Source organism: Symphalangus syndactylus, chromosome 14 (genome assembly GCF_028878055.3).
Source record: "Symphalangus syndactylus isolate Jambi chromosome 14, NHGRI_mSymSyn1-v2.1_pri, whole genome shotgun sequence".
Taxonomy (NCBI): Eukaryota; Metazoa; Chordata; class Mammalia; order Primates; family Hylobatidae; genus Symphalangus; species Symphalangus syndactylus.
The window spans coordinates 10,577,140-10,847,439 of record NC_072436.2 but is presented as its reverse complement, the minus strand read 5'-3'; the positions used below and the strand labels follow the sequence as shown (position 1 = coordinate 10,847,439).

The window sequence follows — 270,300 nt, the reverse complement described above, 5'->3', positions numbered from 1 at the left end:
GCTCTGCAAAGGGCTTATTTAAAGGGAAAAAAGGGGGGGCGCGCCGTCTATCTTTTTAGAATAATTCTGTAGGAAAACGAATCGGAGGTAAAGCCGTGCCCTCTGGTCAGGGTTTCTGGACTAGAAACTGCCTGAGCTTTACGCGCAGGAAAGGACAGTGGCTCTTCACTCTCCCGGCCGCATCACTCGGCACCTAATTCCGCCAGGCTCCCAGAGGAGCGGTTGCAGCTACAGCCTAGCACTCTGCGTAGCCAATAAGAAGCCAGAATTCCCCCCCATTCTCAAATCCTGACCAATCGGTGGCCCGAACTGTAGCTCTCTGGCCGGCGCCTCTGTTGTCCGGAAGGGAGGCAAGCCCTCTTAGAGTTGCCAGTAACGGACATGGCTGCGGCCCCCGGAGGAGGGGACGTGAAGTGAGGAGGGGGTTGGGAGGGGAGAGGACGCGGGCGAGGAAGACCGGCCCCGGGGCCCCGGTAAGTACGAGAAGGCCCGTGGCCCGAAAGTGGGGAGCAAGGGGGCGTGGGGCTCGGCCTTGCGCGTCCTTTGGATTCTTGGCCAAGGAAAGGGGAGTCTGGGGTCTGCACCCAGAGAACAGCCTGAGGGGATGCCTCCTGAGGGGGAGTCCAGGGACTGGCTCTAGTCTCCAGCTCTTGACCATTGCCCTCCCCTGAGTCTTCAGACTCTTGCTCTCAGTCCTGGATTGGTCCATTGTGGGGTCTCTCGCCAGAAATAAAGAATCTCGCCAACAAAGAATCCCTGCCCCATGTCTGTCGTGCCTGGGCCCTGGCCCAGAGGGCTCTCAACGCCGACGCCCTGAGTATTTATTTCCAGGCCCCTGGGAGTCCTCATCCCCCCGACCTAAATAAAGACCGTTGTCCCGCTTGCGCGCGCTCTCCGCAGTCGCCCGGGGTCCTCGCGCGGCGGTCCCCAGCTGGATGGAGCCGGCCGAGGGGCTCCTGGCAGCTTTTTCCCTGATCTTGCAGTTTGGAGCGTGCTTTTTTTTCCTTCCGCCTTTCCAGAAGCGTTTTCAGGCTCCTCAGAAGCAGCCATAGGCTCACCATCCATGCTATCGGATAAAGTGACTCCTGTGCAATGCCCTCGTTCCTGTGCCGCACACCCCTGGAGCCCAGGTCTCCCGGTTCCTAGCATGCCACGATGCGGCCCCTGCCCGCTGCCCAGTGCCAGATGCAAGCAAAGCCCCGCTCTTTCATTGGTGTGTCACCGCGGGCTGCACTTTGGCGTTGCCTTGGTCACGTGCTGCTACATCCCACCCTCTCTCCTGAGTTTTTCGGTGGCTCTTGAGGGTAAAAAGGAGGGAGCTCGTTATGGAATCTGTTTTCCTTCTGGTATGTGGGTGTATGCATTGGAGAGAAGGATCTATTTCTCCTGATTTATCCAAGATGCTCAGCTTTAGTGACATAGTTGTTATTCCGCAGGTAATCTTGGAAGATGGAAGCAGGGAGGGGGCAATTTTTTTTTTTTTTTTGAGACGGAGTCTCACTCTTTCGCCCAGGCCGGAGTGCAGTGGCGCTATCTCAGTTCACTGCAAGCTCCGCCTCCCTGGTTCACGCCATTCTCCTGCTTCAGCCTCCCGAGTAGCTGGGACTACAGGCGCCCGCCAATACGCCCGGCTAATTTTTTGTATTTTTAGTAGAGACAGGGTTTCACCGTGTTAGCCAGGATGGTCTCGATCTCCTGACCTCGTGATCCGCCCGCCTCGGCCTCCCAAAGTGCTGGGATTACAGGCGTGAGCCACCGCGCCCGGCCGGGAGGGGGCAGTTTTAACATTTTCATTTTGCAAATGTGGAGATTGTTCGGAGAGGCAAGGCCAGGGTCACCTAGAGCCAAACTAGAACCCGAAAGTCCAGGGGCTTGAGTTCTTTATCCACTAGACCTAGTTGTTTCCTAGGTGTGACCTGAGGAGATCAAGTTCCCTGACTCCCCTGAGCTCTTGCAGGGTGGCTCTGGGCATTAAAAGAGATGGGCATTAAAAGTGGGATCCTCCTATGCTTCCTGGCAATTACTAGGGTCTTCATGCCTGGTTTGCATTCATTAATTTTAAGAAGCCAGCAGGTAGTTCTCTGGCAGACTTCTGGTATTAATATTTATTGTAGTCTCTGTCTGTATTGGGGGCATAAATTATTTTAGTGATTCTCAGGGCAGCGAGAGGCAGAGTAGGAGGAAGGTATGCCTCTTCCTTGGTTTTTGGGAACCATTACAGTGTCATTAGAGATGTTATCAACAGGAACGCGTTGCATACAGAAACAGCGTGGAGGCAGAAAAAGATTGAGAGCCACTGAGGAGAGAAGAAATGGCACTGTGGTATCTCTTTATAGTACTTTTGGCAAAAGAAGAGGTGATCTTGGTATTCTAGAGAGGTAGTTTAAAAAAAATGTTAGCTCCTGAGGCAGAACTAAAAGAATACAAATAAATAAAAAAAATTTAAAGCAATGGCACTAGTAAGGTTCAAAAGAGTCAAAACAATGCCTGTAATCCCAGCACTTTGGGAAGCTGATGTGGGAGGACTGCTTGAGCCCAGGAGTTTGAGATCAACCTGGGCAACACACTGACAAGAAAACCAAAAAATTAGCTGGGCATAGTGGCATGTGCCTGTGTTCCCAACTACTTGGGAGGTGGATGCCAGAGGATCGCTTGAGCCCAGAAGGTCGAGGCTGCAGTGAGCCGTGATCATGCCACTGCACTCACTCTAGCCTGGGCAACAAAGCAAGACTGTCTCCAAAAAAAAAAAAAAAAAAAAGAGTCATGAAATCAAAAAGTTTGAAAATGACTGTAAAGATCAGAGCACATTAAAATGTAGACTATGGTTAACCCTAGAACAGGAGACAGCACGTTCAGATAAAATCCTCAAACATTGCAAGTCTTAGCTGCTATGTTAGCTCTAACTTCCTTGCTCACTAGTTCTCTTTGTCAAAACTGCAAACAGGGAAACTGGTGGATACTGTGGAGCAGTGCATTGACCAGGGAGGTGAAGTACAAACCATCTTGTTCATCATCAGCCCCTAAATAATTGAGAGTTAACTGCCCTTGAACCACCAGACCACCATGCCCCTTGTTTGTGGTGACTTGACATCAGATGAGACTGGGAGAGCCAGGCCTGGACAGTGAAATGGAAGAGAAACCCCATGGCATTTCTGTTTTGAGAAGTTGCTAGGTAGTGCCAGCTCCTAGTGCTGAGAACCAGCCTTTTGGAAACCTTAACTCCTGTAGAAACTAATGAGAAATGAAGGTTGTGATCGTCCTGTTCCTCCCTGCTGCTCTCTCCCTAAGTTGGGCTTGAGAAACAGTTTCTACAGGAGAGGGAGGAGTCCTAATGTAAATACTACCTACACCCAAGGCTTTATGTATTTAGCTTAATCTGATGAATCAAGTTGAACTCGTACCATAGCAGTCCAGGCCTGAACGCCACAAAGCCTTCAAGTCCATTCCTGGTGTTCAAGTGAGAAGGTTCCGGGTCAGGCGTGGCAGTGGTTGGTAAATATGTGTCAATATTTCTTATCTTACTGTTGTGTCAGTGTTGTTTTTATGATGGTGTCTTTCTTTACCAAAATGACAGGATTTAAAAATATTGTTTAAAGCCCGTTTCCAAGCAAGCCTGGGTTTGTTTATAGCAGCACAGGTGAACTAGAGGGTAGGCCACGGCTGAAACAGGAATGCTTTTCTTCTGAGCAGACCCGCCAGCCAGAGTGTGTGGTTTGGTGATCAGGGGTTTGTGTAATAATAAGCTTTGCCTGTGGCCGCTGAGACGGTAATAAACAGTGTGGGTCACATGGCATGACAAGTAGGTTAAGGGCCAGATTTAGACACTGATGGCCTGCGTAAGGAGGAGCAAACAACACACTGCTTGCTTTGGGTTTCTCTAGCTGCCAAGGCCAGAAGTGATGGGAAAGGAGTGAGGGGTGTCAGAGAGAAGAACCTTGAAAGGCTTAGAGTGGTATTTGAGGAACCAGAAATTTGAGTGTACTATAATTAAATGAACCCAATTTTCATAACTTCCAGGGCTTCTTGAAAAAGAGGTTCATGGTACCAGTCTTGCTTGGTAGGGAGGTGAACAGAAAAATACTGGGAAACACTTAAAAAAGACGTATGCTGGACAAAGACTCAAAGGTGTACTCAAAGAGCGTAAACCTTCGTTACGTTGACATGAAAGCCAAGTGGTGAATGTTGCTTAGCTATAAGGCAGAGCCTATTGCAAATCAGAATCAGGAGTTGCCGATTTTTTTTTTTTTTTTTGAGACAGAACTTGCTCTGTAGCCCATGTTGGAGTGCAGTGGTGTGATTATGGCTTACTGCAGCCTTGATCTCCTGGGCTCAGGTTATCCTTCCACCTTAGCCCCCTGAGTAGCTGGGACCACAGGCACATGCCACCACACCTGGCTAAGTTTTGTATTTTTTTACAGAGACAGGTTCTTGCCCTGTTGCCCAGGCTGGTCTCAAACTCCTGTGCTCAAGGGATCTGCCTGCCTTGGCCTCCCAAAGTGCTGGAATTACAGGCATGAGCCACCGTGTCCGGCCAGAAGTTGCTGATTTTTAAAATTACGGAAAAAAATGCCTAGTATAACATTTTCCATTGTAACCAGTTCTCTGGCATTAAGTACATTTGCATTGTTGTACAACCCTCATCACCATCCATCTCCAGAACTTTCTTATTTTCCCAAACTGAAACTCTGTCCCCATTAAACATTTAACTCCCCATTTCCCCCTGCTCCCACCCCCGGCAACCATTTTTCTACTTTCTGTCTCTGTGATTTGGACTATTCTAGCAACCCCATATAAAAGGAATCATACAACATTTGTCCTTTTGTAATGGGCTTTTTTTTTTTTTTTTTTTTTTTTTTTTTTTTTTTTTGAGACAGAGTTTTGCTCTGTTGCCCAAGGCTGGAGTGCAGTGGTGTGGTCTCAACTTACTGCAATCTCCGCCTCCCGAGTTCAAGCAATTCTCCTGCCTCAGCCTCCCGAGTAGCTGGGAATACAGGTGCACACTACCGTGCCTGGCTAATTTTTGTATTTTTAGTAGAGCCAGGGTTTCGCCATGTTAGCCAGGCTGATGTCGAACTCCTGACCCCAGATGATCCGCCTGCCTCGGCCTCCCAAAGTGCTGGGATTACAGGTGTGAGCCACCGTGTCCGGCCTGAAGTTGCTGATCTTTTAAAGACAGGCTGGACACATTCACATGGTTTGAAAATCAAAAGGCACAAAAGTATATGTATTCAAGGGCAGAAAAAAGTATAAAAAAGAATTTTTTTAAAAAAGTATATATAGTAAAAATTCTCCTTCCTGCTCCCAACCATTCCCTAGCCACTCAGTTCCAATTTATTAATTTTTCCTTTTGTGGATTATGCGTTTGGTACTGAATCTAAGAAATGTAACCCACAGTAGGCCGGGCACAGTGACTCACGCCTCTAATCTCAGCACTTTGGGAGGCCGAGGTGGGCGGATCACGAGGTCAGGAGATCGAGACCATCCTGGCTAACATGGTGAAACCCCGTCTCTACTAAAAATTAGCTGGGCGTGGTTGCAGGCGCCTGCAGTCCCAGCTACTCTGGAGGCTGAGGCAGGAGAATGGAGTGAACCTGGTAGGCGGAGCTTGCAGTGAGTCAAGATCGTGCTACTGTACTCCAGCGTGGACGACAGAGCAAGACTCCGTCTCAAAAAAAAAAAAGAAAAAGAAAAGAAACGTAACCCACAGTCACAAAGATTTTTTCCTATCTCCTATATAAGTTTTACAGTTTTTTTTGTTTTGTTTTTGTTTTTGGTTTTTTTTTTTGAGACAGAGTCTTGCTCTGTCGCCCAGGCTGGAGTGCAGTGGCACGATCTCGGCTCACTGCAACCTCCGCCTCCCGGGTTCACGCCATTCTCCTGCCTCAGCCTCCCGAGTAGCTGGGACTACAAGCGCCCGCCACCACGCCCGGCTAATTTTTGGTATTTTTAGTAGAGATGGGGTTTCACCGTGTTAGCCAGGATGGTCTCGATTTCCTGACCTCATGGTCCACCCGCCTCTGCCTCCCAAAGTGCTGGGATTACAGGTGTGAGCCACCGCGCCTGGCCTATAAGTTTTACAGTTTTACATTTAGGTCTATGATCCGTTTTGAGTTAATTTTTCTTTTTGCATCTGAATATTGAATTGTTCCAGCACCATTTGTTGAAAAGACTGTCCTTTCTCCACTGAATTGCCTTTCATCTTTCTCAAAAGTCAGTTAAACATATATGCCTGGATCTGTTTCTGGCACTCTCTAATACCAGGTTATAATACGACATTGCTTTATTGTTATTGTTGTTTTGAGACAGAGTCTCGCTCTGTTGCCTAGGCTGGAGTGCAGTGGTGCGATCCTGGCTCACTGCAACCTACACCTTCTAGGATCAAGGGATCCTCCTGCCTTAGCCTCCAAGTAGCTGGATTTACAGGTGCACACTACCATGCCCAGCTAATTTTTTGTGTTTGTAGTAGACACAGGGTTTCACCAGGTTGGCCAGGCTGGTCTCGAACTCTTGACCTCAAGTGATCTGCCTGCCTCAGCCTCCCAAAGTGCTGGGATTACAGGCGTGAGCCACCATGCCCAGCTCCACATTGCTTTAATTACTGTAGCTTTATAAGGCTTGAAGTTAGGTGGTGAAAGTCTTCCAATTTTGTTATCTTGGCATAGTCTGATTTGAATGTCTTTTTTTTTTTTTTTTTTTTTGAGATGGAGTCTTGCTCCGTTGCCAGGCCGGAGTGTAGTGGCACGATCTCAGCTCACTGCAACCTCTGCCTCCTGGGTTCAAGTGATTCTCCTGCCTCAGTCTCCCAAGTAGCTGGGACTACAGGTGTGCACCACCATGCCCGGCTGATTTTTGTATTTTTAGTAGAGATGGGGTTTCATCATGTTGGCCAGGATGGTCTTGATCTCTTGACCTCGTGATCTGCCAGCCTCGGCCTCCCAAAGTGCTGGGATTACAGGCATGAGCCACCACACCTGGCCTGAATGTCTCTTATAAGCAGAGTTGAGCATCTTTGCATGTGGAGAAGCTATTGGATTTTTTGGTTTCACATTCTCTCAGGGTTAGAATTGTCTTCCTACCCTCCACCTCATGTATTAATTATCTCCATAATTTCTCAGCCTCTACTTGGTTCCCTCTAGTGATGGGAGCTCATTGCTTCACAGGGCAGCCTATTCCACTTTTAAAAATATACAGTTCTAAGGCTGGGCGTGGTGGCGGACACCTGTAATCCCAGCACTTTGGGAGGCCAAGATGGGAAAATCGCTTGAGGCCAGGAGTTCGAGACCAGCCTGGTCAACATAGTGAGATCCCATCTCTATTAAAAAAAATTAAAAATATACAGTTCTAGGCTTGACTCAGTGGCTCATATCTGTAATTCCAGCACTTTGGGAGGCTGAGGTGGGAGGATTTGCTTGAGCCCCAGAGTTCTAGACCAGTCTGGGCAACAGCAAGACCTTGTGTCTACAAAAAAAAAAAAAGCTGGTCATGGTGGCATGTGTCTGTGGTCCCAGCTACTTGGGAGGCTGAAGTGGAAAGATTGTTTGAGCCCAGCAGTTTGAGACTGCAGTTGCAGGGAGCCATGATCATGCCACTGCACTCCAGCCTGGGCGACAGAATGAGAACATGTCTCTAAAAGTAAAAAAAGGAAAAAAAAATATATATATATACATACAGTTTAAATTATGTAGAAAGCTACTGTACATTTTACATCTCAGTCTACCTCTTATAGCATCCTAGTTCCTGTTTTGGGACCTCCCAGAGTAAGCCTGGCCCTTCTCACTACTTGTAGCCATTATACCTTTCCAGGCCTACTTGCATGCAAAGTATGTTTTTGGGGTACCGGCTAAGCATCTTCAGTTCTTTCTGCCATTTCTTACTTCTTAGTTTCTCCAACCTGGTTGCTGCTCTCTGAAAGGTTCTAGTTTTGTTAGTGTCCTTCTTAAAGTGTGTGATGCACAACTGAACAAGATATTCCAGGTATGCTCTGACGTGTACAGAAATCAGACTTCCTCGTCTCTTGTTAGGGACACGGGATATCTGTTAATGCAGTCTAAAGGTGAATGAACTTTGAGTGAGCACACACTCATATTGAAATTGCATCTAACTAAGCCATTTGTGGTAGTTTTTTTTTTTTTTTTTTTTTTTTTTTTGAGACGGAGTCTCGCTCTGTCACCCAGGCACCCAGGCTGGAGTGCAGTGGCGCGATCTCGGCTCACTGCAAGCTCCGCCTCCCGGGTTCACGCCATTCTCCTGCCTCAGCCTCTCCAAGTAGCTGGGACTACAGGCGCCCGCCACCACGCCCGGCTAATTTTTTTGTATTTTTAGTAGAGACGGGGTTTCACCGTGGTCTCGATCTCCTGACCTCGTGATCCACCTGCCTCGGCCTCCCAAAGTGCTGCGATTACAAGCGTGAGCCACTGCGCCCAACGCATTTGTGGTAGTTTTATACAGTAGTTTTTGAACCTAAGTGCAGGACTTAATATTTTTTCCAGTAAAACTGAACCCCTTTGATTTGGCCCATCACTTCAGCCTGTTGAGAGCTTCTTGGATTTTGATTTTGATCTCCTTTCCAGGTTTATGCTATCCAAGAATTTGATTAGCATACCATCTGTTTTCTCACCCAAGTCATTGATAAAAATAATTGACTATAATGCCACCAAGGATGGAATCCCACAGGTTGCTATTGAAAATTTCCCTCCAGCTTAACACAGATCTATCAATTAGTACCCTGTGGGCACAACTATTAAACTGAATACAGAGCCACCTAACCGCATTTTTGGTGTGTTGGGCATGGCTAGCTTACAAGCACAGCTAATGAAGATTGTGCTAAAAGGGATTAGAAGGACAGCCGACTCCTCATCTTGCCCTCGACCTGAGCCTCGGGCTTCCACTTAGTTCTTTTTGACCTTGTTTCTGAGCTTGGCAGCAGGAGGCATCCACCCCTTTGTCTTCATGGCTACTGTTGCCACCTTTGTCTAGACACTTGGCATGGCAAACCAAGATTATCGTCATTTTCTTCTAACTCTTCTGCCTATAATTTCTTTCCTTTTCCCTCTGATCCATTTTCTACCCTCTTAAAATACTGAGAACAGCCTGGGCAACATAGACCCTGTCTCCAAAAAAAAAAATTGTCAGGCATAGTGACACACACCTGTGATCCTAGCTACTCGGGAGGCTGAGGTGGGAGGATCACTTGAGCCTGGGAAGTTGAGGTACAGTGAGCTGTGATCGCACCACTGTACTCCAGCCTGGGCAATAGGGTGAGGCCTTGTCTCAAAAAACCAAACAAACCTGGGGCCTACTCAGAAACCCAGACTCTTCAGTGACTCCTCAGAGCCTCTCCATTTTGGCCCCTTATCCCTGTGTATTTTTTCATTTTCTTACTTTTTTTTTTTTTTTTTTGAGATGGAGTTTCACTCTTGTTGCCCAGGATGGAGTGCGATGGCATGATCTCAGCTCACTGCAACCTCTGCCTCCTGAGTTCATGCGATTCTCCTGCCTCAGCCTCCCAAGTAGCTGGGACTACAGGCGCGGTCGGCTGATTTTTGAATTTTTAGTGGAGTTGGGATTTCTCCATGTTGGTCAGGCTGGTCTTGAACTCCCAACCTCAGGTGATCTGCCCACCTCGGCTTCCCAAAGTGCTAGGATTACAGGCATGAGCCACTGCACCTGGCTGCTTTTTTTGTTGTTGTTAGAGACAGGGTCTCACTCCGTTTCCCAGGCTGGAGTGCAGTGGCGTGATCATAGCTCCCTGCAGCCTTGAACTCCTGGTCTCAAGATCCTCCTGCCTCAGCCATATTCTCAGTCTTTTTCATTTTAGTCATTCTAACGGGTGTGTATTGGTCTCTCGCTGTGGTTTTAAATTTTTTTGTAAGACAGGGTCTTGCTATGTTGCCCAGGCTAGTCTCCAACTCTTGGCCTCAAGTCATCCTCCTCTGTCAGCCTCCCAAAGTGCTGAAATTACAGGCGTGAGCCACCATGACTGGCCTTCTCATTGTGGTTTTAATTTTTGTTTCCCTAATAATTAATGTTGACCATCTTTTCATATTCATATTGGCTGTTCATATATCTTGTGAAATGTCTGTTCAAATCTCTGCCTGTTTATTATTTATTTATTTATTTATTTATTTTTATTTATTTTTTTTAAGACAAGGTCTCACTTTGTTGCCCAGGCTGGAGTGCAGTGGCGAGATTATGGCTCACTGCAACCTCCAACTCTTGAGCTCAAGTGATCCTCCTGCCTCAGCCTCCCAAGTAGCTAGGACTGCAGGTGTGTGCCACCATGCCTGGCTGAAATCTTTGCTCATTTTAAAATTGGGTTGTTGGTCTTGTTGCTGAGCTGTAAGAACTATTTATATATATATACGTGTGTGTATATATATATATCATATATATACACACTATATATATCATATATATACACACGTATATATATCATATATATACACATATATGTATGTATGTATGTGTATCTATATATATATTTTTTTTTAATCCCAAAGACTTCAAAACTACTTTTGCTTTTTGAGACATGATTTTGGTATGTTGCTGAGGCTAGACTCAAACTCTTGGCCTCAAGTGATCTGTCTGCCTCAGCCTCTCGAAGTGCTAGGATTATAGGCATGAGCCACTGTGTCCAACCTCAATTTTTTTATGGCATATTTTGAAGAGTGGAAATTTTATTTTTATGGAACAATTTATCAGTTATTTTTTATTTATTTGTTTGTTTTTTAGAGGCAGGGTCTCACTCTGTTGCCTAGACTGGAGTGAAGTGGCACAATCATAGTTCACTGTAACCTTCAACTCCTGGGCTCTAGTGATTCCCCTACCTCAGCCTCCCAAGTAGTTAGGACTGTAGGCGTGCTCCACCAGACCTGACTAAAGTTGCTTTCTTTTATGGTTTATGTTTTTTATGTTTAAGAAATCTTTGCTTATCCCAAGTTACAAAGATTCCTGCCCCCAGCCCTCCTGCATATTTTCTTCTGGAAGTATTATAGTTTTAACCTTTATGTTTAGATGTGTGATCTGTTTTAAGTTAATTTTTGTATATGGTATGAAGTAAGGGTCAATATATGTGAATCTAGTGCTAGACTCTCTGTTCTGTCCCATTGATTTGTATGCCTCTCTTTGTATCAGTACCACATGTTTTGGTTACTGTAGCTGTATGTTAAATCTTCAAATCAGGTAGTGTAAGTCCTCAGAATTTGTTTCTATTTTCAAAATTGTTTTGCCTATTGTAGGTCCTTTATATTTCCATCCAAATTTTAGAATCAGCTTGCCAATTTCTATGGAAGTCCCAGCTGGGACTTTGATTAAGATTGTATTGAGAGGCTGGCCGCGGTGGCTCACGCCTGTAATCCCAGCACTTTGGGAGGCCGAGGCAGGTGGATCACCTGGGATCAGGAGTTCAAGACCAACCTGGCCAACATGGTGAAACCCCATCTCTACTAAAAATACAAAAAATTAGCTGGCTGTGGTGGTGGACACCTGTAATCCTAGCTGCTCGGGAGGCTGAGGCAGGAGAATCGCTTGAACCCAGGAGGCAGAGGTTGCAGTGAGCTGAGATTGTGCCATTGCACTCCAGCCTGGGCAACAAGAGTGGGAAAAAAAAAAAGATTGTATTAAATCTATAAATTAGGGGATAATTGCCATCTTAATACTGAGCCTTCCAATCCATGAACATTGTATATTTCCCCATTTATTTAAGTCTTCTTTAATTTTTCTCAGCAGTGTACAGGTCTTACACATATTTTTATTAGAATAATTTCTAGGGTTTTTTTTTTTTTTTTTTTGAGACTGAGTTTTGTTCTTGTCACCCAGGCTGGAGTGCAATGGCATGATCTCGGCTCACTGCAACCTCTGCCTCCCAGGTTCAAGTGATTCTCCTGCCTCAGCCTCCCAAGTAGCTGGGATTACAGGCGCACACAACCACGCCTGGCTAATTTTTGTATTTTTAGTAGAGATGGGGTTTCACCATGTTGTCCAGGCTGGTCTGGAACTCCTGTCCTCAGGTGATCCACCCACTTCAGCCTCCCAAAGTGCTGGGATTACAGGTGTGAGCCACCGCGCCCGGCCATGCTGTTTTTATACTGTTATAAATGATATTAAAATTTTTATTTTCTGATATTTGATTATAGTATATAGAAACATATTTATATTTTGTATTTTGATCTTCTATCCTGCAACTTAGCACCTTTATTTGTTTAGTATCTTATTTGTAGATTCCTTGGCATTTTCTCCATATACAATTGATCTTGTCCTCTGCAAATAAAGACAGTTTCACTTATTTCTTTCCCATCATTATGCCATCCATTTATTTTTCTTCCACCTTGCTTTTGAGTCCTTATTCTTCACCTAAGTGGCACTCAGTTCATATTTTTTGCTTGCTGCTGATAGTAATGGCAGTTGTTTATTGAGTACCTACTATATGTCAAATATTATACTAGACCCCCTGCATATACTATTTTTCATAATTCTATAGCTTCTCTGTGAAATAGATATTGTCATTTCCATTCTATGAACAAAGACACTGAGGCTCAGAGGGACAAATAATTTGCCAAGGTCATTGGCGTTTGAGACATACTGGAGCTGGGATTTGAACCCAGGGATATTTGGCTTTGAATCCTGTGCTTTTTTTCACAATGGGCTAGGAGCAGAACTGGCCCTTTAGGGACCCTGCTACGGGTTTCAGATCAGACAGTTAAGAATGGCTGTCTCCCAGAATCCCATGTATGGAATGATGGGAAAATAGAGACTCTTAGAAAAATGTCCTGTTCCTGGCCGCCCTCTCTGTACTGCTGTGGTTCCAGCTGGCCACAGAGTGATTTTGCTTTTGCAGCGTTGGCAGAAGGAGTTAACAGGCGCAGTCCCCATCTGGCTCCTGGTGTTTTTCCCTGTGTGGCAACGATCTCATCTAGCCCCTGCTGGGATGGGGTGTCATGGGGACCTCGAGCTGCAGTCGTAAACAGGACTGGGGCAGCCTGAGTCAGACAGTGGCCTTGGGGAGGAGTGGATTTGGTCCCTCAGGATCCCATTTCAGTTGGCTGCCAAAGACTGAATGTCACTGCATTGCAAGGCCACTTCCAGCGTCACTGTCTGTATCTGAGCCTTTGAGGCTGGCTGAGCTTTGAAAGGCAGGGGTGGGAGAGACGTGGTTGCTCAGCCTAGGGCACCAGCATGGGTGCCACCCTGAGAGAAATTGGGCGGGGTTTTGGAGTGGAGTTGGTGGCAGAACCTGGGACTTCTGGTTGGGTCCTCTGGACACAGCTTTTATTGTTTCTTGACAGCTTTTTTCTGGGTCAGTTCTCCTGGGTTTCTGCCTGGCACCCCTTGACAAGGCTTGCTCCTGGCCCCCAAAAGAGCTGTCCTAGTCAGTAGGTTAGTGCTTTCTCCAAGAGGAGTCGCTTGGCATCAAACCAGATTACTCAGTGTCACTCTTTACTCAAACACACCCTGGTCTGAGATCATTAGAGTGATGGTTGCCAGGACGGGAGGGTGAGGGCTGGTGAGGGTAGGTGGGGAGGTAGGGCTAACCTCATTTTCCAGGTAACCAGCCCGCTTTTGTCGGACCTGTTGTCAGATTGGGCTGCCCATCGTGTGTTCATATGCCCAGGTGCCTGTTGAGCACTGCACTCAGCCATGTGAGGGGCTGTGGGCTTGCACATGCTGGTGAGTGTGGCGTCTGACTGCCAGCACGTGGAAAGAAGTCAGTGCCTCGTTCTGGGGATGCAGTGGACATCCACCCTGCTGCTGTCCCAGCTGCCCCCTGATTATCCAACTTATGTATCTAGATTTCACTTGATGTTAAGGCTAACCTCAACCCTAAATTTTTTTTTTTTTTGAGACCGAGTCTCACTCTGTCGCCTGATTGGAGTGCAGTGGCGCAATCTCAGCTCACTGCAGCCTCTGCCTCCCAGGTTCAAGTGATTCTCCTGCCTTAGCCTCCTGAGTAGCTGGGATTACAGGCGCCCACCAACACCCCTGGCTAATTTTTGTATTTTTAGTAGAGATGGGGTTTCATCATATTGGCCAGGCTGGTCTGGAACTCCTGACCTCAAGTGATCTGCCTGCCTCGGCCTCCCAAAGTACTGGGATTACAGGCGTGAGCCACTGTGCTCGGCCTTAACCCTAAATTTTTAAAATGCTGACTGGGTGCAGTGGCTCATGCCTGAAATCTCAGCACTTTAGGAGGCCAAGGCGGGCAGATCACTTGAGGTCAGGAGTTCATGACCAGCCTGGGCAACATAGCAAGATCCCATCTCTACCAAAAAAGTAGTGATAATAAATAAAAATGCCAATAAATCCTTTGGGAGGCCGAGGTGGGCAAATCACCTGAGGTCGGGAGTTTTTAGACCAGCCTGACCAACATAGTGAAACCCCGTCTCTACTAAAAATACAAAAATTAGCTGGGCATGGTGGCACATGCCTGTAATCCCGGCTACTCAGGAGGCTGAGGCAGGAGAATCGCTTGAACCCAGGAGGCAGAGGTTGCAGTGAGCCGAGATCATGCCATTGCACTCCATCCTGGGCAATAAGAGTGAAACTCCATCTCAAACAAAAAAAAAGCCAATAAACCAAGCCTTTTCCTGCATGCTGTAATTCGGTGATAAACAGAGTACCTATGGAAAAAAACACAGTGTGCCCCTGAAAATGAAGGTTGAGGCTGGGCACAGTGATTCACGCCTGTGGCCTGTAGTCCCAGAACTTTTAAGAGGCTGAGGTGGGGAGGATTGCTTGAGGCCAGGAGGTCAAGACCAACCTGGGCAACATAGCAAGACCTCCTCTCCACACAAAATTAAAAAAAATAATAATAGGCTGGGCGTGGTGTCTCACGCCTGTAATCCCAGTACTTTGGGAGGCCGAGACAGGCGGATCATGAGGTCAGGAGATTGAGACCATCCTGGCTAACACGGTGAAACCCCATCTCTACTAAAAATACAAAAAATTAGCTGGGCGTGGTGGTGGGCGCCTGTATTCCCAGCTATACAGGAGGCTGAGGCAGGAGAATGCCGTGAACCCGGGAGGTGGAGCTTGCCGTGAGCCAAGATCGCGCCATTGTACTCCAGCCTGGGCTACAGACCGAGACTCTGTCTCAAAAAAAAAAAAAAAAAAAAAAGACTAGCCTGACCAACATGGTGAAACCCTGTCTCAACTAAAAATACAAAAATTAGCGGGGGATGCTGGTGCATGCCTGTAATCCCAGCTACTTGAGGGGCTGAGACAGGAGAATCACTTGAGCCCAGGAGGTGGAGGTTGCAGTAAGCAAAGGTCATGCCACTGCACTCCAGCCTGGGCAACAGAGCAAGACTCCGTCTCAAAATAATAATAATAAAGAAAATGGCCGGGCGCGGTGGCTCACGCTTGTAATCCCAGCACTTTGGGAGGCCGAGGCGGGCGGATCACGAGGTCAGGAGATCGAGACCACGGTGAAACCCCGTCTCTACTAAAAAAATACAAAAAATTAGCCGGGCGCGGTGGCGGGCGCCTGTAGTCCCAGCTACTCGGAGGCTGAGGCAGGAGAATGGCGTGAACCCGGGAGGCGGAGCTTGCAGTGAGCCGAGATTGCGCCACTGCACTCCAGCCCGGGCGACAGAGCGAGACTCTGTCTCAAAAAAAAAAAAAAAAATAATAATAATAATAAAGAAAATGAAGGTCAGGCACGGTGGCTCACGCCTGTAATCCCAGCACTTTGGGAGGCCGAGGCGGGTGGATCACAAGGTCAGGAGTTCAAGACCAGCCTCGCCAAGATGGTGAAACCCCGTCTTTACTAAAAATACAAAAATTAGCCGGGTGTGGTGGCAAGTGCCTGTAATCCCAGCTACTCGGGAGGCTGAGGCAGGGAATTGCTGGAACCCAGGAGGCGGAGGTTGCAACAATGAGCCAAGATCGGGCCACAGCACTCCAGCCTGGGCGACAGAGCGAGACTCCGTCTCAAAAAAAAAAACAAAAAACAAACAAAAAAAAACAAAGAAAGAAAGAAAATGAAGGGTGAAAGAGAGAAAGTTTGTACCCCTCCAGAATCCTCTCTGTAGCCCTCTCCCTCCTGGTCTCAGAGAGTGGAATTCATCTAGAGCTGACTGCCTGGGGGAAAGCTCTGCTGCTTGATGAGGCTGACTCCGTCTGATGGTCAGTGAGTTTAGTACTTTTCCACGTACGATACTGTGGTTTAGATGATACTATTAGGAGGCTGAGGCGGGCAGATCACTTGAGGTCAGGAGTTTGAGACCAGCCTGGCTAACATGGCAAAACCCTGTCTCTACTGAAAAATACAAAATTAGGTGGGCGTGGTGATGCACGCCTATAATCCCAGCTACTCGGAAGCAAGAGAATCGCTTGAACCCAGGAGACAGAGTTTGCAGTGAGCTGAGATGGCGCCACTGCACTCCAGCCTGGGCGACAGAGTGAGACTCCATCTCAAAAAAAAAAAAAAAGATGCTGTTGTGTTTCACAGTAGCTGCCTGTTCCAGCAACCTGAGTGATCTCTTTCTTCTTTTTCCCCAGATGTTATGACTGTGACAGACTCACTAGGGTTTGTGCATGCTGGGGAGGAGCCTTCCTTTCAGGGGTGACTGCATTCATCTGGGCATGCCTGCAGTACTCTTGGCCCATGGACCTGAAGGAGAAGCACCTGGTAGGCCATATCCTATTACCTTATAGGTGTTGTCTCTGTGTCTCTGTTGAACTCTTTCCTACTTGTTTTTGCCTGGGAGGTCCTTAACTGGGGGCTTTAAACAAAAGTTGAGAGAGGAGGCAAGGCTCTGAGTCTTGGGGGATGCGACTGTGACCTCTTGGCTGGAAAGCACAGACTCACAGACCTATGAATAAAGGATGAAGGTGGACCTATTCACACAACCGCATGGGAGCAGGGTTTCTGGTTTAGGTTGGCTCCAAGCCAGTCTTCCACTTCTTGCCCAGGGGTGTGTTATTTAGTTTGTTTGCCCTTTGCTAGGGTGATGTCCTAACCTGCTGAGCCATGCTGAGGGCTGTCAAGCACCCTCTCTGTGGTTAGGGAAGAGCTCCCCAGACTCCAAACACAGCTGCCTAATCAGCCGGTGGTGAGCAGCCAGGTGGCCTGGGCCATCCGTAAGATCGGTCTTCTCCTCCCAGCCTGGCTTGGCCCAGCCTCCATGTACACCATCTCTGGATGGAGGTAGAGTTGTCAATCAGAAAACTGCACTCCCTTGACAAAGACTGCCCCAGAGGAAGTCCTTTTGTCTCTTGCCTAGCTTCTGCCACACCTTCCTAATAGATCTTTCCGTCTCTGCTCATCTCCACATGGCTGCCACAAAACTGGTCAGTGGTTCCACACCACCTACTTAACCTTTAGTGTGTACAAAGCCCTCCAGAATCCTGCTCCTGCCCATGGATTTGGTGTTCCTAGCCTTCCTGCTTTGACTTTAGCACTAGTAATTACCTCTAAAATGCTTCCCACCCCTTTTTCTGGAAACTTCTTCTGTTCTTTCTTCAAGACCCAGTTTTGGCATCATTTTCTCCAGTTAAATCCTCTTTCCTTCCAGAGGTCCTTCCTTTCAGCATTCATAGTACCTCTACCATTGTACTCGCTATTCCATTGAAATTAACTCATCTCTTCCACTTCATCTCAATATCCCTAGCTCACAGCACCGAACCTGGCATGTAGCAAGGGCTTGGTACATATTTATTGACCTGAACATCTGAATAGTGATATTCCTTCCAGGAGGTCTCGGGAAGGTCTGGAGAGGGGGCTGTGGGTTCACTCCCTGGGCCTCAGCTGGCACCAGGGTGGCTGACTGCTTTCTGTTCAGCTCCAAGCTTCCTGTGTCTCTGGACCAGCTGTGCAATAGGCTTCTGGAATTGAAATTGAAGCAGGTGTGCGTGGCCTCCTCTTCATAGCCACCTCTGAGTGCTCAGCAGATATCCACCTAGCAGTGATTGGCACAGAGGGAAAGCTACCCTTGCCTCTCTCCTAGCTGGGAGTAAGGCTGCTGCAAACAGCTGCAAGGGCTCTGCGCTGCTCAGTTCCAAGGAGCACGTCCCCAGATCTGCTGTTATGCAATGGGGTGGCCTGCCTCGGTGAGGCTGAATCCCCTAAAACAGAGATGGTATTGTCTTCTGATTCCAGCCAGAACCACTGAACGCTAGTTCCTAGTGTATGGGGGAAACAAAGTTCTGTATCGAGGGGCTGGCTTCTCTCTCCAGCCTGAGGGAGAAGACTTGAGAACCCAGCTGAATAGCTCTCAGGGACCATTTTTCCTGGAGGGTTTCTCGTCCTCCTCCTCTTTCCGGATAGGTGAGCCCTGACCTGGAAAGCATCATCAGTCATCATTGGCAGTCACCATATTGTGGAATGGCAGCTTTGGGTTGGCAGAGCTTTAGGCACCAGGGAGGTGGCCCCTGGCTTAGAGAGGCTATTGTCTAGCAGAAGAATTGATAGTACAAGCAGTCTGGGCACAATGGCTCACATCTGTAATCTCAGCACTTTGGGAGGCCGAGATAGGCAGATCACTTGAGGCTAGGAGTTCGAGACCAGCCTGGCTGACATGGTGAAACCCCGTCTCTACTAAAAATACAAAAATTAGCTGGGCATGGTGGCACGTGCCTGTAATCCCAGCTACTTGGGAGGCTAAGGCAGGAGAATCGCTTGAACCCAGGAGGCAGAGGTTGCAGTGAGCAGAGATTGCACTACTGCACTCCAGCCTGGGCGACAGAGCAAGACTGTCTCAAAACAACAACAAACAAAATGGATAGTACAAGCAGGCCCTAGTAGGGCCTCTAGCTGAGGTAACTCGTGAGTTGTATAAATGGGCTTATAAAGATGATCTCAGCCGGGTGCAGTGGCTCACACCTGTAATCCCAGCACTTTGGGAGGCCGAGGCAGGTGGATCATCTGAGGTCAGGAGTTTGAGACCAGCCTGGCCAACATAGTGAAACCCTGTCTCTACTAAAAATACAAAAATTAGCTGGGTGTGGTGGCACACACCTGTAATCCCAGCACTTTGGGAGGCCAAGGTAGGCAGATCACCTAAGGTCAGGAGTTCAAGACCAGCCTGGCCAACATGGTGAAACCCTGTCTCTACTAAAAATACAAAAATTAGCCGGGCATGGTAGTACTTGCCTGTAATCCCAGTTATTTGGGAGGCTGGGGCAGGAGAATCTCTTGAACCCAGGAGGCAGAGGTTGCAGTGAGCCGAGATTGAGATCACACCACTGCACTCCAGCCTGGGGACAGAGCAGAATCTCTAAAACAAACAAACAACAAACAAACAAAAAAACCAGAAGGTGTCTTGGAGGAGTAGGCTTTGGAGGAGCTGGCACAGTGGTCATTGATGGTAAGAGGGTTGTTGTCCCCTGGCTTAGCTCAGGAGCGGTTTGGCTCTTGATGATTCTCTGCTTCTGATCCATCAGTTCTGTCTCTCCTTCAAAGCCCTCACCCCTGTCCCCGGTCCTCCAGCCCACAGTGGCCCTGCTGTGGCAGTGACAGCCTGGGTTCCTGCTGCTTGGGTGCAGGGCTCTCTTCTCCATTTGCTGAGGTGGGCAGTGTAGGAAGGGAGGAAGGGCCCAGAGAGGGCTGCACTGGGGCCTGCACAGCACACAGGCTAGCCCCTGTGTGCTGTTCTTTCTGGGGCCTGTCACATAGAAGGGACAGTGTTTGCAGACTCGTAGCTCCCACCAGAGCAGTGCCTCAGAAACAGGAGAGAGGGGACAGGAGTCTTTCTCTTTGGCTACAGCCAGATTGCAGAGCAGCAGCATCCTCACAGTGGCTGGTGTGGAAGCTGACCCCCACTGCCAAACTTTCCTTCTCTCCATGGAGTCTTCCTGTTCTTAACCTCTGGATTGCCCGGGGCCCTCCCTTCTGTTCTCACTCAGCACTCTGTTTGGGGGCCCCACAGGGAGCTGCGCTCATGAAAGGGAATGGGGAGGCTGGCTTGGGCTGCTGAGGCTCCTTCTTCCCTGCAGCTTGAGATGGTGTCGTCTAGGAAACGGAGGGCCCTGGAGAAACATGCTCAGGCTCCAGCTCACACTCTCCAGCTCTGGGACCTGTTAGGCTGTTTCCTCTCCCCTGGGGCGTGTAACCCCATTATAAGGATGGTTTTAGGCAGAGAAGTGTCCCATCCACTCCCCATGCCTTGGCCCCTCCTTCACCTAGGGTGCCTGTGCTGAGAGCATCCTGTATGTCAAACTCGTGGTCCCTGAATGATGCCTCTGGAGCCACGACTCACTCAGGCTCTGCTTGATGCTCTGGCATGTACTGAGGCAAGAACCCCAGGTATTTGGCCTCCTCTCTGCCTGGGGGATGCAGGGCCTGGGCGTTCCCGGGCAGCCTCATGGGCCTGCAGCACTTGGGCCGGTGCGTCTGAATGTATTGGGGCATCACCGGCTGCTGGCCTGGCTCTTCTCTGCATGGCTGTTAGGGTCTCCATGCTACCTGGCAGGAAGGTGTTAGAGTCTTCAGAGGCCCTTTGGGCTGGCTCTTCCCTTCCTACCAGATCCTTCCTTCCGCCAGCTGCCTGGCCTTGGGCATTGCCTTCCTAGAAGTCACCGCTCGAGTCTTCTCAGCGGCCAGTCCATCCGTCCCCCTCTACACAGGATGTGCTACTATTAGTAACCCACAAGTCCCCTCTCCCCTCCTTCCTGCAGCTGTAACTATGGAAAGGGCTGTTGGCTTGGCTCCATGCTGGGGAGTTGCCATGTGATTTAGGGGCTTCTCATGGATGATGGGCTCACCCAGTGACTTGGGGACAAAGGACAGGTAGTTTGGGAAGAGAGCTGGGATTTGTGTCCCAGGGTTCCCCTTGATACTGGCAGTTGTCTTCAGGTTTCTGGGACAGGGGCAGTTTCTCCTCCATCTGTCCCTCTGTCTGTCCATATCCTGGCTGCATGGTGCCCCTCAGCTAACCCACAGTGGCCTCCTCTGAAGAACAGGCCAAGCTCCTGGACATCTGGCAGTGCATCGGACAAACTTTCTCTTCTCAATGCTCCTGTTTCCTCCCTCCTTCTCTTTCCTCTTCTCCCCTCCCTCCTGCCCTTCCAGGGCTGCTGCCTCCTCCTCCCTCCCTGAGTCTGCAGCGTGACTAGAAATAGGCTGAATTAATCAGCAGATTGAAGCTCTGCTCTGCTGCGCCTGATTCTCCGCAGCACCCGGCTCCTTGCTCACACACTCTCAGCTGTCTCCGTCTCTTCTCTCCTCTTCTCTCCCTCTCTTCACCCTCCCCGCTTTGAGGGAGGTGTTGGAAGTTCTTGCAGCTGGCTGCTTGTGGCTCAGGCTCTGGCCCATGCTCTTTAAGCAGGCAGAGCTATGGATGCCCCATCAGGGCAAAGGCAACAAAGTGAGTATGCTGGTGGGGCTTTTATGCTTCTCTTTAAAATGCTGTGTTCCCTGCTTTGTGTGGGAGTCTTCGGGTTAGCGGTTGCTGTGAGAGTCCTGAAGACAATGCAAAATGGGAGGCTGCTTGAATGAGCATGGGTAGCTGGGACCTGGGAAGGGGATTGGGAATGAGAGCCAGAAGGCCAGTGTGCCTGGGGAGCTGCCACCCAGGCGCCCAAGTCACCCAGAGCAGGACTGGACCCAAGCCTCCCAGGGGATACCCTGCCAAGGCATGTGAGGACCTGGGTTTCCATGCACAGGTGACAGAAGCTCAGGGCCAGGATGCCATCCCTCCTCAGGGCCAACGAAGGCACTGTGAAGGCACAACGAAGGACCACGTGGGGAACTAAGACAAGAGCCACCAGGATGGGGAGGATTTTTTCCTAGGTCCTGATGGCTACAGGAGGTGGGGAAGAATGTGGGTGAAAATGCTAAGGTCAGCATGAGCCAGGAAAAGGAGGAAGCAGCTCTGCTCAAGGCTCTGATTTGCCTGGCTGCAGACAGAGTCCATCTGTGTGTGGCCCAACTCAGAAGAGTGTATAGTGGCTGAATCTCTGCTTCCATGATTCGGGCATTGTGTGGAGTCCAGCTTTGTGTACCTTCCATATCTGCACTGACGATGACAGTGGGGATCCAGAGAGGGGGCCAGGCCTGAGATGGAGTCTCACTATCTTGCCCAGGCTGGTCTCGAACTCCTGGGCTCAAGCGATCCACCCACCTTGGCCTCCCAAAGTGCTGGGGTTACAGGCATGAGCCACCATGCCCAGCCAGCCAGTTCTAATTAGTAGTTATCTGCTGTTGTCAAGGCTGAAGGTCAAGGTCTAAATTCATAACCTGTCTACCTGAGCTTAGGGGACCTTGATTCTATTGCTCCTGAAACAGCTGGAGTAGGAAGGAGAGCAGCTGCTGTGCCCAGAATGCTGTGCAGGAGCTCTGAAAGGGGACTGGGCGGCCGGGCAGGGTGGCTCACGCCTGAATTCCCAGCACTTTGGGAGGCCAAGGCGAGCAGATCACGAGGTCAGGAGTTCGAGACCAGCCTGGCCAACATAGTAAAACCCTCTCTGTACTAAGAATACAAAAATTAGCCAGGCATGGTGGCGCATGCCTGTAGTCCCAGCTACTCTGGAGGCTGAAGCTGGAGAATCGCTTGAACCCGGGAGACAGGGGTTGTGGTGAGCCATCGCGCCACTGCACTCCAGCCTGGGCAACAAAGCGAGACTCCATCTTAAAAAAAAAAAATAAATAAATAAAAGAAAAAGAAAAAAAGGAAAGAGCACAGGGCCTGGGGCTTGGGGGTTTCTGACTCTGGGTCACCTGAGAAACCTGACGAAGTAGCACAGGAGAGCTCAGGTGTGTTGGCTCTCGAAGGCGCCTCAGCCTATCCAGGTGCTCAGCTTCAGACCTCCAGAGCTGGGCCTGTTCAGTGGCAGACTCCTTGTGGTTCTGATTTGATGGATAGAGTTCTTTTACCACCCTGCTGTTCCTCCAAATCCCCACGCCCTGCCAGCGTCCCTCTTTGATGACAGAACAGACAGAGCAAGCCCTGTGATGGGCGTTTGCTGCCTGCCTCTCCCGAGTCAGGACTTCCTTAGAGCCGTGTTATTTTCTCCTCTTGCTCCAGTTAAGCCTGAGCAGTGAAAACAGCGGAATGGGGTTAGTTCTGCCTGAAAAGCATCCGTGTAATTTGAGAAGCAGGGCCTCCCTTCCCTTTGGCGTGGTGGGAGTTTCTAGCATGTGGGAAGCTCTGAGAATCTCATGTCACCCTTGGGTACTTAAGGCCAGGTTAGATTTTTTCTCAGTCATCTTGGCCCCAGGAGGCAAGAAAAGGCAACTTCAGCTTGTGTGTGTTAACCCAGATTTCTGTTTCTCAGATAAGAACGGCGCCTGTTCCCTCGCTGTGCCCTGCCATTGGTGCCCAGGTACATCGGGTACCCAGCCTAACTCCATGCTTTGGGAAAGGCTGGCAGAGCCCACTCACCCACCAACCCATTCTGAACTTCCTTCAGAAAGTATGAAGGTCTTCTGCTCTTATGTCACATGTCAAAGCTGAGGCACAATGAGCAAGAAAGCAGGCCAGGCACGGTGGTTCACACCTGTAATCCCAGCCCTATGGGAGGCGGGAGGATTGCTTGAACCCAGGAGTTTGAGACTAGCCTGGGCAACATAGCAAAACCTCATATCTACAAAAAAAATTTTATTTTTCATTTATTATTATTATTTTTTGAGATGGAGTCTTGCTGTGTCACCTAGGCTGGAGTACAGTGGTGCAATCTCGGCTCACTGCAACCTCCGCCTCCTGGGTTCAAGCGATTCCCCTGCCTCAACCTTCCGAGTAGGTGAGACTACAGGTGCCCGCCACCATGCCCAGCTAATTTTTGTATTTTTAGTAGAGACAGGGTTTCACTATGTTGGCCAGGCTGGTCTCGACTTCTGACCTTGTGATCCACCCACCTTGGCCTCCCAAAGTGCTGGGATTACAGGCATGAGCCACTGAACCCGGCCTACAAAAAAATTTTAAAAGGCCAGGTGCAGTGGCTCACACCTGTAATCCCAACACTTTAGGGGGCTGAGGTGGGCAGATCACATGAGCCCAGTAACTCAAGACCAGCCAGGGCAACATGGCAAAACCCTGTCTCTACTAAAAATACAAAAAATTAGCTGGGTGTCATGGCGTCACCTGTAGTCCCAGCTACTTGGAAGGCTGAGGTGGGAGAATTACTTGAGCCTGGGAAGTCAAGGCTGCAGTGAGCTCTGATGGCACCACTACATTCCAACCTGGGTGACAGGAGTGAGACCGTCTCAAAAAAACACTAAAAAAAGCCCTAGCTGGGCATGGTGGTACACATCTGTGGTCTCAGCTGCTTGGAGGCTGAGGTGGGAGAATTGCTTGAACCCCGGAGGTGGGGGCTGCAGGGAGCCGAGATTGTGCCATTGTACTCCATCTAGCCTGGGCAACAGAGCAAGACCCTGTCTCAAAGGAAAAAAAAAAAAAGAGCGAGAGAGAGCAGTGACTTGACCCTTAATTCGGACCCCCTGCTGGAGAGGGAAGAGGTGAACGCCTGGGCAGTTAGATAAGCTCAGTTGAAGGCCGCAAACAGCAGACTGGCCCAGAACGCTGGGTCCTCACTGCAGTGCTGGCCTGTGCGGGCAAGCACTTCCTTTGGGCAGCATGTAATTACAGAATGGCTTATTTTTCCTCTACTATGCTGTCTTTAATCACCAGTCTGGAACTGATGTCCCCGGCCAGACATAACAAGCGGGGGCAGATGCACACAGACAGCTCTGCAGGCGCCCTGCCTGGGAGCATCTGCCACCCTCTGGCCCATACCTCCCACACCTGGAGGGGAGCAGAGCACAGCTTCAAGGTTCCTGGGGTAGAGACAGCAAGAGAGCAGATGATGGCCAGGCAGGGTGAGGAGGTCTTGGCTGCTTGGAATGAGGCAGCAGGTGTCAGGACAGCCGCCATGTGGCCCACGAGAATCGATGAATGTCCAAGATCTTCAGGCCTGACCAGAGAAGGGACACCTCCCTGGCTCTCTGACTACTCCTCTTAGCCTTTTCTTTGCCTTGCTGGAAACTGTCACCTTCCTGAGTGTGGTCCTCATTCTAGGCCGAGCATCTTCCCAGCCACGTACAGTTGCCTGGTCCTTCCTCTCTTTCTCCCTCCCAGTCTCCATCTCTTGGGTGGACAGCTGTCCCCCTCTGTAGGCTAGCTCTTCCTGCCTTCAGTGTGTTTCTCACTCGATCATGTCTGGAGGCCTGGCCCAGGTATGGGCCATTCTGTCCTGGGAACACTCACATCCCTCTCTGTGGCGAGGAAGCTCAGAAGGCTGAGCCTGAGGGGAAGGCACTGGAGGCCTGGGGTCTCTGTGTGCAGCCACCTGTCTCCTAGATCCTCTTCTTCCCTGGGGTGGGAGGAACAGACATCCATGCCCACAGACAGGAGAAGGCCTATGGTCTCCTCTTCCTGTTTCTCTTCCTCCCTTACAACCCTCCCTGAAGCTTTCCTTCCCTCCATGTCAGGAGTTCCGGGAGGCAGTAGGACAGGTACAGGCATTCATTTGCCCTGGACCATGGCCTCTCCGGGAGGCCTCAGGATCCTTGCCAAAGGGAGGTGGGTGCGTTGAAGCACAGTATTTACCTATGTGGGGGTGTGAGGCCCCCGCCGGGAGGGCCATTTCTTTCTGAGCTGAAATAACCAGTTTATCCCCTCTGGGAAGAGGCAGCTCTTATCTTTATAATCCCCCAAATCCACTGTGGAGAGCAAGATTAGGTGAGGTTTAGGCAAGGGAGCTGGGGAATCCTGGGGCCAGGCCCACTTTGGAAACCAGGCCCCGTCCCTCAGGCCAGCACTGGGGGCTCCACTTGAGTGCATCCTGTGATGCCAGGCTGTGGCAGGGGGCAGCACCCCCCGGCCCAGGAGCCACTCTTAGTTATGGGATGTGTGCCCTGCCAGAGCTGAGGCTCAGTTACCAAGGAGGGGGTATGTGTGGAGACGGGCAGGAAGGAGTAAGTCCAGAAGGCCAGAGGGCACAGCCAGGGCAGGACTCTGGGAGACTGAACTGTGGGCCGCATAGGGGGTGGGGAGGGCAGTGAGACGAGGCAGCCAGAGGTCACGAGCTCCACAGCCTGTGGCCGTGCCTCCTCCATGGCTGCCCCAAATCCCTTTCCTGGTGCCTGAGGTCTAGGGATTCACTCCTCTCGCTCAGGAGGTTTTCTGGACGGAAGCTCACATGGATGCTTCGCAGGTGGCCCTGGAAAGACTCACTTCTCCTTCAGGCGCTGCCTTTCATGGGGCTCTTCTTTGTCCCAGGGCCTCAGAGCTGGGGTGTGGTGGCTCACGCCTATAATCACAGCACTTTAGCAGGCTGAGGAGGGAGGATTGCTTGAGGTCAGGAGTTTAAAACCAGCCTGGGCAAAATATGGAGGCCCCATCTCTACAAAAAAATGCAAAGGGCCAGGCACAGTGGCTCAGGCCTGTAATCCTAACACTTTGGGAGGCCGAGGTGGGCAGATTGCCTGAGCTCAGGAGTTTGAGACCAGCCTGGGCAACGTGGTGAAACCCCATCTCTACTAAAATACAAAAAAAAATTAGCCGAGCGTGGCAGCATGCGCCTGTAGTCCCAGCTACTCGGGAGCCTGAGGCAGGAAAATTTCTTGGACCCAGGAGGCAGAGGTTGCAGTGAGCCGAGATTGCGCCACTGCACTCCAGCCTGGGCAACAGAGCAAGACTCCGTCTCAAAAAAGAAAAAAAAAAAAGCAAAGAAAATTAGCTGAGTGTAGTCCCAGCCACTCCATAGGCTGCGGCAGGAAGATCGCTGGAGCCTGAGAGGTGTAAGCTGCAGCAAACGATGCCCACACCACTGCATCCAGCCTGGGCAGCAGAGCAAGACCCTGTCTCAATTAAAAAAAAAAAAAAAAATATATATATATATATATACACACACACACACACACATATATATATGTATAACCTGGGATTCCCTTCATCCCCAGAAATTTTGGTTCAGTAGGTCCGCAGTGGAGCCTAGACATCCACATTTTTAAAAGCTGTGGTGTCTACAGATTTTGGGCTGACAGTCCCGATTAAGGTGAAGCCTTGACTAAGCTGTGGAATGCCTCAGGTTGTTCCTGTTGCTGTTTCACTGGGATCATTCATTCATTCATTTATTCATTCATTCATTCAGCAAGTATTCATTGAGCTTGTGTGTGCCATGCACTGTCTCAACAGTTGGATGGTGAGGGTGTGTGGAAGTGGAAGAATTCAGAGCCTGTTTTTAAGGAATTTGCAGTCTGGCGGGAGAGCCAGGTGTGTCAATCTGTGATTACAGTTCTGTAAGGTGCAGGCTGCAGGCCAGGTTGCCCAGGGCACCATTGACATGTAAACCTCCCCTGAAGTGCAGCCCCGGGTTTTGGGAAAATGTCCCAGGGAAGGTGATGTTTGAGCTGAGTCTTGAAGGGGAAGCAAGAGTTGTCTGGGGTGGGGCACGTGTTTCTGGCTGGGAAACACATCAAGTATGTGAACATGAGCTGAAGGGGCTCAGCTCGTGCCAGGGGAAGCAGGAAAGGAGGCCAGGGAGGCTGGCACATCTGAAGGGCCTCCAGGAGCACACACAAGAATCGGACTTGACTTTAAGGGTAAATAGGTCATTTGACCAACCAGGCAGGCCCTGCTCTGGCCAAGGTGTTCCAGTGGGTTTGGAAAAGTTAGAGACAGTGTGGGGTGGAGTTTGGGCAAGCAAAAGGCCAGGGTCTGGAATGTTCTAGAGGTGATTGGGTGAGACAGTCACTGTGGGAGGAAAGGTGACTCTGGCACTAGAGTCAGGTGGCAAGTTTAAGTTTTTTTCTTTTTTCTTTTTTTTTGAGACAGAGTCTGGCTCTGTCACCCAGGCTAGAGTACAGTGGCGTGATCTTGGCTTACTGCAACCTCTGCCTCCCGGGTTCAAATGATTCTCATGCCTCAGCCACCCAAGCAGCTGGGATTACACGCATGCGCCACCATGCCTAGCTAATTTTTGTATTTTTAGTAGGGATGGGGTTTCATCATGTTGGCCTGGCCAGGCTGGTCTCAAACGCCTGACCTCAAGTGATGCACCCGTCTCAGCTTCCCAAAGTGCTGGGATTACAGGCGTGAGTTCGGCCCGAGTTTGGGTTTTTGGACACATTGACTCCTAGGTCCCTGTGAAGCAACTGTAGGCCCGTTCAGCAGATGGGTCCACATTCAGGGTAGCGGTCAGACTTGAAGTAAAATAGGAGTTGTAGGCTTGTTGGTGGCAGGTGGCTCCATGACTGTGGATGAGGTTGCTCTGGAAACCTGCAGAGGTTGGTAACGTGTCCTAGGTGGCCTACGGGGTAGACAGATGGGGAAGGAGAGTCAGAGTCAAAGGAGAAAACAGGAGAGAAGCCAGGAATGGGGGAGTCCTGACAGGGAGAGGCTAGGCCACAGGGTCGCCTAAGATGATGTGGTTGGTCCCTGTGTTGTCGGGGCCGACGTCGTCCACACCGTGTCCCATTCATCCCTGGTGAGATGGGAGTGTGCCTCCGCATAGTCCTGCCCTGGGAATAGCTGTCTTTTTTTCTGTTATGTCCTTCCTAATATTTCAGTGTTACAATATCCTCTCTTTCATGAAATGGTAGTTATAGAAGATGGTGGGTTTTTTCCCTCCCTGCCCCTTTCTTCCGTCCCTCCCTCCCTCCCTGACAGAACTTGAAGGTTTTTTTCCTTCATGTCTTTCCTAGGAACAATGAAATACTAGCATCTCTTCTTTGTTGTTGTTTTTTGAGACAGGGTCTCATTTTGTCATTTAGGCTGGAGTGCAGTGGCACAATCACAGCTCACTACGACCTTGACCTCCTGAGCCCAAGTGATCCTCCTGCCTCAGCCTCCTGAGTAGCTGGGTGCATGCCACTATGCCCAGCTAATTTTTTCTTTCTGATTTTTTGTACAGATGGGGTTCCACTATGTTGCCCAGGCTGGTCTTTAACTCTTAGGTTCAAGTGATCCACCTGCCTCCACCTCCCAAAATGCTGGGATTACAGGCGTGAGCCACCACGCCTGGCCAAAAGATAGCATCTCTATGTTAGTTTCTCTCTCTCCATTTAAAAAAAGATATATTTTAGGCCAGGCACAGTGGCTCACGCCAGTCATCCCAGCACTTTGGGAGGCCAAGACGGGCAGATCACTTGAGGTCAGGAGTTCAAGACCAGCCTGGCCAACATGATGAAACCTCATCTCCACTAAAAGTACAAAAAATTAGCCCGACATGGTGGTGTGTGCCTGTAATTCCAGCTACTCGGGAGGCTGAGGCGGGAGAATCACTGGAACCCGGGAGGCAGAGGTTGCAGTGAGCCGAGATCGCGCCACTGCACTCCAGCCTAGGAGACTAAGCAAGACTCTATCTAAAAAAAAAAAAAAAAATTGTCCATGCAATCAAAGACTGGCCCCCTTGCAATAAATTGGGAGATCAGTGGTGAGCACAGCCTGGGTGGGCAGGGAGCTCGCCAGTGGCCGTGGGGAAAGTGAGTTGGGGAACATGGAATAAAAGAAAAAGTTGTTTTGTGTTTTAATTTGGCTGTAAAGAGTAGGGTAGGAGGCTTGAACAGTTTGTAATTTGGTGGAGATGGACATGGTCACACCTTGAGAGGCCAGAGCTGGTAGGGGAAGAGATGTGAGGATCCCAGAGGAGGGGAAGGATGAAGGGCCAGGGAAAGGGAGGGTTGGGGCCCGCGTGCCTTGCATAGCCTTGGCCTGGCAGTGACGCCCAGCGCCTCCTGCTTGCCTGCAGGGCGAGCCTCCCTCAGCCCTGGGCCTGTCCACACGGAAGGCCCTCAGTATCCTGAAGGAGCAGCTGGAGGCAGTGCTGGAAGGACATCTCAGCAAGCGGAAGAAGTGTCTGACCTGGAAGGTGAAGCTTCTTCTCGGGGCCCCCAGGGCCTGGCTGGGATAGCAGGGAAGTGTGGGAGGCCCCTTCTCCGAACTCTGATGCACCCTGTCACCCTGGACAGTGTGACCCAACTGAGGCCTCATGAAATATCAGAAAGAAGCCAGGGTTCCCCTCAGAGTGGCTCCTGAGCCTGCTTGCTGCAGGAGCCCAACAGGCTGGAGCCCAGCCGAGGTCAAAGAGAGGGGACCAAGGCGGCCATGGGGGCTGGGAAGGGTGTGGGGGGAGGCAGCCAGATTGCAGTGGGACAGGCCTCTCATTGTCCCCTCCCTGTCCGAACTTCCCAGGAGGTGTGGAGAAGCAGCTTCCTCCACCACAGTAACCGCTGCTCCTGCTTCCACTGGCCGGGGGCCTCACTCATGCTACTGGCCGTGCTGCTGCTGCTGGGCTGCTGCGGGGGACAGCCGGCCGGGAGGTGTGCGCCCAGGGGCTGCTCCCCAACCTCTCCAGCTGTCCTGTCCATCCTGCCGCAGCACCTGGGACAGCCCAGGGCTCTTGGGGGCTGTCACCCCCAAGCTGCTCCTGGGATGTAAGGGAACCTCCTCAGTCCCGTGACTGGGGTCAGAGGCCTAGCTGGTGTCAGGGCACCAGAACAGGACAGTCTTTCCACAAGGGACTGGGGTGGGAAGGGGAGCTGTGGCCTGGGGGCTGCTGGGTGGGCGAGCCCTCACTCCCTGTGGGTGCGCCCTCTCTTTCCTCCCACCAGCCGTGGGGTGGGGCTGGTGAATGGCTTGGCCTTGTTCCTGTTACTGCTTCTCAACCTTGTGCTCATCGGACGGCAAGACCGGTTGAAGCGTCGGGAGGTAGAGCGGAGGCTACGAGGGATCATTGACCAAATCCAAGGTGAGGTCAAGGGCAGGCATGTTGGTGGGAAAAGATGACCGGACATATCAGAGCCCTGAGGGCTCCCCTCCTGCACCCCAGCACAGACGGGTTGCCTATGGCCAGCATTGCAGGGGCTCTTGTCATCTGGGGAGTTAGAAGGATGCCCACTCTCTTTTGAGCAGGGCAATGAGAGCTGTGGGATGGTGGTGGGTGCCCAGGCAGAGGGCTGGGCAGGCAGGAAGGCCAACAGTGGCAGGTGGGCTTGCGGGCTGGCTCATGTTGGGAAACCAACAAGGAAGTTCTCTCACATGGCAGGAGGATGATTGAAGTTTTCTCGTTCAAGTCCATCTTGTCTGGTGTACTGTGCTGGGAGACATGGGGAGGTGGGCAGAGATACCTGCAGGAGTCGGGGTGGGGTAGGGGCTGGGAGCCTGAGATGGAGCAGCCCAGTTCCAAAAGGGAGGGGAGTTGCTTGGATTTCTGCTTGGCCTTTCATTCAGGCGGTGTTTATGAAGCTTGGCTGTGGATTGAGGGTTGTTGAGGCTCTTTTGAGGGACGGTGGCTCCTGCTGTCCAGGGGCATGTGGTGCTGTGGGAGAAGCAGCACCCGCTCATGAGAACTTTCACCAACAGACCTGGGCAGTGGACGTTTAGATGCTAAGTGAGAGTTTGTCCTTTCATTCTGAGATGGTTAATTTCCACCATGTGCCAGGCACTGGGAGTGCAATGGTGATGGCAAAAGATGGGCCCTGCTTTCCGGAGCTTAGTCTCCTGCCCAGGAGCATCGGTGGCTCCCTTTTGCTTGTGGAAGCCATCCCAGAGGCACGTGTGGCCTCCCAGAGCCTCCAACACAGGCTCACCTTCCTCTCCAGCCTCTTCTCTTCCTCTTCATTCTGACGTTGAAACTACTCACCAGTCCTAGGCCCACTGTGTATCAGCCTCTGCCTCTGTGCCTCTCTCCACTGTTCTCTGCTGGTGAGCTGCTCCCTCACTCATCTCCAGCTGACAAAACCATTCTTCCAGGCCCATCCCCAGTGCTTCCTCTTTCAGGAAGCCACCTCTGATCACTCCGGCAAATCGGTTTGCTCCCTCTTCTGGACTCCTGCAGCACAGGGATCTTTGTTAATGCTTAGCCGTGTTTGCCTTGTTTGGAGTTATCTGTCCACATTTCTCATCTGCCCCACTGGGTTGTGGCTCCTCGAGGAGCCATGTTGTCTCCACCTTGCACCCCTCACACGTCCTCCACAATGTTTGTGAAGTGTATTTGAATGGGATGGGGGTACAAAGAACGAGAGCTCCAGGTGTTGAGAGGAGGTAGAGGCTCTGGGGCTGGAGTGGCCGGGTAGGGCTTTATAAGGGAGGCGTCCTTGAAAGCAGGGAAGTGTTGGAACGAGTGGAGGGGTTTGACGCGGACCTCCTGGGAGAGGAAGTGGGCAGACGGTGCTTCCAGAAGTGCTGCTGTATCTGACTGGGGTGCAGGGCCGTTGCTGAGAGGGTTGTTTCCCTCTTTCCATTCCCCTCAGATGCCCTCAGGGATGGCAGGGAGATCCAGTGGCCCAATGCCATGTATCCAGACCTCCACATGCCTTTTGCGCCATCCTGGTCCCTGCACTGGGCCTACAGAGATGGACACCTGGTCAACCTCCCAGTCAGCCTGCTGGTTGAAGGAGACATCATAGCTTTGAGGCCTGGCCAGGAATCATTTGCTTCTCTGAGGGGGATCAAGGTAGCTTGAGGCTTTCCTTCTCCCCTGGAAATGTGGTGGGAACGTCCACAGGCAATGATGGGAGGGTCCCCAGACTTCATCCGGAAGCTTCCCGGCCAGCTTACTGGCTTTTTCGCAGAGGCCCTGGAACATCTTCCTCCACCCTGCTATTCTTTTTTTTTTGAGACAGGGTCTCACCCTGTCGCCCAGGCTGGAGTGCAGTGGCACGATCTCAACTCACTGAAGCCTCTGCCTCCTGGGTTCAAGCGATTCTCCCACCTCAGCCTCCCCAGTAGCTGGGATTACAGGCACATGCCACCACACCTCAGCTGGCTTATTTTTTATTTTTTAGTAGAGACAGGGTTTTGTCATGTTGGCCAGGCTGATCTCGAACTCCTGACCTCAGGTGATCCACCTGCCTTGGCCTCCCAAAGTGCTGGGATTACAGGTGTGAGCCACCACACCTGGCCCCCTGTGCTGTTCTTTATTCTCGCTAAGATTCTAGTCCCACAGGCCGTGTCCCAGTGGACTCTGGGCTAACTGATGGCGCCTAACCCCAGGGGATGTCTGTACTTAGCTGAATTGTCCAGGAAGAGTGGCCTCTGATAGGACCCTCTCGTTGTCCCCACTCTCCCACTTGCTGCTGGCAGGATGACGAGCACATCGTCCTGGAGCCGGGAGACCTCTTCCCCCCCTTCTCCCCTCCACCCTCACCCCGGGGAGAAGTGGAGAGAGGGCCACAGAGCCCCCAGCAGCACCGACTTTTCCGTGTCCTTGAGACCCCTGTGATTGACAACGTCAGGTAGGGGTGCCTCCCCGCCTCCTCCTGTCCCTGGTGCCTTCCGTGAAGAGGGGGATGGGACTGACAAGGAAGGGGCCCCATTCATCTCGAGGTTCTCTTGAGGGCAGGCATCTCCTTAGGCTCATGTCCTCAGCATCTCGTGAGAATTCTTAGACTGAGTGGTGCCCTCTCCCAATCTCTACTCTGAGGGGACAGCTCTGGAGGTGAACACGGGCTAGGGCCAGGGCAGAGCGTGGGACTGCAGGACTCACAGTGCTTGAAGAAGCGGTATCTGGCAGAGAGGCCCAGAATCCTCCCAAGGTGTAGGTTTCTGGCCTCTCTGCCAAGTGAGACTGACAGTCACTTCTTTCTGCAGATGGTGCCTGGACATGGCCCTGTCCCGACCAGTCACTGCCCTAGACAATGAGCGGTTCACAGTGCAGTCGGTGATGCTACACTATGCTGTGCCCGTGGTCCTGGTGCGTGTGGCGGGGCTGCGCGGGGCTGCACGGCGCAGAGGAGAGGGCTGGACACGGCGGGTCTCAGGGCCACTCACGTGAGGGGGAGTGAATGCAGAGGGTCCTAGAGCGAGCCAGACTGTGGAGCAGCAAAGGAAGGGGAACGGCACTGCCTGGGTCCCTCTAGAGGGGCGGGGTCAAGGCTGTGCCTCTGCTGTTCCCAACAGGCCGGCTTCCTCATCACCAATGCCCTGCGCTTCATCTTCAGTGCCCCGGGGGTCACTTCCTGGCAGTACACCCTCCTCCAGCTCCAGGCAAGGACCGCCCTGTCCTCTCGGTCATGCTTCCCTCCAACCCGCAGGGCCGTCTCTTCTCTTAGTACCCTGGCTATCCCTCCCTCTCTGCAGCCCAGAGGGCCCCTCACACTTCAGCTTAAAAACACCTCTTTCCAGCCGGGCGTGGGGGCTCAGGCCTGTAATTTCAGCACTTTGGGAGGCCAAGGCGGGCAGATCGTGAGGTCAAGAGACCGAGACCATCCTGGCCAATATGATGAAACCCTGTCTCTACTAAAAATATAAAAATTAGCTGGGCATGGTGGCACGTGCCTGTAGTCCCAGCCATTCGGGTGGCTGAGGTGGGAGAATCCCTTGAACCTGGGAGGTGGAGGTTGCAGTGAGCCGAGATCACGCCACTGCCCTCCAGCCTGGCGACAGAGCAAGACTCCGTCTCAAAAAAAAAAAAGAACATCTCTTTCCCTTCCTGCCCCTGAGAGAGCTGGCCCTTCCTGCCCAGGGAATGGCCGTGGGGCCAGGGCAGCCCTTCCCTTCCCTCCTCCCCAGGCCCGGAGCTCAGGAGCCGTCTGTGTGGTCCGCTCCTTCCCAGGTGAATGGCGTCCTGCCCATCCTCCCCCTGCTCTTTCCAGTCCTCTGGGTTCTGGCAACCGCCTGTGGAGAGGCCCGTGTCCTGGCCCAGATGAGCAAGGCCTCACCCAGCTCCCTGGTAGGCTTTTCCAAGGTGTCTGGGGGAAGTCACAGGAACAAAAAGAGGGAGCTGGCTGTGCCAGAGGACAGGGGCAGAAGTCCAGCCCCACCTTGGGCTCGGCACGTTGGTCAGCCTGGGCAGCTCTCCAGGCCTCGGGCCCTCTCCATTCCAGAAGGGCCTCTAGGCCAGGCCCTGGGTGTGGGTGAGCGTCTACCCTGGCTTCCACCAGGTGGGGAGTTAGAACGGCCCGGGCCCTTTACCAAAGGGGTTGGGAGCCCCGCCGGTGTGGGCCCCCACTCTGCCAGCTTGGAGAGGCCTGTGTGAAGGCGGCGTTTTCCTCACTGAGGACCTCACCCTCTCTCCGTGCAGCTGGCTAAGTTCTCAGAGGACACTCTCAGCAGCTATACGGAGGCTGTCTCCTCTCAGGTACAACACTGACCCGGGATGGCTTCTCTCGCAGGTCCCTACAGCCATAATCCTGGGACTCCCCTATTTATGGCCTTAAAGCCTCCAAACAGGCTCTTAGAGCCCCATGTCCACCCGTTACATGTGGACACAACCTGGACCTGTTCCCATAACGCGTCCGCACCCTGCCCCAGAGAAGTGCCTCTCCACCCCAACTTCGTGGTGCTCCCCTGGATTTCCCCCTAGAGGCCATCTCCAGGGAAATGAGGCCGAGCGCTAAATGGCCTTGCAAACTTCCTCTCTCCCACCAGGAAATGCTACGCTGCATTTGGGGCCACTTCCTGAGGGTGCTCGGGGGAACGTCGCCAACACTGAGCCACAGTTCCAGCCTGCTGCACAGCCTGGGCTCTGTCACGGTGAGGGTGGGCCTTGCGGGAAAGAGGCAGCTGTTGTGCCCGCCCTGCTCTCTGGCTGGGCCTGGGCTGCCCACCTGCCGCTTGAGTGGCCCCTGGGCAGGGTAGGCTAATGGCAGGCCCCTTTCCTATCTCAAATGCTTTCCATGCAGGTCCTGTGCTGTGTGGACAAACAGGGGATCCTGTCATGGCCAAATCCCAGCCCAGAGACTGTACTGTTCTTCAGCGGGAAGGTGGAGCCCCCTCACAGCAGCCATGAGGACCTCACCGATGGCCTATCCACGCGCTCCTTCTGCCATCCCGAGGTAGAGGAGGAGGTATGGCCGGCTCCCATGGGCCCGACTCTGGGCCAGGCTGTTTAGCCTTGGAGCCTGGCCAGGGAGGGTGAGGTTTAGGAGGGCGAAGGAGGGTTTGAGCACCATTAGGATCTGCTTCTGGGCAGGTGAGGTGAAGACAAGGCAGCCAGGGGACCTAGAAGCATCCTGCCTCCCCAGGCCGTGGGAGCCACTGGTCCTAGCCTGTGCTCCTCATTCTCTTCAGCCCCACGAACGAGACGCCCTCCTGGCTGGCTCCCTGAACAACACCCTGCACCTTTCCAACGAGCAGGAGCGTGGCGACTGGCCTGGCGAGGCTCCCAAGCCCCCTGAGCCCTATTCACACCACAAAGCGCACGGCCGCAGCAAACACCCATCTGGCTCCAACGTGAGCTTCAGCAGGGACACCGAGGGTGGTGAAGAAGAGCCCAGCAAGGTGACGGGAGGAGGTGGCGTGGGGCAGCCACACCCTTGGCCACAGGCTGTCCTGGCCTCCCTGGCCAGCCTGGCCCCACAGGGTCTGAAAGAGCAGGCGTCTCCACCCTCTGTCCCAGCGCCTCCAGGCTAGGGGCCTCCAGGCTAGGCCAGTGGCCCCCGAGGCCCTCCCCCAGTCTCTGCTGTGAAGTGGGCGGAGCCTCCCCCTACCCTTCCATTCTCGTCATCGCAATCACTGGTGTCCCTACTGGAACCTTCCAAACATACACAGCCCAGGGCTCCCTCTCAGAGATGTTCCCTGGCCACAAAAGATCTCTCAACTGTGTCCTCTTTGGTCTAGCCACCCCTGTTTTTGGCTCCTGCCAGTGTCATGAGATATATTAATAGTTTCTAGAAGCAGACAGGAGCCCAAGAAGGACAGGAAGCGGCTTTCAGGAGGGAGGGGGTGGAAGATAGTGAGCGGGAGCTCTCTCCTGGGAAGGGCACCTTTCAGGGGCAGGAGCCCTCCCCAGCCTTGGGAGGTAGGCGGAGCCGGCGCTGGCTTCCCCACACCGGATCCCCGGGCTGAGGCTCTCCTCCACATTTCCCCCAGACCCAGCCTGGGATGGAGAGCGACCCCTACGAAGCAGAGGACTTTGTGTGTGACTACCACCTGGAGATGCTGAGCCTGTCCCAGGACCAGCAGAACCCCTCCTGCATCCAGTTTGATGACTCCAACTGGCAGCTGCACCTCACCTCCCTCAAACCCCTGGGCCTCAATGTGCTGCTGAACCTGTGTAATGCCAGCGTCACCGAGCGCCTGTGCCGATTCTCCGACCACCTGTGCAACATCGCCCTGCAAGAGAGCCACAGCGCCGTGCTGCCCGTGCATGTGCCCTGGGGCCTCTGTGAGCTTGCCCGCCTCATTGGTACGGGCCCCCATGGCAGGGGATGGCTGGCTGGACCTGTCTCCTAGAAGAGGCCCAGTACCAACTGCTCACGGGACTTAATGGACCTGGCGGGGTATTGCCAGGGCATGGCCCTAAGTTCCTGTTCCCCGCCCCACAGGCTTCACTCCTGGGGCCAAGGAGCTCTTCAAGCAGGAGAACCACCTGGCGCTGTACCGCCTCCCCAGTGCCGAGACAATGAAGGAGACGTCACTGGGGCGGCTCTCCTGTGTCACCAAGCGGCGGCCTCCCCTCAGCCACATGATCAGCCTCTTCATTAAAGACACCACCACCAGTGAGCCCTGGCTACCTTGGCCAGCACCAGGCGAGACCTTCCAGAGCTTGGCAGGGGGGCTCTGCCCAGCCCCACCTATTGCTAGGGAGGCCTGGGCAGATGAAAAGTAGACTACTTCCAAGTGCTCCACTCTGGCAGGGGCTGGAATTGGGGACCAGGGCTGGGATGGTGTTGATTGCAGAGGTCAGGATTGTCCAAAGGATGGGAATATGGTGTCTGCATTCCAAGCCCAGTGGCACTGCAGAGCCTTGCTGATCGTCAGTCCCAGGGAGGCTCCTCTTCTGGCAGGGGCTCCTCAGTGCCCTTCTCCGGGAGGACAGTGCTTTGCCTGTCAGGGCAGAGTGAGGGCGGGGGGCTGGTTAGCGACACTCAGGGTTTGAACTCTCTTCCCCCCAGGCACAGAGCAGATGCTATCCCATGGCACCGCTGATGTGGTCTTAGAGGCCTGCACGGACTTCTGGGACGGAGCTGACATCTACCCTCTCTCGGGATCTGACAGGTGGGTGAGGAAGCGCATGCCAGCAGCAAGGGCAGTCGCACTGCTGGGGCACCTGCTCTTCAGAGGCAGGAACACTCACCTCACCTCCGCCTGCTTCCCTGGCAGAAAGAAAGTGCTGGACTTCTACCAGCGAGCCTGCCTGTCTGGGTATTGCTCTGCCTTCGCCTACAAGCCCATGAACTGCGCCCTGTCCTCTCAGCTCAACGGCAAGTGCATCGAGCTGGTACAGGTGCCCGGCCAAAGCAGCATCTTCACCATGTGCGAGCTGCCCAGCGCCATCCCCATCAAGCAGAACGCCCGCCGCAGCAGCTGGAGCTCTGATGGTACCTCGTGCGTCTGTCCAGCAGGGCCGGTGCTAGGGCTCCCCTGAGCTGCTGAAGCCCAGGAGCAGGGAGGGCGTCTGGAGGGCCCTGGCACCCCCCACAGCAAAGGGGGCAGTGGCCACAGCCCCAGGCTGGGACGCCAGTGTGGCACTCTATCCGGTGACATGGGGAGTCCCTTAGTTTCCTCCCTTATCAGTGGGTGCTCACTTGGCCTGCCTCACTGGTTGGTTGTGATGCTCAAGTGGGTAACGTGTGTCAGAGTGCTTTCCTGGGAAGTTACCAAGCAGTGTTCATAGACCATTAGGCTTGGTAGGATCAGACAGGAGACCAGGTCTGTCACCCTGCTGGTGCAGAGGGGCCCAGAAGCTTTACCACACCACCCCATTCCCACCAGACACGCACACTTCCTGGGTTTTTTGAACCCAAGAGACTGTGAATTGAAGCAGTTGCTGAGGGTAGGGCCAGTCCCCCCTGGGCAGGAGCTGAAGCCATGCCCTGTCGTGGCTCCCAGCTCAGATTCAGCCACCTGACTGATGCATACCTTTCATTGTCTTTTCTCCTGTGTCTGTCGGCTCCTTCGTGTGTCTTGGCTGTGTGTGTACGTGGCTGTGTGTGGTCCCCTGGGGCCCGTATGCTCATTGATTTGGGTGTGGCATCTGTGTGTGTGGCCCTGGGCTGGTTCCTGGGTGTCCTGATCGGGCTGTGTCCTGTGTGTCCTGCCTGAAGAAGGGATCGGGGAGGTGCTGGAGAAGGAAGACTGCATGCAGGCCCTGAGCGGCCAGATCTTCATGGGCATGGTGTCCTCCCAGTACCAGGCCCGGCTGGACATCGTGCGCCTCATCGATGGGCTTGTCAACGCCTGCATCCGCTTTGTCTACTTCTCTTTGGAGGATGAGCTCAAAAGCAAGGTGGGGAGAGCCATCCCCTCTGCCACCACTAACTCTGTTTCCCACGGGCTTTTGGGCCCGTATGTTCACGGCCATCTGCCTTTCACAGGTGTTTGCAGAAAAAATGGGCCTGGAGACAGGCTGGAACTGCCACATCTCCCTCACACCCAACGGTGACATGCCTGGCTCCGAGATCCCCCCCTCCAGCCCCAGCCACGCAGGCTCCCTGCATGATGACCTGAATCAGGGTAAGGGCAAAGGCGTGGGGTGGGGACGGGGTGGCGGTGGGAGGATTCCCCTCCTCAGAGCCACAGCCAGGAAGAGCCTCCGGAGAGCCCTCCAGTTAAGTACTTTCCCTTGGGAAATGGCTCTGATGTCCCTGCGGGAAACAGTAGTCAGCAGGAAGGAGGGACACAGGCAGGAAATTCTCTGCAGGGCAGGGACAGGCCCCCAGAAGGCCGGCCCCAAGGTGAGGGAGAGGCTTTTGTCCCCACAGTGTCCCGAGATGATGCAGAAGGGCTGCTCCTCATGGAGGAGGAGGGTCACTCAGACCTCATCAGCTTCCAGCCTACGGACAGTGACATCCCCAGCTTCCTGGAGGACTCCAACCGGGTACGATGGCAGGATCTGTCTCACGTGTTCCTGTAGTGGTCCCATAGCTGGTCCAGGGGAGAGGTAGAGAGGTAGTGGGCAGGCACGTGGAGGCGAGGGATGCTGATCCCCATCCCGAAGCCACTGGCATCTCTGCTTTCTCCAGGCCAAGCTGCCCCGGGGTATCCACCAAGTGCGGCCCCACCTGCAGAACATCGACAATGTGCCCCTGCTAGTGCCCCTTTTCACCGACTGCACCCCAGAGAGTGAGTGCTGTGGCCATGGGTACTTGGGCAACCTGGTCCCTTCGACTGAGCTCTGCCTGGGCCTGGGTACCCCGTGGGCTCTGGAGGGATGTAGGTTTCCCACGCGGGGAGTGAAGGAACCTGGGCTGGGATCAGCTGGGGAATCTTGTGGGTTGGAGTCAGAAGTGCCAATGTTCACATGATCCCGCTGCTGGGGGTGGGATTGTTTCGAAGAGGGGCCCACCTGCTATTGCCTCCCGCTCTCCTGTCCCACGGGTCTCTGCCCAGCGCCCACATGGCGCTCTGCCTGCCTGACTCTTGTGCCCTCATACTCTGTCCTCAGCCATGTGTGAGATGATAAAGATCATGCAAGAGTACGGGGAGGTGACCTGCTGCCTGGGCAGCTCTGCCAACCTGCGGAACAGCTGCCTCTTCCTCCAGAGCGACATCAGGTCAGGGCGGGACCCTGGAGCCTGCGGGCCAGCCTCTACCTCCCAGACCGGAGGATCAGATGGGCCTGCGTGGGGCTGGGGGTGTGTACCATAGCCGACCTCGCCCTGGCTGGGACCAATGCACCTGGGCACGGTGGGAGAAGAGGGTGGGGTGCCCAGTCCTGTGGGAGATACAGCTGAAGTGTGTCCCCCACCCTGAGCAGCATTGCCCTGGATCCCCTGTACCCATCCCGTTGCTCCTGGGAGACCTTTGGCTACGCCACCAGCACCAGCATGGCCCAGGCCTTGGATGGCCTTTCTCCCCTGCAGCTGTCAGGGCAGCTCAACAGCCTGCCCTGCTCCCTGACCTTTCGCCAGGAGGAGACCATTAGCATCATCCGGCTTATCGAACAGGTGGGTGCTTCGGCAGGCAAAGGAGGAGAGACGCAGGACAGGACCCGCCCGGGGTGGGAGTAGCAGCACAGGACCTGTTTGGACCCGGGGACCTCATTCCCCAGCCCTCCCAGCGGGCTCTCCCAGGCAGTTACATTCGCCTCTGCTCCCCTTGTAGAAGCATCCTGGGCATCTGGCTCTTGGCTAAAGTGCATCAGCTGTTGGGCCTAGGAGAGGCCAGGCAGACCCAGGCCATAGTCTGTCCCTCTTGGTCCCTAGGCTCGGCACGCCACCTACGGCATCCGTAAGTGCTTCCTCTTCCTGCTGCAGTGCCAGCTGACCCTCGTGGTTATCCAGGTGAGGTGGGGCCTGCACGGGCATTGCCCCCCCGTGCTACTCACCTCTTCACTCAGGGGCCAGCTGAAAATCTGAGGAGGGAGGCTGGGATTAGCAGTACAGTCAAGGGGTCCCCCCAGAGCCTCTGTGAAGCCCCTGGGCTTTTTGAGATGACCCTCATTGGCAGAAGAGTATTCCCTCCGGCCCCTGTTCCCTCTGGCAGGATGTGAGCATCTATCTGGGCTCAGGGCAAGGGAGCTCGGGGGCTCCTATGCCCTTATTATTTGCCTGAATCGAACTGTGGCTCTTGGCTTCTTTCCTGGTCTAGTTCCTTTCTTGCCTGGTCCAGCTGCCGGCACTCCTGAGTACCACCGACATCCTGTGGCTGTCCTGCTTTTGCTACCCTCTGCTCAGGTGAGACGCCATGTAGCTTCCCTGCCCCCCATGCCTAAGCAGGAGGTGTCTGGATGTCACTGTGCAGCCCCAGGAGCCTAAGGTTCTGGAACTGCTCAGGGGTCACCTCCTCTGGTACAGGAGGCATGGAGGGAACCCCCTTTGTCTTTTTTTTTTTTTTTTTTGAGATGGAGTCTCGCTCAGTCATCCAGGCTGGAGTGCAATGGTACAGTCTCTGCTCATCGCAACCTCCGCCTCCCGGGCTCAAGTGATTCTCCTGCCTCAGCCTCCTGAGTAGCTGAGGTTACAGGCACCCACTACCACACCTGGCTAATTTTTGTATTTTTAGTAGAGATGGGTTTTTGCCATGTTGGCCAGGCTGGTTTTGAACTCCTGACCTCAAATGATCTGCCCATCTCAGCCTCCCAAAGTGCTGGGATTACAGGTGTGAGCCACTGCCGTCCAGCCTTTGTTTTATTCCATCCCCTCACCAGACTCGACCTCACGCGCAAGACTCCCTAGAGGCTCCCTCTGTGAGAATTGAGGGACAGAGGGTCATTGTCACCATCCCTCTACCTGATCTCTGCTTTTCAGCATCTCTCTGCTGGGGAAGCCCCCCCATAGCTCCATCATGTCTATGGCAACAGGGAAAAACCTCCAGTCCATTCCCAAGAAGGTAAGCGAAACAGACCCTGTGAGCCTTGCAAGTGAGCATGGAAGGGACTGAGGGTTGGGGGAGGAGAGAGGGGCTAATCTGGAAGGCTCTGGATGGGGGATTCCAGCAGAACTCCGGTACTTGGTTCCTAGTCTTCCCCCAGATCAAAGAGGAGGTAGTGGCGCAGAGCTGGGAAAGACCCTTGCTGGGCCTTGAGCTCCCCATCCCCCCAGGCCTGACCATTTACTAAGAGCCCGTTGAATACGTGGAAGAGCTAGGAGCAGCCGGCAGAGGGGCTGTGCGCCCCAGGAGTGACTGGCCTTGTTCCCCGGCAGACCCAGCACTACTTCCTGCTCTGCTTCCTGCTCAAGTTCAGCCTCACCATCAGCTCCTGCCTCATCTGCTTTGGCTTCACACTGCAGAGCTTCTGTGACAGCTCCCGGGACCGCAACCTCACCAACTGCTCCTCCGTCATGCTGCCCAGGTGGGTCCCAGCCCCAGAGATCCACCCATCGCCTGCCTCGCCTCGAGGCTTCCTCCCTCCCCACCCCAGCCTACCTCCCTGCGGCCCCAGAGGGGCTGAGCCCATGCCCCACTTTGGCAGCAACGACGACAGGGCTCCAGCCTGGTTTGAGGACTTTGCCAACGGACTGCTGTCGGCTCAGAAGCTCACGGCCGCCCTGATTGTCCTGCACACTGGTGAGAGGGCTCCCTGGGAGGGCGTGGATGATGGTGGGAGAGGAGCCCCACTGTGGAAGTCTGACCCCCACATCGCCCCACTTTCCCCAGTCTTCATTTCCATCACCCATGTGCATCGCACCAAGCCCCTGTGGAGAAAGAGCCCCTTGACCAACCTCTGGTGGGCCGTGACAGTGCCTGTGGTGTGAGTATTGCTAGGATGGAGGGCGGAGTGCGGGCTGGGGAGGAGAGGGTCTCCTGCAGGGCTAGGATTGGAAGGCGGGACCGGGGCCAGAGGTTTAACTGTGCCCTGCCCGAGCTAACTGTTGTACTGGGAAGAGCAGGGAAGGAAGCAAGCAGTGTCAGGGTTCACACGGTGCCGCCACCTCCTGCAGGCTGCTGGGTCAGGTGGTCCAGACGGCCGTGGACCTGCAGCTGTGGACGCACAGGGACAGCCACGTCCACTTTGGCCTGGAGGACGTGCCCCTGCTGACATGGCTCCTGGGCTGCCTGTCCCTGGTCCTTGTGGTGGTGACCAATGAGATCGTGAAGCTGCATGAGATTCGGTGAGCTGTCAGCAGGGCGTCTCCCTCTGGGTTCAGGGATGTCCCCTAAACCTGTTACTCCCTTGGCGACACCGACGCTCCCCCACCTTTCCGCTGCCTATCCCTCCCTCCTCCTCTGGTGTCCTGCCCCGGCCCCTGGTCTAAGGATCTTTGCCATCCTGTGCTTTAATCTCCTGCCCCACCAGGGTCCGAGTCCGCTACCAGAAGCGACAGAAGCTGCAGTTTGAAACTAAGCTGGGCATGAACTCTCCCTTCTGAGCCACTGGCTGTGGTGGCTGTAGTTGCCCCTGTCCCTGGGGCTAAAGCCAGACCCATTTCTGAACAGGGGAGTTGGTATCATGAATGTTTCCGGGTTTGCTCCTGCACCCGTGGCACTGGAAACCCAGCTCCCCTTGTGAGACCCGCTGTCTTCCTGAGCCCTGGGGCTCACTGTGGAGGAGCTGACGGCCTGGGCCCTTGGCCAGTCCTGGCTCTTCCCTGGGCCTCACCAGGGACACTCTTGAATGTATGGCCTCAGGCGCTCCCTAGAGGGGCCCTCAACCCCCTCACCTGTGAGCTACCCCCTTTAGGGATCCCTTGCCCCCTTGGGGATCCCTTGCCCCCCAGTGCCTCTGCTCTTGGGTCCCTGGACATGGCCTTGAAGCAAACCTTCTTTGGAGGAGCAACAGCAGCAGCCTTGGCCGACGCATCCGACTCCCAAGGCTGCCGTGGAGGGCAGGGTGGTGGTGCTTGCCTGGATGTGGCCCCGAGTGCCTCCCCTCCCTCCCTCTGTGGGGGAGTCTCCCGCCTGAACCTGAAGATGGAGCAGGGCCCCCGCTTCGCCCTGGAGCCTCTTCCTGTGCCTGGCTCAAGCTGGCTGCCTGTCAGTCTTAGGGAATCTGGCCCAGGTCTCCTTAGCCTCTGCCCCAGTTCTGGGAGAAGTTTCTACTGGTGTATATTTTTTACTGGAAATGAGCCTTTTAGGAATGAACGTAGACTGGTTTGTATTAAAATGTGTCAATTGCAAAGAAATACCTGTGGCTGGTCTGTAAGGCCACTCCAGGGTCTGCCAACCCATGGTGGTGGCTGGCAAAGGGAGGCCTAAGCCTTCCTCCATCTACGCTGGTGGGTCCCTCAGGTCTGGCTCAGGCAAGACCCCTAGGGTCAGGGGTCTCCATGTCACAGAGGCAAACACACAGCCCAGTCAAGTGGAATGGTGTTTTCATTGGTGTTAGTTGGGGGAAGAGGTTAATGGTTACAGAGCCAGGGCCTGGGCCAATGGGGTCAGGCTCTCCCTGCCCTCAGGTGGGCAGTCGGGGCTCCTGCTGTGGTCCGAAGCCCCTCCCCCATTGTGTCCTCTCAGGCAGTTAATAGATAGAATAAATTCCATTTAAAATATATGCATTTCTCTCTGCTTAAAAAATAACATTTACAATTGAAAAGTTAGGACTTGTGGGATCTGTTAACCCCACTGCCTCCCACCCCTGCTAGCCCTGCCTCAGTGAGAGAAGGCGGGGGCAAGAGCTGCCTGGGCACCACCGCTGTGTATTTACATGTCCTCTGTACACCTACGGAGAGGGGGCCCAGCCAGACACACGCCTCCTCCAGCCTCTCGGGGCCTGGGCAGGATGGTGGGTGGCAAGAGGCATTCCCTTGGCACAACTTGGGACACAGGCTGGGGGGTACAGAGAAAGCACCCCCAAAGCCCCACCCCCGCTTCCTCCCTGAGGAGAGAGCTCTTTACCAGGGTCCCTGTCCAGGAGCAGGGCTGTCCTGCTCAATTGATCAAACCCTGGGAGGGCGTTGCTGAGATGCAACGGAGGTCCCTCGCTAGTCAGGTTCTGATAAGGTGGGCTGCCCCACAAGAGCTGCGGTGCCCACAGCCACAGGCTTAGAGTGGGAAGGGGCCCTGCGAGGAGGGGCACTTCAGCCTGACCAGCCCTTGGCCCGTCCCTAGGGTGGCAGGGGCCTCTTCTGTGCTGGGGCAAAGGCAGTGGACTTCGGCAGATCACAGTGGGCACTGCTGGAGGGCTCAGTCCAGCATGGCGTCCAGCTGGTCAGCCAGGGCATCGAACATGGTGCTGATGTCATCCAGAATGTGCTTGGTGGAGGCGCTGGGGGCGCTGCAGCAAGGGGAAGGACGCCGTCAGATCAGCCAGTGGCCTGCACCCCACTGGCCCTGGGGCAGGGAGCTGTCATAGCTCCCAGAGGCTCAGGGAGGCAAGGGACCGGCCAGGCTCATGTGCCTCTTAAATGGTAGCCACCAGGATTCCCTGATCTAGGTGACTCCAATACCTGGCCTCTTATCCCATTAGTGCCTGCAATGTCCCCCTCCAACATCCCCATGATCCCTGGGCAGAGGATGCAGGGAGCACGTTTCTCTGCAGCCTTCTCTCCCTCCCCATCCGGCCCCCCTCACCCCTCTTGCTCCTTGGTGCCAATGCTCTTCTCTGCGGCTCTCAGTGCAGCTGCCAGGGACGAGCTGGTCTGCTCCAGTCTCTGCTGGGCCTGGCCTGGGCCCACAGTCCCAGTGCTCTCAGGCCGTGGAGGAGGCACCGGGCGGGGGCCAAGCCGGGGCGCTAGCTTAGGGCCAGAAAATGCCAGCTGGGTGCAGGCCACCGACACAGGTTTGGAGGCTGTTCCTGCAGAGACAAAAAGGTTGGCCTGGGACTTGGCTGGGTCAGACACAATCCTGCAGCAGTGCCTCCCCCACAGGCCTCGCCTCTTACCTGCTCCGGGCACCTTGAGGAGGGCAGCAGGGGCGGCCGGGGGTTCTGTCTCTGCATTCCACCGACTAGCTGCTGAGCTTTCCAGACCTGGCCCTGGGCAGGACGGCACTGGAGGCTGCATGGCAGGGCTGGGAGCAAGGGGGGTTGGAACTCCTTGGGCTGGAAGGCTGCTGGGCTCGGGCTGGGGAAGGCTAGAAGCTGAAGGAGACACGCCAAGAGTTGGGGAAGGCAGGGGGGCAGCGGGGTCAGGCGTGGCACCGGCCACTCCGAAGGCCAGCAGTGCGGTCTGCAGTGGCTCTCTCTCCCGGCACTTGGGCCTCCGCTTAACAGTGTCTGATTCCGTGAGGTTGAAATCGAGGCCAGGGGGCACGGGTGTCTCTCGGGCCGGGGGGCCAGCAGGCTTCGGGCGCTGTTTGATGGTCAGGTTCCCTTCCTCTGCAAACGGCAGCCCTTCCCCAGAGCTGCCCCGAGATGGGGGCGTCCCCTCGGGGCCTGGCTCCTCCTCCTCCGTGTCTGACGCGGGCCCAGCCGGGGCAGGTGGGCCAGGGGGCTCTGAGGGGCCAGCAGGTTCACTCAGTGTTCGCCTTCGGGGCCCTGTGGCCCCTTCCTTGGGACCTGGGCTCCCATCTAGTGGAGGTGGCTCCGGGCTGGGGCCAGAGACGGAGCTGAGGCGCTTGGGAGGCGGGGGCGGGGGGCCTTTGCGCCGGGCCCGCAGGGCAAAGGACTGGCTGCGAGGAGTCCCCCGAGCTGGGGTTGGGGTCACGCTAGGACTGGTCCGGACAAGGGCACTGCGTCCTGGCCGCCGGGTAAGGGTAGCATAACTGCCCAGGGTGCTGCCCACCGGCCCTTCGGCCTCCCCCTCAGCATCCCCCTCTGTGGGGCCAGGGCGGCTTAGGCTGTGGGACCGGCGCTTAGGTCGAGGCGGGTCTGAGGGAGTGGCAGGGGGCCCGGCCAAGTAGGAGAAGGCCCAGGGTGCACCAGGAGGTGGCCCTGGGGCCAGGCTAGAGGGTGAGCCCTGGGAGTACATAAAAACATAGGGTGGGGGTCCTTGGCCTGGAAGTGAGGAACAAAGCTTAGGGGGCCGCTCTGTGCCCTCTGGAAGGTTCCTCTCCTGGGGTGTGCTGGGATCTCCACCGCTGGGCTGTGGGGCAGGCTGTTCCTGTGAGTGGCCAGACCCCCGGGAGCGTGCCCCGATGCTCTCCTGGCTGGGAGAGCGGGCAGGTGGGAGGGGGAGTGGTTCAGGGCCACCCCCTGCCATGGCCGCCTGTAGCTCTGGGCTTAGTTCGCTGCCCTGGAAGGTGAGGAGCCGTGGGCCAGCCGTAGCTGGGCCTTCTCCGTTCTCCAGTCCCTCGATGGCCATCAGCTCCGGACCCTTGGCCAGCCGGCGCCCGCCTTCGCTGAGGGCCTCCCCCTGCAGCAGGCCCCGCCGAAGCTCTGCCAGCCGCTTCACCCCCAGCATGAGCTTCTTCTGATGCCCTGAGATGGGGGACGGAAGTGGCAAGGTTAGCTGGGACTGGGGTTGTCCTGGTCACCACTGGGCCCCATACTGTCTTCTCTTGGAGACCCCGGAGGCAGGTGGGGGCCCAGCCAGGCCTCAGGACAGTCCTTACCGAGCTTGTTGACCCCAATCTCCTGCAGCTCCTCCCAGGTGAGGTCGGCCACCAGCCCCATGGAGTCGTAGCCGCTGCTCACCAGCTGCTTGTGGTACTGAGGCAGCCCCAGTGCACACAGCCACTCCAGCAGGTCCGTCTGGAAGAGCACCGTCCTCAGAACAACTCCCAGCCAGCCTTCACCCCCAGCCAGAGGGGAAAAGGCACCACAAAGCCACAGCTGAGGGTGACAGCACGTGCCCCACTCCCCAGCCACCCTTGATGGCTCACTGGGATGTAGCTGGGCAGCCACTCGGCGATGCTGAGCTGAGCGATCTCTGAGGCGATCTTCTTCCTGTGCCCAGGCTTGGTCACCCCGATGGCCGTCAGGTCCTGCCACACAAAGTCTGGCCATCAGGCCCCTCCCCTGCCCGCTGGGCCCTCCCCTGCCCGCTGGGCACTGCCTCCCAGCTGCAGCACCCACCTCAGGTGTCATGCGGCTGATGGTAGGCACATCATAGCCGGCCTGCAGAAAGTGGGCAGTGTAGCCCTCCAGCTGGAACTCACTTAGCCAGTTATGAATGGCCTGCGCGTCCTGCGGGGTGGGGGAAGGGGGCAGAATTAGCAGGAGCTGGACCAAGGCCCTAGCCCCCACCGGGGGCTCAGGGCCTGCCTGAGCGGGGCTTCAGTCCATGCAGAGGCTCTTGCATCTGCCCTGCCCTACCCACCCCAAGGCCCACAGTGCACCGCAATGGAGATCACACCTTCCCCTCCAGCAGCTGTTCTGGCCGCACGTCCTGGGTGAAGATCTGCTCCCCAGAGCGGCAGTTGGCCAGAGGGCGGTGGCTCAGGTTGTCTTCAAGGAGAGAGAAAAATGGAATGGAAAGGTGGGAGGAGGAAGGGGTGCCCACCCTCGGCCTCCTTACTTGCACCTCTCCTAGCCAACCCAGGTCCCCTGACCCTTCCTACCTGCCAGGGACGGTGGGTAGAGTCCTGGCAGCACCTGGTCCTCTCCGGCAGAGGGCAGTGGCTGGAGACAGGGCAGGAGCCAACTCAGCATTTGGGGAACTGGCAGTGGGGAATGAGCCCTGCCCTGGTCCGTGACCCCATCATCCTACCTGGGCGTTCTCAATCAGGAGGCCAGGGCCATGGCCGTTAGTGCCCTCAGAGCTCTGCCCGCTGCCGGCACTGCGGATGCTGCCCACACTGCCCTCACTGCCCACGCTATTCCTGTCACCTGCTATGGGGGGCAGAAGCCAAGGGGTCAGAGTCCGAAGGGACGCTCTGACAGCTGTCTGGCAGCTTGCCTAGGCCACACGCCCACACAGTGCCCAGCACTGCCCCCTGGGAGGATGTACCTGGGCTGTCTGGGCTGAGGCCCACCCGAGGAAGCTGGCTGTAGGTAAGAGGGTGTGGGGGTTCTTCAGCAGGAGGCTGCAGTGTCCGGGAGAAGCCTGGGCGCAGGGGGGTGGGTGCGGAGGGGAGGCGGGCTGCAGGGACGCCCACCCGCTTGCTGACCACCTCGACGATGCCCGGGGGGAAGTAGCCTATGCGGTCTGTGCCCCTCTGGCTCTCGTGGATTTGGCCCTTCCAGCGGCCGTCGGGATGCTGTTCTAGCACCTGCGGCCAGGGGTGGGGGGCGGGGACGGTCACTCCCAGCACCAGGCAAGTGGCAAACAGTTGTCCCTGCAGCTGCGGTCCGGCAACCCTGATCCAGCTCTTCCCCTACCCCTGAGGAGCTGGCCTCTGATGCCCACACTGGCCCAAGTTCCACCCCTGCTGCCAGCAGCCAGCTCAATCTCCCCTGTGCCTCCAGGGCGAGCCCCAGTGGCAGCCTGTGGTCAAATCACAGCTCCACTACTTGCTAGCTGTGTGACCTTGGGCAAGTCACTTTAATTTCTCTTGATTTTATTTTAATTCTCAACTTTGTCATCTGTAAAGAAGAAATGCTAACGGCACTGCCTTCCCTGGCTTCAGGAAGAATTAAATGAGGGTGCATATGGAGACCTCAGAGCAGAACCTGGTAACATAGCAGGTGCCCAAATAAGTAACAGCAATCATCTGTATTTGCAAAGGAAGGCCTGCTTGGGGTCCCTCACCGTGATGACATCCCCTGCCCGGACATTGAGAGCAGTGGGATCGTGGAGGTTCCAGAAATCCTTGAGCGCTCGGACCTTCAGGATCCCTGAGGCCTCTAAGAGAATGGGGTGGGGGACAGGTGTCATCTAAGGGTCTTTAGGGCATCTTCCCACCCCTCATCCCCTTGACAACCCTCTCCCAGGGACGTCCACTCCTCCTCCACATCCTGGTACCACTTGAGCGGCTCCAGGCCCCCATGGGCAGGGTATCCTCCCCCGCACTCACCCCGCAGTAGCTGCTTGATTTCCCGGCTGGCCTGGGAGGTGGTGAACTGATTCACTATGTCCAGCGCCGTCTGGTTATACGTATTCCGGATGTTCACGTCCACACCTCCCTGGGTGCACAGTGTCACATGAGTACACGCTAGGCACTTTGACACCCCTCACCCGATTCTCTCAGCTACCCGGGACATAGGTACTATTACCATTTTCAGATTTTACAGATGAGGAAATAGAAGCTCAGGGACTCAAGTCAAGGACAAGCTCAAGTTCACTCAGCTAGTAAGAGTCAGATCTGGGGTCCCAATCAGGTTGGTCTGCCCCCAACCCATCCGCACCGCCTCGGCACCATTCAGAAGGAAGTCAGGCCTCTTCCCTGACGCCCATGCAAAAACCACACTGGAGTCCTCCATCCCATACCTCCCCAACCAGTCAGGGCACAGGGCAGAGGCTCCATGGACACCTGCGAGGGAGCAGGCGCCCATACCCACCTCCAGAAGCAGCCGTACCACCTCGGTCTTGCCATACAGTGCAGCCTCGTGGAGCGCCGTACCCGTCTTGGTCTGGCGGTTGATCTCGATCCCAGCTCTCAGGAGCTGCCTGCAGTGGACGGGGGGAGTCATGGGGGAGGTGGGGCAGGAGGGGGTGCTGACTGCTGGGGGCCTGGGAGATGGAGAGCCCGGGTGAAGAGGGCAGTGGGGGAGGGCACTGAGGGGCACCGATGGTCCCGCAGGCAGGTGATGAGGAAGCGGGGGGACCCCAAGGGTACCTGATGACTTCTCTGTGGCCATTCTTGGCAGCCAAGTGCAAGGGCGTGGTGTAGTTGGGGTCACATGGGTCTTTGGCCTCGCCCTCCAGCAGTGCCACACATAAGTGGCTGTTCAGAAGCAGCTGGGCCACCTGCAGCACCCAGCGCCCAGTTAGAGCCCCCTCCTGAGACCCTGTAGACGTCCAGGACCCAGCACCCCAAGGCTGCAGGCCTCACCTTGAGTCGGCCGAATTCACAGGCCAGGTCCAGGGGCGTCTTCTTGGCCTTGTTGACCAGGCATGGGTTGGACTGATGCTGGAGAAGCATTTCTGACTGGGGTTGGGGGAGCCGAGTGAGGGGGCCTGGCCTGTCCGGCACCCCACCCTGCCCTGCGCCACGCCCCTGTGGGCAGCCTCACGTACCACCTCATAATGTCCATACTGCGCAGCCAGGTGCAGGGGGATCTGTCCGTCCAGTGAGGCGGCATTGACGGCTGCAGAGGCGCGCAGCAGCAGCCTCACAGGCTCCAGCCGGCCCTGCCAGGCTGCGTAGTGCAGCGGGCGCATGCCTGGCAGGAGGAAAGGGTTTCTGAGGGAGGTCCTGGGACAGTGTTGGGGGTGGAGAGGAACTGAGCAGAGTATGGAGCCAGCCCAGCTGGGAGGGCAGACAGCCCACGGGGATGCAGTGCTGGCTCTATCCAGGTGTGGTTAGGAAGAGGTTTGGCTCGACAGGGCTGAAGCCAGAGTCCCGCTGTGCCCACTACGGATCATGATGACCCCAGGACAGCAACAAAACCTCGCTGAGCCTCAAACCTACTCATCTAAATAATGGGATGTTAGTACCACTTCCCTATGCTGTGGAAGGCTGTGAAGATTAAACGGGGAAAAGCCACTCGCAAGCCCGGAGACGCTGTGCTAGCATCTATTAGCATTGCTACGTTGTCACGGGAGCAAGCTCTGGTCCCAGGGTCTAGGTAGGGCCCCTACCTGCCCGGGGTGGGGGTCGGGGACACATGGGGGTCTCACCATTGCTGTCCTTGATGTCAACAGTGGCCTGAGCCTCTAGCAGCAAGGCTATGAGCTCCAGGCTGCCCCCCAAAGCAGCATGGTGGAGGGCAGAGAATCTGATGTGGGAGGACACAAAGTTAGGGGTGTTGGTGGGCAGTCCCCACCCCCAAATCCTGGTCTTCCATACCCGAACCTATCTTGGGGGCTGGCAGGGATGGGTTACTGGCCCCCCCAACCCCACCAGCCGTGCCGTGGGAGCGCAGTGGCTGAGCCACAGCATGAAAGGGCTCAGTGTCTGCGCTGAGAGGCCCGTTTGTCTCGCCCCCCCGCCCCGCCCCCAGCTGGCCCAGGGGAGGGGGCCGTGGGAGCGGGAGCCTGAGGGCTCCTACCCTCCAGGGAGAAAAGGGGGCCCCAAAGGAATCTGACCCCAGGAGGCCCCGCAGAGAGGCACCAGGGCCCCTCCCCTCACTCAGGGCTAACTCCATGGGCGGACGGGCGTCCCCTCCCTCCAGCCCAGGGACAGGACCCACAGCTCGCAGCAAATACACTTCCAGGGCCAAGTCTGAGAGGGAAAGGGACCCTGGGCCTCAGGATCTTTCCCTCCAGCCCCACCCCGAGGGCTCTACTGCCCCCACCCAGCAGCTCTGCAGAGGGACAGGGGCTCCCACTCACCCATCAGCATCCTGGTAGTTCACGTTGAGCCTCTTTGTGGAGCCCAGGAGCTCTAGGGGTCAGGGCAGGAGGTGTCAGGGCCATCAGATGACTGCCCCCACCCAGCATCCCTCCCCCCGCCTGTCACAGCCCGGCTGACCTCTTGGCGTGCAGGAAAGCACCTGCCCCATGGCCTTCTGCCTGTCCCGTCCCTGTGGCTCCCCACCCTGGCCCACCGGCCCAGCAGCGTGACGGCAGTGAGGGCAGGCTGCTGCTGTGGCAGTGGGCTGGCTTCCCCTCGCCCCGGCCCCGCTTGTTTATAGAGCCAAAGAGGGCGGGGGGTGGGACTGGCACGATGTGCCCTCAGTGGACAGGCCCACGGTGTGCATGGTTAGCATTCCTGCCTGAATGGCCCAGGCAGCGAGTCATGTTGTCCTACTGGGCCGAGGGGTGGGGAGAGAGAAGGAAAGAGGCACTAGGTATTCAAGGGCAGGCCACGATGCCCAGTCCTGGGGCATCCCAGAGGAAAGTGACATTAGACAGACCTCTACCCAACACTGGCTCTGCCAGGCGCCAGCTGTGTGACTGTGACAAGTCATTTAACCTCCCATGCTCAGTGTCCTCAACTGTAAAATGAGCTGATCAGAACCTGCTCATGGGGGCTGTGAGTACAGTGCCTGACCTTGTCATATGCAAAGATAGGAGCTCTCAACATCTAGCCCTCCTGACGTGTTGGCCAATACCATCCCGACGTTAGGGCGATGGTCCTCCAACAAGAGCTGGCACAGGGCCCGCACTGTCCCCACTGGGATCTCCATGGGTGCTCAGACTGCCCAGGGAGTCATTGCCACTGCTGACTCCACACCTACAGGGTCTTAGCTGAGATGTCCATGCCCTGGACAAGGACTCTGCAGGTTGGTGGCAAGAGGAGCTGGGGCCACTCCCTCTCGGGGCAGGGTTCAGGCAGGTGTGCTCCCTGCGAGAGCCAGGGAACTGGTGGGAGTGGTTGTTGGAAGTGCTGGGGAGGGAAGGAAGGCCTGTCATGGGTGGCCCCTGCCTCCTGCTAGAACCCACTCTGCAGGGAAGGAGTGGGCCTGGCTCGGCCAGGCTGGGCGGAGTGCCAAGTGTGCTGGCCCAGGCCTGCCCCCCAGGCTCTGGTGGGCCCCTGAATACCCCAGTAGCCTGGGCAAGACAGGGTTTCATTCCAACAGGGAGGGGAGGGACCAACCTGGCAGTAGGGAGCATGGCACGGGGAGGGAGGGGACAGCTACATTGAGGGCCAAACTGAAGGACACTGTGCCACAAAGGTAAGGACAGAGCCAGGGAGGGACAAAGCGCTAAAGGGGTTGTGGCCACTGGGAAGAAACACAGACCTCCTTTTTCCTCCAGTTCCCTTGGAAAGTCCTTGTCATACAGAACCATTTGAGGAGGAGAAAGAAGAGGGGCTCTAGAAGCGGAAGTGCCAGTTAAAATGCTCACTCTGGCTGTGTGACCCTGGCCTGCCACGGTACCTCTCTGAGCCCCAGTGGAGACAATGTGGTCAGCAGGGAAGACACAGAGCGCCCTTCAAGCTGCCCACTCTTCCATTAGCCCTCCTCTTCCAAAAGCCTGGATGGTTTGGAATGAGGCAGCTGGGCGGCGGGATGCAGTCCCTCCCAAGAGGAGCAGGACAATGTGACAGGCAGGACAGGAACAGGGCAAGGGCCAGGCTGGGTGGCTCCGTTCTTTTCAGAACAATGGCCGGAAAGGCGGTGGGGGAGAGGCTCAGAGTGACCGGGCTGGGGACCCTGGCAGGAGGGCAGAGGGTCCCGGTTCCTGGCAGTGACTCCAGGCACTTCCCCTGCGGTACAACCTTCTTCCTGGGCCTGGCGCTGGGGGTGGAAGGGTGGCTCCTGATTTAGGCTCCCGGGCAGAGGATGTGAGCTCAGCTGGCCGCCCCCCAGCACACCCCATTTCCTCTGGCCAAAGAAGGAGATTGTTCAGAAAAGGGAGTGGTGCGGCGAGGGGTGGGGAGCAGGGCCAGGGCAACTGTACCCCTCTTCTCTCAGCCACCTGCTCCCTGAAGAGGACCTGGGCGGGGGCGGGGAATTGTCCTGATATCAAATGGAGGAGGCTGAGGGAGCACCTCCCACCTCCCTGTTCTCTCTCGATAGCTATAAAGCGCCAGCTAACCCCCAGAAGGAAAAAGGGGAGTCCTGACGCCTCCCTTTTAGCAGTTTCCCTTGCCTTCTTATGATACGGAGCAAGAGTCCCTAGCCTCACTTCTGAGAACTGCATTAAAATCATGGGGAGAACTTTCTGATATACAGAGTCCCAGGCCCTCTGTGATGAGTCTGATTTTGAGGGGAGTCCAAGGAGTCTACACTTTTATTTTTACTTATTTATTACTTTTTGAGACAGGGTCTTGCTCTGTTGCCCAGGTTGGAGTGTAGTGGCACGATCTCGGCTCACTGTAGCCTTGACCTCCCCGACTCAAGCGATCCTCCCACCTCAGCCTCCTGAATAGGTGGGACTACAGGCATGTGCCACCATGCCCAGATCATTTCTTAATTTTTTTGTAGAGATGGCATCTTACCATGTTGCCCAGGCCAGTCTCAAACTCCCAGGCTAACTAGGAGTCCTGGGGGACTCCTTCCTGTGCACAGGACCAACAGGACTATAGGTGTGGGCCATCATGGCTGGCCCAGTCTGCACTTTTGAAACAATCCCTAGGCCAGCATGGTGGCATTGCCTGTAGTACTAGCCACTCAGGAAGCTGAGGTGGGAGGATGAGGCAGGAGGATCACTAGAGCCCAGGAGTTCAAGGCTGGGCAACATAGCGAGACCCCATCTCTTTCCCTGTCTTTTTTTTTTTTTTTTCTTTTTTTTGAAACAGACTCTTGCTCTGTTGCCCAGGCTGGAGTGCAGTGGTACGATCTCAGCTCACTGCAACCTCCGCCTACCAGGTTCAAGAGATCCTCCTGCCTCATCCTCCCGAGTAGCTGAGACTACAGGCACTCGCCACCACACTGAGCTAATTTTTGTATTTTTAGTAGAGACGGGGCTTCACCACATTGCCCAGGCTGGTCTCGAACTCCTGACGTCAAGTGATCTGCCCACCTTGGCCTCCCAAAGTGAGACCCTATCTCTTTAAAAAGAACAGAACAATCCCTAGGTAATTCTGATGGGCAGCTGAGTGCAGAGCACAGGGGACAGGGTGCGGCTTTGCCTCTGCTCTGCCAGGCTATGGCTGTGTGACTTTAGGCAAGTCACTAACCCTCTCTGAGCATCACTTTCCTTATCTACAGAACGGATATTGAAATACCTATCTCACAGGCAAGTGAAGAAATTATAATATTTCATAGACCATAAGGTTTGCAAATGTCATCTTGTGATCTCACTTTTGTCACCAGCCTCTCCAGCTTCTCAGAGGACTGGGAGGGGAGGCACAGTGCCAGGGCCTCACAAGGAATCCCAGGCCCCAGTCATGCTGTGCCTGCGCCTACAGCCTGCGCAGGGTGAATTCTCCCCTTTGGGACTGAGGGAAGGGACCTCCTTCCCCACAGACGTTTCCCACTGGGCACAAGGGACCTTCTCGGAGCCTAAGAGCCGGCTCTGCAGTTCCCGCCACCGGCCTCCAAACCCCTCCCACCTGCCCTCCTGAGGGCCTCACTTTGAGGCCCCAGAGCTGTGAGGCCAGAAGCAGCTTGACCAAGGCCCCACTGGGCAGGTTGCCAAAAACAACACAGAGGTGACAGAGGAGGGGAGTGGCTGCACTGCTGGACCTTAGGGCCCTCCCCTGGGACCTCCTTGGCACCTCCCCAGTGGCACCCACCCTGTGTCCACTTCCCTAGGCACAGAGACCACCCCACAGCTCCACCTCTCCAGGCCCTGCATCTCCTGCCCCAGTGTGCTAGTGGATGCATGAGGTTAAGGGCCTTCCTCTGGCACCCATACCCCAGGTGTTCAGGTAGCCTGGGGGACTCCTTCCTGTGCACAGGGCCAAGGTGTATCTTGGGGCTAGAGCCCCTGAACTCCAGAGGAGACCCTCCCATCCAGGGAACTCCTCCTGCCTCAGTGTGGTGGCAGGAACCACCTCCTGCCTATGCTGATCTGGGATCTCAAGGTGACAAGTCCAGTGGCCTCCTGGGACAGCCCAGAGAGCCCTCCCTGAAGCCCAGAGGTCTATTCTCCCTGTGGGGGGTCACACCACAGAGGCACCCAAGACATGGGGCTCAGGTGTGGCCACTTGTGCATGGAGCCCCCACAGCCCAGTCAGGTCTCGAGGCTAGGTGAAAATCTCCAGTAAATGAGCTCTGGCCACACACCCCCAGGGCACACATGTCAAGAGAAGAGAAACTTTAGCAACTTGTTAGAGAGTGTTGAACTTTTTTTAAGCAGTAGAACTCCCTTTTCAAAAGCTATCTCGTGGCCTGGTGAGGTGGCTCACGCCTGTAATCCTAGCACTTTGGGAGGCTGAAGCGGGTGGATCACCTGAGGTCAGGATGGTGAAACCCCGTCTCTAGTAAAAATTAGCCAGGCGTTGTGTCAGGCGCCTGTAATCCCAGCTACTCGGGAGGCTGAGGCAGAAGAATCGCTTGAACCCAGGAGGCAGAGGCTGCAGTGCGCTGAGATCATGCCACTGCACTCCAGCCTGGGTGAGAAAGCAAGACTCTGTCTCAAAAAAAAAATAAAAAGCTATCTTGTAGATATCCTCTTAAGACACGAACACAGAGATGCTCTGGTTGAAATGTGTGCGTTTGAGGTTGGGGGTAGGGATGAAGTTCTATCTATTCAGTCTTCTCTAACCCACTGTCAGAAACCTCATGGCTCCAAAGAACACATCAGAAAGACCATCTGCTAGAAGGCAACTCCACGAAGACAGGAATTTGGATCTGTTTTGTTCACTACTATGGTGCAGTGCTTAGAACAGAGCCTGAGCCAGGCACGGTGACTCACTCCTGTAAACCTAGTACTAGGAGGCCTAGGTGGGTGGATCACTTGAGGTCTCGAGTTCGAGAACAGTCTGGTCAACATGGAGAAACCCCATCTCTACCAAAAATATAAAAAAAATTTAGTCGGGCATGGTGGCACACATGGTAATCCCAGCTACTAGGGAGGCTGAGGCAGGAGAATGGCCTGAACCCAGAAGGCGGAGGTTCCAGTGAGCCGAGATCCTGCCACTGTACTCCAGCCTGGGTGACAAGCAATAGGCACTCAATAACAATGTGAATGAAGGTACTTCAGCCCTCTAGTTTTGCAGGTAAGGAAACTGCAGCCCAGGGAGGTTAAGTGACTTGCCTAAGGACACACAGCAAGGGGGACCCAACTTTCTCTCTGGCTGTCTCACACAGAGGCACTTCTTATTGAGAACAAGACAGTCCACCCTCCTCAAATATGCAGATCACAGTGACCCACCCCCACCCACCAAGCCTCTGTGAACTGAGCACTCAGAGGGCCTCAGCGGGATGCTCGTCCCACCCAGTACTCACTTGTCTTTGTGGTCTTGACCTTCGCCACCAGTTTCTGCACACCGGTCACATCTCCATTCTTGACAGCGAGGATCAGGTCCTGTTCACGACCCATACTGGCTCCTGGGCTGAGCTCTGCGCTCAGGAGTCCAGGGCAAAGGCAGGCAACGGGTCCAAGCTGGGGCGTCAGGGCGCCATGCTGCAGCCCCTTGGAGGGCTCCCGGTTCCCGGGGAGCAAGTCTGGTGTCCCAGGCAGCGGGCTCCTCGTCAGGTGCTGAGGGATACTCCCAAAGGTGCTCCGTGAACTGCCACCACACGAAGGAAAGCTAATCTTTGAGGGGGTGGAGAGGCTACGTGGAAATCTGGATGGATGTCAGCTTGTGGCTTCCGACAGCTCTGGGATGGGCCGGCACTGGGCACACCAATCTTCCCGGCTTGGCTGCGGAACACCAGTGCCCACCCAGAGAGCAGCCAGCATTCCCTTGGGCCTCAGGCAGCAGCGGTGCACTGGTCTCAGGGCTCTGGAAAAGGCACAGGGCCTGTGTCAAATGCTGGGCCACAGACTGCAAGGGTCTCAGAAGTGGAGTGCAGAGGATGAGCAGGACAAGACCTTCAGGGAGCCCCCAAGCCACTCTGGCTACCCTCAGAGTCGATGGTGATGCTGAGCCACTGAAAGTGGGGAGGAAGCTGCTATGCATGACAGGAGTATTGGTGAGGGGGAGATGGCATTCTGGGAGGGGGAGGCTGAGTCACTGGGGCCCCAGGGCACCTGGCAGTACCTCAACCTTGGGCAGGAGGGGCCCTGGCAGCATGACATACTGGGGCAGGCCGGGCCAGCAGCCTGTTCTCCACAGCCCGAGGCTCCGACACCCACAGACAACTGGCGGGCCAGGAGGTGGGGCCGGGAGGGTCAGGCACAGGCAGGCGGGCAGGGGTCACTCCCTGTCAAAGGCACCAGCCCCCAGATTCCTCCCTACGGAGGCTTCAAGCCTTCGCTTTAATGGCTGGATGCCCTAGTCCTAGGACTCTTTGTGAACGGCGGGCATGAAGTGCTTCTGGCCCCCCATTTCTGGGGGCTCTGCCTGCTAGAGAGGGAAGCTGCACAGCACCTGTTGCTGACCCGTCCTCGCCCCTTGTGTTGGGTGGAGGAGCAGCTGAGCAGAGAACAGAGACAGAGCTGGGGCACTGCTGACAAACGGGGCTCCCAAGCCCCCCAAGCCTGAACCTGAAGCCCAGACCCTGGACTCCACTGCATAGAAGCTTACGTCAGTTTCTCGGTGGCAGCGAATTTACTGCCAGAGTCTTGTGGCATGAGATCCGCGCAGGCCTGGGGCCCTGGCCGGGAACCCCTCACTCCCCAAACGTCCCAAGCCAAACCCAGGGGCACTCCCACGCGGAGCCCGCGGCCGACACGGACGGAGGGCGCCCTTGGCAGTGCCTGGGGTCGGGCTGGCTCCCCCGCCCCCCGGAATGTCCCTCCAGCGCCTCGCAACCCCCCAGCCCAGCCCAGCCCAGCCCAGGCCCACCGGGGAACAAAGCGGCGGGAGAAGCCGGGCGGGCCAAGCGCCCGAGGTATAAACGCGGAGGATGGAAAAAGGGGCGCGAGGAGGACGGAAGGAACGGGGAGATGGAGGTGCCCGCCGATCCCGCAAGAAAAGTTAGTTTGCGCCCGCCCCCAAGGGCGCTGACCCCCAGCGCGGGCCCCGCAGCCTCACCTCTCCCGGCCGCCCGCCGGGGTCCGGCTGGCCCTGCTCGGTCCCTGGCACTCAGGACGGTGGCTCCCACTCCCCCCCTGCCCCCCTTTCTCCTTCTCCTTTTCCAAGGCCGGCTCGGCGCCTCCCGCAGGAAATCCCGCCCCTCCCCCCTCCCTCCCGCCGGATCGGGAACGGAGGGACTGTCCCGGCCGCGCAGTCAGGCTGTCAGTCAGCACCGGCGGCTCCGCCCCCATCCGCGCCAGATCCCGCCCCAACTCGCGCCCGCCCGGACCGGGGGCGCTGACCGGATCAGCGCATGCGCCCAGGTGAAACGGAGGGGCGGGGGGCGCGGGGGGCAGAGGTGACCTGGGGCCCTGGACTTAGACCCAAGGGCTAGACACCCCGGGTCTGACTGGTGGGAGAGAAGACGTAAGGTGAAGGGGGTTGGCAACCAAGACGCGGGACCCCACTTGCAGTACCCCCCCGGCCCGCGGCCGGCGTCGCCCACCCGCAGCCGCTGGCCGGGCAATGGCACCACCTAGCGGAGGGGACCAGAGCGGCCCGCGGGGGCGGTGCGGGGACCCCAGCCTCGAGGAGGCGCTCGTGCAGGGCGGAGGTGGCGCTTCAGCACTGTCGTGGGCCGGACAGCGCCTCCCGCCCCCGGCCCTCGAAACCTGGCTTCGGAGCCCAGCCGTAGGGACCGGACGGAAGACACCGAAGGAACGGCGAACCTCCCCGGACCGCTCCTGACAGTTCCCGGGTGGCCTTGGGCCTGCAAAGTCGGAATTTGCACACCCTCCGCTAGTCCTTCCCTGAGCCCTTCTGCCCTCCTTGCCCAGCCGGGGCGGTGGGGACTAAGCAGCGCGGGGCTGCGGAGGGGCGGTCACACGCGTGACCATTCGCACTGCACTCCAGCCGCCGGCTCCTCAGGCTTTACTGGAGAGAAGCCCCGAGGAGGGCTGGGGGCAAAAGAGGGGCCTTCTGCATCTCCAGCAACCTGCGGGCTGAGCTCCCAGACCCGGCGTCGGGGCGCTCGTCTCCGGGCGGGCGCTAGGACCGGGGACAGTCAGGAGGGCGCAGAGCGGGCTGGGGCGGTGCAGGGGGCGGGGCTGCCGCGGCAGGGCGGGTCGGCGGGCGCTAGGGCAGCGCGGAGCTCCGGCGGTGGGCGGGGCATGGCGGCGCGCGCAGCGGCAGGCGGCGGCTGGATGGAGCCCGAGCCCGAGCCCGCGGCGGTGGAGGTTCCCGCGGGGCGCGTGCTCAGGTGCGCCGCGGCCCGGCCGGAGTGGGTGTAGGGGGCGCGGGGCCAGCGCGGGTAGGGAAACCGGGACCCGGCCGGGCGGCCCCCGATGCGCGGCGCTGACCCCGCGTCCCCTTCTCCCGCAGCGCCCAGGAGCTCTTCGCCTCCCGCTCGCGGTCGCAGAAGCTGCCCCAGCGCTCGCATGGCCCCAAGGACTTTCTGCCCGACGGCTCGGCGGCTCAGGCCGAGCGGCTGCGCCGGTGCCGGGAAGAGCTCTGGCAGCTGCTGGCAGAGCAGCGCGTGGAGCGCCTGTGAGAGGGGCAGGCCCGGGGATGAGGGAAGCGGGGGCGAGGCGGGCCGCGGGGCCTCCCGAATGGACTGACGCAGACCCCTCTCCACTCCTCGCCAGGGGCAGCTTGGTGGCTGCCGAGTGGAGGCCGGAAGAGGGCTTCGTGGAGTTGAAGTCTCCCGCGGTGAGCGGCGGGCTTGGTGACCGGGGACCGCCCTCCCTGCCCGCCTCCCTCCCTTGTGACACTTGCTCTGGGCCCCACACAGGGCAAATTCTGGCAGACCATGGGCTTCTCAGAGCAGGGCCGGCAGCGGCTTCACCCGGAAGAGGCCTTGTATCTTCTGGAGTGTGTGAGTGGGGCCCGGGAGGTGGGGAAGGAGTTGGGACCAAAGAACGGGAAGGACACGTTTTATCGGAGAAAAAGCACACACAACCCGATCTTTAGAGAACTGATAACCGAACTTCTAAAGCAGGAGGTAGTACGTTGCAGGGAGCAGGGATTCCAATCCACATTAGTGATGCTGCCCCACTTTCCTGGTTGGCCACATTCTTGATGCGCTGCTGAGAGGGGGAGGGGGAGGTATCAGAGCTGGGAAGTTGCCCCATTCCTCTGTGGCACTGCAGTGAGGGCTCATAAGCTGAGCTTTTGGCCCCACTTCCAGGGCTCCATCCACCTCTTCCACCAAGACCTGCCACTGTCTATCCAGGAAGCTTACCAGCTGCTGCTGACCGACCACACTGTGACCTTCCTGCAGTACCAGGTATCTGCCACCATCCCGCCTCCGGGAGCCACCCATCCACTGAATCAATGAGTATTGACAAGTACCCATAAGGTGCCAGGCACAGTGTCACATGCTGGGGCTGCAGGGCAGACAAGGGCTATGTTGTCACGAGGCGTACACTGTGGTGGTGGCCTGTTGGCTTCACATAGACTCCAGTGCTGGCAGAAGATAAGGTGGGGGAAGAGAATCTAGAGAGACTGGGCTGTTCATTCAGGTGAGAGAAGCTAGGGGCTTGTCCCAGGTTGGGGGTGGGTAGGGTTGCAGTGAGTGAAAAATAGATGAATCTCAGAAATATTTTGGAGAAAGAATGGATAGGACTTTGCCAATGGATTGGATGTCAGGATGAAGGAGAGAGAAGAACCCAGGATTACCGCCCATGATTTGGGCATGCGCCAGTGGATGAAGGGTGCTGTCATTTTCTGAGTGGGAAGAATGAAGAGGAGCAGATTTGGGAGGACAAGACCAGTCGAAAGAACTCTGTTTCAGATAACTTAATTTTGAGGAGCTTCTTGGACATCCAAGTGAGTGTCAAGCAGACAGACAATTGGAATCCAAGTCTGGAGCGTGAGGAGAGGTCAAGGCTAGATGTAAACATGGGTGCCATGAGCACATGGATGGTATTTAAACTACTGGGCTGTATGGGAGTGTCTTCAGAGTAGAGGGCTGGGTCTAGCCCTGGGGCTCTCTGTGTAGGTTAGGGGACAGATAAGCAGAAACAGACAGAGGAGTGTCTGGTGATGCAGGAGAAAAACCAAAGTGGCATCACAGAAGCCAAAAGAAGGTCTTTGAAGGAGGAAGTGGTTAGCTGTGCTGAAGCCTGCTGAGATCAAGCAGGATGGGGGACATTCTTGTCTATGTTCCTCTGGTATGAACACAGGGACGCAAGGTTGAACATGTGGCTCCTTACCAGAAACTTTCCACCTGCATCTGTGGAGGTATGGGGCTGGAGAGATGCCCACCACCTGCCATCGCTTTGTTCACATGGTGATCGGCAGCTTCACTCTTGTGAGCTTTGTATCAAAATACTCAAGTATTTCAGGGCGTAGTGGTTTTCTGGTTTCATGGCTATCAGTTTTTTTGGATTTGGCTAAATGTCATTTGTGCCGAGTAAGGTAAGTGGGAGGACAGGAATTCAGAGCCTGAGATCTTTAGGGATGGTGTTCGTAATGAAGCATGGTCCAACCTTAGTCACAGGGTTTAGAATCTGGGGGTGTACAGGAGGGGCAGAGAGGGCTGTGGGGATGGCCTGTGTCTGGAGAAACCATTTGGTGTTTTCAAGAGTGGCCATCTGAGCTTTCGTTTTTTTCTTTTGAGGTCTTCAGCCACCTGAAGAGGTTGGGTTATGTGGTTCGACGATTCCAACCAAGGTAAATCCTCTTCCTGTTTCCCTTCCACATATTCTAGTCCTGGGACCTGGCTGACTAGTCTCCAGTGGAAAATGGCCTCTCCTTACCTGGAACCCTTGGCTGGAGTGCAGTTCCTTGGGCATAGACTGGGGGCCTCTGCTGGAAGCGTTCTGAGAGAGGCAGGTTGGGAGGAATCCAGGTCATTTCATTTTATTCTGGTTTATGAACTCGAGCCCCATCTTCAGATGACCTGCACTTGCAGCTGAGTTATGTGTGAGCACTGAGAGGCAGGACTGGAACAGTGCCTGGCGCTTAGTAGGTGCGCAGGCAGATACGTAGAGTGTATGCTTAAATGAAGGACTGGGTGAGAAATTTACCATTAGTAGGGTTTCACATTTTTTATGCCAGGTTAAATGTTTTTTCCTTCATCACCTTAGTAATCCAGCATTGGTAAAAGGCAGAGACCTTCAGACTTGGAGTGGAAACGGGTACAGCTTTTGCAGTTACAGTATGTCACAAAAGCTCTAAAGCAGGCACATATTTTCTTTTCTTTCCTTTTTTTTTTTTGAGACGGAGTCTCGCTCTGTCGCCCAGGCTGTAGTGCAGTGGCATGATCTCAGCTTACTGCAGCCTCTGCCTCCTGGGTTCAAGCAATTCTCCTGTCTCAGCCTCCCGAGTAGCAGGGATTACAGGTGTGTGCCACCATGCCTGGCTAATTTTTTTTTTTTTAATTTTTAGTACAGATGGGGTTTCACTGTGTTGCCCAGGCTGGTCTCAAACTCCTGACCTCAGATGATCCTCCCACCTCAGCCTCCCAAAGTGCTGGGATTACAGGCATGAGTCACCACACCCAGCTCTACATCTTTTCTTTTCTGCAAGTGGAACCTATCCTAAGGAAATAATCGTGGATGTGTACAGTGCTTCACCTGTGAGAATGATCGATATTTATTATTTGCTGGGGCTCAGGCCCTGTACACATCGCTGAGAACAGAAGAGCAAAATCACTGCCCTCACAGAGCTTGCATTTAGTGAGGAGTCACACAGAACACACTCACTGTGCAAAATCAGTATACTTGCAAACAAGAGTTGAACAAGAGGCAGACTCACACAAATGAGAGGTTATCCCTTAGAACAGCTCTGTCCAACAGAACTTTCTGTAGTGATGAAAATGTTCCATGTCTGTGATGTCTAATACATGGGGCTAGAGCAACTGTGGGACTGAATGTTTAATTTCATTTAATTTAAATATATTTAAATCTAACTTAAATAGGCCAGGTGTGGTGGCTCACGCCTGTAATCCCAGCACTTTGGGAGGCTCAAGCGGGCGGATCGCCTGAGCTCAGGAGTACGAGACCAGCCTGGACAGCATAGTGAAACCCCGTCTCTACTAAAATACAAAAAAAAAATCAGCCGGGTGTGGTGGCAGGCGCCCATAGTCCCAGCTATTCAGGAGGCTGAGGCACGAGAATTGCTTGAACCCAGGCAGCCGAGGTTGCAGTGAGCCAAGATCTTGCCGATGCACTCCAGCCTGGGCGAAAAAGCGAAACTCTATCTCAAAAAAAAAAAAAAAAAGCAAACTTAAATAGCCACCTGTCGCGAGGGGCTCCTTTTTGAACAGCATAGCCTTAAAGCCTTAATTCACAGCAGGGAGGCCAGGCACAGTGGCTCACACCTGTAATCCCAGCACTTTAGGAAGCTAAGGCGGGCGGATCATGAGGTCAAGCGATCGAGACCATCCCGGCCAACATGGTGAAACCCTGTCTCTACTAAAAATACAAAAATTAGCTGGGCATGGTGGCACGCGCCTGTAGTCCCAGTACTACTCGGGAGGCTGAGGCAGGAGAAATCGCTCGAACCCGGGAGGTGGAGGTTGCAGTGAGCCAAGATCGCGCCACTGCACTCCAGCCTGGCGACGGAACGAGACTCTGTCTCAAAAAAAAAAAGAAAAAGGAAAAAATTCACAGCAGGGAAGAATGCTGCAGTGACTGGGGGCTGTGTCCACAATATATTATTGAGTGAAAAAAAGATCACAAAGCAGTATGCTAATACAATGCCATTTTTGTTAGAAAAAAATATACGGAGAGAGATTAGTCAGTGTGTACATAAAAGAAAAATGTTAACAATAGTTATCCAAGGTTTTTATTTTCCTATATTTTCCAAGTTTGCTAGCTCCTCTGGGCCATTGCCTAGGCAGAGGCACATGGCTGGGCCCCCTGGCTGGGCCTGTACCCCTCATGGGGGTCTGCTTAGGGCCTTAGCCCTTAGGTGTGGCTCTGATCCTGGCCCACTGACTGTCCCCTTGGCCCGTTTCCTTACACATCCCACCAGATCCCCAGGCTGAGGAGGTGGATCAGCGGCCCACCCACTGTTCTCACCCCACAGCTCTGTCCTGTCCCCGTATGAGAGGCAGCTTAACCTGGATGCCAGTGTGCAGCACTTGGAGGATGGAGACGGCAAGAGAAAGAGGAGCAGCTCTAGCCCTTGGTAATGCCCACATCAGGGTTGCCCCCAGGGAGTGCTGGTGTCTGGGGCCTTGGAAAATGCACAGGCTTTCTAAGAACTAGGCTTGGGCAGTTCCCATGCAGGCTCAGGGAGACAATAGGGGACCTGTCTTCAGCTCCCATGGGATGTGTGCACCTTAGCAACCAGGGGCAGATGTGCTGCTTTTCCCCCATGTCCCTCAGGTCCGTTAATAAGAAGGCCAAGGCCCTGGACAACTCCTTGCAACCCAAGAGTCTGGCAGCCTCCAGCCCACCTCCCTGCAGCCAGCCCAGCCAATGCCCAGAGGAGAAACCCCAGGAGTCAAGCCCCATAAAGGGCCCAGGGGGCCCCTTTCAGCTTCTGGGGTCCCTGGGCCCCAGCCCTGGCCCGGCCAGGGAGGGGGTGGGGTGCAGCTGGGAGAGTGGCAGAGCCGAGAACGGAGTCACGGGGGCCAGTAAGCGGCGCTGGAACTTCGAGCAGATCTCCTTCCCCAACATGGCTTCAGACAGCCGCCACACCCTCCTGCGCGCCCCAGCCCCAGAGCTGCTCCCGGCCAACGTGGCTGGGCGGGAGACAGACGCTGAGTCCTGGTGCCAGAAGCTGAACCAGCGCAAGGAGAAGCTCTCGAGGCGAGAACGGGAGCACCACGCGGAGGCCGCGCGGTTCCGGGAAGACGTCAACTCCGATCCTGAGGTGCAGCGCTGCTCCAGCTGGCGGGAGTACAAAGAGCTGCTGCAGCGGCGGCACCTGCAGAGGAGTCAGAGCCGGGCCCCTCACCTGTGGGGCCAGCCCGTCACCCCCCTGCTGAGTCCCAGCCAGGCCGTTTCCCCAGGTACCCCCTCAGCCTGCCACATCCTTGAGGGCCACTGGCAGCTGAGGAATCACAGGACTTTGGAAAGGGCATGGATGAACCGGGATGGATTGAGGCTTAAGAAAGACGTGGGAGGAGGGAGCGGACCCACAAGGACGGTCAGTTCTCCCGCGGCTGCAGCAGGGCCTGTGTGGGAAGGCTTAGAGATGGTGAGTCAGGAGAGGTAAGGAGGGGTGGAAACTATGACCATATCCTTAAAAAGATAAGCAACATGCATGTGGATGGCTTTGCCACCAACTAGCTGTGATCCCAACCTGTTAGATGGGAAAAGGAGGTGCCTTCTTGGCCAAGTGAAAGGAAGGCTTGCTGTCTGCTCTAAGCCCAGGGAACCAATGGGGAAAGAATAAGCTAAATGTGTTAACGATTCCAAATTACTTAAAGCCTTCATGGGAACACGGTAGATTGTAGGTAACTAGATAGGGTTGCCAGATCAGTTCGATTTGACTTTCAGTATAAATATAATTTTTCAGTGTAAGTATGTTCCAAAAATTGCATGGGATATGCTTATACTAAAAAAAAAAATGTTGCTAGGCTGGACACGGTGGCTCATGCCTGTAATCCCAGCACTTTGGGAGGCCGAGGCGGGCAGATCACCTGAGGTCAGGAGTTTGAGACCAACCTGGGCAACATGGTGAAACCGTCTCTACTGAAAATACAAAAGTTAGCCGGGTGTGGTGGTGCACACCTCTAATCCCAGCTACTCAGGAGGCTGAGGCAGGAGAATTGCTTGAACCCAGGAGGCAGAGGTCACAGTGAGCCAAGATCACACCACTATACTCCAGCCTGGGTAACAGAGTGAGACTCCGTTTTAAAAAAAAAAAAAAAAAAAAGTTGCTAAATCTGGCCGTCCTAAACTAGATGGCAGACTGAGAAATGTGACTCCCCTCCCCAGTACCTTGTTTTCTGTGTCCTTGTAGCCATGGTCCTTCAGCATATCTCTGTGCTGCAGACAACACACCTTGCTGATGGAGGTGCCCGGTAAGTTTCCAAGCAGTGCCATCTCTGCAGTATCTTGACCGCCAGGAGTTGGTGGTTAGGAATTGGCTCCTGAAGTAAGGTGTAAGCTAGAGGATTGTTCCAGGGACCCCTACCCCTACGCCTAGCTCTGAGCAATAACTAATGTTCGTGTGTGTCTAGGGAAGAGGGAGAACAACCAGTGGGTTAGCCCAAGCGTTCAGAGCCCCCAACCCTCAAGTGGCACCTCTGTGAGGCTGCTTCCTGGAACTGGTGGAGGGAAAGGGTGGGATGGAAAAGAAAGGTTGGGGAGAAGAGTTCATGTCATAACGTTTCTCATTGTATTGTCAGGCTGTTGGAGAAGTCTGGGGGCTTGGAAATCAGCTTTGATGTTTACCAGGCCGACGCTGTGGCCACATTCCGAAAGAATAACCCTGGCAAACCCTATGCCCGGATGTGCATTAGTGGGTATGCAGTGAGCCAGCATTGCCCCTCCCCCAGCTGCTGCCAGTTCTCCTGTGAACCAAGTGGGACTCCTCTGTACTCCCCTGGCCAGTGTGCCAATCTCAGAGGAACCTGAGGTCCAGAGAGGCTAAGTGACCTACACAAGGCCACACAGCCAGTTTGTGCTGCCCTACTCTGAGCTCCTCATTGCTGGCATTTTAGGGTAGTCTCTCTCCAATGCCATTTTAGTTTAGGACTCACCCAGCAGAAGGGATATGGATTGTGGGGATTTACAGGCTGACAGTGGTGAGCACCTTGCTCTTCCTAGCACCTCCCCAACCAGGGCTTTGGGACCCTCTTCATCAGAGCCCTGTGTTTTGCAGACAGAAGAGCTCATGGGCCAGAATTCTTGCACCCCAACTCCTTCTGTAGAATCTCTTCTCTGGGAGCCATAGAGCTTAGGAGTGGGCTATGGCTGGGTCTCACTCTAACCCTTTGTCCCTGCAGATTTGATGAGCCTGTCCCAGACCTCTGCAGCCTCAAGCGGTTATCTTACCAGAGTGGGGATGTCCCTCTGATCTTTGCCCTGGTGGATCATGGTGACATCTCCTTCTACAGCTTCAGGGACTTCACGTTGCCCCAGGATGTGGAGCACTGACCTCACAGCTCTGCAGGGGATGGAGCTTGCTCCAGGGGACTGGGACTGTCTGTTCTCAGGGACCATCTCGGCTGCCTCCTGTATCCAGACTCTACCCTGTAGCTTCAGAGGCCAGTCTGGGCCTTGGGCCTGGGTGTCTGATACTCACAGAGTGAAACTGTGACCCTCTCGCCTGCTGCCTTGCAGTGACCCCTCTGGAACTCAGGACTTGATTTTAAGGACCCAGGAGGTGAGGCAGAAGAGAGGACTCTGTGCCTTTAATGAGAGGGTGCCTGCTTCGTGCCATAAAGCCAAAGCCATTAAAAAGATGTCTTTTCTGCTGTTCTGTATGTACTGGGTAAACCCCTCTCGCCCCCGTGCCGTTGTCAGTGGAACTGCCCCCAGCCCCTCACCCCTGCTTTGCCCACTCAAGGAGAGCCGCTTCCTCTGATGCGGGATCTAAGAGTGAGAGAAGCCCGCAAGAGAGCAGGAACGCGACCTCGAACCTTTTGAGCCTTTCCCCGGCGTGCGTCGGAGGGGATGGGACGTCGCAGGGTTCCTGAAGGGAGGAGGGAGGACGGCGCGCCATCGGCCCTTCCCTGGGCGCAGCGGGGTGCGGGTGGCGAGAGGCGCCACCTGCAGCTGGGCGGTGGAGCGCGCTGCAGCCCCGGCTTCCGCGCCCTTTCCGCTCCCGCCTCTCGTCGCTCCAACCTCCTCCCTCGCTTGTGCTAAAAATTCCACCCGCTGTTGCAGACCCTCCGGCCGACACGGAGGAGGTGGGCGCCCCCCCCCGAGGAAAGGCGTCTCGCCGCGATGACCCGGTCCCCACACCATCCCTCTCGTGGGGCTGGAAACCCGGCCCTGCGTCCCCCGGTCACCCTCTCTGGGCTGGGCTCTGGCAGAGGAGTTGGCCCGGATCCGCCCCTCCCTCGGCAGCTCCAGGGAGTTGGAGGGACGGCTCCCCTGGAGTCTGAGAGGCGGCCCCGGACCGCGGGCGTTCCGGGAACTATTTCCGCTTGCGGGAGGCGGTGGGACACTGGGCGCGGCGTGCCGTTCTGCGTCTAGGTGCGCGCAGGTGAGGCCGGGGCGGGCCCGCGGAGCCCCGAGCCAGTTCGCGAGGCCCCGCCCCGCGCTCCCCGGGGCCGCGGATTGGCGGGAGCGCAGCCCCCACCCCCGAGGGTGCCCCCGCCCCAGCGGCGCCGAGCTGGGGGGCGGGCCGGGGGCGGGGCGCTGGGCCCCGGCAGGCTCGCCCTTTATGTAAATAGCGCGGCTCCGCCCCAGGCTCGCCGCGCCGGAGGTGAGCAGGAAGGAGACGGCCGCCCAGCAGCCGGTGGGCAGGCGCGGCGGAGCGAGCGGGGCCGGCGGTGGGCGCCGAGGGACGCCGAGGCCTCGGGCGGGGGCCGGCCCGGGGTTCCAGGTTAGGTGCGCGCGGGACTCGCCCAGCCGGGCCCGCCCCCTCGGGGCTCCCACCCGGGGCGGGGAGGCCGGGGAGGCCCAGGACCCCTGGGCTGTCGGGCCAGGGCGGGAGGGCTGCGCCCGGGTCCGCGCGCCTCGCCCCTGTCCGCGTCGCTGTGCTGGCGTGGGAGAGAGACACCTGTAGAAAGTTCCGCGGGGAACTTCTCTGCCTGATCCGCGCGATGACTGAAACTTGGGCTTGGGTTTGCACAATAATGTTGGCTCAGGAGAGCAGGAGAACAGGTGCCCGGGTCGGCTGGGGGTGCGGGGGGCACCGCGGGCAGAGACGGAGTCCCCGGGCCCACGTGCAGGCGTCAGGCCAGCGGGGTTGGCGACGCGCGTCTGCGGTGACCCCCTCCCCACGGGCGGCGGCCGGAGCGCGGTGCCCCGGCGGCTTAGCCCCTGCCCCTGCCATCTGGGCTGTGTCCCTGCCGGCCCTTTGTGCCTCCTAATCCCCGGACGCAGGAAGCCCGCGGGAGGGACTTCGGTCTCCGGCCTTTCTCCAGCCGGGGCGGCTTTGGACACCTTAACATGACTGTGCGGAGACCCAGTCTGCCCTCCATGCCGACGGGTGGGGTTTGCGCTGTGGGATTTGGAGAGAAGTGGAAAATAATATCTTGCCAAAGAAAGTGTGTCTTAGTTTGTTCCGGCTGGACGATTGGTGGACACACTGGTCCTTGGCTGTGGGGAGAACTGACCGTAACTAGGGGAGCTGTAGAGTGGAGCTTTGAGGCTCTCACCTGAACAGGTGAGCTTTGAGTGAGGAGGGCGCCCCTTCCCCTGGGGATCCGTATGCGACTGCCGGCAGCCTTAACCTGGGCCCCAGGGACCCCCTGCAGGAGTTTGTAGTTCAAGAGAAACTTGAGTTCTCTTGAAGGGGCTACAGAGAGGATTCTGAGCAGGGAGCGGGCAGGGAGGGAATGGGTGTGTCAAGGTGACAAGGAAACGCTGGTAGGAAGAGCAGAGCTGCCACAGAAGAGCTGTGGCTCAGCCCGGGGGAAGCCAAGGTCAGAAGTGGCAGTTGAGGCTGGGTGCATTGGCTCACGGCTGTAATTCCAGTACTTTGGGAAGCCAAGGCAGGAGGATCGCCTGAGCCCAAGAGTTTGAGACCAGCCTGGGCAACATAGTGAGACCTCGTCGCTACAAATAATAAAAAAAATCAGCTAGGCATGGTGGCGTGCACCTGTAGTCCCAGCTACTCAGGAGCCTGAGGTGGGAGGATTGCCTGAGCCCAGGAGGTGGAGATTGCAGTGAGTCATGATGGCGCCACCACACTCCAGCCTGGGGACAGAGTGAGACCCTGTCTCAAAAAAAAAAAAAAAAAAAAAAAAAAAAAAAGGCATTTGAGGAAAACTGAGTCTGTGTGAGCAGAGGCACGAGGAGAATTGTGGGAGAGATGTCTCAACTTTATTTTATGAACTGAGCTTTGGGGTTTAGTTTTCTTGGGCGATCTTCCCACAGTGCTAGCTGTGGCAGACAGAACTGAAAACTGAGCTCTTAAGCTTCTAATCAGAGTTCACGCCTTTCCTCTGAAGTTAGACTGGGCCCATCTTTGTGGGGGCCCCTGGACAGGGTTTCCAGGGTCCAGGGTCATTTGGCATCCCCATTCTTCCTTGAGGCAATGGAGTTTCCCCTTTGGTGTCAGATTAATATGCTTTTAATTATATGAAAATGACACTACATTCATAAATAATAAAGCAGAAAAAAGTAACTGTTTTCTCTTTTTTTCTTTTTCTTTTTTTTTAAACTAAGTTGACCAAATTCTTTTTTTCTTTAATAATATATTTTTTAATTTGTAGAGATGGGATCTCACCATATGTTACCCAGGCTGGTCTCAAATTCCTGGACTCAAGTGACCCTCACACTTCAGCCTCCCAAAGCGTTGGGATTACAGGTGTAAGCCACTGTGCCCAGCTGTTAGTAACTTTTTTTTTTCTTTTTTTGAGGCAGGGTCTTGCTGTGTCACCCAGGCTGGAGTGCAGTGGTGGAATCACTGGGAGATGGAGGCTCACTGCAGCCTCGACCTCCCAGGCCCAAGTGATCCTCCCACCTCAGCCTTCTGAGTAGCTGGGACTACAAGCGTGCAGCACCATGCACAGCTAATTTTGTATTTTTTTTTTTGAAAGGGGGTTTTGCCATGTTGCCCAGGCTAGTCTTGAACTCCTGGGCTCAAGTGATCGTCCTGCCTCCCAAAGTGTTAGGATTACAGGTGTGAACTGCCACGCCAGACCCGTTAGTATAAATCACTTTTTAATATACCACAACATTAAAAGAAAAAAAGGCCAGGCATGGTGGCTCACACCTGTAATCCCAGCACTTTGGGAGGCCGAGTTGGGCTGATCGCCTGAGGTCAGGAGTTTGAGAGTAGCCTGACCAACATGGAGATACCCTGTCTCTATTAAACATACAAAATTAGCTGGCCATGGTGGCACATGCTTGTAATCCCAGCTACTCGGGAGGCTGAAGCAGGAGAAGCGCTTGAACCCGGGAGGTGGAGGTTGCGGTGAGCCAAGATCACGCCATTGCACTCCAGCCTGCGCAACAAGAGCGAAACTCCATCTCAAAACAAACAAACAAACAAACAAAAAATGGCCCATAATCCCAGGTGATCGCTGTTCATTTAAAAAATAGAAAAGGCAATAGGAGCCCATAGTGGGAAAAAGGAAACATTGTAGAAAGTGTAAAATTAGAGAGCAAAAAATTAGGCCGGGCAAGGTGGCTTATGCCTGTAATCCCAACACTTTGGGAGGCCAAAGTGGGTGGATCACAAGGTCAGGAGTTCGAGACTAGCCTTGCCCACACGGTGAAACCGGTCTCTACTTAAAAATGCAAAATTAGCTGGGCGTGGTGGTGAGCGCCTGTCATCCCAGCTACTCAGGAGGCTGAGGCAGGAGAATCGCTTGAACCCAGGAGGCAGAGGTTGTGGTGAGCCGAGATCGTGAGATTGCACTCTAGCCTGGGCAATAGAGTGAGACTTCGTCTCAAAAAAAAAAAAAAAAGAGAGCAAAAAATATCCCTCCTGCCTGACAGTCCTTTTCTTTTTTTTTTTCTTTGCGACGAAGTCTCCTGTGTCGCCCAGGATGGGGCACAGTGGCGTGATCTCAGCTCACTGCAACCTCTGCCCCCCGGGTTCAAGCAGTTCTCCTGCCTCAGCATCCCAAGTAGCTGGGATTGCAGGCAGGTGCCACCAGGCCCGGCTAATTTTTGTATTTTTGTATTTTTTGTAGAGACAGGGTTTCACCATGTTGGCCGGGCTGGTCTTGAACTCCTGACTTCAGGTGATCTGCCTGCTTCGGCCTCCCAAAGTGCTGAGATTACAGGCATGAGCTGCTGCACCTGGCCCCTGACAGTCCTTTATTTTCATCCTTCTATCCTTCATCTCTTTAAAAACAAAAAATAAAAAAATAATTAGGCCGGGCGCCGTGGCTCACACCTGTAATCCCAGCACTTTGGGAGGCCAAGGCGGACAGATCATGAGGTCAGGAGATCGAGACCATCCTGGCCAACATGGTGAAACCCCGTCTCTACTAAAAATACAAAAATTAGCTGGGCGTGGTGGTGTGTTCCTGTAATCCCAGCTACTCGGGAGGCTGAGGCAGGAGAATCGCTGGAACCCAGGAGGCGGAGGTTGCAGTTAGCCAAGATCGCGCCACTGCACTCCAGCCTGGTGACAGAGCAAGACTCCGTCTCAAAATAATAATAATTAAAAAAAAAAAAGACTTTTAGTGTCTTTCTAGGCTTCAGGTGTAGTTTTGACTCGTTCTTTGCCAAGTTCTTGCTGTGTGACCTTAGTGTGGTCACTGACCCGTGCTGAGCTTTGTTTTCACAGATAGAAGATAAGAAAGGTCACCAGCACGCGTGGCCTGCCACACAGCAGGCACCCAGTGAGGGCGCACTCAGCTTCCATGAAGCATAAGAGGCATCGGTCTCTCCCAGGCCTTTGGGTAGGCACTTGGGCCTTTTGGAAGTGCCTGATGGGTTTAGGGAATTTGTCTTCTCTGGAAATCAGCTGACGGCTCATGAATTTGTAATATTTTAAAAGTCTCTGGCTGGGCATTTTGGCTCATGCCTGTAATCCCAGTGCTTTGGGAGGTGGAGGAGGGAGGATTGCTTGAGCCCAGGAGTTCAAGACCAGCCTGGGCAACAGTGAGATTGGGTCTCTACAAAATTTTTTTTAAAAATTAGCTGGGCATCAGCCGGGCGCGGTGTCTCACGCCTGTAATCCCAGCACTTTGGGAGGCCGAGACAGGCGGATCACGAGGTCAGGAGATCGAGACCATCCTGGCTAGCAGAGTGAAAACATGTCTCTACTAAAAATACAAAAAATTAGCCGGGCATGGTGGTGGGCGCCTGTAGTCCCAGCTGCTCGGGAGGCTGAGGCAGGAGAATGGCGTGAACCCGGGAGGCGGAGCTTGCAGTGAGCTGAGAACTCCAGCCTGGGCGACAGAGCGAGACTCTGTCTCAAAAAAAAAAAAATTATCTGGGCATCGTGGTGTGCAACTGTTGTCCCAATTACATGGGATCGCAGGAGGATCGCTTAAGCCCAAGAGTTTGAGGCTGCAGTGAACTATGATGGCGCCACTGCACTCCAGCCTGGGTAACAGAGTGAGACCCTAACTCAAAAAAAGAAAAAAAGTCTCTAGGGGTCAGAAGTTTTTCAGTGAGGACCTTTTTCAGGAATTGAGGGCAGCAGTGGAGGACGCGGACTCTCCTAAACGGACCTTGCATTCCAGTGGCCCTTGATGCCTCCCTTGCTCCTTGGGAGGGCCAAGAGTGACAGCCGGTTGCCTGGGAGTCTTTCCTGTGGTGGGGATGTCGGAGAGTGCAGGATTAAACCTGCTCTGAGTTCTGCCTCAGCTGAGGAGGGCTTGCTGGGTACACCCTCCTCACCCTGCTGGGTGGCAGGGCAGAGAGCACAGGCCTATGCTGCTCTGTTGGCATTAGGAGACTTTCTAGGAATGCCACTGTGTCCCCTTTCAACCTTGCTTGGGGAGAGGATGTCCTCACCTGCCAGGACTTCCCGGCCCCGGGACCCTCCCTTCGGAAGATGAAGTGCTGCCTGGGGCCAGGTGGCCCACGAGCCCCTGCCCGCACTGTGGGAGATCTGCGCATCTCTGGCAAGAGCGTCCAGGAGCCATCTAAGGGGTTTAGTTTCCCCGGGGAGCTATTCGCTCTTCCTGGTCTTTCCAGATGAGTCAAAAGCAGCTGTTGAGACACCTGAGTTGGGGGCCAGAATGGAGGCCCAAGAGACCAATGTACTTTCTCCTGGGCCGGCTGCTTTGAGCAGCACTGGCTGCCTGGACTTATCTGACCTCAGTCCTCAGATCTGAGAGACCCTCCTATCTCTCTTAGGTCATGTCGTTCTCAGGGTTCCTCCTGGGGCGAGGCATGCCAGGTCTGCTTGGCAATGCTGTTTTCCTCTGTCAGGAGCAGTTTGCAGGGAGAAAACTGGGGACAGGGCAGGAGACAGGCGTACCCCAGCGGGGCCACCAGCACTGCTTGCCCTCCCCAGCCCTGGCTCCTTAAGAATTCCAAGGAGACCCTCGCTCGCTGTGCCTGTGGCCATGGCTTTGCTCGGGTCCTTTTGGGGTGGCCTTCCCCACAGCCCTGCCTCTTAGAGGAAAGTGGCTTTGAATACTCACCCCACTCTTCTTCCCAGGAACCACAGCGAATTCTTGAGCTAGGAGAGGCTGCTCTGGGCGTGGGGACGAGGAGGCTGAAAGGCACCTGACTCTACCCTTCAGGAATTCAGCAGAGACTGGAGCCTTCTCTCGAGACACCTGACTCAGTGTTCCCAGAGTTTGACGAGAGGGACATCTGGGCACATGACCATATGACTGTAATAAATTTTATACACACACACACACACACATTTTTTTTTTTTTTTTTTTGAGATGGAGTCTTGCGCTGTGGCCCAGGCTGGAGTGCAATGGTATGATCTCGGCTCACTGCAGCCTCCCTGGGTTCAAGTGATTCTCCCACCTCAGCCTCCCCAGTAGCTGGGATTACAGGCGCCCGCTACCATGCCCAGCTAATTTTTTGTTTGTTTGTTTGTTTTGAGATGGAGACACGCTCTGTTGCCCAGGCTGTAGTGCAGTGGCGCGATCTCGGCTCACTGCAACCTCTGCCTCCTGGGTTCAAGCAATTCTCCTGCCTCGGCCTCCTGAGTAGCTGGGATTACAGGCATGCACCACCACACCTGCCTAATTTTTGTATTTTTAGTAGGGGGGATTTCACCATGTTGGTCAGGCTGGTCTCTAACTCCTGACCTCATGTGATCCACCTGCCTCAGCCTCCCAAAGTGCTGGGATTACAGACGTGAGCCACTGCGCCCAGCCCTCTAGTAAATAATATTAACATTTAATATAATTCTGGAATTCTCTGGGGGTCCTGGAGCTTTGGTTAAAGGCAGGGTCCACAAGGGTATTCCGAACAGGATGCCAGGCGTGACGTCTACAGGGCCCTGGCCTTGGCTGGAGACGAGGACAGAGTAGGGAAGTTCCCTGAGAACCCTGTGGGGTCCTACCTCAGTGTTTCGTGGGGTCAGTGATTGGCAGATAGCTTTTCTAGTTAATCCCTAGTCAGTCTTAACTGTTCGTTCATTCATTCAAGTATTTTCTTTTTGTTTTTTGAGACGGAGTCTCACCCTGTCACCCAGGCTGGAGTACAGTGGCACGATCTCGGCTCACTGCAAGCTCCGCCTCCCGGGTTCACACCATTCTCCTGCCTCAGCCTCTGGAGTAGCTGGGACTACAGGCGCCCACCACGATGCCCAGCTAATTTTTTGTATTTTTAGTAGAGACAAGGTTTCACCATGTTGGCCAGGATGGTCTTGATCTCCTGACCTCATGATCTGCCCGCCTCGGCCTCCCAAAGTGCTGGGATTACAGGCGTGAGCCACCGCGCCCGGCCCATTCAAGTATTTTCTGATGCCTCTTGTGTGGTTCTAGATGTTGGATGTGATCCTTAAACAAAGCAAAGATGTCTGCCATTGTGGAAAGTTCTTTCTAAAAGGTGAGAAGCCTGCGTGACAGAAAGTAAAAGTAACTAATAAATTGTGTTAAAAGGTGATACGGGCTATAGGGTAAAAAGAACTAGAGCAACAATTGGGAACCTGCATGCTAGGGGACAGGTTACAACTTTAACAGGTGGCTAGAGTGGGCCTCTGCCAGAAGGTGACATTTGAGCAAAGCTTTGAAGGAGGTGAGGGAGCTGTTTGAATAAAATTCCAGTCCCTCCCATGAGGCACCTGGATGAGGCCAGCACAATCCCCACCTCCTGGAGCTGACATCTGGAAGCTTCTGGGGACAGCTGTTCCAGTTTTAGGGCAGGTAGGAGGCCCTAGAAAGGGGCCTGATTGGATGGGCTGGGTGGCCTTTCCACACCAGCCCCAGGCAGGTGGTCCATCTTCTCCCCAGAATGGTTTTGCTTTTCCCTGGACTTGACTTTCTGCCAGTCACTTCCCTGGAGAGAGAGTCTGGTGTTGGATTGTGAAAGGGGGCTAAGGTCTCCAGAATGGGGATACATTCCCACCTTCCACCCCATCCTCACAGGCCCAGGAGGGGCAACAGAAAAGAAACTTCAGGAGGAGTCTAGGCACGGCGGGAGGATCCTCTTGGGGTTGAGGGATGGTTGTGATTCCATAGGATAGACGGTGGGGGGGAATGGAGGCTGACCCCAGATGGGGCCCATCCAGCCTGCGAGCAGGCAGCGCCTTTGTCCTGGGAGAGAGTCCTGACCTGAGCAGAGGATTCTGCAGTCAGATTGGAATGCAAATTGGGACTTGGATTTTTTTTTTTCTTTTTTTGAGAAAAGGTCTTGCTCTATCACCCAGGCTGGAGTGCAGTGGTGCCATCATAGCTCACTGCAGCCTCAACCTCCTGCGCTCAAGTGATCTCCCCACCTCAGCCTCCTGAGTAGCTGGGACTACAAGTGTGTGCCACCATGGCTAGCTAATTTTTAAGTTTTGTTGCTGAGACAAGGTCTCCCTAAGTTGCTCAGGCTGGTCTTGAACTCCTAGGTTCTGCGGATCCTCCTGCCTCGACCTCCCAAAATGCAGGGATTACAGGCATAAGCCACTGAGCTTGGCAAAGGACTTGGACTCTTAAGTGTTTGAGCTTGGGGCCACTCTGAATCGATCACTTCATAAGTAATTGTAAGAATTAAATGAGATGGATGTAAAGTGTTATCCAAAGTCACATCCAGCCATAGCTAGCTCACAATCCCTTTTACTACTTAGCAACAGCAGGGACAACAGTCCTCCGTTCATGCCCCCATTCCCTCTGGTTTGTGTTCCCCTAGATCCTACTCCATGGAACTGCCCTTCAGCCAAGGTTTGGTTGCTAAGCTGCTGGCCAGGGACCTGCCTGGGAAGGAGATTGGGCTTCCCAGGGCGACATGGGCACTTGCAAAGCGGCTACAGGCATCTGAGTTGGCACAGATGCCGTAGGGGTCAGCAGCTGCCTCTGTGGTTTAGATCCCTGCCCACCACTGCCATCAGAGTAGGAGGTGCAGGGGCGGATTCACATCCGTCAAACAGGAGGCCACAGCCACACTCAGGCCTCACACAGGATGTCACAGAGGGGAAGGCAGCTTCTTAATCAGCAGCGGGCTGTGGGGAGCACGAGCGAAGAAGAGAGGAGAGCATGGGACATCAGGTGGCACGCCCTGAGAGCAGGCAGCTGGTGCTGGGTGCGGCCCTGGGGGCCCTCTCTGGTTTGGGCTGGGTCTGGAGTCCTGCTGCTGGGTGTGGACTCTCCCAGCAGATCAATGAGATCAATGGAACTTCCCGAGCTATGGAGGGAGTTTCTTGAGGGCTGGCCCCTCCCACATCTCCAGGCCAGAGGGCTGGCTTGGCTTGGCCAAGCCTTGGTCTCACAGGGACAAATTAGCCCAGGTGCCCCAAACGGTGGCAGGGCGGGAGAAGCAGTCTGGCCTGGGAATCCCCTCTCCTCTGGGGCACAATCACATCTGCCACTTAGAGCAAGGGGGGGCCCAAGGCGAGTCCACCCCTATGCAGTTATTCTCTCTCTGCCCCCACTGGTCTCTTTCTTGAGCTCTTGAGATGGAAGGCAGGCCAGAGTGTGGATTTTCTGGCCTGTCACCAAGTGGAGAGCTCTCCTGTTCTTTCCAGGTGGGTGTCCAGGCGTGTGGACACCTGTCCTAGGCCTAGAAAAGTTTTGCCGGCCAGCTGCAGAGGTGGGTGAGTGGAACAGGGAGGAGGGAAGGAAGCAGTCGATCAGCTGCCCACAGGGAGCTCTCAGGCTGGTTCCACATGCAAGGCACGGACTTGGGTAGAAAGTGGATGGGAACCAGCCACAAGACAGCAAGCCTCGTGCGGCCCGGCTCTAAACCCTGGTGCCCGCCGCAAGGGAACAGAGCAGGGCAGAACAGGGAGGGTGGCTCAGAGGCTGGTCTGGTGACAGGCAGGAGTGGAGACAGGTTGGATGGCCTTTAGAAGTTAGGGGGGTGGAGAAGGTTTTCCCGAGAAGCCTCGTCTCAGAGGTGGCGCTCTGGCCAGGTGGCAACTCCAGTGACCGTTTCTGGTGTTAGACTTGAGGACTTGGGGGGCTCCTCAGCCTGTGGGCTCCTGAAATTGTCTCTTCTCCACGTTCCTCCCAGGTGTGTCACTGAAGTGCACAGCACCTGAGAGTTTGCCAAGCCCACTCCCTGGCCCCGCTTTAAAGCCTTAGGACGATGGAATAGAAAAGTCCTTTCTACTCAGGACCCTGAAGCCCAAGGTCGCACAGCTAGTCCCACCTGCCTGTCTCCCCCGCTTTCCGGACCTAACTATTGGGTATCTCTAGGGGATACCTCTCCCCACTCAGGTTGCGGTGGCTGGAGAGGAGCCCACGCCTGGTGAGCACAGGACATTCCACCAGCAGGACGGGGCTGGACCCACCCTCCCGCCTGACCATGCCTGGGGCCTCATCCCTTCTCTTATCCACCCTGCCTAGGAGGCAGATAAACAAAAAGGAGAAAAAAGAATCACCACTAATCTCATAACCCTTCCGAGTACATTGTCAAACACAGGTATTTTTAATAGATTCTGCCTGACTCTTGGATTCTTTGTACATATAGTCCCATGCCATGAAATGGCCTTTTGTCCATTTATTTATTTATTTTTTGAGACGGAGTCTTGCCCTGTCGCCCAGGCTGGAGTGCAGTGGCGCGATCTGGGCTCACTGCAACCTCCGCCTCCCAAGTTCAAGCAATTCTCCTGCCTCAGCCTCCCAAGTAGCTGGGGTTACAGGCACCCACCACCATGCCCGGCTAATTTTTTTAGTAGAGACGGGGTTTTGTCATGTTGGCCAGGCTGCTCTCAAACTCCTGACCTCAAGTGATCCGCCTGCCTTGGCCTCCCAAAGTGCTGGGATTACAGACGTGGGCCACAGTGCCTGGCCCTTTTGTTCCTTTTAATGACTGGAAGGCTTTTGTCATAGGCCTGAGCATACTTCACCTGTCCCCTGTTGTGGACCATTTAGGTCGCTTCTAATTTTTTCTGACAGCTTAATAAATAGCACATCAAGGCCAGGAGACATGCATGAGGCTGGGAGGCTGTCCCTGTCCACCATGGTTTTAATGGATCATTTTATCCTAAGGTGTGTTTCTTCCCCATCTGAACCCATCTTGACCATTCTCAGGACTCTGAGATAAAATGGTCCCTTTACCCCTTAGGATAAAATGATCCCAGGTTGGGTGTGGTGGCTCACGCCTATAATCCCAGCACTTTGTGGGGCCGAGGTGGGCGAATCACTTGAGGTCAGGAGTTCGAGACCAGCCTGGTCAACATGGTGAAAACCCCAGCTCTACTAAAAATACAAAAAAATTAGCCAGGCATGGTGGTGGATACCTGTAATCCCAGCTACTCAGGAAGCTGAGGCAGGAGAATTGCTTGAACCTGGGAGACACAGTTATAGTGAGCCAAGATCACATCACTGCACTCCAGCCTGGGGGACAGAGTGAGACTCCATCTCCAAAAAAAAAAAAAATCCCTTAAAACCATAGTGGAAGGGACAGCCTCCTAGCCTCCCAGGACTCTGAGAATGGTCAGGATGGTTTCAGATGGGAAGGCTTTTTGGAAGGTGACTCTTTTTTTTTTTTTTTTTTTGAGACAGTCTTGCTCTGTTGCCCCGGCTATAGTACAGTGGCACAATCTCGGTTCACTACAGCCTCCACTTCCTGGGTTCAAGCAATTCTCCTGCCTCAGCCTCCTGAGTAGCTGGGACCACATGGCGCCCATCACCACACCTGGCTAATTTTTTGTCTTTTTAGTAGAGACAAGGTTTTGCTGTATTGGCCAAGCTGGTCTCAAACTCCAGGCCTCAAGTGATCCGCCCGCCTTGGCCTCCCAAATTGCTGGCGTGAGCCACCGTGCCCAGCCTGGAAGGGGGCCGGGCTGATTGAGGGGGCAAGAAGGTATTTCACACAGAGAATGGCAGGGACCATAGTGAATGGGGCCAGGGTAGGGCTGAGTAGATGGAGCAGCCAACGCAGGGCCAAGGAGAGAGGGCCAGTGACATGGAGGAGGGAACGGCGGGGGGAGGGCAGGCCCCATCAGGTCCCTGCCTAGGACAGCTCAGGAGGCCCACTTTGTCATCTCTCTCATGTCATCTGCACAGACCTCTGCATTGGGCCCCCCACTTATCTTCATCCTGAAACATAGAAGCCTCTCTCATCTTGAGGCTTTGCAGCTGTTGTTCCTTCTGCCTAACACACTGTGCCCCAAGTTGTCTGTGGCTGGCCCCTTCCCACCAGTCAGTCTCAGTGGAGACCTCGCCTCCTCTGTTCATTCATTCATTCAACAGTTAATGAGTGAGCACTTGCTGTGTGCACTCGGATACAGCAGTGAATAAAAGGACAAAAGGCCTTGAATAGGAAAAAGAAAGCTACTGCTTGTGGAGGATTACATAGGTAATCAACAAGATTAATAAGTAAGCTATTCAGTGTGTCCAAACTTGGCCAGGTCCAAGGAGGAAAGCGGTGCAGGGAAGGAGAGAGAACGCCCCAGGAGATTGCAGCTTCAGGTAGGGGAGGGCATGAAGGTATCTGGAGGAAAGTGTGACCCAGGCAGTAGGAACAGGGAACACACAGGCTCTGACAAAGGAATGGTCACTGAGACCTTTCGGCCGTCAAAGCCTAATTGCTGGATCTTTTTTTTTTTTTTTTTTTTTGAGACAGAGTCTCGCTGTGTTGCCCAGGCTGAAGTGCAGTGGCTCGGTCTTGGCTCCCTGCAAGCTCTGCCTCCCGGGTTCACGCCATTCTCCTGCCTCAGCCTCCAGAGTAGCTGGGACTACAGGCGCCCGCCACCACGCCCGGCATATTTTTTTGTGTTTTTAGTAGAGACGGGGTTTCACCGTGTTAGCCAGGATGGTCTTGATCTCCTGACCTCGTGATCCGCCCGCCTCGGCTTCCCAAAGTGCTGGGATTACAGGCGTGAGCCACCGAGCCCGGCCAATTGCTGGATCTTTGCATCCTCCTTTTCTTTCTTTTCTTTTTTTTTTTTTTTTTTTTAGAAACGAGAGTCTCAGTCTGTGGCCCAGGCTGGAGTGCAGTGGTACAGTCATAGCTCACTGCAACCTCAGACTCCTGGGCTCCACTGATCTTCCCGCCTCAGCCTCCCAAGTAGCTGGGACCACAGGTGCTTGCCACCGTGCCTGGCTAATCCTTTTTGTTTTTTTGCTTTGAGACAGAGTTTCGCTCTGTCACCTAGGCTGGAGTACAGTGGTCGGCTCATAGCTCACTGCAGCCTCAACTTCCCAAGCTCAGGCAATCCTTCCACCTTAGCCTCTTGAGTGGCTGGGACCACAGGTGCATGCCACCATGCCCAGCTAATTTTGTTTTTATTATTTTTAGAGATAGGGTCTCCCTATGTTGCCCTGGCTGGTCTTGAACTCCTGACCTCAAGTGATCCTCCTACTGCAGTCTCCCAAAGTGTTTGGATTACAGGCATGAGCCACTGTGCCCGGCCCTCCTTTCTTTTCAAAATTTTTATTGTTCCATGTAAATTTGAAAAAATCTCCTTTCCTTTTTTTTTAGAGACAGGGTCTCATTATGTTGCCTAGGCTGGTCTCGAACTCCTAGGCTCAAGTGATCCTCCCACCTTGGCCTCCCAAAGTGCTGGGATTATAGGACTGAGCCACTGTGCCCGGTCCATCTCTTTTTTTTGATCAGAGATAGGCCTGACCTCTGTCAGAAATCATCCCATTTTCTGGTTACTTTTTTTTTTTTTTTCATGCAGAGTCTCACTCCGTCACCCAGACTGGAGTGCAGTGGTGCGATCTCAGCTCACTGTAACCTCCACCTGCCAGGTTCAAGCGATTCTCCTGCCTCAGCCTCCTGAGTAGCTGGAACTACAGGTGCGCGCCACCAGGCTCAGCTAATTTTTGTATTTTTAGTAGAGACGGGGTTTCACCATATTGACCCAGGCTGGTCTCGAACTCCTGACCTCAAGTGATCCACCCACCTCGGCCTCCCAGAGTGCTGGGAGTACAGGTGTGAGTTACCGCGGCTTGTTGGAAATCATCCCATTTTCTGATTTGTGTCCTGTGACGTGTCTGTTGCTCCCCTGTCACTGCTGTATCCCTTTCCTAGGACAGTGTCTGCTCCATGCCAAGCTCTTGCTGCTTCTACAGGATCTGTGTGGGAGGGAGTGCCATCCCCCTTACAGAGGAGCTGTCTCTGGAGGCCACGCGGCTTGGGGGAGCTGTGCGGTGCTGCGATGGCGAGCCCTGGCCTGTTGGCCCCTGGCCTGGGGCTCTTTACCTTACAATCCCTGGCTCCCTCCAGGAATGGGCTGAGTAGGTAGGATCTGTTCATACCAGGCAGCTCTAGGCCTGGCTTCCTGAAGTTTCTCTGCAGAGAACCTGCGTGTCTGGGGTGGGGAGCTGAGGAGCCACCTGGAGGTGAGCCCCGCCAGGCCTAGACCAGCCCCCTCTTCGAGGAAGCGTGGTGCTTTCCCATGCCTTGACCTGGGCAGTGGGTTGATTGGAGTGAGGGGATGCCATGCCCACCCTGCCTTGGTCCTCCTGGCTTCATCACCCCACGCCCATGAGGTCCCAGCCCCATGTGGGTAGAGCAGCAGGTCCACACAAGGCCACCAGGCCTGCCCAGCCAGACCTCGCCAGCACCCCGTCAGCAGTGGCCAGTCCCCAGGCCCCAGACTGCCAGGTCGGCTCTGAGCAGCCAGCATCTGGGAGCGTGTCTGCGCGTGTCCCTGCCTTTTTTCTTTTTTTTTTTTTTTTTAGACCGAGTCTTGCTCTGTCGCCCAGGCTGGAGTGCAGTGGCGCGATCTTGTCTCACTGCAAGCTCCGCCTCCCGGGTTCACGCCGTTCTCCTGCCTCAGCCTCCCGAGTAGCTGGGACTACAGGCACCCGCCACCACACCCAACTAATTTTTTTTTTTTTTTGTATTTTTAGTAGAGACAGCGTTTCACCATGTTAGCCAGGATGGTCTTGATCTCCTGACCTCGTGATCCGCCCGCCTCGGCCTCCCAAAGTGCTGGGATTACAGGCATGAGCCACCGTGCCCAGCTCTCCCTGCCTTTTAACTGCAGGGGTGTCGTTGGGCATCCTTTGTTCTGTATTATCCATCCTTCACTGCTACCCAGAGCAGGATCCAGTCTTGAGTTCTGCTGCTTCCTACCTGGTGACCTTGACAGGGTGTTTTGCTGCTGTGGTCTGTGTCCTTGCCTGTCTAGTGGGCACGTTCCGCTTACCTTTCAGACGGCGTCCCAGATCAGGGTGGTGTGAGGGGCTCCACGCTCACAAACTCACTCAGTGCCAAGGAAAGGAGGTGGCCAGGACATTCAGCGACCTATGACTGTGGCTCTCTGGGTGCCGGGGTTTAGGGAGGATTTTCTCCTCTGTATTTGGTTTTTCTACAATGGGCACAGATTACTTGAGCAAAATGTTTTAAATGGAATAGGATGCAGAGGGTCTGGTACACTCACTCCCTGCTGCACGGCAGGTGCTCCTGGGAGCATTTGGGTGGGTGGGTGGTGCTCAGTGTCTGTGCCTTCCTGATGCCATTGCTACACTCTCTCTTCCTCCTTCCTATCGGCACCTCCTCCCAGCCCCCAGTTCTGCCTTGTCACCTTTAAGCCTGTGTGGAGTCTTTGGCACGGATGGCCCTGTGCCCTCTTGTCCCCTCCCTGGAGTCTGCAGGCAGTGGTCATTCTCCAGGGAGCCCCCACCAAGCTTCCTCTGACTTCTGACCCAGTGACCTTGGCCTGTGCCCCGGGTGGGGGTGTGAGCCCTCCAGGAGTCCAACTGGTTTATGAGTGTGAGCTGCCCTCCCCCAGGCTGGAACGCTGGGCCAGCAGATCTGGGTGTCCCCTCACTTCCATTCCAGAAGCCCTCGGGGCTTTCCCAGCCGGTGCCTGTTCTCTGAACCCCCTTGGGACCTTGGATCAAGTGGGCCCTGGGAGTTTCCCGGCCACCTGCTCTTCCCCAGCAAAGTGGGAGCCCCACCTCTGGTCTGACTCCTCCAAAACGTGAAGGCAGGAACATCCCGGAATGACCCTCTTTTTCAGTTTTCCCAGAAGGTGACAACACTCTGGGGGCTGGTTCCTGGTATTCGGTTTTGAGATAACTGACCCTGCAGATCCTTTCACTCAAGGGGGATGTGGCTCTGCTTTTTTTTTTCTCTCTCTTTTTTTTTTTTTTGAGATGTTGTTTTTGCTCTGTTGCCCAGGCTGGAGTGCAATGGCCTGATCTTGGCTCACTGCAACCTCCGCCTCTTGGGTTCTAGCAATTCTCCTGCCTTAGCCTCCCAAGTAGCTGGGATTACAGGCATCCGCCACCACACCTGGCTAACTTTTGTATTTTTGGTAGAGACGAGGTTTCACCATGTAGGCCAGGCTGGTCTCAAACTCTTGACCTCAGGCAATCCACCTGCCTTGGCCTCCCGAAGTGCTGGGATGACAAGACTGCCTCTTTTTTACAGTGTGATTTTGCAAAATTGGGTCACCCTCCCAGCATGGCAAGCCCTCGGTTCCTCTGCCCGAAGACACCCCCAACTCTGCCATGCACGTTACCTACCTTCTCCCACCCTGCCCAAATCACATGGGATCCTATCATATGCAAAGTCCTGACCTGATGGTTAATTTTCGCCACCTCCCAAGAACCCCAAATCCTTCAAACCTCAGCTTAGATACCTTCTTCTCGAATATGACCTGCCCTACCCACTTCGGGCCAGGTGTTCCCTCTCCCTCCTGCAGTCAGAGCACTCAACACTGGGCTGCCCTGTCTCTACCTGTCTCTGCCTGGAGCACGCGCCTCCAGGGTGGGGCCTGGATCCGCTTCCTTCCCCCATCCTGCTGGGAGTGGACGGAGCTGTGTCCAGGGTGGGCCTTGTCTGTGTTTCCCAAGGACGGGCCTTGCTGTCCTGTGGTCAGCAGGAGGCTGAGCTACTGGAAGCGAGAAGCTGGAGCACAGAGGCTCCTTCCCCTTCCCCCAAGGATAATCCAGAAATAGTTTCCCCTTGAGCTGGGAATGGATTCTATGGTGGGCGGAGAGTTTGGGGGCCTTCAGCTGGTTTCTTTATTGGGAGCAGATTTCTCCTGATTATTCTCCACTAGGGCCCGTGGGAAAGAGAACCTTTCTGAGTACACCCCATGAGAGCACAGGGAAGCTGGGCTGGGGCTAGCCAGAGGGAGGGGAGGGGACTGGCAGAGACCCTGGGCGCAGTGGCATGGGCCAGCACCCCCTGACTGAGTGCCCTGTGCCACCCATGCCCACTCGAGTTTCTCGTGGCTGTGGCTGGTTGGAGAGGCTGAGGCCGAGAGTCCCTGGACAGCCCTCCCCGAGGTCAGAAGGAGGAAGCATGTGCCCGGTGCCCTGGCCTGGAGTCACTGCAGGCCTTTCCCTTGTCGCGACCTGGGCTCTGATCTGGGAAGGATAGCCTTGGTGTTTCCACCTTCCACAAGACTTCGGAGGAAGAGGCTTGTGAAGTTTCCCTTTCTGCTTAGCTAGAGTTTCATGGTTTCTCAGAAAACAGGTTAACAATTAAGCTAATTAACCTCAAGGCCCGCTGGCCCTCCTTGTGCTTATAAAGCCAGGCTAAATGGCTTCCTCCCCCAGCTTTTCCTGCCTCCATTATGAGGCCACAGGTGGTGAGAGGCTTCAGCCCTGAGGTGGGCCGGCCTCTAGATCTGAGCGTGGGGAAGCCAGGGTGCATGGGCGGTCACTGTGAAGCTGGCCTCGCCCTGGGGTGGCTGCCTACTGGACTCGGAGGGAGAGAGGCCCCGCTCCACCTGTTTGGGCCGGGCCTAATCGATAACCTGAGTGCCAGGACAGACCCCTGCAGCTCCTTCTGTTTCTCCAGGTCTCCAGTGGGGGCTGCAGACTAAGCAAAATGAGGCGGTTCCTGAGGCCAGGGCACGACCCTGTGCGGGAGAGGCTCAAGCGAGACCTGTTCCAGTTTAACAAGGTAAGTTAGGGAGAGCAGGGAAGATGACCCCCAGGGTTTGGGCCGAGCGGCTCGGGCTGGGGCTGAGGCATCCCTTACCTGGATTAAGGTAGAGCTTTTATGTGGCTGCCTGCAGTGCCTCCTGGGACTCAGGCTTTGGAAATGGGGCCTGGTTAAAGGGCTTTTATAGGAAAGGGGAATAGGTTGCCCTCACGAGTTGGGACTTCTCATCTCAAGGCTTTCACTGGCTGTGTCACCTCTACAAGTCACCCCACCTCATGGAGCCTCAGTTTCCCTACCTGTATCATGGGAATAAAACGATCTGCCCTGCCTACCTCGGCACAGGGTTGTCAAGGAGGTTTAGGGACGTGGGAGATGAAAGGATGAACTCTGCGGTGGGGGTGATAATGTTCCAGGTCCCTTGGGGCCCTGGAGTCCCAGGCCATGGCTGTTTCTCCCTTCTCAAATTGCCCCTGAAGGAAAATGCAGCTCCCCTGCAGGCTGAACATGTGACTCCTTCTGGCTCCAGCCGGGGTGAGTGGGGAGAGGTGCCCAGGAGAATGAGCCAGAGTTGGCCTCGGACTACCCCAATCCCAAACCTGTATCTGGGGTACCAGAAGCCCCACGGGGCTTCCCTTCAGGAGTCTGGGGCCTGAGAAGGTCAGGACGGGCCTGTACACAGGAGGTGTGAAGTGTGGCTCTTCAGCTCCTGGGCCACGGAGCAGTGTGGGGCCTTGGGGGGTAATGACCTTCTCACATGTGCTTTGCGCCTCTGCTGGGAAGGTGGGCTGCAGGAACTGGGACACCGTGATGCTCTTCCCCTGGGGATCCAGGACCCTCCCAGCATGCTGAGGGCTGGACATGTGGCTTTCGTTGGGGGCTTCCGTTTGGGCTCCCCTGCCCCCAAAAGGAAGCAGTGGATGTGAGACCAGACAGTCTGGAAAAGGGATGTCTCCCTGTGGAGAATGAGGAATTCTCTTCGGTTGTATTTTTTGTTGATTTGAGAAGTGTAGAAGTCAGCTTGCCCAGGTGCAAACCCAACTTTGCCACGTAGAAGCTGGATGGCCACGTGCCTGTCGCCCACACCATAGGATTGTTAAGGGCGTACGTGGGATGAGGTAACAAGTGCTAGGCACAGTGGCCCAGGAATGCCGGCTGCTGCTGTGGGCTGGAGGGGACCTCCCCGTTGGGAGAGGTGGGTCAGTGTTCCCAATGTGCCTTGCCATTTCCCTCTGGGTTTCTTAGCCTGTGGAGGAGTTGATATCCCTGATGGAGCTTTGCCACAAGGACATTCGCCTCTGGAATTAGGGCTTTCCTACGCCAACTTGCCTCCCGCCAGCTCGCTTTTGGGCCTTGGGATATCGAGGTGCAGGTGTTGGGAATGGGAGATCTCAGGACACCTACAGCCTGCTACCCTTGCTCTGGAGGGAGTAGCCTATGGGTGCTGGGTCTCAAAGCGTCAGTGTCCACGGGATGGAAGGGAACTGGGTGACCCCCATCTGCCTCCAGTCTCTCACTCTGAAAAGGTGGCAGAAACCTGACAGGCTCAGCAAACAGGGCTGAACACCCCCCACCCCACCCCTGCCCCCTTGCCCCAAGTTCTGTCTGTGCAGCTGAGTGAGGCTGGGGTGGAGCTGGGCAAGGAGTTGTCCCTCCCTCTTTCCCCTATCCCCCAGGGGTGGTCCCCAAACTTGATTGTCCCACTCCCAGGCCTGGAGGTGGCAGAGGGAGGCTCCTGGGTCTCCTCCTCTGCCTTCTTCTTTCCATTCATATGCAAGAAGCATGCATTGAGCACTTACTGGATCCACAGCCCAAGGCTCAGGGCTATGGGAATCTGATTAGGCCTCTGCCCTCTGCTTTTACAGTCTGCAGGAGGGAGGAAGCTGATGGCCTGAAATTCGGGACTTGGAAGTGGAGAGGAGGAAGGGGAGAGCCCGGGGGATTCAGGAGCGGGGTAGACTCATCCAGGCTCCAGGAGTTTGGTGGGGCCAGCAGGGTAGGATTGGAGGATGAGGCCAGATCCCGGAGGATTTGGGATCCCCTCTGCCCTGCCTCTCCCCAGCCCAGGCTGTGAGGCAGGGAGGCTGCTGGTATCTGGGCCTGATCTGACCCTGTGGCTCCAGGGGGTTGTGAGCAAGGGAGTGAATAGTGGTCCCGTTTACAATGTAGAAAAGATAAACCTGGAGATGTTTTTACCCTTTGGGCAAAGCAGGTAAGCTCAGAGCAGTTAGGAGACTAGATAGGTGACAGCCCAGAAGGAAGGGGCTGGAAGCCCAGCCAGTGGGGATGGGAGCAAGCCATGAATTGAGCAGGGTTTCTCAACTTCAGCACTCACAGATGATATTTGAGGCTGGCTGTGCTGTGGAGGCTGTCCTGTGCGTTGCAGATTATTTAGCAGTGTCCTTAGTCCTACCCACTAGATGCCAGTAGCACATACATACACACACAGCCTCTCAAGATGTGACAACCAAGAATGTTTCCTTAGGGGTAAAATCACTCCTGGTTTGAGACCCATGGAATAGAGAACTATTGAGGGCTGAGATCTGCTGATGGGGCAGTAAAGAGAGAGGGGATGGGGAGGGGAGGCAGGTGTCCAGGATGACCGTGGAATCTCTGACCTGGGTGCGTGGTGGTGCCAGGACTTGGGAGGGGGAGCCCAAGCCAGGAGTGGCGAAGAGCAGATTTGAGGAAAAGTAATATATTTTGATCGTTTTGATTTGGACACAGTCCCAACAACAGTGCTCTCCATTTACGGAGAAGCAGCTTGCCCAGAGGTGAGTGGTGCCGACTGCCCAGCTCGCCAGCTGTGTGACCTTGAGCAGGTCACGTGCCTCTGAGATAATGATAATCAGAGCCACTCCATCCATAGAGTTGGTGTGAGGACTACATTAGTTACTGCATGAATCGAAGGCCACGTCTGGCTGGCGGCTGCAGTGTCCAGCAGCATCGTTCTGTGGTGGGTGTCACGTGGCTTGAGGTTGAGTTGGGGGAGCCTTGGGGCAGGTCCAGCAGACGGTGGGACACCCAGGGCTGGAGCCTGGAGCAGCACGTGGGCTGTTGGTGTAGGCGAGGGTCAGGCCCCAGACAGTGTTCACGCCCGGCAACTCAGGTCATCTCTTCCAGTGGTCCTGGGAGGCCAGTCTGCTGGGTACTGTGACAGCTGGGACAGTGGTGCCATCACAGCTCGACCCCAGGTGGCTTATAGACACTGGCTTCTGAACCAGTTCTGGCCTTTTCCTCCAACATCTTCTGGCTCAACTCCTTTATACCCACACCAAGCCCGATGCCTCAAAGAGAGCAAGGACATTGCCCTGGGGGCCCTGAGAGGGAGACGTCCTGTTTCTTTGGCTTCAGTACCTCCAGAGGGTCTGTGATTGCAAACAGTCTCTGAACTCTGCCAGGGGCTGGCTGTCAGAGTGGTAACTCCAGTTCACCAAGGGCTATGTGCCAGGCATCAGAGGGGCCAGGTAGTGGTTAGGGGCAGGGACTTTGCAGCCACATGGCCTGGGTCTAGATGCGGGCTCTGTTGCTTCCTCACTGTGTAAGACACAGTGGACGCATTACTTAGCCTCTCTGTTCTTTAGTTTCCTCATCTGTAAAATGGGCATTGTAGAGGAGCAAAAATTGGCTTCCCTCCAGCCTTCTAGGTTCTTTGGCTGGGCTATGAATTAAATTGACAGGAGGCAGGGCGCAGTGGCTCATGCCTGTAATCCCAGCACTTTGGGAGGCTGAGGTGGGCGGATCACTTGAGGTCAGGAGATTGAGACCAGCCTGGCCAACATGGTGAAACCCCGTCTCTACTAAAAATACAAAAATCAGCAGGGTGTGGTGGCGCACACCTGTAGTCCCAGCTACTAGGGAGGCTGGGGCAGGAGAATCAGTTGAACCCGGAGACAGAGGTTGCAGTGAGCCGAGATCGTGCCACTGCACTCTAGCCTGGGTGACAGAGTGAGACCCTGTCTCAAAAAAAAAAAAAAAAAAAAAAGAATGAGGACCAGGTTACAGGAAGGTGAGGGGAAGTGTATGGTGAATGAAGGTTGTCTTGTTATGCAGAGAAGGTCTCTTGGGTAATAAAAGTTGCCTTGGAGCAGCCGTCTTCCTGATACAGATATGGGTTGAGCATACATGATCAGAAAATCTGATATCTGAAATGCTCCAAAATCTGAGTTTTTGAAGTGCCAACATGACACTGAAAGGGAATGCTCACTGGAGCGTTTCAGATTTTGAAGTTTTGGATTTGGGATGCCCGGCCGGTAAGTATAATGCAAATATTCCAAAATCCGAAAGATTCTGAACTCTAAAACACTCTATTCCCAATCATTTTAGATGAGGGATATTCAGCCTGTACTTGACTAATGTAGCTTTCCTTTGTGGATGTAAATTTCTTTTACAAAAGGACAGCTTTTCTTTTCTTTTCCTTTTTTTTTTTTTTTTTTTTGAGACGGAGTTTCACTCTTGTTGCCCAGGCTGGAGTGCGATGGTACGATCTCAGCTCACTGCAACCTTTGCCTCCTGGGTTCAAGGGATTCTTCAGCCTCAGCCTCCCGCATAGCTGGGATTACATGCATGCGCCACCACGCCCGGCTAAAGGACAGCTTTTCATAGCTACTCCTATGTCTGCACTTCACTCAAAGTATGCCAAAGAAGTGGCTGGGCGCCGTGTCTCATGCCTGTAATGCCAGCACTTTGGGAGGCTGAGGCAGGTAGATCACCTGAGGTCAGGAGTTCAAGATCAGCCTAGCCGGGCATGGTGGTGCACACCTGTAATCCCAGCTGCTTGAGAGGCTGAGGCAGGAGAATCACTTGAACCCGGGAGGTGGAGGTTGCAGTGAGCCAAGATCGCGCCATTGCACTCCAGCCTGGGTGACAGAGCGAGATTCCGTCTCAAAAAAAAAGCCACAGAAGTATATTTTGGGGTGGCACATTCTGGTCTCCTACAGTGGTGTTTTGGGGTGGTATGTCCTGAGCTCCAACAGCATCATAATGGTCCCTAAGGGAGTGTAATTGCTTCAAACGGTGCCTGACACAGATCGACGCCTCACCAGGACTCGCCTTGTCGTGGTGTCACCCTTACAACAACTTAGGATGGGTGTTGCTTCCATTCTGCAGGGGAGGAGACTAAGGCCCCCAGGGCTTGCACAGCTGGAGCTTATGGGGGGGGCACAGGCTGGAGTGAGGACATCCTGGTTCCACCTGCGGTCTGGCTGTGTGGCCTTAGAGTGGTGGCTTCACCTCTCTTCACACCTCAGTTACTTCACCAGTGAAGTAACTGTTTGCTATATATGGTGGGCCGTCAAGCCTATTGGAGGGATGGACAGACAGACAAGTCAGCTGCAGCACCAGGACAGGGCCACTGAGGACCAAGGGAAGGAACCATGGGACCTCTGGAGGGAGGAAGTGCTGCTGGAGAAGTCGAGATAAAACCTGTTCCTAGACAACTGCTTAGAGCCAGCTCGCTCCCCTCAGCCGAACCCAGGCACAGCCCAGGCAGCCACACCCATCAGGGCAAACAGGCTGCTGTGCTTGCCCGGCTGCCGCAGAAGCACCTGTCTGGGCCTTCCCTGCCCGTGCTCACCCTCCCCTGTCCCCTTAGGCCCTGAACAAACAGTATGTTCCTGACCCAGCAGCGCCTGCGGAGGGCCAGGTTGTTCTGTATTGGCTTTTGAATGGCTGGGCCCCTGGTGTCAGGTGACAGCAGCCACACAGGGAGGGCCAGGCTGCTGCCACTGCCAGGAATCTGAGCTGGCCACACCCAGCCAGTATCGGGCAGAGTGGCCCAGCCAGGCGGGCCTGCTCCCCCACGGTGCTGGGCAGCCTCCGAGGGCCTGGTCCCCACCACTGCCTCCTTCCCATCCCCGGAGGAGTGCCAGGGACTCCTCCTCTGGTCCTAGCCCTTGGGCGGGGTCCTCCCTGGCTGCAGGCAGGATGAAGGCCCCACTGTCTCTGACAACTAGCCTTTGCCCACTCCCTCCCCTTCCGGGACCTGGAAAGGAGTCCCAGAGCCCAGGAGAGACAGACGGGGCCTTCTCTCCCACTGCAGGCTAATGTTGCAGTCTGGTAGCTTCTGCAAATCTTTGCTCTCCTTTCCCAACCCCCCTGTCAAAAGAGTTCATTGTTTTCTCCTCCCTCGGCAGAGGTCACCTGAGCCAGGTATCAGATGTGGGCGGGGCCAGGTAGGCTGGATGCTGCGCTTAGGAGGCCCCAGTGGCTGCCAGGTGGCTTTGGTCAGCCTCCTAGTTTGAATCCGAGGAGAGATAGCTAGGGTCCTAGAATAGCTGGGGAGGGCTGGTCTTGGAATTCCCTGACCACCCAGGGGCTGTGCCCCGTCCCGCCCTCTGTCCTGAGTGCAGCCATGATTCAAGGTTGCTGTGTGTACCTTTGCAGGAAGGCAGCCCTGGGACTGAGCCCAACCTCCTGTGCTCAGGTGGGTACCTCCTTTCAGGGAGGCCATATGCACTCCCTCCAACAGGGACCTGGAACTGTCCCTGAACCCTAAACAAAGGGGGAGTCACCACCTAAGTGATACAGACCTTGTTCAGCAGCAGGGAAGCTGAGCCTTACAAGGCTGGTAGGAGTTGGAGGTGGGATCCAAGGGGGTGGGAAGGGCACCAAAGTAAGGGGCAGGCCAGGCACGGTGGCTTACACCTGTAATCCCAGCACTTTGGAAGGCTGAGGCAGGTGGATCACTTGAGTCCAGGAGTTGGAGACCAGCCTGGGCAACATAGTGACACCTCATCTCTACAAAAAATACAAAAATTAGCCAGCTGTGGTGGCGCATGCCTGTAGTCCTAGCTACTGGGGAGACTCAGGTGGATCACTTGAGCCCGGGAGGCGGAGGTTACAGTGAGCTGAGATCGCACCGCTGCACTCCAGCCTGGGCAACAGAGGGAGACCCTGTCTCAAAAAAAAAAAAAAAAAAAAAAAAAAACCACGAACTGGGGGGCAACTGGGGCACAGCCAGAGGTGCCCACGGAACCTTCGTTCTTTCCTTGACTGGTTTCCTCAGGACACTAGGCCCTGGGTTTCTAGCTTCTCCCTGTCCCTTCTATTAGCTGCTCTTAGTCCTATTCCCAAATCCCAATCCCTTCCCTGTTCCCAACAAAATCCCTTGGGCTTCTCGTAACTAACGTAGGGCTCCCCTGCCTCTGCCCAGCCCGAGCCCCTGTCCTCATAGGACTGCCTGGGGAATCCCCTGGGAGACATGTCATTTACATGTGAACCTACTCTCTTGGCCCTGTCCAGGTAGAGTCGCTGTGAAGGTCACTGCCCTTATTTTGGTTTTGGGGGAGCCCTGGTCTCTCCAGAGTTGCTAACTTGGAGAAGTGCCCAAGGTGATACTATGGAACAATACAAGCCTTGGAAGGAAGCAGAGGCCTGTGTGTGCTGCAGAGTGGCCTCAGGTCCATCATCTCCAATCCGAGGACAGCTCTGCCCAGTGCAGTCACCAGTACCATTCCGTTTATTAGATGAGAAATGAAGCTCAGGGAGGCCCAGCAGCTCATCCATGACCAGATGCCTTGTATGTGGCAGGAAGGGATACAAAGCTTAGTGGGTCTGACTCAGTCCCTGTTCTAAATCAGCCTTTGGAAAAGAAGGTGGGGCTGGGAGGGAGGGGTGGCCACGGTATCTCCAAGGCTTGAAGGGAATGAGGAATGAATGTGGGTAATTGAAGGATGGGCCCAACCCTTTGTCTTCCTCCGAGTTAGAGGAAAGATGCTAAGCTGAACAGGAGTAGTGACTCTGGTGAAATGTTAGAAGAACTGCCCGCCCTTGACATGTGGCCTGAGAGTCCAGCAAAAAGTTACAGGCTGTTTTCTCTGTGGCCTGACCTTCCTGCTGATGCGCAGAATTGTCGAGGCCAATGAGAATATAGTATGAGCCACGTATGTGATTTAAAATTTCCTAGAAGCTGCATTGTATAATTATTTAAACACGTGAAATTAATTTTAATTATATATTCTGGCTGGGTGCGGTGGCTCACGCCTGTAATCCCAGAACTTTGGGAGGTCAAGGCGAGCAGATCACTTGAAGTCAGGAGTTCGAGACCAGCCTGGCCAACATGGTGAAACCCCATCTCTACTAAAAATGCAAAAATTAGCGAGCATGGTGGTGCATGCCTGTAGTCCCAGCTACTTGGGAGGCTGAGGCAGGAGAATCGCTTGAACCTGGGAGGTGGAGGTTGCAGCGAGCTGAGATCTCACCACTGCACTCCAATTGGGTGACAGAGGGAGACTCTGTCTTTAAAAAAAACAATCTAGAAGCTGCATTATAAAATTATTTAAACAAGTGAAATTAATTTTAATCCTGTATTCCAACTGGTCACGGTGGCTCATACCTGTAATCCCAGCACTCTGGCACTCTGAGGCCAGCGGATCACTGGAGGCCAGGAGTTTGAGACCAGCCTGGCTAACGTGATGAAACCCCGTCCCTACTAAAAATACAAAAACTAGCTGGGCATGGTGGCGCGTGCCTATAGTCCCAGGTCCTCAGGAGGCTGAGGCAGGAGGATCACTTGAACCAGGGAGGCGGAGGTTGCAGTGAGCTGTGATTGTGCCACTGCACTCCAGTCTGGGTGACAGGCGCGACCCTGTCTCAAAAAAAAAAAAAAAAAATTATATATTCCTTTTAATCTAACATATGCAAAATACTTTGATGTGGGATTAAGTTACTAATGAGATTTTTTCAGCTTGTTTTTGTGAATGCCAAATCTGTGAAATCTAGGTGTATTTTACACTTACGGCACATCTCAATTCAGACATTAAATCTTTTGGAAGTATTAGATCTGTATTTAGAATTTGGACGATTTACAGTGGAAAAAGGGAATTTGAAGTGTGGCCTGCCTGAGTCCAGCCCCTGTTCTTCTAGAACCCGAGTTGGTCCAGAAATACTTGAAGGGTTTCCAAGAACTGACTTAATCCTCGGTGACATGAGCCATACTGCAAGTGCTTGGTGGCCCCATGGGGCCCATGGCTACCGTTCTGGGCAGCTTGGAGCATGGGGCCTCCTCCTGGCCAGGCCAGCGGGCTCCTGTGGGGTGTTTCCGCCAGACTCCTCCAAATTCCAGAGGCTGTTCCCTGAGCTGTCTCTGCTGCTGGGAAAGTGCTGCTGTCCTGAGGAGACGGCTGCTGACTTCCTGAGGCCCCAGCAACCTGGGGCTGGCTGAGGTCTGGCGGGGCCCCCTGGGGGAGCTTGTCCTGCACATCCTATCCCACTGTCTACTCCCCTTTTCCTGGGAAATGTTTACATTCCAGACACTCCGCTATCTCTATCCAGGTCTTCTCCAGGCTCTGCATTTTTCGCATAGCTGAACAGGGACCTGGGCTGGCCTGGGGGCCGCTGCTGGGCCCTGTCTGTCCCCCTGGTTATCCCATTCAGGTATGACCTTTTGCAGGGCAGGCCCTGTTCCTAGCAAAGAGCCAGGCCTGAGGTACCCCCCTCTCCCCCGACCTTTTTGTCTCCAGGCATCCCACAAAATAGGCACTTGCTGGAGCTCTCCTCCCTGCCTGACCCCAGCATGGGATACCTTGTGAGAGCCGTTGGACTAGACTGACTGATGGGGGAGGCAGGTAGCAATTGGGTTCGCTAAGCTATCATTGCTAGATCTCACCAGGGACTTCTCCTTTTCTGCTGCTTTGAGGCCTGGCAGGGCTGCAAAGTAGGAAAGCCCAGGGCCTAAGGAGGCTGCCTCATTGTTGGGACCTTTTTCTGCAGGGCGGAGTCTCTGTGGTTGTTTTCTGTTTTAAGTCTTTAAAGCAATCAGTTGACATAGCATCGCTTTGTGCTGTTCTCACCTAGCTCTGCAGGGTCACTATCCCCCGGGGTGGGAGGTGGGGATCAGATTGGGGTAACTGATTAAGAAACTGAACTAAAAACCTTCCTCAAGATGGCTTATCACTCTAAATTTGTAGCGGGTTTATGTTCATACCTTTCTTAACCCACAATTCTATCCCTGGGACATCTGCCCCAGGAAATACTCAAGTGGTGCAAAGAAAGATGGGAGTCCGGCCGGGCGCGGTGGCTCACGCTTGTAATCCCAGCACTTTGGGAGGCCGAGGCGGGCGGATCACGAGGTCAGGAGATCGAGACCACGGTGAAACCCCGTCTCTACTAAAACTACAAAAAAAATTAGCCGGGCGTGGTGGCGGGCGCCTGTAGTCCCAGCTACTCCGAGAGGCTGAGGCAGGAGAATGGCGTGAACCCAGGAGGCGGAGCTTGCAGTGAGCCGAGATCGCGCCACTGCACTCCAGCCTGGGCGACAGAGCGAGACTCCGTCTCAAAAAAAAAAAAAAAAAGAAAGATGGGAGTCCAAGAATGCCATCAACATGGTTGTGACTGCAAACCCTCTAGCAACAAAGTAAATACTCAACAATAAACCCCTGGTGAGTTAGGATATCTCCAGGTAAAGAATATTCTTTAGATGTTTTAAAAGTCATTTTAGGCCGGGTATGATGGCTCACACCTGTAATCCCAACACTTTGGGAGGCCAAGGCAGGAGGATCGCTTGAGTCTAGGAGGTCAAGACCAGGCTGGCCAACATGGTGAAACCCCCATCTCTACTAAAAATACAAAAATTAGCCAGGCATGGTGGCAGATGCCTGTAATCCTAGCTCCTGGGGAGACTGAGGCAGGAGAATCGCTTGAACCTGGGAGGCAGAGTTTGCAGCAAGCCGAGATCACACCATTGCACTCCAGGCTGGATGACAAGAGCAAAACTCTGTCTAAAAAAAAAAAAAAAAAAAAAGCCATTTTAGGCAGGTTGCAGTGTACTCACGCCTATAATCCCAGCACTTTGGGAGGCCAAGGCAGGAGGATCGCTTGAGTCTAGGAGGTCAAGACCAGGCTGGACAACATGATGAGTACCTGTCTCTACCAAAAATTAAAAAGTAGCAGGGTGCGGCAGGCGTGGTGGTGCGTGCCTGTAGTCCCAGCTACTTGGGAGACTGAGGTGGGAGGATCACTTGAGTCTGGGAGGCCGAGGCTACAGTGAACCGAAATCACACCATAGCACCCAGCCTGGGCAGCAGAGTGAGACCCTCAAAAAAGAAAAATTAAAAATTTTTGGCCGGGTGCGGTGGCTCACGCTTGTAATCCCAGCACTTTGGGAGGCCGAGGCAGGCAGATCACGAGTCAGGAGATAGAAACACGGTGAAACCCAGTCTCTACTAAAAATACAAAAAATTAGCCGGTCGTGGTGGTGGGCATCTGTAGTCCCAGCTACTCGGGAGGCTGAGGCAGGAGAATGGTGTGAACCTGGGAGGCGGAGCTTGCAGTGAGCCGAGATCGCGCCACTGCACTCCAGCCTGGGCGACAGAGCGAGATTCCTTCTCAGGAAAAAAAAAATAGACGTGCAAACATTCACAAGTGCAGAAGACTCAAAGGATGTACACTTAGGTGTTAGCAAGGTTACTTCTGGTTGTGGGAGTCCGGGTAATTTTTTTTTTTTTTTTTTTTTTTTTTGAGACGGAGTCTCGCTCTGTCGCCCAGGCTGGAGTGCAGTGGCGCAATCTCGGCTCACTGCAAGCTCCGCCTCCCGGGTTCACGCCATTCTCCTGCCTCAGCCTCTCCGAGTAGCTGGGACTACAGGCGCCCGCCACCACGCCTGGCTAATTTTTTTTTGTATTTTTAGTAGAGACGGGGTTTCACCGTGGTCTCGATCTCCTGACCTCGTGATCCGCCCGCCTCGGCCTCCCAAAGTGCTGGGATTACAAGCGTGAGCCACGGCGCCCGGCCGAGTCCGGGTAATTTTTGTTCTTAAACGTCTTTATACCTCCCAGGTTTTTTCACAGTGTGTGTGTATTACTTCTGTAATAAACGAAAAAACACGTATGTGCAACAACACTCCAGGAATCCCTCTCTGGGAATATGGTTAGAATTTGGTGACAGTAAGAGCCTGTGAGACCTAGCTGACTGGGGCCTGGAGGGACCTGGAGGAGCCCAGAGCAGGGCAGGGCCTCCACGGTACTCTAGGCCCCTGGGTGAGCCCAGAGCTGCGGTGCAACCAAGATTTTCTCCTGAGAGACCGGTGTCTCCATTGTTCCAAACTTGCCCTACTTTCCCCACCCCACACCCATAAGGCCCCCATGCCACTGAGGAGGGCTGGGTCCGTCACCCAGGGTGCACGTGGTGGAGGCACCGGGTCAGTTCCTGGAAAGCATTGAGAGGCTGGTGTGGCGTCGGGGATGATGAACTCGCAGGGGTGGCCATGAGGCCAAGGGCAGAGTCACAAAGGGATTGGGGGTGGGGCCTGGTAAATATGGGTTAGGCTTTAACACTCAGGTGTCTGGGAGGAACCGGAAAGGTACGGAATCCCTGCTTCCTGCTGGGTCGTCCGGTGCTGCAGCTCTAGCAGCCATGGTGGCGCAAAGGGGAGAGGTCTGCAGGCCCACCCCGCGTGCTTCTCATTGCAGACGGTGGAGCATGGCTTCCCGCACCAGCCCAGCGCTCTGGGCTACAGCCCGTCCCTGCGCATCCTGGCCATCGGCACCCGTTCTGGAGCCATCAAGCTGTATCCTCCATCCCCTCACTCCCACTTGGGCAGGTCCTTGGGGTGGGTGAGATTTGGGGAGGGACATCTTTTCCTTCCTTGTCCATGGGCTGTTGGGATAAAATGAGGGACTTTCCTGATTTCCAGTTTTGGACATGATTTTATTCCAAAATGGGGCAGGTATGGTTGATGGTGGAGCAGGGACCTGGGCATGGGCGTATCCCTGGTGGGATGCAACGCTGTCCTTTGCAGGAGGATAGTGAGGCTTGAAACGGACTGAGGAGATTCAGGCTTATTTTGTCCCCTGTGTCCTTTCATGACCGTTCATGTGGTCTGCTCCCTTTACTCAGCTTCCCCCTCTCACCTATTCCTGGAGGTTTCAGGATTCCCCCAGTCCTGGGCACGGGGTGAGGCTGCTGGGGGGCTCAGAGACCTGTTCTGCAGGGGTTGTGTTGGTGGATCCAGGCGGAAGGACCTGACGCCTGTGTCTCAGCCAGTGCTCATTCAGTGAGTGGCTGGCTGGTGCGCCAGTAGCAAGGCCTAGGCCCTTCTGTGCCCCTGCCTCCCTCAGCTCCCCACCTCACCACCAGAAAAGCAAGTTACAGGGACCCCTCTTATTGCTAGGGATGTTTTTAATTTAAAAAAATTTTTTTTGGCCGGGCGCGGTGGCTCACGCTTGTAATCCCAGCACTTTGGGAGGCCGAGGCGGGCGGATCACAAGGTCAGGAGATCGAGACCACGGTGAAACTCCGTCTCTACTAAAAATACAAAAAATTAGCCGGGCGTGGTGGCGGGCGCCTGTAGTCCCAGCTACTCAGAGAGGCTGAGGCAGGAGAATGGCGCGAACCCGGGAGGCGGAGCTTGCAGTGAGCCGAGATTGCACCACTGCACTCCAGCCTGGGCGACAGAGCAAGACTCTGTCTCAAAAAAAAAAAAAAAAAAAAAAAAAAAAATTTTTCAGCACTTTGGGAGGCTGAGGCAGGCAGATCACTTGAGGTCAGGAGTTCAAGACCAGCCTGGTTAACGTGGTAAAACCCTGTCTCTACTAAAAATATTTAAAAAGTTAGCAGGGCGTGGTGGCACATGCCTGTAATCCCAGCTACTTGGGAGGCTGAGATGGGAGAATCGTTTGAACCTGGTAGGCAGAGGTTGCAGTGAGCCAAGATTGCGCCACTGCACTCCAGCCTGGGCAACAGAGTGAGACTCCGTCTCAAAAACTTGTGTGTGTGTGTGTGTGTGTGTGTGTGTGTGTGTGTGTGGGTGTGTGTGTGGACAGGGTCCTGTGATCTTGCCCAGCCTGGTCTTGAACTCCTGGGCTCAAGCAACTCTCTCGCCTTGGCCTCTCAAAATGCTAGGGTTACAGGCATGAGTCATTACACTCCCAGCCTGCGGTTTTGTTTTTTAACCTATCTCGATAAGAATCAGAGGCGGATTGGCCCCAGGGCCCTATCCACAAGCAGAGATGGGGTGGCCTTGGGCCAGGAGAGCAGGGCTCAGGCAGCCATCTTCCAAATTCCACCCCCACCCCAACGGATGGCAGAGAGTGGAGAGGGCTCTGCCTGGCAGGGACAGTCGTTCCCCGGCCTGAGGCTGGATGTTGTCCAGTTGGGTCATCTTTTATCCAGAGCCCTGGTTCTGGCCGACTGGGGGCTCCCAATGTTTTCAGAGATGAAAAACCAGATCAGGTTGGGCACCCCGCCAGTCTGATCTATGCTCCCCTCAGGGCAGGGCCCAAGGGAGTTGAGAGATGAGGGACCACCTCCGATAGCTTGGCTGCCACCTCCAGCAGAGCCTGACCTCCCTCTTCCCCTCTGCCCGGTATGGGGGAGGAGTATGGAGCGCTTGAGTTCCAGGCTGGGCTGGTGTACACAGGGGGCCAGGGCCTTGCTGCGGGCTCAGCCTTCCCTCGGCGGGTTAATCATTGCCAGGCCACAGCCAGACTCTGGTTACCAATCCCTGGTGCCAAGACTCATGGGCCAAGGCTGTTGGGGATAGGCCCCCGGGGTGCCATGTGTTTTTTCACAGGTGGTACCAAGCGACAGCCAACATGTCTGTTGCAGCTCAGGATCAGGGTGGCAGCCCGACAGTTGCCAGGGTAGGGCTTCACCTTTCTTTTTTTTTTTTTTTTTTTTTGTTTTTGAGACGGAGTCTCGCTCTGTCGCCAGGCTAGAGTGTAGTGGCGCAATCTCGGCTCACCGAAACCTCCGACTCCCGGGTTTAAATGATTCTCCTGCCTCAGGCTCCCGAGTAGCTGGGACTGCAGACGTGCGCCACCACGCCCAGCTAATTTTTGTATTTTTAGTAGAGACAGGGTTTCACCATGTTGGCCAGGATGGTCTCTATCTCTTGACCTTGTGATCCACCCACCTCAGCCTCCCAAAGCGCTGGAATTACAGGTGTGAGCCACCACACCCGGCCGGGGCTTCACCTTTCTATGGAGTTGCTCCCACCAGCCTGACTGGGAAAAATCTCCCAGGGGTCAGGTCACTGGCCTAGTGCCCCAGGGCCAGGGCTGCTGTGTCTCCTCCCCACCCTAGGCTCCACGCATGGGTCCTACTGCCTCGGGGGAGGGCAGCCCCTCTCTGTGTTTGCACTCATTGCATGTGGGCCCCGAGGGCCTGGCACTCGAGGCAGGCGAGGATGGTGTCGGGGATGGTGTCCGACCTTCCAGAGCTTTCCTGAGCCTACTCCTAGCTACGGAGCCCCGGGCGTGGAGTTCATGGGGCTGCACCGGGAGAACAACGCGGTGATGCAGATCCACCTCCTGCCCGGCCAGGTGAGGGACCTGGGGTGGGACAGGAAGCCACTTCCATGCCCTCCTTGCCCTCGCTGCTTCCAGCAGGGCTGGTGTGGAGAGGCTGGCATTTGGTGGCACTGGGTTTGCTGCTGATGGAAAGACCTGGGACCCCCTCCCTTTCCACAGCTGGGGCTCATGGGCCACCCTGGGAGTGGCCAGGGGGTCTTTGCAACAACTGGGACTGGGTAGCCCCAGCGTGTAAAGGCCTTGCCTGGGTAGCAAGACCACATGCTCCCGTCCCTGTGCCCTCGCCAGTGCCAGCTGGTCACCCTGCTGGATGACAACAGCCTACACCTTTGGAGCCTGAAGGTGAAGGGTGGGGCATCGGAGCTGCAGGAGGATGAGAACTTCACACTGCGTGGGCCCCCAGGGTAAGGGCTCAATCCCCAACCCCTTCCACTCCCAGTCCAGCCTGACCCTTGCCCTTAGCTCTGGAGTGGACTCACCCTTTGTGGGGCCTGTTGTGCCCCTGGCAGTGCCTGGCATGCATTTGGCCCGATGCATCGCCACACTCAGGTGCTCCAAGTGGAGTGGGCGGGGCTGCAGCCTGCCTCCTCCATCCGTACCCCGCCTCTTCCATCCGTACCCCGCCTCCTCCATCCGTACCCTGCCTCCTCCATCCGTACCCTGCCTCCTCCATCCGTACCCTGTGTTATGCTGGAGGGTCCCTGGCATCTTTCCTGTCTCCTAGCCGAGGCTCTCTGCCATCTCTCCTGTCTTGGCAGAAAGTGACCAATGTTTGTCCTGGCCTGAAATGTTATGAACCCCATTAAAGGGCCTTATGGGCTTGTTTTCCGAGGAGTCGGGACCCCGTCCATGGTGTCTCCCCTGCTGGGCAGTGGTCGGCTCACGGGCAGCTGTTCTTCTCACAGGGCTGCCCCCAGTGCCACACAGATCACCGTGGTCCTGCCACATTCCTCCTGCGAACTGCTCTACCTGGGCACCGAGAGTGGCAACGTGTTTGTGGTGCAGCTGCCAGCTTTTCGCGTGCTGGAGGACCGGACCATCAGCTCGGACGCGGTGCTGCAGCGGTGAGCCCAGAGCCTGGCTGCTGTTAACCCCATCCCCTCAAGTTAGGCATGACTTCTCCCCTTGGTCCCAGGACTCTCTCAGGAGCTGTCATTTCTCTGCTGGGAATTCCATGGGGCTAGCAGGGGAGGCTCTTGGCTTCCTACCTGTCACCTACCGAGAACCTATTGGCCTATCATAGGTTAGCATCATAGCACTAAAAAGGGGGCTTTGAGGGTCCCTCGTCTAAAGGCCCCAAATGACTGTGTAATGTCACCAACTGTCAGTCCAGTGTCCTTTGCATTGGCCACGGGTTTCAAAACCCCAGGGGCTCCGCAGCGGGGAAGTCGGGCCCAGACCTCCCTGCATCACTGGGGCAGCTCCTGGTGCCACCCTGTGCTGTGGGCACTTTGCTGAGGTTCCATTTGCTCGCAGGCTCCGTGGCTAAAAAGCCTTGACCGCCACAGGCGTGTGGGTCTGTTGAGATCGTCTCAGAAGCTTTGCTCCTTGTTGATGATACAACAATAGAGAGGGAGTAGGATCAGGTCTGGGTGTGGAGAAGGGGACGGGGCCCAAAAAAAGAGAGGAGGTAGCATCTGACAGGATCATGTTGGGGCCAGGTCGGTCACAGTGGAATGATCTGTGGTTCTAAGGGGCAGGAGGAGGCCAGGGTGCTGGGCCCCTGGTCCTGCAAGGCTTTGGACTGGGCCTGGGACACACTCCTGCAGGTGGCCAGCCCAGCTCTCCAGCCCTGGGTGGTGATGAAGCAGGGCCCGTCTGCCCAGGGCAGGGCATTACTGGGCTGGGAGGATTCCCACTTGGGGCTGTGTCCCTCTGAGTGCAGACCTCTGCCTTTCCCGTTCAGCAGGGTAGGGCTGGGGCAGTGTGCCCAAGGTCAGAGCAGAACACTTTGCAGGATGACAGGACCACAGTGGGACACAGCCTGTGGGCAGGACGGCATGGGACCTGCGCCCCAGCAGGTGGCCACGCCAGTGCCCAGCCTTACCCTGTAGTTAGCTGGCGGGAGTCTAGTTGGCGGGGATGCCCAAGTGCCCTGAGAGCCCCTCCTGCCAGTTTATTTATTTTATATGATATTTTATCTTATTTTTGAGATGGAGTTTCACTCTTGTTGCCCAGGCTGGAGTGCAATGGCACGATCTTGGCTCACTGCAACCTCTGCTTCCCGGGTTCACGTGATTCTCCTGCCTCAGCCTTCCGAGTAGCTGGGATTACAGGTGCATGCCATCACGCCTGGCTTCTTTTTGTATTTTTAGTAGAGACGGGGTTTCACCCTGTTGGCCAGGCTGTTCTCGAACTCCTGACCTCAGGTGATCCACCCACCTCGGCCTCCCAAAGTGCTGGGATTACAGGTGTGAGCCACTGCACCCGGCCTCTTTTGGCAGTTTAAATTCTCCTCCACTTGATGACACTTATCTAAGTTTTCAAAACATCCAACCCTTTAGTCTCACAGCTCTGTCTCTGAGAAGTCTCTGTCCTAAAGATATAGGATAAGAGGCCGGGCGCGGTGGCTCACGCTTATAATCCCAGCACTTTGGGAGGCCAAGGCGGGCGGATCACGAGGTCAGGAGATCGAGACCACGGTGAAACCCTGTCTCTACTAAAAATACAAAACATTAGCCGGGCGTGGTGGCGGGCGCCTGTAGTCCCAGCTACTCGGGAGTCTGAGGCAGGAGAATGGCGTGAACCTGGGAGGCGGAGCTTGCAGTGAGCCGAGATCGCGCCACTGCACTCCAGCCTGGGCGACAGAGCGAGACTCTGCCTCAAAAAAAAAAAAAAAAAAAAAAAGATATAGGATAAGAATGATCATTGTAGCCGGGCGCGGTGGCTAACGCTTGTAATCCCAGCACTTTGGGAGGCTGAGGCGGGCGGATCACGAGGTCAGGAGATCGCGACCACGGTGAAACCCCATCTCTACTAAAAATACAAAAAAATTAGCCAGGCGTGGTGGCAGGCGCCTGTAGTCCCAGCTACTTGGAGAGGCTGAGGCAGGAGAATGGCGTGAACCCGGGAGGCGGAGCTTGCAGTGAGCTGAGATTGCGCCACTGCACTCCAGCCTGGGTGACAGAGCGAGACTCCGTCTCAAAAAAAAAAAAAAAAAAAAAAAGTGATCATTGTAGGGCTGTTTTAATGGCAAAAAGTTGGAAGCCCTCTAATTGTCTAACAATTTGCATCTGTGTAAGGACATTTTTTTTTTTTTTTTTTTTTTTTTTTTTTGAGACGGAGTCTTGCTCTTTCACCCAGGCTGGAGTGCAGTGGCGCGATCTCGGCTCACTGTAGGCTCCGCCCCCCGGGGTTCACGCCATTCTCCTGCCTCAGCCTCCCGCGTAGCTGGGACTACAGGCGCCTGCCACCTCGCCCGGCTAATTTTTTGTATTTTTAGTAGAGACGGGGTTTCACTGTGTTAGCCAGGATGGTCTCGATCTCCTGACCTTGTGATCTGCCCGCCTCGGCCTCCCAAAGTGCTGGGATTACAGGCGTGAGCCACCGCGCCCGGCCTGCATCTGTGTAAGGACATTATTTGCATTTATTAAGAGTATCTAGATGGGCACAGTTGCTCACACTTTGGGAGGCTGAGGTGGGAGGATTGCTTGAGGCCAGGAATTTAAGACCAGCCTGGGCAACATAGCAAGACCCTGTCTCTCCCCACAAAAAATAAAAATTAGTTGGGCAAGGCGGCACACGCCTGTGGTCTCAGCTACTTGGGAGGTGGGAGGATCACTTGAGTCCAGGAGTTGGAGGCTGCAGTGAGCCATGATCAGGTCACCACCCTCCAGCCTGGGTAACAGAATGGGATCCCGTCTCTAAAAAAATTAAAAATTAGGCCAGGTGTGGTGGCTCACGCCTGTGATCCCAGCACTTCGGGAGGCGGAGGCGGGTGGATCACCTGAGGTCAGGAGTTCGAGACCAGCCTGGCGAAACCCCGTCTCTACTAAAAATACAAAAAATTAGCCTGGCGTGGTCGTAGGTACCTGGAATCCCAGATACTCGGGAGGCTGAGCCGAGAGAATCGCTTGAACTCGGGACGCGGAGGTTGCAGTGAGCTGAGGTCACACCACTGCACTCCAGCCTGGGCAACAAAGCAAGACTCCATCTCAAAAAAAAATTAAAAATTAAAGTCCCCTCAACTCTCACTCTCGATTCAAATTCTAATGTCAGTGAGGTCAGTGCTAGCAGTAGATGTGCCAGATACAGATAATGTGGAGAGCTTGGGTTTAGTGTGGCTTGGGTCCAGGCTGGGTCCACTTCCCACATCCTTGCTGTTGGCTGTTGGTCCTGTGCCTGCTGCCTTGTGGTTTTTTTTTTTGTTGGCTGCAACACCTCCAGCCCTCACGGCAGCATTCCAGGCCTGGAGACGGGGCAGGGGTCCAGGCTCCAGGGCCAGGCCAACTCATACAGAGTTTTGTTTTATGGGGCTAAAAAACTTCTTTATTATTAAACACTCCCTTTTGCAAAAATGCGCTGACTATGAATGTACAGTTTAACAGACTTTTGTGGAGCATCCTTGCAGCCACCCCCCCAGGCATAGAAATAGAACTTTGATGCCCTTCGGAGGCCCTACGCACCCTTCCTAGTCAAGGCTCCCTCTTGCCCCCGCGTTGACTTTTCCAGAAGTCAACTGCCTTGCCATGCTTTATAATTGTACTGCCTGTGTTTACATCACTGGAGGTTGTGTCCATGTCTCTGTCTTGTTCTACATGCTGCCCCTCTCCCCTTGGTGACATGTCCTAGCCATCTTTCTTTTTTTTGGAAATGGAGTCTTGCTCTGTCACCCAGGCTGGAGTGCAGTGGCGCAATCTCGGCTTACTGCGACCTCCGCCTCCTGGGTTCGAGCAATTCTCCTGCCTCCGCCTCCCGAGTAGCTGGGATTACAGGCATGCACCACCACGCCCGGCTAGTGTTTTGTATTTTTAGTAGAGACAGGGTTTTGCCATGTTAGCCAGGCTGGTCTCGAACTCCTGACCTCAAGTGACCTGCCCACCTTGGGCTCCCAAAGTGCTGGGATTACAGGCATGAGCCACTACACTCGGCCATCCACCGCGCCCAGCCCCTAGCCATATTTCTATGCTGGCACGTGGAGCAGCCACCTCTGCATAGGGAGCCCCATGGCTGTGCCATGCTGGGGGCCATTCCCCCTGGCGGATGGCATCGGAGGCTCACGGCACTCCCCTCGCCCAGGTTGCCAGAGGAGGCCCGTCACCGGCGTGTGTTCGAGATGGTGGAGGCACTGCAGGAGCACCCTCGAGACCCCAACCAGATCCTGATCGGCTACAGCCGAGGCCTTGTTGTCATCTGGGACCTACAGGGCAGCCGTGTGCTCTACCACTTCCTCAGCAGCCAGGTAGGCAGTGCCCAGGACATGGCGGGTGCCATGTTGCTCTCCCAGGGCCCCACGTGGCACATACATGCTCTGTGCAGAGGCATGGGGTGCAGGCGATGGGAACGCCACCTCGGTCCAGCGTGCTGCCCTCTGTCCCTCTCCTCCTCCTCCATAGCAACTGGAGAACATCTGGTGGCAGCGAGATGGCCGCCTGCTTGTCAGCTGTCACTCTGATGGCACCTACTGCCAGTGGCCCGTGTCCAGCGACACCCAGCAACCAGAGCCCCTCCGCAGCCTCGTGCCTTACGGTCAGTGTTTCACCCGCCGGGCAGGGCCCACCCCCCAGTGCCTCCTGGATTCAGGTGCAGGATGCTCAATTCTGAAGCAAACTCTGGGGCCAGAGAGGGTAAAGGCTTTGTCCAAAGCCACACAGCAGAGTTCCCCTCACCCAGTTTCTTGGGGAACTTCTCAGAGCAAGAGTCCCAAGCACAGGTACCATGTGGATGTGGGCATGAGCTTGAGGGATCTGTGCCTGTGGGGACTGACACTTGTCTGAGAGCTGGAGGATCTGTTCAAGCCAATTCCTTTCCTTTCAGGTCCCTTTCCTTGCAAAGCGATTACCAAAATCCTCTGGCTGACCACTAGGCAAGGGTAGGTATCCGTGCTGGTCCTCTTTCCTCTCCAGAGCCTTTCTGGAGGGCTGGAAAGGTCACTTAGGCCACTGCCTGGGAAGATGGTGCCAGTGAACACTCTCAGGTCCCGTGTTGGGGTCTTGGACACCAGGGAGGGGAGACAGGGTAGATGCTATTCACGTCTCTCAGCGGCCCAATTCCTGCCAAGTTCATTCTTGCTCCTTTCTTCCACCTTCCCAGAGAGACGGTGCTGAGCAGCAGGTCTCAAACTCCTTTAGTGGCAGCCCTGTTTCTTCAGACAAAATCACTCTGGGTGATGTTCAAACAGAATTGGCGGGGGGGCACCCAGCTTGAGGCAGGAGTGACTGCTGAGACTCAGAACCCCCAGCCCAGATGCCCTCACCTTACCCCCAAGTTCTCCTGGGCTGTAGCAGTTGGAAGGAATTGGGGTCCAGTCCCCCCTGCTCCTGGGGACCTTGACTGAATGGTCACTTTGATTGCCGGCCTGTGGCTGTCGAGGCCATGCCAGGAGCCCCCTGCTCACTGCTGCTCCTCTGTGCCTGCCAGGTTGCCCTTCACCATCTTCCAGGGCGGCATGCCACGGGCCAGCTACGGGGACCGCCACTGCATCTCAGTGATCCACGATGGCCAGCAGACGGCCTTCGACTTCACCTCCCGTGTCATCGACTTCACTGTCCTCACAGAGGCAGACCCTGCAGCTGGTAGGAGAGCTTTGGGAGTGGGTGCCCAGGGTTAGGTGTGGGAGGCGTGGGGCAGGGCCATCAGTAAAGACAGGGCCAGGTGCAGTGGCTCCTGCCTGTAACCCCAATGCTGTGGGAGGCCAAGGTGGGAGGATCACTTGAGCCAGGAGTTCAAGTCCAGCCTGGACAATGTAGGGAGACCCTTGTCTCTACAAAAAATAAAAAAATTAGCCAGGTGTCATGGCACATACCTGTAGTCCCAGCTACTCAGGAGGCTGAGGTGGGAGGATCACTTGAGCCCGGGGGGTGGAGGTTGCAGCGAGCCAGGATCATGCCACTGCACTCAGCCTGGGTGACATAGCCAGACCGTGTCTAAAAAAAAAAAAAAAAAAGAAAGGGCTCTGCACAGGTGTTCCTAAGCCTACCACTGTCCTGAGTCCCTTAGCCTCACTGCACCCCAAGGTGAAGTGTCACTAAGGCCTACAGCTCCTTTCTCTGCCTCCCTGCCACCCTCCCCAGCTAGAGACCCAGCCCAGCCACACCTCCTGCCTGCCCCGGGCTCTCTGCCCTTTCCAGACTGTCATGGGGCTTAGCCCACAGGGGGCTGATCTGTACTGTTGGATTTAACACCCACCCCGCTGAGGCAAGAGGGTCCTGGCTTAGAGATGGCAAAGCCCGCTTTCTGGGCAGGGCAGAAGGTGGCTGTGCAGCCTCCTGGAGCTCCAGCAGGACCAGCAGAGCCCTGAGTCAGCCTCGTAAATAGTGTGACAGGCAAGACCAGAAAGGGCTGATGTTGAAACCTGGAGAGGAGGCCTTCCAGGAGGGAGGGCCCTCTCCTAATGACGCTGGCCTGAAAGGGCCTGAGGCCGAAAGGTGAGGGGGCGGGACTGTTCAGGACACCTGGTCTGTGTACTCATGGCCTCTACCCTGTTCAGGGGAACCCCAAACCTGCTTTTCTTTCTTTCTCAGCCTCTCTTCCCTCCTCACACCCTGGATGCTGAGAGCAGGGCCCAGCTCTGCTGTTTCCACAACATTTGGGCCATGTTGGCACAGAGCGGGGCCTCTTGGGCTATGGTGGCCACACTCCCCGGGCTGAGTTACCTGATTCCCAGCGGAAAAGTCAGGAAAGGAGGGAAGAAACTTGCTGAGCTATAAATTCTAGACTGCTGGGGCTTTCTAGGACAGGCCACCTTCCTGCAATTGTCCCCCTGTGTCCCCAACTCCCCACAGTCCCGCAGGCCAGGAGATGGGTGCCTGATGAGCGGTGCTTCCCTCAGATGGTATGTGGGCACCCTGAGGCTCTCACGTAATGGTTCTGCCGTGCCGGGTTGTGACCCAGCTGTCCCTGGTAGGCTTTCCTGTTTAATGAGCAACTGCTATATGCCAGGCCCTGTTCTAGAAACAGATGAGGCCCCTGTTCCCATGGAACTTAGATCTGAGTATGTGGACAGAGTGAGCAGGTTGCCAGATAACGTCAGAGGTAAGAAAAAAGCCAGGCAGAAGACAGCAGTGCTGGTTTAGACAAGGGTTGGCAAGGCCTCCCTGATAAGGGGACATATTTGTGCAGACACAGGAACAGTCTGAGGGAGAGCTTGCCCTGTAGGGACCTGGGGTGCAGACTGAGCTGGGGGGGCTCTTGGCTTGCTTCAGTGAGGTAGGAGCGAAGAGAGGGCAGAATGGCCCCCGTGCTGGTCCAGATGTGGCCAGTGCCAGATCGTATAGAGCCGTGGAGGCACGGTAAGCACTTGGGATTTGAGGGAGATGAGGGCCCTGGGCAGGGGTGCCATGATCTAGCCTCTGCTCCAAAAGGATCTGTCTGGCTGCCATGTGGGGAACACGGAGTGGAGCAAAGACGGGAGGCCAGTGAGAGTCGAGGGAGAGGGGACCTTGGCTTGGGCTGCGGTGTAGGCCATAGGGCTGGCAGGAGGTGGCTGGGGTTACACTGTCTTTTCTAACATTTAGCATTGACTGAGGGGCCAGGTCAGGGCTCACAGACTGTTGCTATAAAGGGCTGAGTGGCTTTCTTCACCACAGCTACTCAGCCTAATGCCATTGCAGAGCACATGTAGCCATAGACAACACAAGGGGCGTATCTGTGTTCCAGGACAGCTATATTGACAGGAATAGGCAGGAGGCCAGGTTTGGCCCTTGGGCTGTAATTTCTTGGCCCCTTGTCTAGGGAGAGGTAAGTGAGGGGAGGAGAGATCAGTCAAGGATGACGTGAGGGTTTGCTGGGAGCACCAGGAATCCTGGAGAAGGTAGTGGCAAGAGGGTGCAGCAAGCTCAGCTGGGTGGGAATCAAGTCTGAGGATAATCTCTCCTCTGATCTCCAGACCCATAAGGGAGATGCTGAGTAGACAACTGGGGCTTATGGGTCTGGAGTTCAGAGGAGAGATCAGGAAGGTGTCCATTTGGAGTCACCCACGCAGAGATGTGTGAAGGCTGCTCAATGATTTTGAGGTTTAAAGAAAAAAAGAGATGTGAAACCAGGGGCCCTGATGAGGCTGCCCAGGTGGTAAGGAAGACAGAAGAGAAGCCATGGGAAAGCTGAGCCCGGGCACCCTCAAGCCTTGGAGGCATGGAGTTTGCTGGGGATCTGGCAAAGAACACCTGGGAGCAGCCAGCGGGCAGCACACCCCAGAGGAGCAGGGAAGACAAGCACTTCAGAGGCAGCGTCAGCCAGGGGCAGTGGCTCAGCTGTAATCCCAGCACTTTGGGAGGCCAAGGATGGCAGATCACCTGAGGTTAGGGGTTTGAGACCAGCCTGGCCAACATGGTGAAACCCTGTCTCTACTAAAAATAAAAAATTAGCCAGGCATTGGTGGCATGTGCCTGTAATCCCAGCTACCCGAGTGGCTGAGGCAGTAGAATCTCTTGAACCCGGGAGGCAGAGGTTGCGGTGAGCCGAGATCATGCCATTGCACTCCAGCCTGGGCAACAAGAGCGAAACTCCGTCTCAAAAAAAAAAAGAAAGAAAAAAGAAAAACAAAAATTAGCCAGGCATGGTGGTGGGCGCCTGTAATCCCAGCTACTCGGGAAGCTAAGGCAGGAGAATCGCTTGAACCCGGGAGGCGGAGGTTGCAGTGAGCTGAGATCGCACCACTACACTCCAGCCTGGGTGACAGAGCAAGACTCCATCTCAAAAAGAAAAAAAAGACTGGGCACGGTGGCTTATGCCTGTAATCCCAGCATTTTGGGAGGCTGAGGTGGGCAGATCACTTGAGCCCAGGAGTTCAACACCAGCCTGAGCAACGTGGCGAAACCCCGTCTCTACCAAAAATACAAAAGTTAGCTGGGTATTGTGGCTCACACCTGTAATCCCAGCTACTTGGGAGCCTGAGGCAGGAGGATCGCTTGAACCGGGAGGTGGAGGTTGCAATGAGCCGAGATCACACCCCTGTACTCCAGCCTGGGTGACAGAGTGTGAGACCCTGTCTCAAGAAAAGAAAAAAAAAAAAAAAGACAAATGGTTTAATCGTCCAGCGCACGTTTATCGAGCACTAGCTGGGGCCAGGCCTGAGTGAGGTGAGGTGATTGTGTGCAGTAAGGAAAATGCCACCCCTAGCACTGGTGTGCTGAAGACCACGCTTGCCACTGCCTGTGGGGAGAGGCTTGACAGGCGCGTCTGAGCAGGGAGAGCAGGCCCCATGGAGGAGGAACCAGGGAAGAGGGTTGGCAGGCTCAGCTCCATGCCTCTGGGGTGCCTATCCTGGTTGGGACCCTGCCTTCCAGCCAGGTGTATCCCCCCAGGAGCCCTGTGCCAGGGAGCTCTCAGCAGCTTTGCACACACAGCCAGGGCTGCTGCCCACAGCTGCTGCCCTCCTGGAGGTGGAAAGGCTTTGCTCAAGCAGCCGAGAACAGGGCTTTCTGGATCTGCAGATGCCCTGGATCCAACCCTGGAGCTTCTGATTCCACAGGGCTGGGCTGCGTCCTCCTGGCCCCAGCCCCTGATCCTTGCCCTGTACCCCAGCCTTTGATGACCCCTATGCCCTGGTGGTGCTGGCTGAGGAGGAGCTGGTGGTGATTGACCTGCAGACAGCAGGCTGGCCACCGGTCCAGCTGCCCTACCTGGCTTCCCTGCACTGTTCCGCCATCACCTGCTCTCACCACGTCTCCAACATCCCCCTGAAGCTGTGGGAGCGGATCATCGCCGCCGGCAGCCGGCAGAACGCACACTTCTCCACCATGGTAGGTCCGGCCCTGGCCCCAGCCCCAGCCCCACCCCCACCCCCACGCCAAGCCAAACTCTCCCACGGACTTCTTGGTCTCTTTTTCTAGGAGTGGCCAATTGATGGTGGCACCAGCCTGACCCCAGCCCCACCCCAGAGGGACCTGCTGCTCACAGGGTAGGGGACTTTGATGCTACCCTTTCTCTTCCCAGTAGGATATGTGGGGTGGGAGCAGAGCCCCGAGGTGGACAAGCCAGCCCCTGGGTGCCCCGGCCGGCATCCCTCTCACACCCGGCAGGCGGGCTCTGCCCACAGGCACGAGGACGGCACGGTGCGGTTCTGGGATGCCTCGGGTGTCTGCTTGCGGCTGCTCTACAAACTCAGCACGGTGCGCGTGTTCCTCACTGACACGGACCCCAGCGAGAACCTCAGTGCCCAGGGCGAGGACGAGTGGCCCCCACTCCGCAAGGTGAGGCCAGGAGCCTGGGACCCAGGAAGGGCAGAGGCCAGCTGGGTCCAGCCCCCATGGCCGCTCACAGGGCCCCTCCCCTTCTCCAGGTGGGCTCCTTTGACCCCTACAGTGATGACCCCCGGCTGGGCATCCAGAAGATCTTCCTCTGCAAGTACAGCGGCTACCTGGCTGTGGCAGGCACGGCAGGGCAGGTAGCAGGCTGGGCCGGGGAGGGGGAGCTGGGGAGGAGTGGTCGATGGCTGGGGACAGCAGGGACAGGAGCCAACCACCTGCCTAACGCACATTCTGTGTCCTGTGGTCTTCCAGTGGATGGAGGTGGCTTGATCCCCTTGGCAGGAGGTCCCTGGATGGTTGTTTCTTCTCTAGAAATCAGAATTAAGGGCTGGGCCGGGCACCGTGGCTCACGCCTGTAATCCCAGCACTTTGGGAGACCAAGGCAGGCAGATCACCTGAGGTCAGGAGTTCAAGACCAGCCTGGCCAACATGGTGAAACCCCATCTCTACTAAAAATACAAAAATTAGCCAGGCATGGTGGCTCGTGCCTGTAATCCCAGCTACTGGAAGGCCGAGACAGGAGAATCACTTGAACCTGGGAGGCAGAGGTTGCGGTGAGCCGAGATTGTGCCACCGCGCTCCAGCCTGGGCAATAGAGCAAGACTCGTCTCAAAAAAAAAAAAAAAAAAGGGAGAGCTGGGGTTGGACAGAGGCCTTTGTCCTGCCTTGGGCCTTGGCCTGGGTCCAGCTCCTTTGCTGTCCCCACTAGTAGTGTCCTGCAGCCCTGCCATCCCTTTGCTGAGGGCTTGCTGAGCCACCTGCCACCCCGCCCAGGTGCTGGTACTGGAACTGAATGACGAGGCAGCGGAGCAGGCTGTGGAGCAGGTGGAGGCCGACCTGCTGCAGGACCAAGAGGGCTACCGCTGGAAGGGGCACGAGCGCCTGGCAGCCCGCTCAGGGCCTGTGCGCTTTGAGCCTGGCTTTCAGCCCTTCGTGTTGGTGCAGTGCCAGCCCCCGGCTGTGGTCACCTCCTTGGCCCTGCACTCTGAGTGGCGGCTCGTGGCCTTCGGCACCAGCCATGGCTTCGGCCTCTTTGACCACCAGCAGCGGCGGCAGGTCTTTGTTAAGTGAGCAGGGCGGCTGGGTCCCAGGGCTGGGAGTGGGGCCCGCGAGGACCCCCAAGACCTAGCAGCACTGACAGCCTGCCATCCCCCCAAGGTGTACGCTGCACCCCAGTGACCAGCTGGCCTTGGAGGGCCCACTGTCCCGCGTCAAGTCCCTCAAGAAGTCCTTGCGTCAGTCATTTCGCCGGATGCGTCGGAGCCGGGTGTCCAGCCGGAAGTGGCGCCCTGCTGGCCCCCCAGGAGAGGTGAGGCCTGAGGTGAGGCTGCAGCCAGCCACATGCCCAGGTTTGGCTCAGAGCAGCCAGCAGGGGGGCCACACGGCCCCCGCACCCCAGGCTTGCTGGGCTACAAACAAGACTCAGGGTCCAGGTTGCATTGTGTGACCTCAGACAGGTCACGCTGCTTCTCTCTGCCTCAGCTTCTTGAGCAGAAAGGCAGTAACTGTAATGTTTACCCTAGAAGTAATCCCCAGTAAACGTTAGTGATTTCCTTTTTCTGTCTACAACATACTGGGGGCCCAGGCAGGCTTCCCCAAGGGCACCTCCCTCTTGGACAAGGGTCCCCCTAGATGCAGGCCTGGCAGGTGGCTGGCATGGCTGTGGCCAGCCTTCCGATGCAAGGATCAGCATTGAGCAAAGCACTGTCCCTGGGGAGGGGAGGCCAGAGCTGACCCTCAGGCCGGCCCACCCCTTGCAGGTGCAGGAGGGGAGTGCCAAGGCTGAGCGGCCGGGCCTCCAGAACATGGAGCTGGCGCCTGTGCAGCGCAAGATCGAGGCTCGCTCGGCAGAGGACTCCTTCACAGGCTTCGTCCGGACCCTGTACTTTGCTGACACCTACCTGAGGGACAGTGAGTGGCCAGCCCGGGGTTGGGGGGCAGGGGGCAGCAGGCAGCAGATACCTCCTGACCTGGGGGCATGCCGGGGGCTGCTGCCTGCCTGGCTGGTAGGACCTAAGAGGGTTTCCCCTTGTGAGCAGGGGCAGACTGCAACTCCTGCCTGCTCACCCCTCTCCCCTGCCTGGGCCTCCGAGTCAGTTTGCCTCGGCTTTATATCCAGGCTGTAGCACCCTTTAGAAGCATGGCCTCAGACCCGTCACTTAGCCTTTCAGGGCCTCAGCTTGCTCCCCTGTAAAATGAGGGAGTGATAGCTTCCTCCTAGAGCAGCTGCGATGATCGGGGACGGCAGAGCCTGCTGGTCTCCAGAGGACGCGTCTCTCCCTGGCTGGTTCTCCCCTGCTGTGTCGCAGCAAGGGCTGAGCTGACCTGGGATTGGGGTCTTCTATGTTGGGGCCTGTGTAGTTGTCAGAGAGCCTTCAAGCCTCTTCCAGGAGGGAAAACCTGGGCGTAAACCCTGGTTGCCCGGCTCCACCTGACTCCCACGCTAAGGGTCAGACACCCACACATGGCTTCTCGGCAGGCTCCCGGCACTGCCCCTCGCTGTGGGCTGGCACCAATGGGGGCACCATCTATGCCTTCTCCCTGCGTGTACCCCCCGCCGAGCGGAGAATGGATGAGACTGTGCGGGCAGAGCAGGGTGAGTGCTGGGCAGGGAGAGCAGAGGGTGCTCGGGCTGCCTGGGCTGGGGCCAGGGAGTGGCTCCGGCCCTGCCACCCCTCCACAGCCCCAACACCCACCTCCTCCCCCTAGCCAAGGAGATCCAGCTGATGCACCGGGCGCCAGTGGTGGGCATCCTGGTGCTCGACGGACACAGCGTACCCCTTCCCGAGCCCCTCGAAGTGGCCCATGATCTGTCGAAGAGCCCTGACATGCAGGGAAGCCACCAGCTGCTCGTCGTATCAGAGGAGCAGTTCAAGGTGCCACACGGGCAGCAGCGGGTCTCCCTGGGACTCCCCGGGACATCCAGGAGGCTCGGCCCTTGGGCACAAATGATGGCTGGGACTCAGTCTTGTTTGCATTTGGTATCTGAGGGGCTGCAGAAGCACAGGAAATAAGTGAGGGGGGAGTCTCGTGTGAGGACACTGACGCAAGACCTATGTCTGTGAAAGGGATAAAATCCAGACAGGGGGCCGGGCGCGGTGGCTCATGCCTGTAATCCCAGCACTTTGGGAGGCCAGATCACAAGGGCAGGAGTTCGAGACCAGCCTGGCCAGCATGGTGAAACCCCGATTCTACTAAAAATACAAAAAAAATTAGCCTGGCATGGGCAGGGCGTGGTGGCTCACGCCTGTAATCGCAGCACTTTGGAAGGCCGAGGCGGGCAGATCATGAGGTCAGGAGATAGAGACAATCCTGGCTAACACGGTGAAACCCGTCTCTCCAAAAAAATACAAAAAAATTAGCTGGGCGTGGTGGTGGGCACCTGTAGTCCCAGCTACTTGGGAGGTTGAGGCAGGAGAATGGCGTGAACCCAGGAGGCAGAGCTTGCGATGAGTCGAGATTGCACCACTGCACTGCAGCCTGAGCAACAGAGCGAGACTCCGTCTCAAAAAAAAAAAAAAGCTCGGCATGGTAGTGGGCACCTCCAATCCCAGCTCTACTCAGGAGGCTGAGGCAGAAGAATTGCCTGAGGCGGAGGTTGCAGTGAGCCGAGATCACACCACTGTACTCCAGCCTGGGCAACAGAGCAAGACTCCATCTCGGAGAACAACAAAAAAAATCCAGACAGGGAAGTCAGTGACCTCGGCATCCTCCCAGGCCATGTCTGTGCATCTGAGAGCCAAGGGTTTGCCAGGACACCGGGAGGCATGTGGGGAGGGGAGGGCCCAGCAGCAGCACGGGGCAGAACTGGCTTGGTCATGGGCATGAACAACCACCCCGCGCCCCCAGGTGTTCACGCTGCCCAAGGTGAGTGCCAAGCTGAAGCTGAAGCTGACAGCCCTGGAGGGCTCAAGGGTGCGGCGGGTCAGCGTGGCCCACTTCGGCAGTCGTCGAGCTGAGGACTACGGGGAGCACCACCTGGCAGTCCTTACCAACCTGGGCGACATCCAGGTGGTCTCGCTGCCCCTGCTCAAGCCCCAGGTGCGCTACAGCTGCATCCGCCGGGAGGACGTCAGTGGCATCGCCTCCTGCGTCTTCACCAAATACGGCCAAGGTGTTCGAGCCGGGCTGGGCGGGTGTGGGGGCCCTGGGCACTGCAGGGACGGGAAGGGTGGCCAGGGGTGTTGTGACCATGGCCAGACTGGATGGGCCTTAAGCGGAGAACTGCCAGGGAGCGCTAGCCCCTACTCCCCCAGGCGGGGAAGCAGCCTTGGCAGCCGCCAGGCCAGGCTGCTAGCATTGCCCCCACTCCCCAGGCTTCTACCTGATCTCACCCTCGGAGTTCGAGCGCTTCTCTCTCTCCACCAAGTGGCTGGTGGAGCCCCGGTGTCTGGTGGATTCAGCAGAAACCAAGAACCACCGCCCTGGTAACGGGGCAGGCCCCAAGAAGGCCCCAAGCCGAGCCCGGTGGGTGAAAGGGCTGGAGGCCTCTCCCGCCCCTCCCTGCCCTCTCTGAGATACCCTGAGGCTCCCACTGCTGCCTGGCTGGAGGCACCTCCCCACGAGCTCAACCCACCCTCCCTGGCTCCAGCTATCCTTACCTCTTCACGTGCCCCTTGCCCCTGTGCAAGCTGGCAGTCCAGGGCAGGACTCAGTTTACCTCCCAGGCTCTCCTGCTCAAGACAGGCTGCGCCATTGACTTGTTCTTCATGGGACCAGGGCTTTCAGAGCCGGGTAGGGAGCCCGGGAGCCCTGGTCCTCACTGTCTCTCCCCCCACAGGAACTCAGGGACTCAGAGTGATGGCGAGGGTAAGACAGGCCTCCTGGGCCCATGCACACCTGGGCCACACCCAGCCCAGGCCTGGGGCTGGATGGGAGGGAAGGGGCCCGAGACAGCAGGTAGTGTTTGGGCTGGGAGTAGAGACGGCATCCCTTCCAGCCCTGGGCCGTGGGCTTCCACACCCTGACCTCAGTAAGGAGGGAGAGAGCCAGGCCGAGGAGGGTCCAGGCAGGGCACCCTGACCCGGCCTCTACCTTCCAGAGAAGCAGCCCGGCCTGGTGATGGAGCGCGCTCTGCTCAGTGATGAGAGTGAGTTGGGTGGGAGAGGGTGGGGCTGGCAGGAGGGGTGGGAAGGGGGGTCAGGGTCAAGGGAGGCTGGGCAGGCCATTGCCCTGAGGCGGTGTACAGATCCGTGGAGAAAGGGGGTGGAAGGGCTGTGGCTAGCTGCCCCAAGGGCCTCAGTGGGCCTCTGTTCCCACCTGGCCTGCAGGAGTCCTGAAGGAAATCCAGAGCACACTGGAGGGAGACCGCGGGTGAGGCACCACCCAGGCCAGCTGGGGTGGGCCCGAGGCTGGCTCTGCCAGGGGGCTTAGGGGAGCGCCGAGAGTGGAGGTCCCTGAGGTCATGACTGCCCTGTCTTTGCCTGTGCAGGAGCTGCAACTGGCGTTCACATCGAGCGGCCATGGGGTGCAGCCTCAGCAATGGCGGAGGTGGGGGCTCTGGGCTTGAGTGCAGCTGCCGACTGTGCTGGGAAGGGATGGGAGGAAGAGCCCTGGCCCCACTCCCCTGGGTCCCACAGGGCCGACACGTGCCCCGATGACCTGGAAAGCACCACGTCTGGGCTCATCGTGGGCGGCTGGGGCACCCCGTCCTGCCCAGGGTGATCCTGAGCTGTCCCTCTGTGTCCTTCAGCAGAGTGAGTGGCTGAGCGTCCAGGCTGCGCGATGAGCCCACACTACTACTGATGGCCTTTCGAGGGTCCCCGCCCCAACCAGAGAGGCCGGTGCACAGGGCCCCGCCAGGGGCTGGGGGCACCCCGGCTTCCACAATGCAGCTGCTCTGGGCCTCGGGAGAGGAGAGACCCCAGTCCCCTGGGCTGCCCTTCCCGGGCCTCGTCTGTCTGGGTCCTTTGGTCAATGTTGCACAGTTTTTATTGCTCCCGTCCCTTTTTGTAGTGGGCTGGGTTTTAAGTTATAAATGTTAACTGCCTCTGGGTGAAAAAGTTTTTAATAAACACCTATTACCTCTTGACTGGTCCACCTACTTTAGTATTTTAATTGTGTAGAAATTTTCCGTGTGAATGGAAAGTAGGAGCCAGTACCCTGCCTGTCCCCCGAGGCTCCAGCCCTGGCCTGGGCTGGTGTCAGGAGAATCCACTTGGGGAGCCGTGCAAATCAAACTGCTTAGTTTCGTCTGAGCCTGGCGGTGCCTTCTCTCTCGGGGAACACATGGCAAGCACGAACCATCTTGAGTCTGCCTGACTTTTTCCCTGGGTCCTGGCCACCCCTGGCTGGCCTTTCCCTACTGTCAGAAGAAGGACAACCACAATATCTCAGACCTGGTGGCTTCCTCCAGACACCTGGGAGGACTGTGGGGTGCTGCTGAAGGGGGGGGTGGTACCCGAGGAGAAAGGCCTTCCCCAGGGGAGGGGCTGGGTTATTTAGATTGGACATGGGCTGGGTCTTTATTCACTCGTCTTCGTTGAGCCTACTGTATGGCCAGTGCGTGGGGTTCTCCGGTGTCTGAGACAACTGTGGTTCCGGCCACAGCTGGGGCTCATGGTCCTCAGTGGACACTGGTGAGAAATGCACCTGGGGGGTGACCTGAGAGAGAACCAGGAATTGCCAGAGAGTGTGGTAAGCAGGCAGATTGTTCCAGACAGAGGACAAGAGGGCTCAGCGCCACTCCAGGAACTCGCTTGCCGTGGGAGGCAGTGGGGAGCTGAAGGTGGCTGGCGGGCAGGGCCGAAAGTGAGGCCAGACTAGGGAGGCCCAGTGAGGGCCAGGTGTGACAGGTGCCTGCTCTGCCTGAGCAAGGAAAGGCCCGTCCAGAGGAGCTGGGTACCAGGCGTACCATCTGGCCATGTCCACCTCGAGATGGCCACTTGACCATCCCTTGTTTCCCCAGGGGAGGGTGCAGACAGACTTCTGAGATGAGCAACTCAAGAACTATGAGGAATGTAGGGGAGCAGTTCCCCAAAGAGAGAGGAACACCGTGCTGGAAGAAGCAGGGAAGGGACAATGCCTGGCAGAGACCAGCCACAGGGGTGGAGGACACCTGGTGAGACACCTGTATTAGTCCCTTCCCATACTGCCATAAAGAACAAGAGGTGGCTGGGCGCAGTGGCTCACGCCTGTAATCCCAGCACTTTGAGAGGCTGAGGTGGGGCAGATCACTTGAAGTCAGGAGTTCAATACCAGCCTGGTCAACATGGTGAAACCCTGACTCTACTAAAAATGCAAAAATTAGCCAGGCGTGGTGGCACATGCCTGTAGTCCCAGCACTTTGGGAGGCCAAGGCAGACGGATCACTGGAGGTCAGGAGTTGGAGACCAGCCTGGCCAACATGGTCAAACCCTGTTTCTTCTAAAAATACAAAAATTAGCCGGGTGTGGTGGCGGGCACCTGTAACCCCAGCTACTCAGGAGGCTGAGGTGGGAGAATCACAAACCTGGGAGGCAGAGGTTGCAGTGAGCCAAGATCACACCACTGCACTCCAGGCTGGGCAACAGAATGAGACTCCATCTCAAAAAAAAAAGATAGGCTGGGCGCGGTGGCTCATGCTTGTAATCCCAGCACTTTGGGAGGCCGAGGCGGGCGGATCACGAGGTCAGGAGATCGAGACCACGGTGAAACCCCGTCTCTACTACTAAAAAATACAAAAAATTAGCCAGGCGTGGTGGCGGGCGCCTGTAGTCCCAGCTACTCGGAGAGGCTGAGGCAGGAGAATGGCGTGAACCCGGGAGGCGAAGCTTGCAGTGAGCCGAGATTGCGCCACTGCACTCCAGCCTGGGCGACAGAGCAAGACTCCGTCTCAAAAAAAGATAATGGTGATAATGCAAGTACCAGTGAATCTGAAAAAAACGGCAGAACCTGCACTTCTGTGGCACAGAGGAGCCTGGTGGCCACAGCACGGGTCTTGCTGATGAAACTGAACAAGAAGTCGAAAATACACAGCCCTGAAAATATCAGGAAGACTCCGAACATGGACTCATTTCGACGCTCATTAGTGCTGAGCTTTGAGCCTCGCTGTAAGTACGCTGTGCTTTGAAGTATTAGCTAATGTCGGTTTGCATATTTCAGTTTAAAAAAATATTCTCGGCTGGGCACGGTGGCTCACGCCTGTAATCCTAGCACTTTGGGAGGCCGAGGCGGGTGGATCACAAGGTCAGGGGATCGAGACCATCCTGGCTAACACGGTGAAACCCCGTCTCTACTAAAAATACAAAAAATTAGCCAGGCATAGTGGCGGGCACCTGTAGTCCCAGCTACTTGGGAGGCTGAAGCAGGACAGTGGCGTGAACCCGGGAGCCAGAGCTTGCAGTGAGCCAAGATCGTGCCACTGCACTCCAGCCTGGGCGACAGAGTGAGACTCCGTCTCAAAAAAAAAAAAAAAGAAAGAAAGAAAAGAAAAATATTCTCACTGAGAATGTGAGATGAACAATTTGTATTGATGGGTGTGTGGGTGTGCAAGAGGGAAGGACGTGGCATCCTCCTCTCTAGAAAGTGAACTGGAGGGGCTGGGAGCGTTGGCTCATGCCTGTAATCCCAGCACTTTGGGAGGCTGAGACAGACGGATCACAAGGTCAGGAGATCAAGACCGGCCTGGACAACATGGTGAAACCCCGTCTCTACTAAAAATACAAAAATTAGCTAGGTGTGGTGGCGTGCGCCTGTAATTCCAGCCACTCAGGAGGCTGAGGAGAATCCCTTTTTTTTTTTTTTTTTTTTTTGAGACGGAGTCTTGCTCTGTCACACAGGCTGGAGTGCGGTGGCGTGATCTCGGCTCACTGCAAGCTCCGCCTCCCGGGTTCACGCCATTCTCCTGCCTCAGCCTCCCGAGTAGCTGGGACTACAGGCGCCCGCCACCATGCCCGGCTAATTTTTTTTTTGTATTTTTAGTAGAGACGGGGTTTCACCATGGTCTTGATCTCCTGACCTTGTGATCCGCCCGCCTCAGCCTCCCAAAGTGCTGGGATTACAAGCGTGAGCCACTGCGCCCGGCCAGGAGAATCTCTTGAACCCAGGAGGCAGAGGTTGCAGTGAGCTGAGATCATGCCACTCCACTCCAGCCTGGGGACAGAGCAAGACTCCGTCTCAAAAAAAAAAAAAAAAAGAAAATGAACTGGAGGAAGCTGGGATCCCCACAGCCATCCAGGGGCAAGGCGACGGTGGTAGGGAAATAGAGGCATCGAGGGGTTGGGTTGACAAGGATGGCTGCCAGATGGGAGGAGGTGAGTGAGCGTGAGGGCTATCTGTTGCCTCCAAGGGCCAGGGAGGTATACAGCAGGCAACTGGATTCGTGGTCAGGAGATTTATTCATTTATTTTATTTTTATTTATTTGTTTTTTAGAGACAGGGTGTCACTCTGTCACCTAGACTGGAGTACAGTGGCATGAGATCATGGCTCACTGCAACCTTGACCTCCAAGGCTCAAGCAATCCTCCAGCCTCACTCATCCAAAGTGCTAGGATTACAGTCATAAGCCACCAAGCCTGGCCATGGAGATTGATTTATTTTAGAGACAGAGTCTTGCTCTGTTGCCCAGGCTGGAGTGCAGTGGTGTGATCATAGCTCACTGTAGCCTGGAACTCTTGGGTTGGAGCAAACTTGTAGCTGGGACCACAGGTGGGCGCCACCATGCCCAGCTAATTATTATTATTATTTTTCAAGATAGCCTCATTCTGTCGCCCAGGCCAGAGTGCAGTGGCATGATCTTGGCACACTGCAATCTCCGCCTCCTAGGTTAAAGCAATTCTCCTGCCTCAGCCTCCCGAGTAGCTGGGATTACAGGTGTTCACCACCACACCCAGCTCATTTTTGTATTTTTAGTAGAGACAGGGTTTCATCATGTTGGCCAAACTGGTCTCAAACTCCTGACCTTGTGATCCGCCTGCCTCGGCCTCCCAAAGTGCTGGGATTACAGGCGTGAGCCACCGGGCCTGTCCTAATTTTTTATTTTTAATTTTTTTGTAGAGACAGGGACTCCCTATATTGCCCGGGCTGGTCTCAAACTCCTGGTCTCAAAGGATACTCCTGCCTCAGCCCCCCAAAGTGCTGGGATCATAGGCGTGAGCTGCCGCACCCTGCCAGTCTGCAGATTTAGATGTGAGGGTCTTGGGCATTCAAAGTGGTGGAGACCTGGTGTTCATTTAGCCTTTGAGGCCAGGCAGATCCAACCCTTGTACACTGGCTTTCCCGTGACTGGCTGCGTGACGTTGGGTACATGACCTGACTCCCATACCTTGGTTTACTTATCTGTAAAGTGAGGGATAATAATAGGACTTACCTCAGAGGCTTGTAAAGGATTAAATGAGAGCCTGTAAAATCACACAGCACCTGACTCCTAGTAAACACCCAACCCTAGGAGGTGAAAGTTACTGTGGCTGGTGGGTGAGGCCAGGAGAGAAGGAGATGGCTCCAGAGGGAGGGAGTGTGGAAGGAAGTCAGAGAGGGCTCGGCACACAGCCCCAGGGAGAAACTCACTGTACACTGGTGAGCGAAGCAGGCAAAGGAAGTCAATGGGAAAGTGGGAAGCAGAGGGGAGAGCCAGGCTCGGGGGTGCGGCCTGTCTCCCCACGTGTCAAGATTAGCCAAGCTGTTCCCTAAAGGTTGTTCAAGGTCCTAGAGCCAGGAGGGTGGAGCACTGCAGCTGGGGTGGGGGACCAAGGCTGTCTGGTTCCAAAGCTGATTCCAGCAGAAGCGCTGTGGAGCTCCACAGTGTGGGTTCAGCAGAAAAGCGGGTATTAAAGGCCAGAGGGCCTGGGCTTGGTCCTCAAGTCCATATTTACTGGTTATGTGTCGTTAAGCTACTGGGTTTTTTTTTAGACACAGTCTTGCTCTGTCGCCCAGGCTAGAGTGCAGTGGCAGTGATCTTAGCTCCCTGCAACCTACGTCTCCCGGGTTCAAGCGATTCTCCTGCCTCGGCCTTCTCAGTAGCTGGGACTACAGGCGCATGCCACCATGCCCAGCTAATTTTTGTATTTTTAGTAGAGATGGGGTTTTACCATGTTGCCCAGGGTGGTCTCGAACTCCTGACCTTGTGATCCGCCCACCTCAGCCTCCCAAAGTGCTGGGATTACAGGCGTGAGCCACCGCGCCCGGCACTTAAACTACTTTTTTTTTTTTTTTTTGAGACAGAGTCTTGCTCTGTCACCCAGACTGGAGTGCAGTGGCGCAATCTCAGCTTACTGCAAGCTCCATCTCCCAGATTCACGCCATTCTCTTGCCTCAGCCTCCCAAGTAGCTGGGACTACAGGTGCCCACCACCACACCTGGCTAATTTTTTGTTTTGTATTTTTTAGTAGAGATGGGGTTTCACCGTGTTAGCCAGGATGGTCTCCATCTCCTGACCTCGTGATCCGCCCACCTCAGCCTCCCAAAGTGCTGGGATTACAGGCGTGAGCCACCGCACCTAGCCTTAAACTACTTCTTTTTTTTTTTTTTTTTTTTTTTTTTTTTGAGACGGAGTCTCGCTCTGTCGCCCAGGCTGGAGTGCAGTGGCGCAATCTCGGCTCACTGCAAGCTCCGCCTCCCGGGTTCACGCCATTCTCCTGCCTCAGCCTCTCCAAGTAGCTGGGACTACAGGCGCCCGCCACCACGCCCGGCTAATTTTTTTGTATTTTTAGTAGAGACGGGGTTTCACCGTGGTCTCGATCTCCTGACCTCGTGATCCGCCTGCCTCGGCCTCCCAACGTGCTGGGATTACAAGCGTGAGCCACCGCGCCTGGCCGCCTTAAACTACTTCTTAATTTTGTTTTTATTTTAAGAAACAGGGTCTCGCTGTGTTACCCAGGCTGGAGTACAGTGGCGCAATCATGGGTCACTGCAGCCTTAAACTTCTGGCCTCTCACGATCCTCCCACCTTGGCCTCCTAAAGCGCTAGGATTACAAGCACACACTTGGCTCCTTAAACTACTTAGCCTCTCTGAGCCATTTTATCATCTGTAAAATGGGATCCTATTTCATTCCTAGGATTAGAGGAGGTTTAAATAAAATGGTACTTGGTTAGGAAACTGAAGCTCAGAGGGTAAGAAGCCTGCCACGCCCACTGAGCTGAGTGAGATACAAGCCCCAGCCTGGGTCAGCAGAAAGAAGAAGCACCCAGGCCAGGCACAGTGGCTCACACCTGTAATCCCAGCACTTTGGGAGGCCGAAGCAGGTGGATCACTTGAGGTCAGGAGTTCAAGACCAACCTGGTCATCATGGCAAAACCTTGACTCTACTACAAATACAAAAATTAGCCAGACGCAGTGGTGCCCACCTATAATCCCAGCTACTTGGGAGGCTGAGGCAGGAGAATTGCTTGAACCGGGAGGTGGAAGTTGCAGTGACCCAAGATCACGCCATTGCACTCCAGCCTGGGTGACACAGTGAGACCCCATCTCAAAAACAAAACAAAACAATAATTAGCCAGACATGGTGGTGCGCACCTGTAGTCCCAGCTACTTGGGAGGCTGAGGCAGGAGAAGATTGTGCCACTGCACTCCAGCTTGGGCAACAACAGACCGAGACTCAAAAAAAAAAAAAGAAGAAGAAGAGGGCACCCAAAGGGACAGGAGATTGGACAGGGGCACAGAGCTGAAGAGCTGGTCCCAAGAGCTTGCAGAATGCATGATAGTGGGGACACCGAAGAACTCGAGCTCTGTTTGGAGTGATGTTAGCTCCTTTTTTTTTTTTTTTTTTTTTAAGACAGTCTCGCTCTGTCTTCTAGGCTGGGGTGTGGTGGCACAATCTCGGCTCACTGCAACCTCCACCTCCTGGGTTCAAGCAATTCTCCTGCCTCAGCCTCCAGAGTAGCTAGGACTACAGGCGCCCACCACCACGCCTAGCTGATTTTTGTATTTGTAGTAGAGACGTGGTTTCACCATGTTGGCCAGGCTGGTCTTGAACTCATGACTTAAGGTGATCTGACTGCCTTGGCCTACCAAAGTGCCGGGATTACAGGCGTGAGCCACCGCGCCTGGCCCAGCTCCTTTTAAATAAGACTTTTAGCCATTGGTTTGGACTGAGTTCCTGCGCTAGACCCAGTAAACAAAACCAAAATGGAGTCACTCTTGCTCAAGTTCCACACCACCAAGCTGAAACTAAGTTGTTTATCTGACCTGCCACGAAATCAAGAGAGAGAGATAACAGCCAAATCCCCAAACCGGCCAGTTTTAGCCAGCGTGATAAGGAAGTGAGAGGTGACAGCGTGCTGGCAGTCCTCGCAGCCCTCGCTCGCTCTCGGGGCCTCCTCTGCCTGGGCTCCCACTTTGGTGGCACTTGAGGAGCCCTTCAACCCACCGCTGCACTGTGGGAGCCCCTTCCTGGGATGGCCCAGGCTGGAGCCGGCTCCCTGAGCTTGCGGGGAGGTGTGGAGGGAGAGGGGCGGGCAGGAACCGGGGCTGCGCGTGGCGCTTGTGGGCCAGCGGGAGTTCCGGGTGGGCGTGGGCTCGGCGGGCCCCACACTTGGAGCAGCCAGCCGGCCCCGCTGGCCCTGCCCGCCCTGGGCAGTGAGGGGCTTAGCACTTGGGCCAGCAGCTGCTGTGCTTTACTTCTCGCCAGGCCTTAGCTGCCTCCCTGCGGGGCAGGGATCGGGACATGCAGCCCGCCATGCCTGGGACTCCCCCGCGCTGTAGGCTCCTGCGCAGCCCCAGCATCCCGAAGAGCACCGCCCCGTGCTCCAGGGCACCCAGTCCCATCGACCACCCAAGGGCTGAGGCGTGTGGGCACACGGTGCGGGACTGGCAGGCAGCTCCACCTGCGGCCCCCTTACAGGATCCACTGGGTGAAGCCAACTGGGCTCCTGAGTCTGGCGGGGACTTGGAGAACTTTTATGTCTAGCTAAGGGATTGTAAATACACCAATGGGCACTCCGTATCTAGCTCAAGGTTTGTAAACACACCAATCAGCACCCTGTGTCTAGCTCAGGGTTTGTGAATGCACCAATCCACACTCTGCATCTAGCTACTCTGGTGGGGACTTGGAGAATGTGTGGGCACTCTGTATCTAGCTAATCTAGTGGGGAACGTAGAGAACTTTTGTGTCTAGCTCAGGGATTGTAAATGCACCAATCAGCACCCTGTCAAAACGGACCAATCAGCTCTCTGTAAAATGGACCAATCAGCAGGATGTGGGTGGGGCCAGATAAGAGAATAAAAGCAGGCTGCCCGAGCCCACAGCGGCAATCCGTTAGGCTTCTCCTCCGCAGCGTGGAAGCTGTGTTGTTTTGCTCTTTGCAATACATCTTATTGCTGTGCACTATTTGGGTCTGCACTGCTTTTGTGAGCTGTAACACCCACTGCAAAAGTTTCTAGCTTCACTCCTAAAGCCAGCAAGACCACGAAGCTACCGGGAGAAACGAGCAACTCCAGATGCACCACCTGAAGAGCTGTAACACTCACCGCGAAGGTCTGCAGCTTCGCTTTTGAGCCAGCGAGACCACGAACCCACCAGAAGAAAGAAGCTCCAGACACGCTGTCTTTAAGAACTGTAACACTCACCCTGAGGGTCTGCGGTGTCATTCCTGAAGTCAGTGAGACCCAAGAACCCACCAATCCCGGACACGGAAGTTCCCTCTGTGTTAACCTTTACAAGGAAAACCACTTTGAAACCACCCATCGGGGCTGGGTGCAGTGGCTCACACTTGTAATCCCAGCACTTTGGGAGGCCAAGGATTGCGGATTATGAAGTCAGGAGTGTGAGACCAGCCTGGCCCACATGGTGAAACGCTGTCTACTAAAATACAGAAATTACCTGGCTGCAGTGGCGTGTGCCTGTAATCCCAGCTACTTGGGCGCGGCAATAGAAGGGCTGGAACCGGGGAGGCAGAGATTGCAGCCAGCCAAGACTTGGCCACTGCACGGCAGTTTGACGACTCAGCGTAGCTCCAAATCAACAAAACAAAAAATTTTAAAACACCCATGTGCCTTCTGTTCTGTGTTTCCCTCACCCCTTTTCTGTCTAAAGCCAGGCTGCTCTGCTCGGCTCGTAAGAACGTTCATTCTATTTTATATAATTATATTTTGTAGAATGAGGTGTTGCCTGATTTTAGAATCGCAAGTAAAGCCAGTTAAGATTTTTTTTTTTGGACGGAGTCTCACTCTGTCGCCCAGGCTGCAGTGCACTGGTGTGATCTCAGTTCACTGCAACCTCCTCCCGCGTTCAAGTGATTCTTCTGCCTCAATCTCCTGAGTAGCTGGGATTACAGGCGCACACCACCACAACTGGCTCATTTTTATACTTTTAGTAGAGACGGGGTTTCACCATGTTGATCAGGCTGACCTCGGGTGATCCTCCTGCCTCAGCCTCCCAAAGTGCTGAGGTGACAGGCGTGAGCCACTGCGCCTAGCCTGCCATTGAAGATCTTTTAACTAAACGTCTTGTGATTTTTTTTGACGCTTCTCTCACACCCGTTCTCCATCTGGGCCTTTGGAGCCAGATTGCCTGAGCTGGCATCCCAGCACTGACACTCCCTATGACACTCCCTAGCTGTGTGCCTCCATGGTATCATCCCTAGAATGAACATGCTGGTAACAACCTTCTTCTTACAGTGCGCTCAGGATTAAATAAATTCACAGAAAAGTGCTTAGATCCTGGCTAACACGGTGAAACCCCATCTCTACTAAAAATACAAGAAATTAGCCGGGTGTAGTGGCGGGCGCCTGTAGTCCCAGCTACTAGGTAGGCTGAGGCAGGAGAATGGCGTGAACCCGAGAGGCGCAGCTTGCAGTGAGCCAAGATCGCGCCACTGCACTCCAGCCTCTGCGACAGAGCGAGACTCTATCTCAGGAAAAAAAAAAAGAGAAAAGTGCTTACAACATGCCTGGAGCATAAGAAGTCCTGAGGTGCTAGCTGTCTGCTGCTATTATCGTCATTGTTTGTCCAGGGCAAAACAGTGAGCTCTTTGGCCGGGTGTGGGGGCTCATACCTGTAATCCCAGCACTTTGGGAGGCTGAGACGGGCGGATCGTGAGGTCAGGAGAGCGAGACCATCCTGGCTAACATGGTGAAACCCCGTCTCTACTAAAAATATAAAAAATTAGCTGGGCATGGTGGCATGCACTTGTAGTCCCAGCTACTTGGGAGTAGCTGAGTGACAGAATGAGACTCCGTCTAAAAAAAAAAAAAAAAAAACAGTGAGCTCTTTCTCTATCTTAATTTTTTTTGTTTTTTTGTGGTTTTGGTTTTTGTTTTTGAGACAGGGTCTTGCTCTGTTGCCCAGGCTGGAGTGCAGTAGCACAATCACTGCTCTCTGCAGCCTCCATCTCCCAGACTCAAGCAATACTCCCACCTCAGCCTCCCAAGTAGTTGGTACTACAGGCGTGTGCCACCATGCTCAGCTAATACTTTTTTTTTTTTGAGATGGAGTCTCATTCTGTCACTCAGGCTGGAGTGCAGTGGCACAATCTCTGTTCACTGCAACCTCTGCCTCCCAGGTTTAAGCGATTCTTCTGCCTCAGCCTCCTGACTAGCTGAGATTACAGGCATGTGCCACCACGCCCGGCTAATTTTTGTATTTTTAGTAGAGACGGGGTTTCACCATGTTGGCCAGGCAAGCCTCAAACTCCTGACCTCAAGTGATCTGCCCACCTCGGTCTCCCAAGTGCTGGGATTACAGACATGAGCCACTGCGCCTGGCCTCTGGCTAATTTTTGAAAATTTTTTGTAGAGACGGGGTCTTGCTGTGTTGCTCTGGATGGTCTGGAACTCTGGGATGAAGCAATCCTCAGCCTCTCAAAGTGCTGAGATTACATTTATGAGCCACCATGCCCAGCCCACTGTGCTATAAGATACAAACCAGGCTGGGCGCGGTAGCTCATGCCTGTAGTCCCAGCACTTTGGGAGGTCGAGGTGGGTGGATCACGAGGTCAGGAGTTTGAGACCGGCCTGACCTATATGGTGAAACCCTGTTTCTACTAAAAATGCAAAAATTAGCCGGGCGTGGTGGTGTGCACCTGTAGTCCCAGCTGCTTGGGAGGCTGAGGCAGGAGAATCACTTGAACCCAGGAGGTGGAGGTTGCAGTGAGCCGAGATCGCACCACTGCACTCCAGCCTGGGCGACAGCAAGACTCCGTCTCAAAAAAAAAAAAAAAAAAAAAAGATACAAACCAACAGTGCACAAGTCATAGGAGAACGACTCAGCAAATCCCCACAAACTGAACAAACAGCATCACCCGTATCTCAGAGCTTCCCTTGTGTCCCCTTTGAGTCACTACTGACCCTGGAGGGACTACTCTGCAGATCAATTTGCCTGTTTTTGTACTTTATATAAATAGAATGCAGTGGATGCTCTTTCATGCCTGGCTTCCTTCACTCACCATTATGCTTGCAAGATTATCCATGTTGTTGCTGACAGCTGTAGACAGTTCTCAATGTTATGTACTAATCCACCGGGTGAATACCTCACCCACGTTCTGCTTCTTGCAGGAGAAACGAGTGCTCAGAATATGATCATCCTTTGCCCCAGCACAGCTGGCGATGGGGGAGTACAGGCTGAGGTTACCTGTGAGCTCGTAGTCCTTCAAACAGCTGCCTCCCTCTCCAGAAGGCTGCCTCCTTGAGGATGCAGACTGCAAACGCCGAATCACTGTCAACTTGTTGCTCAAACCGGGCCTCTGGGCTGTGAACAGCCCTCTCGGGCAACGTGGGCGCTGACAACAGCTGCAACCATGTCTGAGGCTGGTTCTAGGAGGTGTGCAGAGAGATAGGCATAAGGCAGGCGTGGGCTGACGAGGGCATTCCAGAGGAAAGTGCTGCAGTCTGGAATGTCACCTCCCCTGCTCTGTACTGGGTGCTGCTCCTGGTGAGGAAAGGCCACAGTGAGCTGATCAGTGGGGGCGTGGGAGTCCCTGTGGGGCAGGTCACAGGCCCCACCTGGATGACCCATCTGACTCCATCGTGGGTCCTCTGAGCCTGCCCCTGCACAGCTGCCTTGCCCCAGGGCCCTCAAGTAGCCTCACAAATCCTGCCCCGGTTTAACAGTCTAATCATCAAGAAACAGTCCTGACCGGGTGAGGTGGCTCACACCTGTAATCCCACCAGTTTGGGAGGCCAAGGCCGGCGGATCACTTGAGGCCAGGCGTTCAAGACCAGCCTGGGCAACGTGGTGAAACCCCATCTGTACTAAACCTAAAAAACTAGCAGGGCATGGTGGTGCACGCCTGTAATCCCAGCTGCAGGCTGAGGTGGGAGGATCGCTTGAACCCAAGAGGCAGAGGTTGCAGTGAGCCGAGATCGCACCACTGCACTCCAGCCTGGGCAACAGAGCGAGACTCTATCTCAAAAAAGAAACAGACCTTCTCACACCCAATAGAGAGATGGGAAAGGATAAGACAGTGATCTCAGAAAAGGAAGTTAAGCGGCTCTAAGAGTGGGAGAGCTGCTTATTTTCACAGATAAATGAACTTAAAGAGGCACCGAGTTAATTTTTATTTTTAAAAGCTATTTTTGATACATATTAGATGTACTTATTTTGGGGGTACATGTGATAATTTGACATATTCATATAATCAAATCAGGGCAATTGGGGTATCTGTCACCTTATTTTTCTAATACTAGGAACATTTGAATCATTCTCTGTTGGGGTAATCAGACCCAACACCATGTCATGGAGGTGATGAAGTCCGGCAGAGTCAAAGGAATGAGAAAAAGACAGTTTGAGAGAGAAAGTGGGACCAGGGGACCATCGCGAGTGTGGAGGCTGCGAAGGCCCCTGAGTGATGGGAGCTCAGGCTATTTATTGGTGCTCAAAGAAACAGGTGGTGAGGGTGTGGGGGTTGAAAGGAAATAGTGTATCAAGTGAAGAAGAAACATATGGCTGCTTAGAGAATGGGAGTGCTAGAAGCAAGGAGCCAGCAAGTCTAGGGGACGTGCAAGCCCCGCCTCTGCTTCTCTCCCAACAATTCTCTTCTAGCTATTTGGAAATGTACAATCAATTAATGTTATCTATAGTCATCCTACTGATCTATTGAACACTAGATCTTATTTCTTCAAAGTGGCACTGAAATTTTGTCATGTTTCAGAGTGTTGGAAAAGAATGGTGGTCTCCCCTGTTATTGGTGGGAATATAAATCGGCACGACCTTTGTGGAGAAAAATTTGGAATCTCAAAATTACAAATGCACATGCCCTATGGTGCAGCGATTCTACTTATAGTTGATTCTATGCAGATGCTGGTGAAATTCTATTCCAATATTGGCTGTAACTTAAGCAAAAGATGAGACGAAGGAAGGATCCACCTTTTTTTTTTTTTTTTAGAGAGTGAATCTTGCTCTGTCACCTAGGCTGGAGTAGGGTGGAACAATCTCAGCTCACTGCAATCTCCACCTCCTGGGTTCAAGCGATTCTCTTGCCTCAGCCTCCCGAGTAGCTGGGGTTACAGGCGTACGCCACCACACCTAGGTAATTTTTGTATTTTTAGTAGAGATGGGGTTTCACCATGTTGGCCAGGCTGGTCTAGAACTCCTGAACTCAGATGGTCCGCTCACCTCGGCCTCCCAAAATGCTGGGATTACAGGCATGAGCCACCTCACTTGGCCAGGATCCACTTTGGATATAAAAACCTATCAATAAGGAATTGGTTCAACCACGGTGTATTTATTTGCACAGAAGAGAGGGAGGAGAGAAGGGAGGAAGGCAGGCTGGCTTTTTATGGTATTATTATGAAATCACCAGGTTACACTGTTAAGTGAAAAAGGCAAAGTGGAGACCCCTGAGCTACATAAGCTGCCACTTGTACTAAACAGGAAAAATATAATATTTGCTTTTCTCTGCACGGAAAGTTTTTGTTGTTGTTTTTGAGACAAACAAAACGCTCTGTCGCCCAGGCTGGAGTGCAGTGGTGTGATCTCAGCTCACTGCAAGCTCTGCCTCCTGGGTTCATGCCATTCTCCTGCCTCAGCCTCCCGAGTAGCTGGGACTACAGGCGCCCCTCACCACGCCTGGCTAATTTTTTGTATTTTTTTAGTAGAGGCGGGGGTTTCACCGTGTTAGCCAGGATGGTCTCGATCTCCTGACCTCGTGATCCACCCTCCTCGGCCTCCCAGAGTGCTGGGATTACAGGCGTGAGCCACCGCGCCCGGCCAGCCTGGAAAGTTTTGCGAGGAAATACAGAAATGGGTAACCTCAGGGGAACACTGAGCACGTACGCTGAGGGTCAGGAATGGGAGACTTTTATCTTGTAATGTTTGGATGTTTGAATGATGTGAATGTATTACCTGTTCTAAAAATAGATATTTTAAAAACACACACATTGGGGCAATCAGGAATGTATGGGCTGTGGTTCTGTTCCACAACTCCAAGGAGGTAGACAGGCATGTTTTACACCAGCTCAAAATGTACATTTATGTTTTATGCACTTTTCGGTAAATTCTATTTATTCCACAATTGAAAAGAACAAAAACTCTAGCGACTCATGGAGTGCTGCCGTGTGCCAGGGTAGCCCTGATCCCAGTCCCTCGGAACCCTCAGAAGGAAGAAGTCCAGACAGATTCTCTGGGCCCTTCCTTGCTGGGAAGCACTGAGGTGGGAGTGGAGCATGGGCCTCCTCAGTCTGGCGCGGTGCCAGGCTGGCCTGGCTGGCATCGCCTCCCGGCGGCACGGTTGCCCTGTCCGCAGCTGCAGCGTCTCCTGTTTCCTGGGCGCCTCTACTCCATTGTTGGCCGAGGGGGTCAGGACCCGCCGCCTTCTGCATTATTGATGGTCCTGTAAGGCGGGCACCTCGGGGAGTAGAAGGAGCCTATAGCCCCTGCGAGAGCAGAGCTGGGAGGTGCACTGCACAGAGGGTCACCGAGGGCGGCCAGATCCCGGGGGAGAGGAGAGGACCTGGGCGTCGGGAAGCCTGTCTCCTCTGGGCCAGCCATGGGCAAGAACCAGCGCAAAGCGCCCCAGCGCCTGGAGAGGCCCGGGAGGCCGGCCTCAGGGGAGCAGGAGTCGGGGTCGGCCAGCGCGGACCGCGCGCCCAGCCGGGAACGCCGATCCGACCGCGGTCAGGCGGACAAGGCGAGACCGGCGACCGAGCCTGCCACCGCCGGGGGCCAGGGGACCGCTGGTGGCCGCAGGAAGCCCACTGCAGAGGAGAACGGCGGCTGCAGACGCCCAGGGGCTGGGCTGTCCCCGGAGGCCCAGGAGAGGCAAAGCAGCGCGCAGCGTCAGGAACGCGGGCCCAGGGGCGGCCGCGCGGGGCGCCTGGAGGAGGGAAGCCTCTCCCGCAGAGAAGGGCTGGGTGGCCGCCGTAGGAGGAAGCGGAAAGATCAGGGGTCCTCGGCTCCGCGGGGCCGCCGGACGCCCAGGAGCCTCAATGGGGACACGTCGGGTGGGGACGGAGGCAGCTCCTGTCCGGACAGCGACACCCGCGAGGCCCAGGAGAGCGGCAGCCAGCGCGGCAGAGCCCGGGAGCTGCGGCCCACGCCGGAGCCTACGGACATGGGCTCGGAAGGGACAAAAACCGGGCCGGAGTCAGCGCTGGAGCCAGGCAGCGACGGCCCGGACAGCGACTGGCTCCGCGCAGATCCCTGGGGCCGGGAAGGGTCGTCGGGGACGGGACCCCTGGGAGCCAGCGAGCATTCCGGGGGGGACTCCGACTCGAGTCCGCTGGGGACCGGACCTGAACGGGGCTCCCGGGCAGCTATGGCCTCCAGGACCTTCCAGGGCAGCTCGCGGGCTCCTCGGGACACTGGGCCGGCCCAGGACGCGAGCGACAATCGGGCGCAGCGGGGCGCCGAGCCAGAAACAACGCAGGCCTCGACGGCCCGGGCTCCGCGCCACCAGGTCGTAAAGGCGGCGGGGCGGGTGCCAGCGGCGGCGGGCGAGGGCGAAGCGGGAGCCGCAGCAGGAGCTGGGCCGGAGGACCCAGCCCCGCTGGCGGCCCTCCTGGTGGTCGGCAGGCTCCTCGCGAGGCCCCCGCCAGGCGCCGCTTCCCAGGCCGTGGGCCCCCGCTGTGCTGGCCTCAAGGAGCGGCTCCTGAGTGTAGCGCGAGCCCTGGGCCTCCTGCGCTGGCTGCGGCGGCGGCTGCGGCAGCGGCGGCGGCCGCCAGAGGGCGAGGGACAGGGGACTGGGCCACGGGCGAGCGAGGGGTGGGGCCGCGGGAAAGGGGACGAGGGGTGGGGTCATGGGAGAGGAAGCGAGGGGCGGGGCCACGGGAAAGCGGACGAAGGGCGGGGCCACGAGCGAGGGGACGAGGGGCGGGGCCGCAGGAAAGCAGACGAAGGGCAGGACCGCGGGAGAGCGGACGAGGGGCGGGGTCACGAGAGAGGTGACGAGGGCCAGGACCACGAGAGAGCGGACGAGGGGCGGGGCCGCGAGCCCGGGCTGCGGCACCGTCTAGCGTTGCACCTGGCTGGCTTAGCAGGGCTGGGGGGTATGCCGAGGGCTCCCCCTGGCGGCTGCTCCCCGCAGGTCCCGACAAGCCCAGTCCCCGACGACCCTTTCGATCTGGAGGACGAGACTCCAGATCCCAAGTTCGCGGTCGTGTTCCCCAGGATCCACAGGGCAGGGCCGGCGTCGAGCAGCCGCAGCTCTGAAGAAGCGTCCGCAGATGCCCCCACGGGGGAAGGCCGAGGTTGGCCTCGTGCAGGGTCGGGGGGTCACAGTGAGGGGTGCAGGGCCAGTGGGGAAGGGGTGTCCGGTCTTCGTCCCGGCTCCCTCCTTGCCCCGACTGCACCCGACGGGCCCTCGCTCGACGAGAGCGGCTGCAGCAGTGAGGCGGAGTTGGAGACCCTGAACGACGAGCCCCGGGTGCACTGGGCGCAGGGCTCCGGCCCCCGCGAGGGTCCTAGGCTTGGCGCCGCCGTGCTGCTACCCCGACTCACCCTGGAGACCCGCCTGCAGCAGGAGGGAGACCCGGGCCTCCGCGGGTCCCTGAGGGAGCTGTGGGAACCCGAGGATGAGGACGAGGCGGTGCTGGAGAGGGACCTAGAGCTGAGCCTTGGGCCAGGCCTGGAGGTGCCACCCTTCCCCGGTGCCAAGGGCAGGAGCCTCGGAGACGGCCTGGAAGACATGGAGGACCTGGCCCGGTTGCGGTGAGCGGGCGCGGTGCCAAAGCTGCCATCCCCGGCTCACAGCTCCTCATACCCACCCTGCCCTCATCGTTATGAATTGCGTGTAGGCCCTTACTGAATCCTTAGAAGGATGGGCTTGAACCCTCCTGGCAGGAAGGGGCAGATAAGGGGCGACAGGTGCTACGTCCCCAGGACTGCCTTTCTAATTAGTACAAAGCTTCCTTCTGGGTCAACGCCAGCCCTACTTGTAGCCTCCCCGTTATTTGACAGCTCAGCCCCCATTTTATGGATCAGGCTCTGGGAGGTTGAATGACTTGCCAGTGTCCCTGCAGTGGGTGGCAGAACTAACCCACAACCTCCTGCAGCCACAACTTGTCATGCCTCTACCCTGTTGTCCCCACAGGCTGGTGTGTGACAGCTCTGTGCTGCTGTGCCTCAAGAAGAGATTTCACCTGGGCCGCATCTATGTATGGGGAGCCACGGGGAGGGACAGTGGGCCGGGATCCCCTTTCCTCTGGGACAGAGGGCTCCCTGGCACCCCTGGAGGTTCTCCTTCCTCTTCTTCCCCAGGCTGGGTGGTGAATCCTCTCTGGAGCCACGCAGAGCGGGACTGGGGGGCTGGGCTCTGTTTGCATTCCCCCTGCTCCCTCCACACTCTGATGAGAGCTTGTTTTCCTCCCCAGACCTTTGGGGGGCCCCTCTTGCTCGTTTTGAACCCCCACCGGCCCTTGCCTCTTTTTTCACCTGAGGTCCAGGCAAGCTACCACCCCAGGAAGGCCCTCAGCACCACTCCGTATGTGACTCTGCCCCACTGACCCTCTGCTCACCTCCCAGGCAGCCCAGTCCCTGCATGTCCCCTTGACTGAGGTCCCGGGGCCTGTGAGCACCTCTGCTACACCTCGGAGGGTCCCAGGTCCCCATGTCTGGCAACCTTCTCATCTCCCTCAGACACATCTTTACCATCGTGGCATCAGCCTATGACCTGGCTCAGAATACTGGGCAGGACCCATGCATCCTCCTGCGGTGAGTGGTGGCCTTCCTGCGTGGCTGAACCCATGGGCCACACTGAGGGTTGATGGGGCGGGGCCTGAGGTCTTCACTGGAAGCCACTGGTATGCTCCACTGCTGGGCTACAGTTCTGGACTCCTCAGGGCCGAGCTCCTGGCTGAAATCATCGCATGAGCCCCTGGAATGTGGCATCTTGGGGGCTTTTTCTTTTCTGTCAGGTCTCTCCATGCCCTGGGACTATCTTTCCACATTTATGGGGGTCTCTCCAGGCTAGCTGTCACTTCTGGGTGGCACATCCCACTTCCTGGGTTCACTGGGGTGGTCCTATGTGCCCCTCCCTGGAGACCCTACCAACCAACACATCCTTAGCTTCTCCCACTGCAGTGGGCACAGCGGCTCAGGGAAGACGGAAGCCGCCAAAAAGATCCTGCAGTTCCTAAGCATCCTGGAGCAGGATCAGACGGGGAACCGAAAGTGTCAGGTGAGGGCCAGGCTGGAGGCACCTCATGGGCTGAGCTGGCCGTCTGTCTCCCTCCAGGGGACAGCTGACCATGTCCAAGGGACCATCTTTCTCCTTTCAGCCAGGAGAGGGGTAGTCTCCAGGCCTCTGGCGTCTCCTGGGGTCAGCTGCAGGCCCTGCCCTTTCTGATGGGACTGACGCCTCCCTGGACCTGCCCCTAGCTGGGATGCCTGCTGGTGGGGACTACTGCTGCCCTGGGATGCTTGAACACCCCTCCCTGTACAGGTGGAGGATGTGCTGCCCATACTCAGCAGCTTTGGCCATGCCAAGACCATCCTCAATGCCAATGCCAGCCGCTTCGGCCAGATCTTCTGCCTCTACCTACAGCAGTGAGTGGCAGGGTTACAGGGGGCACCTATAATCACTTACCCTTGCTAGGTCCTTGGGCTGCTTCCCTGGGGTCCAGACCCTGGTAGGGCTTCTTCTGCACGGGGCCCCTGGGTGGTCTGCATCCTGGGCACTCACACCCATCTTCTGTGCCCACAGAGGGGTCATCGTGGGAGCCTCCGTGTCTCATTATCTACTTGAGACCTCCAGGGTGGTGTTTCAGGTAAGGGCAGCCCTTCTATCCACCCCTCCCCGGTTCCCAGAGTAGGAAGGGCAGAGGGTGCCACTGTCGGGGTGTGGCCTCCAAGCCCCTAGGGCACTGAGCCCCTAAGCCAGTCCTGCCCCCAAGGCCCAGGCTGAGCGGAGCTTCCATGTTTTTTACGAGCTGCTGGCAGGGCTGGACTCCATAGAGCGGGAGCGGCTCTCCCTGCAGGGACCGGAGACTTACTACTACCTCAACCAGGTAGGGGGAGCCCTTGTGGTGCCGCAGGGAGAAGGCCTGCCCAGGGGAAGATCCTCGGCCCAGAGGTCTGAGAAGTAGCTGGAGTAGAGGGAGGCTATGGGGTGGCAGGCCCCGCCCCCTCACCCCTGCTGTGCTCTGCAGGGCCAGGCCTGCAGGCTCCAAGGCAAGGAGGATGCCCAGGACTTTGAGGGGCTGGTGAAGGCACTGCAGGGGCTCGGCATGTACCCGGAGGAGTTGAATGCCATCTGGGCTGTGCTGGCCGCCGTCCTGCAGCTGGGCAACATCTGCTTCTCCTCCTCAGAGGTGGGCTTCCCTGTGGGCAGGGGCCATCTGGGGTGCTGGGTCTGCAGAATCAGGGCAGTGGTAATGATGCCAAATGCTGGTGTGTAGGAGACTACAGAGCGCTGGGCTGCCCTGAAAAGCGGGTAGATCCCCACTGTGTAGATGAGAAAGCTGAGACATAGAGCTGCTCCACTCTCCCAACGTCTATGCCTCTAAGCTGCCACCCCTAAGAACATCTGGCATTAGATGAGCAGCTATGGTCAGGCATGGTGGGTCACACCTGTGATCCCAGCACTTTGGGAGGCCGAGGTAGGAGGATCGTGTGAAGCCAGAAGTTTGAGACCAGCCTAGGCAACATACAGAAACCCCATCTCTATCAAAAAAAAAAAAAAAAAAAGCTAGCCATGGTGGCTCATGCCTGTAATCCTAGCACTTTGGGAGGCCTAGATGGGCGGATCACCTGAGGTCAGGAGTTCGAGACCAGCCTGACCAATACGGTGAAACCCCACTCTATTAAAAATACAAAAGTAGTCGGGCGTGGTGGCACATGCTTATAATCCTAGCTACTTAGGAGGCTGAGGCAGGAGAATTGCTTGAACCTGGGAGGTGGAGGTTGCAGTGAGCCAAGATTATGCCATTGCACTCCAGCCTGAGCAACAAGAGCGAGACTCAGTCTCAGAAGAAAAAAAAAAAAGATTAGCTGGGCATGGTGGCATGCGCCTGTAATCCCAGCTACTGGGGAGGCCGAGGTGGAAGAATTACCTGATCCTGGGAGGTGGAGGCTGCAGTGAGCCTTGATCGTGCCACTGCACTCAAGCCTGGGTAACAGAGTGAGACCCTGTCTCAAAAAAAAAAAAGAAAAAAAAATCAAACAAGCAGCTGTTAATGTACCCAGCACTGTGTAAATCACTTTGCATTTGTTTTCTAATTTAGTTTGCAAGACAACCCCTAGCAAGGGTTACTGCTTCCCCTTTAGCAGTGAGGCCATGGGGTGCAGGAAGGAGGGAGCCTGGCCAGAACTGTCCGCCAGCGAAGAGGGAAAGTAGGACTCGAACCCAAGGCCCTGAGAACCATAGCCTCATTCCTAACGGCCCAGATCTCCTCATGTGACATATCTCCCCTTTGGGTGACAGGGCCACTTGCCAGGCAAAGCCTGGCCTGCCCTGCCTGGGGAGTATGTCCATTCCTGAAGCAGAGATCTCCCTGTCCTTCCCTCTCTGTGTAGCGGGAGTCCCAGGAGGTGGCTGCTGTGTCTAGCTGGGCCGAGATCCACACAGCAGCCCAGCTGCTGCGGGTACCACCAGAGTGCCTGGAGGGGGCTGTAACCAGGAGGGTCACGGTGAGCCCCAGGGTCCTGGGGAGAGGGGCCTGGCCTGGCTGACCCACAGAGTGTAACCCTGCCACTCACTGCTGTAGCACCTTACTCTGCGGTGCTGAGTAAGCACCGTGGGGGCTGCGGGCCTGACACACCAGCTGTGCCTCCTCTGCCCTCCAGGAGACGCCCTATGGCCAGGTCTCGCGATGCCTGCCCGTGGAAAGCGCCATTGATGCCAGGTGGCCCTAGAGACGGGTGAGAGTCAGAGCAGGGCCCGAGGCATGGCTGTACGTGGCTCACCCACCCACCATGCCTACAGGGACACCCTGGCCAAGGCCCTGTATTCTCACCTCTTCCACCGGCTTCTGAGGAGGACCAATGCACGGCTGGCACCACCAGGGGAGGGAGGCAGCATTGGCACCGTCACTGTCGTGGATGCCTACGGCTTTGAGGTCACCCCTTGGGGTGGGGCCCAGGAAAGGGGGCGCCCATATAATTCTGATGGATTTCTGGGATCCCCATAGCTCCAGCTCTCCTTGGGGCGCTCACGAGGTGCTTGCCTGCCTGGCAGGGCGCCTTCTGCATCTGCTGGGCTGAGCCTGCTGGGGTGGGGTGCAGGGATGGAGAGGAAAAGGAGTGGGGCTGCCTCTGGGGATTTAGAATCTCTTGAGGACTAGGTCTGGCTTCGCGCCTTGGGGTTCTGGCTTCCACTCACCTCCAGAGGACGATGCCCTCCACCCCACACCCACGTTCATCCAGGCATGGTCTCTGTTCCCTTCTCTGGTCCTGGGCTGGGCAGCCTGGGCCAGGAGCGCTCCTGGCTTCTTTGGGATGGCTGGAGCCCACCACAAGCCCCAGCCCTGGCCGGTGCTGTCCTCCTGCTGGGAGGAGTTGCTTAGTGCAGCAGAGCAGAGGCTCTGAGTGGTCCTGCCACTCACTAGCTGTGTGGCCTTGGGCAAGTGGATGAACCTTTCTGAGGTCCAGCATTCCCGTCTGTAAAGTAGAAATCCCAGCAGGACCTACCTTGTGAGTTTCAGAGGCTTAATGGAGATAGTCCATGAGACAGCTGTGTGCTCCGAGGCAGCCGTTCTGTCCCACTGTGGCCAGTCCTGCCTTTGGCATGGCCTGTCCTCCGTGGCCTTGTAGAGACACAGGAGTCTCAAAGGCAGTGGAAGACAGAGGCCCCAGGGTGGGCCCGCCTGCAGCCCCACTTCCCCCACGCCAGGAGGAAAGGGAAGAGGGAGAGTCCCCCAGTCTCTCTGAGCTGGCAGAGGCTCTGCACCCCTTTACAGAGGATCCCGCCGCCTCAGGACAGCCAGGAGGGGGCTGGCAGGAGAGGAAGTGGCCACTGCCCTCAGTCCCTGGACGGGCACTATTCATGGCCCCCTGTTCTGTCCCACACTCCAGTGTGTCCTTGTGACCATGCCCTCCCTGAGGCTGGTGGTGATGGTGGCCTGTGTGTGCAGCCGAGCTCCTGTGTGTGTGTTTCAAGGGTGCACAAAGCTGCATGAAGCTTCCTAGGAGAGTGCTGAGGGAGCACAGAGGAAGGCACCTGTAATCCCTATAGGAGGAAGGCTGGAAGGCTTCCTGGAGGCAGCAGCCTGGAGCCCTGTGCATGAGGATGCGGGACTCTGATAGCCAGCCTGCTATCAGAGTTAGTAGGGAAAGGCGCTTTCCAAGCCACAGGATGGCCGTGACAAGAGGCCCAAAGGCTGGCAGGAGTGCTGCAGCAGAGGGCAGGGGTGTGGGCAGCTAGAGGGACCTGTGGCTGGGCAGGGCTGAGGTACCCTGTGCTGTGCCGGAGCCTTTAGACTTGACCCTGTTGGCTACACAGCATCAGCCCTGGGTATTACTCATCCCTGCGCCTGGCCAGAATGAAGGAAGCCTCTGGGGTGGGGGGAGGGCACGGGCCTGTGTGCTGGCCCCTGCCAGCCCCATGCGCCCACCTCACTGCCGCATGCCCCCAGGCCCTGCGGGTGAATGGCCTGGAGCAACTGTGCAACAACCTCGCCAGCGAGCGCCTGCAGCTCTTCTCCAGCCAGATGCTGCTGGCCCAGGAGGAGGTAAGAGGATTGGGTGTGGATGTGGCAGGGGCCGCTCAGGCATTGCCCGGGCAGAGGCCATCCTCGGTGAAGGAAAGTTGGGAACTGAGAGCTCTGCCTGGAAGGCCCCTTTTCATGAGGTGTCTCAGTCTTCTGAGCCTCAATGTACTATTCTATAAGATGGGAGGGTTATCCCTGCTCTCGCAAAATGGCCAAATGCCGGCTGTTCCCAGGAGGAGTGTCGGCGGGAGTTGCTGTCCTGGGTGCCTGTCCCGCAGCCTCTGAGGGAGTCCTGCCTGGACCTCCTGGTAGACCAGCCCCACAGCCTCCTGAGTATCCTGGACGCCCAGACATGGCTGTCCCAGGTGAGGGCCAGGGTGGTGACACCCCACCCAGTGTCGGAAAGCAGTGGAGGCCCTGGGTGTCCAGGCTGTAGCTGGCAGAGCCTCCCAGAGGGGACAAGGTTATGGGATCCAGAGACCCCGCCCACAGTTCCTCAGCACAGCCTGGGACAGCAGCAGCGAAGGGGAGGAACCCTGGGCTCCCGCAGAGCTGGGTTCACATCTTGTCTTGGGGTGATCTTGAGCATGACATCTGGCCTCTGAGGTTCCTCACGTACCTGCCACAGAAGGGGGACAGTAGTGCCCGATGGGCAAGGTGGCGGGGACTGCACGGGGCTCATGAAGGGCTTCTGCAGGTCCCTCACAATTGTGGCCAGGTGGCCACAGGCCTCTGACCGGTCGGGGACAAACCCCAGGGCACCATGTCCCCCATTCCACAAATGCTTCCTGACTGCCTCCTGCCTGCTGGGACTTAAATAGCAGCCTCGTCCTTGTTTCCCGTTTCAGCGCGCATCCACATGCAGTCACAGCGTCCATTCATTCACTGACTCCTTCCCACACCAGACTGGGCTCCACAAGGGCAGGTGCCCGTGTGAAGGGTTTGAGCTCTATCTGCAGCACGTGTTAAGGAAGTAATGAATGAATAACTGTGCCAGGAACTGTGCTAAGGATAAAAGGTGAACAAAACTAGACCCAGTCTCTCCCCTCTTACAGCCCGCAGTGCAGCAGGAGAGAAATGTTCATTAAAAAAAACAGACCTTGGCCAAGCTCGGTGGCTCACGCCTGTGATCCCAGAACTTCGGGAGGCCAATGTGCACGGATCCCTTGAGCCCAGGAGCTCGAGACCAACATGACAAAACCCCGTGTCTACAGAAAATACAAAAATTAGCCTGGTGTGGTGGTGCAAGCTTATAGTTAGAGCTACTTGGGAGGCTGAGGTGGATGGATTGCTTGAGCCCAGGAAGTCAAGGATGCAGTGAGCCGTGATCATGCCACTGCACTCCAGCCTGGGTGACAGAGTGAGAACTTGTTTCAAAAAAATTAATTAATCGGCCGGGCGCGGTGGCTCACGCTTGTAATCCCAGCACTTTGGGAGGCCGAGGCGGGCGGATCACGAGGTCAGGAGATCGAGACCACGGTGAAACCCCGTCTCTACTAAAAATACAAAAAAATTAGCCGGGCGTGGTGGCGGGCGCCTGTAGTCCCAGCTACTCGGAGAGGCTGAGGCAGGAGAATGGCGTGAACCCGGGAGGCGGAGCTTGCAGTGAGCCGAGATCGCGCCACTGTACTCCAGCCTGGGCGACAGAGCGAGACTCCGTCTCAATAAAAAAAAAAAAAAAAAAAAAAAAAAAAATTAATTATAAAAAAACAAACCAAAAACGCAGAGCCAAATACAAAATCACCCCTGTGTGGCTCCGTGGGTGGGTATGTGGGGCAGGGAGAGTTGTGGGGGGTCATGAGCCTCTAGGAGCTGAGGCTGGAACGTGGAGCAGGAGTTTCTGTGGAAGCTCAATATAACGTGATTGTGAATATGGGGCGACCCTCCCCCATTTTCCCAATTAGTGGTTGAAAATGAAAGGTGAGCCAGGCGCGGGAGGCTGAGGCAGGAGAATCGCTTGAACCCGGGAGGCGGAGGTTGCAGTGAGCCGAGATCGCGCCACTACCCTCCAGCCTGGGGACAGAGCAAGACTCCGTCTCAAAAAAAAAAAAAAAAGAAAAAAGAAAAAAAAAATGGGCCGGGCGTGGTGGCTCACGCCTGTAATCCCAGCACTTTGGGAGGCCGAGGTGGGCAGATCACGAGGTCAGGAGATCGAGAGCACGGTGAAACGTGGTCTCTACTAAAAATACAAAAAAATTAGCCAGGCATGGTAGTGGGCGCCTGTAGTCCCAGCTACTGGGGAGGCTGAGGCAGGAGAATGGCATGAGCCTGGGCGACAGAGCGAGACTCCGTCTCAAAAAGAAAATAAGAAAATGAAAGGTGAAAAATAAGGGTAAAATCGTCAAATGTTATTGTAATAGTTCATTGGTCACTGTCATATTAATGTAATACACGTCTTCATGTACAATATATATTGATATATAACAAGTCACATGAATATATAATTTTCATGCGCGTCCGTGTGAAGAGACCACCAAACAGGCTTTGTGTGAGCGACATGGCTGTTTATTTCACCTGCGTGCAGGTGGGCTGAGTCCGAAAAGAGAGTCAGCAAAGGGTGGTGGATTCTCATTAGTGCTTAGAGGTTTTGGGATAGGCGGTGGAGTTAAGAGCAATGTTTTGCGGGCAGGGGTGGATCTCACAAAGTACATTCTCAAGGGTGGGGAGAATCACAAAGAACCTTCTTAAGGGTGGGGGAGATTACAAAGTACACTGATCAGTTAGGGTCAGGGAGAAACAAATCACAGTGGTGGAATGTCATCAGTTAAGGCTATTTTTACTTCTTTTGTGGATCTTCAGTTACTTCAGGCCATCTGGATGTATATGTGCAAGTCACAGGGGATGCAATGGCTTGGCTGGGGCTCAGAGGCCTGACATTCCTGCCTTCTTATATTAATAAGAAAAATAAAACAAAATAGTGTTGAAGTCTTGGGGTGGCGAAAATTTTTGGGGGATGGTATGGAGAGAGAACGGGCGATGTTTCTCAGGGCTGCTTCAAGCGGGATTAGGGGTGGTGTGGGAACCTAGAGTGGGAGTGATTAAGCTGAAGGGAGGTCTTGTGGTAAGGGGTGATATTGTGGGGATGTTAGAAGAAACATTTGTCGTATAGAATGATTGGTGATGGCCTGGATACGGTTTTGGATGAATTGAGAAACTAAATGGAATAAGAGAAGGAGAAAAACAGGTATAAAAGGTCTAAGAATTGGGAGGACCTAGGACATCTGATTAGAGAGTGCCTAAGGAGGTTCAGCATAGTCCTGCCAGCAAAGATTATTTATTTACTTCAAGAGTTACGAGTGGCAGTTTGGGGATGCCCGAGGAGATTATCAGCTGTGATAGCTTGGAGAAACAGTGTAAACCCGCAGTGGAAACAAGAGCAGGGCATGTATGAGTAGTTGAGAACGGTGAATAGGAGTATGACTAGACAGAAGATAGTAGGGATGACAAGTTTTTTGGGGACACAGTCTAAGTTGGTCCGGTGTCTGGAATGAGACTGGGACCTAATAAAAAGGAGCTCAAATGGGCTGTACCTTGTAGCATTCCGAGGACAGGCCTGACTTCTGAGAAGGGAAAGTGGTAAAAGTACTGTCCAGTCCTTTTTAAGTTGGTGGCTGAGCTTGGTGAGGTGTGTTTTTAAAAGACCTTTAGTCCGTTCTACTTTTCTTGAAGATGGAGGACTGTAAGGGATATAAAGGTTTCACTGAATACTAAGAGCCTGAAAAACTGCTTGGCTGATTTGACAAATAAAGGCTGGTCTGTTATCAGATTGTATAGAGGTGGGAAGGCCAAACTGAGGAATTATGTCTGAGAGAAGGGAAGAAATGACTGCGGTGGCCTTCTCAGACCCTGTAGACTCGGCATGTTGAGTAAAGCTAATTTGCCAGTCCTGGGTGGGGGCAAATCCTCGAGCTTGATGTGTAGGGAAGGGAGGGGGCCTGAATAATCCCTGAGGAGTAGTAGAATAGCAGATGGAACACTGAGAAGTTATTTCCTTGAGGATAGATTTCCACGATGGAAAGGAAATGAGAGGTTCTAAGAGGCGGGCTAGTGGCTCATACTATAGCATAGCCTGCCTTTGCTGGTGTGTGGCGATTAGGCCTGGTGGAACTGCCATCAATAAATCAAGCGTAATCAGAGTGAGGAACAAGAAAGAAGGAAATATGGGGAAATGGGGTGAATGTCAGGTGGATCAGAGAGATACAGTGATGGGGGTCAGGTGTGGTATCAGGAATAATGTGAGAGGCAAGATTGAGGTCCAGGCCAGGAACAATGGTAATTGTGGGACTTAACAAAGAGTGAGTACAGCTGAAGGAGCCGGGGAGCAGGAAGTATATGCGTCAGGTATGAGGAAGAAAATAGATTTTGGAAGTTATGAGAAATGTAGGGAGTGAGTTGAGCGTAGTTTGTGATTTTTAGGGCCTCTAAAAGTATTAAAGCAGCGGCAGCCGCTGCATGCAGGCATGAGGGCTAGGCTAAAACAGTAAGGTCAAGTTGTTTGGACAGAAAGGCTACAGGGTGCGGTCCTGGCTCTTGTGTAAGAATTCTGACCACACTAACCATGCCTAGGAAGGAAAGGAGTTGTTGTTTTGTAAGGAATTGAGATTTGGGAGATTATCGGACACGATTAGCAGGGAGAGCACGTGTGTTTTTATGAGAATTATGCCGAGATAGGTAACAGATGTGGATGAAATTTGGGCTTGACTGAAGTAATGGGGGCTGTCTGTGAAGCCTTGCGGCAGTACAGCCCAGGTAATTTGCTGAGCCTAATGGGTGTCAGGGTCCGTCTAAGTGAAAGCAAAGAGAGGCTGGGATGAAGGGTGCAAAGGAATAGTAAAGAAAGCATGTCTGAGATCCAGAATAGAATAATGGGTAGTAGAGGGAGGTACTGAGGATAGGAGAGTCTATGGGTTTGGCACCACGGGGTGGATAGGCAAAACAATTTGGTTGATAAGATGCAGATTCTAAACTAACCTGTAAGTCTTGTCTGGTTTTAGGACAGGTAAAATGGGGGAATGGTAAGAAGAATTTATAGGCTTTAAAAGGCCATGCTGTAACAGGCTTTAATCCTTTTTTTTTTTTTTTTTTTTTTTTTTTTGAGACGGAGTCTCGCTTTGTCACCCAGGCTGGAGTGCAGTGGCGCAATCTCGGCTCACTGCAAGCTCCGCCTCCCGGGTTCACGCCATTCTCCTGCTTCAGCCTCTCCGAGTAGTTGGGACTACAGACGCCCGCCACCACGCCCGGCTAATTTTTTGTATTTTTAGTAGAGACGGGGTTTCACCGTGGTCTCGATCTCCTGACCTCGTGATCCGCCCGCCTCGGCCTCCCAAAGTGCTGGGATTACAAGCGTGAGCCACCGCGCCCGGCGGCTTTAATCCTTTTAAATCGTGCTGTGGGATGGGATATTGGCATTGAGCGGGGTAAGGGTGATTAGGTTTTAGTGAGATGGTAAGGGGTGCATGATCGGTTGCCAAGGAGGGAGTAGAGGTATCTTATAGTTGTGGGTTAAGGTGGGGGAATACAAGAGGAGGATGCAAAGGAGGCTTTGGACTGGGAAGAAGGGCAGCAATGAGATGCAGCTGTAATCCAGGAATAGTCAGGGAAGCAGATAATTTAGTTAAAGTATCTCGGCCTGATAAGGGAACTGGGCAGGTGGGGATAACTAAAAGGAGTGCTTAAAAGAGTATTGTCTAAGTTGGCAGCAGAGTTGGGGAGTTTTAAGAGGTTTAGAAGCCTGGCCGTCAATACCCACAGCAGTTACGGAGGCAAGGGAAGCAGGCCCTTGAAAAGAAGGTAATGTGGAGTGGGTAGCCTCCATATTGATTAAGAAGGGGACGGACTTACCTTCCACTGTGAGAGTTACTTAAAGCTCAGCATCCGTGATGGTCTACGGGACTTCCGAGGTGATCAGGCAGCATCAGTCTTCAGCCGCTAAGCTGAGAAAATCTGGGAAGGAGTCAGAGAGCCTTGGGCCAGAGTTCCAGGGGCTCTGGGAGTGGCTGCCAGGTGAGTTGAACAGTCAGATTTTCAGTGGGGTCCCACACAGATGGGACGCAGCTTAGGAGGAATCCCAGGCTGCGGGTACTCCTTGGCCGGGTGGTCAGATTTCCGGCATGTGTAGCAAGTTCCTGGGGGAGGAGGTTCTGGAGGAAAACGCCTGGCTGCCGCGGTTCAGGCGTTTGGAAGTTCTTGTGTGCTGGAGATGTGGCTGGGGTTTGTCTCACAGTGGAGGCAAGGAATTACAATTTTCTATTATTGTACACCTTGAAGGTGAGGTTAATTAAGTCCTGTTATGGGGTTTGAGGGCCACATTCTAATTTTTGGAGTTTTATTTAATGTCGGGAGCAGATTGGGTAATAAAATGTATATTGAGAATAAGACGGCCTTTTGACCTTTTAGGGTCTACGGCTGTAAAGTGTCTCAGGGTTGCTGCCAAACGATCCATGAACTGGGCTGGGTTTTTATATTTGATGAAAAAGAGCCTAAACACTATCTGATTTGGGATAAAGAAAAAGGAACATTTACCTTGACTATGCCTTTAGCTCCAGCCACCTTTTTAAGAATAAATTGCTGGGCAGGTGGGGGAGGGCTAGTCACGGAACGAAACTGTAAGCCGGACCAGGTGTGAGGAGGGGAGGTGATAAAAGGATTATAGGGTGGAGGAGCGGAGGCTGAGGAAGAATTGGGACCTAGCTTGGCCTGGCGAGGAGGGGAGAGGTCAGATGGGTCTGTAGAAAAGGAAGATTGGAAAGACTTAGTGACGCTTGGGGTTGGGACTGAGGGGACAGGCGGGAGGGAAAGAAGGAAAATTTGGGACGAGTTGCACTGGGCACAGAGACCAGGAAGGGACTGATGTGTAAAAGAATGCCTGGACGTCAGGCACCTCAGACCATTTGCCCATTTTATGACAAGAATTATTTAGCTCTTGTAGGATGGAAAAATTGAAAGTGCCGTTTTCTGGCTATTTGGAACTACTGTCGAGTTTATATTGCGGTCAAGTGGCATTGCAGAAGAAAATAAGACACTTAGATTTTAGGTCAGGTGAAAGTTGAAGAGGTTTTAAGTTCTTAAGAACACAGGCTAAGGGAGGAGAAGGAGGAATGGAAGGTGGAAGCTTGCCCATAGTGAAGGAGGCAAGCCCAGAGAAAAGAGTAGAGACACAGAGAAGGGGTGGGGGGTTCTTGCCCTCCAGAAAAGCAGAGAAGGGGTTGGGGCACGGAAATAAGGGATTGGGGCACAGATAAGAGGTTGGGGTGTGGAATTAAGGGATTGGGGGTTCTTGCCCCCTAGAAAAGTGGGACTTGCCTCTAAGGGTGAAGGAGAAGGGGTTGAGGGCTACTTGCCCCTCCCCCAGAAAAGCAGAGAAGGGGTAGAGACAAGGAGAGAAGGGGTTGGGGTACTTGCCCCTTCCCCAGGAAAGCGGGACTTGCCGCTAAGGGTGAACGACCAAGGCAGGCGTCCCTGCGTGGTCTGACACCTTTGAAACGTGGGTGAATAATCAGAGAGGCGTCCCTGCAATGATTAAACACCAAGGGAAGGCTGCCTTCCCAGTCCATGACCGGCATTGGAGTTTTGGGTCCACGGATAAAATGTGTCTCCTTTGTCTCTACCAGAAAAGGAAAGGAATTGAAATTAAGAGAAGGGAGAGATTGAAGTGTGGCGCCAAGATTGAAAGGAGAAAGAGGTTGAGGGATAGTGAGGGAGGTTGGAGCAGAGAGTAAAAAGAGGCTGCTTACCGGATTTGAAATTGGTGAGATGTTTCTTAGGCTGGTTGGTCTGAGGACCTGAGGTCGTAGGTGGATCTTTCTCACGGAGCAAAGAGCAGGAGGACGGGGGATTGATCTCCCAAGGGAGGTCCCCCCATCCGAGTCACGGCACCAAATTTCACGCGCATCCGTGTGAAGAGACCACCAAACAGGCTTTGTGTGAGCAACGTGGCTGTTTATTTCACCTGCGTGCAGGTGGGCTGAGTCCAAAAAGAGAGTCAGCAAAGGGTGGTGGATTATCATTAGTGCTTATAGGTTTTGGGATAGGCAGTGGAGTTAGGAGCAATGTTTTGCAGGCAGGGGTGGACAATAATATATAATGTTCATTTATTAATACTTATACATATGTAAAATCTTGTACTAGATAATTAAGAGCATGTTAATTTATAAACGATTGTTTCTCCCAGTTTACATTTCATAATGTTTTGTTAAAACTTGTCAGGAGTGTCTTTGAGGTCCCAAGATCACTTTTGGAATCCCCCAGCATGGTTTTCCAGGGCTCAGCAATATCACTTAGGTCTATGTTATGTGACATGTACCATTTTCTGAGTCTGAGGTGGGTGCTGAGCCTGGAATTGTTACCCCAAACCCAAGTTCTCACTTACGTAATGTCAGGCAAGCTCCCCCATGCACTTGCTATTTTATGTTCATTAGCTCCGTAAAATAACGTCCAACCAAATCACTTTTTAGTTTTATTTTTATATTTTAAAAAATAGAGACGGGGTCTGCCTATGTTGCCCAGGCTGGTCTCAACCTCCTGGGCTCAAGCAGTCCTCCCACCTTTGCCTCTCAAAATGCTGGGATTACAGGCGTGAGCTACTGCACCTGTCCTTGAGTTACTGTGTGTGTTTGTGTATGTGTGTTTTAACTGACTCACTATCATTCCCAACTGAGTTACCTTTTTTTTTTTTGTGATGGAGTCTCGCTCTGTCGCCCAGGCTGGAGTGCAGTGACGCGATCTCGGCTCACTGCAAGCTCCGCCTCCCGGGTTCACGCCATTCTCCTGCCTCAGCCTCCCGAGTCGCTGGGACTACAGGCGCCTGCCACCACGCCCGGCTAATTTTTTGTGTTTTTAGTAGAGGTGAGGTTTCACCGTGTTAGCCAGGATGGTCTCAATCTCCTTGTGATCCGCCTGCCTCAGCCTCCCAAAGTGCTGGGATTACAGGCGTGAGCCACCGCGCCCGGCCTGAAAGTGATCTTTTGAAAGACTTGTTTAAACGCACATGTGATTGTGGGACTGTTCTCCCAGGAATGATTGCTAAATCTGTACTAAGGCGCTCCCATCCCCATTCCTTTTTTTTTTTTAAGTACTTATTTATTTTAGAAATGGGGTCTCACTCTGTCACCCAGGCTGGAGTACAGTGACACCATCATAGCTCACTGCAGCCTCAAGCTCCCGGTCTCAATCAGTCCTTCCACCCAGCTAATCTTACTTTTTTCTCTCTTTTTTTGAGACGGAATTTGGTTCTTGTTGCCCAGGCTGGAGTGCAATGGTGCAGCCTCGGCTCACTGCAACCTCCACCTCCCAGGTTCAAACGATTCTCCTGCCTCAGCCTCCCGAGTAGCTGGGATTACAGGCATGAGTCAGCATGCCCAGCTAATTTTTTTTGTATTTTTAGGAGAGACAGGGTTTCACTGTGTTGGCCAGGCTGGTCTTGAACTCCTGACCTCAGGTGATCCACCTGCCTTGGCCTCCCAAAGCGCTGGGGTTACAGGCATGAGCCACCGCACCCAGCCCCACCCAGCTAATTTTTAATTTTTTTTTTTTTTTTTTTGAGATGGAGTCTCGCACTGTCGCCCAGGCTGGAGTGCAATGGTGCCATCTTGGCTCACTGCAACCTCCGCCTCCTGGGTTCAAGTGATTCTCCTGCCTCAGCCTCCTGAGTAGCTGAGATTACAGGCGCCTGCCACCACGCCCGGCTAATTATTTGTATTTTTAGTAGAGATGGGATTTCACTATGTTGGCCAGGCTGGTCTCGAACTCATGACCTTGTGATCCGCCTGCCTCAGCCTCCCAAAGTGCTGAGATTACATGGGTGAGCCACCGCACCCGGCCCAATTTTTAAATTTTTTGTAGAGACAGGATCTCACCATGTTGCCCAGGCTGATCTCGAACTCCTAGCCTCAAACGATCCGACCACCTCGGCCTCCTAAAGCGCTTGTTTTGGGGAACAAAACCAAACCTACCCTTATAGTCAGTGTAGGCAGTACTCGTGCTCACCGGGAGAGGGCGCCATCAGAAGGACAGCCTCTGCAGAGGCGTGAAGGGAGCGCATGACTCCTCTCCTAGGCCACGGACCACACCTTCCTCCAGAAGAGCCACTATCACCATGGTAACCACCCCAGCTATGCCAAGCCCCGGCTGCCCCTGCCTGTGTTCACCGTGCGACATTATGCGGGGACTGTCACCTACCAGGTATCTGGCCTCAGGGACAGACCAGGGTGAATCAGCAAGGGCAGTGTCCCCTCCCAAGCTGAGTCACCCGACAGTGAAGAGGAGTGGGTGTGGGGAGGCCCCTTGCAAGGCTTGGACACCTGTCCCTACCTGAGCCATGGGCCCTGCTCAGTTCTGAGCACGGTTTACTGAGTTCTAGGTGACAATTATGGGGTCAGGGAGTGGAAGCCTGGGGACCCTCCAGACAAGTGGGCAGAGCACAAGCATGGGACCTGATGACCTTAGCAGTTTACTTCGCCTTCTGAGCCTCCGTTTCCTCGCCTGTAAAATGGGCGTGGAAACCTAAGCTCTGGAGTTGCTGTGAGGGTGAGATGTAGTAACGTGGAGATGGCCTGGCAGGTGCCTGGCACGTAGTAGGTGCTCACTGAATGGACTTCCCTTCTCCCTTCTGAGTTCTGTGCCTACCAAGAAGCTGCACGCATGCCTACCCCAGGAGGAGAGGAACTGGGGGTGGGGGTGGGGGGGCTGGAATAAAGGGAAGGGCAGTAGGGAGAATCAGTTCTCCCTGGAGGAGAGAAGAAAAACTACAAACTACCCAGGAGTTGCCCCCCAAAAAAGAAATACAAGGAGTTCAGGAAAGCTAGGAAAATGTAAATCCAAATAGATTGAACATGGAGAGACGGCAACATTCTTGTCTAGTCATCCTGTTGACCAGCATAGGTTAAAGCCCCGGTGGGGAGAGAGTGGTGTTGCTGGGGACTGGACCTTTCCATGGGGTGGAATGGAACATCCAGTGGCAGACCCAAGGCTAGATAAAGGACTGGAGACACCAAACACCAAGGCAGCCTTTCAGGTCACTTGGTGAGAGGGTAGATTCACCTCCTCCATATCCAGCCTCCCCTCCTTGGTTCCTGCTCTCCTCCCTTTCTCCGCTTCCCTCTCCACCTGCATGGTCTCTTGCAGGTTCACAAGTTTTTAAACAGAAACCGGGATCAGCTGGACCCTGCTGTGGTGGAGATGCTTGGCCAGAGCCAGCTCCAGGTGCCCATCTGCCCTTCCAGGCCCCCACCCGCTCCATACTCTGTCCCCCGGTTCTGTCCTTTTCCCCATGGGCGCTCTTGCCCAAGGGTTGGCCCTCAAGCCCCTGGCACCTTGGGCTATGGGCTGAGCTTGCCAGGGTCTGGATGCTGAGGGCTGGCCCATTCTGGCTCTCCCGGGCTGCAGGGTGGATGGGCACGCCCCAGCGGCCAGCTGGCTCAGCCCTTCACCCCCACAGCTGGTGAGCAGCCTGTTCCAGGAGGCAGAGCCCCAGTCCAGGGGAGGGCAAGGCAGACCCACGCTGGCCTCTCGCTTCCAGCAGGCCCTGGGGGACCTCATAGCCCAGCTGGGCAGGTGAGAACAGCGCCCGCCACACCAGTCCCCAGGGAGTTGTATGGGGCGCTGGTCTGTGCCCAAGTGACCCCTCTTTCCCTCATCAGGAGCCATGTCTATTTCATCCAATGCCTCACCCCTAACCCTGGAAAGGTGAGCTCCCGAGCAACTGGCCTCAGGGCCCTCCCCCGCCCTGCACCTCCCTCCCCACAGCCCCAGGCCCCTTGACTCTAGCTGTCTTTGGCTCTGTCTTGTGGCCATAGCTTCCAGGCCTCTTTGACGTGGGACATGTGACAGAGCAACTGCACCAGGCAGCCATACTGGAGGCCGTGAGCACCCGCAGTGCCAACTTCCCCGTGCGTGTGCCCTTTGAGGCCTTCCTGACCAGGTGGGGCCCAGCACCTCGGGGCAGGACTGACAAGGCGGCCACTGGGAGTGACCGGCAGCCCCGGGGGTCCTTCCAATTGGAGATGGACTCACTCTGTGCAGGACTGGGCCTGGCACCCAACCCTCCCTCTCCTCGTCCTCTCTCTCTCTCTCTCTCTCTCACTCTCTCGCTCTCTCTCGCTGTCTTCTACCATTCACCATCCCTCCACGCATTCGTCATTTCTTTTCCTCTCTGCAAATCTCTCCTGTGCTGATGCCTGGGCACCAGAGATGAGGTGGGCGCAGTACCTGCCCTGGGCAGGGCTCACGGTCTAGTGCCCACAGCAGCTGTCTGGGGAGTGCAGGCTGAAGCAGTGAGATGGGAGGGGGGACGGAGTGAGAAAAGAGCCTCTCAGAAGGGCAGGAGGGGCGGGGTGGCACATGGACCTGCCAGGAACCCCGGAGGCAGCTCTGTTCCCAGAGTTCAGAAACCTCAAAGAAAAGCTGGTGGCATTGTCCGTTTTGTTGTTTGCCCATCTGGCCTTTGGCTATTGACTGGATGGCCTCTTGGGAATCCTCTGAAGGCCTGGAGTTTCCCCTAAGGACAGGGACAGAGAGGGAGCAGGTGGAGTCACTTCTCGTTGATGTCCAGCTGAGCTGGGCTGGTGGCTGCCTCAGAAGGGAGGGGGCAGCTGCTAGGAGCAATAGCCTCACCCCGGGGCTCTGCAGACCTCCTTAGCCTGTGATGGCCTTGGCAATGGGGATGGCCTGGTTGGGGGACTGAGCAAAAGGCAGGCAGTAGGGATGGGTGTGCCCAGCCTTGAGTCAGATCCTGAGAAGCTCCAGGGCGGGGCACGTTCTGTCTCTGCCATCTGGAAACCTACCAGCTACAGCAATTGTACCTCCAACAAGAAGCTCTGAGCCCGGAAGCTGGGTGAGAGGAACCTCCAGGTACAGCTCTCCACCCAGCACAGACCAGGTCTGCTGATCTGTGCCATTCCCTGATGCACTGTGGCATGCCATGACCACAGACTGTCACCCATATCCCCAGAACCGGCACAGTGTTTGCTTGGTACAGACTAACTACTGAGTGTCCATTGAGCCAAACTGGTACCATGCTCTGGACCTGTGAAATATCCTTCAACACTCCCCCACCCACCCCTTCCTGCCACGCCCCTCCCTCCCTCGCACGCCCCTCCCTCGCAGGCTCCTCCCTCCCACAAACTTGTCTTGAGACCCACTGTATTGGGTGGCGAGGAGACTAAGGCCTTGGGAACCACATTCCTGTTGCTCCCGTGGCCCAAAACCAGCCCCCATGCCTCCTGCACACACCATGTTCACCTGTTTTCCCCCTGAGCTCCAGTGCAGAGACCCTCCCTGCCCAAGTTCACTGCAGTGTCTCAGCCCCCAACTGAGCGCCTGGCATAGAGCAGGCACCTTCCAAATTTTTTAATGGTCTAGAAATGGAATAAATACCGAGGGGCTGAGGGTGTCGCATAGCAAGTGTGAAAGGGCTGGGCGCGGTGGCTCACGCCTGTAATCCCAGCACTTTGGGAGGCCGAGGCAGGCAGATCACCTGAGGTCAGGAGATCCGGACCAGCCTGACCAATATGGAGAAACCCTGTCTCTACTAAAAATACAAAATTAGGCGTGGTGGCGCATGCCGATAATCCCAGCTACTCGGGAAGCTGAGGCAGGAGAATCACTTGAACCTGGGAGGTGGAGGTTGTGGTGAGCTGAGATCGCACCATTGCACTCCAGTCTGGGCAACGAGAGTGAAACTCTGTCTCAAAAAAAAAAAAAGGGCCGGGCGCGGTGGCTCACGCCTGTAATCCCAGCACTTTGGGAGGCTGAGGCGGGCAGATCACAAGGTCAGGAGATCGAGACCATCCTGGCTAACACGGTGAAACCCCGTCTCTACTAAAAATACCAAAAATTAGCCAGGTGCAGTGGCAGGCGCCTGTAGTCCCAGCTACTAGGGAGGCTGAGGCAGGAGAATGGCATGAACCCGGGAGGCGGAGCTTGCAGTGAGCTGAGATCACGTCACTGCACTCCAGCCTGGATGAAAGAGCGAGACTCTGTCTTAAAAAACAAAAAAAAAGGTGTAAAAGGAGGTTCTGGCTATTCTGATCTCAGCTCCATCCTTGGAGCAGCTTCCGGGCCCTGGGGTCAGAAGGGCAGGAAGACCTCTCCGACCGGGAGAAGTGTGGTGCCATCCTGAGCCAGGTGCTGGGGGCCGAATCACCTCTCTATCACCTTGGAGCCACCAAGGTAGGTGTGTGTATCCCTGTGTGCAGAGGGCAGCCTGAATGGGAAAGGAGACATGCATTCTGGGCCCAAAGGGACAAATCCAGGATTTGGGGATCCGTCCAAGTGGTCAGAGACAGAAGGGCTGGGCGGCAGGGCCAGAAGAACAAATGGTTTGGCTGGAAGGGAGGAGGCTGAGACCAGAGGAGGCGAGCAGGTGGGGCTGGTTCCTGGCTCCTGCCTACAGCCCGCGCCTCTGCCCACAGGTCCTGCTGCAGGAGCAGGGCTGGCAGTGGCTGGAGGAGCTCCGGGACCAGCAGCGCTCCCAGGCCCTGGTCAACCTGCACCGCAGCTTCCACACCTGCATCTCCCGCCAGCGCGTCCTGCCCCAGATGCAGGCTCGCATGCGTGGGTTCCAGGCCAGGTCTGCAGGCGTTGGAGCCAGGGCTGAAGTGGGTGGGGTGAGGCTGTGGGCTCGTCCTCCAGGTGGTGGGGAAACATATGGCCTCAAGGCAAGTCATCCTGCCCCAGTGCCATCTCATCGGCATATGACTCTCCTTGACGGCATTCCCCCCCATACCCGTGCAGCCTCTGCATGAATACCCCAGCCACGAGAAACTCATTACCTACTGAGGCCGCCTGAACCTATGGTCCTGACTCCTTTATCATTCTCTTTTCTAGTCTGTTTTCCACACTGTGGGAATAATCTTTTTTTTTTTTTTTTTTTTTTGAGACGGAGTTTTGCTCTTGTTGCCCAGGCTGGAGTGCAATGGCGTGATCTCAGCTCACTGCAACCTCTGCCTCCCGGGTTCAAGCGATCCTCCTGCCTCGGCCTCCTGAGTAGCTGGGATTAGAGGCATGTGCCACCATGCCCGGCTAATTTTGCATTTTTAGTAAAGATGGGGTTTCTCCATGTTGGTCAGGCTGGTCTCAAACTCCTGATCTCAGGTGATCTGCCTACCTCAGCCTCCCAAAGTGCTGGGATTACAGGCGTGAGCCACCGTGCCCAGCTGCAGTCATCTTTTCAAAGCATGAATCATGTTGTTAAGGACCTGACTACCTCCCCAGCCCAATTTAAGCCAGACTTTCACCCTGCGGTGACTTTAGACTTCTCTGTCCTATAACATGACCCTCCCACTTCTCACCTAATCATCTGTTATTCACCCTCACAGCCTGTCTTCACATATTCCTCCAACAGCTGTTGGCTGACCGTCTGCCTCGTCTACCCTGGGCCAGATGCTGGTGACAGAGCTGGGGGTGCCAGAGATGGGGCCTCCCAGGCTAGTTGGGGAGTCAGATTCAGATGGTAGAGCAGCCAGCGATCTTCCCAGAGAGTAACTCAAGGGCTGAGAATAAAGTGAAGACAGTGGAGAACATCAGGAGAGCCAGGCATCTCCACTATCTATTTCCAAAACGTTTTCATCCCACAAACAGAAACTCTGGACCCATTAAGCAGTAACTATTCCCCGCAAGATCCCCAACCCCTGGTAACTTTCAGTCTACTTGAGTCTCTATGAGGTTGCCCATTCTAGATATTTCCTGTAAGTTGACTCATACAATATTTCCTTTTACGACTGGCTTCTTTCACTTAACATAATGTTTCAAAGTTCATCCATGTTGTAGCATGTGTCAGAAATTCATTCAGTTCCAGGCTTGAGGGTTAATAAATTACTATTATTATTATTATTTTGAGATGGAGTCTCGCTCTGACGCTCAGGCTGGAGTGCAGTGGCTAGATCTCGGCTCACTGCAACCTCTGCCTCCCAGGTTCAAGCAATTCTCCTGCCTCAGACTCCTGAGTAGCTGGGATTACAGGCATGCACCACCACATCCAGCTAATTTTTTGGATTTTTTAGTAGAGACGGGGTTTCACCATGTTGGCCAGGCTGGTCTTGAACTCCTGTCTCCTGAGTCGATCCACCCGCCTCAGCCTCTCAAAGTGCTGGGATTACAGGCGTGAGCCACTGCGCCTGGCCTGTTCTAGTCTGTTTACAAATCTTTGGGGTATAGGCCTAGAAGTGAAAGTGCTGGTAATTCTATCATATGGTAATTCTATGTTTAACTTTCTGAGGAGCTGCCAAATTGCTTTCCATAGTGGCTGCATCATTTTATGTTTCTACCAGCAATGTGCAAGGGTTCCAGTTTCTCTACATCCTTGCCAGTACTTATTATTTTCCATTTTTAAAATCATAGCCCTGCTAGTGGGTGTGAAGTGGCATCTCATTTTGGCTTTGATGTGCATTTCTCTTGGACTAATGACATTGAGCATCTCAGATATTAGTGTCACTTCTTTGGAGAAATGTCTGTTTCTCCTCTGCCTGTTTTTATTTTTTAATTAATTAATTAATTTTTGAGACGGAATCTCGCTCTGTCACCCAGGCTGGAGTGCAGGGGTGCCATCTCAGCTCACTGCAACCTCTGCCCCCCCCCCCCCCGGGTTCAAGCCATTCTCCTGCCTCAGCCTCCTGAGTAGCTGGGATTACAGGCACCTGCCACCATGCCCAGCTAATTTTTGTGTTTTTAGTGGAGATGGGGTTTTCCTATGTTGGCCAGGCTGGTCTCGAACTCCTGACCTCAGGTGATCCACCCACCTCAGCCTCCCAAAGTGCTGGGATTACAGGCATGAGCCACTGCACCCGGCCTTTATTTTTTATTATTATTATTTTTTATTAAAAAAATTTTTTTGAGACAGAGTCTTGCTCTAGCAGCAACGTGATCTCGGCTCACTGAAACCTCCAGCCACTGGTTTCAAGTGATTTTCGTGCTTCAGCCTCTGGAGTAGCTGGATTATGGGCATAGGCCACCAAGCCCGGCTAATTTGTTGTTGTTGTTGTTTTTCTTTTGAGATGGAGTCTCGCTCTGTTGCCCAGGCTGGAGTGCAATGGCTTGGTCTCAGCTCACTACAACCTCCGCCTCCTGGGTTCAAGCGATTCTTCCTGCCTCAGCCTATGAAGTAGCTGGGACTACAGGCACCTGCCACCATGCCCGGCTAATTTTTTATTTTTAGTAGAGACAGAGTTTCACTATGTTGGCCAGGCTGGTCTCGAACTCCTGACCTCGTGATCTGCCCGCCTCGGTCTCCCAAAGTGCTGGGATTATAGGTGTGAGCCACCACGCCTGGCCTTTTTTGTATTTTTAGTAGAGACGGGGTTTCACCGTGTTGGCCAGGCTGGTCTCAAGCTCCTGGTCTCAAGTGATCCTCCCACTTCAGCCTCCCAAGTTACAGGGATTACAGGTGTGATACGGGTATGAGTCATTGCACCCGGCCAATGATGTTACTTTTTAATAAGTTCTGCTGCTCCTTTTTTTTTTTTTTTTTTCCACAAGACAGGGTCTGACTCTGTCACCCAGGCTAAAGAGCAGTGACCCAATCATAGCTCCTACCTCAGCCTCCCAAGTAGCTGGGACTACAAGGACACGCCATCATGCCTGGCTAATTTAAAAAATCTTTTTTGTAGAGATGAGGTCTTGCTATGTTGCCCAGGCTGGTCTTGAACTGCTGGTCTCAAGCAGTTGTCCTTCCTCAGCCTCCTAGAGTGCTGGGATTACAGGCATGAGCTACCGTACCAAGCTAAGGGAAATGTTTTTTTTTTTTTTTGGGGGTCAGTGTGCATATCGGGAACTGATCTGAACCCAGGTATTCTAGGCCCAGAGTCAGAGAGTCAGATCTTAATCCCTCAGGCTGAACCGTCTCTCAGTTTACTTGTTCTCCTTCCTCCCTTCTTCCCTCCCTCCCTCCCTCCTCCCTCCTCCTCTCTCTCTTTCCTTCCTTTCCTTTTCCTTCCTTCCTTCCTTCCTCCCTCCCTCCCTCTTTCTCCCTTCCTTCCTTCCTCCCTCCCTCTCTTTCTCCCTTCCTTCCTCCCTCCCTCCCTTTGTTTCTCCCTTCCTTCCTCCCTCCCTCCCTCTTTCTCCCTTCCTTCCTTCCTCCCTCCCTCTCTTTCTTTCTCCCTTCCTTCCTCCCTCCCTCCCTTTGTTTCTCCCTTCCTTCCTCCCTCCCTCTCTCTTTCTTTCTCCCTTCCTTCCTCCCTCCCTCCCTCCCTCTCTCTTTCTCCCTTCCTTCCTTCCTCCCTCCCTCCCTTTCTCTCTCTTTCTTTCTCCCTTCCTTCCTTCCTCCCTCCCTCCCTCCCTTTCTTTCTCCCTTCCTTCCTTCCTCCCTCCCTCTCTCTCTCTCTTTCTTTCTGCCTTCCTTCCTTCCTCCCTCCCTCCCTCCCTCTCTTTCTCCCTTCCTCCCTCCCTTCCTCCCTTCCTCCCTCTCTCTCTCTCTCTTTCTCCCTTCCTTCCTCCCTCCCTTCCTCCCTCTCTCTCTCTCTTTCTCCCTTCCTTCCTCCCTCCCTTCCTCTCTCTCTCTTTCTTTCTCCCTTCCTTCCTTCCTTCCTCCCTCCCTCCCTCCCTTCCTCCCTTCCCGACAGAGTCTTGTTCTGTCATCCAGGCTGGAGTGCAATGGCATGATCTCGGCTCACTTGACTCTCCACCTCCCAGGTTCAAGCGATTCTCCTGCCTCAGCCTCCTGAGGAGCTGGGATTACAGGTGTACTGTAATTTTTGTATTTTTAGTAGAGACAGGGTTTCACCATATTGGCCAGGCTGGTCTTGAACTCCCGACCTCAAGTGATCCACCCGCCTCGGCCTCCCAAAGTGCTGGGATTACAGGCATGAGCCACCGCACCCGACCCTTGCTTTTCTTTTGAGGTATCCTATTCTTTTCCTGTCGTTTCTGTGAAGCATCCAGGGCTTCTCTGGTCCAAAGTCAGTTTTTACATGAATGTCCAGGCTTAGGAGATTCCAATGCCAGGCAGGAAGCATAAGTTTGGACTCTTCATTTCGCCCCTGCCTTTTCCCGGCCTCCAGGAAGCGGCACCTCCGGCGGCGGGCAGCTCTGGGACAGCTGAACACCATCCTGCTGGCGGCCCAGCCCCTGCTCTCGAGGCGGCAGAGACTGCAGGTGCAGGGGCTTGGGTGGGGCAGCTCAGGGTAGAAGCCAGGCTGCCTGAGCTGGCCAAGCTGCCCAAATCCCAGCAGCATCGACCCTCTCAGCCCAGCCTCGCAAGGGCTGCGGCTTCCGACACAGTCCTCGAACTCATCCCTTTTCCCTCCAGCCAGGGTAGGCCGGGGCCCTTGGGAGGTGCTGTCTTCCTCTATCCCTGCCCACCCTCCCCAGGGCCTGGCTCTTCCCTCTTGTCTGGGGTTCCCATCCCCTCCAGGCCTCCCCTGGGCCCCTTCCGCTCCCCTCTTTTGCATGATGACTCCGATCTAAGGTCTATAAAGCAGCTCAAAGGTCAATGCCCACGTGCTACCCTCTCTCTGGCCCCTCCCCGGCCCCTCCCCGGCTGGACTTTGTCCGCTGGGACCATTTCTTCCTTTCTTCCTGCCCTCTTCCCGGTGCCCTGGCAGATGGGCACGGACGCCCACAACGCTAAGGCTGGTGAGGGCCCTGGAGGGCCAGGGGTGATTGGCCCCTCCTGATCTGTTCTCGGTCCTTTGCTGAGAACCTCCCAGGGGCAGGAGGGGACAGCTGAACTTCAGAGCTGGGGAGGTGCCCCCAGGTGACTCACATGGGAGGCATCAGTTCTTCCCACATCTCTTCCAACAGCTTGGGCATTGGCAGGGCTGGCACAGCAGCGAAAGGGCCCTGGAGAGAGTGCCAAGCATGGTAGGTGGCCTGGAAAGTGGGGGGGTTTTACATGGGGCTGTGAACCTGCTGAGACTGGGACAGCTTAGAGGGCTGCCAGAGTGCTACTATGGGTCCTGTCCCTCAGGACCCTGAGGAGGGTCCAGGGTGCCCTTGGCTCTTGGTTTCCCTCAGAGGGTCCTCGGGGCTCTGTTTGTTTGAGTGTCCAGGGTCAGAATCCTTGGCCTTTTGCTGGGCATGGTGGCTCACGCCCATAATCCCAGCACTTTGAGGCCGAGGTGTGAGGATTGCTTGAGCCCAGGAATTTGAGACCAGCCTGGGCAACATGGCAAGACCCCATCTCTACAAAAACAATAACAATTAGCCGGACGCAGTAGCACATGCCTGTAGCCTCAGTTACTCAGGAGGTTTGAGGTAGGAGGATCACTTGAGCTTGAACCTCGGAAGTCAAGGCTGCGGTGAGCCATGATGGCACCACCGCAAAAAGCCTGGGTGACAGAGTGAGACCCTGTCTCAAAAAACAAACACCTTGGTCTTTGGAGGGGATGTTTATAATCTTGGGGGTGAGGGTGTGGGGAGGGACACTGGTCCCTAGGCCTCTCCTATAGATCCTGGGTAAATGGGTCCCCTCTGCCAGGAGCTGGGGCGCTTGGAGATCCCGGCTGAGCTGGCCGTCATGCTGAAGATGGCGGAAGGTGAGTCTTGTTGGTGTCCTCGTTACGACCCCCTCTCCAGTCCCTTTACTGTGGGGTGTGTCTGTCCCTTGTGGTTCCTCCCTCTGATGCTCCAGGCTCCCCTGAGCTTACCGCTGGGATCCCTGTGCACAGGGGCTGATGGCTCGTGGTGAGGGGTGGAGGTGGTCCCAGGGCCAGGTACCACACCTGGGTGTTCTTGGGCTGCCTCCTGGTGCTTGTTCCCAGGCCATCAGGACGCCCTGGCTGGGAGCATCACCGAGTGCCTGCCCCCTGAGGTTCCTGCCCGGCCCAGCCTGACTCTCCCAACAGACATTGACCGGTTCCCTTTCTCCAGCTTCGTCTCCACCGGCTTTCAGGTGGGTGCCCGGGCCTAAGCTCTTCCCACTGGCCTCACCATTCTGAGTTAGCACCTGCCTGGCAGACGCTGCATTTTTTTCCCCCTGCTGTCAGCTCTTTCCCTCCTCCCTCCCCAGCCTTTGGGGCTGTGAATAGCGCTGAATTGCTCTGAAAATAACAGTTGAATGTAAATGTCTCACCATAGAGTGTTACTGGTGATAACAGTTGGTGTTATTGTTGGGAGAAGTTATTTAGATCCACGATGCCACACCTTTGTTGTACCTGCGCTAGTGCCCTGCTTTTGAAGTCATGACCTTAAAGAATGTTTATTGACAAGGGAAACTGTCCAGACTTCAGCAGTAAATACAAATGCAGGATTCCAGACTGCACATATAGGCTGGGCATGGTGGCTCATGCTTGTAATCCCAGCACTTTGGGAGGCCGAGGTGGGTGGATCACCTGAGGTCAGAAGTTTGAGACCAGCCTGGCCAACATGGTGAAACCCCGTCTCTACTAAAAATACAAAAATTAGCCGGGCGCGGTGGCAGGTGCCTGTAGTCCCAGCTACTCAAGAGGCTGAGACAGGAGAATCACTTGAACCTGGGAGGTGGAGGCTACAGTGAGCTGAGATTGTGCCACTGCACTCCAGCCTGGGCGACAGAGCAAGACTCTGCCTCAAAATAAAAAATAAAATAAAAAAAGCATTAAGATGCATAGTTCTGTCCAGCCCTCTGCCTCTCCAAAGATGTCTGCTCCGGTGGTGGGGACCCCCGGGCTGTCTTAGCAGCTGGCGAGCATGGACTAAGCCCTCTCCTTCCTTGCAGGAGCCATCCCTGCCCAGGCCGGGGCAGCCACTGGCGAAGCCCCTAACCCAGCTGGACGGAGAGAACCCTCAGCATGCCCTGGACATCAACAAAGTGGTGAGTGACACATTGGAGAAGGGACAGGATGGGCGCCTGGGAGCCCTGCACATCCTGCCCTTACCCGGCTGTGTCGGCAGATGCTGTGGCTCCTGAGGGACGGATCCCTGCAGTCCTGGCAGAGGCAGACCATGGGCACATACCTGGTGCGGCAGGGGCAGTCCCGGCCAGGGCTGCGGAATGAGCTCTTTAGCCAGCTGGTGGCCCAGCTATGGCAGAACCCAGACGAACAGCAGAGCCAGCGTGGCTGGGCCCTCATGGCTGTTCTGCTCAGTGCGTTTCCCCCACTGCCTGTCCTACAGAAGCCGCTGCTCAAGTAAGGGGCATGGGAGGTGGGGACCTGGCAGGTGGGGTCACTGGATCACCCTGCCTCCGCTGCAGCCTGTGCCCGCCCTGCAGGTTCGTGTCTGACCAGGCCCCCAGGGGCATGGCAGCGCTGTGCCAGCACAAGCTGCTGGGGGCCTTGGAGCAGTCGCAGCTGGCCTCGGGGGCCACTCGGGCCCACCCCCCGACCCAGCTGGAGTGGCTGGCCGGATGGCGGCGGGGCCGCATGGCGCTGGACGTGTTCACCTTCAGCGGTGAGGGTTGCCTCTGGCTGAGGCCTCCCAGGCCTGAAGTGGGGCCAGCCCTGCCCCTTTGCCCTCCCTGGAACCCCTTCCTGCTCCAGCCTTCCTGCTGCCCTGTCCTCAGTGACCCTGGTCTCCCTCCCCTCTGTCCTGCTTTTGAAACCCTCATGGGGACAGCAGCCCCTTCCTGTCAGGGTGGACCTTGCTGTCCCTCACTTTTGCCCCCACCCCCCGCGCCCCTGCAGAGGAGTGCTACTCGGCCGAGGTGGAGTCTTGGACCACCGGGGAGCAGCTAGCTGGGTGGATCCTGCAGAGCAGGTATGGGAACTGGGGATGGGGGACAGTGTGGCCAAAGTGACCATTGTCCTATACCCTCCTCCTTCTCCAAGCCCAGTCTTGGGGGGAGGGAGGGGAGGGAGGGAAGGTGTCCCGGGGTGGGCAGAGGCCAGACTGCAGATGGCGATGGGGAGCCGGGGGCAGATTAGGAATGAGGGGCTTGGGAGCTCCCACGGCCCAGATTCTAACTCAGTAGGTCAGAAAATAAATGTCCCCGCTGGAGCCCTTGTGGAAATGGAGGGCCGTGAGGTGAGGAGGCGAGCAGTCCCCGCTGCTGAGCGAACCTGGGTCCCGGACCAGGCGGTTCCAGGGCCATCCTCCCTTCCTCAGCCCCCTGCCCCCTTGGCCCGCCCTGTGGTCCTTGCCCTTTCTGGATGGCCGCCTGCCTCACTGACTGCTCCCTTCCCACCCAGAGGCCTGGAGGCGCCTCCCCGGGGCTGGTCAGTGTCACTGTACTCCAGAGATGCATGGCAGGACTTGGCTGGCTGCGACTTTGTGCTGGACCTGATCAGCCAGACTGAGGACCTGGGGGACCCAGCTCGTCCCCGCAGCTACCCCATCACTCCTCTTGGCTCGTAGGTGCCACCCAGCACCCCTCTCCCCGGCCTGCTCCTGCCGGGGGACCCCACAGCCACCCTGCCACACTCACGGGTTTATAGGAGCTGCCGCAGGCCCAGCCCTCCCACCCAGCCTCCTCCCAACCATGGGGCGACCCCTGCAGCAGCTTCTACCTCTTGCCCCAGCCTGGGTGACCCTCAGCCTTGGCCACCCCCTTAGCTGGATCCTGTTTCCTGCAGAGCTGAGGTCATTCCCCTTGCCCCTGGCATCCAGGCCCCCTCACTGCCCCCAGGACCCCCTCCAGGTCCAGCCCCAACGCTGCCCAGCAGGGACCACACAGGTAAGGCTGGAGTGGGCACATGGAGGTTGGCAGAGCATGGGAAGCGCCACGCCCCGGGCCATGACTCCAACCCTCTCCCTGCCCCACAGGGGAGGTCCAGAGGTCAGGGAGCCTGGACGGCTTCCTGGACCAGATCTTCCAGCCAGTGATATCCTCCAGCCTCAGCGTGAGTCTGGCACAGCCCCCGAATGCCCCTGCCCCAACCCCCCGGGGCCTCTGCTGCCCCTTCCATTTTTCTCAGGGCTCTCTGGCCTGTGACCATTGTCCCTTCAGGATCTGGAACAAAGCTGGGCTCTGAGCAGCCGCATGAAGGGTGGGGGCGCCATTGGACCCACGCAACAGGGCTACCCCATGGGTGAGTGAGGGGCTGATTCCTCACCCAGGGCCTCCGGGCCCGGCAGCATGGCAGGCATGGCCTGGGACCCCTCTGGCAGTGGCGATTGGTGCCCTGGCCAGCAACCCAGTGCCCGATGCTCTTCTCTGTGCCTGGGGCTGGAGGGAGGTGGCATGTGGACCCAGGCAGGGACTGACAGGGAGGGCGTGTTCCCTCAGTGTACCCAGGAATGATTCAGATGCCTGGATACCAGCCAGGCATGGTCCCTGCACCCATGACCATGATGCCAGCCATGGGCACAGTCCCTGCCATGCCAGGTAAGTCTGGGCTGGGGGCACCAGAGTCCCTTCTCAGGAGAGCAGCCACCAGCTCTGGGACTGGAGGAGGGAGGGTCCTGCTAGGAGTCCCGAGTGCACAGTGGGCAGCAAGCTTCAAGGCTGGCCGTGGTGCCCACCGCTCTGGCCGCCTGCCGCCCTCACAGCCATGGTGGTGCCACCGCAGCCACCGCAGCCGCTGCTTCCCAGCCTGGATGCAGGGCAGCTGGCCGTCCAGCAGCAGAACTTTATCAACCAGCAGGCGCTAATCCTGGTGAGCACTGGCAGGGCTCTGGGGCTGCCTGGTGGAGGAGAGGTCTGTGGCTCGGGGATGAGGGTCTGAACTGGCTGCTCCTCCTGCTTCAGGCCCAGCAGATGACAGCTCAGGCCATGACCCTGTCCCTGGAGCAGCAGACGCAGCAGCGGCAGCGGCAGGCTCGGGCCTCCGAGGCTGCGTCCCAGGCCTCACCCTCAGCCGTCACCTCCAAGCCCAGGAAGCCCCCCACACCCCCAGAGAAGCCACAGCATGACCTGGAATCAGAGGGTGGCTGCCTGAGGGTGAGGAGGTGACCGTGTTCTCAGGAAGGGGTGTGAGGGTGGGGACTGCAGGGGCAGGGGACATGGGCAGGGTGAGTAGGCAGACGCAGGGAAGAGGCTGCTGGCTCGGGACTGGGGACCCGAGGGGTGTGGCGAGTGTGGCACCCAGGCTGGCTGAGCTGCCACTCACTTCTGCTTCTGCTAGGAGACCTCCGAGGAGGCTGAAGACAGGCTCTATCGGCCCAAGAGCTTCCAGCAGAAACGGAACTATTTCCAGAAGATGGGTGAGGGCACTTGGGGTGGCAGGCCCGTGCAGAAACATGGCCAGTGCCCCTAGCCTGGGCCAGGGAAGGTGGGGTGTGCTCTGCTCCCCGGAGTTGGTGCAGCCCATCCAGGAGCCCAGCTGGGCCAGTGCGGGTAACTTTGAAGATCTGGACACTTGCAGGGCAGCCGCAGATCACAGTGAGGACGACGAAGCCCCCGGCCAAGGTCCACATCCCCCAGGGAGAGACGCAGGAGCAGGAGGAGCAGGAGGAGCAAGAAGTGGAAACAAGAGCAGGTTGTGGGGAGCTGGGCAGGGCCTGGGGCTCCTGTGGCTCTGCACAGCGTTTAACGGTCTTTCCTGTTTTCCTGGTCAGTGCTGTCCCCTCCTCCTCCCCCCATCGTGAAGAAGCCATTGAAGCAAGGTGGGGCCAAAGCTGTAAAAGAGGCTGAGGCTGAGCCAGCCAAGGAGACATCGGCCAAGGGCCGTGGCCAAGGGCCAGCCCAAGGCAGGGGGACCATGGTGCACAGCTCAGACTCCAAGCCCAAGCGGCCACAACCCAGCAGGGAAATTGGCAACATCATCCGCATGTACCAGAGCCGCCCGGGCCCCGTGCCTGTGCCCGTGCAGCCATCCAGGTGGGCCCCCAGGAGGAGGTGGCCAGGGCTGTCCCGCTCCTCGGGGAATCACCATATTAACTTAGTGACCTCTTGCTTCTCCCATGAGGACGCCCAAAGGTTTCCCGAAGAAAATCGACCCCAAGGACGAGGCTCTGGCCAAGCTGGGCATCAACAGTGCCCACTCGCCCCCGCCGGTGAGCACCCCGGCCTGTCTCCCCCAGAGTGTGCTGCCGCACTGGGGAGCCCAAGGCTCTCTGGGGCGAACTTGGCCTTGTGCTGTGACTCAGCCTGTGTACTTTCTCTGTATCCCCCCAGATGCTGTCCCCCGGCCCAGGAAAGGGCCCCCCGCCAGCTGTGGCTCCTCGACCCAAGGCCCCGCTACAGCTTGGGCCCTCTAGCTCCATCAAGGCAAAGCAGGGGTCCCTTCTGGACCTGTTTGGCCAGAAGCTGCCCACTGCCCAGACACCCCCACCTCCACCAGCACCACCACTGCCTCTGCCCGAGGACCCAGGGACCCTTTCAGCAGAGCATCGTTGTAAGGAACCACACTTCCCCTGCGCCGTGGGCTTCACTGGGGCAGAGGCAGGGTTCGCACAGACTCTCTGTGCCAGGGCTGAAGGCATCTCTGCATGGCTGAGGCCAGCTGTTCAGGCTTCTGGACTTTGGAGCCATACGTAGCTGGGGAGTCCCAGCTTCCGTGTTCCCACCCAGGGCAGGGCCTGGGCATCTTTGGGGCTGTCATTGAGAGGCTGTCACACACAGGGTGTTGTCCTTGATACAAACCTGACAGCTCTGTGGGGAAGTCAGTGGCATCACACACAGGGTGTTGTCCCTGACACATACCCGACAGCTCTGTGAGGAAGTTAGTGGCCCTGGCTGACCGACATGGTCATAGAAGGCCCACGAGAGGCTGGGCGCGGTGGCTCACGCCTGTAATCCCAGCACTTTGCGAGGCCGAGGTGGGCGGATCACGAGGTCAGGAGATCGAGACCATCCTGGCTAACGTGGTGAAACCCCGTCTCTACTAAAAATACAAAAAAATTAGCCGGGCGTGGTGGCGGGCGCCTGTAGTCCCAGCTACTCGGAGAGGCTGAGGCAGGAGAATGGCGTGAACCTGGGAGGCGGAGCTTGCAGTGAGCCGAGATCGTGCCACTGCACTCCAGCCTGGGCGACAAAGCAAGACGCCATCTCAAAAAAAAATGAAGGCCCACGAGCCTCAGGGACACCAGGGAAAGTTTAGGGCCCGAAATGGAGGCAGGAGATGGTGCCATGGAAGGAGTAAGGCAACTGGAGGTTGGGAGAGCCAGGCCCTTGGAAGGCTCTTGGGGATGAAGATCTTCCCTCCCGTGCCCCCATCTCTCTAGCTCTGCAGCCCCTCACTGAGGCTCCTCACCCCCTCCTCTCTGCCAGGCTTGACACAGCCCATGGAGGACCAGGGGGTCTCCACCCAGCTACTCGCACCCTCTGGCAGCGTGTGCTTCTCCTACACCGGCATGCCCTGGAAGTTGTTCCTACGAAAGGAGGTGGGCATGAGGGTGGGGCCTTGGCCTGGCCTCTTTGGGCTGGCAGGGAGGCGGCAGGCTTTGTGCATCCCGGCCTGGGACCCCAGCATCCCCTCCCCACAGCCCACCATCTCAAGGCTGATTTTCCAGGCCTGGGAGGGCAGAGACTGATTGGGAAGTGGCACCAGACCCACCAATCTTTGCCCTTCTGTGCCCTCCTCCAGGTGTTCTACCCACGGGAGAATTTCAGCCATCCCTACTACTTGCGGCTCCTCTGTGAGCAGGTGAGAGCTGGCCCACCTGCCAGCCTGAGACATCTGCAGAGATGGCATCTCTGGTGCCCTTTGTTTAATGGCTAGGCCAGGTTAACACCATGTAGGGCATGTTGGCAGCTAGCACTAGGGGGCACTTCTGTGTGCCCAGACTTGCCTTCATTGAACCTTCACAACCTCCCTAAGAAGTAGGGACCATGGCCAGGTGCGGTGGCTCACACCTGTAATCCCAGCATTTTGGGAAGCCAAGGCAGGTGGATCACGAGGTCAGGAGTTCGAGACCAGTCTGGCCAACATGGTGAAACTCCGTCTCTATTAAAAATACAAAAATCAGGCGTGGTGGCACGCACCTGTAATCCCAGCTACTTGGGAGGCTGAGGCAGGAGAATTGCTTGAACCTGGGAGGCAGAGGTTGTAGTGAGCCGAGATTGTGCCACTGCACTCCAGCCTGGGTGACAGAGCGAGACTGTCTCTCAACAACAAGAAGTAGGGACCGTTATTCATCTAGTTTTATAGATAAAGATTAAAAGCAAAGTGTGTACAGTGTACAACACAGGCTCTAGCACACAGTAGGTACTTAATAAATGGTTGTCACTTTGCCACCTCTGAACGCTCCCAGGAGTGAGCCTCTGTTCCCCCTAATTCTGCAGTAGCACCCGCCCCCTGCCCCAAACAATCTTGTATCTGGGCTGATCCAAGGGCAGTTACCACAGGGTCTCTGGGCAGTGAGTGAAAAGGGAGGGCTGGCAGTTGCAGGGGACGGGACAGGTGAGACGTGTGAATGGAGGTGGCCCAAGCCCTCCATCCCTCCCTGCCCCACCTAGGCCCTCTGCTGAGCACACAGGCCATGAGGGCCAGGGCTCCCTCCATTGGCCTCCTCAGCTTTTCCTTCATGCATGTCAATGGCTGCTCTGGAGGTGGGCTCTGTCTCAGGACCTGGTGGTGACCACCTAGCTCTGCCCCCAGATCCTGCGGGACACCTTCTCCGAGTCCTGTATCCGGATTTCCCAGAATGAGCGGCGGAAAATGAAAGACCTGCTGGGTATGGGTCCAGGAATCGTGGAGTTGGGAGCTTGAGTGCTGGGGGCCGCACCTGCTCTGAAGGAGGGAGCAGCATGGGAGCAAACTCTAGAGCCCCCTCTGTGTGAGCAGAGGGCAGCCTGGGTCCTTCCTGCCCACAGGAGACTTGGAGGTGGACCTGGATTCTCTCACCACCACTGAAGACAGCGTCAAGAAGCGCATCGTGGTGGCCGCTCGGGACAACTGGGCCAATTACTTCTCCCGCTTCTTTCCTGTCTCGGTCAGTGGCGCTGGGGTAGGGAGTTGGGATGCCAGGCCCCCAGCCTGGATCCTGGAGTGCATGGGCACAGACCCTCCACAAGCAGGAGAGCTGGGGGGCAGGCACCAGGGGAAGGACAAAGCCCAGCCTCTGGCCCTGGGCAGCTCCAGGGCATCTTGGGCAGTAGCAGGACCCAGGAGCCTGCCCGAGACCCACCACCTTCCTGTAGGGCGAGAGCGGCAGCGACGTGCAGCTGTTAGCCGTGTCCCACCGCGGGCTGCGACTGCTCAAGGTGACCCAAGGCCCCAGCCTCCGCCCCGACCAGCTGAAGATTCTCTGCTCATACAGGTGCGCTGGCCCACGACCCTGGGCTAGAGGTGGGGGCAGGTGGCAAGATGACCCCAGCTCATGCCCGGCCCCTGCGCAGCTTCGCGGAGGTGCTGGGCGTGGAGTGCCCGGGCAGCTCCACCCTGGAGCTGTCGCTGAAGAGCGAGCAGCTGGTGCTGCACACAGCCCGGGCAAGGGCCATCGAGGCACTGGTTGAGCTGTTCCTGAGTGAGCTTAAGAAGGCAAGTGTGGGGCGCAGGTTGGAAGGCCGGGCGGGCAGCCCTCACCGATGCTGCATCTCCCCGTCCGTCTTCCCTGTGGGGGCAGGGGCTGGGAGTTTGGGCCAAATCCCTGGAAGTCTGGGGCGCTAGGTGGAGGGGGAGGCCAGCAGGGGGAGCAGGTGGGCAGGCAGGACAGGGAGGCACAGGCAGGCTCGCTGCTCCAGGCCCTCACCTGCTTGCCCACAGGACTCCGGCTATGTCATCGCCCTACGCAGCTACATCACTGACAACTGCAGCCTCCTCAGCTTCCACCGTGGGGACCTCATCAAGCTGCTGCCGGTGGCCACCCTGGAGCCAGGTATCACCAGAGCCGGCAGGGGCTCACACAGGGAGGGCATCCACTTGTCAGAGGCTGCCCAGGGGCGGAGGGTCCAGTGGGTGAGCCATATCCCTGGGTGCCTTCCAGGCTGGCAGTTTGGCTCTGCCGGGGGCCGTTCCGGACTCTTCCCTGCCAACATAGTGCAGCCGGCTGCCGCTCCCGACTTTTCCTTCTCCAAGGACCAGAGGAGTGGCTGGCACAGGGGTCAGCTGTCCAACGGGGAACCAGGGCTGGCTCGGTGGGACAGGGCCTCAGAGGTGAGGAAGATGGGAGAGGGACAACCAGAGGCAAGGCCTGCCTGAGACTGAGGAAGGAAAGGGGTTTGACCGCTCCCGAGGCTGCCATGCGGTGGGACCACTCTGCTGTCCATCTCCTGTGGCTGCCCCTCTGCCCCCTCCTGATGGCTCGCCTTGTCTCTCCAGCAAGACTGTGCACTCCTTGCAGGCAGGGGCTGGGCTGGGCTGCTCTTGTGTCCCACGTGGTACTTAGTTCAACGCTGCCCCAGCAGATGCTTAATAAACAGCTCTTCACTTTCCTGGCTTCTGGTCTTGCTCCTTTGGTGTCTGGCTGGTGAGGGATGGGGCTGGGGCAGGACCCCTGGGATAGGGCACTGGACACTCAGGTGGCACCAGGTTTCTTGTGCTCCCAGCGCCCTGCCCACCCTTGGAGCCAGGCACACAGTGACGACTCGGAGGCCACCAGCCTGCCCTCCTCTGTGGCCTATGCCTCTCTGCCCACTGACTCCCACAACTACACCATGCGGGAATTCGCCCTGCGTTACTTCCGGAAGTCCCAGGCCTTGTGAGTGCACTGGGCCAACCCGTGTGCCTGTCTGTCCTCAGTCTTCCCAAGAGAGAGCACCTTGCTGAGAGCCACTGGGCTGTGCTCTTAGCACTCTCCCTGCCTGGCTGGCTGGGATGAGGGCGGGAGGGCCAAACAAGCTGGGCTGTCTCCCTCTGCCCCCCACAGGCTGGGCCAGACAGATGGAGGTGCCGCGGGGAAGGACACGGACAGCCTGGTGCAGTACAGCAAGGTGGGAGAGAGGCAGGGAAGGGTCTGGCCTGTAGATCTGCCCTCTGACCCCCACGGCCCCCCAGACCCATGGCCTCCTCTCTTTGGCCGCAGGCTCCCATCCAGGAGTCGCTCCTCAGCCTCAGCGATGATGTGAGCAAGCTGGCTGTGGCCAGCTTCCTGGGTGAGTGGCCACAGGCATCCTGGGTCCCCATGTCTGCAGTGCCATGAACCTGGGTGTCTGGTCCCTTTATCTCCTTGAGCTCTGCCTGGCTCCGTCCCAGTCTGCCAACTCCAGGAAGCTAACTGGTGGTTCCTGGACCCCAGGGCCCTCACTCGCTTCTACTCCCACTCAAGGGTGGTGGGTTGTGTGGAGTCTGGGGTTGGAAGGCAGTCCATGGGCCCAGAGGATGCTATGTGCTGTGTGGGGCCTTGGATACCCAGGAGCCTCAGTTTCCCCATGAGTTGAGCTGCAGCCAGCTGCCCTGGCTGGCATCCATGCATTTTGAGAGTGAGGCATCAGATGGCAGGTGAAGGCCCTGCACAGCAATGGCACGAGCCAGGGCCAGCCCCAGCACAGCCCCAGCTGTGTGCGGTTTCTTATCCTGCCTGCAGCCCTGATGCGGTTTATGGGTGACCAGTCCAAGCCCCGGGGCAAGGATGAGATGGATCTGCTCTATGAACTGCTGAAGGTAAGCTTGGGCTGTGTGACCCCCAGCGCCTGTGCCTGTCCTCCTGTCTGGGCCTGAAGGAGATCCCCTTTTCTTGGTCACTGTCCTTCAAATCGTTCCGAGTATTTACTGAGCACCCATTGCGTGCAGGGGGCGTGGCTGTGAAGCCAACAGGCTAAGTCTCTGCAGTGCTTTCAATAACTTATGTGTCTGGGAGTGAGAGGTCACTGGAGAGTAAGAATGCAGGGAAGGGGCTGCTGCAGTGGAGAAGGTTTTGTGGCAGGAATCTTCCTACAGGGAGGGAAGGAGTGAGTACGGGGTGACAGAGAAGGGCAGGCAACAGTTCAGATGTTGGGGGAAACCTCGGCACCATCACGCATCGGAAGGCCAGTATGGCTGAGCCTAGTGAGCGGCAGGGAGAGCGGAGGATGAGGACGGGGAGTGGCGGTGGGTCCAGGCCACCACAGGCCTTGTAGCCGTCATTGTAGCCATCAGTGGCCTCTGATTTTTGGAGAGATGGGAAACCACCAGGATTCTGGAGAGAGACTCGGCTTACATTTCACAGGGTCACTCGGCTGTTGTTTGAGGTTCTGGGGGTCTAAGTTTAAAAGCAAAAGGAAGTTATCGCAGTGGTCCCAGGTGAGGGATGCTGCTGGTAGCAAGGGAGAAGCAGAAGATCCAGAGCCAGCAGAGTGTGCTGAGCAATCGCATGTGGGCTACGGGAAGGAGAACAACTACTGTCTTCAAGGAGCAGATCTTGGCTGGTGGAGGAATCTGTTCTGGACACGTGAGGTCTGAAATCCCAGACTTCCCAGTGGAGGAGTCTGGGGTTCAAGGGAGAAGGCTGGAGGCAGGCACCAGGAGTCATCAGATGGGACCAGCTGAGGCCACGGGGAGAAGGGCAGACAGAGAGGTTCAAGGGCACAGCACCGCTCAGAGGTCATGGAGTTAAGGTGGAGCCAGCAGAGATGACTAAGAGATCGGATAAGCAGGAGCCAGGCGTGGTGGCTCACCCCTGTAATCCCAGCACTTTGGGAGGCCGAGGCAGGTGGATCACCTGAGGTAGCAGTTGCAGACCAGCCTGGCCAACATGGTGAAACCCCGTCTCTACTAAAAACACAAAAATTAGCTGGGCAAGGTGGCGCACACCTGTAGTACTCGGAAGGTTGAGGCAGGAGAATCGCTTGAACCCAGGAGGGTGGAGGTTGCAGTGTGCCGAGATGGCACCACTGCACTCCAGCCTGGGCGACAGGGCAAGACTGTCTCAAAAAATAAATAAATGAAAAGGCTGGACACGGAGGCCCAAACCTGTAATCCCAGCACTTTGGGAGACCACGGCAGGTGTATCACCTGAGGTCAGGAGTTCGAGATTAAACCCGGCCAACGTAGTGAAACCCTATCTCTGCTAAAAATACAAAAATTAGCTGGGTGTGGTGGCACGCGCCTATAGTACTCAGGAGGCTGAGGCAGGAGAATTGCTTGAAACTAGGAAACAGATTGCAGTGAGCTGAGATCATGCCATTGCATTCCAGCCTGTGTGACAGAGGGAGACAGGGGAGCAGTGAAGAAAGTGACTGAGTGTCCAGTGCAGTGATGCTCTTAAGCTGAGGGAGACATCTTGACTCAGCCCCAGCCCACGGTCTAACAGGATTTCTCCAGGGCTTCAGACTCCAGGCTCACCGCTCCCATCCCTCACTCCACCTGCCCTTCCTGTCCCCACAGCTGTGCCAGCAGGAGAAGCTGAGGGATGAGATTTACTGCCAGGTTATCAAGCAGGTCACGGGACACCCCCGGCCGTGAGTGGGGACCGGTGGGGTGGGGTGGCTTCTGGGGGCAGCTGGGCACCATGGCCTGGCCAGCCTGAAGCCTGAGCTGTCTGCCCTGCAGGGAACACTGCACTCGAGGCTGGAGCTTCCTCAGCCTTCTCACAGGCTTCTTCCCCCCATCAACCAGGCTGATGCCCTACCTGACCAAGTTCCTGCAGGATTCAGGCCCCAGCCAAGGTGCCCGTGGGAGGGGGAGATGGAGGAGGGGCAGGGGTTTCTAGGACTGGGAACTTGGCGGGCTTGGGGAGGCCTGGCCACCTCATAACCCCAGCCTGGCTTCTCTGCAGAGCTGGCCCGGAGCAGCCAGGAGCACCTCCAGCGCACAGTCAAATATGGGGGGCGCCGGCGGATGCCCCCACCGGGTGAAATGAAGGCTTTCCTGGTACTGGGGGTGGCGGATGGGCATTGTGGGACACCCTGGGGTGGGGAGTGTCTCCTACAGGAGACCACTGGCCGACTGACCCTGCAACCTGCCTTGGCAGAAAGGACAAGCCGTTCGCCTGCTTCTTATTCACCTGCCGGGGGGTGTGGATTATAGGACAAATATCCAGACTTTCACAGTGAGCTCGGGGGCCACCAAGGGAGGAGGCCTTGGGCATCAGTTCTGGGTCCCGCAGCCTCCCTCCCCCTCATCGCAGCCTGTTCACATGCCCAGGTGGCAGCAGAAGTGCAGGAGGAGCTATGCCGGGAAATGGGTGTCACGGAGCCTCAGGAAGTGCAGGAATTCGCCCTCTTCCTCATCAAAGAGAAGAGTAAGCGTGGGGACGGAGCCTCACGGTGGGGCCACTCCCCTGCCCAGGGGGGAGGTGGTTTGGTTTCTGCTGGGGTGGCAGGGCGGGCTGTGCGTGGTCTGAGCAGCAGTGGACCTAGGCTCCCCATGCAGGCCAGCTGGTGAGGCCCCTGCAGCCTGCCGAATACCTCAACAGCGTGATAGTGAACCAGGACGTGAGCCTGCACAGCCGGCGGCTCCACTGGGAGACCCCACTGCACTTCGATAACTCCACCTACATCAGCACCCACTACAGCCAGGTCAGCCTGCCTGCCTCCGAGCTGCTGCTGCAGTTTGAGGGCGCGGCTTCCTGCCTGGGCAAACTCCAAGCCCCCCTCCCCACAAGGGTGTGGGTCTGTGGTGGCTGGGGGGTGACAGTGGCAAAAGTAGCCTTGAGCCTCTAGAGCCACCAACTGATGGGGGGCTTTGAACCACCGCTGCCCTCCTCACCATGCTCCCCACACAGGTGCTGTGGGACTACCTTCAGGGGAAGCTGCCAGTCAGCGCCAAGGCGGACGTGCAGCTCGCCAGGCTGGCCGCCCTGCAGCACCTCAGCAAGGCCAACAGGAATACCCCCTCAGAGTGAGTGGAGGCAACTCCTGCCCCTAAGCCCCTCCCCTTCTCTAAGGTCAAGGCCATTTGACTGGTACCCTTCCTGGCCCTAACAACTGGCCCGGAGCAGCGGGGCCTGTGGACATCTGTCCTCTCCACCCCACCCTGAGCTCCTCTGGTGCAGGACCCTCACCTCGTTCATGTGTATGGATGTCTAGTCTTGCCCACAATAGGCACTGGTTATGTGGCACATGCTGTATGCCCAGCCCTGTACCAGGTGGTCAGGGGCCAAACTGACCCCGGCCACGCATCCTAGGCAGGACCTGCTTGCTTATATGCCAAAGCAGCTGCAACGGCAGGTGAACACAGCCTCCATCAAGAACCTGATGGGTCAGGAGCTGGGACGGCTGGAAGGACACAGTCCCCAGGAAGCACAGATCAGTTTCATTGGTGGGTCTGGGGCTAGGGGACTGCTGGGTGGGGGCTGGAGGCCAAGAGGGAAGGAATGCAGGTAGAGGGGTGAGGACGGGTCTGCACCTGCCCTGTCCTTCTCAGCTGACTTGGGGGGCCAGGCAGAGCAGGTTCCAGGGCCGCAGCATTCAGATTTCCTGCCTGCACCCTCTCCACCCACAGAGGCTGTGAGTCAGCTGCCCCTCTTCGGCTACACCGTCTACGGGGTGCTGCGAGTGAGCACGCGGGCCCTGTCCGGACCCACTCTCCTGGGGCTCAACCGCCAGCATCTCATCCTCATGGACCCCAGCTCCCAGGTGGGCACAGATTTTGCCCCAGCACTGGCCTAGGGACCCTCGGGCCGTTCCATCACCCACAGTGACCCCTCCCTGGAGAGGACACCAGCCCTGCTTTCTGCTGCCCCCAGAGCCTGTACTGCTGCATTGCCCTGAAGAGCCTGCAGCGGCTCCACCTGCTAAGCCCTCTGGAGGAGAAGGGGCCTCCTGGCCTGGAACTCAACTATGGCTCAGCTGACAACCCCCAGACCATCTGGTTTGAGCTGCCAGAGGTGAGTGGCCAGGCCTCTGGCCACCTTGGGAAGGTGGATGTGAGGGCCTTGCCCCGGCATGACGTGCAGTGGGAGCCCAGGCTGATGCCCACTGCTCCGGAGTGCTGTGGGCCGGGGCAGAGGCAAGGGGCTGGCTGGGGAGCCTCTTGTAACAGGCCTTTCTCTGGGCAGGCCCAGGAGCTGCTATACACCACTGTCTTCCTGATAGACCGCAGTGCCTCTTGCACTGAGTGGCCCAGCGTCAACTGAGAGGAATGCAGGCCGGGGAGAGATGAGGATGAGGCCTCCCCCGGCCCGTCTCACCCAGACGGTCTGCCTTGGATGCTATCAATCAGATCACTGTTCCAGAACCTGCCTCAGCACAGCCCAGCCGGCCCACATGCAGGCCATGAGGCAGGGGCTGCTATCACGTCACCAACAGGCAAAACAGCCAGACCCTCTCCAGGACTGCCTGGGCCCAAAGGGGGCTGCAGGAACTCGGCTGGGGCACCTGAAGTTGCCCAGTCTGAGGGAGATGCCCACCTGGCCCCAGGTTCCACCCAGGCCCCACATTAGCACAAGCCCAGGCATGGGAGAAACAGCTGCCGAGGAAATAAAACTCCCTGGAGAAAAGGGCTGTGTGCACGCGTGCACGCGCCACAACACCACAACTTTATTCCTCTCCCAAACATCTCAGTCAGGCCTGGCCTTCCTGAGCAGGAGCTGAGCAGGAACAGGACGTGGCTGCCTCTCCTCGGCCACAGCTCTGACCTGGGCAAGGCTGCAAGCTGGCATTGTAATGGATGGGGGAGTGGGTGGAGGATCTGAGATTCCCCTGAGTAGCTTCCAATACCATGGACAGGTGGGCCTTGTCCTGACTTAAAACTCGGGGAGGGGCCACTCTTCCTTCCCCTTCTTCCAGCAGCAGCTCTACCACCCTCCACCTTCTGTCCTGGACATGTGTCCCAGAAAACCCAGCCATGAGGGCCGCTCTGAGAAGGGTCTATAGGCTTTGCAAGCAGAAAGAAGGTGGGCTGACCTCTGACCTGGATTCAGGGGGTGTCTGGGGTCATCCCCAAAGCCAAGTATGGTTGGAAGGGAGAAGGACTGAGAAAAGACGATGGCCCTGGCATCAGCAGGCGAGGCCCAGGATGACCCATGCTAGAATCTGGGGGAGGACGCGGGCCCTGCCCAGCCAGCAGTTGGTCATCTCTGGGGGCCACACAGGCCATGCCAGTCAGCTTCACTCTCACACCGGGCCCGGCCATGGAAGAAGTGCCTGATGAGGTTCTGGGCCTCTTCTTTCACTACAGATTCAGGGTGGGGGCATGAGGAGGTGAGCGTTAGCCTCCTCCCTGTAGACCACCCTCCCAAGTGCCTCCTAGCCCTGGCAATGCCAGCGCTCACCGCTCCTTCCAGGAGAGGTCTTCTGAGTCAGCAAGTGTGAGAGGTGGCGGGCAAAGCCTTTAAACAACTCCTGGAAGGGAGAGGGAGAAGAGAAGCAGAGAGCAGGACCCTTGGTGGCTGGGCGCAGTGGCTCACGCCTATAATCCCAGCACTTTGGGAGGCCGAGGTGGGCGGATCACGAGGTCAGGAGATCGAGACCATCCTGGCTAACGGGGTGAAACCCTGACTCTACTAAAAATACCAAAAATTAGCTGGGCATGGTGGTGGGCGCCTGTAGTCCCAGCTACTCGGGAGTCTGAGGCAGGAGAATGGTGTGAACCCGGGAGGCGGACGTTGCAGTGAGCCGAAATTGCACCACTGCATTCCAGCCTAGGCGACAGAGATAAAAAAAAAAAGAGAGCAGGACCCTGCCCTGACCCCCAGAGCAACCCACGGCCATGACCCAATGGCAAGGCAGGCCCCAGGGAGGATGGGCGTGGGGCTGGCCCTAGGCCCACTATGGTCCGGGGCTCACACTCCCTACCTCCCGCCCCCACTACACCCACATACCCCAGGCCTGGGAGAAGGCAGAACCCACCCACTCCCCCTACCTTGGAAGCAAACTTGCCCTCCTTGTAGAAAGGGGTCAGGCACTTGACCACAACATTTGCAGCCTCCTTCAAGGAGATGCCAGGAGCTGATAGCTGGCGGGGGTCTTGAGCTGTGGGATTCAAGGTGCCGTGATCGCTGGCCGAGACGCTGCCCTTGACCTCAGCTACGACGGAGGGCTCGGCTGAGGTGCGAGGCCTCTTCTGAGGCTGGTTCTCTGGGTTCTCCTGAGAAAGGCCACAGCAGAGGGTCACTCCTGAGCTCCCCTCCTCTGGAAGACTGGGTCCCCACACCGGCTATCTCCCTCCAGCCCAGCCCATCTGCCACCAGGTGTGGAAAGAAGCGCTGATTTTCCCTGACCCCTTGAGCAGGGCACAACAGCTCCTGGCCTCGCCCACAGCCCTTCTCTTCTCCCCAACAGCCTCATCTCTGCCGGCACCTGCTGGGATCGAGACCGCTTGCCCTTCCATGTGTCCTTTGCAGGGGTGGGCTGGACTTCAGGGGTGCCCTGGTCTCTGGATAGGCAGGTGCTGGTGGAGGGAAAAGCAGGCATCACAGCTCTGGGTCCTGGTGGCTCCCTCATCCTAGGAGGCCTAGGAGAGCCCATCTTAGGGGTGAGCTCTGAGCTTCAGACGCCCAGTGAGCAAAAGGGATGCTGCCGTGTGGATTCCAAAGATTCTATAACTACCTGTACCCTTACCTTGGCCTCTCTCTGAGGCACTCCTCAGTCTGGGGAGGGGCAGGCGAATGTCCCCCGGCTCCATCTTCCTCCCCTGTGTACTTCTCTGGGGCCATCGGGGTTCCCTGAACCCCCTCACAGGAGGCACAGGCACCTTCTGCCTCTGGGGCTGATGCCAGCAGACCTGGGCTTTCCACCCTTCGGCAGAAGCGGGCAATGCTCTGAGAATCCTTGTGGGCTGCTGCAGCTAGGAGCTGCTGTTTCTTGCTGGCCCGGCCCTTGGCAAGGGAAGTGTCCGCAGAGGAACTTTTTGCCTTCTTCTCAGGGGAGGGCCCCCAATAGTGAGAGCTGCCTGCAGGGACCTCCCCTCTGGGCCCAGGGAGGGGCTCACTCCCGTCCTCATCCAGGAGGCCACAGGGCCAGCTTGGGGGCTCATGCTCGCCTCCCCGCTCGGGCTGGGGGGCTTGCTCCCTGATCCGAGTTGTCTCCATCAGTTCCGTGGCCGTCTGGAACGGGCAGGAGCTTTTAGGGAAACCAGCTCCCACCCGCTTGGGTTTGAGCTGTAAATGTGAGCAGGAGGAGAGAAGGTTCAGCCCACTAGGCCCCCTCGAGGGCACCGCTGGCTGGACCAGTCACTCACATTGGGACGGCGCTCTCAGGAATGTGGGAGGGAAGAGGCAGGCAGGACCCTGCTGGGGAGCCAGGCCATGGCAAGAGGTGCACCCGAGGGCAGAGGGGAAGTGGAGCCTTTCCTGGGCACAGGTCTGGAGGCCACTGGGCCACAGCTCACCGAGTACACATGGGAGGCTGGTGGGATGTCATACTCATTGGGCTCCGGGGGCTCAGCTTGGGCATTGCAGCTCTTGGCACTGCCTCCCACGTCATAGGGCTGCCCGTCCTTGGAGGCTCTGTGGATATCGGCCACCTGGGCAGGGATAGGCAGGGAGGCTGTGGCACCCACCAGCTCCTCCTGACATGCCCCACCCAGCCCTCCTTTTCCACTAGGCACTAGAAGTGGGTTTCTGTGGCCAGTGGCCGCAGGCAACTGACCACTGGGCAAATTTTAGGCCTCCCATCCTCACAGGGGTGGCTAGAAACACCTCCGGCCAGTGGAGAATGGAGCTCCACCCCCATAAACTGTCTCTGGGGTGTGCTGGGGAGGCCGGGTTCTGGACTGCCTGTGCCCAGAGAGCTGGCAAACAGCTTCTGCCTCAGAGTATGGAGGGGCCCCCGCAACGACCCGTGGTCCGCCTGCAGCAGGCCCACCTTCTTCAGCACGCTGGCCTTGTAGAGGTTGGCCACCTTGGCGTTCCGGAATGTCTCGTGTTCCAGCTCCACGGCCTGGGCCCGGAGGTCAGCTCTGTGGGTGCAAGGTAATAGGCACAAGGTATCAGGTGGGCCTGGGCTTCTCCCTGCTGAGCTCCTGTGGGACTAGAGGCCTGGTGGGGTAGGCCTTGGGCACAGGGATTCTGATTAGGACTCTCTAGGCACCCTGTGGCTTACTATCCCTCAGCAGCTGCTGGCAGCACCTAAGTTGTAGCCATGCCTGGCCCTGGTGGGGTTGTAGGGGCAGTCCCCTGGAGTAGGAGAGGTACAATCTGGGGAGAGGTGGCCCAAACAGGCCAGGGTTGACAGGGTCCTGCAGTCTCCAGGGGAACGAGAGCTTGGAGGGCTCCTCAGCCCAGCGATCGTGGAACTCACTCATCAGTGGTACGTGTGGACTGGCGGTTACTGCTCAGTGCCTCCTCCAGAAGCCCCAGGCAGTGCTCCCGTGCCTGGCACAGGAGAGTGAGACTGGTCACATGGCCTCGCGGCTGGGGGAGGGCCCTGGGGGGTGGCTGAGGAGCTGCCCGTCTCTTACCTTCACAGTCAGCCTGGGGATCCTCCTGCTAGAAGCCTCTTTCAGGGGACAGTTCTCATCTGTGGGGGGGTGGTGGTCCTTGGTCCTTTCACTCCACTCTGAGGTCCCCCACGCCCCGGATGAGAATCCTCCCTCCATGCCCCGGGAAGAGCCCACAAGCCTCCAGGAACATTTCTGTACTGACCTGGGGGTACAAATTCTTCTATCTTGGGGTCTTTGCCCTGGAGGACAACATGAAGGGCCCATGAGGCGTCCTGCCCTGCTGCAGGACAGTCCCATCCAGCACCAGAGAAGAGGCTGAGAGGTGCGAGCAGGCAGCCACCAGGGGCCCTACACAGGCCACTGAGTGCCTCCCCTCACCTTGCGCAGCTGCATCTGCTTCTGATAGAAGAGGTTCCACTCCCGCTTGTGGGCCTCATCTCTGCCTTCATCCTCGCTGCCTCCAGAACCTTCATCGTACCTAGGGACAGGCCAGGCGTGAGTGGCCTCCCCATGTGTGCCGCTGCTAGGATGGCAATGTCCCTGATGTCCTACCAGCTCAAGGGGGGATTGCAGCATCGTGCCACCTCTGGTCTGGCCTTGGCACCAAGGGAATGCCAGACAATTCCAGTGGGCTGGAGTCCCTGGCTTCTTGGCCCCTTACCTGCTGAAGCCCCCGTAGCCCTTGCGGCCTCCCTCGTACAGCTCGGGGTCAAAGCCATTCCCCTGGGAGGGCCCGATGCAGGTCTTGCTCCAGCTGCTGCTGCGCTCCAAGGCCTCCAGCTGCCTCCGCACGGCTGTGGGGTTCCGGCAGTGGTCGCAGCCTTTGGCGCACGCAGGCGGCGCGTCCCCGAAGTACTTGGCAATGGCAGCATGGCGGCACCTGGAGCAGGCAGCACCACAGAGGTGAGGGGCGGAGAGCCCAGCCAGCCGGCATCTGTTCACCCGAGCCCGAATCGCTGGCTGAGCGAGCACTGCTGCGTCTGGCACCATGCCAGGAGCCCCACACCCCTCATCTCATCCAAGCCACACCAGGCATCGTTTGGCTCTGCCTACTACACAGATGGGGACAATGAGGTGAACAAACTTTCCCAAGGTCACGTAACACATGGGGGTCTCCTGGGAAGCAGGATGTGAACCCCACTCTGTCCAGTTACTCCTCTGCTCCTCCCCTCTGTCCTCTGGCAATGGGATGTACTGCACAGAGTGCAGACTCTGGGTGCAGATGCCGGCTCTGCCATGAAGGCTGTCTTTTGGGTGACACACTTCACCTCCTGAAGCCCATGCATTCCCATCAGTAAGATGGTACAGAAAGGCACAGGCCTCACGGACTGAGCGAAGATGGCTGAGGTGATATCTGAAGTGCATTACAGTACAGTCATGCCCCATGGAATGACTGTACAGCCAACGGTGGTCCCCTACGATTCTCACACTGTATTTCTACTGTACTTTTTCTATGCTTGTGTGTGCTTAGATATGTGAATACCACTGTGTTACAACTGCATACGGTACTCAGGACAGTAACGTGATGTACAGGTTCGTGGTCTAGGAGCAACAAGCTGTACCACATGGCCTGGGTGTGTAGGAGGCTATACCGCTTGATATTTTTTTCCTTCTCTTCCCTGGAACTGCCGTTTGATTTCCGTAAGTATACTCTGTGACCGCACAATGACAAGTTAAATTTCTCAAAACGTATTTGCATTGCTAAGGCAGACATGGCTGTGTAGTAATATGTCCCATCATCAACCCGTGAGGGTGTCACAGGTGGGGCCTTTAGCCAGGGAGATGCAGCCTCGCCTGGAGTCCTCCTCTCGTCTTCCTCTGTCTGAACCCTGCCGCAGCCCTCCTGGGGTGAGTGGCTCTGCCCATGCTGGGAGCAGGGAGCAGCCTCTGGCTGGCCCACAAGGCTCTGTCGCATCTCTGTTCCCTATGCATGGGGGTGGCTGTCGACCCTTGGGGCAGCTGCAGAGGCTGCAAGAGGGGCCATAGCTCTCTCAGGCTCCTTGTAAACAGCCATTCCTGCCACCAGGAACGTGGCACAGGGTAGGGAAGCCCAAGAGGAGATGCTGGAACACAGGCAGGGCTGTCTGGGGTGCCACATCCCAGGGACAAGAATAGCTGGCGTTAACTGCTCTAACTAGAACTCCTCCCAGTGTGAGCACTGCTGGGGCTGCAAGAAGCCCTTTGAGGGGCTGCGACCCCAAGGCGCAGGCTCAAAGATCCAAGGATGACTGCAACACCCCCCTAAGGAAGCAGGGCCTGGCTTTCCTTTAGCTGAGTGAACGCAGCTCCGAAGCCTGACCTGGGCTGGGACAGCCGAGGCGGCCACCAGAGGGCGCTCCTGCCCCTACTCTGCTCCAAAGAGTAAATGCGACAAATGGTCCATCCCCAGGAGTCCGTGCGCCCGCACAGTGGCCGCCTGTCCAGCCTCTGGGAGGCTCTGGCATCCAAGTGGTTTGACCACATGGCTGCCTTCCTCCCCCTGCCCTCCCCAGGCCCTGACTCACTGGGGTTTTGTGCTCGGACTCAAAGAGCTCCATTGACAGCGGGGCTGGGGTCGGTTTCTCTCCACACAGCCTGGCCTGCTGGGTGGCACAACCAGGCAAATGTCACAGGGCCCGGCCCCTGGACTCTGGAGCCCTGCCCTGACAGCTGGGCCAGGAGTGCAGTGAAGGCCCTCACCTCACGAGGAACATGAGGCGCCTTGCCGGGCGCGCAGGCCACTCCCGGGTCACTCAGGATTCCAAGTTCTCCCCCAAGATGCCTTCAGATGCTCAACGGCACAAGGGCCTCCCCAGGGACTGGCTGCAAAGCCTCCTACTCGGCTTGGGAGGGCCACCAGCTCCCCACTGTTTACTGCTGTTCCTGAGAGAGGCCAGAGGGAGGGACCAGCCAGGGAGTGGCCAGAGGGACAGAAGGGGTGGCCTTCCTGAGGGCAGGGTGGGTGCCCCAGACCTGACAGCGCTGCAGGACTCCCCTCCACAGGCTCAGGTGGAGCCTCCCCAGGGTCCTCCTAGCCAGGGAGGCAGAGAGCCGACTTCTTTCTTCAGCTCCCAACCCAGGCCCAGCCCACGGCGTGGGAGTCGGGGAGAGGGAGAGGGAGAGGAGGAGGAAGGAGGAAGGAGGAAGGAGGAGGAGAGAGGGAGCTTGTCTACTCCCCTAGCAGCCCTCTCAGGGCAGAGGTGAGGCACCGGGACATGAAGTTGGAGGACAAGTTCCCAAGCAGGGCTTCCTCGGGCTCCCCCTCGCGACGGTAATTTGACACTTGGATCTCCAGGACGACTAACAACAAAAAAGCCAGGCAGAGACAGCAGCTGGCTGTCAGCAGAGGAGCTGGGCTGAGGCGCCCAGGGGAGCAGCGGCGCCCACGAAGGAAGTACGAGGAGAGCACGTGGAGGCTCCGCGCTGGGGCACTGCTGCTCAGCCCCCAACACCTGAGCTCCCAGGTGAGTGGCAATGGCCACAGAAGAAGGGGGGACAGGGAGGGAGCAGCAAGGGTCTCCTGCCCCCAGGGTGAAGGGCCACAGTCTACCATAAACACGGAGAGGTCTTGGGGGACATGCTGGGTCGCTTCCCTGCAGGGAAGTCAGGCAGCCTCCTGCACGCACCTGCACTCTCCCTGCTGCTGGGACCCTGCACTGGGGAGGGCCGGGGGCTCTGCTCAGAGCGCCTCCCGCTCCGCCTGCTGTGCAGCAGAGGGGCCCCGAGGGCCTGCTTATTCTGCAAGTTCATTTCAGCTCTTTTATTCAGGGGGCTTAAAAGAGGGATTTGGCTGTCCAGCTTGGGAGAGAATGGCTGCCGGCCTGCTGAGCCTCCCTTTTTCCCAGGATTAGGGCAGAGCCCTGTGGAGGTCAGCGCAGGGTCTGCCCAGCCAGCATGCGGCACCCCAGGATGCAGCAGGACTCTGCCCATCTGTGTCCTTTTGTGGGCTTGGCCCACTCACTGCTGGTGTTCTCAGCTCAGGGCTCAGCCTGGGTCCTCCTCCCTGGGCCCATCTAGAACCGCATGAACTCCTAGATCTCCCTCTGGTGATGAGCCTTGAACACCAAACCAGGAACCTGGAGGACTGACTTTCAACCCAGGCTCAGGTGGGGAGAAGGTCACAGAAATGAGGCTGGGAGGGACCACGCTGGCAACCGGGACCTCTGCTGTGCCACCGCGATGCACAGGCTGATGTGACACCACCCCTAAGGAAGCAAGACCCGGCTGTTTGGTTCTTTGGGGAGCACTGAGAGCAGCCCTCCTGGGCAGGGCCTGTGAGCCAAGGCTGCCTACTCCTCCTGCCTCCCTGTCCTCAAGCCAGCGTTAAAGCCACCACCCCCATATGTTTTCCTCAAAGCAAACAAGCTGGCATCTAGTAAGAAAGAAAAACAATGACCCAGGGAAATGTGGAAACCAAGGACCAGCCCAAGTGTTCTCAGCTTGGCAGAGGCTGGGGGCTTCGGCTGGGGCTGGTGCCTGGGGAGACAAGTTCCTGTGGTGTTGGGAGGTGCACAGTAGGGAAGAGTCAGGCCAGGTGGGGGTCGGGGCATGGCGGTGAGCCTGGAGACCCCACTGGCTGTCACTCACAAGATGCCCCAGGCAGGCAGGTGGGGATCCCTGTCCTGCATTCACAGGACACGAGTGGACAGGGTCTCTCCAACACAGTCCCTGAACCAGGACGGAGGGCGAATGAACGGCCAGCTTCTGTAGCTGCAGAAAGAGCGCCTACTGTTTCTAACACCAGCAGCGGAAAGCGCTTCCTCCTGCCCTGGGTGGCTACAGGAGCAGGGCCTGCCAGGGGTTCAAGCACCACTTTCGACTTCCAGTTGGAGCCAGGTCAGAAAGGGGAGTCACGCAAAGGCTCAGTGCCACAAACAGGGGCATCCCCCCGGCTGCTCAGGCACAGGACCCTGCAAATCTCCCACAAGTGTCAGTTATGCCTCCTTCTAGCTGGACCTCAAACAAGATAATGCCTGATGGGGCAAGGGTGGCTGAAACCCACCATGACGAAACAACAGCGCAGAGCAAGCAGCCCTCTGGGGCCCCGCGCTGCCAGCACACCTCGCTTATCAGTCACCGCCTGCTGCCAGCCCTTCCTCATGAGGCGCCTGGGGTTGGAGCATCAGCTCTGCGAGGAGGAAACAGGGAAGCTTCGGGACCAAGTGGCAGCTGTCTGGCCTGCGGGATGCCTGCCTGTTGCGAGGCTCTGTGTGCCAGGAGATGCCACATAAAGGAATGCTTCCCATCCCTCCGGCTCTGCCAGCCTTCTCTGCCCTGAGTGTTTCCCCTGTGCTGACCGCTACTGCAGCCAGGGCACACCCTGTGAAGGCTCCAAGCAGGGCTGGCTGGGCAGCCTGGGCAGCAGGAGGGCCTGGTGGCAGCTGGGCTACACTCCCTCTTAAGGCCAGAGGAAGCCACCACTTGCTCTGGCAGCCACTCGGGAACCCCTGAGGACCCTGAGAAACCTCCAACCAAGGCACTACCGAGTGTGGGGTTGGGAGGGACTCTGGTTGCCCTGGTTCACAGGTGGGCACTACCGAGCATGGGGTTGGGAGGGACTCTGGTTGCCCTGGTTCACAGGTGGGCACTACCGAGTGTGGGGTTGGGAGGGACTCTGGTTGCCCTGGTTCACAGGTGGGCACTACCGAGCGTGGGGTTGGGAGGGACTCTGGTTGCCCTGGTTCACAGGTGGGCACTACCGAGTGTGGGGTTGGGAGGGACTCTGGTTGCCCTGGTTCACAGGTGGGCACTACTGAGCGTGGGATTGGGAGGGACTCTGGTTGCCCTGCTTCACAGGTGGGCACTACTGAGCGTGGGGTTGGGAGGGACTCTGGTTGCCCTGGTTCACAGGTGGGCACTACCGAGTGTGGGGTTGGGAGGGACTCTGGTTGCCCTGGTTCACAGGTGGGAAGTGTGGTTTTGGAAGGAGTTGGGTGAACCTGAGATAGAAAGATAGGAAAAATACAGGATCATCAGTAGCCCTCCTGGGCTTCCCTGCCTTCCTCCTGCCAAACCTAGCAAGGGAAAGGGGAGGAGAGGTGGCCAGCCTCAGGGCTCCCATGTTCCCCTTGCCACAGCTGGGAACACTGAGGTTCCCTTAGGAGCAGCGGCTGGGGCACATGCCACACAGTCACCTGACGGCTACTGGTTATATTAGGCACCAAGTGTCAGGCACTTCTTGGCCTTGGCCTGGCTTTAAATAGCCCGCTGGGAAGACTGCCTGGGGACCAGCTGGAATGCGCCACCTCCTCTTTAGAGAACAGGAGCCCTCAGCTCCCCCACCTGCTCCACGAAGGTTCAGTCGCGGGCTTACGCTCCAAATGACAAGATATCAACTGCAAAACAAAGGGGGTCCCGGGGTTCCTCTCCAGCTCTCTGGGGGCAGAACAGCCATGTCCAGTGGTCCCACTTCTGCTCACTGTGTGACAGGATACCGTGAGTACCCCCTGGGTCAGACCCCAGGGCTGGGTGAGGCTGGCCATGCCTGGCTGGCAAATTCAGCTTCCAGTCAGCCCCCTAGGGAAGCCCTGGGCGCAAAGCTATGACACTATCCACAGCCGCAGCCTGCTGCTGCTGGGAACTGACACTTTTCCCCGCTGGGGGCTAGGGTCCACCCAGCATGAGTCTGCAGCTCTCCCACTTTGCAGCCCCTGGAGGAGGCTGGCCGGAGCTTCTCAGCAACAAACCCCACTTTTCCTACACCAGTAAATTTAGCGTCAATCCAACCATCTTCCTCCCTGTTCTGGTGAACACGACCCCAGGTCTCCATGCCACTTCTCGCTCACAAGGAAAAGTGCCCCCCTGCAATCTCTCCCTGGGTCTCTGGGTGTGGCGCATAAGCGAAAAAGCTCTCCCTGCTCACTTCCTCTTTTAAGGAGTGTCTCTGCTGGGCTACATTAAGTCGTGTGGGCACAGTGCCAGTCAGGCTGAAAACGCCAGACCAAGTGTAGACAGAGAGGGAGGGGAGAAAGGCAGCCCAGCTCCTGAACCACACGCACTGTCCCATAAGGGACACTGTCGGCATTGCCGTCCCTTTAAGAATGAGGAAACCTGGAAAGCTGCGGCGTGAGGATGGCACAGAGGTCCCGGAACCAAGAGGGGACCACTGTCCTTGTGCAAGCCTACTCCACCTGGCCAGAGGGAATGTCCCATTCAGTCTGACCAGAGGGTTCAGTCCTACGCTCAGGCTGGCTAGGCTCACAACACCTGTACCTGCGGTGACAAGAACTCCAGGTAGTCTCAAAGAGCCTGGTGTGGCCCCGGCCTGGTGGTGATATGCTGATAAAAGCGGCTTCAGATCCACAAATGTGGGCTGGGGCTGGCCAAGCACAGCCAGTTGGCTTCCAGGGGGCTCTCGGGCCCCGGCTCCTGTACTGAGCCCACTGCACGGGCAGTGCCCTCAGGGGGGCTGCTCCTGGCTATCTTGCTGGTCTAAGCTGGAGACAGGCCTCCATGGAGAGACAGCGTGGGGCAGCAGGGGGGTGCTGGCTGGGCCTGTCCTGCTGTGTAACCTCAGAGAAGTTGCTTGCTCTCTTGGGTCTCAGTTTCCCCATGTGTAGAAGGAAGGAGGCGGGAGCGGATGATCTGTAGCATTCTAGGACCCTATGCCTCTCAGTACATTTGAAAACTGAGATCCTCACCTCCGCAGAAACGCACTCGCTCCAGGTGAGGTGTGAGAAGCTGGGTGGATCTAACTTAGAGAACCTCCCGCTTTTGACAAGAACTCATCTAATTTTCCATGGAGCCATCTTCTGCCTGCCACCCTCATCGTCACTTAAAAAAACAGCTCCCCAGGCCGGGCGCAGTGGCTCAAACCTGTAATCCCAACACTTTGGGAGGCCAAGGAGGACAGATCACCTGATGTCAGGAGTTCGAGACCAGTCTGGCTAACATGGTGAAATCCCGTTTCTACTAAAAATACAAAAATTAGCCGGGCATGGTGGCGTGCGCCTGTAATCCCAGCTACTCAGGAGGCTGAGGCAGGAGAATCACTTAAACCTGGGAGGCAGAGGGTGCAGTGAGCCGAGATCACACCATTGCACTCCAGCTTGGGCAACAAGAGGGAAACTCCATCTCAAAGAAAACCAAAACCAACAACAAAAACATAGCTCCCCACCTCCAGCTTGCCTACCTTCCTTCAAGGCACACACCGCAGACACCCTAGGACAGACACTCAAAAGGTGTTGGGGGTGCTAGTGACGGTTCACGGGGGTGACAGCCCCCAAAGCCAGTGAGACCCCTCCCAGGAGGGCATTCTCGTGTGCCGGGCACCCCCCTATGGCTGTCTACAACGTGATGCTAGATGGTCAGTCCTCCCAATAGCCTCAAAACACGGGCATCTCATTCCATATCAGAGACATGAAGCAACCTGTTCATGTCACAAAAGGAAGTGGAGGTGGCATTCAAGGAGGGGCAGCTGAAAACACTAGAGCAGGCCCCTGGCAGAGAAGAAAATCCAGAAGGTACATGCCGGCTGCCATCTTGCTCCTGAAGGGCTACGAGGCAGAAGAGGGGGCAAGGTCTAAGTGACCACAAGTGGGACTAACTGGGGGCCAGCAGGGAGTCCGACCTTCTGCAGTGGGTGGGCTGCCTCAGCAGGCGGGGGTTCCTCACCATCCTGGGTACTCATGCAAAGGCCACATGGCCTCAAGGATGGCCGCAGGCCAAGTGCAGGGTGAAGGGCTCCGTTCGATGACCTTCACGGTGGTTCTAAACCAGCTCTGCCAAGGCAGCAGCACTGGGAGTGACTGGCCTCACTGACTGTAGCCATCTCAGTGAGAACCGGCTGAGACCTGGACAAGGCAACGATAATTACAGCCAAAGGTCTGGCACAAGCCCCTGGCCACCTGTCCCCACCGCCAACCCTGGACTAGAGCAACTGCCTTGGTGAACTGGATCAGGCTGGGTTGGGACAAGGCTGTCTCTGGCTCCTCTCTAAAGAGGCACCAGCTCCCTCATGCCCACAGGAGAGGCAGAAGGGGAGAGCGGCTCAAAGACACAACAGCCCGACAGCCTCAGCCTGGAGCGGCACCTTGGGCCTCTTGGGCACCCTGAGACAGGAAGAGGCTCTCCTAGGGCAGGGGTGGGAGTGGAGAGGACTTTCCTGGTCAGGCCAGAGAAACAGATGATGCCAGCAGGGGAGGGGCTGGCTTGAGCAACCTGGGCCTCCTGACCCCCTCCCAATAGACAGGACAGAAACCCTGGCAAAACCTGGAAGGACACGGTGCGGCCTCCCCGCTCCGGCAGAACACGCATGAGTGTAGAAACTGGGCTGGTGGGAGAGGTTGGGCGGCCTGGGGGACAGGGGGGCAGTTTTCACCTCTGACTGACCCTGGCCAGAAGCCCCATGAACCTGCTCTTGGGAGAACCTGCTCCTTCTGTCCCCACATTGATGGAAGGCAAGAGTACCAGCTTGGCATCCTATGCCAGTCTCCCCACCCTGAGGGAGCTGTGCCAGTCCCAAGCACCCGGGCAAAACCTAGGAGTGGTACCTCAAGACAAGGGAATGGAACAGCGAAGCCAGAAACCACCACCAGCCGCGGCCTTGGCCGGCAGCCCCTGAAGCAAGCCCTTGGTCTCACTGTCCTCACCAGCTTCCTCCACCCTGAGCTGTGTCAGTTGGGTGGGGACTGAGGGCCACCACTAGGTGGAAGTCACCAGGGGTGCAATGTGTGAGACCTGACAAACTTGTTCTGCGGGCTTCGGATGGGTGCGAGGGTGGAATCTCGGTGCTGCGGCGAGTGTGGGGCCAGCCGTGGAGGCTCCAGGTGTTCTCTCTGCCCCAACAGAGCCCGGCAGGAGCCCCAACAGGAAGCCAGCGCGGCATGGCTGCCACCGACTTCATGCAGGAGATGCGCGCCGTGGGCGAGAGGCTGCTGCTCAAGCTGCAAAGACTGCCCCAGGCTGAGCCCGTGGAGATCGTGGCCTTCTCAGTCATCGTCCTTTTCACAGGTTAGTTGGGGCACTCAGCGCCCCACGGCTCCCCCTGGCATCTGGGAGACCACACCATGGTGCCAGGCAGAGGGCTGGCAGAGGTGGCGGGTGTCTGCCGGATCAAGGAGGAAAACCAGTTGTCCCTTGGGGGAAGCCAAGGGACTTCCCTCATCCTCTGATACGCTGCTTGGGTGATGGGCGGTGCTGGGGACTGGGCCCAGCAGTACCCTGGGATCCCAAACGCGGGGATGACGGGAGCCAGGCTTGGGCAGCGAAAGAGAAGACACAACATGGAGGAGGTTGGCCCTGGCGGCTGGCATGGGGACCATCCACACCTCTCACCAGCCTCTCGGGTCTTTCTGACCCCTCCACCAGACCTGTGGGGGAAAGACCCTGGCATGCAGTAGGTTTCTCTGGGAGGAGGGTGGGCATCCTTTCTCTCCCCAACCTGAGTCCCGTGCTCTCTCCGGGCCCTCCAGCCACAGTTCTGCTGTTGCTGCTGATAGCCTGCAGCTGCTGCTGCACTCACTGCTGCTGCCCTGAGCGGAGAGGCAGGAAGGTCCAGGTGCAGCCGACACCACCATGACGGACGGGGGATGGCTGAGGAGAAGCTGGAGAGGAGATGGCCAATGCCATGACACAAGCCATCAGCCTGGCCCTGCAGCCCTCACCCCTGAAGACCAGGCTCCCCTGGCCCCAGCTCTGGCCCGGCCCAGGTACCTGGACACTGACAACTTGAGCCGTACCAAGGAAACAAGGGCTGGTATAGGTGCAAACCTCTCATCTGCCAGTGGACACTGGGTGCTGGGGAGTCAGCTGTTTCAAAGACTGGGTCAACTGCCTGGGCTTCTTCGCCTACCTGCACTTTTTAACAAAACAAGGAAGTAGGGGTCCCCATACCTTGATGGAGAACAGCCCCCACCTGTGGGCAATTGGCCCTTGGGGCTCTGCTGATACATGCCAAAGAGGAGCAAGGCAATCAGAGGGGCTTTGTGCAATAGCTTCTGCATCCGAGCTCCCGCCAGAGCGTGAGCATGTCAGTATTCTAGTCCAGTATTTGCCAGTTTCCAAGTAAAAGCTTTTGTGTTATGTGTTTCTGCGGTGGTTCTGAGGGAGTTTCTCAGGTTCAACTCCCTGAGGTTGGGCTTGGCTCTGTGCATCGGGAGGGGATATGGCTGGTGCCCGTCCTTCCCAGGCCTCTGCTCTCCCTGTGCCCATGAAAGCTGGAAAACCACGCAGAGAAGCATGCCACACAGGCAGTAACACCACGGGACCAGTGGACAGTGCCATGAAATTCCTGTCATGCATTAGCAGCTAATGAGCTCTGCCAGGCCGAGGCACTACTCTGCAGAGCGGCAGTGACTGTGTTTGCCCAAAGGCAAGAGCTAAGCTCAGGAACGGCACTTCACTCTGTCCACTGCCTGCACCTTTGGCCTGCACATCCCACTCTAGCAGACTCAGACCAGTGGGTCTTCACAGACTGCCAGAGGAAGGCCCTAATGTCACCTGTAACCTGCCTCCTGACTCTGTGGGCCTCCCCCATTTGTGTGCTGTCTGGGCTCACACCCTCACCCTGTCAGCTGCGTGACTCAACCTCCCTAAGCCGAACTCCCCCTTGGTGAAATGGGGCAAATCCTGGTACTGCTTCCTGGGGTTTACTGTGAGGATAAACTAAGATGACCTATGTCTAGCACTCAGCTCGGTGCTGGGCATATCCTTAGAGCCCCATCACCATGACCCGTTATCATTTGCCCCTCTAAACGTGGGACCAACCAGGGCAACAGGGACCCATTTTAAAGACTGGTCTTGCTGAGAGGCAGCACCTTTCCTTCCTTACCCCCTCCTTTCAGCTGAGTTTTTCTTCCAGAGAACTTTCCAAGTAGAGCTACGAACCCAGGAGTGAGGGGAGGGGAGGCACACGGCTCCAGAAATGCCGATGGGTCCAGACAGAGCATCCCGAGGTGCCTCCCCAGGGCTTCCCCGGAGCCTCGAGAAGGCTGTGGTTTTCACGTGCTTCCATCATCTTGGCCTGCATGGCCCGTGCTCTGGCCACCCGTGAGCAGAGCCCTGTCTACCTGGGAAACATGTCATGGAGAGGGGATGCCACACCCCCGCCATTTCCAGCTGGCAGTCCAGGCCACACTGGCAATAGCAGGCAGGGAGGGGAAGCTCTCACCCTCTGGTTTCACTTTCTAGTGTCCACAGACTTGTCTGAAAGGTTTAGGTTAAAGACCCAGAGAGTAAGTGTTTTCATACAAAAGAAAAGAAATTCAAAAATTTGTCCATTCTCCGCCCCCTCCAAAGAATAGGATTCAGAATGATGATGATGATGAAGATGATGAAGATGGCTAAAATTTACAGAGGAGTTACACATACTCAGCATTGTCTTCAGCATTTTGGTGCAGATAAACTCAATTACTCATCACAGTACCTCCATGTTGAAGATACCACTGTTACCCCCATTTTAGAGATGAGGAAACTGGGCCTCAGCGATGTTAGGTAACTTGTCTACATTCAACCAGCTGAAAAGGAGCAGGGCCTGCCTGAGTCCAGCCTATCTGGCTCCAGAGCCTCTGCTTACCACACCCAGGGCTCTGAGACCCAGAACTTGGCCTCCTGGTTGCAGGACAGATAAGGCTCTAATCCATTATCCTCCATCAACCAACCCTACACCCAAAACACCCACACCCCAAAACTCTGTCTCAAAATAACCTTCACAGGAGTGGGTGGGACCCAACAGGTAAGAGCTGGGGTGGTGCCCAATGAGGCACCCCTCCCAGAAGAAAAACACAGGGGAGTGGACGGACAGGAAACCCCGCATTTTTCATTCCCAGCACCAATGGCTGGAGGGTCCCTGGAAGCCTTCTGTTTGGGAGATGGCCAACAGGGAAGAAGCCCAATTCCTGGGTGACTTTTCCATAAGCCAGTTTTCATCAGCATAAGAATAGCCCTGCTCCAAGGCGGCTGAGGCTGAGGCCCTTTGCTAGAAAATATTCTGCTTCCCCAGCCCAGCTGCGGAGAGGTGGGAACCACAGACAGCCCTGGGCACAGACAGGCCGAATGGCCGCTCCAGGGTAGGCGGTGCACAACTGCTGAGTCTGCACAGGATTCGGTCCCTGCCCTCACAGGACTCACTCCTCCCTGCTCCTTGGCCAACTGGCACACACCAGGCCCGGATGTCGGGCCAACTCCTTCACAGGCTTCAAACCCACTGAGATTAACAAACCAGACCTGCTCTCCGACAGCAGCCTGGCCCACTCCTTCAGGAGGCAGCTTCTCGTGCCGGTCTTCCCTGGGGAAGATGGGCACAGAAAGGTGGCAGCAGTTGCTCCACTGTGGGAAACAATAAACAGAAAGATACTGCAGACCTGGGCAGCCTGAAGACGGGCAGTGGCCATGGAAGGGGCGGCCATCAGGCTGGTTTCAGGTTTAGAGGACATCTGACTTGGCCACCACCTCTGTTCCCGCCATTGTGCCATCCTGGACCATGCCACCATCAATGCTTACCTGTGTTCACTGCAGTGGCATCCTAAGTGGTCCCCACAATCATCTCGCCAGCCTCTTCATGCCCACCCCCAGCTATGCCCTGTGCTTCTGCCACAGGGCAGGCTGCTCTGGGCTCCTCAAAAGCACTGCACTCTACTCTGAAGACCTATGTGCTGCACTGTCTGTACATCATGCCTGATTAAAAGCTACAGTACGGATGGGCGTGGTGGTGACTCCTGCCTGTAATCCCAGCACTTTGGGAGGCTGAGGCAGGCAGATCATTTGAAGTCAGGAGTTCGAGACCAGCCTGACCAACATGGTGAACCCCGTCTCTACTAAAAATACAAAAAAATTAGCTGGGTGTGGTTGCTCACGCCTGTAGTCCCAGCTCCTCGGGAGGCTGAGGCAGGAGAATCGCTTGAACCCAGGAGGCAGAGGTTGCAGTGAGCTGAGATCACGCCACCGCACTCCAGCCTGAGCGACAGAGTGAGATTCCATCTCAAACAAACAAAAAACAACAACAGACCAGCATAGTATATCACATACATGTAATCCCAGCACTTTGGAAGGCCAAGGATCCTTGAGCTCGGGAGTTTGAGACCAGCCTGGGCAACATGGGGAGACCCTGTCTCTACAAATATAAAATAAATTAGCCAGGCGTGGTAGCATACACCTGTGGTCCCAGCTACTCCTGTGGAGGTTGAGGCAGGAGGACTGTCTGAGCCATGACAGTGCCACTGCACTCCAGCCTGAGTGACAGAGCAAGACCCTGTCTCAAAAAAAAAAAAATAAAAATAAAAAACAATAAAGTCACAGATACAAGAATCTCATTAGAAAAACTTGGCAGAGAGTATATAAAAGTTTCCTCCCAGCCGGGCATGGTGGCACACGCCTGTGATCCCAGCTACTCAGGAGGCTGAGGCAGGAGAATCGCTTGAACCCAGGAGACAGAGGTTGCAGTGAGCCGAGATCACACCACTGCACTACAACCTGGGCTACAGAGCGAGACTCTGCCTCAAAAAAGAAAAAAAATTATCCAAGTGGGGCAGGCAGTTAATCGAAAGAGCTGGTCAAAGCAACTTTTGTTAAAGAACACCTAAGTTCTCTACACATCTATTACTTTTTTACATATCTCACATTAAATGGAAACATACACACACCTATTCCTTGGCCGGCCTTCCTGGCCTTTTCTCTGAGTGTGGGCTTGCCAACCAGAGTTCTTGTATTGTTATTTTCTAGTTTTGGTTTCTTTAAAGCAGAACAAAAACTTAAAGTCATTGGAACTTAAAGGCAAAGGAATCTGGGTGTGAAAACCTTCTGGGTTTTTACAAAATGTCCCTGATGTTTAGTTATCACGTCTGCATCTTTTTCAACAGGAACATTATCTGAGTGATTCCGAAGTCATCCCAAAGTGGTCAACAAGTATTTCTAGAAAGAATTTCTTTCTCCACTCGCTCTGAGGTGCAGCACACGTGCTTCAGAGCTCAGACTGTGTGCTGCTGGATTAAAACTCCAACTCAGTTACTTACTAGCTGATGACCTTGGCTAAGTTATTTAACCTCTCTGTGCCCTTTCCCCACATGTAAAATTGGGGTTTCAGCTATTATTGTTGCTTCATTGGTTACCGGGATGTTAAATTCAATTATGCAATTACAAGTACAACTGCCACGAACAGGTTTGGGAACCAACACCTGACTCTTGATAAGCATCTGACTTAACTGAGGAGCTGCACGCAAAGGGTGACTGGCCCACTGCTGTGAGCATTCAGCGTGCCAAGGGCCTTAGTCAGTAAGTTTCACACAAGGAAACGGAAAACATCAGGTAACCCGGGTCAGCGACGCCCATGACAGTTAAGAACGACTGTTCTGGCCGGGCGCGGTGGCTCAAGCCTGTAATCCCAGCACTTTGGGAGGCCGAGGGGGGCGGATCACGAGGTCAGGAGATCGAGACCATCCTGGCTAACACGGTGAAACCCCGTCTCTACTAAAAATACAAAAAAATTAGCCGGGCGTGTTGGCGGGCGCCTGTAGTCCCAGCTACTCGGGAGGCTGAGGCAGGAGAATGGCGTGAACCCGGGAGGCGGAGCTTGCAGTGGGCCGAGATCGCGCCACTGCACTCCAGCCTGGGGGACAGAGAAAGACTCCGTCTCAAAAAAAAAAGAACGACTGTTCTAAATCTGCCTCCATCTGTCATCCAACCCTGGCGACACCTGGGGAGAATCACCTGGGGATATGTAAACAATACGACATCCTGACAACCCCAGAGATTGATGTAAGTAGTACCAGGTGGGGCCTGGGCATTTCTCAAAGCTCCCAGATCTTAACCAGCTGGGATAAGCACCCGAGGGCTAGAAGGGAAGCCCTTGGAGGGCAGGGCCTGCCTCTCTGATCTCACAACTGGACACAGTGCCTGGCATGGTTCCTGGCCACAGTGGGCCCTCACATCCTAGCTTTTAAAGGAGTAAATGGTGGCCACTAGGTTTCAAACACCAGGGCACAGGCTTGATCCCCTCTTCCCAGCTTCCCTATTGTGCCAGTGGGCAGAAACCAACCACACAATGTTGCTGAGGCCGTGCCCAAGGGGCAGACAAAGGCACCAATGGGAAGCCTCAGCAAAGAGCAACACTTCCCCCAGAAACAGTTCCAGGAGGCACCAGGCGCCAGCCAGGGCTGCAGTTAATCATTCATCCCACAACACAGGAAGTGAGCCCTACGCCAGTCCCAGCCCTAGGGCTTCCTGAACTTGGGGCAGGTCCGCAGTCCACACATTATCCAGACAGAGGACAGCCCAGCCCAGCCACAGGTGAGGTGGCCTGATGGCCTGGGGCAAAGGCCCTCAGTCCGGTCTCTTCCCCGTCCATCCCAAGTCTGACTTCTCTCAGGAGGGACTCATGAACACGTGCCCTCAGCACCCCCAAAATGACATCACACAAGGGCAGAAAGGAGCTGAAGGGGGAACATGAAAGGCAGAAAGGGAGCCGTGGTTGCCAGGCAACCAGCCCTCGCCCACCTTTGTTTGTTTGGTGACAGCAACTAAGGTCTGGTCAGGGCCGCTTGACCACACTCACGCCTTTTCCTCTCAACAGTTGCTTAAGTCAGGGTGCAGCTCTGGTCACCTGGTGGCCTCTTCAGCTCAGCCCTCCACAAAGTGTGAGCCTGAAGGACCACCCTGAATGGCCCTTGTAGGACCCAGAACAGCTACCAGCAGAATCAGGTAATGGCTCCCTCCTTCTCCACCTGGGCTGCCCTCACCTGGCTATGGGCTTGCAGTCTGTGATAAGAAGCTCCGCTTCTAGAAGACTGGTAAGTTCTATTCTCAGCTGCTCCAAGTTGGCTACCGAGGCCTCAGCTGGAGTTGGCCCCTCCTCGGCTCCTATACGCCCTCTCAAATGCCTCCCAAATGTTTGGCAGCTGGGGCAGGAAAAACAGGGAGGCTCTATCGTGATGCTTTTTAGATTCTAGCCAAGTAGGTCTCAGGGATGAGAGAGAGTCCTTGCTCACACTTGCTACTCAGGAAAGAAGGACTGGAGAATCCAGGGGCAGCCCCCAGGAAGAATCCAGGGCCCCACTCCTTGCGCCAGTCCTGGCTCCTGTATCTAGAGTGGGGGAAATGCCATTTGCTGCTGGCTGCAGGCATCCAGCACAAAGACTCTAGCCCTTTCATGTCCCCTGGCTGCCGGGCGGGCCAGCTGCTCACAGAGGCTGCTACAGAGGCTGGAGTCGGCGGGCAGAGCATAGCACCTGGGACAGGGCATGGGAGGGCTGCCTGCACTCAGGTCCTCTGTCCCTCTTTTCCAGATTCTCATGGACCAACTGGTATTCAAAGAGACAATCTGGAACGATGCATTCTGGCAGAACCCCTGGGACCAGGGGGGCCTGGCAGTGATTATCTTATTCATCACCGCTGTCCTGCTTCTCATCTTATTTGCCATCGTGTTTGGTTTACTCACTTCCACAGAAAACACTCAGTGTGAAGAGGGTGAAGAGGAGTGACCTGACTTCCTGGGGACTGAGACGGCAGCAGGGGAGGCGAGCTGACCTGCCCCCATTCCGGTGGTGGCCCCTCCGCGGTTCCCTCTCAGGGGCCAAGCCCTGGTGTCTTCCTTTCCCACCAGGAAAAAGTCTAGTAAAATACTGTATCTGGCTTAGGGTTGGTCAGACTAGTAAGATGGGGAGGCTGGTCTGAGACCAATTCTGGCTCCTTGACCCTATTGTTTTTAGGGTTCCCCGACCAGAACCCTAAAAGCACATGGAGAGGATGGCCCCACTGCCTCAGGTGGAAGGAGCGATGGCTAACAAGGTTCTCTAACAGGCTCACAGGCCCAGCCAGCAATTTCACAAATCCTTGACAGAGAAAGACACAACCAAATGAAGTAAAAATTCCTTTTCAAATCTGCTACCTTGTGAGAGCTCATTTTTAATCCAGATAGGGCCACCAGAGCAAGCTTCCCGAACAAAGCCCCACCGGGGCCTGCACGGCCTGGCCTGCCTGTCTCCAGCCATCTCGCCCACCCCACCCCGCCCTGCCCCTGGGTTCTCAGAGTGTCTTTCAGTTCTTAAATATGCTGTGTTCTCTCCCACCACAGGGCCTTTGCACATGCTATTCTCATTGACTAGGATGCTCTCCCTCACACCACACTTTACTCTATGGCCTAGTTAGTCCTTCCTCATTGTTTGTATCTCAGTTTGAACCTGACTCCCTCAGGTAAGTCTTCCCTAACCCTTGAGGATTAGGGTAAGGTCACCTGTTTTATACTCTCGAAACACCATTTACAGGACTTATATGTCTTTTTTGTTGTTGTTGTTTCTTTGTTTTTGAGACGGAGTCTCGCTCTGTCGCCCAGGCTGGAGTGCAGTGGCACGATCTCGGCTCACTGCAAGTTCTGCCTCCCGGGTTCACGCCATTCTCCTGCCTCAGCCTCCTGAGTAGCTGGGACGACAGGCACCTGCCACCACGCCCGGCTAATTTTTTTGTATTTTTAGTAGAGACGGGGTTTCACCGTGTTAGCCAGGATGGTCTCAATCTCCTGACCTTGTGATCCACCCGCCTCGGCCTCCCAAAGTGCTAGGATTACATGCATGAGCCACAGCGCCCAGCCTTTTTTTTTTTTTTTTGAGATGGGGTCTCACTCCCGTCATCCAGGCTGGAGTGCAGTGGCACAATCTTGGCTCACTGCAGATTCGACTTCTGAGTTCACATGATCCTCCCATCTCAGCCTCCTGAGCAGCTGGGACTACAGGCATGTGCCACCATGCCTGGCTAATTGTGTTTTTTTTTGTATTTTTAGTAGAGACGGGGTCTCGCCATGTTGCCCAGGCTCAAGCGATCCTCCCACTTCAGCCTCCCAAAGTGCTGGTATAACAGGTGTAAGCCACCATGGCTGGCTCTGGGACTTACACGTCTCCACTGTGACTATCTGCAGTGCTCCCTTCCCCACTGGACCAAGCACTATAAAGCAGGGGATGGGGCTGTTTCTGCCCACTAGTGTATCCCCCATGTCCAATGTGCCTGGCATAAAGCTGGCATCAGTCAATATTTGTCAGCTGAATAAATGAATGAATGAGTAAACACACAGATAAACAAGAAGATGCCGGGTTGTTGGGCACCCCCAGCCCCAAGATCCCAGGAAACAACAGGGCCCAATTCAATCCAGGTCTAAACACAAGGCTGCTCTTCCATCTCAAAATGCCAAGGCCTCAAGCTGGAGGTTGCTTCAAACCTAGTAACTGTTCCCTATGACACTAAAAGACACTCATTGTCATGAATAATCAAACACTGCTTTTTCAAGGCTGTAGCCCAGAGAAAGTAGCTACAGATAGAGAAGAGAGGAAAACCGCTGGCTGCCACAGCCCCGCCTCATTAGTTAACTGACCTGAGTATCTTTTCTGCTGGTCCCACTCCCATGTGCCTCAGACCCCACAACAAACCGACAGGAAACCTACAGCTTCCTTTGCAGAAATGTACCCAGGTCTGCTGAGCCCACCCCACTAGCTCTGTCCCTCACTGCCAGGTGCCTGCCCCAAGGGATCGCTGGTGGGAGGCTGCTTCGACCTCAGCCTCCAACGAGAACTATTCTTAGGGAGCAAATATTTGGTGGAGAAGGGGCTTTTTCTTTGTGCTACGCACCAGTTACGCAATAAAGAAACATTCACTTATTCAAAGAACAGGAGCCAATACAGACATACCAGCAGCGTTTATTCCAGCCTGCTGCCTAGATTTCAGAATCATCACATGTAGCAAAGGAGACAGGTACAAGGCTGCTCAAGAGGCAGCGCAACACCGTCACCTGGACTCCTTGGGTCACACAGATGCCTGGACCCCAGCCCCTGGCAACCAGGCCACTGATGCACTAAGAAGTCCCAGCTCCCCGGACGGTGACAGGAGAAATGAAGGCAGAGGCCCTTGGGAGGACCTGTTCCCTTGCCTGGCAGGCTGAGCAGACCCTGGGGACAGGCAGAGTTAACCCTCCAGAGAGCATTCCAGAACCTCAGACAGCCGCAGAGCTTTTTTCAGCAAAGAGGACTCACAATGAACAGGAACGCTTGGCCCTTTCACTCCTCACCAGGAATGAGAGCTCTGCTCAAGAAGCCTAAGAAGGCCACATTTAGCAACTCCCATATTAATTGTGCTTGAAAAGGGCTCTGGTCGCAACGGCTGCAGGCAAGGGTGGTCCTGGCACTGCAGCTGACCACTTCTGCTGGGCATGGTCTTGCCACAGAGGCCAAATTAGAGATGACAGTTTGGAGAAGAAAATAGCTTCAGTCCAGAAGCCACCGACTCACTGGTGAACAGGAGGAGGTGGAAATAAAAACACAGCCCAAAGAAGAGCTTCTCTGATTTCCTTGGTTTTTTTCTTGCAAAAACCAAGATGGCCCAGGTGTATGAAAATGAGCGCGCCACTGAAAATCAGGAGACGGGTGTTTAGTGGCCTCAGTCTACCATAAGCTCCGTCACTGTGACCTCTCTGGACCTCGATTTATTCACCTCTAAGTCTGAAGCAATCACGTCAGCGTCATCCCCCGACAGGATCATTCCATGAAATGAGATGAATCCAAGAGCTTTTTAGACCAAAATGTAAAAACTCCTCCTGGGTGTCTCTCACGCAGGCACTCACAGCTCTGCATGCCTGGACACAACCTGACTACACCATGCAGCCCTCAGACTCTTTCCGTGGCCCCTGCCCCATCGCCTGCAGATGCAGGTAAAACAGATGCGTGGGTTCAAAGCACATGACTCCCCGAGGTAAGCGGGGCCACAGGCTTCTGTGTGGGTCCTGGATAAAGGTGAGGACTACTCAAGTGATGCCAGAAGTCCCAGCTCGGTGGCACATGATGACCACAAAGCCGATGGCTCAGAGCTGGTCACATCCCTTGGAACTGAGTGGCTTGTGGGGCCAGCCATCCCAGAAGAGGGTGGAGTGGAGGGAAGGATACCACTCAGAATACTGAGCAAATCCCCACATTGCCAGAGATCCTGGGGCCTCCAATAGAGAAGAGCAAGGTACTGACTTCCATGCTGCCCAACACAACAGCCTTTGCAGGCAGGTGCCCCTTGGTAGCCTACGGGCTGTCTTAGGTCAGCTGCTTAACTAGGGCGTGCCGGGGAAGTAAATGATCTCACTGATACTTTGCTCCACATACAAAATAAGTCACTTACCCCAGTTCTTCACAGAAGGTCACCAGGGCATCAAAGGCCATGATAGTGGCTTTATCAGATGCTTTGTTCCCTCTCTTTTCCTGGGGACAAAAAACGACCACTTAGCAAGTCTTATAGAATTGGACTACCTTAGAGCCACAAAAAGTAATGAGGAGGCCGAGCGCGGTGGCTCACAGCTGTAATCCCAGCACTTTGGGAGGCTGAGGCAGGAGGATCATCTGAGGTCAGGAGTTCGAGACCAGCCTGACCAACATGGTGAAACCCTGTCTCTACTAAAAATACAAAAAAAATTAGCTTGGTGTGGCGGCACATGCCTGTAGTCCCAGCTACTTGGGAGGCTGAGGCAGGAGAATCGCTTGAACCCAGGAGGTGGAGGTTTCAGCGAGCTGAGATCATGCCACTGCACTCCGTCTCAAAAACAAAAAAAAGTAACAAGGGAGAAAAATATTAAATGACAGTAATAAAGCCATTTACAAAAGTGTCCCCAAACGTATGTATCATAACCCCCAGACTACTGAACTGAATTTTCTGGGATGATCTCATGCAAAGGGCCCACAGACTGGTGTTTAGGAAGCGCTCTATAATATCACCTATTTTAATAATAGTAAATACACGCACAAATGTTGTGAACTTAACATATATGAACATATATACTTCTGTGTATATTGCAGGGAGATATATTAAAATGTTAAGTGACTCTTCTTGATAAGCTTAAAACATGAATTTAAAATACAATGTAAAACCTATAATCCCAGCACTTTGGGAGACTGAGGTGGGCGGATCACCTGGGGTCAAGAGTTCGAGACCAGCCTTGCCAACATGGTGAAACTCCATCTCTACTAAAAATACAAAAATTAGCTGGGCGCGGTGGCTCACGCTTGTAACCCCAGCACTTTGGGAGGCCGAGGCGGGCGGATCACGAGGTCAGGAGATCGAGACCACGGTGAAACCCCGTCTCTACTAAAAATACAAAAAATTAGCTGGGCGTGGTGGCGGGCGCCTGTAGTCCCAGCTACTCGGAGAGGCTGAGGCAGGAGAATGGTGTGAACCCGGGAGGCGGAGCTTGCAGTGAGCCGAGATTGCGCCACTGCCCTCCAGCCTGGGCGACAGAGCCACACTCCGTCTCAAAAAAAAAAAAAAAAAAAAAATACAAAAATTAGCCAGGCATGGTGGCGCATGTCTGTGATCCCAGGTACTCAGGAGGCTGACGCAGGAGAATCACTTGAACCCTGGAGGCAGAGGCTACAGTGAGCTGAGATCGTGGCACTGCACTCCAGCCTGGGCAACAGAGCGAGACTCCGTCTCAAATAAAATAATAAAATAAAATAAAATACTAAAATAAAATAATGCTTGACCTGCCGACTCAGAAACCCATGTGGGGTGGGGGTGGGCAGCTGCCAGCTACACCAGGAGAGCAAGATTCCCAAGCCCTTCTGTTGGCACCCAAGGGGCCAGTGTGCACCCCTTGGATCACACAACCAGAAAACAGGAGGACCCCAAAGGTTTCCTGAATCTCTACTTACCAGGGAGGCTGGGTGCAGCCCTGCCAGCTCATGCCTGAGCACAGCATCCCAGATGGGGCGGAGCAGGGTATGGCTGGGCAGGGCAGGTGGGCTCTGGAAGGTGCTAATGGTAGCAGACAGGGTGTTGCCTCCTGCCTGCAGGTAGGGAGCACCCTGAATGAGTGCGCTGAGCTGGGCTGGTCACCAGGCCTGGACCCACAGCTCCTTTGGCTATGGACTAATATCAGAGGAGTGGCTTATGGGGAGTGGATAGCAGGAAGTGCTGAGGCCTGGCTCCTGGGCGCAGGGTAAAGCTGGGGGAAGGAGATGGTACTGTGAAGGCAGATAAAGGGGCAAGAGCCTCAGGTTTCTGTCCCCCACCCCATTTCCCTGGGGCCTTCCAAGCCAAAGCCTGCAACTAACTTAAAAGGAAGAAAAAGCACTTAAGTTACCAACAACTAACAAACTCCCCCAAAGCCCCTCTCACAAAATCCAAACCGTTTTCTCATCTCCACTCCTGCCTCCCCCAAAACAATATAGTTTCCTGTTTTCTTTTTAAAATGTTGCCTGCCACCTCTCCACCTGGGAAACCCAAGGCATGACTGCTGGTGGCTGGTGACAGGCACAGAGCGGGCAGAGCCCCATCTTTAGCGATGGGGCGGAGGGAGGTGGGGGCACCAGTCCCTGCCACATCCTCAATCTGCAGACACTCATCAGCCAGCCTTCCCTTTGGCTCCCACTAGAGGGGGGTAGGGCAATAGCAGGTGGTCCCCACAGCTGAGCAACAGCTCCTGGCCTTCCCACCAGGAAGACCTCTGCACCCTTATCCAATTGAAAGGACAGTCTCACCTTGGGCCAGGAACCACTATTAGGTGAGGAATAGGCACTATACATTTCAAAAGTGGACACTTGGTCAGGGCAGTGGAACTCTAAAGATGGCAGCCAACTTCCTTCCTTGCCCATTCCTGGAGGTAATTCCCCTTTTAGTGACCGAAGCTCTGGTACAGCTCTGCTCAGAGACTGTTCCTGGCTTCACTCTGTTATAAGCCTGTCTATGGACTTGTGGCTGAATCAACTAGCAGAACAGTGAGCATTTGTGGGTGATGTGATTATTCATCAGCAGCCTTTTTTGTGTACATGTCTATTTGCCAACATATCCTTTTAAAATACCGTGAATTATTTAATACAAAAAAGGAAAAAAAAGCCCAGGCATGGTGGCTCATGCCTGTAATCCCAGCACTTTGGGAGGCTGAGGTAGGTGGATCACTTGAGGTCAGGAGTTCGAGACCAGCCTAGCCAATGTGGTGAAACCTGTCTCTACTAAAAATGCAAAAATTAGGCAGGCATGGTGGCGAGCGCCTGTAATCCCAGCTATTTGGGGGGCTGAGGCATAAGAATTGCTTGAACCTGGGAGGTGGAGGATGTAGTGAGCCGAGATTGCACCACTGCACTCCAGCCTGGACGACAAAGACTGTCTGAAAAACAAAACAAAACAAAAAACCCAAAAAAGCAAAAACCAGACACTGATATCTGAGACATCATCTAATGAGTTTCTGCTTTGGGTAGGTAACTCATCCCCACCAATACACACAAATACACACAGATTCTGTACCCCCAACTTCCCAATATGTTTACAACACAATTTCTTATTAAATCCATATTTTCCTTATTATGACTATGTCAACAGAGTTCACAGCTAAACCGACTGATTGCATTTTATATTTCCCGTGATCACATTTCCTTTCTTGTGTAACTGTGTTTCCCCTGAAATTAATAGCTTTGTTTTTCTCCATTTACTTAGATTTCAGTATGTTAACTCACCCCTAACTGTCCTAACATAATGAACAATTCATTTCGATAGGAGCCAAAGATGCCAGCTTCCACTTTGATGTTTGGAACCTTCCTTCCTGGAGTCTTTTGCCCCCTAGTGCAATCTGGACCGGTTTTCCCTAGGCCTGGGACACAGCTGTCTGTCCGGACTACCCTCCAATATCATCCTGTACCAAGACTTACTACTGGGTAAGTCCCCATCTTTGCTCTCTAGGTTTACTGCCTCTCTACAATGGAGAACATCCTTTAATAGCTTCTGAGACATGACATACCAGGGGAAAGTTTTTGAAACCTTTGTTATCTGAAGATGTCTTTTTTTTTCCTTCAAGTTTCCACATACGGCATTGAATTTTTATTTGTTGTTTTTTTTTTTTTTTTTTTTTTTTTGAGAAGGAGTCTCGCTCTTTCACCCAGGCTGGAGTGCAGTGGCGCGATCTCGGCTCACTGCAGGCTCCGCCCCCCGGGGTTCACGCCATTCTCCTGCCTCAGCCTCCCGAGTAGCTGGGACTACAGGCGCCCGCCACCACGCCCGGCTAATTTTTTGTATTTTTAGTAGAGACGGGGTTTCACCGTGTTAGCCAGGATGGTCTCGATCTCCTGACCTCGTGATCCGCCCGCCTCGGCCTCCCAAAGTGCTGGGATTACAGGCGTGAGCCACCGCGCCGGGCCTTTTATTTGTTTATTTATTTTTTTGGAGACAGAGTCTTGCTCTGTCACCCAGTCTGGAGTGTAGTGGCATGATCATAACTCACTGCAACCTTGAATTCCTAGGCTCAAGCAATCCTCCCGGATCAGCATCCTGAGTAGCTAGAACTACAGGCATACATCACCATGCTCAGCTAATTTTTTTTATTATTATTAGTTTTTGAAACAGGGTCTCACTCTGTTACCCAGGTTGGAGTGCAATGGTATGATCTCAGCTCACTGCAGCCTTGACCTCCTGGACTCAACTGATCCTCCCACCTCAGCCTCTCTCGTAGCTGGAACTACAGGTGCATACCACCACACCCAGCTAACTTTTAAATATTTTGTAGATATAAAGTCTTTTTTTTTTTTTTTTTTTTGAGACGGAACCTTGCTCTGTCGCCCAGGCTGGAGGGCAGTGGCGCAATCTCGGCTCACTGCAAGCTCCGCCTCCCGGGTTCATGCCATTCTCCTGCCTCAGCATCTCCGAGTAGCTGGGACTACAGGCACCCGCCACCACGCCCGGCTAATTTTTTTTGTATTTTTAGTAGAGACGGGGTTTCACCGTGGTCTCGATCTCCTGACCTCATGATCCGCCCGCGTCGGCCTCCCAAAGTGCTGGGATTACAAGTGTGAGCCACCGTGCCCGGCCAGATATAAAGTCTTGTTACATTGCCCAAACTACTCAAACTCCTGGCCTCAAGAGATCCTCCCATGTAATTCTCCCAAAGTGCTGGGATTACAAGCACGAGCCACCTCACCCAGCCTAACATTTTTAAACATGTCATTTGATAAACTTTTCTGGGAACTTTCTTTTCATATTTGCTTTTCATATCCTTTGTTCAAGCGATTTTCCTACCTCAGCCTCCCAAGTAACCGAGATTACAGGAGCCCGCCACCACGCTTGGCTAATTTTTGTATTTTTAGTAGAGACGGGGTTTCACCATGTTGGCCAGCTGGTCTCGAACTACTGGCCTCAAGTGATCCGCTCACCTTGGCCTCCCAAAATGCTGGGATTACAAGAGTGAGCCCCTGCGCCCGGCCTTTTTTTTTTTCTTTTTGAGACAGAGTCTCGCTCTATCACTCAGGCTGGAGTGCAATGGTGCAATCTGGGCTCACTGCAAGTTCTGCCTTCCGGGTTCACGCCATTCTCCCGCCTCAGCCTCCCGAGTAGCTGCGACTACAGGCGCCTGCCACGACACCCGGCTAATACTTTTGTATCTTTAATAGAGATGGGGTTTTACCGTGTTAGCCAGGATGGTCTCGATCTCCTGACCTCGTGATCCACCCGCCTCAGCCTCCTAAAGTGCTGGGATTACAGGCGTGAGCCACTGCGCCCGGCCTTTTTAAATTTTATTTTATTTTTATTTTGAGACAGGGTCTCACTTTGTCGCCCAGGCTGGAGTGCGGTGGCGCAATCTCAGCTTACTGCAACCTCAACCTCCTAGGTTCAAGTGATTCTCCCACCTCAGCCTCCCCAGTAGCTGGGACTACAGGTGTGGGCCACCATGCTTGGCTAATTTTTTTATTTTTTTGGTAGAGACAGGCTTCACTATGTTGGGCAGGATGGTCTTGAACTCCTAACTTCAGGTGATCTGCCTGCCTTGGCCTCCCAAAGTGCTGGGATTACAGGCAAGAGCCACTGCTCCTGGCCCCAGAGCTTGTTTTCTCTTGATGAGATTTTAGTTTTCTTCATCTAAATCAGTGGTTGTCAACCCTGGCCATATATTCAAAGCAACTGGGGAGCTTTTTTTGGTTTGAGACCGAGTTTCACTCTTGTTGCCCAGGCTGGAATGCAATGGTGCGGTCTCGGCTCACCACAACCTCTACCTCGTGGGTTCAAGTCATTCTCTTGCTTCAGCCTCTCCCGAGTAGCTGGGATTACAGGCATGCGCCACCACACCTGGCTAATTTTGCATTTTTTAAATAGAGACGGGGTTTCTCCATGTTGGTCAGGCTGGTCTCAAACTCCCTACCGCAGGTGATCTGCCCGCCTTAGCCTCCCAAAGTGCTGGGATTACAGGCGTGAGCCACCGCACCCAGCCTACTGGGGAGCTTTTTGAAAAAAACTCTTGTTAACAGCTGGTAACACTTATTCCTAGGTATTTTATTAAGTTTTATTGTTGCAAATTAAGGTTTTTTTTTTTGTTTCTATTTCTAGGTATTTATGGTAATGTGGAGAAAAGCTACTGATTTTTTTTTTCCTTGGCTCTCATCTGACTAGAGAAAAGCTACTCATCTTTAAACTATTTCTCTTATATTCAGCCGGTCTGCCAGGTTTTCTTATGAATTTGAGCAGATTTCTAGTAGGGTTTTTGTGTTTCTAGGCACAATATGTTGTCATTTCTACCTGCTGTTGTCTTCTCTCCTACTTTCATTATCCTTGTGAATTTATACGTATTTATCCTTTTATTATCTTTTTTTTTTGAGACACAGCCTCGCTCTGTCCCCCAGGCTGGAGTGCAGAGGCGCGATATCGGCTCACTGCAAGCTCCGCCTCCCGGGTTCACGGCATTCTCCTGCCCCAAACTCCCGAGTAGCTGGGACTACGGGCGCCCGCCACCACGCCCGGCTAATTTTTTGTAGTTTTAGTAGAGACGGGGTTTCACCGTGTTAGCCAGGATGGTCTCGATCTCCTGACCTCGTGATCCACCCGCCTCGGCCTCCCAAAGTGCTGGGATTACAGGCGTGAGCCACCGCGCCCAGCCCCTTTATTGTCATTTTGGCAGAGATTAGAAATAAGTACTTGTAGGCTGGACATGGTGGCTGACGCCTGTAATCTCAGCACTCTGGGAGCCTGAGGTGGGAGGCTCACTTGAGCTCAGGAGTTTGAGACCAGCCTGGGTAACATAACAAGACCTCGTCTCTACAAAACAAACAAACAAAAAACAAGGGAAGATTAAGCCAGGTGCAGTGGCACATGCCTGTGGTCCCAGCGACTTGAGAGGCAGAGGCAGGAGGATCACTTGAGCCCAGGAGTTCGAGGGTATAGTGTGCTATGATTACGCCTGTGAATCGCCACTGCACTTGAGCCTGAGCAACATAGTGAGACCCCATCTCTTTAACAAAAGAAACAAGGCAGTACTGATCTTGACCACATAAAATAACATGTACACAAAAGACAATATTAAGGCCGGGTGCAGGAGCTCACACCTGTAATCTCAGTAGTTTGGGAGTTTGAGGCAGGAGGATTACTTGAGCCCAGGAGTTATGAGACCAGTCTGGGCACCATAGTGAAACCCTATCTCTGCAAAAAATTGAAAAAAAAATTCGCCGGGCGTGGTGGCACACACCTGTGGTCCCAGCTACTCAAGGTGGGAAGATTATTTATGGCCAGGAGTTAGAGGCTGCTGTGAACCATGACTAAGCTACTGCACTTTAGCCTGGGTGACAGTGAGAGACCTTGTCTCTTTAAAAAAAAAAAAAAAAAAAAAAAAAGGTGAGCGCAGTGGCTCATGCTTATAACCCCAGCACTTTGGGAGGCTGAGGCAGGTGGATCACGAGGTCATGAGATCAAGACCATCCTGGCCAACATAGTGAAACTCTGTCTCTACTAAAAATACAAGAATTAGCTGGGCATGGTGGTGCGCACCTGTAATCCCAGCTACTCAGGAGGCTGAGGCAGGAGAATCACTTGAACCTGGGAGGCGGAGGTTGCAGTTAGCCAAGATCATGCCATTGCACTCCAGCCTGGGCGACGGAGTGAGACTCTGTCTCCAAAAAAAAAAAAAAAAAAAAAAAGCCAGTATTAAGATAATTTAAATATTTAGAAAGAAAAAGTATAACCTAGCTTGTTGTAAGCTGCCTACCTAACCAATATGCCATTTCCCTTTGCTATACTTACAGGTTGGGAGCAGCCTCCTCTAGCTTACACAAGCATCATCAGAGTTCAGAAATCAGCTTCACAAAACTGGAGAGTGGTGGGTCAGACTAAAAGACCTTCTACTGCCCAGGCCTTACCTGGAGTTTTGCTACTTCCTTCCTGATCAGGAAGCTGACTTGGTCCCGGTCATTCCTGGAGTAATAGAGACGGCACCAGGAAGGCTTCCCATCCCTGCCAGCCCGGCCAGACTCCTGGTAGTACCCAGCCATAGACTTGGCAATATTCCAATGGGCGACAAACCTGTAGGATCCAAAGGGACAAGCAGCATGAGATGGTGGAGAAGCGGAGTGTCCTTTGGAGGAGTAATCATGACTAGGAGAGCAGGGAGGCCAGCAGATAGGGAGGCAGAGGGATAGTCCCAGAGTTAGAATAGTTAAGACACCTGCAGCCCATCAGCACGTCTCCCTTCTAGAAAAAGCCCAGCTTAGAGGCCACAGCAGGAGTTAAGGGGGGGCAAATCCAGCACACATGGGGGACCAAAAAACTCAGCTAGGGCCCAGTGGAAAAAATACTGGACCTAAAGAAACAAAATGAGGCTCTGCCACTTATGAGCTATGCAAATTTGAATAAGTTATTTATAACTTCTTCGGAGAGGGAAAGGAATAATATTTATTAAATACCTACTATGAGCCGGTTTATATATGTCTCATTTGTTAGTCACCATTATGTGAGGTAGCCCGTTCTCCAGAATATGAGATTCAGAAAGGTAAATTTGTACAAGGTTACACAGTAAAGGGTCAGCAGAGCTAGAATTTGGGCCTAGGGGGGTCTGCCTTCAAAACTGGCTCTTAACAAGATACCACAGACCCAGGATTCATTTTATTTATTTTGCTTTTTTAAATTTTATTTTTAGATGGAGTCTTGCTCGGTCACCAGGCTGGAGTGCAGTGGTGCGATTTTAGCTCACTGCAACCTCCACCTCTCGGGTTCAAGCGATTCTTCTGCCTCAGCCTCCCGAGTAGCTGGGACTACAGGTGGGCGCCACCATGCTCAGCTAATTTTCGTATTTTTAGTAGAGACGGGGTTTCACCATGTTGGCCAGGATGGTCTCAATCTGTTGACCTCATGATCCGCCTGCCTCAGCCTCCCAAAGTGCTAGGATTACAGGCATAAGCCACTGTGCCTGGCCTTGTTTTTTTTATTTTTCAAGACAGGGTCTTGCTCTGTTGCACAGGCTAGAGTACAGTGGCACAATCATAGCTCATTGCAGCCTCAACCCCCAGCCTCAAGCAATCCTTCCACCTCAGCTTCCCAAGTATCCAGGACTACAGGCACATGCCACTATACCTGGCTAATTTTTAATTTTATAGAGACGGAGTCTTGCTATGTTGCCCAGGCTGGTCTCGAACTCCTGGGCTCAGGCAATCCTCCCATCTGGTCCTCCCAAAGTGCTGGAATTATAGGTGTGAACCACTACGCCTGGCTGCAGACCCAGGGTTCGAACTCTGATTCTAAAGTCAGTGTTCTTTCAAATGTAGGGCACTATAAAATTTCGTCCCTAACTCAGGGTCACTGTGAGGTTCACCAAGACCATGTATGCAACCACGCTCTGTAAATCATACAAGGTATTATTATTTGGTGTTAATCAGACCAAAGGGCTTCAGGCTATAGCCCAAAATGCCTCTTGAAGGTCATGGCCAGACATACAAGACTTCCTATTAGTTGCCAGTGTGGGGCTAGGAGGCTGGGATGCACCCCGACTCTTCTAGACTATTAGTAAGCAATAACAAGGAATGACGGTCCTAAGAGCCTTGCCTTTGACCTTCCACAGGGAGTAGCTTAAAATACAGTCACACATTACTTAATGATGGGAAATGACTTGTTAGACGATTTCATCATTGTGCAAACATTACGGTGGATAGTCTTTACATAAATCTAGATGGTACTGCAGCCTGAACAGCCAGACTGTAAACATGTATCGTGTGTTAACTGTGCTGAATATTGTAGGCAACTGTAACGCAAATCACTAGGCGATAGGAATTTTTCAACTTCATTACAATCTTACAGGACCTCAGTCTATGCAGTCTATCATTGACCGAAACATCAACATGAGGTGCGTGACTATAGTTCCTTTATTCCCACCTCCTCATAGGATCCACCTACTGAGATGTGAGTGAACGGGGCTGTGTTTAAGGACAAGCCGGACAGACTACATGCTGCCCCATCCTAGGGGATGCCAGAACCATGCCGTGTAGTCACCTGGGAGCAGGCCGCACAGGAGCTGTCAGCATTCAGGCTGTATTCTAAGGACTCTCTCCTGGAGCTTCCTTCCCCTCTAGCCCTCGAAGGAGCACATGCACCTGGTCCTTTGGGCATAGCACTAGGCAATCCACCCTGAGCCAGGCCCAGACTAGGAAGACAGGGCAAGAACCAAAGCTCACCTGACATTGGCTTTATCCACTCCCATCCCAAAACTAATGGTTGCAACAATTACAGGGACCTTCTCCTCCATCCAGTCGTTCTGCACCAGTGTTCTTTCAGAGGCCTTCAGCCCTGTAAAGGAGGGAAAGATGGAGAAGGGAACTCACATTTCCCTTGGGTTTACCCGGGGTCTATTTTGGGTTTGACACTGTCTGCTAGGCACTTCACAAACCCTGAATCTTTCACTTCCCAGCTGTCTGACCTTACATCAGGCACTTAACTTTACTGAGCCTCAGCTGACAGGCACAAAGACCCTAGCCCATGTGTGGCACAGAGCATCTGACAAAGGTCAGGGCCATGATTCAAGCCCAAGCCCACTGGCCTCCAAAGCCTGTGCTCTTCCTAAAACACCACTACCTTGGCTGGTAAAAACTTATCACCTGCTGCTGGGTAGGCATACAGTGGGAAGAACTCAAGAGTCACACTTCTCATTTTAGACCTCATTCATGTCTAGACTCCTTTTAGGGGATTTAAGTGAATCACTTTAGCTCTGCCTGAGTATCTGCAATAAGATGGTGGGTCACCTGATAACCAGGATCTGTAAAGAACATGAGACCGGCTAAGAAGCCTCTGAGGGTGAAGAGACTCAAGTGGCCTGGGCGTCCCTTACCTGCATGGTAAGCCTTGGCGTTCACACCCCTGCAGCTGAGCTCTATGGCCAGCTGTTCACAAGCCTCTCTAGTCCTGCAGTACACAATGCCGCAGCCAGATAACTGAATGGGGAGAAGCAGGAAGAAAATAAGCATAGCAAGAACGGAACAACAGGCCCAGTGTAGTGCACTCTGCTCTAAAAGAAGCTCTGTGTTCTTTCTCTCATCAGCTTCAATCTCTTCTGAGGCAGGACACTCAGTAAGGCTCTGTCACTTTATAAAAAGCAGGACCAGGCTGGGTGCAGTGGTTCATGCCTGCAATCCCAGCACTTTGGGAGGCCAAGGTTGGGGGATCGCTTGAGGCTAGGAGTTAGAGACCAGCCTGGGCAACATGGAGAAACCCCGTCTCTGCTAAAAATACAAAATTAACCGGGAGTGGTGGCGCATGCCTGTAATCCCAGCTACTTGGGAGGCTGAGGCAGGAGAATCGCTTGAACCCAGGAGGCGGAGGTTGTGGTGAGCTGAGATCGCGCCATTGCACTCCAGCCTGGGCAACAAGAGCAAAACTCCATCTCAAAAAAAAAAGGCAGGCCAAAAGCTGCTCAAAACTCAACCTGTTTAACTTCTCTGCCTCCTCTTCATGAACTTTGCATGGGTCTGCAGAGGCCTCACACAGACTGGCTGGCTGCTTGCCTGCCACAGGATCCAGGACAAGGAAACTCTGGTAAGGAGGACAATGCCAGGAAACCAAAGAGACAACTCTTTTTGTGCACAAGTTTTAAGAAGCCTGGCTGAGAAAGCTACAAAAAGCAAAGGTCTTAGAAGACCAATCTCCATCTCCATGCTGCACATCGCACCCCACTGCTCTAACAGCTGCTTGGCGTCCACCTCAGTGCCTCACCCCTTTATCAGCCTCCTGTCCAAGGGCCTTAAGGCAGAAGTCCTTCAGGTTCCCATAGGGATCAGAAATCAGTTCCTTGAATTGCACATCATAAAAGAGGTTGGCCCGGAAGCAGGGAGTCTTGAAGATGGCAACTGGTTTCTTCAGGTGCAGGGCAGCAAACACATCCTCTTGGACCTGTGGGGTGGCTGTGGCGGTCAGAGCCACACAAGGGGCATGTCCCAGGCGGGAGCGTAGGGCACCCAGACGCAAGTAGTCAGGACGAAAGTCATGCCCCCATTGGGAAACACAATGAGCTTCATCCACCACCAAGTAAGATAGCAGGTGGCGGGACACCAGGGAGTTCAGGGTGGGCTGGAAGGAGGATGAAGCTGCCATCTCCGGGGTGATGTACAGAATCTTGGTCTGGGGCTTTTCTCGCTCCAGGTCAGCAAGCAGCTCTTTCCTTTCCTGTGCAGAGAGCTTCGAGTTCAGGGAACTTACTCGTACCTTTAGGGTTAGCAAGTGGTCCACTTGGTCCTAAGAAAAGAGAAAGGAGGTATAATTGGCCCTCAGGACTCAGGTAAACATCACTGCAAGTCCCTGGAGGATTTCCCAGTCATAAACTGTCCTCTTCCCATCCTCCAATATGTCTTCTCTTTGCATAGTAATAGTATAGGTTGAATATCCTTTATCAAATGCTTGGGACCAAAAGTGTTCTAGATTTCAGATATTCCTGGATTTAGGAATATTTGCAGATTGCATACACATAATGAGATCTCTTAAAGATGAGACCCGAGTCTGAACATGAAATTCATTTTTTCTTTCATGTATACCTTATACATATAGCCTAGATGTAATTTTATATTTTTAATAATTTTGTGCATGACGTTGTGCACATGTACCCTAGAACTTAAAGTATAATAAATATATATATAAAAAAATAATAATTTTGTGCATGAAAAAACAGTTTTGACTGAGTTTCGACCGCAACCCATCACATGAGGTCAGAAAGGTGTGGAACTTTCCACTTGTGGCGTCACGTCAGCACTAAAATTTTTTGGATTTTGGAGCATTTCAGATTTCAGGTTTTTGCATTAGGGATGTTCAACCTGTAGGGAAGGTGAAGTGGTTTAGAGGACAGGCTCTGAAGTCAGACAGACTTCAGATTTAGATTTCATCCTGGCTCACTTAATTGCCACACGCTCACTGGCTGTTTCTTACCCTCTAAACGATTTATACAATTCTATCTAATAGCATTGTTGTATAACTTAAAATTTACATCTCAGAGGTGAAATTAATGTATGTAAGCCGGGCGTGGTGGCTCACACCTGTAATTCCAGCACTTTGAGAGGCTGAGGCGGGCAGATCACCTGAGGTCAGGAGTTCGAGACCAGACTGACCAATATGGTGAAACCCTGTCTCTACTAAAAATACAAAATTAGCCAGGCATGGTGGCGCATGCCTGTAATCCCAGCTACTTGGAGGGCTGAGGCAGGAGAATTGCTTGAACCTGGGAGGCAGAGGTTGCGGTGAGCCGAGAATGCGCCATTGCACTCAAGCCTGGGCAACAAGAGCGAAACTCCATCTCAAAAAAAAAAAAAAAAAAAAAAGAAAGAAATTAATGTATGTAAAGCACTTAGCACAAAGCCTGGGACCTGGTGAACATTCATCAAGTTATTACTGTTGTTCCCTGTCTACCTTTCTTCATGGTGGATGGTTCTTACCCACACAGCCACACTTCCTCAATTCTGATTCTATCAGCCCATCTGCAGGCCTTAAATAGTCAGAACACCTGTAGAGCAGATGTTAATAAGGTCCCAGCCAGTTTCTCATTTTTTGTTTCGCATACTGTGCCCTTACCAAAATAAGCAGGACACCAGGGATTCCCCATATCAACTTAGCTATCTATCCATCTGCAACTTCTGTCCCAACATCACGAGTGCACATGTGTGTATACATGAGACTGAATGTATATGTGTGAAAAAATACAGTTTCATACTCCTCTGAACAAAGAAATAACAAAGGAGGGTGAGGGACCTCAGGAGTCATTCGTAACCCCCCAGAGTGATATGCACCAGTGGAGAACACTACATTGGGGAAATACAGAAACCCAATACAGCGAATGAGACAGGCAAATCATAGAAAATAAGAGGCAGGGGTGGGTGTGGTAGCTCACGCCTGTAATCCCAGCACTTTGAGAGGCCAAGGCGGGTGGATCACTTGAGGTCAGGAGTTTCAGACCAGCCTGGCCAACATGGTGAAACCTCATCTCTACTAAAAATACAAAAATTAGCCGGGTATGGTGGCATACACCTGTAATTCCAGCTATTCTGGGGGCTGAGGCACAAGAATTGCTTGAAGCCAGGAGGCGGAGGCTGCAGTGAGCCAAGATCGTACCACCGCACTTCAGCCTAGGTGACAGAGTTAAGACTCTGTCTCAAAAAAAAAAAGAAAAAAGAAAAAAAAAAATAAGAGGCAAAAGACCAATAGAGAAGTGAAATTTCCAGCCTCAAAAAACCTTCCCCGAATCTTTTTGGGCCACCATCTTCGTTGCCCTAAGCCTCACCTGAATCAAAGCAATGAGAGGAGAGACTACAATGGTGATGCCTCTGGCCAACAGAGCAGGGAGCTGATAGCATAGGGATTTTCCTGCCCCTGTGGGCATGCACACAAAGACGTCCTTGTTACCTGCAAAAATACAAGACAACAATATCTCAGTGCTTCCTGCCTTTTCATTGAAGTTGTTGAAAATTAAATGAGAATGTAGGAAAAGCACCTAGCAGAGTGTCTGGCACATGGGAGGGTCTCAATGTAATGCTAATTCCTCTCCTGTCCTTTCTATGAAAAAGGCAAGGATCCTGGGAAACTTGGATACATGCCCAAACCATTTCTAGTAATGGTTAAAAACAAGATTTAAAAAGTCTGGGCTGAGCGCGGTGGCTCACGCCTGTAATCCCAGCACTTTGGGAGGCCGAGGCAGGCAGATCACGACGTCAGGAGTTTGAGACCAGCCTGGCCAACATGGTGAAACTCTGTCTCTACTAAGAGTACAAAAATTAGCCAGGCATGGTGGCACGTGCCTGTAATCCCAGCTACTCGGGAGGCTGAAGCAGGAGAATTGCTTGAACCCAGGAGGCGGAGGTTGCAGTGAGCCGAGATCGCGCCACTGCACTCCAGCGTGGGCGACAGAGCAAGACTCTGTCTCAAAAAAAAAAAAGTCTGTGAGTCTGCTGTGATATGGCTGATTGAACTAAACAGCCATGAAAGAGTACTGCTAGATGAGTGGGTACATCTGTGTAGACATGGTAGGACATTACTTAGAGGGCTTTTGTTTAGACATGTATCGTTAATATTACATTGCTGCTCGCCTCTTGGCAACTTCCATTTGTCACCGTATCTCAGGTTTATAACATTATTACTGTTCCCTTCTCTATCCGGGACCCAGGCCACTCAACCTTCAACAAGGGAATTACCTAGAAGGCCAGTGACCGAGTTAAGTTATTCCCGCCACCCTCACTGTTGCTGTTCGTTTGTGTGTACAAACGAACAATAATGAGAATCTGAAGTGTTTCCAAAGACCATGTGTAGATCTAGCTATGAAATATACACCAGCTAGGTGGTTCTGCCACTAAAATTACAAGCTTTGGGCCGGGCGTGGTGGCTCATGTTTGTAATCCCAGCACCTTGGGAGGCCGAGGTGGGAGGATTGCCTGAGCCCAGGATTTGGAGACCAGCCTGAGCAACATGCCAAGACCCCATCTCTAATTAAAACAAATAAACGAAACTACAAGCTTTGGGTGACAACTCTAAAGATTTCCAAATCCAATTATGGACCAAAGGTGAGGCAGTACGAAGGATCAGTAGGAGGGTGTTCTGCCGCAGCGTTATGGTATAGCCAGCACAAATTTAAAGGAAGGTAGCTTGGTAATGTTACCTTTTACTACAGCCATGGTCGCACTCTCCTGTAAAGGCGTCTTAAAAGAGTCAAACCCAAAGATCTTCTTCAGCGTACTCCGGACTCGCCGCTCAGGGTCAAAAGGAAAGGGGGTATGGTGGCTGCTCATCTTAGCCAAGAACAGTGGCCAAAGGTTAAGGCAAAGGTAGTAAAAGGTTGCCACGAGAACCCTCTGTTTTGTTTTAAAAATACAGCTTATTTTTCTGTAACAATTTGCTATATTACACTTAAATAATGTATTATTTTTAAGTAATAAAGCTGAAGGTGAACTGCCTCAAGCAATACATTCCTGAGTAATTAACATCTCCACTTTTACGCTCAATGAAAATAAAAACATTGAACTATTCTAGGCCACGGTATAGCACAGAGCTAGAAATCAGATCAAGAGAAGAAACATAAATGTCTTCAGAACAGTTTGGAGAACGGGGAACTGTTTTCCTAAGATCCACCACCTGCTCCTACTTCTATAAGCGCAACCACCACTACCGTTCTTCCACCCCGGGACCCCGACCCCCTTCTCCCGTCTTCCTGAGCCCAAGATTCGCAATTTTCTCTCTTGGCCGGCCGACACCTCCCTCTCTTCACCCTAAGATATCAGAACCGGCCGTGGTCCGCCCAGGAATTAAAGGCCCTTACTGGGCAGCTGCTGCTGGCTGGTTCCGGAACTGTTCGAAGACCCCTACACACAACCCCAACTCAGAGAAGCCAAAGCGCTGGGAACTCAGCTTTAAGCAGAACCCACGCAATCTTATATCCGTCGTGCTGTGATGACGTAGCGCGAGCGCTGGCATGAGGGCGGAGCCAGGCTCAGGAAACTGCCGTTTTGATTGGTTTCCAGTGTGGCGCGGGGTCTCCTGGGATCCGAAAGAAACTGCCTTTCCGCCCGGAAGTCGGCGTCTTGAGTCATAGGAGTGAGCCACGCCGGGGCTGTGGGAATAAGATGGCGGGGAAGAAGAATGTTCTGTCGTCCCTCGCAGTTTACGCGGAAGATTCAGAGCCCGAGTCTGATGGCGAGGCTGGAATCGAGGCGGTGGGCAGCGCGGCTGGTAAGGCCCAAGTGGGAAGCTGGAATGGGGAATCGGGTGTCTACCTGGAATGCTGTACCCTCGCTGGGCGGGAGGGAACAAGATGGTCATTGTGCTCCAAGCACCGGACCCCGAAGAATGGTCCAGGGTACTGGGTGAGATAGAGCATTAGAGACTGTGGACTAAGAATGAAGAATCTCCTTCCTGTTGTTTCGATTAATTTGCCTAAACTTACTGAAAGACTCCGTGCCGGTTATAGTGATGGACAGAGGGATGGACGAAGAGGGAGCGGCTGCTCAGCCACTGCCTATTCCCCCTGGGCTCGTTGTTTGATGAGGGAGAGCGATGAGTAAAACATACGTGGAAGATGGTAAAGATTGTGTTCGTTAACTTTATAACTTTTAGTTAGGAATGTGCCTTAAACACATCTTGGAGCTTTTAAAAATAAACGTATCTGATGCCCAAAGTGAGAAAACCTAATTTCGGTAGAACTGGGGTAGGATGTGGGCATTTGTGAAGTTTTTAAGGATCCCAGGTGATTTTTCTTATTTTGTGAGTTTTTAAAGCCTATTGGTGATGTTCTCCTCAGGTTGAGAAGCACAATGTTAGATAATGGAAATAGATTTCTTTGGGAGAATAAAGAACAAGTTACCTAACAACATATCTGGACCTTAGCTTCCTCATCTGGAAAGTTAAGGGTATTGGATTAGGTTAGGTACTTCCATGTTTTGTGATTTTGTGTGGTCTCTTCCAGTCAGAAACTTCTCTAATGGTTTCCTATAAAAACTATAGTGTTTATCTAGTGTTTATAGCATTAGAAACAGAATTTAGTACTTGGTTTTGTTCCCTGACCTTTTAATGATTTTATTCAGTAAATGATGGTCTTCTCAGAAAGCCGAATCTGGGCCTGTTGTCACTTAACATGAGATTTAGGTTCCCCTTGTATCTTCAGAGATAGTCTTGGCCACTCAAATCTCTGGACATTTTTTCTTACATTGTAACTCTTGTTTTTTTTTTTTCTTGCTTTGTGTTTGTTTGTTTGTTTTCTCACCTTTCAGAGGAGAAAGGCGGATTGGTATCTGATGCCTATGGGGAGGATGACTTTTCTCGTCTAGGGGGTGATGAAGATGGTTATGAAGAAGAAGAGGATGAGAACAGCAGACAGTCGGTAGGTAAATCTCCCAGATCCAGAGCTACTAAAAGCACAATTTCATTTGTCAGATTTTGTAACTGTGCCAACGGTGTTCCATTTCATGGTTAGCTTCATCCCTTGCTCTCTCCTTTTGTTTTAGTATTAGTGGAAGAAACTGGGTTGGATATCAGATCTGTTTGAAAATGTATTTTCATATGGATCATTTTTTATTAATCTTTGAATTGAAATTTGGGGGAAAAGATAGTGGATTATTTTATTTAACCCAGATATCAATGGGTGTTTTATGTTGATTTTTCCCTGTTTAAATGATTTACTCCATTTATAGCAGGCACGCGTCCTAATTGGTGTATCATTTTTATCTACAGTCAACTCTGCATTATTTTTAATTTTGGTTGGGGCTCATTTAAGTCTTGTCAGTTTATTAACAAGATAAGAAAGGAAAATTCGTTTTCACCTGCTTTTTCTTTTTTTTTTTTTTTTTTGAGATAGGGTCTCACTCTGCTGCCCAGATTGGAGTGCAGTGGTGTGATCATAGATAGTTCACTACAGCCTTGAACTGCTGGGCTCAAGTGATCCTCCCACCTTAGCCTACCCAGTAGCTGGGACTACAGGTGGGCGCCACCATGCCTAGCTAATTTATTTATTTTTTTTTTTGTCGGAATCTTGCCCTGTTCCCCAGACCGGAGTGCAGTGGTGTGATCTCGGCTCACTGCAACCTCCACCTCCCGGGTTCAAGCAATTCTCCTGCCCTCAGCCTCCTGAGTAGCTGGGATTACAGGCACCTGCCATCACGCCTGGCTGATTTTTGTATTTTTCATAGAGACGGTTTCACCATGTTGGCCAGTCTGGTCTCTAACTCCTGACCTCAGGTGATCCACCTGCCTCATCCTTCCAAAGTGCTGGGATTACAGGCGTGAGCCACTGCGCCCGGCCAATTTTTAAAATTAAAAAAAAAATTTTTTGTAGAAACGGGGTTTCACTCTGTTTCCCAGTCTGGTCTCAAAGTTCTGGCCTCAAGTAATTCCCCTGCCTCACCCTCCCAAAGTGCTGGGATTACAGGTGTGAGCCACCATCCCTGGCCTTCTTAACTTCTTTCTTGACATTTTATTTGGCACTTTTTATTGTGGTGCCCTTAGTTCTTGATCACAAATCTTGCCTGAAGTTCAGTAGGTGCTGGAGAAAGGAGAACCTGTGCTATTATTTATTTATTTATTTTTTTTTTTTGAGACGGAGTCTTGCTCTGTCACCCAGGCTGGAGTGCAGTGGCGCAATCTTGGCTCACTGCAAGCTCCGCCTCCCGGGTTCACGCCATTCTCCTGCCTCAGCCTCTCCGAGTAGCTGGGACTACAGGCGCCCGCCACCACGCCCGGCTAATTTTTTTTTTGTATTTTTAGTAGAGACGGGGTTTCACCGTGGTCTCGATCTCCTGACCTCGTGATCCACCCGCCTCAGCCTCCCAAAGTGCTGGGATTACAGGCGTGAGCCACCGCGCCCGGCTACCTGTGCTATTATTAACAAGAAAGGCTTTAGACACATAATCACCTGAGCAACATGAGCCAGAATTTAAGTTTGCAGAAAACGCAAGGAAATTGAGGTTGGTGCTTAGCATAAGACAGGCAGAGTTGAGTCTGGATGTCAAATCTGACTACTTAACAACAGTTTTAATTAAATCACTTAAAATATATTATTTGTTTGAAATTTTTGTTACGTGTTGGTATGTAAATGTTAGCATTAAAATTCTTTCCAGCCAAGCACGGTGGCTCACGCCTGTAATCCCAGCACTTTGGAAGGCTGAGGTGGGTGGATCACGAGGTCAGGAGATCAAGACCATCCTGGCCGACATGGTGAAACCCCATCTCTACTACAATAATTAGCAGGGCATGGTGGTGTGCACCTGTAGTCCCACCTACTCGGGAGGCTGAGGCAGGAGAATCGCTTGAACCCGGGAGGCGGAGGTTGCAGTGAGCCAAGATTGTGCCACTGCACTCCAGCCTGGGCAACACAGCCAGACTCCATCTCAAAAAAAAAAATTATTTCCACAACAAACAGAAATGCATTTTGTACATTATGCATTTTGGGAGATACTTTCATGCCTTTAGCCCTATCCATTAATACTGATAATTCAGAATTGACTGAAATGATTCAGAAAAGTTTTGCAAGTTGTTTTCTGACTTTTCTGAAGTACACACATTCTGGTTTAATATTCATAACTCTTTTCTTTAGTACATTTGCATAATGTGTTTTTGAAGTGTTGTTTCATATTTGCTTTGCCTAGAATTTTCATCATGTTTAAGCTTCATTTCATATCTTAGTAAAATCCTCTCATCAGATCTTATTGTAGAGCTTCTGAAATGTGATTGTATTTATCTAAGCTCCATCTCTGTTTATTTGGCATGACTGATTTCATTTTAAGGAGATTATGGAGATTGCATTTAAAGCTTTAGACTCACTGGCACCTTACAGGACAGTTAAGTCTCCAAATCATCAGTCTAGTTTGTTCAAGTCTCTCGAGTGGTATTCATATTAATATATGGAGTGCTCTGTAATGTTTGGGCTGAAGTGTAGCTTTGTTGAAAATAGCAGTTTCAAATGAAACCATTTTTTCCTGAGTATTCAGTTAAAGGCTTCTGTGCATTGGGAGTGTTCTGGGTAGTGGAGGTGACATGGATTTAGCCAACTAATAAGGTAGCTGGTCCAGCATCTGTTCCTGATCTTTGACCTTCATAGCGTCAGCGTTAGCGTTCAGTGGAATGGCGGGCTCACTTTGAAGAATGCCTTACCATGTGTGATCCTTTGTGTCAGGCTGACCTCATCTGGATAAGGAACGGGACTGGGTAGAATGGATCACTGGCAGTTCTGTGAGCACTTAGGTGGAGGCAGAGCCCACTCAACTGGGACTCCTGAAACGTTAGGCATTGCCCTTTAGTCCTGCCTTTCCCAGGTCACTTCCTCAGGTCATTTGATGCCTACCTTCCTGTGTTGATGTTAGTGCAAATGCTGGTTGAGGTGCTGCAATACAGCTGTGTGTAAGCCTTGGCACTTGGTGTTGAACACTGTTACAGTAGGTCTGAGTCTGATGTACATGTGTATATGAAAAGGAAAGAAGGCTCATAATCCTGATTTGAAATAACTGATACTTCAGTGGAAACACGATGCCTGTGTTATTGTGTGGCCTGATCTTCCTCTTTCCTAAAACATATTGCAAGCTTTCTCCATTTTTATGTATGTGACTTTTAACTCGGGCATCTTCATTGATGTGGACTGTCTCACCACTGGAGTAACTTGACTTTGAGCTGCTGATGCTTTTTTGTCCCCCCACCCCCAGAATATCTCTTTTTCCCCTTATTTTTCTCTGGTTCTGAGTTATACAGTAGGGGAGGGATTCTTGGTGGGATGATCCCAGCTGGGTAAATGGGCTGTTTGCTCCAGCCCCTAGTTATGCATGTGAGACTCCTCAGGCCCACTCCTTTAAGCTTAATCCTCTAAATTCTTTGTCTTGTAGGAAGATGACGATTCAGAGACTGAAAAACCTGAGGCTGATGACCCAAAGGTATTTGGTGTTGGCTGTGGTGGGTGGCTGGATGCAAACAAGGTGTTTGAACATTATGGCTCAGTTCGTATGTCTGGTCAAGATCTGTCCCACTGACAAACTGTGCGACTGTGTGGACATTTTCTGGGATAAAATAAGCTTTATAAAGAAAGAACCTGGAGACGACTCAGGAATGAACAAATCCTGAGACACATTGGATTTCCAGCCTTTCAGATTGTGCCGTATCTCCTGACTAGAAAGGCGAGAGGCCTGGCTGAGTCCAACAACCCACTTGCATTCTGCATCCCAGATGGGGCTTTAAGTGTTACTGCTCTGCAGGTGGATTAGTCTGTTTCTAGACTCAGGATGGTGTAAGAGCCACCTCGCGTGCTTTGGGTTCTCTTTAGTCATCTAGAAGTGAACAAGAGGCTATAAGAAGGTCAGACCAAAATGAGGCCTCTCCCCAGCTCTCGGGGATGGTGGGTCTAATTCTCATTTTCCTGGGGGTGTGTCCATCCACTTTTGGGCAAGCTGTACAGAACGGTCTTTTTCGGAACAACGTAACTATTCTCATAGTTCCATCCTAGTAGCAGCCAAGAGTAATTTGTAGCAATTCCTATCGCATTCCTTAATGATGTATTGTGAAGGTTAAGACACCCTTGTGTTGGTTAAGCTGCTGTGCTGTGCATTGGCCATTAGAAATGTGTACTTGTTGAAGAGTCATTTTTTATGAGGAAAAACTTCCCCCCGTACCCCCAAAGAAAAAGAGTTAATTCTATCACTCTAGACCCAGGGAATAAGGACCACATTTTGCAGTTAAAAACTGCTTTGAGGCCAGGCGCGGTAGCTTATGCCTGTAATCCCAGCACTTTGGGAGGCCGAGGCGGGAGGATCACTTGAGGTCAGGAGTTCAAGACCAGCCTGGCCAGTATGGTGAAACCCCATCTCTACTAAAAATACAAAAATTAACTGGTGAGACTGGTGGGTGGTGCACACCTGTGATCCCAGCTACTGGGGAAGCTGAGGCAGGAGAATTACTTGAACCCAGGAGGCAGAGGTTGCAATGAGCCAAGATCTGCCAGTGCACTCCAACCTGGGGAACAGAATGAGAATATGTCTCAAAAAAAAAAAAAAAAAAAAACTGCTTGGAAACCAGCTGTAACTTTCAAGATGACCTAGTAAAATTTAGGAAATTTATGCGCAATTATAATCTACAACAGTAATATACTTGAAAATATAGTGTGAGCTGTTCCATATTTGAGCTGATTCTGTGATTGGATAGAACTGTATGTAGCCACTAAAATCATGAGAGATTGTGAGTGAGAAAGATAAGAGTCTGTTTTACCAAGAAAGAAAGTTTTGGCACCAGCATGCAGGAGGGAAAAAAAAGAACCCCTGAAAACTGTAAGTGCAACCTACTTTCTATGCTGAGTGAAAAACCTGGAACCCAGGCCTAAGAACTCGCCCTACCTGAGAACTGGCAAGATGGTGTGGGCAGACCCGTGGCCCCATAGTTCAAAGTCAGTCATAGCTCTGCTCGGGCTTGCAGAACGAAAACACTCAGTAGTGATAATCTTATCTGCCTAGTATTTAGGGTATATAGGACTTGGAGCCTGCATGTAAAACAAGCCCAGGGAGCCGTTAAGTGTTTGGGTTTCAGTTGTGGAGGGAAGGGAGGATCTGGGTCCTAGAGTCTTTCTGGGTACAGTTGCAGCCTTTTCTTAGGGCTGGAAGGCCTCCTGGGGAAGTTGGCTGGAGAGGTGGGTACATACACTTAACGGTCACCCCTTGTAAAATACTATGATCCAGGCAGCAAATCCTTGGGGAAATGACAGGGCTTTGTGAGTCAGGGTAAGGGCCACATGAAAAACAAAACAGACTTTACTACTGTCTGGTAGCAGTCACTAAAGAATGGCGTGGGAGGGACCCAAAAAAGGTGAAGCTGGGAAGATTGTGGAAATGCCTTTTGTGCTCAGGCTCCCCTTGTCAGCCCCACATCATGGCTGACAGCCCCATCATTCCTGCCTGCTCCTTGGCTGATGGGCTTCGCTGTTCCTCATTCACTCATGTGCATTTCAAGTTTTACTGTGGAATGAAAAGTTTTCATTGAATAATTTCCGTTCCTCTTGAGGAGCCCTCAAATCAGAACACAAAATCCAACCCTCAAAGTCACTTGATTTAGTTCTTTTGGAGGGTGATGGAGAAGGGTTTAGATAGAGCTTGCCAGTTTCAATGTTCTGCAATCCCCAGTGGTTGCCAGTCTTATAGGAGTCCTCGTGGCATCTCCAAGGACTACAAATGATCCCCAGCATGAGTCTTCTGTGATACTCTTATCTTAGTCCTGGCCCTGTCATCCTTCTGCTTGAGCTGGCCTCAGACTCTCTTCCACATAGCAACATCTACCTCAAATCCAGAACTTTCTGGCACATTTACGTTTTATTTTTATTTATTTATTTTTTTGAGACAGAGTCTTGCTGTGTCACTCAGGCTGGAGTGCAGTGGTGTGATCTTGGCTCACTGTAACCTCCACCTCCCGGGTTCAAGCAATTCTCCTGTCTCAGCTTCCCAAGTAGCTGGGATTACAGGTGTGAGCCACCACGCCCAGCCAATTTTTTGTATTTTTAATAGAGACAGGGTTTCACCATGTTGGCCAGGCTGGTCTTGAACTCATGGCCTCAAGTGATAGGCCCACCTCTGCCTCCCAAAGTGCTGGGATTACAGGCATGAGCCATTGTGCCCAGCCCACATTTTTTTAAATTGATGTGTAACAATATTTTTTATATTCAAAACCCTTAATTTTGAACATTCTGCTTTAAGCATATGAAGTTTTGTTTTTGTTTTTGTTTTTGTTTTTAGATGGAGTCTCCTCTGTCGCCTGGAGTGCAGTGGTGCCATCATAACTTACTGCATCCACAACCTCCCTGGCTCAATTAATCCTCCCACGTCAGCCTCCCAAACAGCTGGGACTACAGGTCTGTTCATCACACCTAGCAATTTTTTTTATTTTTTTGTAGAGAAAGGATTTTGCCATGTTGCCCCGGCTGGTCTTGAACTCCTGGGCTCAAGCAGTCTGCCCACATTGGCTTCCCAAAGTGCTGGGATTACAGGTGTGAGCCACCAGGCCCAATGCACATGAACATACGAAGTTTCTAACAATACAATATGTTACAAGTGTGGATCTTTGTTAGAAGTGTTAACAATTAGATTACTGTCATAATTGTAGTCTCCACTAGATGGCATTCTCCTTTCTGCGTTGGTTTTTTGTTGTTTTTTTGTTTTGTTTTGTTTTGTTTTTCAGTAGGAGTTTCGCTCTTGTTGCCTAGGCTGGAGTGCAATGGTGCAGTCTCGGCTCGCTGCAACCTCTGCCTCCCACGTTCAAGCCATTCTCCTGCCTCAGCCTCCCGAGTAGCTAGGCACATGCCACGTCGCCCAGCTAATTTTTGTATTTTTAGTAGAGATGAGGTTTCACCATGTTGGCCAGGATGGTCTTGATCTCCTGACCTCGTTATCTGCCCACCTCAGCCTCCCAAAGTGCTGGGATTACAGGCGTGACCACCTCGCCCAGCCTCTACTTTGGTTTTTAAAGATCCTTTAATTTTTTTCAGTAGTTCTCAAAACATTTAGGTTTCTTTACACAATTAAAAATTGAGGATCTCAGAGTTTTTGTTCATTTTGGTTTTATCTATTGATATTTACTATTTTATAAGTTAAAACTGAGAAAATTTTAAATTATTTACTTTAACAAACCTGGGCCGGCCACAGTGACTCGTGCCTGTAATCCCAGGACTTTGGGAGGCCAAGGTGGGCAGATTGTTTGAGCCCAGAAGTTTGAGACCAACCTGGGCAACGTGATAAAACCCCATCTCTTTTTTTTTTTTTTTTTTTTTTTTTTGAGACAGAGTCTTGCTCTGTGGCCCAGGCTGGAGTGCAGTGGCGCAATCTCGGCTCACTGCAAGCTCCGCCTCCCGGGTTCACGCCATTCTCCCGCCTCAGCCTCTCCGAGCAGCTGGGACTACAGGCGCCCGCCACCACGCCCGGCTAATTTTTTTTTTGTATTTTTAGTAGAGACGGGGTTTCACCGTGGTCTCGATCTCCTGACCTCGTGATCCGCCCGCCTCGGCCTCCCAAAGTGCTGGGATTACAAGCGTGAGCCACCGCGCCCGGCAAAACCCCATCTCTATAAAAAAAAAAATACAAAAATTAGCCGGGTGTGGCGGTGCATGCCTCTAGTCCCAGCTACTCGAGAGGCTGAGGTGGGAGGATCACTTGAGCCTGGGAGGTAGAGGTTGCAGTGAGCTGTGATCTTGTCACTGCACTCCAGCCTGGGTGACAGACTGAGACCTTGACTCAAACAAACAAACCTATTACATATTAACATAAATAACATTTTTAGAAAAAATAAGTATTTCCAAAAAAATGTTAATGCAAAGAGTGACACTGTGTCACCATTTTATAAATCTCTTTAATGTCTGGCTTAATAGAATATGGCTGGGTACATATAACTGCTTTTGCATTCAGGTAATTATAGGTATTCTTCTTTGATACTTCATCAAAACTCAACAGGTGATAGTTTCCTTGAAAGGTTAGTTACATCATGGAATGCGAAACCTTACCAGTGGACTCTGCATTCTGCTTCCCTAAAATCCACTGGTCTGTCTTGCCCTTTGAATGGATCTTTTACCCATACATGATTTTATATCATCAGGCACTGGTGATTTGAAAATTGCTGGTTTACCGAGTTACACAGATCTAAATGTTGACACGTTTTGTTCTGTGGTATCAAAAAAGTAGTCTTTATTAGTGACATCACTGATCTCATCAGAAAATCATTAAATGTTAGAAACCTTTTAGCAAGCCCACAGTAAGGAGCAACACATTTTTCAAGATAATGTGTTTCTAATAATTTTTGTTTGAGAGCGTGAATTTATCATTTTCAATATGTGCTATCAGAGCTTTCCTTGAAGTAACAGGCTTTGGTCTTGAGAAAATGTCTGCCAAATACCCAAGTCCAGATAACTAGTTTGTTTGTCATTCTTTCAAATAAAAATGGTGTTTCCTGAAGAAAACTGCCAGTTCAACTGGTGACTCAAATAATCACAAACGGTAGTCCATCCTTTTCTGTGGCTTCAGTAACCTGAGGTCAGCTGCAGTCTGAAAATATTACATGCAGTAAGCTATTTTGAGAGAGAGTTCACATTCGCATAGCTTTTATTACAGTATGTCATTCTAATTATTGTTGTTAATCTCTTACTAGTTTATAAATTAAACTTTATCATAGGTATGTATGTATAGGAAAAAAACAGAGTATATATAGGTCTCAGTACTATCAGAGGTTCAAGGCATCTACTGGGAATCTTGGAACGTATCCCCCAGGGATGAGGGGGCATTGCCATGTGTGCTTTTCCCTGAGACATTTATCTGACTTTGTTATGCAGCAGAAGTATTTATGCATGCCTCTCATGTCATTGCCCAAAATATTAAAGAGATGTATATTCAAATGTCAAGATGTCATAAAACTAATCATTTTTACTGTTCTGGCAGAACTTTTTTTTTTTTTTTTTTTTGAGACACTCACTCTGTTGCCCAAGCTGGAGTGCAGTGGCACAGTCTCGGCTCACTGCAACCTCTGCCTTCCAGGTTCAGGCGATTCTCCTGCCTCAGCTTACTGAGTAGGAGGGACTACAGGCACACGCCACCATGGCCGGCTAATTTTTGTATTTTTAGTAGAGACAGGGTTTTGCCATATTGGCCAGGCTGGTCTCGAACTCCTGACCTCGTGATCCGCCCGCCTCAGCCTCCCAAAGTGCTGGGATTACAGACGTGAGCCACCATGCCTGACTAATTTTTTTTTTTTTTTTTTTTTTTTTTTTTTTTTTTTTTGTAGCATTGGGGTTTCACCATGTTGGTGAGGCAGGTCTCGAACTCCTGACCTCAAGTGATCCGCCCGCCTCAGCCTCCCAAAGTGCTGGGATTACAGGCATGGGAATCCCATGGGATTACACCCAGCACCCCCCCTTTTTTTTTTTTTTAAATCAAATGGCTACAGTTTGGTGTTGCTGCCTCAATTTGTTCTAAAGGCTAGCAGTTTACCCACCATTGCTTGTGCAAAGGTCAACACGATGAAAAAGACAAATAATGACTTAAAACAGTTTTGACTTTGCAGACCCCTTAGAAAAACTACTATTACTCCAAAACAGAAATCATGGGTCAGTGATTCAATTGTTGTTTGAGAACTGTTTTTATTGCTCTGAAAATGTCCGTTAAGTTGTTAGCCTTATGGGGTCTTGAGCCATGTTGAGGATGGGTTAGTATTCAGAGTAAGATGATTCAGCCCTGGCATGGTGGGGAGGAGTTCAAGCTCTGGAATGAGACTGGGGTTTTCTTGGGGAAGTCCTTTAACCTCAGTTTTTCTCATCACGAAAATAATCATCACAATAAAATCTGCCTCATTCGTTTTAAGTAAGTAAAAGTAAAATGCAGTTGTCCCTCACTATCTGTGGGGGTTCCAGGACCCCCTCCTCAGATGCTCAAGTTTCTGATATAAAATGGTGTAGCATTTGCATTTAGCCTTGGGAATCCTTCTGGATACTTTAAATCATGATACTTGATACAACGTAAATGCTATGTAACTAGTTGTTAGACTATGTTGTTTAGGGAATAATGACAAGCAAAAAAGTCTGACATGTTCAACACAGACACAATTTAAAAACACACACACACACACACACACACATTTTCAATTGGAGGTGAGTTTTGGCCATGGATTCGGAACCACAGATCCAGAGGGCCGGCTGTACTCGGCTCAATATGTCTGGTGTGTGTTTGTTCAGTAGCATTGGCTGAACTGACCATCACTTCCAGTTCCACCTGTGCACGCTTCCCAGGCTGGTCATACCATGTTGTTGGCCTGTTTTGGAAGACAAGATTCCATGTTTTAAACTGGAGTGCTCTCAAAAGAGCAGTCGTAAAGGTGAGGGGACTCAAAAGCACATCACCTGAGGGAAAGGTAGAGCTGGAAGAGAGAAGACTCCGGAAGAGCCGGGGTTGCGCTCTGGTGTTTGAAGGTCTGCTGAGGGAAAGGCTAAGGCAGCCTGAGGCAGACCTGAAGCCGCGCGCAGAATTCCACAGAAGTTTACCTTCACATGACGAAGGACCTTTTGTGATCTCCAGCCAAAAGTGGGTTGAGCTGTTTCATAAGGTAGCGAGCTCCCTGTTTCTAGAGGTTTTTCAGGAAAGTTTTTGTTTGTTTTTTTCTTGAGACAGAGTCTTGCTCTGTCGCCCAGTCTGGAGTGCAACGGCGTGATCTCATCTCACTGCCAGCTCCGCCTCCCAGGTTCACGCCATTCTCCTGCCTCAGCCTACCTGGGACCACAGGTGCCCGCCACCACACCTGGCTAATTTTTTGTATTTTTAGTAGAGATGGGTTTCACCGTGTTAGCCAGGATGGTCTCGACCTCCTGACCTCGTCATCCTCCTGCCTCGGCCTCCCAAAGTGCTGGGATTACAGGTGTGAGCCATCACGCCCAGCCTCAGGCAAGTTTTAAGAAACGACTTGTCATCAACAGCATAAAAGAAATCTGTTGGTAGAGGTTGGATTAAACTCCAACGAGTTCCCTGGGAACCCCCTAGGAAAGGACTTGGGCATTATACATAAGCAAAGTTGAGTATTCTCTAACTTTATTATCTGATGACTTTAAAATATGCACAGACTGGAATTGCCCTGGTTTTTATTGCTGTGATGTTTGGGGTTACCTGTGAGCACAGAGTCCTATGTTTGGGAGTGTGAGTAAGAACTAACTCTGGCCCACCTGGGCAGGGAGGCTTGGTCCTGTCCTCCAGGTTGGGGCAGCAGGGATTGGGCTCTGCGGGTGCTGAGTTTGCCCCAAACTAGTGAACAGGAGATTGGAGGAGGCTGGGCATTGCATAGGAAACAGCTTTGTTTCCTATGTTCCATTATTTTTTTGTCTCTAACTTCAAGTTTCTGATCTTGTCTCTTCGGTAAGCAACAAATTAACAGGAGGTGGCACTGCTGTCCTGGAAAAAGAGCAGAAGTGACAGTCCTGGGGCCAGCACCTCACTCCGGGAAAGGAGTGCCTGGTGGCTGAAGTGCTTCCTCCCCCTCTTTACCTTTGGCACCCGAGCATCCCTTTCGCCACTCTCCTTTGTCCATTTTTACCTTGGTTGCCCTGGACGGTTTCCTTTGTTTATTTTTTTCTCCACTCCTGCAGTTCCTGTGGATGAAGCTGTTTCCACTCACTCACTGTCCCTGACACACCCTTCCTTTGAAAACAAACATGGGGGTTGAGGGCCTGGAGCAAGAAAGATGGAGCAGCCTATTGCCAGCTAACTGGGAGGGACTGGGATCGCCAGCCTCCCTGAGGTGCTGATCTAGGAAAAGAATTCTCCCGGCCCAGGAGCGCACATCTGTGAAAACAAAATTCCGTCTTCTGGGTCAAGGAGGTGGCATCAGGTGGGGGTTGGGGGGAATTGTTCTGGCATTTTTTTAAAAGGCGTGTATAACGCCATTTAAGAGAAGACATTTTTAAAATTCTTAGATCCCTAAAGTAGTACTAAAATGTGGAGCTCACAAACAATTTAGAGCCGGTCTGGTGGACTTGTGGTCCGAAGACCTGAGTTGTGCCTTGGCCTGGCTTCCCTCTGGCTGTGGAACCACAGGCCTATAACTTAAGCTTGACTCGGCTGCATCTGGGCAGTCAGGGCTGTGAGACCCGCTTTACAAGGTGGTTGTGACTGCGGCGTGAGAGAATGTACATGAAGGTGCTTTTCGCAGTATACAGTGCACTTGTTAGTAGTGCTTGGCCTTTTCAGTGTAACTAAGTCTGATTATACGCCCTTATCCTGTAGGTTAGAAGGCGCCACGATTTCTCGGCTCACTGCCCTTCATGTCTCCATAGTTTTTCACAGACCTCCGGAACCAAAGAAATGCCTGACGGCTGAGTGTGGTAGCTCACGCCTGTAATCCCAGCACTTGGGGATGCCTGAGGCAGGAGTATTGCTTGAGCACAGGAGTTTGAGACCAGCCTGGGCAACATGGTGAAACCCATCTCTACAGAAACTACAAAAGTTAGCCAGGCATAGTGGCGACTGCCTGTAGTCCCAGCTACTTGGGAGGCTGAGATGGGAGGATCATTTTATCCTGGGAGGTGGAGGTTGCCGTGAGCCGAGATTTGCACTACTGCACTCCAGCCTGGGCAGCAAACCAAGACCCTGTCTGAAAAAAAAGAAGAAAAAATGCCTAACAAATGGTTCTGTTTCTTACGTCATTAGCTTCAGACAATAAGTATTATTGTCCTCACAATTCAGTAGCTGCTTTAAAAAATAGTATGTGTAAGTGTGTGTGGTATGTGACATGTGGAGTAAGGCTGTAACAGTTTTGTTAAATATCCTGTGGCACCTTTGTGAGTTTGCTGGGTTACCCCAGGTAACAGTTTGGGAACCGTGGCAGTAGATTGTCTTAGAGTTCCAGAGTGGGGGCCTTGACAAGTCCTCACTTTGCCTCCTCTGGAGGCCCAGCTGGATGAGTAGTTCTCTGCCTCAGTGGCTGTTCATACCCACCCTGAAGAAAACCAGGTCTCCCAGCTGATGGGAGTTACTGACTCACAGTCTAGATGAGGATTTCTACTGGGCAGAGCTGACTCGGTAATTCCCTCACCTACTCTCTTCTCAACTCCTTCACACTGTCCTTGCATTATTCCTGATCTTTTGAAGTACCAGATTCAAATATCTGAAAACTGCCTAAGGGGCTAATCTCCCAGGAATTTGTTGTTGACTGCTGATTATAGGAAGAACTTTGAGGAGCCTGCCAGCAATTGCATGTGGGCAGCACTGCAGGTTGAAATCTTATATTCTTTTTATTGAACACAGACTCCAGAACACGGGCAGCTTCTGCAGGATCGCTGCAGAACACAAGTGTTTCCCATCTGGGCTCCTGGTATATTTGCTGTCCTTCCAGGACTCTGGGATCTGAAAGGAAGACGCTGTTGCTTTTCATAAACAAGCAGCAAAGGGTTGCATTCCTCCTGATATTGAAGGATATTTAGGAGGGTATGTGATGTGGTATGAGATAGGAGCCCCGAGTCCTTTTGCAGCATTGCAAACAGGTTGTTTGTGTGCCTTTGTTGATGCACTGCTGGAGAGCCCTGACAACTGAGAATTACTCTGCAGAACGAAAGAGCAAACTTGAGCTCTCAGAGCTTAAGCTTGGACTTTTTTTTTAATGGACAGAGTTATATTTTTATAAAAATATAAAATGTTTTTATATTGTGTTTATTTTTATTTTTGTCAAATTATTGTAGCAAGACTGAGTATTTTGAGAAAGGAAAAAAATCGCCTAATCCCATGATGCTAACTCTACAACCATTTTTTTTTTTTTGAGACGGAGTTTCACTCTTGTTGCCCAGGCTGGAGTGCAATGGCGTGATCTCAGCCCACTGCAACCTCCACCTCCCTGGTTCAAGCGATTCTCCGGCTTCAGCCTCCCGAGTAGCTGGGATTACAGGCGTACACCACCACACCCAACTAATTTTGTATTTTTCAGTAGAGATGGGGTTTTTCCATGTTGGTCGGGCTGGTCTCGAACTCCTGACCTCAGGTGATACACCCGCCTCGGCCTCCCAAAGTGCTGGGATTACAAGCGTGAGCTGGGATTACAGGCGCTAGCCACTGCACCCGGCCTCATACAGCCATTTTTATTCTTCTTTTATGTTTGCCTATAATAACCTGTTTCGCATCCAGCTTTGTCTGTATCTATATATAAACATTTTCAATGTTGCTATACTGTATAATTATAATAGCAATATGACACAGATGAACAGTTAAAAATGAACACTGAAGAATTGTATGGCATATGAGGCCAGGAGCGGTGGCTCATGCCTGTAATCCCAGCACTTTGGGAGGCCAAAGCGGGCGAATCACGAGGTCAGGAGATCAAGACCATCCTGGCCAACATAGTGAAACCCCCGTCTCTACTAAAAATACAAAAATTAGCTGGGTGTGGTGGCACGTGCCTATAATCCCAGCTACTCAGGAGGCTGAGGCAGGAAAATCACTTGAACCAGGGAGTCGGAGGTTGCGGTGAGCCGAGATCGCGCCACTGCACTCTAGCCTGGTGAGAGAGAGAGACTTCGTCTCAAAAAAAAAAAAAGAAGAAAAGAATTGTATGGTATATGAGTTATATCTCAACAAAGCTGCTGTAAGAAAAAAAAAATTTTTTTTTTTGAGACACTGCACTGTTGTCCAGGCTGGAGTGCAGTGGTGCTATCTCAGCTCACTGCAACCTCCCTCCTGGGGTTCAAGCAATTCTCCTGCCTCAGCCTCCCCAATAGCTGGGACTACAGGTGCACACCACCACACCTGGCCAATTTTTGTATTTTTTTAGTAGAGCTGGGATTTCACCATGTTGGCCAAGCTGGTCTCGGACTCCTGACCTCAAATGATCTGCCTGCCTCAGCCTCCCAAAGTGCTGGGATTAACAAGCATGAACCATGGTGCCCAGCAAAAAAAAAAAAAAAAAAAAAAATTAATTTTTAAAATATTCCAAATGGAGATTTTTTTAAAAATCCATTGAGATCTACCAACTTTTGTTCTAGTAGTGACCCCAATCATTAGCCCCACAGATTTTCACATCATTTCCCTCATTCTCCTATTTTCTTCAGCTATATAAGTTAAATCCAGAAATAAGCACGTTACACTAGCAAAATCTGAATGGGTTTTTATAGTTGAATGCCATGTCTGCATTTTCCCTCTAATGAAGTTCACTGATGAACAGGAAATGGGCCATGTTCTTTACTTGGGTCAGAAGGAATAACTCATCCTTTAAGCTCGTGTTCTTATTGGAAGTCCACATGGTTGCTCACCCAGGAAGGGAGAAGAGCTGGGTAGAGTTCAGGATTTGGTAGCATTTTTTCTGTGAGTCCCCAGGAAGTCTCTAGGCTAAGGACAGGGTGGTAGCACCCACGGTTTGTGTGATTAAGCCTGCAGGACCAACCCTTTCAAACAAGTTAACTCAGATGTGACTCACTGGGGCCCCATGGACTCTAGAGCTGTTTCCCCTGATCGTCATAGCTGAAAGATAATAATTCTGGCTGTCTTCCCTTAAGTCCAGGGTTTTAATACCTCCTTCACTCTGACCTGCTAGAGAATCATTCCTGGAGAGGTGCTTTTCCTTCTTGGTCTTCGTTGTTGGCTTACCCAGTGGTTGAACCAACAGCTTCCTAGAAACCGCTACCCTTTGCAGCCTCTTAGTCTAGAGAGAGAAGGTGGAAAGTTGGGAATAACTGGATAACTGGGCTTTGGAGCCAAACAGATTTGGCCTTGAATTTCAACGTTGCCATTTATTGGGTAAGCTGCTTCATTGTGTTTTACCTCAGTTTACTTGTGTGCAAAATGGAAATAGTAATGTCTGCCTCATAGGGTTATTGTGAGACTTGACTAGTGTAGGTTAGCTTGTAGTGGGTTCTACGTTTAGGGTGTCATGTGGGGTGCTACGTGAGTGGGAGAGTGTATGCTTCGTCCTTCCATCCTGTTTTACTAGTCCACCTGCCCCTGTGTTCTATCTCCCATACCCTGTAATCTTTTGAGTGCTGATTAGAAGGGAACAGAATTACAGTATGACTCACCCAGGACCAGAGAAGGAAATGGCCCTTGACCATTGCTGGTTTGTGAGCCATCCACCACCCTTCTCTTGGAAGTCGTAATGTGGGCCTTGAGCTATTGAGAATGCCCAAGCCTGCCTAGCATTTGGCACTTCCCTGCGCTCAGCACGACGGATGGTCTTCTTTAGGCTTTTCCTCAACAACACTAGGGTTGCCTTGCACAGCTGGGAGACATGGAATTTCCAGAAGCTCGCGGAGTGCCCGTGCTGGGGAGAACCTACCCCAGCCTGAGGTCTAGGGTTTTGGGGGTCTAGGGGCCTGCTGGGTGGTGACCGGATCTGAGCAGGAGACAGAAAGGCAGGCAGGCCATGAAAGTCACTCTTCGATTGTCGCACGGGAAAGAAATCCAAGCCTGCTTTGGCTTTGTCCTACCACCTTCCAAGGAAGGCCTCACTACATCATAAGCTGAACACTGCTGGTAGAAACGCTGGTAGTTGTTGGAAGTTGTGATCTCATTCAAAGGGGAACAATGACCATTATTCTCCCTCTAACCCCTCCTTGGCTTCACTGCACTGCCAGAGGGGCCTTCTTGATGGCAGTTGATCCAAGTAACCTGAAGCTGAGACTCCCAGGAGCCCCACCTCACTCCTGTGGTTCCGCAGCCCACAGGGAGCCACCGCGTGTCTGGTCCACCCTCCCGTCAGCCGTGCAAGCCCCAACATACCTCCTTACCTTCGGGCCAGATGCCATGGATTGCTAACTGAGGTGTGGCTGGGCCCCTCCTTCCCCATCTGGGACTCATCTTTTTGAAATTATATGATGCAGAGAACTGCCTGTCCTTAGGGATCCAGCACTTCCGACCTTCGTTCTGTATTTTCATCCATGTCTCCTGAAATGCTGCTGTGTGATTTCTGGGTTCGATAGGATTTTGCTCATTTCTATTCCTAACTTTGGAGTTAGGTAAATATTTTCTGGGCTGTGCTTTAAAGACGCTGGCCTTCTCTTTGGCCCTCTAAGTAACTCAGTCCCCTTCCTACCAGTGTGGATGATGACCAGTTTGCATTTCTGCCACCCTGACTTTCAGGGACTGCGAGTATATTTGCCTGAGATGTGGATGTAACTAACTCCTCAGCTTGTCAGCCAGCCTCTCAGATGGAATGCTTTTGTAATTTGGTAGCCATGTAGAGTTGTGTGCCTTCCAGACTTGCATTCTCAGCCTCACAAAGCTGTCGCTTTTGTCCTTGTCTGGCTCCAGGCTCCCCCCAACCCCCCAAATATATCAACCTAAAGCACAGAGATACTGTTCTTGTGGGAAGCCTTGAAGGCAAAAAGCCTGTCCTGGCCTCAATACCAAGGGCTTGACTCAGATCCTTGGTGTGAGGCAACCTCTGGACCTAGATATAGCCGTTCCTGACACTCTGGGGATAAGACAGAAAGGGAATGGCCCTCTCTGACGATCTTCTGTAACTTTAAAGAAACCAAAAATCTTCAAGTGTCTTGAATCAAATGTAAATTGCACTTGGAATAGTCGGATAACAAAAGTCTCCCCTTGGAAATAGCTCCCTGCATTTACACTGAAGTCCAGTTGGTTGTAACATGTTCCATGTAACAACATCAGGAGCCTTGCTGAGCCACGTGGGCTTTGTAAATTTAGCCAGATTTTTCAAATAGAGAAAGTGTTTCCCTTCCCCTCCCTACCTTGTCTTCAGTCTACAAGGCCAATTCTATAGCCGGCTTAATCAGTCTTGGCAAACTCCTGTTTCATCCATTCCTATAGAAACCTTCTGTGGTTGGGGCCCGGCGCAGTAGCTCACACCTGTAATCCCAGCACTTTGGGAGGCCGAGGCAGGCAGATCACGAGATCAGGAGATCGAGACCATCCTGGTTAACACGGTGAAACCCCGTCTCTACTAAAAATACAAAAATTAGCCGGGCATAGTGGCGGGCGCCTGTAGTCCCAGCTACTCTGGAGGCTGAGGCAGGAGAATGGTGTGAACCCGGGAGGCGGAGCTTGCAGTGAGCTGAGATTGCGCCACTGCACTCCAGCCTGGGCGACAGAGCGAGACTCCATCTTAAAAAAAAAAAAAAAAGAAAGAAAAGAAACCTTCTGTGGTTGGGAGCAGAGCCTTTCCGTCAGTAAGCGGTCTAAGCAAAGGCAACCCCAATGTGTCCCAAAGGGCCCCACCAACTTCCGCCCATTTTTCTGATAAATTGAGTGTTTCCATTCCCAGGCAGGCAGTGTGCCCACGGCAGTGGCTCAGTCTGGCCGACAGGATACAACTAAAGGAAATGTGCTAGCAATGGGCTTTCTCCAGGGCTCTCCAGGGGGGGTGGCTGGCATCTGGCCCCTGGGGTGGGATGTTCCCATGCAGCATTGGGTTTGGAGGCTTTGCTGAGCTGTTGACAGCTCTCACTCCTAGCCCCCAACCATGTCTCTGTCAAACCAACATCATTTTATTCTGGAACTTGGAGGTATTTTATAAAGGTAATCCAGCATTGTTGCTTTCTTGGCAACCTGAAGTGACTCACATTGATCTCAGAAAATCTTGTTTTGACTATTACTTTGATGCCCCCACAAGAGGGTTTCTGGATGATGGCATAGCAGTTGTTCTGAAGCAGCCGTATTGCCTGATGGTTAAGAGCACAGTTTCGTGGGACTGTTGTGAAAATTAAATGAGATTCTTAATTGAAGAGCTTAGCATAATACCTAAACTTATTCCCCTAGATTGAGTTTTCATATTTTATCTTCAGTGCTTGGCCCATTACTTGGTGTATAAATCATGCTCAATAAATTATCTGTGGAAAAAATAAATGAATTAACTATAAGTAATTCCTTTTGTCTTAGGATTTAGGAGCATTAGCCCCAGTGTTCAGAAAGAGGATGCAGGGCCAGATAATGGTGGCTCACACCTGTAATCCCAGCACTTTGGGAGGCTGTGGCAGGAGGACTGCTTGAGCCTACGAGTTCAAGACCAGCCTGGGCAACATAGTGAGACCCCCATCTCTACAAAAAATTTAAAAATTAGCCAGCCATGGTGGTGCATGCCTGTAATCCCAGCTACTTGGGAGGCTGAGGCAAGAGAATTGCTTGAGCCCGGGAGGTCAAGGCTGCAATGAGCTATGATTGCGCCAGTGTACTCCAGCCTATGTGACAGAGTGAGACCCTGTCTCAGAAAAAAAAAAAAGATGATGCAGAAAGATGAACAAAGAATTGGGTTTGAAATGTTTTTGTAATTCAGCATTGATGTCCCCTCCCCACCTTCTCCTGCCCCTTGGCAGACTTTTATTGCAAGCCTAACCCTTTTGTTAGCCGCTCTTCTGCTGCCTGCCCGTCTGACATTTCTAGCGAATCTACACACAAAACTCACTGTGGAGTTGACCAGGCTGGGAGTCTGAAGTTAAAACATAACAGCTGAAGGTAGGTGTGGAACCTAAACTTGACAGAAGATAAACTGACAGTGTTTGATTGTGTGTGTGTGTGTGTGTGTGTGTGTGTGTGTGTGACAGAGAGAGATTGAGAGAGAGAGAGGTCAGTGCTTGCGCACCTTCTGTGGACCAGGCTGACTGTTAGAGGTGGTGATTTTTGTGAGTACACAGAGTAGGGTAGTTTGTCTTCATTGGCCAGGTGGGCATGAGGGTAGAGGCAGGCTTCCCTGGGCTGGGCTGAGGCCTACACGGGGCTTTCTAGGCAGGAGTGGGGAGAAGGCGATTTCAGGGAGCAGGCATTGCAGAGATCCTGGGTGCAGAAAGGGGAGGGAGAGGCTGAAATCGCCAGCAGGGAATCCTCAAGGCTCATGAGCCACAGTGAGGATCTGTTTTTAAGGAGCTACTGTGCTCGTGAAGTGAGATCTCATCAGGCCATGGGCTGTCCCAGGTCTGAGAGAATAAAGGTTTGAAAGGAGTCATTTTACTAATCTGCCTCCCTAGCTGCCACATACTTGTAAGATGCCAAGATTACATTGTCCAACAGGAAACTTCCAGTCTGTAGCATTCTTGTCCGTGGCCTCGGGGCTGGCTGCCCTGTGCCCCTGTTCAGAGTGCTTTCTCTGTGCCCGCTGCTCCCGAAGCTGGAAAGAAAACGTGACATTTAGATTTGGCGGGATCTAGATGCTGGCGGCTGCCATTGTGGAGCTCAAGTTTGACACTGGAGCTTTGTGGGGCCGGTTCCAGGAAGGATTGAGGAAGCATTGTTGGCTGGAAATAAACCTCCATTCTCTTACTCAGGACTTGGTACTTCTCTGCTGCATAAATCCTCCCAGCTCAAATGGCAGCTTGTCCAGTTTCGTGGGTCTATATTGTTGTTACTTCCTTCCTGCGCTCCAGTCAGCTTCATCAGTGGCTGGACTTTTGTATTCTCTGCAGGAGGAACCATATTCCAGGTTCTGTAATTCTTGAGAACTGGGCCCCTGCCACTGACCTACAGCCATGGCTGTTGCATCTTCCAAGTCTCAGTCACAGTTGGTTAAGAAACCAAATTGGCAGGTCGAGATCACTGTCCTTCTCCAGGGACAGCCCCTAGCCTGCCGCAGCCGCCTCCTGCTCTGGTTGTTGGGCCTTTAGTCTCAGGTGGGGTCTGGGTGGATGAGGGGTACAGGCAGAGGAGGAGACCTCGGCTCAGATTGGTGTCCTCCACCAGCTCAGCGTTTAAACCATACTTCCTCTTTCCTCCTGGTTTTTTTTTTTTTTGAGACAGTCTTGCTCTGTCGCCCAGGCTGGAGTGCAGTGGCGCGATCTCAACTCACTGCAAGCTCCGCCTCCCAGGTTCACGCCATCCTGCTGCCTCAGCCTCCCGCGTAGCTGGGACTACAGGCACCCGCCACCACGCCCAGCTAATTTTTTTGTATTTTTAGTAGAGACGGGGTTTCACCATGTTAGCCAGGATGGTCTCGATCTCCTGACCTTGTGATCCACCCGCCTCGGCCTCCCAAAGTGCTGGGATTACAGGCTTGAGCCACCGCACTGGACCACTCCTCCTTTCTGTTTTCTAACTTGGCTTTTGTTTTTGTCTTTTCATTTTTCCTTTTTTTTTTTTTGGGAGACAATCTTGCTCTTTCAGGCTGGAGTGCAGTGGCGCAATCTCAGCTCACTGCAACCTCCGCCTCTCAAGTAGCTGGGATTACAGGCATGCACCACCATGCCCGGCTAATTTTTGTATTTTTAGTAGAGAGGAGGTTTCACCATGTTGTCCAGGCTAGTCTCAAACTCCTGGCCTCAAGTGATCTGCCCGCCTCAGCCTCCCAACACGCCCAGCCTGTTTTTCCTTATGTCTTGACTGGAATTGAATGAGGGGGCTGAAGAGGTGGGCCTAGTCTTTTCTCCCAGGAGCAGCCCTCCTTTCCTAGGTGAGGCACTTTGTTTTCACCTTCCTTAGGAACTGGGTGAAAAGCCCTCAGCCTGTTCTGGCTGTGTGTTGTTGCTTTTGTCTCTGTGTGTTGTTGCTCATGTCTCTGGGCTGCGGGTTCCATGCCCTCTGGCTAACGTAGACAGATGCCTGGTGAGTAGACATCCAGGATGAGTTCATTACTTTGACCAACTGAGAATTTCTACCTGGAGGCCAGTGGGTGGATTCATACAAGTCAAGACAGGTGTTTCCTGTGCATTTCAAAACGCTGCTCGCGGGGAAGAGATGAACAGTGCTTTCTTGTTGCTTTTTACTTGTGTCCTCACAGCCCTTCTTTCCGCTTCCTGCCTCTTTAAGGGCATAGTGAGAATCTCCCCCTAGAGCAGATGGGATAACACCAGTGCCTTGAACGACTGGCAGTTTAATAATTGAGCCTTTCTTCCATCTCCTTAATTCTGTCATTTAAAATATTTCAGTGGGAGAGAGGTGACTTCTATCAATTAAAGTATTTCAATGGGAGGGAGGTGAGGATTGAAAAATTACCTACCAGGTACAGTGTTCACTTTCTGGGTAATGGCTACACTGGGAGCCCAAACCTTACTTATCATTACACCATATAGCCATGTAACAGACCTGCACATATACCACCAAATCTAAAATAAAATACTGTTTTTTAATTATAAAATAAATCATTCATCACATGTTTTTTCTGACACATGGCTGGCTTCCATGATAACTGTCTTGGGTGCTTGGTCCATTTTTCATACTAAATACCTGCTGTCTGAGACATGACTGGTAAGAGGGCGTCTCTTTAGGCCTGCCCTCCCTGTAGTGGAGGTCGTTATAGAGGCATATTGTTACTGTTTGAATAGAGGTCACTTTTATTGGATGAAACTTGATTCAGTGGATAGTTGTGTGTAAATGGTACTAAAAAGCAGCTCTGGGGTATTCCAGGGTCTCCCTGTGTCACCCAGGCTGGAGTGCAGTGGCATGATCATAGCTCACTGCAGCTTTGACCTCCCAGACTCAGGTGATCTCACCTCAGCCTCCCAAGTAGCTAGGACTACAGGCTGGTCTCAAACTCAAGCAGCCCAGCCCGCCTCAGCCTCTCCAAGTGCTGGGATTACAGGCGTGAGCCACTGCGCCTGACCAAGTGAGCACTTTAGGATCCAGAGAACTTAGGTTGTTGTCTTTCTTCTTCAGGAGAAGCTCGGCACAGTGACAGAGGCGCCTGGGGCTCAGCAAGCTCATGGCCCAGCTTGTTGGACTCAGAGGGCAGAAGAATCACATTCTAAACATGACAAGGTATAGCCAGCAGGAGGCAAATTCCCAGCTTGATTCTCCAGAGCCTTGTAGGTCCCAAGGGTGCCTATGACACCAATGGGAATCTGAACCAACACAGACTGCACAGTCTTCTTAGGAGACCGTAGTGCAGCAGCGCTGGCCTCCTGAGCGTGCATGCTTATATGGCTTCTGAGCTGGCCAGGCTACTTCATGCATTTGGTTCAATGGGTTCTTGTAAGGCAGGAGAATCTTCTTGAACTTGGAGTTGGGTCTGTGGTCCATCGGTCAGCACTTTGTTCAGAAGCACTGAGGGTGGGAAGGCCCGTGGAGCTGGATTCTGCTGCTGGGAAGTTGAGTGGGCCTTGTTTCTGGGCCTCAGGTTCAGGACTGAATGAGAGTGCTCTTGTTGCGAGTTGAGGGTGTACTCTGGGCATGCCACGCCCTTTTTTTGTACTAAGAGGGTAGAAAAGCAAAGACCAGACTAGTTGGCAAATTGGAACCCAATGACCCAGTTTATGTATTTCTTAGGCATAGAAGGATTAATTTAGGGGGGACTAAGAGCCAAGCTAAAGGAAAAAACTAAAATAAAGGGATAAAATACTTCCTGTGATTTTGCCCCATCATCTCTTTTCTTCCAGAGACGTGACTCAGCAACCTCAGCTGAGCCTGACAGCACACACACCCCACACACCTTTCCATCTCCAGGGTCACAAAAGCCACAAGAAGCCACAGGGAGGCTCCTGGCCTCTTACTTTACCTAAGGAGCCCCTGAAGTGGCGTGTTTCCCTTTGAAGAGCCGTTGCATGTTTGCTGACTAACTTCCTGTGGCTTTGGGGTAGACATGGTAGACTCCTTGTGTGGGGATTGGGCCTCTGCAGTTGAGTCCATGAGAAGGGGCGGGTGTGGTGTGGTGCGGAGCCTTGGGGAAGGGTGAGTGGGGGCTGGAGGGAGAGTTAACGAATGGTCAGTCCCTGTATGATCAGCCAGCTGGCGGGTGGGGGGGAGCTGATGTTTTCCTACAATCAGCACCCAGAAAGCTGTTCTCTAGAGGGAAAATGTAAGGGCATTTTACAGTCCCATGTATTGTTACTAACACTCTTGAACACTGGTTTCCTGAGAGTCACTGCTACAAAGGGATTGTTGGTCCCCTGAGAGACTGGCAGTCTCTATAGGGCCGCTGATTTATGACTGCGGCAGTCTCTATAGGGCCGCTGATTTATGACTGCGGCAGTCTCTATAGGGCCGCTGATTTATGACTGCAACATGAAGTTGGTGTGGCAGTCCTCCAGGAGCACTTCCCTGCCCGCTCCCAGCCTCCTCTGCCCACCTGATTGGCAGGGGTCAGTGGCTCGAAGAGATGGGTTGCTAAGCAGCCTGGCCTGGACGTGGTGCCCTGCCAGGTTGAATGAATAGCTGCAGTGTTCTGAGGAATGGGGAATTTGGCCTGTCCCAGCATCAGGAGGGACTTTCTGGAAAGGGGGCTAAGACTGAGTCTAGGCTCAGTGTGGGGAACTAGGTGGCCTTCCTGGCACCTTCCTTTTGCAACCGTGGCGTGGTGTGCCATGTCTGCGTAAGTGGAGCCTGCAGAGCTCTGCGCCTGTCCTCGAAAAGGTCTTGTTGCAGGGTCTTCCTGTCTCATCTCCTCCCTTGCTCATCAGCGGGGAAAGACATGGGGTCCGACAACTTTCTGTGAACTCTGCTTCTGCTGTTTTGATCATTAGCACGTGTGGCCCTTGAGATTGTTGATCTAACTGGGTTTGAGGGGCTGGGTGTCAGCAACCCAGAAATGGGGGAAACAGGTGTGTTCTTGCCATTTTACACTTGAGACAGTGAAGGCAAGGGAAGACTTGTGACGTAGGGCTTGGACCGTGGCTTTCTCAGCATTGATTTTGGTTTAGATGAAACATTTACTACGGAACAGTGAAATCCAGAAAACATCTAAGAAGCCTTTGCTGTCAGGTTTCTGCAGGACATGTGGATGTAGCTGTCATGGGACGCTGTTTGCATTAGGGATTGGAGGAAGCTTTTCTTTGGAGGAAGTATAAAGCCAGTGTAAAGGGAGCTGAGAGCCAGAGAGAGGCTTCCTTGAGCCTGGGGCCTCTCCGGGATCCCCATTCTGCTGCTTATTAAAGGTTCGCTACATGGTTGCTCTGAGGTTCCATGAGCTGCCCCTTTATCCTCATGATGAAGCCTCCCTTCTTTGAACTAAAAATAAGAAGAGTATCTTGGGAGCAGCTAGTCTGCATTTTCATCTCGGGAGTCTGCTGTTACAAAGCAGTCACCTCTTGCTTCCTTGATGCCAGTGGTAGAGGTGGTGATGTCTGGGCTGGCCGGGCCCTTGAGCTCTGCACTCCATTCAGGCAAGCTTCCTCGGACCCAGGGGAGAGCAACAGGCAGGGTATACGTTGCCCAGGTGGCCGCAGCAGGCTTGCTGGCGTGTGTTCTCAGCCATGGTGGGTTTGGTCACTGAAGAGGCATGGAGGACAGACTGGCGTGGGGCTCGGGAGCATCCGGCTGCTGCGATGCAGGAAGAAGAGGGTTCGGAGGCTCGGGGGTGCCAGAGGCCCCTGAAGCATCAGCTTACCCTTAGTGTTCCTGGCGGTGCTTTTACTTTTTCTCCTTCCTTAAAAATCCTGAGCGGTCTCAGTGGAGAGTAGCTGGCTCAGGAGCCCCAGTCTTACCTCCTCGCATTTGTTTCTCTTTTGCAGGATAATACAGAAGCAGAAAAGCGAGACCCCCAGGAACTCGTGGGTGAGTATTGGGGGATCCTGGGGGCACGTTTCTCAGCCTTGCCCCTAGCAGCCTGGCTTCCGGCCATGCCAGGCCTGCCGCCCCACAGGGCTTCTGTCTGCTGTAAGCACCGTGGTCCCTTCGGCTCCCTCTCAGGGCTTTGGCATTTCCTAGGATGCCCAGATGAGACGCCCAGGGAACAGTTCTTTGGAAATCATATTTGTGGTGTGTTTTAATGGGCTTTGGTCGGTTGCCAGTGCTGTCAAGAGGGAATTCAGGGCCCCTCAGCTGGAAGTGTGTCTTGGTCTCTGCTTCCCCTAGTGCCCTGGGCTTGTCCTCTGTCTTTGCGCCCCCTCCTCCCCCTCTCCGCTGGCATATGCATGCTGCTCAGGGAGTCAGCATGTGGCCTCTGCTGGCACTTTGCTCTGTCCCCAGACAGGAACATGCCTCACAGCCCTGGAGTCTGGGGCTCTTTGTGATTTGGGAGGAGCAGGGACACTATGTTTCTGGAAAACAGCACACATCATCCAAGCCTTGTGCTAGCCCCAGCCTCTTAATCCTTTTAGAAAGCCCCCCAGCTCCTTTCACGTGGCTCCCAAAGCCCGGCTGGGGGGAGTTCCCGGCATCTGAGTCAGAGCTCTTGGTGGGGTTGGCCCTCCCTCTCTGTGGCAGCCATTACCGGCTCTCCTGCCCGTCCCGCTGATCTTCACAAACAGGCTCTTGCCTCCTGCGGTCTTGCCTCGGTGGCTCACTGGCTCCAGCCCTGGGGGTTCTGAGCCCAGGGACCACCTGGAAGCGCTGCCCCAGTAGTCAGTCCTTCCCACCCAGTCTTTCTCCCAGTAGGGCCTTTCTGCTGGGAGTTCTGCTACAGAGCCTTTTCTCCTTTTCCAGAACTAAAGGAGCTAGGAATCGTTCATTCTATTTGTCTTTTGAAGAAGGATTGGGTGGGAACATGGTAACGCTGAGCAGCCCAGACCCTCAGGAGGGCCTTAATCCCTGGCTTCTCTGATGGAGTTTCAGTCTTTCAAATCCTATAAAAACCAGGATTTTCCTAAAACCTAGAGTTTGTTCTTTAGAAAGTGGCGCCGTAGGGGTGCAACATTTGGCTTTGAGGGCAGAGGAAGCAGAGTGCACATCTGCTGGGAAGCCGATGGCCTGCCCTAAGGGGGCGATACGCGGGTCGGGTGTGGATGGAAGCCTTGGCCTCTTATCCCCGCCATCACCCAGGCCGACCCTGCTGTTTACTGTGAGAAACCACACGGCCGGGGATCAGAGAGCAGCCTGTCACGTGCCGACGCAGAGATGCCCTTGCTTTTGCTAGTAGTGCTGGGCAGGCAGTGGAATGTGTGTGGGCATCAGCCATCTCAGCCCCTAGTCACTTCCAGAGCCAACTTGTCACTTTTTTTCCCTGTGCCACTTTTTGGAAATAGCTTTATTGAGGTATAATTTACATAGAGTAAGACTTGCCAATTTTAAATGTGCCATTTTAGGAATTTTGACAAATGTGTATAGTTGTGTTAGCCCCACCACAATTGTGATACGGAACGCACCCATCACTCCGAAATGTTCCCTTGTGCCCCGACCCCGTTACAGGTGATTCCCTCCCTCAGCCTCAGGCAAGCTGTGATCCACACTCTCCTCACTATAGCTTTGCCTTTTTTAGAATTTCCTATAAATCAGGATCTCCCCACCCTGGCCCTACTGACACTTTGGACTGGATGAGTCTTTGTTGTGGGGCTGTGCTGTGCTTTGCAGGGTGTTTAGCAGTGTCCTTGGTCTCTGCCCACTACATGCCAGAGGCACTCTCCCTCCCCCAGATGTGACAATGATCAATGTCTCCAGACATTGCCAAATGTCCCCTTGGGGCAGAGTCACCCCCAGTTGAGAACCAGGGCTAGAAAGGGAACTAGCGTTTTTGTCTGGCTTCTTTCACTCAGCACTCAGCACGGTGCTTACGAGGCTCATCCATGTAGTTGGGCATGTCCAGAGTTTCTTTTTGTAGCCAAGTCATATTTCACTGTGGGGATACACCACAGTTTGTTTACTCATTCACCCATGAGGACACAAATGGATCTTTAAGCAGCATCGTTTTGATTACTCACTGACGAGTAGCTAGTTTAGTTCCTCTTACTGAAGACGTAATTAGTTGAAGGACAGTGGCTTCCATTCACGATGCGGTGCCTGTCAGCCCCTCTGCCTAAGCTTTTGTCTGCTCTGGTGTCAGGACTCAGGTTGCTTACCAGGTATGGGAAGTGTGTCCATGCATGTAGACAGCCCCAGCTTTTAGAGAACAAGCAGGAGAGCAGAGAAGCCAAGCCACAGGCATCTGCAGCACTGCAGCCCCTTGACAGAACTGAGCGTGCACACCCTGTCTGTGCCCTCCAGGGCCTCGCCGATGCCCACGGCTGAGCCTAGAGCAGTGCTGCTGGTGTGGCAGTGCACGTGGGTTCTCCATGTCACTCAAGAGCTGGAGATACTCCACTGTCCCCTGGGGCCCCCCAGCTCGCTCACTCCCTGCCATCCCATAAGCCCGTCCAACTAGCTGTTCCTGCACAGATCCCTCCCTGGCAGCTGTGGGTACTCTGGGTGTTTTCTGACTTGGGTACGCACCAGGGCAAGTCATGCTGACAGCTGGCTTCTCAAGTCCTAAGTGCAGCTGCCTCTGAGAACACCCCCATCAGACCCAGGCAGCAGCCTCAGACCCAGGCAGCAGCCACAGACCCAGCACTGCTTCCAAGAGACGGTGGACACATTGCTTTACATATGTCCTGGGGACATGGCTTGAGGCTCTGTCCGCTCACAAGAAATGTGGGGCTCGGCTGGTCGCAGCCGCTCACGCCTGTCATCCCAGCACTTTGGGAGGCTGAGGCGGGCAGATCACGAGGTTGGGAGTTCAAGAGCAGCCTGGCCAGCGTGGTGAAACCCCATTTCTACTAAAAATACAAAAAAAAAAAAAAAAAATTAGCCAGGCATGGTGGTACGTCTGGGCGACAAAGCGAGAGTCCGTCTCAATAAAAAAAAAAAGAAACAAATGTGGGATTCACGTCTTCCACATTAGATTCACTCAGGAAGGAGAGGATCACTGAAAGGTTGCTTCCAAACTCTGTGTTGTACACTCGTATCTAGTTTTCCTGAATGTGTCCCTTTATTTGCCAGTTACTTCCTAGGAATTATCTTGTTTCAAGCCCCGGGCTCAGGAGGGGCTCCCCTCCTCTTTTTTTTTTTTTTTTTTTTGGAGATGGAGTCTGGCTCTGTCGCCCAGGCTGGAGTGGCTGGAGTGCAGTGGTGCGACCTTGGCTCACTGCAAGCTCCGCCTTCCGGGTTCACACCATTCTCCTGCCTCAGCCTCCCGCGTAGCTGGGACTACAGGCACCCACCACCACGCCCGGCTAATTTTTTGTATTTTTAGTAGAGATGGGGTTTCACCGTGTTAGCCAGGATGGTCTCGATCTCCTGACCTTGTGATCCGCCCGCCTTGGCCTCCCAAAGTGCTGGGATTACAGGCGTGAGCCACCGCGCCCGGCCCCTCCTCTTATACTGTACACCATGTGAGCCCCAGAGTGTGGCTGGGTTGCTGTGGCAACAGGGTCACACCCTGTTTTTCCGAAAGGCTTTCCTGGCAAATGCCAAAGGGCACTCTTTGTCTCTCTGTCACAAGCACACATACGTTCTCTCCAGCCCAGGGAAGAAGTTAACCCTGCTTGTTTATGTGCCTAGCGCCTGCCAAGGCCCTCCTTGCTTTTGTTGTTGCTGCTCGTGAGATAGGACCAGCTCCCCCCAGCTGATTCCACTCTCCACCAGCTTCTGCAACCTCAGCCTTGGCACTTTCGCCTATTCCAGGGCTGGGAGGAAGGAGGAAGTTAGAGGAGACTTGAATTCCAGCCATGTCTGGGTTTCACCTTTGCTTGAGGAGTCAGGAGACCAAAGGAAGGTGCTGGGCAAAGAGAAGCACCTCGTCCCCTGCTCTTGGGCTGCACTGGCATCTGGGGTCCACAGCAGGACCTCTGATCAATATGTCACCCAGTCTCTGTCCTCTTGCCCTCACCTAAAATGGCAGATTAGTGCTCTGTTCTTGGGGCGCTTCCAGTGAGAATCCACTGACAACAGTGAAAATCAGCACATGAAGTCATGTTTTTAGGATGGCCCCAGGCTCGACCCCTGTCTCAGAGTGTATTTGCAGTGGGCATAGGCTTATCCTGCAGCAGCTGGACTGGCAGAGACTGGGAGCCTTGTCCCCAGCCCTCCTTGGCACTGTGTTCTTTACAGTAACTGAAACTCCAGGCAGAGATCAAAGCACCTTGTCTACTAAGCAAACATGAACCCAGCCCCGGGAGAGGAGAAGGGGCTGGCTGTGCGAAGCCAGCTCGGGCAGCTCAGCAGTGGGTTAGCCGGGGCCTGCACACAGTAGGTGCCCAGTAAGTGCTTGCTGAGTGTTACTGGTGTTTTGTTCATTCTTTCTCTTCATCCTGCCCCACCCTGCCTGCTCTTTGCTCATTGTATGATCCTTTTCATGAGAGAGTGTTTTGAAGAGCGCAGACAGAATCTTAACAAATAGCACATTGTCCCAGCTATCCAAAGCAGGACTGCAGTGCCGGGGTGGCCCAAGGCTGCAGGGAAGGGGCTGGAGAGAGCAAGGCCTGAAGACAGTGGCAGATCTCTAAGGAAATTGTTCCCTGGGGGTTGTGGTTCTTCCCATCAGAATCAGGCCTTTTGTTCTCAGGAATGAGGTGGGCTAAGAGAGAATTGATTGGTTTATTTTTAAAAGATCCTCAGCTGATAATGGTAAAAAGTATCATTTATGCACAAGGCCATTTTGTTTACTTTGGGACCCAAAACAGGGAACCCTGAATTCTGTTTCTCCTGTAGCCTAGGCAGGTCAGCCTTAGACGAGATGGGTGGCACCAAGCACCTCTGAGTTTCCGAAGTCTTGCAAGTATTTTAGAGAAATATGCAGTGGTGGCTGGAGGTGGCTCATGTTGTGAGCCTATTGTGTACATCTCTTTCCAGCCTTGAGTTCAGTGACTTCACCTTGGTAGCTTGAAATTGGCCATAGCAGGAGAATTTACACCACAAGAAATGGCAAATGCCATAGATCATGGCACCTCCCCCCTTCCCCATCCCCACACCCAGCTGGTCATTAAACATTTACCAGCACACTGCTGACTCTTTCCTTAAAAGTTAACCATTGTGGGCCAGGCACAGTGGCTCATACCCATAATCCCAGCACTTTAGGAGACTGAGGCGGGAGGATGGCTTGATCCAACAGTTCAAGACCAGCCTGGGCAACATAAGGAGACCCCATCTTTACAAAAACTTTTAAGATTAGCCAGGCATGGTGGCATGCACCTGTAGTCCTAGCTTCTCAGGAGGCTGAGACAGGAGTTTGAGGTTGCAGTGAGCTATGGTTGTACCACTACACTCTAGCCTGGGTTACAGAGTAAAACCCCCGTCTCTTTATTTTATTTTTTTATTTCATTTTATGTATTTTATTTTCCTTTTTGAGACAAGAGTCTTACTCTGTCACCCAGGCTGGAGTATAGTGGCACGATCTTGGCTCACTGCAGCCACCATCTTCGGGTTCAAGCAATTCTCGTTCCTCAGCCTCGAGAGTAGCTGTGTTTACAGGCATGCGTCACCATGCCAGTTGCTTTTGTGTTTTTAGTAGAGACGGGGTTTCGCCATGTTGACCAAGCTGGTCTAGAACTCCTGACCTCAAATGATCTACCCACCTTGGCTTCCCAAAATGTTGGGAGTATAGGCGTGAGCCACCGCACCCAGCTGACCCCGTCTCTTTAAAAAAACAAAACAACAACAACAAAAAAAAAAACGGAAAAGTTAACTGCTGTATACATTTATTCCCTCTGCCTGAACTTTTCTTCTCCCAAGCTGGCACATGGCCCACCCCTTCTGGTCATTCAGTCTCAACTCAGATGACACCTCAGAGAGGCCACACCCGAACACTCAGTTGTACTGTTTTCATAGTGTTTATCCCTACCTGATAACATTTTATGTGCTTATGTTTTTTGTCCATATCTGTCCCTTGTTCTAATCCCCACCTACAGAATTTTTCCTTCTCTCAACAGCCTCCTTTTCTGAAAGAGTTCGGAACATGTCGCCTGATGAAATCAAGATCCCGCCAGAACCCCCTGGCAGATGTTCAAATCACTTGCAAGTAAGCATGAGGCTTGGCTACTGAGGTCAGATAGATTAGATAGTCTGGGTTACGTGTTTGGTTTGGTCTTAATCTTAAGAGACCATGGCAGGGAAAGGGACTGGGGCTTCTATAAAAGAAACTGACAAGTGGGAAGGATCCCGCAGTCCACTTCACCTCCTATTAGCCTCATCTCAGGAGTTGGCTCCTACACCCACCGCCATGTCCCCTGGTGCTGCTCCAGCAGGGCGGCCCTGGCTTGCGCTCAGTGAGGTCCTAAGCAGAGGCAGAGAAAAGAACATAACCTTTTCTGTGCAGCCCTGCTGGGCCAGTGGGAGCTTCTCAGAAAGAGCTTTGCTAAGAAACTGGGGAACCCTCAGAATGTAAAATAAATTACAGAAATGAGAAAATCACGGGCGTTATATGTATACATTTTCTGTCCTAATCTATTTCTAAAATGCTGATTCAGTAGCTTCTTGCCTGACAGAATGTGCAGCCCTGACTGGAGGTTTTGAAATCCCAAGAGTCGAAGCTTTTGTGCAGTTACACTCCCGGGGGGACAGCTGGGGTCCAGCCCATGGCTCTCCTTGTCCCTCTGTGGGTTCCCTTGTGATGAACAATAGAACAGGCACCCAAGGCTGCACAGTCATGGCTCCTGGACCACCTGCTTCACCTTTGATCCTAGAGCTCCCACTGGGTGCCTCTGGCTACACAGCAAGCCCGTGACACCACCCTAACGGATGGATGACTAATGGGACCTAAGGCTAAGGAATGCAGCAAGCTAGGGGAGGGCCAGAGCAGGGCTGAGGGTGCAGTGCAGGTTCCCTTCCCTTCCCGGAAGTCTCCTCCCATTGCTGAGTCGTCTCCCCACCACCGCCCTCTAGAATCACATCACCCTCCATGCCAGACAACCAGACAACAAGCTCCAGCCTGTAAGGACGACTCCAGCAACCCGCCAGGCAGAGACAACCGGCGTACAGCCTGCAGTGCCAAATGTGCCTCCTCTTTAGACCCTCCTGATGGTGGAAACCATGGCATTTGAGCAAACATTTTAGTCGTCTTGGGTAGTAGAACTGATCTTATGGCCCAGGAGACACAGCCAAGTCGTCTGTATGACATGGGTTCTCCTCAAGTTGCCGAGCCTTCTGTATATGGCTCACCTCCATGACCCTGGAGGAGACAGCTTGGAGGACAGAGGTTCTTCAGTCTCGGCTGAAGTCACAGACCTCTCTCTGCAGTTCAGCTCTGCTCTGGCCAGTCTTGGTAGAAAGATTTGGCCTCTGACAAGGGGGGTGGATCACCCCTTCTGACGTGTCCTAAATGTTGTCACTGGGCCCTCCAGGCCTGCCCACCTGCCTTTGCCAGCACAGCGCCTCCGATGTTTCCCTTCTGCAGAATCTATATTTAATCCCCACTGTAGGGGGAGGCTGCAGGTAGATCTTGCCCTGGGCCAGTGCCCGCCTTCCTGGCTAAGACTACTCTTTCCAGAGGTGGCTCTGCCATGACACTGTGGTGTCTTGGCCCTCTTCATTGGCACTGGGTCATGCTGATGCCATCTACTTTGGGCGTCATGTCCATGGGCTGGGCAGGACCCCCTTCCTGAGGACGCCTGTGGCACTGGCCACAGTAGGTAAGCCTGGATCCCCCCAGGTGGTTCTCCACTCTCCCATCTAAAGCCAGAGCAGTGACCTGTGGGGGAGTTTGGGTGAGAGATAAGCAGTTAACCCTTGATACCCTCGATAAACCAGTGCAGACCAGCCACCTATGAGCCTCCCCATAAAAGACACCCTCTAAAAAGTTTGCAAGACCGAATCCAAAAAACTCTATTCCTGCCTCCAATTAAAAGGACATAGCCCTTCCGAAGTCTCCTGTGGTTCACATTTCTGCTGAGGACTTGACCTCGTGTTAAAATTTAAAACCAGGATTTAATCCCTGCATATCAACACCAATGCCCTAAACCCTAGTTTGGATGATTCTGGAACTGATTAACCAGTTGGGGTTTTGTTCATTATTTTCTCCATGGCTCCTCTGCTGTGTGATCTTTTCACTGATCACTATACTGTCATCCAGAGAGCGTCAGGAAACCTCAGCAGTGAAAGCAGCCTGGTCTCGGTTTATCTTACTTGTGTGCAGTTCTGGGCAAAGGCAGGGTGGAGAAAGAGAATAGGTTAATGTTTTGTTTTGTTGAGACAGAGTCTCACTGTGTCACCAGGCTGAAGTGCAGTGGCGTGATCTCAGCTCACTGCAACCTCCACCTCCCAGGTTCAAGCGATTCTTCTGCCTCAGCGTCCCAAGTAGCTGGGACTACAGGCGCGCCCCACCACACCCAGCTAATTTTGTTTGTATTTTTAGTAGAGACGGGGTTTCGTCATGTTGGCCACGATGGTCTCAATCTCTAGACCTCGTGATCCACCCACCTCGGCCTCCCAAAGTGCTGGGATTACAGGCGTGAGCCACTGTGCCCGGCTGAGAATAGGTTAAATTTTAACATGAAGTCAAGTTGGGCTTTGCGTGACTGGAGCCTCACATTCATGCTGCACACGTAGCTGGTGACCAGGGGCTGGGACGGTGGAGGGGTGGGCTTCTGTCATACACCCCCTCTGCTCCTCTTCCATAGGACAAGATCCAGAAGCTCTATGAACGAAAGATAAAGGAGGGAATGGATATGAACTACATTATCCAAAGGAAGAAAGAATTTCGGAACCCTAGGTAAGTTTCCCTTGAACCTGCAGAGTTTATTGAGTTATTAATGTTGGACTAAGGACTAAGACGTGCCCAAGGAGGTGGTGAGGAAAAGCCCTGAGCCCAAACCATCACCCAGACTTGTCATTACACTGAGTGCCTGCTGGACATGGCAGACTGTGCTAAACCAGCCAGAGGCTTACCATTTAAGATCCAGACAAAACACAAAGCAATCCATACCGAGACCTAGACGGGGATGAGGGAGACCTGGCTGAGTTCTCGTCCCTGCTCTGAGCCTAAAGCACATGACCTCTCAAGGCTCCTGTCCTCATGGAAGGAATTGGGCTAGACAATTACTGTAGGTTCATCTTACAACTCTAAAAAGCTGATTTTTGCATATAGGTGAGAGGTCTTAGGACCAGAGCTATGTCTGGTCTTACTCCATTTAATGCTCAAGCTAGTGACATACAGGGGAAAGAGCATGGCCCTTGGGTGGGTCTGAGTGTGGTAAGCCCAACCCAGCTATGCAGACTGAAGGTCAGTGAGACAAAACTCAGCCATCACCTTGACCCCATGCTCTTCCCGGCCCCCAGTTAACAGGTCCATCTCCCTGGGAGGGTGGAGGGCCATCAGGAAGCTTGCTTGGAGCAGCTGAGCTGGGTTTAAAGGTTTTGAAGGTTTTGTGTCAGCCCCAGGAGCTGGATAGTTCAGGTCCCATGCAGGGACATGGACTTGTGCCTGCTCAGCGCCGGTGCTGTTCTTTCAGCATCTACGAGAAGCTGATCCAGTTCTGTGCCATTGACGAGCTTGGCACCAACTACCCAAAGGTGCGTCTGGCACACGGGGCTGGAGGGTGATGGGAACACCCAGGGTCTTTTGCTTGTTCCATGGGATTTGACCTGCAGCCACAGAAAGGTCCATGTAGTGGCACCGCTAGTTGAAAGCACAGTCCCCGTCTCTTTTGTTTGAGTCCCTATTGTTCTGAAATATCCAATAAAGAGATTCCGGTGGCTGGCCTGGTGCCTGGCCCCTGACTGGTGGGGACGTGTGTGGACCTGCTGCTCCTGGGGGTCGCTGGATGGGGGCTTTGTGCTCCCATGTTCTTCAGCACTTGCCAGCCGCCCCTTGGCTAAAGACCAAAGATGACAGCCGAGCCCCAGGTAAGGGGACCCCAGACCAAGAAGCTCTATGGAAAGACGGGCAAGGAACTTGGGTTTCTGAGTCATTTGTCATCTGAGTCATTTGCCTTTTCCTTTGCAGGATATGTTTGATCCCCATGGCTGGTCTGAGGACTCCTACTATGAGGCATTAGGTAGCCTTTCGTCCCTCCTCCCATATACCTCGTCCGCCCACCCAACTGTCCCTTTATCCAGTCAGTTGGTTATCCAGGTGACACATATTTCAGGGTCTCTTCTACGTCAGGCCATGTTCAAGGGGGCTGGGTACAGGCCTGAATGAGACAGACCCACCCCCGCCTTAAGAGGCTTATGCCACAGCAAAGAAGATGGAATGTCACACCGGTAATGCCAGCATCGATGAGTGTTGGTGATGACAGAGTTGCTGGGTACGGGGGAGCTTTGGCAAGCAGGGTCATCTAATCTGGCCAAAGGGATGGGAAGGCCTCACTGACGAAACTGTTCAAGCTGAGGTTTGAAGAGGCAGAGGGGCCAGGCAGGTGTAGGCAGAATGTTCTGAGGCCAGTGAGAGGATGGCTTTTTCTTAAGATACCAGTTTGGGAGCACTGGGAGGAATGTCAAAGGGCCCAAACCCCTAGACCATAGGTCTTGAGCCTGCAGCCAGTGGCCCAGATCTTGGCCTATAGAGGTGCTTTGTTTGGCCTTCATGAATTTTGTCATCTTTTAATTTGAATTCATTGCTAACATTTTACATAATCTCTGATTCCAGCTTCTCTCAGTCAGTAGGAAGGTAGTCCCCATTGGGCCTGTATTCCTGTGTGCGGCAGTCCACAGGAGCTCAGGAGTAGCTGACCCTTCCAGACACAGGGCATGCAGCCCTCCAGTCTGGAGCCGTAGGCCACTGCCCTACACCGACCAAGGGCTGGCTTCATTTTGCCAAGCACAAAGAACACTGAGCCTGTGAAGGCCTTCAGCCCGCTGAAAAGAACACAGGGATCAGAGAAGGCTCCCTCAGCCCAGAGCTGCGCGGGGGCCACCTTTGTAACAGCTTCTCTTGTCTTCTATAGCCAAGGCCCAGAAGATTGAGATGGACAAATTGGAAAAGGCCAAAAAGGAGCGAACGAAAGTAAGTGATGGCAGCCCTCCTAGATGAAAAAGACAGACGTGGAGCATGCGGGTCCCGCCGGCTGAGCCCGGAAGATGTCCAGGCTGCCCCCAGCCCTGGCCCCACGTCATCACCCCGTGATGCTCTGAGCCCCTCAGCAGGGCCTGTGCACTGAGCAGGCCTGCCGGGTTCACGGCGCTCGTCTGCTGCTTTTGCCCTCGGAGGCTTGTTTGCTACGTTGTGCCCCCTTACCTCCCCGCCAATTGCAGAGCCTTGGGGGGCTTTGTCTGTTTTGGGTCATGGGGGCCCTCTGTGGCCTGAAGGGAGGGAAATCGTTCCCTAAGAGAGTGCCGGGCCCAGCTTGCTCTGCTCGGTGAGTGCCTTGGCCTCCAGAGCTGCCCGCAGTGGCCCGCCTGGGTGCTACCTATTAGGTCCCACGTTAGGGCCCTGAGCACCACTTGTTCCCCGGTAGTGTGGTCTGGGTTCTTCAGGGAGCATCAGTTTGGCTGGGAGACCAAACTGTTATCTCCGGGCCTTGTTCCCTTTGTGACCAGTCTCGGAGCCGGTCATCAGGACTCCCACTTCTGGCTCAGCCTGACCATCCTCAAGGAGCTGCGGCCTCCAGACCGCTTCCCTCACCCCAGGCAGAGGGGCTGTGCGGCCTGGGCATGCTGGTGGCCCTCTGGAGGCGTTGGCTACTGGGCTGGGAACGTGGGAGCTGGTGCAAGGGGATAATCGGGGTTTCTCATTCTTAACCCTTGATTGAATCTCCCTTCTCTCTCTTTCCCTCTCCCTTCCAAACCCCAGGCTTGTTGCAGGGACGTGTCTGCAGCGCCTGGGGACCGGAGCTGTCCTTCCCCTGTGCGGGCGGGCACCGCCTCCTCCTGGGTGTGAGGAGGAGGGGCCTGGCCAAACGGTTCTGGGCATGTGAGGTGGGGCAGTGGGCGGGGGGTGCCGGGCATGTGCAGAGACCTGGTGATGCCAGGAGGGATCCAGTACTGTTTGGAAAGTTCTTTTAAGAGTGAAAAGCCCCTTTGGGTTCTTCTTAGACACCTCGCCCTCCCCCAGATGGTCAGAGCAGAGTTCATTTCCAATATGCCTCTTTTGTGTAGTGTCAAGCTCCTGTCCCCCAGGAGCTGACGGATGGCAAAAAGCTGTGGACACCCAGCTTTGCCTGGTCTTATTCTCTTCCTTCTCCCTCTCCAGATTGAGTTTGTGACGGGCACCAAGAAAGGCACCACGACCAACGCCACATCCACCACCACTACCACCGCCAGCACAGCTGTTGCAGGTAGATTGCAGAGCTGCCCTCCCTCCTGCCACACACATGGAGCCAGGGTCTCCCTGGCTTGTTTGGGCGACAGACAACACGTGGATCTGGGCTTGGGCTCAGCCTTGCTACTTTGAGAACCGGCTTTGGAGTCTGGGGTGGGCCCCTTCGGTGTCTGCTCCCTAGGCTCCCACTGGCCTGCAGGGGGAAGGGAAAGAGGGCACCGCTCATTGGTGGATCGTGATCCTGACTTCTGCTTTATCTCCAGATGCTCAGAAGAGAAAGAGCAAGTGGGACTCGGCTATCCCAGTGACAACGATAGCCCAGCCCACCATCCTCACCACCACGGCCACCCTGCCAGCTGTCGTCACAGTCACCACCAGCGCCAGTGGCTCCAAGACCACCGTCATCTCTGCTGTGGGCACCATTGTGAAGAAGGCCAAGCAGTGACCTGAGGGGCCACCCTAGGACTTGAAAGGACCGTGCAGCCCAGTGACCACTGCCCAGTGGGAGGCGCCACTTTGTATATTTTCAGGACTGGGACCTGCTCCCCAGATGCCACCTGAGAGGAGCTTCTGTGTGGCATTCCAGACAGAAGGACAGGCAGCGCGGGAGCCAGGCGCTGTGGACAGGGTCTGTCCACGCACCACCTGGGGTCTGCCGCCTATTAAAAGTGCCGTATTCTTACCTCTTGGCATCTCAGATGCACTGGCCTCTCCTGCATTCTGTTTGCAGGCAAATGCTTCAGCTCACATGTCCCCCCATCTTGGTTGGGACTATTGCCTCAGGGTTGACAACAGGGTGATGGAGGCCTGGGATGCTTTTCAGAGGGGTGACCCAAGAAGTCGCCGTTGTTATCCGTGTATGCCTCTGGGCATGGACAGGTGGAAGTCCCCGAGCCCTGTGTACGCCCCATCTGCCGCCTTGATCCCAAAACCCAGCCGGTTCTCGGGTGATGGCAGAGCTGTGCTCCCTTGGGTGCACTTGAGCATACCCCAGACCAGATCACTTTTTGGACACACCCAGGCAGGCTTTTGAAGTCAAGCCAGTTTCCAGAAGGGCTGGGATGAGATCCCGACCTGTGCAGGGAGTGGGGAGGCGTCAGCGCCTGGCCAGGGCTGCCCCAGTCCCTTGGTGCCCGGTGGGCGCAGCCAGCAGGAGCTGAGCAGCGGGGGAGATGAATCACCTCCTGCCCTGGCCAGGCGGCAGCTCATTGTTTACGGGCAAGCCCTGCTCCTGGGAGGGCTCCTGCCACCCCACCCTTCCTCTGTGTGTTATCTCTGCCCCACAGCAGCCCCTGGGCAGCACCAGTGGCCACTGGGCTCCCCACGGGGCTGAAACGGGCTTCCCAGACCGGGGGTTCAGAGTAGACTGTTTACCCTTCATGATATTTGGCGACTCTCCACTGGAGCGGAAGGGCTGTGTGTCAAAAGAAGGAAGCCAGGCTGTGAAGGGCCGTGTTGCTTTCAGTGGGTGGGCAGAGGTTTAGAAAGGTGGTTCTGAAATTGCACCTGGTACTCTTGTGGGACCTGGGGAATATAAGGAACTCTGTGCATGAGGTTTCAAAAATAAAAATTGAGTCCACTCCCCCCGTACACACACACTCGGGCACTTCAGGAGGTCACCCCTTCCTTGATGGGGCTTTAAAGCTCTGGAGAGAAGAGCTGCTCCCCACTCATGCCCCAGAGGGACTCTGAAAGGGCTTCCTGTGGCCTCTGACAGCGGCCCCTCATTAGCCAAGGGCACTGTGGATGTTTTGTGGGAGGCAGCATGGCACCATGGAAAGGGCAGTAGACATGGAGCCGGCACCTCTGGTCTGGATTCCGCTTAAAACCAGTTGAGTGGTCTCAAGCCCTTAACCTCTGTAAGCCTGTTTCTTCTCTGAAATCACAGTAATAAAGCGTCGTAAGGTGGTTGGGAGGAACCAGAGGTGACTTATGCAAAAGCTTTATAAACTGTAAAGTTCCTGCCAGTGTTTGTTGGCTAAATCCAATTTTTTTTGTTGTTGTAGACCAAGGAGAGAAGCAAACTCCTGGCCTGTCCCCCGTGTCGTGCTCTGTCGCGGGGGTGGGGTATGGCAGGTCTTTCCTGTCCCCGCTTTCCTCTGGGCAGCCCTGGCCCTGCCATTCATCTGTCCAGTTAAAGCAGTAATGACTGTCTCCTGCGGGGCTGCAGAGGTGGGGGGCCTGGAGAATGAACATAGGCTTAGAAGTTGGGCAGCCCCAGGCCAAAACTGCTGCCCCACTTACCAGCCTCATGAGTTGGGTCAAGGTTTTGAATCCTTCTAGACTTTCATTTACTCTTCTATAAAATGGTGCTTGCCCACCTGAGTCGCATCAAGGATGGCCCAGAGGTGTGTGAACAGTTCCTGTTGTGGGTGGATGGCCCAGGCACTAGGGGCCAAAGTCGTTTCTAACCAGTGTGTGTCTGCTCACCAGAGAACGGTGTCCAAACTGAACTCTGTCCACGGCTCCTACTGTCCCCCACCCACACACCCACTACCTCTCCCTAGGGCTCTGATCTTGGGTGGGCATCGGGATTCATTCAGCTTCCCACCTTGCACATGTAGTACCCCAAGATATATCTCAGGTTTGTATAACCCCCTCCTAACTGCTGGACAAGTGGGTGCTCCTTTATCAACACTCGCAGCACCCCCTTGCTTTTAGGATCACACTGAACTGCCTTGCAACCTCTGCCCACAAACAGAATGAGACAGCTCATGTCTCCTACTTGTAAGCAGAAACAGCAGGCATAAATAACACTCTGCTCCAGTGCCTGGCATGAGATAAGTACACAGGTGATTGGGGGAATGGAGGGATGAAAGGAGAGGTGAGTTTGCTCATCTTCCAAACGGGTGGTCTCTGTTCCTATGGTCACTGAAATGAAAGTTTCCAGCCCCCAAGCCCTGTGCTCACAGCATCACTCAAGCCGCCTGGGGCTCGATTTCCAAAGGGCTGCTGTCAACTGGCGATGCATTGACAATTATTGAGGTTCAGTGATAGGTACAGGAGGGTTCAATATTCTCTTTAATTTTGTATCTATTTGGAAATCTCTATAATAAAGGATTTTTTAAGGGCTATTGAGCCTGGTGCAGTGGCTCACGCCAGCACTTTGGGAGGCCTAGACGGGCGGATCACGAGGTCAGGAGATCGAGACCATCCTGGCTAACACGGTGAAACCCCGTCTCTACTAAAAATACAAAAGAAATTAGCTGAGTGTGGTGGCGGGTGCCTGTAGTCCCAGCTACTCGGAGAGGCTGAGGCAGGAGAATGGCGTGAACCCGGGAGGCGGAGCTTGCAGCGAGCCGAGATCGCTCCAGCCTGGGTGAGAGAGCGAGACTCCGTCTCAAAAAAAAAAAAAAAAAAAAAAAAAGGGAGAAAATACTATACAAATAAAAAATAATTGGCTGGGCGTGGTGGCTCATGCCTGTAATCCCAACACTTTGGGAGGAGGCAGGCAGATCACTTGAGGCCAGGAGTTCGAGACCAGCCTGGCCAACGAGGTGAAACCCCATCTCTACTAACAATACAGAAATCAGCTGATCATGGTGGCGGGCACCTGTAGTCCCAGCTAGTTGGGAGGCTGAGGCAAGAGAATCGCTTAAACTTGGGAGGCGGAGGTTGCAGTGAGCCAAGATCATACCACTGCACTCCACCCTGGGCAACAGAGCGAGACTCTTGTCTCAAATAATAATAATAATTGCCAGGCGTGGGGGCATGCACCTGTAGTTCCAGCTACTCAGGTGGCTGAGATGGGAGGATCCCTTGAGCCTAGGAGTTGGAGGCTGCTATGAGCCAAGATTTCGCCACTGCATTCCAGCCTGAACAACAGCAAGACTCCATCTCTAAAAAATTCCTATCTGTCCATTGCAAGGAGCTAGGACCTCCTGCTTTGTATATGGTGAGTTAAAAAAAAAAAAAAAAAAAAAAAAAAAGACCTGGAAGCAATGAAAGACACCCTGGTAGCATCCATCACACAGTACTCACATCGTGGTCTCCAATACCATTCCCCGCTGAAAGGAACCAAGCCGGGGCCCCTTGGAGAAACAGCAGATCCAGAAATCTAAGTAGGACTGGGGCAGTTCTAGAAAGCAGGGAAGACACAGAAGTCAGATCAAAAGGTCAAAAAAGCTAGGGTGAAGGGATCTCCTACAGGCCAAATTTGGTTACATTTGAACATGAAGAATGATTACAATGAATTGTGTGTTTTTTGGGTTTTTTTTGAGACAGCGTCTCACTCTGTTGCCCAGGCTGGAGTGCAGTGGCACAGTCTCGGTTCACTGCAACTTCTGCCTCCCAGGTTCAAGCAGTTCTCCTGCCCCAGCCTCCCGAGTAGCTGGGATTACAGATGCCCACCACCATGCCCAGCTAATTTTTGTATTTTTAGTAGAGACGGGGTTTCACCATGTTGGCCAGGCTGGTCTCAAACTCCTGACCTCAGGTGATCCACCCTCCTTGGTTTCCCAAAGTGCTGGGATTACAGGCGTGAGCCACTGCACCTGGCCTACAATGAATTGTAAACTATTGAGCAAATAAAAATTCTTTCATTCACAGTGATAATTTGAAAAAAAATGTATTTGCCACCATTAGACTTGAATATATCTACTCCTTACTCTGAAATTGATAATTAGGTGAGAAGAATTAACCATTGTGCACCATTGATGGGATTTTGAAGTGCAACTGCTGTGGAAACAGTATGGCAGTTCTTCAAAAGTTTCTTTCTTTTCTTTTCTTTTTTTTTTTAAGACAGTCTCATGCTGGGCGTGGTGGCTCACGCTTGTAATCCCAGCACTTTGGGAGGCCGAGGCGGGCAGATCACGAGGTCAGGAGATCGAGACCACGGTGAAACCCCATCTCTACTAAAAATACAAAAAAATTAGCCAGGCGTGGTGGCGGGTGCCTGTAGTCCCAGCTACTCGGAGAGGCTGAGGCAGGAGAATGGCGTGAACTCGGGAGGCGGAGCTTGCAGTGAGCGGAGATCGCGCCACTGCACTCCAGCCTGGGCGACAGAGCGAGACTCTGTCTCAAAAAAAAAAAAAAAAAAAGACAGTCTCACTCTGTTGCCCAGGCTGGAGTGCAGAGATGCCATCTTGGTTCACTGCAACCTACTCCTAGGCTCAAGCAATCCTCCTGCCTCAGCCCCCAAAGTATCCAGGACTATAGGCATGAGCCACCGTGCTCAGCTAATTTTTGGTTTGTTTGTTTGTTTTTTGAGACAGTCTCACTGTCACCCAGGCTGAAATGCAGTGGTGCAATCTTGGCTCACTGTAACCTCCGTCTCCTGGGTTCAAGCAATTCTGCTTCAGCCTCCCAAGTAGCTGGGACTACAGGCACGTGGCACCATACCCAGCTAACTGTTGTATTTTTGGTAGAGACAGGGTTTCACTATGTTGGCCAGAGTGGTCTCGAACTCCTGACCTCAGGTGATCCACCTCCCTCGGCCTCCCAAAGTGCTGGGATTACAGGCATGAGCCACCATGCCCAGCCAGTTCTTCAAAAGTTAAAAATAGAACTATCATATGACCCAGTGGTCCCACTTCTGGATATATATCCAAAATAATTGAAGGCAGGGTCTCAAAGAGATAGTTACACACCCACGTTCATAGCAGCATCATTCACAATAGCCAAGAGGTGGAAGTGCCAAATGTCCATTGACAGATGAGTGAATAAACAATGATATATACATAGAATATACATACACGCATACATAAATATTCAGCCTTAAAAAGGTAGGAAATCCTGTCACATTCAACACATGAATGAACCTCAAGGACATCATGCTAAGTGCAATAAGCCAGTCACAATAAGAAATACTGAATAGGCCGGGCGCGGTGGCTCAAGCCTGTAATCCCAGCACTTTGGGAGGTCGAGGCGGGCGGATCACAAGGTCAGGAGATCGAGACCATCCTGGCTAACACGGTGAAACCCCGTCTCTACTAAAAATACAAAAAATTAGCCGGGCATGTTGGCGGGCGCCTGTAGTCCCAGCTACTTGGGAGGCTGAGGCAGGAGAATGGCGTGAACCCGGGAGGCGGAGCTTGCAGTGAGCCGAGATCGCGCCACTGCACTCCAGCCTCAGGGACAGAGAAAGACTCCGTCTCAAAAAAAAAAAAAAAAAAAAAAAAAGAAATACTGAATAATTCCATTTATATGAGACATCCAGAGTAGACAAATTCATAAGAGACAGGAAGTAGAATGGTGGTTGCTAGGAACTGGGGATGCAGAAGGGTGAAATGGAGAGTTGCTTAATGGGTACAGGATTTTAGTTTTGCAAAATGAAAAGTTCTGGTGATATGTTACACAACAATAAATATATTGAACTGTACACTTAAAAAATGGTAAAGATTGGCCAGGCGCCGTGGCTCACGCTTGTAATCCCAGCACTTTGGGAGGCCAAGGCGGGCGGATCACGAGGTCAGGAGATCGAGACCACAGTGAAACCCTGTCTCTACTAAAAAATACAAAAAATTAGCCAGGCGTGGTGGCGGGCGCCTGTATCATTTTTGGGGCTGAAAAATTGCAATTTTCTGTTTCTACCTTCCTTTCTACATTTTTATTTATTTATTTATATTTTTGAGATGGAGTCTTGCTCCGTCGCCTAGGCTGGAGTGCAGTGGCACGATCTCGGCTCATTGCAAGCTCCGCCTCTCGGGTTCATGCCATTCTCCTGCTTCAGCCTCCCGAGTAACTGGGACTACAGGCACGCGCTGCCATGCCCGGCTAATTTTTTGTATTTTAGTAGAGACGAGGTTTCATCATATTAACCAGGACGGTCTCAATCTCCTGACCTCGTGATCTGCCCACCTCGGCCTCCCAAAATGCTGGGATTACAGGCATGAGCCACTGTGCCCAGCCCTATTTTTTTAAATTTTAAATTTTTTTTTTTTTTTTTTTTTCTTTTGAGACAGAGTCTTGCTCTGTCGCCCAGGCTGGAGTGCAGTGGCGTGATCTCAGCTCATTGCAAACTCCACCTCTTGTGTTCAAGTGATTCTCCTGCCTCAGCCCCCGGAGTATCTGGGAGTACAGGTGCACACCACCACACCTGGCTAATTTTTTTTTTTTTTTTTTTTTTTTTTTTTTTTTTTTTTTTTTAGTAGAGTCGGTGTTTCGACATTTGGCCAGGCTGGTCTTGAGCTCCTGACCTCAGGTGATCTTCCCACCTCAGCCTCCCAAAGTGCTGGGATTACAGGTGTGAGCCATTGTGCCCAGCTCCTTTCTACATTTAATAAGTGTCTTTCTGATTAAAAAAAAAAAAAAATAGAGCTTCCCTTAATCAACTGGGAATGAACTATGTTCCCCTAAAAATGCAGGGTAAATGCAGGGGTATTGAGGTTACGTGGGGACTGTTCTTGAGAGAGACGTGCTGGAGTGTTGAGGATGAAATGGCAGGAAAAGTGCAACTTCAAATTTAAAAATATGCAAATGTTTAACAATACATAAATAAATACAGCAAAATATTATTCTTGAGTCTAGTTGGTAAAAATATGGGTGATTTTTGTATTCTTTCAACTTTTTGGGGCATGGTGGCTCACGCCTGTAATCCTTGCATTTTGGGAGGCTGAAACGGGAGGATTGCTTGAGCCCAGGAGTTCAAGACCAACCTGAGCAACATGGTGAAACTCTGTCTCTACAAAATAAAAATTAAAAACGTATCCAGGATTGGTGGCACACACCTGTAGTCTCAGCTACTCAGGAAGCTGAGGTGGGAGGATTACTGGAGCCCAGGAGGTTGAGGCTGCAGGGAGCCTTGATCATGGCGCTGCACTCCAGCCTGGGCAGCAGAGTAAGGACCTGTCTCAAAAAAAGAGGGGGCCTATTGAGCAACCCCTTGGCTCTGAGGAGAAAACACATCCCAGGATTCTGCACCGGAGAGGCCTCTGCCCCCAGTGTGAACATGTGGTTGATGCGGGCTCTCCAGACAGGTCACTGGACTCTTCCCATCACACATCCCCTGTCTATTTATTCTTTAACTTGTTCTTTTATAAAACAGGTGCCAATCTACCAATAAGTAACGTACATTCTCAAGTATAAGAATAGGGGCTCAGGGCTGGGTGCAGTGACTCACGCCTGTAATCCCACCAATTTGGGAGGACAAGGCAGACGGATCACCTGAAGTCAGGAATTCAAGACCAGCCTGGTCAACATGGTGAAACCCCATCTCTACTAAAAATATAAAAATTAGCTGGGCATGGTGGTACATGCCTGTAATCCCAGCTACTCAGGAGGCTGAGGCAGGAGAATCGCTTGAACCCAGGAGGCAGAGTTGCAGTGAGCCGAGATTGCACCATTGCGCTCCAGCCTGGAGGACAGAGTGAGACTCCATCTCAAAAGAAAAAAAAAAGAATAGGGTCTCAGCTAGCACCTGCCTCGAGAATACGCAGCCTACTTTGGAGACCCCTGGTTTAAACTGGGAATGAAGCAAGCAGGCCGTAGGTCTCATTCATCTTGGTATCCCCAGCATTTGGCATAGGAGCTCATTAAATGCTCATAAAATGAATAAATGATTGAACTAATGAATGAACAAGTCTGACCTACTGGAGGCCACATGAGGCGTGCAGGGGAGTGGAGGAGCAACAATCCAAGGTCCCTGGGCTCGGTCCTGTTCCAGGGGCCTCAGCTCTCTTGCAGAGCCTAGGAAGCCCCCTATGAGCCAACCTCACTCTGGCCCTAAGGCTGCAGAGATAGTGGGGTTTATTTTAGTTTTATAAAATTCACATGCAGGCTGGGAGCAGTGGCTCACGCCTGTAATCCCAGCACTTTGGGAGGCTGAGGCGGGTGGATCACCTGAGGTCAAGAATTCGAGACCAGCCTGGCCAACGTGGAGACCCCCATCCCTGCTAATAATACAAAATTAGCTAGGCATAGTGGTGTGCACCTGTGATCCCAGCTACTTGGGAGGCTGAGGCAGGAGAATCGCTTGAACCCAGGAGGCAGGGGTTGCAGTGAGCCAGGATCGCACCACTGCACTCCAGCCTGGGCGATAGAGTAAGACTCCATCTCAAAAAAAAAAAAAAAAAATCACATGCAATATTTAACCTTCTGGGGCCAGTAACCTATTTGGGAATCCAGTGTAAGCTAAGGCTCCCCTCCCAGCAAACCCACACTCTGAAATCAGATATGCCTCGAAGTTTGCACAAGATCTGAGATGGTTCAGGGACTCCCCACTGCCAGGTGCACATGTGGGCTCCAGGTAATGAACCCCAGGACTCCGAGAAGCCAAGGAGGCTCATGGCTTATCTTAGTGAGACCTCCCTGGGTGGACATCTCGCCTCTCAGCTGCTACAGGGCTCCAGGCCCCCTAGTTATTTTCAGAAGGGTTCGCAATGAAGAGAGGAAGGGGCTGCTGAGCCCAGTGGTCTGGGGCATCACCAGCTCTGGACCTGGGTCTTCTCTAGGAAGGAGCCTCAGCCCCCACCCACAGTGGGGTGTATATGACCCCCTAGTTCTCTAATGGGTGCTGCTGGCAGACCCAGGCCCCTCAGGCAGGCTGTTTTTGGCTGTTCTCTGAGCTCCTGCTCCATGCTCCTGTTTTTTGGAGTGGACTAGGTACCTGTTGGAGTGGCTCAGGTCCACAGGGCACTTGTGCTGGCCTGACACACACAGACCTGAGTGCTTCAACCAAACTGGGACCCCGTCCACATTGTCCTCAAATCCAGGAGCAAGCCTCTCTGAGCACTTTCTCTGTGCGGAACAGCTGTCAGATGACCAGGAAAGGTGGCGACTCACACATTTGCAACCAGCACCCCCGCAATCACTCTGAGAGGTGGCAGTGGAGGAATCTGTTTACAGATGAGAGCATGGAGGCTCAGGGAGGCTGTGTGACGATCCCATTCGCTCGACCACCCTTTTACTGAGCACCTGCTATGCACCAGGCATGGCTCTAGGTGCTAGAGAGTAGCTGCCCTTGGAGTCACAGTCCAACAGTGTGCAGAGATTCCTAAACATCATTTCAAACCAATGTGGCAAGTGCCATGAAAAAGCCATGGCCCAAGGGTTATGGGGACACATAACCCAGCTTAGGGTGTGGAGAGGTCAAGGAAGGCTCTCTAGCACGTGGTTGGTGCAATGCCTTCAAGGACAAGAAGGATAAACTGGGCTCAGTGTCACGGGAAGGGACCAGCCCATTGCAAAAGCATGCTGGCTTGAAACCGCATGGTTTGGACAGGGCTCTCTGTCAGCAGTCTGGTGGTGTTTGGCACTGCTGGCCGGTGAGGCTAGAGAAAAATGGAGCCCTGGCCGGGCATGGTGGTTCACGCCTATGATCCCAGCACTTTGGGAGGCCAAGACGGGTGGATCACCTGAGGTCAGGAGTTCGAGACCAGCCTGGCCAGCATGATGTACTAAAAATGCAAAGAGTGGACCTGGACATGGTGGCGGGCGCCTGTAATCCCAGCTACTCGGGAAACTGAGGCAGGAGAAGCACTTGAACCCGGGAGGCAGAGGTTGCAGTGAGCCAAGATTGCACCACTGCACTCCAGCCTTGGCGACAGAGTGAGACTCCGTCTAAAAAAAAAAAAAAGGAGAGAGAGAAAACAAAAAGAAAAAGAAAAATGA

At 54.1% G+C, this 270,300-nt stretch overlaps 9 protein-coding genes across 63 annotated transcripts; 7 read left to right on the top strand and 2 right to left on the bottom strand.

Annotated features, from left to right (window-relative positions):
* The first annotated feature begins 326 nt into the window (after nucleotides 1-326).
* On the top strand, nucleotides 327-44,326 carry TMEM94 (transmembrane protein 94). Of its 23 annotated transcripts, none has more exons than XM_063617082.1 (32): nucleotides 327-473; nucleotides 16,498-16,627; nucleotides 29,626-29,745; nucleotides 30,069-30,196; nucleotides 30,488-30,624; nucleotides 32,129-32,331; nucleotides 32,961-33,112; nucleotides 33,468-33,570; nucleotides 33,777-33,863; nucleotides 34,432-34,548; nucleotides 34,900-34,956; nucleotides 35,247-35,351; nucleotides 35,501-35,653; nucleotides 35,889-36,098; nucleotides 36,690-37,005; nucleotides 37,145-37,318; nucleotides 37,715-37,817; nucleotides 37,923-38,140; nucleotides 38,867-39,048; nucleotides 39,137-39,275; nucleotides 39,524-39,639; nucleotides 39,785-39,884; nucleotides 40,207-40,315; nucleotides 40,519-40,708; nucleotides 40,967-41,044; nucleotides 41,352-41,437; nucleotides 42,011-42,092; nucleotides 42,407-42,555; nucleotides 42,676-42,770; nucleotides 42,861-42,954; nucleotides 43,145-43,315; nucleotides 43,501-44,326. In XM_063617082.1, exons 2-32 carry the CDS (start codon nucleotides 16,604-16,606, stop codon nucleotides 43,571-43,573), a joined length of 4,071 nt encoding a protein of 1,356 aa, XP_063473152.1. In that variant the 5' UTR covers nucleotides 327-473; nucleotides 16,498-16,603; the 3' UTR covers nucleotides 43,574-44,326. The 23 variants fall into 23 exon arrangements, with proteins under 23 accessions (XP_063473152.1, XP_063473151.1, XP_063473154.1 ...); XM_063617081.1 differs by having other exon boundaries at nucleotides 35,501-35,665; XM_063617084.1 differs by having other exon boundaries at nucleotides 350-473; nucleotides 38,870-39,048.
* A 172-nt stretch (nucleotides 44,327-44,498) lies between these two features.
* Nucleotides 44,499-59,825, bottom strand: CASKIN2 (CASK interacting protein 2). 3 transcript variants are annotated; one of them, XM_055240890.2, is made up of 20 exons: nucleotides 59,541-59,825; nucleotides 57,847-58,346; nucleotides 52,397-52,448; nucleotides 51,743-51,840; nucleotides 51,140-51,285; nucleotides 50,955-51,050; nucleotides 50,739-50,869; nucleotides 50,461-50,569; nucleotides 49,977-50,085; nucleotides 49,712-49,806; nucleotides 48,971-49,232; nucleotides 48,731-48,852; nucleotides 48,582-48,642; nucleotides 48,377-48,468; nucleotides 48,097-48,207; nucleotides 47,904-48,005; nucleotides 47,634-47,772; nucleotides 46,024-47,499; nucleotides 45,714-45,936; nucleotides 44,499-45,417 (listed from the first exon to the last, which is right to left on the bottom strand). In XM_055240890.2, the coding sequence occupies exons 2-20, from the start codon at nucleotides 57,938-57,940 to the stop codon at nucleotides 45,327-45,329; spliced, it is 3,609 nt and encodes a 1,202-aa protein (XP_055096865.1). In that variant the 5' UTR covers nucleotides 57,941-58,346; nucleotides 59,541-59,825; the 3' UTR covers nucleotides 44,499-45,326. The 3 variants fall into 3 exon arrangements, with proteins under 3 accessions (XP_055096865.1, XP_055096866.1, XP_055096867.1); XM_055240891.2 differs by having other exon boundaries at nucleotides 48,731-48,849; XM_055240892.2 differs by lacking the exons at nucleotides 57,847-58,346; nucleotides 59,541-59,825 and adding an exon at nucleotides 52,536-52,665.
* Nucleotides 59,826-60,063: 238 nt separating this feature from the next.
* Nucleotides 60,064-68,910, top strand: TSEN54 (tRNA splicing endonuclease subunit 54). 10 transcript variants are annotated; one of them, XR_010115508.1, is made up of 12 exons: nucleotides 60,064-60,780; nucleotides 60,903-61,067; nucleotides 61,166-61,229; nucleotides 61,312-61,395; nucleotides 61,708-61,806; nucleotides 63,142-63,194; nucleotides 63,611-63,661; nucleotides 65,556-65,657; nucleotides 65,858-66,688; nucleotides 67,443-67,503; nucleotides 67,831-67,947; nucleotides 68,431-68,452. XR_010115508.1 is itself a non-coding variant. In XM_055240893.2 (12 exons), exons 1-12 carry the CDS (start codon nucleotides 60,692-60,694, stop codon nucleotides 68,499-68,501), a joined length of 1,773 nt encoding a protein of 590 aa, XP_055096868.1. In that variant the 5' UTR covers nucleotides 60,065-60,691; the 3' UTR covers nucleotides 68,502-68,910. The 10 variants fall into 10 exon arrangements, 6 of the variants coding, with proteins under 6 accessions (XP_055096868.1, XP_063473217.1, XP_055096869.1 ...); XR_010115510.1 differs by having other exon boundaries at nucleotides 60,065-60,780; nucleotides 65,858-66,486; nucleotides 67,475-67,503; XM_055240893.2 differs by having other exon boundaries at nucleotides 60,065-60,780; nucleotides 65,858-66,674; nucleotides 68,431-68,910.
* A 932-nt stretch (nucleotides 68,911-69,842) lies between these two features.
* Nucleotides 69,843-120,111, top strand: LLGL2 (LLGL scribble cell polarity complex component 2). Of its 9 annotated transcripts, none has more exons than XM_055242475.2 (26): nucleotides 69,843-69,977; nucleotides 87,341-87,445; nucleotides 99,832-99,929; nucleotides 102,603-102,684; nucleotides 102,961-103,076; nucleotides 103,578-103,736; nucleotides 107,911-108,073; nucleotides 108,228-108,360; nucleotides 108,649-108,703; nucleotides 109,252-109,406; nucleotides 113,356-113,573; nucleotides 113,664-113,731; nucleotides 113,870-114,023; nucleotides 114,113-114,217; nucleotides 114,855-115,147; nucleotides 115,239-115,389; nucleotides 115,841-115,991; nucleotides 116,560-116,676; nucleotides 116,790-116,956; nucleotides 117,930-118,194; nucleotides 118,397-118,547; nucleotides 118,861-118,889; nucleotides 119,122-119,169; nucleotides 119,351-119,393; nucleotides 119,512-119,570; nucleotides 119,773-120,111. In XM_055242475.2, exons 2-26 carry the CDS (start codon nucleotides 87,371-87,373, stop codon nucleotides 119,778-119,780), a joined length of 3,063 nt encoding a protein of 1,020 aa, XP_055098450.1. In that variant the 5' UTR covers nucleotides 69,843-69,977; nucleotides 87,341-87,370; the 3' UTR covers nucleotides 119,781-120,111. The 9 variants fall into 9 exon arrangements, with proteins under 9 accessions (XP_055098450.1, XP_063473169.1, XP_055098448.1 ...); XM_063617099.1 differs by having other exon boundaries at nucleotides 115,239-115,401; nucleotides 119,776-120,111; XM_055242473.2 differs by having other exon boundaries at nucleotides 115,239-115,401.
* Nucleotides 120,112-134,756: 14,645 nt separating this feature from the next.
* On the top strand, nucleotides 134,757-179,041 carry MYO15B (myosin XVB). 3 transcript variants are annotated; one of them, XM_063617068.1, is made up of 64 exons: nucleotides 134,757-137,078; nucleotides 137,461-137,524; nucleotides 137,741-137,850; nucleotides 138,006-138,080; nucleotides 138,435-138,546; nucleotides 138,811-138,914; nucleotides 139,072-139,135; nucleotides 139,262-139,375; nucleotides 139,517-139,678; nucleotides 140,883-140,996; nucleotides 141,153-141,211; nucleotides 141,292-141,424; nucleotides 142,940-143,035; nucleotides 143,248-143,379; nucleotides 153,068-153,193; nucleotides 154,136-154,213; nucleotides 154,449-154,564; nucleotides 154,651-154,696; nucleotides 154,807-154,931; nucleotides 157,063-157,180; nucleotides 157,423-157,580; nucleotides 162,004-162,097; nucleotides 162,746-162,805; nucleotides 163,422-163,479; nucleotides 163,705-163,835; nucleotides 164,640-164,735; nucleotides 164,816-165,051; nucleotides 165,135-165,313; nucleotides 165,547-165,619; nucleotides 166,051-166,212; nucleotides 166,435-166,535; nucleotides 166,625-166,701; nucleotides 166,809-166,890; nucleotides 167,088-167,186; nucleotides 167,351-167,457; nucleotides 167,550-167,741; nucleotides 167,926-168,004; nucleotides 168,166-168,279; nucleotides 168,359-168,620; nucleotides 168,709-168,796; nucleotides 168,918-169,137; nucleotides 170,013-170,125; nucleotides 170,329-170,388; nucleotides 171,343-171,418; nucleotides 171,558-171,676; nucleotides 171,885-172,003; nucleotides 172,083-172,224; nucleotides 172,450-172,561; nucleotides 172,670-172,839; nucleotides 173,232-173,383; nucleotides 173,552-173,615; nucleotides 173,708-173,777; nucleotides 174,209-174,285; nucleotides 175,987-176,060; nucleotides 176,152-176,267; nucleotides 176,378-176,472; nucleotides 176,573-176,650; nucleotides 176,746-176,842; nucleotides 176,974-177,119; nucleotides 177,326-177,441; nucleotides 177,728-177,861; nucleotides 178,045-178,178; nucleotides 178,289-178,429; nucleotides 178,601-179,041. In XM_063617068.1, the coding sequence occupies exons 1-64, from the start codon at nucleotides 134,920-134,922 to the stop codon at nucleotides 178,676-178,678; spliced, it is 9,258 nt and encodes a 3,085-aa protein (XP_063473138.1). In that variant the 5' UTR covers nucleotides 134,757-134,919; the 3' UTR covers nucleotides 178,679-179,041. The 3 variants fall into 3 exon arrangements, with proteins under 3 accessions (XP_063473138.1, XP_055097365.1, XP_063473137.1); XM_055241390.2 differs by lacking the exon at nucleotides 139,262-139,375; XM_063617067.1 differs by lacking the exon at nucleotides 143,248-143,379 and having other exon boundaries at nucleotides 137,461-137,850; nucleotides 138,450-138,546.
* A 4-nt stretch (nucleotides 179,042-179,045) lies between these two features.
* Nucleotides 179,046-220,499, bottom strand: RECQL5 (RecQ like helicase 5). Of its 7 annotated transcripts, none has more exons than XM_055241392.2 (20): nucleotides 220,323-220,499; nucleotides 219,707-219,850; nucleotides 218,339-218,460; nucleotides 215,791-216,309; nucleotides 214,910-215,012; nucleotides 214,260-214,371; nucleotides 211,956-212,118; nucleotides 203,980-204,059; nucleotides 183,587-183,805; nucleotides 183,304-183,403; nucleotides 183,128-183,164; nucleotides 182,944-183,002; nucleotides 182,784-182,857; nucleotides 182,349-182,442; nucleotides 181,873-182,007; nucleotides 181,104-181,642; nucleotides 180,843-180,933; nucleotides 180,406-180,630; nucleotides 179,816-179,885; nucleotides 179,046-179,715 (listed from the first exon to the last, which is right to left on the bottom strand). In XM_055241392.2, exons 2-20 carry the CDS (start codon nucleotides 219,834-219,836, stop codon nucleotides 179,615-179,617), a joined length of 2,973 nt encoding a protein of 990 aa, XP_055097367.1. In that variant the 5' UTR covers nucleotides 219,837-219,850; nucleotides 220,323-220,499; the 3' UTR covers nucleotides 179,046-179,614. The 7 variants fall into 7 exon arrangements, 6 of the variants coding, with proteins under 6 accessions (XP_055097367.1, XP_063473174.1, XP_063473176.1 ...); XM_063617104.1 differs by having other exon boundaries at nucleotides 180,798-180,933; nucleotides 220,323-220,471; XM_063617106.1 differs by having other exon boundaries at nucleotides 180,798-180,933; nucleotides 211,956-212,010; nucleotides 220,323-220,471.
* On the top strand, nucleotides 185,593-193,930 carry SMIM5 (small integral membrane protein 5). Its single transcript, XM_055241398.1, has 3 exons — nucleotides 185,593-186,368; nucleotides 192,693-192,855; nucleotides 193,317-193,930. Exons 2-3 carry the CDS (start codon nucleotides 192,729-192,731, stop codon nucleotides 193,421-193,423), a joined length of 234 nt encoding a protein of 77 aa, XP_055097373.1. The 5' UTR covers nucleotides 185,593-186,368; nucleotides 192,693-192,728; the 3' UTR covers nucleotides 193,424-193,930.
* Nucleotides 199,272-200,719, top strand: SMIM6 (small integral membrane protein 6). Of its 3 annotated transcripts, XM_055241396.2 has the most exons (3): nucleotides 199,272-199,625; nucleotides 200,121-200,351; nucleotides 200,544-200,719. In XM_055241396.2, exons 1-2 carry the CDS (start codon nucleotides 199,581-199,583, stop codon nucleotides 200,313-200,315), a joined length of 240 nt encoding a protein of 79 aa, XP_055097371.1. In that variant the 5' UTR covers nucleotides 199,272-199,580; the 3' UTR covers nucleotides 200,316-200,351; nucleotides 200,544-200,719. The 3 variants fall into 3 exon arrangements, with proteins under 3 accessions (XP_055097371.1, XP_055097372.1, XP_055097370.1); XM_055241397.2 differs by having other exon boundaries at nucleotides 199,273-199,536; nucleotides 200,121-200,719; XM_055241395.2 differs by having other exon boundaries at nucleotides 199,273-199,625; nucleotides 200,121-200,719.
* Nucleotides 220,500-220,599: 100 nt separating the features above from the next.
* Nucleotides 220,600-260,434, top strand: SAP30BP (SAP30 binding protein). 4 transcript variants are annotated; one of them, XR_008650727.2, is made up of 13 exons: nucleotides 220,624-220,773; nucleotides 221,811-221,920; nucleotides 225,408-225,455; nucleotides 244,593-244,694; nucleotides 247,382-247,424; nucleotides 253,487-253,575; nucleotides 256,172-256,263; nucleotides 257,003-257,063; nucleotides 257,497-257,548; nucleotides 258,440-258,498; nucleotides 259,285-259,367; nucleotides 259,684-259,768; nucleotides 260,016-260,054. XR_008650727.2 is itself a non-coding variant. In XM_055241386.2 (12 exons), exons 1-12 carry the CDS (start codon nucleotides 220,668-220,670, stop codon nucleotides 260,195-260,197), a joined length of 1,029 nt encoding a protein of 342 aa, XP_055097361.1. In that variant the 5' UTR covers nucleotides 220,624-220,667; the 3' UTR covers nucleotides 260,198-260,434. The 4 variants fall into 4 exon arrangements, 3 of the variants coding, with proteins under 3 accessions (XP_055097362.1, XP_055097363.1, XP_055097361.1); XM_055241386.2 differs by lacking the exon at nucleotides 259,285-259,367 and having other exon boundaries at nucleotides 260,016-260,434; XM_055241387.2 differs by lacking the exons at nucleotides 244,593-244,694; nucleotides 259,285-259,367 and having other exon boundaries at nucleotides 220,600-220,773; nucleotides 260,016-260,434.
* The last annotated feature ends 9,866 nt before the right edge of the window (nucleotides 260,435-270,300 follow it).

Bases quoted from the DNA above. Each gene is read 5' to 3' on its own strand.
- SMIM5 (XM_055241398.1), top strand. From the start codon at position 192,729: ATGGCTGCCACCGACTTCATGCAGGAGATGCGCGCCGTGGGCGAGAGG. The intron at 192,856-193,316 runs GTTAGTTGGGGC...CGGGCCCTCCAG, and splicing joins AGTCATCGTCCTTTTCACAG to CCACAGTTCTGCTGTTGCTG.
- LLGL2 (XM_055242473.2), top strand. From the start codon at position 87,371: ATGAGGCGGTTCCTGAGGCCAGGGCACGACCCTGTGCGGGAGAGGCTC. The intron at 116,957-117,929 runs GTGCCACACGGG...CCGCGCCCCCAG, and splicing joins TATCAGAGGAGCAGTTCAAG to GTGTTCACGCTGCCCAAGGT. The intron at 119,394-119,511 runs GTGAGGCACCAC...TTGCCTGTGCAG, and splicing joins ACACTGGAGGGAGACCGCGG to GAGCTGCAACTGGCGTTCAC.
- SMIM6 (XM_055241396.2), top strand. From the start codon at position 199,581: ATGGGCTTGCAGTCTGTGATAAGAAGCTCCGCTTCTAGAAGACTG. The intron at 199,626-200,120 runs GTAAGTTCTATT...CCTCTTTTCCAG, and splicing joins GCTCCGCTTCTAGAAGACTG to ATTCTCATGGACCAACTGGT.
- MYO15B (XM_063617067.1), top strand. From the start codon at position 134,920: ATGGGCAAGAACCAGCGCAAAGCGCCCCAGCGCCTGGAGAGGCCCGGG. The intron at 169,138-170,012 runs GTAAGGAACCAC...CCTCTCTGCCAG, and splicing joins CCTTTCAGCAGAGCATCGTT to GCTTGACACAGCCCATGGAG. The intron at 173,778-174,208 runs GTGAGTGGCCAC...TCCTGCCTGCAG, and splicing joins GGCTGTGGCCAGCTTCCTGG to CCCTGATGCGGTTTATGGGT.
- TSEN54 (XM_063617147.1), top strand. From the start codon at position 60,692: ATGGCGGCGCGCGCAGCGGCAGGCGGCGGCTGGATGGAGCCCGAGCCC. The intron at 63,662-65,555 runs GTACAGCTTTTG...CTCACCCCACAG, and splicing joins CAGACTTGGAGTGGAAACGG to CTCTGTCCTGTCCCCGTATG. The intron at 67,948-68,430 runs GTATGCAGTGAG...TTGTCCCTGCAG, and splicing joins GCCCGGATGTGCATTAGTGG to ATTTGATGAGCCTGTCCCAG.
- CASKIN2 (XM_055240890.2), bottom strand. From the start codon at position 57,940: ATGGGTCGTGAACAGGACCTGATCCTCGCTGTCAAGAATGGAGATGTG. The intron at 51,051-51,139 runs GTACGTGAGGCT...CCCCAACCCCAG, and splicing joins AGTATGGACATTATGAGGTG to TCAGAAATGCTTCTCCAGCA. The intron at 45,418-45,713 runs GTGAGGGGGGCC...CCCTTGCTGCAG, and splicing joins GGCACCAAGGAGCAAGAGGG to CGCCCCCAGCGCCTCCACCA.
- SAP30BP (XM_055241386.2), top strand. From the start codon at position 220,668: ATGGCGGGGAAGAAGAATGTTCTGTCGTCCCTCGCAGTTTACGCGGAA. The intron at 225,456-244,592 runs GTATTTGGTGTT...TTTCTTCTTCAG, and splicing joins CTGAGGCTGATGACCCAAAG to GAGAAGCTCGGCACAGTGAC. The intron at 244,695-247,381 runs GTATAGCCAGCA...TCTCTTTTGCAG, and splicing joins CACATTCTAAACATGACAAG to GATAATACAGAAGCAGAAAA.
- TMEM94 (XM_055240881.2), top strand. From the start codon at position 21,249: ATGCTCTTTAAGCAGGCAGAGCTATGGATGCCCCATCAGGGCAAAGGC. The intron at 30,197-30,487 runs GTGTGCGCCCAG...TCCTCCCACCAG, and splicing joins GGGGGACAGCCGGCCGGGAG to CCGTGGGGTGGGGCTGGTGA. The intron at 35,352-35,500 runs GTGAGGGTGGGC...CTTTCCATGCAG, and splicing joins ACAGCCTGGGCTCTGTCACG to GTCCTGTGCTGTGTGGACAA.
- RECQL5 (XM_063617104.1), bottom strand. From the start codon at position 219,836: ATGAGCAGCCACCATACCCCCTTTCCTTTTGACCCTGAGCGGCGAGTC. The intron at 216,310-218,338 runs GTGAGGCTTAGG...CTCTTTTCTTAG, and splicing joins CTCTCATTGCTTTGATTCAG to GACCAAGTGGACCACTTGCT. The intron at 212,119-214,259 runs GTGAGCTTTGGT...TGGATCCTACAG, and splicing joins GTGGATAAAGCCAATGTCAG to GTTTGTCGCCCATTGGAATA.